At 38.1% G+C, this 285,928-nt stretch overlaps 6 protein-coding genes and 1 pseudogene across 14 annotated transcripts; 2 read left to right on the top strand and 5 right to left on the bottom strand.

The window, feature by feature from the left end:
• Window positions 1-52,549: 52,549 nt before the first annotated feature.
• LOC306844567 (glutamine synthetase-like) lies at window positions 52,550-56,641 on the bottom strand. 2 transcript variants are annotated; one of them, XR_013781925.1, is made up of 8 exons: window positions 56,488-56,641; window positions 55,743-55,926; window positions 55,468-55,629; window positions 54,995-55,141; window positions 54,785-54,912; window positions 54,410-54,609; window positions 53,022-54,311; window positions 52,551-52,875 (listed from the first exon to the last, which is right to left on the bottom strand). XR_013781925.1 is itself a non-coding variant. In XM_079376795.1 (7 exons), the coding sequence occupies exons 2-7, from the start codon at window positions 55,906-55,908 to the stop codon at window positions 53,996-53,998; spliced, it is 1,119 nt and encodes a 372-aa protein (XP_079232921.1). In that variant the 5' UTR covers window positions 55,909-55,926; window positions 56,488-56,641; the 3' UTR covers window positions 52,550-53,995. The 2 variants fall into 2 exon arrangements, 1 of the variants encoding a protein (XP_079232921.1); XM_079376795.1 differs by having other exon boundaries at window positions 52,550-54,311.
• Window positions 56,642-66,951: 10,310 nt separating this feature from the next.
• Window positions 66,952-83,804, bottom strand: LOC306844915 (bMERB domain-containing protein 1-like; the record flags this gene model as incomplete). Its single annotated transcript, XM_079377355.1, has 6 exons — window positions 66,952-67,070; window positions 69,704-69,765; window positions 70,578-70,692; window positions 72,771-72,844; window positions 78,166-78,286; window positions 83,726-83,804. The coding sequence occupies 6 exons, from the start codon at window positions 83,802-83,804 to the stop codon at window positions 66,952-66,954; spliced, it is 570 nt and encodes a 189-aa protein (XP_079233481.1).
• Window positions 83,805-84,137: 333 nt separating this feature from the next.
• On the bottom strand, window positions 84,138-101,067 carry LOC306844914 (phosphoinositide 3-kinase regulatory subunit 6-like). Of its 2 annotated transcripts, XM_079377354.1 has the most exons (21): window positions 100,939-101,067; window positions 99,711-99,791; window positions 99,501-99,605; window positions 98,805-98,894; window positions 98,418-98,509; window positions 97,963-98,031; window positions 97,290-97,422; window positions 97,089-97,158; window positions 95,939-96,122; window positions 94,967-95,111; window positions 94,649-94,735; window positions 93,405-93,864; window positions 91,442-91,541; window positions 91,172-91,294; window positions 89,893-90,000; window positions 89,458-89,560; window positions 89,289-89,356; window positions 88,988-89,078; window positions 88,824-88,876; window positions 88,364-88,470; window positions 84,138-85,392 (listed from the first exon to the last, which is right to left on the bottom strand). In XM_079377354.1, exons 3-21 carry the CDS (start codon window positions 99,547-99,549, stop codon window positions 85,224-85,226), a joined length of 2,301 nt encoding a protein of 766 aa, XP_079233480.1. In that variant the 5' UTR covers window positions 99,550-99,605; window positions 99,711-99,791; window positions 100,939-101,067; the 3' UTR covers window positions 84,138-85,223. The 2 variants fall into 2 exon arrangements, with proteins under 2 accessions (XP_079233480.1, XP_079233479.1); XM_079377353.1 differs by lacking the exon at window positions 99,711-99,791.
• Window positions 101,068-113,697: 12,630 nt separating this feature from the next.
• Window positions 113,698-138,347, bottom strand: LOC306844451 (phosphoinositide 3-kinase regulatory subunit 5-like). Of its 2 annotated transcripts, none has more exons than XM_079376591.1 (18): window positions 138,112-138,347; window positions 131,294-131,404; window positions 129,878-129,978; window positions 129,518-129,586; window positions 128,652-128,790; window positions 128,236-128,305; window positions 126,709-126,883; window positions 126,098-126,266; window positions 124,894-124,962; window positions 123,827-124,686; window positions 119,799-119,924; window positions 119,383-119,514; window positions 118,866-118,959; window positions 118,228-118,304; window positions 118,038-118,131; window positions 117,675-117,757; window positions 116,331-116,446; window positions 113,698-115,289 (listed from the first exon to the last, which is right to left on the bottom strand). In XM_079376591.1, the coding sequence occupies exons 2-18, from the start codon at window positions 131,391-131,393 to the stop codon at window positions 115,142-115,144; spliced, it is 2,622 nt and encodes an 873-aa protein (XP_079232717.1). In that variant the 5' UTR covers window positions 131,394-131,404; window positions 138,112-138,347; the 3' UTR covers window positions 113,698-115,141. The 2 variants fall into 2 exon arrangements, with proteins under 2 accessions (XP_079232717.1, XP_079232716.1); XM_079376590.1 differs by lacking the exon at window positions 138,112-138,347 and adding an exon at window positions 132,761-132,780.
• A 4,290-nt stretch (window positions 138,348-142,637) lies between these two features.
• Window positions 142,638-208,955, top strand: LOC306845307 (netrin-1-like). The gene is made up of 6 exons (XM_079378003.1): window positions 142,638-144,224; window positions 184,544-184,732; window positions 193,000-193,149; window positions 194,909-194,962; window positions 201,847-201,921; window positions 206,158-208,955. The coding sequence occupies exons 1-6, from the start codon at window positions 143,207-143,209 to the stop codon at window positions 206,484-206,486; spliced, it is 1,815 nt and encodes a 604-aa protein (XP_079234129.1). The 5' UTR covers window positions 142,638-143,206; the 3' UTR covers window positions 206,487-208,955.
• On the bottom strand, window positions 155,049-273,665 carry LOC306845308 (syntaxin-8-like). Of its 5 annotated transcripts, XR_013781980.1 has the most exons (10): window positions 273,528-273,656; window positions 273,056-273,155; window positions 272,859-272,953; window positions 271,797-271,907; window positions 266,519-266,646; window positions 265,987-266,079; window positions 216,252-216,353; window positions 209,652-209,789; window positions 208,046-208,114; window positions 207,050-207,965 (listed from the first exon to the last, which is right to left on the bottom strand). XR_013781980.1 is itself a non-coding variant. In XM_079378006.1 (9 exons), exons 1-8 carry the CDS (start codon window positions 273,542-273,544, stop codon window positions 213,762-213,764), a joined length of 696 nt encoding a protein of 231 aa, XP_079234132.1. In that variant the 5' UTR covers window positions 273,545-273,665; the 3' UTR covers window positions 208,846-209,789; window positions 213,753-213,761. The 5 variants fall into 5 exon arrangements, 3 of the variants coding, with proteins under 3 accessions (XP_079234131.1, XP_079234132.1, XP_079234130.1); XR_013781979.1 differs by lacking the exons at window positions 207,050-207,965; window positions 208,046-208,114 and adding an exon at window positions 155,049-155,712; XM_079378006.1 differs by lacking the exons at window positions 207,050-207,965; window positions 208,046-208,114 and adding an exon at window positions 213,753-213,811 and having other exon boundaries at window positions 208,846-209,789; window positions 273,528-273,665.
• A 1,935-nt stretch (window positions 273,666-275,600) lies between these two features.
• Window positions 275,601-284,308, top strand: LOC306844792 (cilia- and flagella-associated protein 52-like; annotated as a pseudogene). Its single transcript has 18 exons — window positions 275,601-276,579; window positions 276,692-276,844; window positions 277,310-277,373; window positions 277,474-277,569; window positions 277,681-277,859; window positions 278,112-278,154; window positions 278,302-278,438; window positions 278,624-278,715; window positions 278,867-278,994; window positions 279,140-279,256; window positions 279,871-279,917; window positions 280,044-280,187; window positions 280,317-280,466; window positions 280,876-281,015; window positions 281,878-282,014; window positions 282,224-282,326; window positions 283,663-283,774; window positions 284,124-284,308. The product of its transcript is annotated as a cilia- and flagella-associated protein 52-like (transcript).
• Window positions 284,309-285,928: the final 1,620 nt, after the last annotated feature.

The following is a 285,928-nucleotide window of genomic DNA, read 5'->3' as shown; positions in this document are numbered from 1 at the left end:
GCACATGGGATATTTCCTGGGGAGCACTGCATAAACATGCTGATGCAATTACAACCTACCAGAATTATGATCACCCATTATATTTGCTGTATTATTTGTTTTTGTAGGCTGTTGCAAAATTATGATGCAATCATTCCACTTATTAATCGTATTTTTACAGCCTATATTTTAAAAGTAAATGAGCCATCTCATACAGCCTATATACTGTATCTCTAATAGCAGTTTCTATGTTTGTTGTTCACAGACCAATTTTCACTGCAACAATATTTTAACCACATTTTCTCAGTTTAAATGGTTGTTGTTTTTATCTGACCGAGGAGATGTCAATGTTCTGCATTCTTGAGTTAATTTAATTAGCATGTAAATATTTCTACTAATTCACTTATTGAGTGAAATAATTAAGAACAGGAATAACCTGCTCATGTCAGACATAACTGACAACCTGATACCCATCCAGCAGGAATATAGATAAAAAAAATAAGTGTCAGAGGAAATATGAGAGGAAGACAACATACTGTAGTTCGGCTAGTACAAGACAGCTGTTAGGTTAAATCTACCCCTCAGTGTAAATGCTGATGGCAGGGTGTCCTGACATTGAGGCCTACTCTCTACAAAAAACAAGACTTGGTTATGGTGGCAAATCTATGCCATTAATAAGCGAGTGCACCACTAATGGTGCGTTCACACCAGACGCGACTGAAGCGTTATGCGCGCGTGATTTACATGTCTTCTGCCTCTGCTCGCTACATCGTAATGATGTCACTACTAAAGCAAATTCCTGATTGGTTAACGCGGTGCGAATATCCGCCAAAGTTCAGACTTTTCGATTCGCGCGAATCACGCGTTACGCGCGTCAAACGTTCAATTCGCGCCGCAGGATGTCTATTCGCGTCTTTGTATAACATGTAAATCACTCGCGCTTAACGCTTCAAGGTGCGAACAGTAAATCACTTCTGACAGTGCATTCACACCGGAAGCGACTTGCACGAATATATCGCGCTATTCGCACGTAGTTGGACGCGTGAACATTTGGGGTTTACTCGCTTCATTTGCACGTGAAATTCACTGCACAACAGATGCGAATTCGCGTCATGGGCGGGGCTTCTGCCAGGCGCACAGGTATGATTGCCACAGAGAGCATATGTATAGAATTTGGCAAATTCAAAAAAAAAAAAATCAGCCCTTTATGTGCTATGGAAACACTGGACGTGTGTATTTCAGCCGAGAATGTAGTTGTTTAAAACTGAAATCTGCGGTTTATTTATAAAAACAACGCCTATTTGAAAATGTGCTTCGCCGATTTCGGAGCCGTGAGCTCCAGGCGATCACCGGGCGCTCGTGTTCATGTATCCCGAAGAGAGGAGCATAACCTCGGCTAGTCCTTCTGACATTTGCCGCTGGCCCTGATGTCTCTGTAGTGGATAAACATAAGATATAATTTGTTTTGGGTAAATCTAACAGGTAATCTTTGGTCTATGCGGTACAGCTCTGGGTATCCACATACAGCGTCGATGATTTTGTCCTCTATTGTTGTTTTGATTTCTGCCTCCTCTCGTAATCACGTCACTACTAGAGCAAGCTCCTGATTGGTTAACGCAGCGTGAATATCCGCCAAAGTTCAGATTTTTCAACTCGCGCGATCCGCGCGTCAAACGCTCAATTCGCGCCGCCTCATTGGCCGCAGGATGTCTATTTGCGTCTTTGCATTGACTTAACATGTAAATCACTCGCGCTTAATGCTTCATTCGCGTCTGGTGTTAACGCACCATGAGAGAGGAAAACGTGGGAAGTTCGGATAATTTTATCGACTCGGACCTTTGAGTCTCGTTCAGCAAAATGAACGAATCTTTTTTCGAGTCATTTCGTTCATTTTAGCAAATTATAATTCGAATGTTACGTGTAACTTTCCAAACACATCTACTACTTATGCAAACGTTTATCACACTACAAACAATACAAAACTATAATGCTATAAGAAACAGAAAATATTAATTCATTGTTTTATTATTTTTTTTTATTAAAGCTCAAAAATTATGAATATAAAGCAGAATAATACAACCATCAACATAAAAATGATAACAATAATATTAATTCATTGTTTACCTGGGTCTTTAGTCTATGATTTGCGCACCACCTCTTATCTGACAAGTCTTCAGGTTTGAGTCTTTCGTTCATCACGTGACAGCCCCATACACTTAACCAATGCAGCCTGAGAAAGAGAATTGATTAGTTCATCTCTCGAGTCTCGGGTTTGAGTCGTTCGTTCTTTTGTCACGTGACCTCTTGCCGGATCAGTATAGGCTACTATAAAGTAAAACTGTATTTTTTGTATGTTGGATCATATTTAAGAATTATCATAAAATTATCAAAATATGTGTAATAAGCATTTTCCTAGAAATAAAAAATGGTCTGTTCATTTCTGTCACTATGTTTTTGTTACTGTTTCTTGAGTATCTGTGTTATTTTATAAATAAATAAAAGCCTGTTATAAATAAAATATTGATTGACTTGTCCTTTGACTGTCAAACACTAGGATTAGGCTATATAATAAAAAAATATCCAAGCCTAAAATTACAAAGCACTTATAGTTTGTTCATTTTTGCTCCAATTTTGACTTTAGCTGGTATAATTGTTTTTCCTAGGGAAACTTGACATATTGGTCTAATATTTGTATAAGAAGATTGGTCAAAAAGGACACAATGACATAAAGTGAAAGCAAATAAAATTTAGAATTTGAATGATTAATGTTAGTTAAAAATATTAAGGTTATGATAATGTCAGCTTCAATGGTTGTAACCCAAACTGACATACAACTGGAGAGTTAGAGTGATTTACTTAGAAATATAGTCTGCTTGGGTCACACAAAGTTCAGCTGAAGGACAACTGTCACTCAAGACTGTCACCAAGGGAACAGTGACCATTCCACACCAATCCCCTTTTGTTTTGCACTAGGTGAGGGGCAGAGAAGAGCCTCAGACAGATGTTAACATCTCAGGAGAATAAGCACTAGAAAAAGGAGTGATGTTTGGACTCATTTTGTGGCAACTTCAGCCACTGAAGCAAAATGCAACATATGCAAAAAACGTTTTTCAACTAAAGGAGGAAGCACTTCTAATTTGAGGAGGCACCTTAAATCCTCACATCCTACTGTGCTGTTAGCACAAGTTAGAACAGAGACTGAAGATGATAACCCTGCAGCAGCTGGAGCTGTTTCTATCACCAGCACTTCTTCAGCTAGACCTTCGACGGCTTTGGCTGGCACGCTGACCACATCTACCACATCCAGTACACCAGCAGCATATATATATATATATATATATACACATATACAGTGGGTACGGAAAGTATTCAGACCCCCTTAAATTTTTCACTCTTTGTTATATTGCACCCATTTGCTAAAATCATTTAAGTTCATTTTTTTCCTCATTAATGTACACACAGCACCCCATATTGACAGAAAAACACAGAATTGTTGACATTTTTGCAGATTTATTAAAAAAGAAAAACTGAAATATCACATGGTCCTAAGTATTCAGACCCTTTGCTCAGTATTTAGTAGAAGCACCCTTTTGATCTAATACAGCCATGAGTCTTTTTGGGAAAGTTGCAACATGTTTTTTCACTCCTGGATTTGGGGATCCTCTGCCATTCCTCCTTGCAGATCCTCTCCAGTTCTGTCAGGTTGGATGGTACGCTTTGGTGGACAGCCATTTTTAGGTCTCTCCAGAGATGCTCAATTGGGTTTAAGTCAGGGCTCTGGCTGGGCCATTCAAGAACCGTCACAGAGTTGTTGTGAAGCCACTCCTTCGTTATTTTAGCTGTGTGCTTAGGGTCATTGTCTTGTTGGAAGGTAAACCTTCGGCCCAGTCTGAGGTCCTGAGCACTCTGGAGAAGGTTATCCCTGGATATCCCTGTACTTGGCCGCATTAATCTTTCCCTCGATTGCAACCAGTTGTCCTGTCCCTGCAGCTGAAAAACACCCCCACAGCATGATGCTGCCACCACCATGCTTCACTGTTGGGACTTTATTGGACAGGTGATGAGCAGTGCCTGGTTTTCTCTACACATACCGCTTAGAATTAAGGCCAAAAAGTTCTATCTTGGTCTCATCAGACCAGAGAATCTTCAGGTGTTTTTTAGCAAACTGCATGCGAGCTTTCATGTGTCTTGCACTGAGGAGAGGCTTCCGTCTGGCCACTCTGCCATAAAGCCCCGACTGGTGGAGGGCTGCAGTGATGGTTGACTTTCTCCCATCTCCCGACTGCATCTCTGGAGCTTAGCCACAGTGATCTTTGGGTTCTTCTTTACCTCTCTCACCAAGGCTCTTCTCCCCCAATAGCTCAGTTTGGCCGGACGGCCAGCTCTAGGAAGGGTTCTGGTCGTCCCTAACGTCTTCCATTTAAGGATAATAATAATAATTATAATTTGTTTTTATTTGTCACATACACAATTATACAGAGTATAACCAGCAGTGAAATGTGTGCTCTGCATTTAACCCATCCAAGTGTACACTCAGTAGTGAACATACACCCGGAGCAGTGGGCAGCCAACGCTGCGGCGCCCGGGGAGCAGTTGGGGGTTCGGTGCCTTGCTCAAGGGTCTCACCTCAGTCGTGGTATTGAGGGTGGAGAGAGTGTTGGTTATTCACTCCCCCCACCTACAATCCCTGCCGGACCTGAGACTCGAACCCACAACCTTCGGGTTACAAGTCAAACTCTCTATCCATTAGGCCACGACTGCCCCCGGGATTATGGAGGCCACTGTGCTCTTAGGAACCTTAAGTGCAGCAGAATTTTTTTTGTAACCTTGGCCAGATCTGTGCCTTGCCACAATTCTGTCTCTGAGCTCTTCAGGCAGTTCCTTTGACCTCATGATTCTCATTTGCTCTGACATGCACTGTGAGCTGTAAGGTCTTATATAGACAGGTGTGTAGCTTTCCTAATCAAGTTCAGTCAGTATAATCAAACACAGCTGGACTCAAATGAAGGTGTAGAACCATCTCAAGGATGATCCGAAGAAATGGACAGCACCTGAGTTAAATATACACTCACCTAAAGGATTATTAGGAACACCTGTTCAATTTCTCATTAATGCAATTATCTAATCAACCAATCACATGGCAGTTGCTTCAATGCATTTAGGGGTGTGGTCCTGGTCAAGACAATCTCCTGAACTCCAAACTGAATGTCAGAATGGGAAAGAAAGGCGATTTAAGCAATTTTGAGCGTGGCATGGTTGTTGGTGCCAGACGGGCCGGTCTGAGTATTTCACAATCTGCTCAGTTACTGGGATTTTCACGCACAACCATTTCTAGGGTTTACAAAGAATGGTGTGAAAAGGGAAAAATATCCAGTATGCGAAAGTCCTGTGGGCGAAAATGCCTTGTTGATGCTAGAGGTCAGAGGAGAATGGGCCGACTGATTCAAGCTGATAGAAGAGCAACTTTGACTGAAATAACCACTCGTTACAACCGAGGTATGCAGCAAAGCATTTGTGAAGCCACAACACGCACAACCTTGAGGCGGATGGGCTACAACAGCAGAAGACCCCACCGGGTACCACTCATCTCCACTAGAAATAGGAAAAAGAGGCTACAATTTGCACGAGCTCACCAAAATTGGACGGTTGAAGATTGGAAAAATGTTGCCTGGTCTGATGAGTCTCGATTTCTGTTGAGACATTCAGATGGTAGAGTCAGAATTTGGCGTAAACAGAATGAGAACACGGATCCATCATGCCTTGTTACCACTGTGCAGGCTGGTGGTGGTGGTGTAATGGTGTGGGGGATGTTTTCTTGGCACACTTTAGGCCCCTTAGTGCCAATTGGGCATCGTTTAAATGCCACGGCCTACCTGAGCATTGTTTCTGACCATGTCCATCCCTTTATGACCACCATGTACCCATCCTCTGATTGCTACTTCCAGCAGGATAATGCACCATGTCACAAAGCTCGAATCATTTCAAATTGGTTTCTTGAACATGACAATGAGTTCACTGTACTAAAATGGCCCCCACAGTCACCAGATCTCAACCCAATAGAGCATCTTTGGGATGTGGTGGAACGGGAGCTTCGTGCCCTCCCTGGATGTGCATCCCACAAATCTCCATCAACTGCAAGATGCTATCCTATCAATATGGGTCAACATTTCTAAAGAATGCTTTCAGCACCTTGTTGAATCAATGCCACGTATTAAGGCAGTTCTGAAGGCGAAAGGGGGTCAAACACAGTATTAGTATGGTGTTCCTAGTAATCCTTTAGGTGAGTGTATAAGTGTCACAGCAAAGGGTCTGAATACTTAGGACCATGTGATATTTCAGTTTTACTTTTTTAATAAATCTGCAAAAATGTCAACAATTCTGTGTTTTTCTGTCAATATGGGGTGCTGTGTGTACATTGAGGAAAAAAAATTAACTTAAATGATTTTAGCAAATGGCTGCAATATAACAAAGAGTGAAACATTTAAGGGGGTCTGAATACTTTCCGTACCCACTGTATATATATATATTTTTTTTTTTTTTTCATTTATTTTTTTTTTAAATTGTTTAAATTCATTCGGGATTAGTTATTCTCTTAGCTAGAAAGCTTTTTTGGCACAAAAGTGTTATTATTTTAAAGCTTATTTTATTTATTATAAAAAAAGCCTAGCTTGTTGTGCAGTATTTTGTTTTAGTTTTTTAAAGCTCTGTGGCTTTAGTATATTTTAATTTTCTTGTATGTTTTTATTTAAATATTTTAAATTCATTTTGGAATAGTTATCCTCTTTGCTATAGATTTTTCTGGCACAAAAATAAACAATAAAAAAACAATTCAGGAGTGTGTACAGAGTGTTAATGTCTAAAGTGTCATATGTTACAAAAGTATAGTAAGTAACACTATAGTCCAGTCTAAAGGGTTAACTCAAAAGACATAAATACAACAAGGTATTGTATTTTAAGAAGATTAGACTCCATAAAAATAAAGCATAACCAACTCCTTATTATCTTTATTATTGTGTTATGGAAAAGAACCATGTGACAGAAATTAAAAGCAATAATTTGAGACTAGAAAAGCATCACATAACTCTAAGAGTAAATAATAATAATAATAATAATGACTATGCACCCGTTTGTAAGGAAGGTTGTAAATTAACTAATTTCTCTGTCCAAAACTGTCACGTCACGTGACAAAAGAACGAAAGACTCAAACCGAAGACTCAGGTGGCGAACTAATCAATTCTCTTTCCGGCTCAGGCTGCATTGGTTAAGTGTATGGGGCTGTCACGTGATGAACGAAAGACTCAAACCCGAATACTCGGGAGGTGAACTAATTCCAGTACAGGACCCATAGAATGTTGTGCAATGCGCATGCGCGACTGAGTCCCCGAGACGACTCGTTCTTCCCGAGTCACATTAAAGATTCGTTAAAAATGAACGAATCGTTCAAGAACGACCCATCACTAGAGCTCACGAGCTCATTTTAAACCTTCGCGCGCGCTTGACACGTCCTCTGCACGCAATACAAGCCCTCACACGCGCATGATCATCTTCTCTCACCTGCTCGCGCGAATTTTATTTTTGTCAGTCGTGGGGCGGGGCTTGCTGGTTTAATTGTTACCTCAAATGTCATTGGTTAGTCCCCTTTTCCGGAAGTCAGTATTGGACGCCTGCTATAAGATGATTCATAATTCACTTGACTTGACACATGGCTACATCACTGGACCAGATACATGTGAGTTATCATTTAATTTGCTTGTTTTATTTATTGTTGTCTTTATTTAATGTAATTTAATGCATTGATCATAGAGTAGATCTTTCTAGATACTTCATTAACAGGAACTCTTCTGATTAGTCTTGTGATGATAAGAGATAGACATTTGAACCCTTTTTACAGACTGTAATGATGCACACAGACACCCACCCACCCACATACACATACATAGCTAAAGGAATGACAGCAAAGTTTTCTTTAATATTTAATCTTGTAAATAGATACAACATCGTAATATATGAAGGTTTGTTTAGTTCCTATAAAATACAGGTTTCACCATGTTTCCAATTGATTTACAGTGTTACTAGTCATCTGCTATCAAGATCAGTCCATTCACTATGATGTATATGAAAATTGATTCCTGTTTATTGAAAATAAGTTTTTAACACATACAGTTCCAATGTATTTACTTTTTTGTTGCATTATTCTTTTTTCCGTTGTATTTGCAGGTCGTGTACTTGAATGCAGCAAATAACAACCAGGCCTTGACATCATACCAATTCTTCTCAGAAGCAATCCAGAAATTCGGCACACTGTCAGGGCAAGTACTGTAAAAGAAAAACATTAGGATTTTTTTTAGGGAAATTTATAGCTTTTTTTTTTCTTCTTTAAATCAGGGTCAAGGGAGACCAAGGACTGGAGGATGTACAGATTGCCAGGTTCACGTTTTCTTCAGGAGGCACTGACCAACATAGTTTCATATCCTGGATAGTGAGTGACCTGGAGGAAAAATCGGAAATTCTCCAGTTATTGTTAAAAAAAACAAGCTAAACAGACTTCATAGCTAGCATTAGTGAAGCAGCAGGGGAATCTTTCTGCCACCACCTAAGCTCTGCCCACAGAAAAACGTCACTATGGCTGCATCCAAAACCGCCTATTTCTCTACTATATAGTAACCTCAGTATACCTAAATGAGCAGACGAGAAGTTCCCGGATGTCCTACTGCTTCTGCCCAGATTCTTGAGTGTTCATGCGATGGATACTTTTCAATTCCAGGAGGCCACAGGAGATCAATACGCCATCATCGAACGTGATGGAGAACAGCGACAAGACTGTTTATAAATGTGAGTATTATCTATCAAAAACACAATTACATGTGTTAAAATCGCATTTGTTGAGTTACTGTAGTAAACATGTTCATTTGCTTAAGGTGTAAAGGTGCCCCTGCTAAAAACAAAAACAATAGAAGCCCAATAGAAACCATCACATAAATTCCAATGGTTTCCACTAAAATACCATTCTAAATCTTTCCAGTACGATTTAACATCCCACCAATAGAATCCATCACATACCAGTAGACACCATTATAGCTTCCATTGAAACCAAAACAATTCCCATTATAGCGATTAAATCCATTATATTTTCTATTGTGTTTTGGGCAGGGATCTATTGTTTGTTTCAGCAGGGGCTAGACAGTAACGTTACAGTATATTTATGATTTTGCTGTAAAAACACGTTTTATTATGGAGCCTATAGCGAACAGCGAAGCTCCAGTAAACACACGCACGTCTCCAAAGTGCATTTACATAAACCATACATCTTAAAGAAGATTACTAATATTTATTTAATATGAGAGAGGAAAATGTTCTAAAAGAATTACAGATGAGCACATCACAACATGAACAGACATCTGAGTGAGTGATATATCATGTGTGTTATGTAGAATTCACTGTTGTCAGCACTGCTTTAGATGAATGTAAGTAACAATTCTACATGGAGTAACTAAATATAAGTCATCTATTTCAGTATTATTGTGGATAAATTGAGTATCGTGTTGGATAAAAAGCGAGTTAACACAGGAGAAACTACCTCAACATGTAAATAAACGTAGTATTGAGCAGATAAATCCCAGAGGTGACTGAATCTTGTCTGGATGTTGCAGGGACAGATGAGACGCGTGTTTATCCAGTGAAGAGTGACTGATGAAGGAATGCTGCCATCAAAGGCTCTCAGTGAGTAAGTTGTAGTTTATTTTAATTATTGTAATTTCAAACAGAGCTATTACAGCAGTTCTCTGATTCTTGATTTCTGTGCATTTGATGCAGAGCTTTTGTGGTGGAGCATGTGACATTTGTGGAAAATAAAAAATAAAATTTTTAAACAAATATAATAAAGAATAAACTAAGAAACTAGAAAATCAGTTTGTTACTTCTAATACAGAAATCAAATGACACCGTGCTGTTAAAATGGCTGCTTTTGTTTTGTGTTTGTGCATCTTTGCAGGAGCTGAAATGTCTGCAGACTGGTGTGAGCAGTGAGAAAGGAGAAATCCTGCCATCCTGGAAATGATCCAGTGCCATGGATGAGATGCTCCATCACTCCACCTGCCCTTACTGCCTCATCTGGACCAGATGTTGCTGAGGTCTCTTCTTGTCCTGCTGGTTTCCATTCATACAACATCAGTCAATTAAACCCGAGTTTCAGAAGCTTCAAAAGCATCATCAAATAAGGTCATGAATCATGAAACCAGCAGGACAAACTTGACCAAAATCACCTTTTGTGTTGCTGAAGGACACACTGATGGTGACGACTGCAGAGATTGAACCAGCAACCAGTTCACTACACCACAGAAGTAATGAAGCTACAGTATATCAAAAATTAGCATGTAATTATAAACATGTGAAATAAAATTTGGCAAGAATTGGAATGCTGATAACATGAAATGTAAAATGTTTTACTCTGTATAAATGTTTTACAGGTAGTTGTTCTCATGGAGAGCAGGCACACAGATGTTTAGAGCAGACACAGCGGCAGACAGATTTTCCCACACGTGTTCTCCTGCTCTTGTTCAAGATTGTGTGGCATGGGGAGCCTCATCCTCTCTGTGCACTCTGGCAATGATAGCCTTGATGCCCCTTTCTCATCCATGATCAGATTCAGTCTGACTGCAGCAGTGAGGGACGTGATGGACAGCAGAGACAGGTGAAGGTGTCAGCTGCATCATCAGAATAAAGCTGCAGAACTGGCACAGCTGTAGGGCAGAGATTGCAGTATTTGGGTTCACCATCTGTAAATACATGATTGTCAGAACAATGTGCTTGAATAAATCTTTGTTTCATGTGTCCTTGACTTGTATTTATTTATTGTCATGATTACTTTTATTCATTTGCTCATTTATTTGTTTCCTGTTGTTGTCAGTAAATAAAATATAATTGTTTCATTAACATGCATTAATTCATTACTTGACTGAAAATTGAGATGTATTCACCTTGGCTGAATTTGTCTAGTATATAGCTATGCATAGCTATGGCATATGACAAAACAAAATACATTTTGCTAAAAAAATAAAATTAATTATTGGTCAGCATTTTATCTTTATTATTGTTCATAGATTTTGGTGTGGACTAGCAATGCATTCTGAGGTAAACTTAATTTCTAAGTAGTAATACTTACATTTTTCGAGTGTAAAATCAACAGTCTTCTCCAAAGATGAGATCTTCAAGCAGCTGATCAGCGTCTCCTTTGTGCAGATATTGCAAACATGGAGGAAAACTACTAGGTAGGGTTGTGGGTTTATTGATGCTATGAGGTGCTTGTGCACCTGTTGCTATTATTTTCTTTTTAGTATTATCATTGCAGAACTTATTACATACAAGCTCTGGGAAAAATGGTAGTATTTTTAACAATGAACAATCATAATGTCAATAAAACAAAACAACTATAATGGGTTTGCGTACTGATATAAGTATGAAATTATATACACAGGAAAAAAAGAATAAAAATCTGAATAATAAAATTTACATAATCATAATGCATTAAAAATTGCATTTGTTGTTTTTATTTATACTGTAAACCCCAGGGATTAAACGAGAGACATTCAACAACAAAAAAAGGAAAACAAAGGAGATTTAAGACAGTTTTGCGTGTGGATGAACAATTTTGCACATACAGTTAAAAGATTAATAACATATTCAAGAGAAACGATTTTGGTTTTTCGTAAAAAAACAAAAACAAATTAATTATTAAACTAGGTTTTATCGAGTTAAAATTATATATATATATATGCATGCTAATAGTGGCCAGACAGCAACCTTAGCTCCTAAGATTGACACAAAACCTTTTCAAATGCACTTGTTGCACACATATGTCATCGTGTTAATATTAATACTTGAACTACTTGCTTACTTGCCTTTTCAGCAGCCCATTAAAAGCACCAGAAGCTCCAACAACAGCTGCAGTTTGTTGTCGCCCATGCTGAGCTGAGCGCATACGGTTGAGATAGTTGTTATCAATTATAGAGCCAGGCCTACCAAAAACATTCAGATTTTCCAGAAAATGAACAATTAGTGTAAGAGTGATTTCAGCTAAATGCATTTAACCCACCAAGCCACTTTAAAATGTCATTGTACTTTAAATAGAAAAAATGGCAACATGCCAATCTTGCACATTCCCATTACATACATTATATAAGACAACATGAACTAGTTTTATATTTATAATCAAAAGTTCCCAAGTGTTTCTGATTAGTATGTACACACGCACACACATATTTACACTGATAATGTAACAACATTAAAACCACCTGGCTAATATTGTGTCGATCCCCCTTGTGCTGCCAAAACAGCTCTGATGAACTGAGGCATGTACTCCACAAGACCTCTAAACCTAAATCTGGTATCTGGCACCAAGACATTAACAGCATGTCCTGCAAGTTGTTTGGTGGAGACTCCATGGATTGGATTAGTTGTTCAAGCACAAGATGCTCAATTTGATTGAGATCTGAGGAATTTGGAGGATGCAGGATATTCCTCAAACCATTTCAGCAATTTTTGCCATGTGTCAAGATGAAGATCATAAAAAACGGCTTTAATTTGTAATGTCCAGTGGCGCAGATGGTAAAGCTCATACTTTTCGACGCGATCGACTTGGGTCCAAATCCGCCTTTTGCCGAACTTTTTTTTTCTCCCTTTTCAAATATCGTATCACATCGTAAAAGCATTTATTGTCAATAAAAATGTAAGAAATAACCAAAAAGTTGAAAATAAAGTATCGGGTAGGGTTAGGGTAGGTGTTGGGAGGGCTTATTGTATCAATAAGATGGCATCCATTTAATAATTTGAATTAAAATTATTAAAAATGTACACTCAATACGTTATTATTGCATACTTGTTTATAATGTAATACAATACTGAAGTGTAGATAACTGCCACTATTTTGCAACAAGTAATATAAATAGCAGATAACAAATATAATATATAGATATTTGCACTTAGTGTAAATAACATATCGCTAAAAATACTGCTATTTCCACTTGGTGTAAATCCATTACTATTTGAAAATTAGTACAATTTCAACTGAGGGGGGCCTTTGATCAGTCCGTGCGTCATAATCCGTCCCTGGTGTAAGGGCCACTCCGCGAAAGGGTGTGCATTATTTTCCTAATAATTCAACGGCCCGTCGTCAATTATTCCTTACATGTTTACATGCATGAGTTTTATGTAAGGGATAATGTACAGGCAGCCGGTAGTTATCGCGAAATAAGCCCCGACAGTGTGATCAGGACCCGACGCGAAGCGGAGGGTCTTGTATCACACTGAAGGGGCTTATTTCGCGATAACTACAGGCTGCCTGTACATTATCCCGCTTATTACACGGCTAATTGCCACATAAGGAAAAAAAAACTGGACATGAATATAAATTTGAAACATTTTATTGGCATATTTGTTTTAAATTAACATTTTTATCCTTCCGCGAAACGATATAGTACCACGTGAGGCCATTGCACACTGAGTCCGAATTTTTCGTCCGAAATTTTCGCACGTTGAAAAATAAATACGACCTCACGTTTTGTCAATCACGTTTGCACACTGCCTCCGAAATTTTCGTCCGTCAAAAAAAAAATTCGGATCGGGTTCGATTTTTTGCGTTATTCGCATCCGTATAAAGCATTTTGAGATGCTTTGAGAAGGTGTTTTGACAATTCAGAGCCACCGTACAAGCGAAAGCCAAAATCCAAAATAGTGTCAGACAAATTAATACACTTCGTCTTGCAGCACAGCGCACTTTATGACAAACAAATTGCGGAATACAGAATATAAAGAACTGCTGTAGCCTATTTTTTATGTCTGGCGCGCACCTTTCCGATGCCGCAGTTCGGTGTCTGTGTGTGTGTGTGTCCATACCTCAGACAGTCTCTGGGTGCTTCTCAATATCCCTCCTCGCTTCCTCACTCCTCCGTCCTCCATCCTAACCGATCGAGCTTAGCCATCTTGAAGGACATCTCAATTCTCTAATTGCACCGTGAGGAGGCGAGGAACGAGGAGTGAGGAGCCTTCCAAAGGAGCTATGAGCGAGGATACACAGGTGTATCCTATGCGGAAGTCTTTTTCATCGAAAAACCTGACGCACGTGTAAATTCTCCTCCCCCTTCTCATCTGTTGTAGTCATTTTTAATTTATATTTTACCTTTGCAATTTAAATAAACCATACATGTCATATATTTCAACAGGGCATCTTGCTTTATTAATGTTTATTTTGAAAGTCTTAAAAAACAAACTTTAACAACATAAGGGCAGATCCATTTTGCGCAGCTGATGACGCTCTAAAGTGATGCTAAAGGGAGCGAGGATATATCATTTCACTTGATTCAATTCCTCCATCCTCGCGTCTTTTATGTGCATCCTTCCCTCGTATCCTGAAGGGGTGGAGCTAAGATGCGAGGAAAGGACGCAAGGAAAGGAAACGAGGATGCACAAATAAGAATTGAGAAGCACCCTTTGTTCAGGATAAATTGGTTCACAGAAATTGGTGGTCTTTTTATTATGTGGATTCAGTATCGCTAGCAAAGTATCAAACTGAGGCATTGACATCCTGAAATAAACTTTGAATCTCTCGGGATAATCCCGCAGCTCTTTGATAAGGAGGTGGAACCTTCCTCTCTGCGCAATCTAAGGATTGAATGGACCCAATATTTCCTTTTTCTTTTTTTAAAAAGAGAGAGGACAACAAAATCATCCTCACTACTTAAAGACATTTTGTATAGTTTTGCGATTTTTTTCGCAACGGATTAATTAAAACGCATCGGACTCAGTGTGCAAGGTCTCTGTGCGTGACGAATTTTTAAGATTGCGAATGCAAAAAAACGCATGCGAAAATTTCGGACTCAGTGTGCAGAGACCTTAACATTCTGTTTGTCACAAGATGGCGCCAAACGGTAATCTTTGTTGGCGCGGAGGGATTTTAAACATACAAGTAGTACCGGCTATGCGTTATTACTTTGGAGCGGTTATTATTTGAAAAGAACGAACCTGCAAATGTCTCAACTGACCAATCAGAATCAAGCATTCCAGAGAGCCGTGTAATAAGTTCTTATATTCATTGCGTAAGCAATGTACTTTTCTGAACAACAGTACATGTGCGCGACCACAAAATAATGTGCTATTAATTTTATAAACTGTGCATAGCAACGGTGTTTCATTCCTTGAATGAATACATTTTTGAATGAATGGAGTGAGCCAGTGATTCAACGGCCCATTCAGATGGACACTTGTTTAGTTTCTTATTGAATCAGCTGTTATGAACTAATTGTTTGATTTGAACGATTCAATAAATCATGTATTAAAACCATAGACTATAAAAAAAAAAATGGACGTAGTGTCCGTGACGTCACTCGTAGGTTTCTGAAGAGCGTTTTTGAAGCCTAAAGTGGGCGGAGCCGACCGCCGCCATCTTGGCAACGCGTCACCGCGCGTCACTCCCGGATGATCCAAAATGGGCAATGAGGCGGGACGTGGGCGGAACTGAGGTGCCTGGTTGCTGAAACCACGCCCGCCTACCTCTTCGACGTATTGGCGGTTGATTTTTTTTTTAAACTTTTCCAGAGCTTTCCAGCTTACTCAAGGTAAATTAACCTGAAACTACACAACAAAACTTCAAATAACTGAGGTAACGTGACGGCTAACAGACAGCAGATAGAGACAGTAACGTCAATCAACCTGTCACTCAAGTGGCCACGCCCTTAATTATGCAGAAGTTTAAGGCTTAATATAATTTAAATGGATGAGTTATAAAAAAATTCACCCCCCTCACAGTTGTCACGAAGGGCAAAATTACCTATATAGACCAAAATAAATTTTTGTACCAGGCTGTAAACATGTTTTTTTTCTACTGTAAAGTTGGGCATTTTAACATGGAGAGTCAATGTGATTGACTCCCTTTTGGAGCCAGCCTCCAGCGGCTAGTCGATGAATTGCAGATTTAATCACTTCCGTGTTGGTTTCACTAGAGGGAGCGGGAGGTTGCCGCTTGATTAAAACTCACATCTTGTGTGAAGCTGCGGGCTCTTTGATCGCCCCCTGGTGGCTGGCTGCAGTACAGGTCATAAACCCCGTCCTCTCCATGTAAACGAATGGGACTTGAGTCATAACAAAAAAATTAATTACACTTCCAATATAACTTTCCGAAAGATGATTTTGGTCATTTAAGGTACTTGTTATCACGCTGATATATGTTCAATTGTTCGTTTTTGTGATAAGTTTGATTTTTAGCTAGTAATTTGATGCTTTAAAAACGGGGCGTGTCGTTATGATTGACAGCTGTGATTGACAGCTTCTCTGAGCGGACTGTCGGAGCTTGGAGAGGAGATTGAAGATATAGCCAACTAATAATTTTCGATTTCTGTGTTATTTCACACCGACAAAATGGGTTGTTCAGCAGTAAACTGTATGATGCTAACTTTTTTTATTTTTTTATTAACCAAGTAATTAACCACCGGGCAGGGACACCGGCAAGGGATAGAAGTATTGCTTTTTATTTTAGTTTTTTTATTTATATGTTTAATATTGAAATGTTGTTATATGAATGTGTCAATTTTATTTAATTTCTTTATTTTCTTAAATATGTGGGTATATAGTATTTATAGAGTTGTAACTTTTAGTTTTAGTTACTTTTTCTTATTTTAAGTCGCTTTGGACAAAAGCGTCTGCTAAATGACAAAATTAAAGTAAGTAAAGTAAAGTAATCAGAATCAGAATCAGAATCAGAAAGAGCTTTATTGCCAAGTGTGTTTGCACACACAAGGAATTTGTCTTGGTGTTATAAGCTTCCAGTACAGAAAGTACAAACATAGTGCAGACAACATATAATTAAGGTGATAAAGAACACTAATGAAGAGAAAGAAACTAAGTAGCCTGAATTAACTAAAGATCATTGATTTTGCTGTCCCATACATTGTGGTACACTACTTGTTCATTTGAAATAATTTCTACTACTGCGCAGACTCGGGCTGTATTCGAAATCGCCCCCTATACCCTCAAATAGTGCACCATTTAAGGGGACGGCCATTTTAAGTGGTGTTTCCAAACCATAGTGGATGTTCTCGAGTGCACTCATTCAATCCCACAATGCACCGCAAAACGAGTGTACAACCGATGTACACTCAACCGCTAGAGATGACCCAGAATGCACTGAGAGTCGCGCGCCGAATGAATTCCCGCGTCTCTCCAGAAGATGGCGCCCGCAGCTGAATCCATTCATTGATTTTAGAAGCGCTCGTCCACGGCGTAATACAGGTAATACAACACAGGTACAAAATTAGTTGTAAATGGACTATTAGGGTTTATACATAATTTCTGTGACAGAGTTCAAGATAAATCCTTCAATCTTACTATTGGAGCTGCCCGTATCAAATGATTATTAAACAGCAAGCAAACTATGCAAAAGCGGCAGTCCTTCCGGTGCACTTAGTGTCCGAATTCACTCACTCGTTTTCATTCACTCCTTCAAGTGAGCTGTATGAGTGGACTAATGTAGGGAATAGTGCATGAGGGTATAGGGGGCGATTTCGGATGTAGCCTCGGGCTCCAAACAAATCTCTTTTTTATTTTAAAAACACAGAGTTGTCCAAACAAATCTCTGCTGCGCAGACTCGGGCTCCAAATGACGTCATTTACGCAAGATGGCAGCGGCCATACTGAGATGATTTTTTTTTTTTTTTTTTAATGCAAATCAAAAAACATTACAATATGCGAAATTTAACAAGGGGGATACGTACAATATCACATGTAGAAATAAGGGCAACATAAATCAGCATGGAATATCATCATAAGAACTACAAAAAATAAAAAAATAATAATAAAAATAATAATTACATATATCTTACAACGGATTCAAGAATGTTAAATGTTTTAGAAGCTTTGGAATTCAAAGGTTTGGACACATTCTTAAAAGAAGTAAAAAGAGCTTTTACATCAGAAGAAAACATTCTAAAATTAGGTTTACATTGAGTAGTTCTGGCTTTATGAATGTGAAATTTACCCAGAAGACAAAGCAATAATATAGTATGTTCAAGATTGGAGTTTTTACAGTGAAAATCTGACAGGAAGATGATAGCTTCTGTAATTGCGATTGTTTTGTTACAACAGAGAGAAATTAACACAGTAACTTCTGACCAAAAAGATTTAGAGAATGGGCAATGACAAAACAGATTTAGAATAGATTCTTCATCAGTATTACAAAATGAACACAATGAAGCTATAGTCTCAAAAAACCTATTTAAGAATAAATTACAAGGGCAGTATCTGTGAACAATTTTAAAATGGAGTTCTTTAATTTTACTTGGAATAAAAAAAATCTATGAGGAGAGGTCCATAAATTATTTAATTCAGAGTAATAACAGATCCTCCATTTAGACTGTGCTTTAGAGGGGCATCCTGGAGTTGAAGATAGGACATTTCTGATAAAGACGTTATTGCATTTTTTATCTAATACATAAACTCCATTAAATGCAAGTGTTGGAAAATGGTTGTTTACACAGCCATAACATAAATGTGCTTTAAACAAAGTTTTTAAACTGACAGGGATACTTTTAATCACTTTATTATAATCTCTTAGTGAGATTGTTGCACCTTTTAAAGACACAAAATCAGGAAAAGAAAGAAGGTCTCCCTGAGCATTAAATAAATCAGAAACAAAAAAAATATTTCGATTCACCCATTCAATGAAAAAAAGTGATTTGTTACCAGACAATACATTTTCATTGTTCCAAATAATACATGAGTGCGGGTAGAAATTATGTTTAAAGGCAATCTTCCAGGATTCTAGGGCTTGTTTATGAAAATTTGAGAGTTTCATACTGAGATGTATTCGCTTCACTTTTGTATAATGGAAGGAAGCGGAGACGCGTCGTCCATCTTTTTTTTACAGTCTATGATTAAAACAAGGACTTGCTGCCACCTTCTGGCGGTTTTATTATCATTATTATTTATCCATGACAGGCCTAAACCAGCCAAGGTGTCAGCACAAAAACACATTCAGTAAAATATAGTTTAATTATCAATATTGACCAAAATTCCTCAATTTCAGGCCCCAAGGAAAAAAAGCTTAGTTCATTTAATATAAGGCTAATGTTTCATTAAATAAAATCCTTTTTTTTTTTTTTTTTTTAATTATACCAATTCCGTAATCATTATGTATTAATAGCTACAGGACCCCCCAACCTATATATATATATATATATATATATATATATATATATATATATATATATATATATATATATATATATATATATATATACAGGTGCTGGTCATAAAATTAGAATATCATGAAAAAGTTGATTTATTTTAGTAATACCATTCAAAAAGTGAAACTTGTATATTGGATTAATTCATTACACACAGACTGATATATTTCAAATGTGTATTTCCTTTAATTTTGACGATTATAACTGACAACTAATGAAAGTCCCAAATTCAGTATCTCAGAAAATTAGAATATTGTGAAAATGTTCAATATTGAAGACACCTGGTGCCACACTCTAATCAGCTAATTAACTCAAAACACCTGCAAAAGCCTTTAAATGGTCTCTCAGTTTAGTTCTGTAGGCTACACAATCATGGGGAAGACTGCTGACTTGACAGTTGTCCAAAAGACGACCATTGACACCTTGCACAAGGAGGGCAAGACACAAAAGGTCATTGCTAAAGAGGCTGGCTGTTCACAGAGCTCTGTGTCCAAGCACATTAATAGAGAGGCGAAGGGAAGGACAAGATGTGGTAGAAAAAAGTGTACAAGCAATAGGGATAACCGCACCCTGGAGAGGATTGTGAAAAAAAAAAAACATTCAAAAATGTGGGGGAGATTCACAAAGAGTGGACTGCAGCTGGAGTCAGTGCTTCAAGAACCACCACGCACAGACGTATGCAAGACACGGGTTTCAGCTGTCGCATTCCTTGTGTCAAGCCACTCTTGAACAAGAGACAGCGTCAGAAGCGTCTTGACTGGACTGCTGCTGAGTGGTCCAAAGTTATGTTCTCTGATGAAAGTAAATTTTGCATTTCCTTTGGAAATCAAGGTCCCAGAGTCTGGAGGAAGAGAAGGAGAGGCACATAATCCACGTTGCTTGAGGTCCAGTGTAAAGTTTCCACAGTCATTGATGGTTTGGGGTGCCATGTCATCTGCTGGTGTTGGTCCATTGTGTTTTCTGAGGTCCAAGGTCAACGCAGCCGTCTACCAGGAAGTTTTAGAGCACTTCATGCTTCCTGCTGCTGACCAACTTTATGGAGATGCAGATTTCATTTTCCAACAGGACTTGGCACCTGCACACACTGCCAAAGCTACCAGTACCTGGTTTAAGGACCATGGTATCCCTGTTCTTGATTGGCCAGCAAACTCGCCTGACCTTAACCCCATAGACAACCTATGGGGTATTGTGAAGAGGAAGATGCAATACGCCAGACCCAACAATTCAGAAGAGCTGAAGGCCACTATCAGAGCAACATGGGCTCTCATAACACCTGAGCAGTGCCACAGACTGATCGACTCCATGCCACGCCGCATTGCTGCAGTAATCCAGGCCAAAGGAGCCCCAACTAAATATTGAGTGCTGTACATGCTCATACTTGTCATGTTCATACTTTTCAGTTGGCCAACATTTCTAAAAATCTTTTTTTTGCATTCGTCTTAATTGATATTCTAATTTTCTGAGATACTGAATTTGTGACTTTCATTAGTTGTCAGTTATAATCGTCAAAATTAAAGGAAATAAACATTTGAAATATATCAGTCTGTGTGTAATGAATGAATCTAATATATAAGTTTCACTTTTTGAATGGTATTACTGAAATAAATCAACTTTTTCATGATATTCAAATTTTATGACCAGCACCTGTATATTATGTGTGTGTGTGTAGATAGATAGATAGATAGATAGATAGTCAAAAAATATGATCATTATAAGTTGTGCATATATTTGTTATTTTTGCAGCATTACTGCTGTATTTGTTTTTGCATTTTCCGATAACTTTTATTTTTCAAATAAGCATTCTTTAGAATTACATTTTTAGGTCAAGTTTGTTTGTTTTTGACGGTCATCATAAATATTCTGGTCCTGAGGAGGAGGCCCTGTTCCATATAAAGAGGACATTCTGTTCTGTTTCCACACACTCCAGTCCTGGCTTTTGTTCACATTCAAACCCAATGGAGTAAACAACCTGTTATGTCACATGTATCCAGCAGAGGTCGCTATTATCTTATTTATAAAACAGTATGTTTACCAGTTTCATTTGAGTACTGGAAGAAAACATGCAAAAACAAGAAAACAAAGATTTTTTTTATTCCTTTAACATAAAATGTATGTTACAAAATTTTAATATGTAAAATGTATGATTTATGTATGATAGCGACATCCTTGAAGCTTTATTCAAAGTGGTAAAACTGCGGTGTTACATCTGACCTTGTGTTAGATATTCAAGTTCCAAGTTTATTTGTATAGCGCTTTTTACGATACAAATCGTTGCAAAGCAGCTCTATATATATATTATATATATATATATATATATATATATATATATATATATATATATATATTTATATATTGCAGAACCTTAATATATTTAATTGATGGCAAAATTTGGTAATTCTGTATGTTGTCTGAGCGTTGGCATCCTCTGAGGTCCTCTGAGGGGTTGGCATCATCTTTTCTCAGGAGTTCGGTCATCTCAGATCATTTAAGGGTTGGATCCAGACTGAAGCTTCTGTAATTCCTAGTTCCTAGCAGAAACAGAGAAACAAATAGAGACATACAGTTGGGCAAAAAAGTATTTAGTCAGCCACCAATTGTGCAAGTTCTCCCACTTAAAAAGATGAGAGCGGCCTGTAATTTTCATCATAGGTACACTTCAACTATGAGAGACAGAATGGGGGGGAAAGAATCCAGGAAATCACATTGTAGGATTTTTAAATAATTTATTTGCAAATTATGGTGGAAAATAAGTATTTGGTCAATAACAAAAGTTCATCTCAATACTTTGTTATATACCCCTTGTTGGCAATGACAGAGGTCAAACGTTTTCTGGAAGTCTTCACAAGGTTTTCTCACACTGTTGCTGGTATTTTGGCCCATTCCTCCATGCAGATCTCCTCTAGAGCAGTGATGTTTTGGGGCTGTCGTTGGGCAACACAGACTTTCAACTACCTCCAAAGATTTTCTATGGGGTTGAGATCTGGAGACTGACTAGGCCACTCCAGGACCTTGAAATGCTTCTTACGAAGCCACTCCTTCGTTGCCCGGGCGGTGTGTTTGGGATCATTGTCATGCTGAAAGACCCAGCCACGTTTCATCTTCAATGCCCTTGCTGATGGAAGGAGGTTTTCACTCAAAATCTCACGATACATGGCCCTATTCATTCTTTCCTTTACACTGATCAGTCGTCCTGGTCCCTTTGCAGAAAAACAGCCCCAAAGCATGATGTTTCCACCCCCATGCTTCACAGTAGGTATGGTGTTCTTTGGATGCAACTCGGCATTCTTTCTCCTCCAAACACGACGAGTTGAGTTTTTACCAAAAAAGTTCTATTTTGGTTTCATCTGACCATATGACATTCTCCCAATCCTCTTCTGGATCATCCAAATGCTCTCTAGCAAACTTCAGACGGGCCCGGACATGTACTGGCTTAAGCAGGGGGACACTGCAGGATTTGAGTCCCTGGCGCTGTAGTGTGTTACTGATGGTAGCCTTTGTTACTTTGGTCCCAGCTCTCTGCAGGTCATTCACTAGGTCCCCCCGTGTGGTTCTGTGATTTTTGCTCACCGTTCTTGTGATAATTGTGACCCCACGGGGTGAGATCTTGCGTGGAGCCCCAGATCGAGGAAGATTATCAGTGGTCTTGTATGTCTTCTATTTTCTAATAATTGCTCCCACAGTTGATTTCTTCACACCAAGCTGCTTGCCTATTGCAGATTCAGTCTTCCCAGCCTGGTGCAGGTCTACAATTTTGTTTCTGGTGTCCTTCGACAGCTCTTTGGTTTTGGCCAAAGTGGAGTTTGGAGTGTGACTGTTTGAGGTTGTGGACAGGTGTCTTTTATACTGATAACGAGTTCAAACAGGTGCCATTAATACAGGTAACGAGCTAAAGAATTGATCAGAATACATTTGATCAGATATAACTGCAGTACAAGATTATAAAATGCATTATGTGAATGCTTGGCTAAAGAGATGTGTCTTTAATCTAGATTTAAACAGAGTGTGTCTGAACCCCGAACGTTATCAGGAAGGCTATTCTACCTCCTTTAGTGGACTTTGCTATCCTAGGTACTACCAAAAGTCCAGAGTTTTGCGACCTTAGGGAGCGGGTTGGATTGTAGCGTGGTAGAAGACAAGTTAGGTACGCAGGAACTAAACCATTTAGGGCCTTATAGGCAAGTAATAATATTTTGTAAATGATACGGAACTGAATAGGTAGCCAGTGCAGAGACTGTAAAATTGGGGTAATATGATCATATTTTCTTGACCTGGTAAGAATGCTAGCCGCTGCATTTTGGACTATCTGTAGCTTGTTTATTGAAGATGCAGGACAACCACCTAGCAGTGCATTACAATAGTCCAGTCTAGAGGTCACGAATGCATGAACTAGCTTTTCTAGTGTTCTATGTTTCGAAGCTTGGCAATGTTTCTAAGATGGAAGAATGCTGTTTTTGTAACATGAGAAATATGATTTTCAAAGGACACGTTGCTACACCCAGATTTTTTTACTTTAGAGGACATAACAGTACTCTGACATAACATAATCTGTCTAGTTGTAAATTGTAATCCAAGAGATTCTGTGTAATGTTTTTTGGTCCAATAAGTAATATATCTGTCTTACCTGAATTTAATAGGAGGAAATTATTGGTCATCCAATCTTTTACATTTTTTACACAATCTATTATCTTAGATAGTTTAGAAGTTTCATCTGGTCTTGTTGAGATATATAGTTGAGTATCATCAGCATAACAGTGAAAACTAATCCCGTATTTTCTAATAATATTACCAAGGGGCAACATGTATATTGAAAATAGCAGAGGACCTAGGACAGATCCTTGTGGTACTCCATACTTTACTGGTGATAATTGAGATGACTCTCCATTTAAATTAACAAAGTGGTAGCGATCGGACAGGTAGGATCTAAACCATCTTAAAGCCTGCCCTTGAATACCACTATAGTTTTGTAATCGATCTATGAGTATGTCATGGTCTATAGTGTCGAACGCAGCACTAAGATCAAGTAATACTAGCAATGAGATGCAGCCTTGGTCTGAAGCAAGTAGTAAGTCATTTGTAATTTTAACTAATGCAGTTTCTGTGCTATGGTGAGGCCTGAAACCTGACTGAAATTCTTCAAAGAGATAATGTTTTTGCAAGAAGGAGCACAATTGAGCCGACACAACTTTTTCTAAAATTTTAGACATAATTGAAGATTTGAAATGGGTCTGTAATTTGCCAGTTCATTAGAATCTAGTTGTGGTTTCTTAATAAGAGGCTTAATAACCGCCAGCTTGAATGGTTTTGGGACGTGACCTAAAGATAACGATGAGTTTTCTGCAACAGGTAACAACTCTTTCAGTAGTTTAGTGGGTACAGGATCTAATAAACACGTTGTTGGTTTAGATGCACTGATAAGTTTATTTAGCTCTTCCTGTCCTATAGTTGTAAAGCACTGCAGTTTTTCTTTGGGTGCGATGAATGAAGCTGAAATACTAGACGCAGTAGAATCTACATTTGATATTGTATTTCTGATGTTATCTATTTTATCAGTAAAGAAATTCATAAAGTCATTACTATTAAACTGTGAGGGAATATTTAGATCGGGTGGTGTCTGTTTATTTGTTAATCTAGCCACTGTGCTAAATAAGAACCTTGGATTGTTTTGGTTATTATCTATGAGTTTGCGGATATGCTCTACCCTGGCAGCTTTTAGAGCCTGTCTATAGCTGGATCTACTGTTTTTCCACGCAATTCTAAAAACTTCCAAGTTAGTTTTTCTCCATTTGCGCTCCAGATTACGAGTTTCTTTCTTGAGAGAATGGGTATAACTGTTGTACCATGGCGCAGTACATTTTTCTCTAATCTTTTTCAATTTGAGGGGGCAACAGCTTCTAATGTATTAGAGAAGATAGTGCCCATGTTGCTAGTCATTTCATCTAGTTCATGTGTATTTATGGGTACACAGAGCAGTTGAGATAAATCAGGCAGGTTATTTGTGAATCTGTCTTTGGTGGCTGGAACAATAGTTCTGCCCGGACGATAACGCGGAGCCATATAACTAATATCAGTAATACGCAGCATGCACGATACAAAGAAATGATCAGTAACATCATCGCTTTGAGGTACGATATCTATATTGGTAAGATCAATTCCATGCGATATAATTAAATCTAGCGTATGATTAAAATGATGAGTGAGCCCGGTGACGTTTTGCTCCAAAAGACTCCAAAAGAGTTTATTAGGTCAGTAAACGCAAGTCCTAATGCATCATTTGTATTATCAACGTGAATGTTAAAATCTCCGACAATTAGCACTTTATCAACATTAACTAATAGATCTGAGAGGAAATCTGCAAATTCTTTTAGGAAATCTGTATATGGCCCTGGCGGTCTATACACAGTAGCCAGAGCAAGAGATAGGAGAGATTTCTTTTGCATATCTGACAGTGTAACATTAAGCAGAAGTATTTTGAATGAGTTAAACCTCCTGTATCCTGTTTTCTGAGTAACATTGAGAATATAAGGGGAAGTCGTGGCCTAATGGTTAGAGAGTCGGACTGATAATCCAAAGGTTGCGAGTTCGAGTCTCGGGCCGGCAGGGATTGTAGGTGGGGGGAGTGAATGTCCAGCACCCTCTCGACCCTCAATACCACGACTGAGGTGCCCTTGAGCAAGGCACGGAGCCCCCAACTGCTCCCCGGGTGCCGCAGCATAAATGGCTGCCCACTGCTCCGGGTGTGTGTGTGTGTGTGTGCTTTGGGATGGGTTAAATGCAGAGCATGAATTAGCATGAAGTATGGGTCACCGTACTTGGCTGTATGTCACTTCACTTCATATCACTATATATTGTTGCAACACCGCCGCCCGACCAGTCTGACGGAGCTCATGTTTATAACAGTAGCTTGGTGGAGTAGACTCATTTAGACCAAAATATTCATTTGGTTTAAGCCAGGTTTCAGTCAGGCAGAGTACAGAATACACAATTATTATCTGTGATAATTTAATTTACAATAACTGCTTTGGGTGCAAGTGATCTAATATTTAGGAGCCCAAGCTTTAAAAATGGGTTTTGTTCATTTATTTTGCGTTTTTCTGCTTTAATCACGATCAGATTTTTTCTAGATCCTGCATTGTTTATATTTTGACCTCGCTATTCAGGGAACGGACACAGTCTGTATAGATTGGACAACGCAAGTACTTCTATCTTTTAAATGGGTAGAACAAAAGTCATCATAGCAGTTATTTGAGAGTTGGCTTCCTAGTCAGATATAGCCGTTTACACTATTATTAGCTAAAACAAAAAACAACCGTTAACAGAATTAAGTTTAGTTTTGCTCCCAACCAGTGATATAATTTATGGTGGAAATTAACAGGATAGTTCACTCCAAAGGGAAAATCTTGTCATTGTTTAGTCACCCTTATATTCTTCCAAACCGTCTTCATTCATTTATAGAAAGGAAGTCAATGGAATCCAAAGCTATTTAAAACCCAAAGTTTATAAATTCCTTCAAAAAGCCATGCAGTTTTAAAATGACATAAGGGTGACATTTTGAGATAACTAGCTATCCCTGCTTAGTCTTTTTTTATTTTATTTTTTTAAAAGTTTTCATTAGGCTACTTGACCACTTAGCCAGCAAGAGCCTGTTGCTTTACTAGCTAGCATCTGTCTTTGTAACAAGCTTCACCAGATACAAAAAGGAAAAGATTACACACTGATTGAACATTAGTTTTTGCTGCTTTATGCTTGGTCCTCTCAGCTGCCAGTGCTTTCTTACGTTTGGTATATATTTTGTAATTTATGTTTTATTTATGGTTGATTCTTCAGTTAGGGAACCTACAGTCACCTACGAATATGAAATCAAATTACATTAAGCCAGAGTATACTCTACAAAAGTGACATTGTATATGGAGATGAAACTTGAACCTACTGTATCTGAAGTCAGATCTTAAGCAAAATCAGGACTTGTGCAAAAACGGTTCTGTTCCTTACCTGATGATACTTGTGTTCTAGGAATTGGCAGCCATTTCCTGGATTTAATATTAAGCAGAGGCCTGTTTTATGATTACATATCTGACAAGTCTTGATATGTAGTCGTGAAAAGACAGAGGTTACTTGAGGGATTTATTGATGCCAAAACTATATAGTGTAATATGCCAGCCATGCAGAGACTGTGTGCAGAAATGATGAGTGATGGATGGATGGATGGATGGATGGATGGATGGATAGACAGACAAAAAGTATGAGCATCATGTGCGTATATTTTTTTTTTTATGTGGTTATATATAGCAAACTTTTTGCAAATGGTAGCACTATGAAAACATTACTCCGTTTGTTTGAAAATAAAAAATACAAAATTTGTTGTCAGAGGGGTACTAATATGTGCAATATGTACTTTAAAGGTACTAATATGCACCCTTTAGGGTAAATAATATTAAAAGGTAGAGCTTTTGAAAGGGTACTGCCCCAAAGACAGATTTTGTAAAAAAAAATTCTGAGAGTGTGACAAATAACAATTTGGTTTAACCAATGGTGTGAGTTTGAGTTGGACCTTTCTGGGTGCAAAGGCAGACATGGGAAGACTTCTGAAAACAGTCATTGTTAATGTAGTACGATTTGGTGTAGCTAGTGCAGCATAAATTGCAAATTTCACCTTTAAAATTTTGACACAAAAATGCTTGCTTAAATACATGTGCACAAACACACTTTATTTTGCCACTCTTATTTTGCAATATCAGCAGGAGAACAATAAAGTTGTGCTGAGAGAGGACAGTATGCTCTATAAATATGAGGCACGGGACAGAAATGATTCAAGATTCAATGTTAGCACATTGATTTATGTTGGAAAAGGCTTAACTCACACTTACTTCCTTTCAATGAAAGCAAAAGAAGTTTCTCGGTCAGGAGACACATAGTGTCCTTTCTCCGTTTAGGACACTTAATTAAATGCATATGCTTGGTGAAACCACTGTAATTCATTAACTACAGAAGACTCGTGTTGCACTCCATCTTTTTTAACTCTCTCAGGTACAATATGAAGACATTCTCCCATTGAGGACTGCAAAAAGCATCCCCATTTTTAAAGCGTGACTAAGTACATACAGGTTTTAAAAGCCTTCAGCAAGTTATATTAAAATTAAATGGAATGAAACTCTAGTAAATGTCTGACGTCAGATCAGTTCCAGATTTTATCTGGGTTATACTTATCTCATGCAAGATGGTTGCATAATCCAAGGTTTTAATTTGTAGAACAGCAATGTTTTCAATGGAAGCCAAGGTTAAAGAAGATACTTTTGTGCTAAAAGATGTGTGCATAGTTTTTTGAATGTGTGCTTAGTGTATTTTAAATCTTCAAAGTATGTATATTCTTATGGTATGTATATTTTTATATTTTATAACCTGTAGATTCAGATAATGTAACATTAATGAAAAAAGGCCATAAGTGTACATGACATGTTTTTAGCATATTTAAATAAAATTGCACTTTGAAATGTCAAATTAAAAGTTTAAAATTGAATTAAAGTACATTTTAAATTATATTTCATTATTTTTTTCCCGATTTGTTGTCTAACAAATGAAAGCACATGTAAAGTAATTGATTATAATTATAACTTTGGTGTTATTCAAAAGGTAATAATTTAACTTACAAATGTATAATTACAAATATTTCAATACATGATATACAATTTTTAATCAAAAATACATTAAAGTGTATTTGTAACAGACGTGCTGTCTTTTAATGATACAATCACACAAGAAACAGAAGGAATCCAGGAGCATGCGTAGCACAACACGTCGACACAACTACAAATAATAGCAGACAGGGAACTGAGGTACAGACAGGGCTTATAAACACAGGGACTAATGGGAAAATTAATGACACAACAGGTGGGAACAATGAACTTATCAAGACACAGGCAAAACTAGGTCACAACAGAAACTCAAAACACAGAGACATGTGACAGATCGTCCCCTCCCAGTAAGGCACGTCCTTGCGCCATAAAACAGTCCAGAGGGGCGAGGGGCAGGCAATGGGAAAGGGCATATTTCATTGGGCCAGGGTGGAGTAGGTGGAGGGAGGAGCCTGGTAGGGAACCCGAGGCCAGCCAGGATAGCGACCCACAGTGGAATCAACGGCAGGAGGAGCCATGATGAAGATGGGGCCAACGACACCACAGGGCTGACTGACGGAGTCCGAGCCGATGGAAGAGGAGCCCAGGATGGAGACAAAGACCTGCAGAGCCCGGATGACAGCGAGGATCCAGAGGGCCAAGGCAGAGCTGGCGGCTCTGGCGACCGAGGCAGAGACGGGGCTCCAGAAGACCACGGCGGATCCGGAGCAACTGAGGATGGGGGCCGAGCCGGAGGGAAGGAGGAGCCTGACAGAGCCAGAGGGACGGAGTGACGAGGTGGGCCACGGTGGAGATGAGGGCGCTAGGAGCCAAGTCGGAGCTGATGGATCGAAGGACTGATGTTGAGTCCAGGCAAAGTCCCTTTCAAGTCTGTTCACATGGCCGCCATATTTGCAACGCCTCTGGACAGCTCAAACAAGACCAAGTACTATCTAAATGAATGGGGGAATCCTGAAATCTGAAAAACTGCTTGTTGAACTCACGATTAAATTACATATTTCAAATCAGCAACAAAATCTGAAATTAACTGCCCCATGAATGTTGTTTCTTATGCTCAAATAGCGTTTTTTTCAGGCTAGACCAGCATTGGCTGCTCTAGCCTCCAGTTTCTATGGGAACCGCAGCGTCCAACGGTCGCTGAAGTGACGCATTGACTTTACCAATCAACGATTGGCTCTTTCATTTAGAAGGCAGGACTATCCCGCCATATTGCATGTTGCAGGTTCTCCCATTCATAATACAGGAGTGAACCATATTTGTATTTCTATAGTCTTTGGTCCAGGACTCGGAGACTGGAGGCGGAGATGGGATCCTCATGCCAAGACGGAGCTGGAGACTGGAAGTCCCGATGCGAATCAGAGTTCCCAAATGGCGCTGGCTGAGGGTGAGCCGAGGGACTGACAGGCACCAGTGGAGATAGGGCTGAGGAACTGGCTGGTTTTAAGAGAGGAGGCGGGAGAGTGAGGCTAGGTGGGAGCTTAGGAGTCACAGGAAGCTTAGGAGACGCAGGAGAGCTGGACGGATACGACACGATAAACTTTATTTGTCCCCGAAAGGAAATTTGTCTCGGGCAAAGTGCTACAATGTTGTTCTAGACAATAATACATACAATAATAAACCAAACATTAAATAAGACAATTAAGTGCAAACATTAAAATACAACAATGTGCAATATAAATACAAAAACACAGTAAAGTGCTAAAGTGCTATAGGTGCGTTGTTCTTGTTAGAAGTCAACACTTTTATCGAGGCAGGAACAAATGATAGCTTCAGTCTATTAGTTTTACACATAGGCATTTCTCAGTCTCTTTCCTGATGGCAGCGGCTGGTATTCACTAAAAAGAGGGTGATTGGGATCAGTGCTAATACTTATTGCCCTTCTCATCATGCTTGTTCATATAAAGTCTGTATAGTCTCATATTGTTTTAATCCAATGATTTTCATGGCTGTTTTGTAGATATGAGTCAATTTGTTTTTCAGTTGAACAGACAAATTTCCAAACCAGACTGTGATTCCATAGCGAATGAGACTTTCAAGCGTGGCTCGGTAAAAAACAAGCAAGATATTGCTACCCACCCCATACAGTCTCAGCCTTCTTAAAATATAGAGTCTCTGTAATCGTGTACACAGACTATCAATGTGTGTCTTCCAGCAAAGAGCACTATCCATATAAAACCCAAGGTATCTGTAAGATGTCACTTGCTCTATCATTGTGTCTTTAATGATCACAGGCTTATGTTCAGATACACTTCTTGGGTCAAGGACCATTTCCTGTGTCTTTTTAACATTTAAAACAAGACAGTTCTTGTCACACCGCTGAATGAAAATGTCTATTTCCCTGTGGTAAGATGTTAACTCCATGTCTTTATGTAAGAGACGTAGAATGACAGTGTCATCAGCATATTTCATGATATAATTATTATTATATGTGCTCCTGCAATCATTTGTATACAAAGAAAGAAGTACAGGCGATGAAACACAACCTTGTGGCACTCCTGTATTATTATATCTGACCTCAGAAAGTGTCCCATTGACCCTGACCTGCTGAGTTCTATTACTTAAAAAAGAATGAAACCATTTAATTAAGAGTACCAACACCCATGCTGTGCAACTTGTAAAATGTATCTGCACTGTATTAAATGTAGAACTAAAATCAACAAATAAAATACGAGCATAGGCTTTAGTACTCTCAAGATGCTTAGACACAAGGTGAACAATGCTAAGAGCAGCATCCTCCGTACCCCTATTCTGCTTATAGGCAAACTGACAGGTGTCTAGTAATGGCTGTACTTCTTTTTCCAGCAATGAAAATAGAAATTTCTGAAAACACTTCATGACATGTGAAGTCAGAGCCACAGGACGAAAATCATTATTTTCTCTAGCACCAGGTTTTTTAGGCATTGTTGTTATGTAGGACTTTTTCCACAGAGCTGGCACAGTGTGGGTATCAAGAGATCGCTGAAATAGGGGGCACCATGCTATAGCAAATTCTTCAGCACAGTTTTTTAACAAAAAAGCTGGTAACCCATCTGACCCAGTAGCCTTGTTGGTGTGCAAGCACCTGAAAAGGTGCTGCACATCACGTGGGTCTACTTCCACCCAAGGAATTTCTTTGGTATCAGACAATGATTGCAGTATAGTATGACATTCCTCTAAATCATTTTGTGCCTCAAATCTCAAATAAAAATCATTTAGCTCATTTGCTCTTTGTAGATTATCCACTGTTGTAGTATGTTTCTTAACAGAGTTCATGTTGGTAACCAATTTCATTGTTTCCCAAAGTTTTCTTGTGTTAGAAGTATTAAAACTGTGTTCCATAGTTTGCCTGTGCTGTTCCTTTGCTTTTTTCAAATAATATTTTAATTCCTTCTGTGCTGCTAATAGTCCTACCTTATCCCTATTCCTAAATGCCATCTTTTTATTTATGCACTTTTTCATGTCTTTTGTAATATGGGGCTTGTTGTTAGGATAAATAACAACATCAACAATTTTTTTCCTATCACATTATCTACACAGAAGTTAATATAATCACTTATTGTGTCAGTGGCATCATCAAGCTCTAACTGATGAAATATGGACCAATCTGTGCACAAAAAACAGCCCTTAAGTGTTTCCATAGAATCCTCTGTCCATACATTAACCATTTTGTGCTCTGGTTTACATGTCTTAAAAATGGACTTATAAGAAGGAATCAGATGTACTACATTATGATCCGAGTTGGACAGAGGGGGCTTTGACTTAGCTGCATATGCATTTTTGACATTGCCATAACATTTATCCAAAGTTTTTGTTTTCCTGGTGTCACAGCGTATATTGCTCGAAGCCCGCTAACACGGTTTCTAACTTGCAATGATTAAAATCGCCCAAAAAGAAAATAGGGTCTCCAGGTGAGCGCTGAAGCTGCTCATGTGCACACTCAGCGAAGCACGCTGCAGCTGCAGTTGGAATACATTGCACATATAATGATACAGCCGAACTCTCTCTGTAAATAATGAGGCCTGAGTGACACACAGAGCAGTTCAATATGAGGGGTGCATACGTTGTCTCTTACTGTATATTGTTTGCACCATCTGTTACATATGTACATACAAACTCCTCCTCCGCTCTTCTTACCCGAATCACTGGAGCGATCTGCGCGCACTAACATGTATCCATCAAGTTCGAGTAACAAATCCGGAATTCCCTCGTGAAGCCAGCTTTCTGTAAGCACCATAAGATTAGACTCCCGATATTCAAAGCAGGTCTTTGTAATGGCAAGGAGTTCATCCATCTTGGGCGCCAGCGACCTCACGTTGCTCAGGATCACTGAAGGCAGCGGTGGTTTACTAGCTCGCCGGCGGAGATGCTCCCGAACGCCTCCCCGTCTCCCTCGCTTACGCCGCAGCCGGGTCCCGGTGTGTGGCACACGTATAGCAGCTGGCAGATGATCCGGTGCTGCACAATGATGATATTTGAGAGACAGCAATGCACTCCTGGAATATAGCAGTCTTTGATTTTGTTCCCGTTGTAGGCCTAACGTTAAGTCCAATGCAAAACATGGAATAAACGTTTCCCCGATGATCAAAACCAAAAGCAGGAGAAGTAGGCACGAAGCCATTGTTCAAATCTCCAAACACAGTCTGCCGACAAACCGCAGGTTCGTGTTAGTCGCAAACACCTTACAACGCACTTAGCCGTGTTAACTTTACAGTCCGAACTCCAAATTTTATACTTAAAAACAAAAAACATGCTTAAACAAACAACAGTAGCACAAGCCCGTGTCGCTGCTAGCCAGCTAATTTGGCTTCATGGTACAGGCCCCTAACGCAGGAGTAAAACAAGAAAGTCCTTTAATAAATCAAAAGGCATGAGCATCCAGGAGATAAACATCAAAACAACATCCATAGCAGAACTGAGGATCTAGGGCAAAATACAGAGCTTAAATAATAGGAGAGGGTAGAAATTAGTGAAACAGAAATTAGTGTGGAACTAATTCATCAAAAACCATGGAAACAAACAAGGCAGCTCAAACGGAGCGGTGTATATGAGAGGGTTAGTGTATTCCGTCAGCTCCATGTCAGGTCAGATGAGTCTGACGTGTTCAGAGCTGGGAAACAGCTAGATAAATCCAAGAGATAGTGGGGATCACACATCTTAACTCAGCTAGATGGGTCAAACTTTCCAAGCTGAGCAGTATCAGGATATATCCTTATTATTTCTAAATGAATTAAATTAATTTTTATCACTGAATCAATAATTGACTAGCAATAATGATTTTCTTTTTGATTTCTTAGTAAATAGTCCTTTGGCAGCTGTGATATTTGATTACTGGATTACATGGCCCAGTTTTTTCCCCCTCCAAGATTATTGGATCACTCACACTCACTGATAGGACTGTGTTCAAGAAGACTAGTCATTAATTGAGAACATATTCACCATTGGAATTTTCCACAGAATGGGCATTTGGCATTTACCTCAAATATCCTCAGCACTTTATGGTATAATTCAACTAAAAATTTTAATCCTTTCACCATTTACTCAGCCTCATGTCATTCCATGACTTTACATTCCATTCTTCTGTGAAAAACAAAATATTATTTTGATTTGGTTTTGGTTACAGCTGACTTATATGAAAATAAAATGTTCCACAGAAGAAAGAATGTTATACAGGTTTGGAACAACATGAGGGTTTATTTTTTGTCATTTTTGGTTGTATGTTCACACCACCTCAATGTAAATCATTATGGGGCCAATATGGATTGTATTGTACTGTAAGAGTCAATATTCATTCTTAATACCTGTTGAACAGGTTTAAGTCCATAGCTCTTAATCTCCGAAACGGTTTGACGTCAGATGTCGCTCCATGTCTATATAGGTGTTTCATGTATTCCATTTGTTCCATTTGAGTAATAAATTAAATTCTTAAGTTGAGTTGCGTATGCATTCCAGAAGAAAGACAAAGCAAACAGAAGGTTTAAGAGCTTTGAGTTGAACCTGGCTTATCGTAACGTGGTAATGAAGAAAATTACTGCTTTACTTGCACCTCTGCCCTAACTGTTATGTTAAAGTAAGAAAGTGTTAAAACATGCAAAACTGAAGATTGACATTTGATGAGTAATCATTTTAAAGACAAACTAGAAATGTATCATTATGCCACACTATGCTATATAATAGGCTTTTCTTTCATTATTTTGAAAGTACAGGGTACTGGTACTACAAGTGCACATTCAGTACAATTTTACCTGTTATCCGTTTTCATGAACTCCTGTAGGGTCAAAACCTGCTTGAGTTGCTTTTTTATATTGTGTGTCTGAATAAATGGGTGTGAAGAATCATTACATAACCAGGATCAGAGCACATAATAAGATTTATGTGGCAGAAATAAAAACAAAGCATTTTTTACAATATACACTGAATGTATAATCCATGCTCAAAATGACGTCACAGGAGGGCATGAGTGGGGTGTGCCCTGAAGCTATGAGGTTACAACACACAAAGACTGTGGCTTTCGAGCAGAGGCGGTGTGCAGGCTCAAAAGTCTGCGGTCTCCTGATGGAATGCGTGATATGAGGCCACGTTTTGATTGGTCTCTCGCTACATGGGGAAAAAATCTGTACATTTTATTGTAAGGTGTTGTGTTGTTGAATTGTTCTTTGTCTTTCAAAGAGTTTCACTGACTTGTCTTTGAGTAAACAAAAAGTAAAACCTGTCATGTTGTAACGCGTCTGTGGTTGTGGATGAAGGCGCAAGACGAAAGAGTAAACAAAAATAAATCTTTAATGAAATAGCTTCAACACACGTGGACACTTAGTTAACTTAAGATCAGACAAACACAAAGGCAAAACTGAGGACTTATGAAGGGGCTGGAACAAACGAGGAAACAAGGTAATTGAATCAAACACAGGTGAAGACGATAATTAATTAACATAACTAGGTCAGAAACTAAAACAGGAAGAACCAAATAAGGACAAAAAGGAAACTAAACAAACAGTTCTGTTACAGATATCGCCCCCCTCCCGGAAGGTGCGTCCCGCACCGTAACAGTAACATCGGGGAGGGGGGGCGGGCGTCCTGGAGGCTGGAGCAGAACCAGGCTAGGATAGTGAAGCCTCCAGGACGGATCAGGAGCCTTTGGAGACCATGTCAGGACTGGAAATTCGGGAGGCCATGGCGGAACTGGAGACTTGGGAATCCATGGTGGATCCGGAGCCTTAGGAGGCCATGGCAGGACTGGAGATTCGGGAGACCATGGCGGATCTGGGGCCTTGGAAGGCCATGATGGGTCTGGGTCCTCGGGAGACCATGGCGGATCTGGATCCTCGGGCGGCCATGGCGGATCTGGGTCCTCGGACGACCATGGTGGATCAGGGTCCTCGGGCGACCATGGCGGATCTGGATCCTCGGGCGGCCTTGGCGGGTCGGGGTCCTCGGGCGGCCTTGGCGGGTCGGGGTCCTCGGGCGGCCTTGGCGGGTCGGGGTCCTCGGACGACCATGGCGGATCAGGGTCCTCGGGCGACCATGGAGGATCTGGATCCTCGGGTGGCCTTGGCGGATCGGGGTCCTCGGGCGGCCTTGGCGGATCGGGGTCCTCGGGCGGCCTTGGCGGATCGGGATCCTCGGACGGCCATGGTGGATCGGGGTCCTCGGGAGGCCATGATGGATCTGGGTCCTTTGTGGCCTTGGCCTTTGGCCTGGCCACACAAACTGCGGCTATATGGCCCCCCCCCAAAATTTCTTTGGGAAAGTTCCCCTCTGGGGCCCACCTTGGAGGAGAGGGTTCTTGCGGGCGCTCTGGCGGAGCGGACTCTTGGGGGCGCTCTGGAGGAGCGGACTCTTGGGGGCGCTCTGGAGGAGCGGACTCTTGGGGGCGCTCTGGAGGAGCGGGCACTTGGGGGCGCTCTGGAGGAGCGGGCACTTGGGGGCGCTCTGGAGGAGCGGGCACTTGGGGGCGCTCTGGAGGAGCGGGCACTTGGGGGCGCTCTGGAGGAGCGGGCACTTGGGGGCGCTCTGGAGGAGCGGACTCTTGGGGGCGCTCTGGAGGAGCGGGCGCTTGGGGGCGCTCTGGAGGAGCGGGCGCTTGGGGGCGCTCTGGAGGAGCGGACTCTTGGGGGGGCTCTGGAGGAGCGGACTCTTGGGGGCGCTCTGGAGGAGCGGACTCTTGGGGGCGCTCTGGAGGAGCGGACTCTTGGGGGCGCTCTGGAGGAGCGGGCACTTGAGGGCGCTCTGGAGGCGCGGAGCTGGACGGAACCAGCGGAGACGAAGGAGAGCTGGACGGGACCAGCGTAGATGCAGGAGGGCGCTCTTGCAGCGCAGACACTTGAGGGCGCTCTTGCAGCGCGGACACTTGAGGGCGCACGGGAGGCGCGAAGCTGGATAGAACCAGCGGAGGCGAAGGAGGGCTGGATGGGACCAGCGGAGACACAGGAGGGCGCTCTTGCAGCGCAGACATTTGAGGGCGCTCTTGCAGCGCGGACACTTGAGGGTGCACGGGAGGCACGAAGCTGGATAGTACCAGCGGAGACGAAGGAGAGCTGGACGGGACCAGCGGAGATGCAGGAGGGCGCTCTTGCAGCGCGGACACTTGAGGGCGCACGGGAGGCGCGAAGCTGGATAGAACCAGCGGAGACGAAGGAGGGCTGGATGGGACCAGCGGAGACGCAGGAGGGTGCTCTGGCAGCACGGACACTTGGGGGCGCTCTTGCAGCGCGGATATTAGAGGGCGCACGGGAGGTGCGGGGCTGGACGGGACCAGCGGGAAATCAGGTGGGCTGGACGGGACCAGCGGGAAATCAGGTGGGCTGGACGGGACCATCATCGCCGTAAACGGCGCAACGTTCGTCGCCTGTTGCGGCGGTTTCCACATCGCCGCGGGCGGAACATTCTTCGCCGTGGATAAGGCTCCGGCTCGGGGTCGGAGACTCTCCAGACACCGGATGATGGCTTCTCTCCAAGTGAGGTCGGAGGTGTCTGGGAGCTCTCGCTGCTGGTGGAGCGTGAGCCCGAGCCGGAGCAGCATCTTGAGGGTTCCGTCTTCCAGAGTGCTGGCGAGGGCGAGAGGCGCAAACGCCAACATAAAGCTCACTGGGTCCCGGTTGGCGTAAGCCAAATCAAAAAAAATCGCGCCGGTTCGCCCATCTTCGGTTGCGGTCTGATCTTCTGTAACGCGTCTGTGGTTGTGGATGAAGGCGCAAGACGAAAGAGTAAACAAAAATAAATCTTTAATGAAATAGCTTCAACACACGTGGACACTTAGTTAACTTAAGATCAGACAAACACAAATGCAAAACTGAGGACTTATAAAGGGGCTGGAACAAACGAGGAAACAAGGTAATTGAATCAAACACAGGTGAAGACGATAATTAATTAACATAACTAGGTCAGAAACTAAAACAGGAAGAACCAAATAAGGACAAAAAGGAAACTAAACAAACAGTTCTGTTATACATGTGCAAATATTTGAACTAATCATAATGCTGTGTTCCTGTTTCCTGTTTCATTTTGTTATCATTTTATCAGATTCAAATTATTTTGCTTAAACTAATAATCATAAAACCATTAGAAGATTTATTGGAATTCTATATAAGGAAAATTAAATTTTGCTTGCTAAAGTTGACTGTCTGATTGTACATTAATTCATATGGTATAATTTCTTAATCATATCTAAGAGCATTTAAGGTGAGACAGAGGGCGTTTCTTTACCAGGAACCTCAGTGCCTTTGGAGTAATCACCTCACTTTTGTTGCTTTGTCCAGTAAACTGTATTATGAGTCATGACGATTATCAAAATCATATGGTGATTATCAAACTCTTCTTTAAACATTAGGATATATGCTTTTATGTTACAAGATTGGCATGTGGTATGAAATATTTGCTTGCTTACACCATGGAAAATCAGAAGAAACTTTTATTGCTTAAGGGCTGCTCTTTTTTATAGCTCGAGAGACTCGATGGAGCTCTCAGTTATGTGTCATTTCAATATCAGAGATGTTTCTCAGTGAGTATATTATTTTGAATGGTAACACTTGGTTTGACGTGCACAGCTCAACTGTTTGTTTGTGTGACGTCAGACTGAATGGTTTCACTACAAGGATATGCAGGCACACCTGTTACACAGCTTAACTATATTTGAGGTGTCACATTGTCTTGTTATCTGAAGAGAGAGAGAGAGTGTGCAAAACAGCCTGAGATAGATTTTAGGTCATTCTTGTCTGTTCGAAGCTTTCTATTCATCAAAGCATCCTAAAAGTGTTTTACTTTTTCCACAAATGCATTAAGCAGCACAACTGTTTTCAACATTGATAATAGTACAAAATGTTTCTTGATCACCAAATCAGTACAGAATGATTTAGTAGTATGATTTCTGAAGGATCGTGTGACTGGATAGTAAATCCACATTTTAAAGTATATTAAATATGTAATAATAAATCACACCATTACTGTTTTACTTGATGAAATACATGCAGCCTAGGTGAGGATAAAAAACTTATTTCAAAACAGTAGTGTTGTTATGGGTGCCCCAATATTTACCACAAGCTTTATGTTTCTCTAAAGATATATGCTTGTTTTATATAGATTTATTACAATGTTTATTTGAGTCAAACTGTATACTCAATTGTAGATGTGTTTTAAGACCAATTGTTTTCGAGCTGTGTTTTTTATGAGTTCTCAATAGCTGAATAACATTCCCTTCACCTGAGAATTCATTACGTTTATCACTGAGTTCCAGCATGAAGGTCATTGTGTGACCAGTTTAACAGATGTTGATGTGTTTAGTACTGCTTGTCCTTTTGTACTCTGGGAGTATTAGGTTCCTCCGGTCAGTGTGTAACAGACACGCTGCTTTTACATCATACTGGAGATCAATTGTTTATGTACAGTGAAATTAAAGAGGTGTGAAAAAACAGATACCTTTTCTAAGGGAAACACGTGATTGGAAATTGTGTTGTGAGCCAAGTAATATATAACCCCGGCATTACTATATCTGGAACACAGCAGTGACCTCTTGTCCCTATGGCTGCAAACCAGTCTAATGAAACGAAGCAGCTTTATTTTTAGTTTCTTACTGGCCCAAATGCTAATGGATACGAGAGATTGTTTCACTGAGAATGGCACTGTAAAAGGTTAGTTTGTTGTGATCATGTTCTGCATCCAGTTGGGCTTGAGCAAACATGTCAGACATGTGTCTGAGTGTTTGCATTACATACAGGTTTCTTAAGATTTTCGTACTGGTGAACTTGGCTAAAGGTAATGCTTGCCTTCCCAAGGTCTTTCATTAACAAACAAGCAGTCTTCAGTCTGAGTGGATATGAGTGAGCACAAAGATGCATTTGTCTCTTGGATAGCTCTTTAGCTGGCTTCGGTGCCAATGAGAGAAACAATGACCCTTCCTGCCTGTCTGGATAGCATCAGTTCAACAAGAAAACAGAAGATCACCTGTCTTAGTCTCAACATGTTTGTCTCTGGCCCATTTACAATAAATTCTTGCATATTTCATTGGGAACTAGTTTCCATGTTAATGCTAGACTTTTTGCTCCATTCTGGTCTTTTATATGCACGCAAATGGAAGGAGAGCTCAAAGGAACTATATTTCAATGCATAGCAGTTTTATGAAAATATTTTTATTTAATTGCACATTAAATAAAAAATAAGTGAATTCAAAATAATAAAATATAATATCTACACTCCTCTACTGGTCAAACATCTTTATAGGCCTATATGAAGTTTTTATATTTTATCATTTATTAAAAACAGCAGCTCTGTGAGTGTAGTTTATTCAGCCTTAACTACATAGGGTTTCACATTTTTTGTACCCAGATCCCCAGATTTTCAACCACTGGACTGGAGACCAGCAGACTTCATAATGGGCCTGTTGGTGACATTTAGGCTTCAATTAACCAGCAATAACAGTTTTATCAAACGGTATATCAATATGCAGTATGTAAACAGGAGTAAATTAAACACTGTTACCTTTTAAAAAGTCTAGTGGTGTAACAAATAAAAAAATAAAAAAAACAGTGGGGAGAGGCTGAGAGAACTGCCGTCTCCAAGTCCCAGGGCTGGTACACAAGAAAGCTCAGCAACACCAGTTTAAGCAAATTAACAGAGGTATTTTATTTAACAGAATGTGGAAAATCCTTAAAAGGCTTCAGGAGGGGAAAAGGCCAAAACAATAAACAAAAGATCCCTCTGACTAGGGTTTTAAGAAATAACTTGCCTATCAAAAGAAAAAGAAAATACAGAGATACTTCCCTGACTTCCTTTCTAACTCAAACACAGGAGAAAAAAGGTAACTTCTAAAATAAATGGCATCCACCTCCCTACAAAAATGTTCCACTTAAGCAATTACAAAAGAAAAAGCTGAAACACTCTGCTACTCTCAACAACTTTACCTTAACACTACAGATAAAGCACTCAACATACAGGTAAAGCACTCAACAAACACTTAGGTATGCAAGAGTTAAACAACAGATTAAGTCACAACACTGGGACTGGACGACAGTAGCTGTAAGGACGGAACACCTCAGCCTCGCTCTCTGGACTGCAGCTCTGCAGGTTCCTTTATACTCCAGCTAACGAGCTCAAAACAGGAGTCAGGTGGCACTCATTAGCCTGTCAAGCAGAGAGAGCAGGAGGAGTAAGAGAGACACACAGACGGTTTCTCAATATGCGTACTTGTCTGTACTTGTGTTCTTGTGGACTTGTGAAACGTCATCAGTCGCTGCCCAAGTACTGTTCCAATTCAAAGTTCACATCTAGCCAAGTCCAGTTCAAATCCCCGGATGTGTTCTTGATCCGTCCCTTTTACCGAGGATGCATCGAGAGGTGACTTGTGCGGACTTGATACGGGCCATAACCCAGAATTCAGTCCGTCCTCGAAAGTTCGTTCTTCTGAGTCGAACTTGGCAAGTCCAAACTCGAAAGGATGGAAGTCCAGACTCTGCGAACTTGGTATTGAGAAACAGTTCCAGTCTACACACACACACACACAGGAAACACAACTGTTAAATCATACAAAACCGAATAACATATGTCCCTAAGGACGTAACACTACTTAAAATTAATGCGACTTCTTCAGCAATTTAAAAAGAAAATCCCGCTTCACTTCACATTGTCCAATGAAATTTGAGCTTGTTTAAGATCCACACTATCTATAGTAATACATTGGCAACAATGTCTCAGACTGACAGTATAAAAATAAACAGGCATTTTCTGAATTTTGAGCCATTCGTTACAGTTTTGTAGACATTGTCCTAATAATTATAATTCAAATGTATTTTGTATTATCGACCACAATATTATTGTTGATACTTGTTGAGAGAGGGGCATTTTGGTTAATTTTGGAAAAAGGGCTAGGGCTTGAGCATCCAAAGTACCCCCTTCTGCATGTGACTTTGCATAGCTATCACAGACTTGAGAACCTGACAGTTTTTTTGTCTGCTGCATTGGAGCTCATTGAGTTCAAGAGGTTCTCTGTGTTCTGTGATCTCTATTGTTTGTCTACTCAGTTTTCTGCAGAGGCTTCTATAGAGCCTTTGTACATGTGTAACACTCACTTATTCAAGGTTCTCTGGAAACTTCTGTGGTCAGAAATATTGCTTGTGTCCATCTGTTTTTAATTCACACGCACTTTGCACTTTTTGCACGATGCAATTTATAAAATAAAAAAATATATGTTTTTGTAGACTTTTTCAGTCTTGAGTGGATTAGTGTGCGGTTAGCCACCCTCCTGTCTATTTTCAGAAAAATGGATAAAATGGAAAAAGGGAAGCAAGTCTCAAAATAGCAAGGAGGTATTCACATTATATCACATTTTTCAGCATGCAGTGATTTGTTTGTCGGCACGAGGCTGCATGCCAGGTACCACTGTGCTGATATTGAAAACATCCATACAATTTCAATTATGCATCAGGTCTGTTAACAAGATGTCAGAGATTTTTACTTGTTTTTCTTTGACAAATTCAAATTCTCTTGCAAAATTGTCTGGCATCAAGTCTTAATGTCTTACTAAGCCTCCTTAACAAAAGGGAAAGTAATTTTGAATTGGATTGATCTGGGTTAAACTTATTTTAAGGTGTCCTTGTTACAGTGTAATTATACATTTAATACATTGAGTAATGTTAATTAACTACTGTACTTACTATATGGTTAGGTTTAGGATTAGGGTTTAGCTAAGGTTATTTGCATGTAATTATGCATAATTAATTGTTATTATAATAGTAACATGTAACGTGTAACAAGGACATCTTAAAATAAAGCGTTACCGTGATCTGCAAAATGTTGAAATGTGGTCTCACACCAAGATCTGTGAAGAATGTGACATGAATTACCATTTATTAAATTGCTTTATTCTTTTATTTCAGCATCTTTACACATTTGGGTAAGCAGGAGATGGCGGCAGACACTGAGCCCTGCACACATATTAAACCTATATGCCGCCCCAAAAAAAAATCTTGGGGAGGTTCCCCTCTAGGAGCAATTCTGGTGGAGCGAGCTCTTGGGGGCGCTCTGGAAGCGCGGACTCTTGGGGGTGCTCTGGAGGTGCTGAGCTGGACAGACCCAGCGGAGACGTAGGAGACGAAGGAGGGCTGGACAGGACCAGCGGAGGTGTAGGAGATGAAGGAGGGCTGGACAGGACCAGCGGAGGCGTAAGAGACGAAGGAGGCCTGGACGGGACCAGCGGAGGCGTAGGAGACGAAGGAGGCCTGGACGGGACCAGCGGAGACATAGGAGACGAAGGAGGGTTGGACAGGACCAGCGGAGACAAAGGAGGCCTGGACGGGACCAGCGGAGACATAGGAGACGAAGGAGGGTTGGACAGGACCAGCGGAGACGAAGGAGGGCTGGACGGGACCAGCGGAGACGAAGGAGAGCTGGACAGGACCAGCGGATTCATAGGAGGGTTAATGCGAGGAGCAGGCACTGGAGGGCAATGGCGAGGAGCAGGCACTGGAGGGCACTTGCTGGCCGACTTGGGGAACTCAGGAGACGAAGGGCTGGGCGGGACCAGCAGAGGCGAAGGAGACAGAGAAAGGCTGGGCGGAACCAGCGGTGGTGAGGGAGACTCTGGGGCTAGAGTGGGCGCAGCAAACTCCAGTGGCAGTGCCATGTCCAGGAGCGCAGGACCAAGCGTCGGTAGGCTTGCCATTCTCTCTATAGGCGGGCTTGCCATACTTTCTGCCGGAGGGCCTGCCAAACTCTCTGCAGACGGGCTTGTGTTGGCCACCAGCAGCAGTCTTGCGTTGGCTGCGGATGGCGGCGGGCTTTTGGCAGGCTTCGCCGCAGATGGCGGGCTGGAGCGAGCTGTGGTCGGCGGGTTGGTTCTGGATCGGGGCAGGACACTCTGCAGACACCCGAGGATCCCCTCCCTTCAGCTGAGTCCATGGACTCCAGGGAGGTTCATGGGGCGATGGTAATTAGCCCCGATCCAGAACAAGGAGTTCAGCGTGGCATCGTCTAGCCCCTTCCATACAGCGAGTCCGCTGAACTCCCTCGCATACTCAGTCAGCGGCAGATCTCGGCGGGCCAGGGCAGTGAGGCGATCTGCAAACTCCATATACTGTATCGGTCTTGGTTTCTGTAACGGTAATAAGCGCACGACCAAGGAGTAGACGAAAAGGAGACTTTAATAAACATCAACGCACTATAGCCATTATAAACATTAAACCAAGACAAAGACTAAGGGAGAACTGAGGACTTATAAAGGGACTGGAACAAAGAAACAAACGAGAAGATTAATACAAAACAGGTGAATGGAATAAATGATGATTAACTAAAGACAGGAACTGACCAAATAAGGACAAACAGGAACTAAACGGACATAAACACGTGACAAATATGAGCTTCTGCCAATTAAAATGTGCCAAGCCAGTGCTTTGTCATAGGGTTACACAAGTGCAGCCAAGATTTTCTCCCTTTGGGCTGAGTGAGCAAGGGGTGGTGTTTGTGAAGAACACTTTGTTCAGAGTTTATGCTATTTGACACCAACGTGGAGACGATTTTAAATACAGGAAACAAGTAGATTGGATGTTGGGACTCCTCTGTGGGAAAACAGGTGACACTTCCCACTCCCCATGTTTACAACCTCTATAATTCACCCCAAATGAAAATTCTGTCATTATTGACTAAACCTTATGTTGTTGTTTTTGATTAAATATAATATTGACATATATAATTTTATCATCTATTTTCTAAATGCACCTTGACCTTAACACCTTAGATGGTGTTATTTTTCTTTTCTTTTGATAATCCGTTCCACTTGAAGGCATTCCAAAATACAGAGGACAAGTCACCTTTATTTATATAACAATACAGATTGTGTCAAAGCACTTAACAGTATCAAATTGGAGGACAGAGTGTCAGTAATGTATAATAATAAGATTAAACACTCAATTTTCAGTTAAAGGTATTTCATTATTGAATTCAGAGATGTCATTGTCTAGCTCAGTTTATTTAAATAGTATCTATGAAATCAAATTGACGATAATCACTAGAAATGAAGTGTCCCCAACTGAGCAAGCCAGAGGCGACAGTGGCAAGCAACCAAAACTCCCTCTGTGACAGAATGGAGAAAAAAACCTTGGGAGAAACCAGGCTCAGTTGGGGGGCCAGTTCTCCTCGGGCCAGGATATTATTGTTTATTTATTGTTTAATTATTGATTTAATTAAAATTTTAAATGTATTATATTTCTATTTTTCGATTTCATATATTTCAGATACTGTATATTTTATATACAGTATCTGATGCGATACTGTAGCTGACGGCTGCATGCTTACAATTTTATCTCTGATAGTATCGATCTCGGAAGTAAAGTAATTCATAAAATCATTACTGCTGTGCTCTTGGGAAATGCCAACACCTGTTGATGCTTTATTTTTCATTAATTTAGTGACTGTATTGAATAAATACCGAGGGTTATGTTTGTTTTCTTCTAGAAGAGACTAAAAGTAATCATATCTAACAGTTTTTAATGCTTTTCTGTAGGATAGGGTACTTTCCCGCCAAGCTATATGAAATACCTCTAGTTTTGTTTTCCTCCAGCTGCACTCCATTTTCCGGGCTGCTCTCTTTAGGGTGCGAGTGTGCTCATTATACCACGGAGTCAGACTGTTTTCTTTGATCTTCCTTAAGCGTAAATGAGCAACTGTATCTAAAGTGCTAGAAAAGTTTTTCTGTGCTGTTAGATATGTTGAGGAATTGAGATAAATCAGGAAGATTACTTACAAAGCAATCTTTTGTTATAGAAGTGCTGGTTCTACCATACTTGTAACAAGGAGTAGAATTTACATTTTTAGCTATATTTACACAAGACTAGATAATGATCTGAGATATCATCGCTTTGCTGCAGAATTTCAACACCACTAACATCAACACCAGCAAGTACTAAGCTGTATGTAATGCCAAGATTATGTCAAGATCTACACATTGTGTTATGTTGTGTTTGGGCTTGTTAGAATCAAGAACACCTGGTCTAAATAAATTTATGTGATCTACTACTAGTGGTTTACTAATGTTTGGTGAAGCTATAAATTTAAAACTTGGCTCTAAATCTGCATGTGTAGCTGTTTACCCTGTATTGGCATTATTTTGGTCTCTACCTCAAACAGTTGTATTCTGCAAGTTGGGGGTTAAGACCTTTTAAGACAAATTTTAATTTTCAATTTAGGCATATATTTTTGTTTCATATATTTTTGACATTTCTCATTCAGCCAAACACCAATAATGCTGTTTTTAGCTGTTGAAACTTGCATCCCTATTATCTCAAGTATTGTAAAATGATATGAAGTTCCCAACGCAGGTTCAGTCATCCAGTCCTGTCAATTGTCCCTACAACTGTTCCTCCGTTCCAGCGACAATTCTTCCAGCATCCCTCCACCACCCCTTTTCCTCCACTAATTCCTCTCTTTTTCCTCCATACTGTACAATCATAGGGGGTTCTTACTCAGAGGTCGAGCTGAGCCTCGGGTTTGAGCCTCCTTCGTAGACAGCAAGCTAAGTTCCTTTAACATTGTCTGGCTGGCCTGAATGGGCAGACGAACTCGTGAAGTACTTTATTTTGAGAGTAGGCACTAAAGTTCACACTATTTCACCAATGTCCACTTGCCTAAAAATATATGACCTTGCTACTGGTGTGAACTACTGAAATCCCTTTTAATACAAGAGCCACACAATAGAAAACTGTGCTATTTTGATGCAAATTCCATGTCAGTGGCGCTTCCTTGATCACACATGGCCTTTTTATTGGGCCTTGACCTCTAATGTCAGCAGTTTCTTTGTTCTCATGTAGCAAGATGGAATGCTGGAGACTCTCATGAAGAGTTCAAAGTACAATGGCTGAACACCAAAATGTTTACCTAAATTCACCATGGATTCACAGCAGATATTGTAATCATCACCTTTTATCGAATGATCTGACTGCATACAACTTAAAACTCATTGATAAGATACAGTGTTTTTTTTAAATCTTTTTAAGGACCAAGCTTTACTACATTTCACTTTCATTAAACATTCTCATTTCACTCAGCTGTATCTTCCTGGTGTCTCTCCCAGACGGTCTGATAGGCCGTCTGGAAGCAATACAGCTGTAAAAACAATGCATCACCCTGTTGAACCAACAAACACTGTTGCACATAACTGCATTTTATGCAAAATCATGCTTTCTGTGCTTTCTTCTTCAACAGATCACCCTTTCACAGTATACCATAACACATAACATGCATTTTCCATACCACTGTTCGACCGCCATGGCCCTGTCATGTGACAAGAGACTCTTTTCTTCAAAATGCATGCTGATAAATGGTGCACAGCTGCAGTGGACTGACGTTACAAGGCCTGAAGGACATTTTGTCCTGTTTTATTCTCACAACAAACTGCTTTTTCAGCTGCGATCAGCCATGTCCTTGGCATCATATCAGCATTTTTACCCAAACAAACACTGGTGAGGATACCAAAAGGTCAGACAACATGTATTATTTTAATATTGTTTGTTATAAATTGTTTTAGCCTTCATTAGATCCTCTTCACGTGCAATAAGTAGACATTTAGTCATTTCACGGACATCCGTTGTGCTGTGTGCTTTTGACGTGGCATCTGACTAGGCTAACAGGTCTCAACAGGTTAAGCATGGTGATTCATTTGTCTGTACAAGGACATTCTTAGGACCCAATACAAATAACGTTACCTGCATTTTAGGTGACCTGTAGACTGGTAATGGACTCTGCTTTTGTATAACCAGTTTGTACTATATGATAGGCAGCTTTCTGTGATTTCTGAATAATTCCTTTGCTAATTTTTATTTAGACGGTACAATGAAGCAGATAACCAGATCTTTGTTAGCAAGGGAATGTATGTTTTAACAGGGGTTCTATGTTCTAACCCGGATTTGTTACATAACTACCAATGCCCCACCCCCATCCTCCACCTTAGCTGCACAAAACACACATTGTCTTTGCTCTATGGCTGCCATGGCAACTGAGCACACGTTTTGCGTTTTAACCACCTCAAATCACAAACTCTTACTTTATGTATTATTATTTCCACAGTTTTACTACTTTCATGATGTTTACCATCTCTTGAAAGTCCAGTTCCAGCCCTGTCCTGTGAGAATTGGCTGCTTTTTGTGTTTGTGTGTGCTCAAGTAAATGGCATTCGTGGTTGAAGGGTGAAGGGTGTAATTGTATTTCCGCCACATGGCTCTCACTGATGCTGCATGTGATTTGCACATGAAGCCAATCAACCATGCCCTGTCACTGTCTCTTTTGTGTGTGTTTATGTATGCACACGAGAGGGGATGTGGAAAAGGGAACACAATATTTAATTACCCTTACACATCAACTCACAACCACCAACTTCCTATTAGAGATATCACACTAAGGCTCAGAGGATGCAATGATCTTTCAAATCCTGCAGGGTAGAGGATGAATTCAAATGGGTCAGTATTTCTGTTGCTGACTGAGATCAGAATTCTAATAAGCCCAATCAGTGCTGAAATTCATTCAGAGCATGAAACACACTGAACACTGATTGGTGAGATTGTTCTGATCTAGGCTTGAGGCCCATGTTTGTTCTGCTGCTCTTGCTGAACTGAGTCACATTTCTAGGGGCATTATATAATATCAACATAAGACCAATACAGTACAGTCAATTCGAGCCTGCTGCAGTTACAAATAAGTATTATAGAACAGAGACTGACTATACTTTATTGTCAATGAATTATAGCTTTATAACAAAACTGAAACAGTAAATCAATTATAAAGGGTAAAATGATACATAAAACTGATCAAATACTTTTAATAAACTGTACAAAATTACCACATTTTTAACACGACAACTTGCCCCAGCTAGAATGTCCCAATTTGCCCTGACCTGACATGAAACACACTTTTGTCCTGAAAAAATAAGGTCATCACTGAATTGAGAAATACTGAAATTTCAAAATTGCTTGCCAACAGCAATAACCGTTGTAAAAGTGGTTAATGACTTAATGGTTGATGACAAGTGATAACTTGCTGAATGATAGTAGGATCATTTATTTGGAAGGCAGGACTTCCTTGAACTGTCGTCGTTATTTTGGGCACTCCAATTTCTCCCATTCCACTCCCACTATCCCATCCCATATCCCCATATACTGTATATACACTCACCAGCAACATTATTAGGTAGGTACACCTGTTTGTTAACACAAATATCTAATCTGACAATCATGTGGCAGCAACTCAATGCATTTAAATGTAGACATCGTCAAGATGATCTGCTGAAGTTCAAAACGAGCATCAGAATGGGAAAGATAAGTTATTTAAGTGACTTTGAGGGTGGCACGGTTGTTGGTGCCAGATGGGTTGGTCTGAGTATTTCAAAAACTGCCGATCTTCTTGGATTTTCACACACAATCTCTAATGTTTCGAGAGAATGGTCCAAAAAAGAGAAATATCCAGTAAGTGGCAGTTCTGTGTGTGAAAATACCAGAGGTATTTGGCCACATGGAAGCTGGCCACATGGAAGCTGAACTGATAGAAAGGTAACAGTAACTCAAATAACCACTCATTACAACTGAGGTATGTAGAAGAGCATCTATAAATGCACAGCACTTCAAGCAGATGGAGTACAGCAGCAAAAGACCACACCAGGTGTCAATCTTTTTTTTTGTTTTTTGAGAGGACAGTGTAGAGATGACAGGAACGTACTGGGTGGAGAGAAGGGAGAGGGATCAGCAAAGGACCTCAAGGCGGGAATCAAACTCAGGTTGCTGTGAGCACAGTATGTCGACGCACTAACCATGAGGCTATCGGCGCCGACACCGGGTGCCAATCTTGTCAGCAATTTCTGCTGTGACATTCAGATGGTAGGGTCTCAATTTGGGTAACAATTTATTTCGATAGTCCACTTTAGACATTTAACTAACAGTAAGTAACTTTGCAACTACATGTCAACTAGCAGTCATTAGAGTATTAGTAGACTGTCTGCTTAATAACATCTAATACTTTATTTTGACGAGTCCACAAAATACAAAATATTGACTATGAGAAACTTTGCAAGCGTCAACTTATTCTACTAACCCTAAACCTACCCTACTGAGAGTTAGTAGACATGTAGTTGCAAATTAATGAGAATTAGTTGACATGTCATGACATTCTATCAGATAGATGTCTATTACGACCAAATATTGTCCTATCCTAACAAACCATACATCAATGGAAAACTTATTTATTCGGCTTTCAGATGATGTATAAATCCCAATTTTAAAAAAAATCATGTTCCATGAAGATATTTTGTAAATTTTCTATCGTAAATATATCAAAACTTAATTTTTGATTAAACTATTTGAAAATCTGGTATATGAGGGTGCAAAAAAATCTAAATACTGAGAAAATCGCCTCTAAAGTTGTCCAAATGAAGTTCTTGGCAATGCATTTTATTAATCAAAAATTAAGTTTTGATATATTTATGGTAGAAAATTTACTAAATATCTTCATGGACATGGATCTTTACTTAATATCCTAATGATTTTTGGCATAAAATAAAAAAATGATCATTTTGACTAATGTCAAATTTTAACTATTTAAAATAGTTAATTTTGATAATTGTGACTATTGTTGTCTATTGCTACAAATATACCCGTGGTAGTTATGACTGGTTTTGTGGTGCAGGGTGACAAATAACATGACATGAAAAAAAGGATCTATCCTGCTTTGTATCAACAGTTCAGGCTGGTAATGGTGCCGTAGTGGTGTGGGGAATATTTTCTTGGCACACTTGGGCCGCTTAGTACTAACATAGTCTTGTAGCAGTATAAAAGCCTTCTTATAAAGCTCAAATCATCTCAAACTGGTTCCCTGAACATGACAATGAGTTCACTATACTCCAATGACCTTCACGGTCAACAGATCTAATAGAGCACCTTTGGGATATGGTGGAATGGAAGATTCACATAATAGATGCACTGCAAAGGCACGATGCTGTCATGACAATATGTACCAAAATCTGTGAGCATCTTGTTGAATCTATGCCACAGAGAATTAAGGCAGTTCTGGAGGCAAAAGCGACTAGCAAAGGCACTAGCAAGGTGTACCTAATAAAGTGTAGTAGTAAATAAAGTTTTGAGCAAAATATGCAGCTGATGGTCAGTAAATTGGTTTTGAGAGGTCTGTGGCATCTGTCAATGTTTTTTGAAAATAAAATTGCACCATTAGAGTTGTGCAAGTATAATTCAAAGCAAAATAAATGTATATATTTATATGCGTATCATGTTCCATTTTTATTTTAAAGTTCTGAAAATTCAATTCCTTATTCATTTTTCATGTGGCTGTAGTAGTTTTCATTGGTTTACTTTGTGAATTGTGTTGAAACATTGTCTTCCCAGAATGTTGCCATGTTTGTGCGAAATAACTTTATTTGGTTAGAACTTGAGTGGTGTGCAGCTGTGTACATTCACAATTGTGGCCCTTTTCATTGGAACACTTGGTTTGGGTCATTAATCACCTTCTTCCATTTTGTTTGTTTAATCAACTCACTTTGTCTAGAGCCAGAGTATTTCTGCTTTATCTACCAAATTATAGTCATCTCAGTATAACTACAACATGTCCTCACATGGTGAAGGTTAGGGAGTGCACACCTGTTATTTAACACTTCACATAGCTACTGTACAGTAAATACAGACAACAAAAAACAGTAGATAATTTCCATAACAAACCATATGCTTTTCATGCTTTCAGCTTTACATCACTGTTTTAAACCAGTAATTTCGAGGAATTAGGTTAAAGGTATTAAAACATACAGGTACATAAAAACATCTGACTTCCCTTAATATTTCCCAACAGCGTAAATCTCCTTATGTTCTGAGAAGTGTTGACACTGTTCAGCAGAAAGACACCAGAATAAAATAAGGATTTCTTTAACCCTATAAATGTCTTTCTGGATATCAAAACAGTCTCAACAGGGTTCACAAAAAAGAAAATCTTCACTGAACACTTATTTATAATGTAAAAAGGTTAATTTTAAGTAGAGTAATCCAAAATGGTGTTTCAGCACAAACATATTTATTGACAGTTGTTTGTCAGTCCAATCCAGTTTTTGTCAATTCTGGCTCCATTTAGCCCTCTCTTTAAACCCCCAAAAACTTTAATTAATCTCATGTTAATCTTGAGTAACTATAGTATTGCATCCTTCATATCTCCAAAGAAGTATCTCCCGATGTCAGTGGGTTTTTGGTTAAATGTCTGAAATAAAAAACTATTTTTATAAACATTTTTTGTTTTATTCCACAACATAAAATACATGAAATAATGCATTTTATAAAAAAAAAAAAAAAGCTTTCAGTTGTCTTGGAAAAAGGCAGTTGCTAATCAGAATACAGAGATTGCCAAACAGGTGAAGTGATCTGCTCAGTAGTCTGCTTTTAGCCTCATTCTTAGAATTGTGTTACTATATAGACTGAAAGAATTGTCAGAAGATAATGGCTTTTTTTGTTGTCGTTTTGGTTTCTCCCAGTATCACAGACTAATTATACCTACACCTGTCATTCATTTAATACCTTACACACTCTGCCTGTGTCCCAATGTGCATACTATCCATCCTAAATTCTATGTGATAGTAGTTTTCTATACTATTTAGGGCAGATAGTATGCACACTGGGACACAGGATCTGAGGAAAGCATCGAAATACCAAAATGCATCAGTGTGCAGTGTTTTGGGCATTTTTAATGTGTCTACGGAGATGGCCATAATGTGAATAAAAGCTTATTAACTGTTTTGGACCATAGGAGTTAACTTAGATTCCTTTATTTTTTGTAAGAGTTATCAGAAGCTTGAGGTTAAATTCATGCAACTGTCATTTGGTCTACACCTACATTTTTATCTCTGGTGATTGTATTTAGGCTTCAGAAAGTACTCAAGTTTCACACGGAGAGCAAAACTTTTAAAAATTGCTTATATAGCTTATTTTCCGCAAGAATCCAAAAACCAATATAAAAATCCTATTATAAATTTTCTTGAGGTAAGCAGGGTGATGCAAACTTCCAGACTGACCTACAAAAACCATCAGTTCAGCACTCTATTGGCTAACTGGTCCAGAAGGACTGGGGCAGGGGGTGAAAAAAGAAAAAAAAAAAAAACACTAAGAAACAACATTTTAGTAAAAGTTTTAATGAAAGAGACAAGTGTTTTTTTTTTTTTTTTAACCATGGTGCTGCAAATATAAGATGCACAACCCTGTGAACAGTCAGAGCCATATCAATATAAACAAAGCATTTTGGTCCCTGTGAGAAACAGTACCATAATTTATAACCTGGTGAATAAAATTCTAAAACGGACTACAAAGCATTAAAAGTATCTACAGTTGGTTTATAAAAACCATGTTAAGTTTGATAGCACAAATCAGAGTTTGACACATAACAGCCTTAAAGGCCAAGTAGTATTAATCTTAGGTGCAAAGATCTGTCTTAATGAAATGTAGGATTTCTGCCAGAATCTGGTATCATTACATTCACAAACTTGATTCAAAAAGATGCTGGCAGTGAGAAAGCTAAAACTGTAGCATAAACTGACCCAATGTGCGTTTCTACAACCAACAAACAGGGAAGTGATCCATTAAGTGTCATCCCACATTTCAGACAGACTAATGAACTCAAAATATAAGGCATCAGTAAGATATTTCATTACTAAAAATGAAATTTCAGTCCAATATTTCACTTGTATTTCACTGGCTCTTCGCCTTCTTCATTGAGAAGACATGTTCGTACAACAGCTTCAGTGACTGCGTACGGATCGCAGTTGGCTGAGGGACGACGGTCTTCAAAGTAGCCCTTCATTTCCTGGCCCACAGATCGTGGGATTCGGATGCTAGCACCACGGTTAGCCACTCCAGCAGAGAACTCGTTGATGTTGGAGGTCTCGTGATGGCCAGTCAGTCGTCTGGCATTGTCCAACCCTCCTTTAGGATCATAGGCACGAATATGGTACTGGTGCCTCTTGGCCAGCCTCTCAATCGACTCCTCAATGAATCTAAAATGAAAATCAATTTGATTAGCATAACCAATGACCATTTCATGTCACTGCTATAGTGTGGGGACAAGACTCTAGGCTTCCGTTTACACGCTTACTTCAAACCCCCTTCCTCACGCATCTCCTTCGTGCTGAAGTTGGTGTGGCAGCCAGCTCCATTCCAGTTCCCTGGAATGGGCTTGGGGTCGAAAGAGGCCACAATGCCAAAGTCCTCACAAACCCTATGCAGGAGGAAGCGGGCAATCCATAAATGGTCTCCCATCTCAATGCCCTCACAAGGGCCAACTTGGAATTCCCACTGTAGAACAAGACAACTTCAGCAATTAGTTTTGAAAGTGGATTACACTATAATTGTACCCTAGAGTGTGTGTAATATATATATATATATATATATATACACAGACACACAAGTTAAACACACAGAAACAATTGAAAAACTAATTTCCTAAAAGTTCCCAATCGGAAGACTATACCTGTGCAGGCATGACTTCAGCATTGGTGCCACAGATTTTTACTCCAGCATACAGACAGGCTCTATAATGGGCTTCTACAACATCTCGTCCATAGGCCTTATCAGCTCCCACACCACAGTAGTATGGACCTAATCAAAGAAATCCTATTCATTTCCTTAAACTGAAGTTTTTCAGCCATTTAAAAACCTTGTATCCATAGGTGAAATCTACCTTGAGGTCCAGGGAAGCCATTGGAGGGCCAACCAAATGGATGACCATCTGTGCCGAGAAGAGTGTACTCTTGTTCCATTCCAAACCAAGGATGCTGGTTCTGCACCATATCCATGACCTTGTTACACATCTGACGAAGGTTGGTTTCTGAAGGAGAAACACAAGCATTAATGCAACATTCAATATGTAAATCATATTGCAACAGAAATTTTTGCCAACTGCACTGAGATTTAATAGAGAATTGCAAAGATGAGGTGGTTGTTCGATACACTGTAGCTTTTCAATATATTTGATTATGTGTAAGTTGATTGTTTGTACCGTGTTGTGAATTGTATTGTGTAATGGCCATGTCATGGAGTCCAAGATGAATTTCCCAGAAATGGGAAAATGAAGTATACTCCACTCCATTCAATGTGATATCACCTGGTATAATAATCATCTGGTATCAATTATGGTATTTTACATGTACACACCTGCAGGTTTGCGGTTGTATTTGAGGACTTCACACAGAACCAGTTTGTTGGGGTCCTTCCTAAAGGGGTCTCTGAACATGGATTGTGGGATCAAGTACATGTCACTGTTGGACCCCTCAGACTGATAGGTGCTAGAGCCATCAAAGTTCCATTCAGGAAGATCTACAGAGAGCAAAAAAAAAAAAAAAAAAAAAAAAAAACACCCCTCACTCTTTCTGCAATTAACTGTTATTTAAAAAGAGAGACAGATATGAAAACTTGAACACAGGAACTACCTTCAATGGTCTTAGGTTCTGAATCTAGAGTCCTAGTCTTGCATCTCAATCCCTCTCCGGTTCCATCAATCCAAATGTACATAGCTTGAACCTTGTCTCCCTGAGGGAGGTCCATGTACTGCGGTTTCACAGCTTTGCTCAGCTTGCAACTGGCTGAAGTGGCCATGGTGGTGCTATATCAAACCTAACAGAAGACATCGTTGTAAATACACATCTCATAACGTTCAAAATAATAAAAATGTGTATATTATAGATCAAGGAAACCCCCTATTATCAGAAACAACGTGGCTGGTAGAGCCGCTCGGGTCCATTGAGCAACAACTCAGACAATGGGACTATCAAGAGCGAGCGTCTCATTAACGTACTTGTGTTGAAATGGTCATCGAAATTCAACGAAATCAAAGTCATTACCACTGACCACACAACGAAACGTTCAGAAGGAACTAATTAAACCGTAATGTATGCACTATTCACCTAGGCCATTTAAATGCTAGGCATAATACAGCATACTGATGCAACATTTCGCGTCGATGGCATCAAAAGTGACACACACAGCCGTTAAGGATAATACAAAATTAAATAGTAGAGTCCTCCATTTTAACTTAATAAATATGAAATTACTCATTTAAACCCTTGAATTAAAATTAAAACAAGCCGCTATTAAAAACATCGTTTAATCATGGCATGCACTGACAAGCATAACAAACGCAGATGTTTTGATTAATCATGAAGATACATAACTTACCTATCAACGAATAGAAATAATCACTATAGGAGTGCCAGTACTTCCAAAGGGTTTTAGAAAATAATCCTGCCTGTTCGTCTCTCATCGTTTTAACAAACAGTTTCTGCTCTGGCCGGACTTTTAAAGAGGGGTTCAGATGCTTCCGCTCCTGATTGGATGGAGTAAAACGTGATTTGAGCGTGGCGTCACGTTGAAGGAGCTATTCATTGGACAGCGTGGAAAACAGGCACGCGTTTCTAAGTCTTTGTTAGGGGAAAACAGACTTTGTTAGACAAAGAACGTCTGTTGATGCAAATCATTTACACCATCTTTTAATAATTAGTTGAACATATACGTGCGTGTACTGACCAAGGCACAGTTTCATTACAGTTACTGCCAGAAATTTTAAGGAAAACAGGCAAAACAAGCACTGGTCCATCACGCCCCCTGGTGGTTGTGTGGAAACTCAAAGTTTTGTATGAGAAATTTCTGTCTTCAGATCGACAAGAATGAATGAATAATAAGCAAATTAAGTTTCACACATTTAAAACTAAATTTTGAGATTATGATAGCAATTAATTATTAATACTATTTTATTACTGCAATAATAATAATTATTATTATTAAATTACACAAATTTTAAATTTTGAAATACATTTTTATCATTATTTTAAATAATACTGGCTCAACAAAGTCTTGTCTGTGAAAATCACTTCGAAGTGGTAATAATCCCCTCTTGCGTCTGGATGCAACTGGACAAAGAGAGTATCATATTCACATTTAATTATATCGTGTGAATGATTTGAAACTTTAGTGTTGTTTTCTGTTTGTTATTGAGGAATGAATGCAGTTATTGGTTACTGATATGCTGTTTTTGATTAGATGTATAAGGATTCCTTAGCTTTCATTGGTTCTTATGCTTTATTGTTTTGTTAAATTTTCTAGTAACCTAAATTTATTTGGGGCTATAGGATCTTCAAATTAAGAGAAGAATTAGTTAAAGGGGAAATAACCCTGGACCCACCTCCTACATGCAGTTAATTTATGCTACATGTCCAGAATACTGTATCTGCAGTTCTCCCAGCAATTTGAGTAAACTTGTCAGATCTTTTAGCTCAATTATTTAAAGGTGCCCACATTTTTGTTCATTAAAAAGTTTTACATAAATATTAAAATATGTTTAACATCATGTAGGCTATGTTTACATGAGATGAAGGATACAATGCTGTAAGCCTATTAAAAAACTGCATTATCAAATTGCTTACACTGTTGGATTAGAACAAAACTTGAAATGACTTGTTGCATATGTCTTCTTTTATGCTGTTTTGTGCTTAATCATTATCTTTTCAAAATGTGATGAATTTTGCAATATTGACAGTTATTAAACCGAAATTAACTCGAGTTGAGTAACAATATTGTCTTCTGCAGAGCTGCTTATAGCTAAACGAATGAACACATTTAAACTGAACTGAACTGAACTAAATGGACTTTAAAGCAGACTTTAGATTTGTCTCATATTTGATGACATTTGCATCATTGTTATGCCCTGTGGCTCAAAAGGGATGCAACAAAAACAGAGACACACAAGAAAGCCAAAATAGATTTATTAACAATATCAAACTACAACAAAAAGAAGAACAGTGTAGAATGTAGCAGTCTGGAATCAGTAATGTAAAGTGAAATGCATGCATGCAGGTGTAATGTAGTGTAGCAATGTTGGATGTACAAAATAAACAAACTTAAAGGAAAACCTACAGAAATCTAGTCCACTGTGCAGCTCATCCATCTTGCTTCTTTTAAAAGGCTCAAAAGGAAGTCAACAACAGGTGTCCTCAGAGAACAATCACTTTGGAGGGCAGAGCCTCGGCCGGAGGAAAACCCCACATATGTCACAATCATTGATTCTATTACTTTCATCTTTATTTGGCTACTTTGAAGCTATTTTGAAACAATCTGTATTGCATTAAATTATTACACACTATTATAACTGTTACTTGCCAATTTTCTGTTTTTAAGTTAAATGTGACCCTGGACCACAAAACTCAGTCATGAGTAGCACAAGTATATTTGTAGAAATAGCCAACAATAAATACATTGTATGGGTCAAAATTATCGATTTTTCTTTTATGTCAAAAATCATTAGGATATTAAGTAAAGTTTCATGAAGATATTTTGTATCATGTATTTTCCTATAACCGTAAATATATCTAAACTTAATTTTTGATTAGTAATATGCATTGCTAAGAACTTAATTTGGACAACTTTAAAGGCGTTTTTCTCAATATTTAGATTTTTTTTGCACCCTCAGATTCCAGATTTCATATAGCCTAGTTGTATCTGGGCCAAATATTGGCCTATCTTAACAAACCATACATCAATGGAAAACTTTTTTAATCAGCTTTTAGGTGTATGAATCTCAATAAAAAAAAATGAAAAAAGAGACTGGTTATGATTGAAAATTATGACTGGTTTTGTGGTCCAGGGTCACATATAGCCTCTACTGTAAGTAATTTACAAAAGAGTCAGAAATAGCTGCAGCTGCTGTTTAGCCACTATCCAGCATCAAACTGACTAACAATAATAATAATACTAACTAATGAATTAGTTCTAATACTATATAATTAACAGTAAATCATTCATTTATTAAATAGGCCTATAAAAAAAATAGAGATGGAGTGATCAATTTGTGTTGTGATTAACAGGACTACATGAACCAAAACTCAAACAACTGAGAGTTATGTCCACAAGGTGTCGCTCTATGCTTTGTTTATTTCATGCGTTCGAGACTAACACCTGAGATTCAACATTTACGGTGAAGTCTGCAAACACATGCACTCACACAGTGAAAGACATTGAACTATTTGTTCTAGAAATATTTCGATTGTTGTTTATCAGAGAGCTACAGAGAACGCCGTTTTTATTCAACTAAAGAGTTTAACTAATTTAAGCACTGCGTCGAGTGACTTAATGAATTCAGAATATCATAATAAACACATTTACAAGACTCTCTCCCTGCGCGCGCGCGCTCTCTCATTCACATGCACGTGGAGTCTAAGCCGCTGTCCAGTGACGTAGAGCTGGATGACTCACTGCCCATCAGAAAAAATGCGACATCGTCTCCTCTGACCCGATGCTCTAACCTTCAGTCACACCAAACCCTCAAACATATCTCATCATGCCATTTCTAACAGGACTCTTGTGTAAATACCCAAACAAGCGGTGTGTAATGTGAATTTTAACACGGGCTTTCATAGTCAGAAAGACCAGACAGTTGTTTCAAAACCTAATAAGCTTTGCTATAGACAACCTTTTAGATTTAACAGCCTTCTAAAGATGTCGAAAAAGCCACAGTTTGGAATACAGCAGGGAGTGAATCACAGAATGGCATTACCCTGTCACCCAGGCAGAAGTGTGAGGAATATGTTTCCTTAATTAATGCACAGAGACTAATGAGCCAGGAGGATAGAGCCCAGTAGACTGATTCTGCTCTGTGAGATAATTACTCAGTTGGGCTTGAATATGAATATGAATATTGCTGTGGTTACACAGAGCCGTCAATGCAGTGCGGTTGCACTTACTGTAAACTAAAGCATTCAAGTGCAGTTAACCACAGCCTCAGTGTCATGGTAACAATCACAAAAAATTAAAGGTGTTAGACATGATGCAAGGGCTGGGAGTTGTGGCAGTCTGTCGTTTGCTTTTCGAGGGCCAGGATGGCCACTGGCAGTCATCTTCAGTTGAACATGGTTCATAATTGTGTCTAGCTATACAAATATGTATCTGGCAGCTTTTGAATAAGCTCACAGTGCTGCGTGACTTGTAACATCAATTTCCTGAACTGGTTTTAAACGCTAATGTTAATAAGTAATGTTCTCACACCCTTCAATTTCCTGTGATCAGTGAAACCTGTGTGTGAGTCATCATCAGACTCTGCAATGCACCACAGTAACCTATAGTGAGGGAGGGTGGAGACTGGCAGAAGCTTCCCATGAGAGCTTTGAGTCAAAAACAGACACAAACTAAGATCAGACATAGAACCAGATGGTGTTGACTGAATACTGGGCATTTTTAGTGTGTTTTTGTTTGTTTTCTTGTTTGTTTTGCTGATGCACACAATACACACTGGATGAGTAGACTCTCATGGCAATGAAATTGCCCAGAGCAGGTTGGAAGCTTGACCTCAAATTAAAGAGGAGTTTATCTCACTCTCTTCTAGCTCTTTGTACATGATAACACTATTGGGAAATCAGATCATCACTGCAATACTGTTATACATTTGTTTTACTGTTATACATGATGACGGAGAAAGAAAGTGGCAGTATGACGAGGAATGAGGTACTATTTTTTCATCAAGGGACTCTCTAAGTTACAAATAAACAAAGTAGTAAAATATCTAAACAATGCTCAAACAAGTTCCATTTATGTGATTATCAAAATTGAAAAGGTATTCAGACTAAGTTTTAGAGAAAAATATATCTTGTTTTGTTGAAAAATATCCTATGTTAAATATTAAAATAATATATATTTTATATTCCTATTTTAGGCATAAATGTAGAGAGGTTTCTGATTTAAAAAAAAGAAAAATCTCAATATTCGGTGTAAACATCTCCGAGAACCTGACTTGGACTACACACATCCAATCACAGGTTAAGAAAGCCAGGCCATCTGCGACAGCTGAGGAAATTCAGGGTCTCACCAGCAATCCTGAAAACTTTCTATTCAGGGACCATAGAAAGTGTATTGACTTGCGGTATGTAACAGTGTGGTATGGAAACAGCTCCAAACATGATTGTAAAGCTCTACAGAGAGTTGTGCGCTTAGCTGAGCGCATCTCAGGGTCTGCTCTCCCCTCTCTGCAGGACATCTACCTCAAACGCTGCAAAAGTAGAGCTGTCAAAATCATCAAGGACTCTAATCACCGTGGTAACCGTCTATTCACTTTGCTACCATCTGGTAAGCGCTTCCGTAGCCTGATGGCAAAAACTGAGAGACTTAAGAGGAGCTTCTTCCCCCAGGCCATCAGGCTCCTAAACTCTAACTCGGTGTCATAACATCTCATAGTAAACATCAGTATATCAATAAGTTATTCATCATTTTTTCTACCTCGTATTGCTGCTATGTAAATACCCTGTACAACTTTTTTGCACATTCCTTCTTATATTACTATTTAAGTCAACAACATAATGACCTGCACATTTATATTTATATTTTTTATCTTTTATTTAATTTGATTATTTTTTATTATTTTTTCTACTTTTCTTTTTCTTAATATTTATGTACATTCGGTGTTTTGTATTCTGTATAATTGCACTGTCCTTGGAGCGGACCTGACCTACATTTCACTGCTGGTTATACTCTGTATAATTGTGTATGTGACGAATGAAAATCTTGAATCTTGAATATTCTCATAAGACAAGTCTTAGTTTTGCATCTCTGCTTCAAAATGTTGCTTCTGAAGCAAATATATCTTTTGTTAACATTTAACATATGATATTTTTCTAGAAAGCAAGACATTATTTATTTATTATAGTGCAATACTTTATGTGGATGAATAGAAGAATGAAAATAAAATAAGTTAAGCAATTACAATACATTGCACGTGTTAAATATGACATCGACATTGAAAATGGAATGTGAATAAATAGACTACCGTGGCAACCTTCTTGTTGCATTGACAAAACAACTGTATGTCTCAGACCCAGGTCTTCTGTATTCTAGTACAGTATTACATATGCATATGTATATGCATATATATTTTGCGTAATCAGGATAGCATTTGCATGCCATTCTGGTATACAAAATGTGAGGAAGATAAGCAATGAGATGGATTAGTGTCTGACATCACCCTGAATCTAAATGAATGGATTATCACACTGGCCCTGTGCACTTGGACTCCTCATTCCTCATTGGCAAGCAGCACCCTAAAAAAATACAAAATACATTGGAAGGATTCATTTATTTGCAGCATAAATTGTTATTATCTTTATCATGGTGATTCTAAGGTTTGTTTTAGCCCTGAGTACAGGAGCCTGAGATATGGTACTTTGTTGAAATGCTCAGAACAAATCTCTGAACAGCTGAAGTTTAATAGAAACTCTTTTATTTAAACATATTCATAGATATTTTACAGATTAGCCACTGTCCTACTGCACTAAGGAAATCTGGTCCAGGTGGGTTTGTATAGGTCTGTGAACAGAATATCAAGCGATTTAAAATGAGATTTCACAAACAGCATAAGGGAATAAGACTGACGGACGTGCTGGGGTCATTAATTAGGGAGACAGACACTCTTGGGTTATTAGCATGCATATTTCATGGAATAGAGGGACTGCATTTATTGGAATGTAGCTTGTCCTGTGCAAAGATCAGAAATAAACGTGTGCCATTCTAAAACAAGAGATGGAGCCATCTAGTAAACTATACGCACATCATTTTCAGTGTGCAAAGCATAATTTGTCATCAACATGTTGTTCTCTATTCATAATTAAAATTAAATATTATAATCAATGTGTGATCTAAGAAGACAATCAAAGTAGACAGTTTAGAGATTGATGATTTGAAATAATCTTTATTTTACAGAAATACATTACAGAGAGTATATGCTTTTTAGCTTAGAACAATGATTTGCATGTAATTGTTTTTCCTCAAGCAGCTGATAGTAATATTAGCATAAATTATTTTGTGGTAAAAAAATATAATACTGACAAAAGAGCTTAAAAACAAACAAACAAAAAAAACATAAAAAAACAGTACCATGGCAGCTTAATTTTTTATATATTCATTCAATATCATTCAAAAGTTTGGGGTCAATAAGATTTTTTTGATGTTTTTGAAAGTCTATTATGCTCACCAAGGCTACATGAATGTTTATCAGCCATTACTCCGGTCTTTATTGTCACATGATCCTTAAAGGGACAGTTCACCCAAAAATGAAAATGTGCATGCGTCGTGATACTCTCTAAAATGGCGCTAAGGTGACAAGGAGGAGTGAATTAAGGAGTTGAATTAAGTTTTTTATTTGAGTTTTTTGCACACAAAAACTATTCTCATAGCTTCATAAAATTATGGTTGAACCACTGATGCCACATGGACTGTTTTATCAATGTTCTTAGTACCTTTCTGGACATTGAATGTGGTAGGACCCTTGCTGTCTATGCAGGGTCAGAAAGCTCTCGGATTTCATCAGAAATTTCTTAATTTGTGTTCCGAAGAAGAACGAAGGTCTTACGGGTTTGGAATGACATGAGGGTGAGTAATTAATTACATAATTTTAATTTTTAAATGAGCTATCCCTTTAAGAAATCTTTTTTTTTTATCCTACTGACCCCAAACGTTTGAATGGTAGCGTAATATGTAAGTATAAAATATGTTTAAATGAATACATACATATACATACAGACATAAAGGTCCATATATATCATCAACAGCATAAAGAAATTACAAGTCAAATGTATCTGGTTTTAAAATTAAAGTTAAAATTGAAACCCTGGAAATCCTAAGACTAACTGTGCTACTATAATTCAGTGACAGTGTATTAATGCCATCGGCTTATTCATCATTTATCATTAATGCATCAACTTATTTTGTGATTTAGCAAATCACATAAATACTGTATCATTATAAATAACCAATCATGTTGGTAGATGTCATGTCAATAGACTGTATAAAGACACCTGAGACAATATAGTAGCTTCTACAGACAACTAAATAGCTACACAAGTTTGCTCCACCAGTTTCGTTGAAAGTAATTTGACAGTGTAGTATAGCAAGACACATAACCCAGTGCCGAAAATAACTCTTAAACCTGGACTACATCAATGTCTAACCAAAGAAAAAGCAAAAGAGAGATGAGAGCAATATGAAAGAACTCATCAGAGTGTAACCTGACTGTTTTATCCCTTCATAAAGGAGAAAACCTCAGGGGAAACGCTTTCTCTAATTGTAGCTGCAGTGTTCTATAGTATTTCACGTCATACCCAGCTTTTATGTTTTACATCTAGTCAGCAGCTACTAAAGGAAGCAGATGTTTTCCAGATGACATTAAAAGGAAAATCCATTTGGGTTACAGCTGCATTGGAAATGGTTATCTGTTGTTTATGGAACAACTGAAATGACAACCAGTGTTGTTATTGTTAACTAAAACGATAATACAAATATTATAAATCTGAAATAAATAAAAAAATAAATTTTAGATGAAAAACTTAATCTAAATGAAAATTAAAAGTGTTGCCATGGCAGCTAAAAAAATAAAAACTAAAACTGAATAAAGAAATTTATTTTAAAAACTGACAAATGGCAGAACAAAACAAACTATGGAAAGTATAAAAATAAAATATGAATAAAAACTATAATAGTAGAAATAACCTTTAAATGATACTAAAACACTAATGACAAAACACACTAGATTTTTTTAGGTTCAGGTGATAGGTTTCCCCCCTTATCAGCTTGATTTTGGGTGCAATTTTGTCTAAAGACTTTACATACAAAGGGAAAACAATTCAATATATAATAATGCCCCAATGGCACATTTGATCATATTCATATGTAAACTAAAAAGTACAAGATACAAGCAAATGGAAATTTTTCAAGTTCAGCACAAAATCAGCTCATTTCATGTTTGGGAAATATACCCTTAAGATTAATGAGCAGATGTGAGCAGTCCACTCAGAGGAGACAGACTGCAGTCAGGTGATTAACGTATGAGTGACAAGAACGACCTTTAACTAGCGATAAATACTCATTAAGTCTAGAGTCAACAGGAGTTTCTACTCACAGTGCTTACAGCTGAGAGCCGTGGGCCGCAGCAGTCTAACATACTAATTAAAAGGCTCCTTACCACAATGCCTTATGATGCTTAATACCGTAATTAATCCTGCAACATAAAATGAATAAACTGATAAGCATAATTACATTCAGGGTCAAAGCTGATTAGTTGAATTATTGATCAATTTTAGTAGAGTCCTGCACTTATCTAAACAAAATCCAAAATGTTTAGTATTATTCATAGATTCACCTAGCCATAATGGCATTTTGATCTTTTCCATTATCATCTACAAATACACTCTATAAATGTGTGAATTGACTCCTGATGTTTTTAGCTACTAAAACGCCACAAAAAGTGACTAAAGATGAATTGTCTAATGCACTGGTTGCTATGGAGCCTTGTCTCCACAGAGAAGAGCCCTTGACATTGTTGAAAGCACTTCACTAGAGAACATAAACAACATGCTTTGGCACTGTGAGACATGCTGGACTTCAAGCTGTGGAAAGGACAGGCTCCTGGTGTGTGGCTCTATTAGATGACGTTCACCCGAATGAAATGTTCTTCATTTAATTCATTTTTTTCATGCAAGCGCCTGTGCTCCCGTGAATATATTTGCTGAGAAAACTGTTATATTGTCAATTATGGAAATTGTTGTAACACAATAAAAGAACTAAATTAGCTTAATTGTTCAACCAGTGGCGCAAACGTCTCATTAGCCACTGTACATGGACTAAGACCAACCCAGGCTCATTGGAAAATGCACTGCAGTTTCCAGCAGAAATATAAAGCAGTAAAGAAGTGAAACAGAAACCTTTTATTTATTACCTTTTTTCACCTGGTACAGCACTGCATTTGCAATGTGGAGCACTCGGGTACAAGTCCTGTGAAACACAATCACAATAAATGATTTCGAAGACTTATAGAAGCAAGCTAAAATGGCATTGTTTCTTCACTGTTTTGATCTCATGTTTGCTTTTTGTTAACACTATTGGAATAGGGTAGGGTTTAGTGTAGGTGAAACGTTATTTTTCACATTTTAATGCCACTCACTGACATTTAATTTCCAAACTGCCACCATACGTATTAAAACCAGCATAATAAAACTTTGCCAGATTCACGTTCATCTGTTTTGGATAATACGGAATGTCCAGTTAGCGCCACTCACTGGAACATTTGACTTTCAATGTGTTCTGAAACAATGCAAGAAGCAACATAATGTTATTTCGCATAAATATTGCCACAGGCACATATTTCCAATGAGCCTGATTTGGCTAAGAAACAGCAGTCTAAATGGAACCTCTACTAAAACTTGAGCATTTATGGATAATGAAGTCACAGGTACTGCAGTGCTGTAACAATGTCTCATGAGGGAAAAGATAAGGGTAGAGAATGACAGCAAACCAGCTAAGCTGCTGACAGCAGGACCCTTGAGAGTGTACAAAATGTTCTCTGTAATACAATGAAACAGGATTTTTCAAAGAAAAAATTAGAGTTAGGTAGAAAGCGAGCAAATGGGTGTGGAAAAATAAGGAAAAAAATAATAAGAGTGACACATAAACTGCTATTCCTTAACAGACAACTTCATAGCTTTGTCTTTCAGAAACCTCTAGTGTTGGTTCACATCATATTCTTTAAGTCTCCTGGTGTCATTAAAAGGCCATCCTTATCCAAGGCTCCAGAATTGCATTGTGTTCCTGCTGCCACTGCCAAAAGTGTGTCTTTTACATTATAGAGCAGGTGAATCCACAGCACTCTTTCAGCAAAGTGAGGCCTGTCTTGGTTACAAAGGGAGTAGAGTTCTGCTGGGCTCTGGGCGGCCTTCTCCCGCTGCGAGCAACACCTACACAGAAGTGTTTCATAGACAAAGAGTTGTTTTATACACAAAGATGTAATGACTTGCAGTAAACCATTTTAACTTAACAAGGTAACAAAAACATTTTCTCACCATAGATCTATCTAATACTTAGAAACATTCTCTATTAGTTTAAGCAGGTTTTAAAAATGTAATATTTTATATATATATTAGTGCTCTCAAAAGTCGCATCCAAAATAAAAGTTTTTGTTTACATAATAAAAATGTGTGTACTGTGTATATTTATTATGTATTTATAAATACACACACATGTATGTATATATTTATATATGTATGTATATATGATGTTTAGTTTATCAGTTTTATGAACTGTCCTATCAGGTACCCTTTCTTTGACGAGATTGCTTTAAAATACATTTTTCGTTTTGGACTCAATTAATCTGTGAAGTCATGGTTTCCTGGAGGAGAGTTTAATTTATTTTTGACAGACTTTATGGACTATGCCTTGATTCTAAGTGGCTCTGCATTCAATATGGGTGTTGTGGAGGAGGAACACAGCACTCCTGCAGTTTCTGCCCTTCCAGAGCTTGATTCCTTTATGACTACCACTTCAGAGCCTCTTCATAAAATGGCCACCAGCCCAGAGACTTTTTACAAAATGTCTGCCTTTCCAGAATCCCGTCACATCACGGCTGATCATCCAAAGTCTCGTTACGTCACTGCTGATCTTCCTGAGTCAAGTCAAGTCAAGACTGATCTTCCTAAGTCAAGTCACAGCTGATCTTTCTGAGTCAAGTCAGGCCACAGCTGATCTTCCAGAGTCTCGTCACATCTCCGCTGATCTTCCAGAGTCTCGTCACATCACAGCTGATTGTCCAGAGGCTCATCAGGTTACAGCTGATCGTCCAGAGTCTTGTCACTTCCTGTCTGTTACACTCAGATCTTTGAGGTCAGTTCTTCAGTATCCCAGACTGGCATCCAGTGTGGAGGATCCACCGCTGGTTTCATCAGTCGCAGCTGGTATCCCCAAATCCATTCACTCTAGCCCTCCTGCTCCTGAACTGATTCCCCTGTCTGTAGCACTTCCCATAATGGGGATAACTTTATGGAGTGTTTTGGCTGCATACACCACCACAGAAACTCCCGAGGCGGCGGCGTCCACTATGATGTCTCCAGAGGTGGCAGCTGATGCTGCTGAACCTCCCGAGGTAGTGGTGCTCGCTGCTGTGTCCCCAGAGATGATGGCGCCTGCTGCAGTTTCTCCAGAGGTGGCCGCGTATGCTGCAGAACCTCCAGAGGCTGCAGCACCACGGTGGCACCCAGCAATGCACTTTTACCCTGTCATGTCACGGTTGAAAAGAGCATTACTGAACTCAGTATCTACCCTGTCAAGGAGAATGCTGATGAATTCTCCCTGTTTCCTGATGCTTCTGTCACGACCGCAAGCGCTGTCTCTGAACTCTCTGTGTTTGTTGAAACTCTTGATGCTACTGCTGTACTCCAGTAACTGCTAAGGAGGCCATCAATGTACTTTTAATACTATCTGTCGCGGCCAGGGAGACTATTGATGAACAATCTGTGCCTTCTACCTCGGTCTTTATAAGTACACTGTCTGTTTCCTATGTTTCAGTTCCTCTGAGGTCTCAGTCTCAGTCCTGCTTTTCTCATCCATCTGCTCCACCGTGGTGGTTTCTGCCTTGCTCTGGTGGCCCTCTACTCCGTCTACTTTGCTGTGGTGGTCTTCTGCTCTGCCATGTTGGTCTTCTGCTCCACTATGGGGATGTTCTGCTCCATTTGCTCCACCGTGGGGGTCTTCTTCCCTGCTCTGGTGGTATTCTGCTCCGTCTTCTGTGCCGTGGTGGTCGTTTTCCTTGCTCTGGTGGTCTACTGCTGTGTCTGCTCCTATGTGGATGTCTTCTGCTCCATCTGCTCCACCGTGGTGGTCTTCTGCTCTGCCGTGGGGATCTTCTGCTCATCTGCTCCACCGTGGTGGTCTTTTTCCCTGCTCTGGTGGTATTCTGCTCCATCATGATGGTCTGCTCCTCAGAATATTTATTGTAAAAATGTTTTTTTGTAATTGCACCCTGTACATATCTAAATAGGGTTAGGGTTAGTGTTATGGCTGGAATATACTACATGACTTTTAAAATCTATAGCTGAAAACTGGACATATCATACACTAAACACAAGAAATGTGCCTTGTTGATAGAAGATGCATGACAAATGAAAACAATATGTGTTCTCAAAATATCAAACATGTTTGATTTACCCTGACTGGAGAGAATCTGAGTCTGAAGCTAAAAAATATGAGATTGTAACCATCATACACTATGCAATTTTCTATGAAATCTGTCAACTCAAATCTGCAGACTAGCTCTAAATTTTGGCAACTAGTGTCAGCTTGTCCAGATTGTAAATTGGGGCAAAGTTCTGAGCAAAAATCATAGACTGTATTACAGTACAGCCTTTAGAGTTAGTTAGGGTTGTGTGAGGGCCTAAACCATTTGAAACATAGCCAGTGACTAATGTTTACAAAATATCCCACCTTATTTGCATTTAATTAACCTTATATGTAATAAAGAAGTTTCATATTTCAACTGCATGACCAATAAAATTATAAAGATTACTTTTGTTCTACCAACCATAAAAGAATGACTTACTCTTGGTTTTCGGAAGTTTGGACTTAAGGAATTCAGCCATCTCTTTGTCCTCCTCCCGTTCCCTGTACAGCAGAAGTAACTATGGTGATTATGAGGCAATGCATTATGGGAGGACTGACTGTATAATTTGCTATTTATGCATGGCCTTCATGTCCTTCAGTTAGCTCAAGGTTTTTGTGTTATTGCTGGGAAATGTATTCTGAAAATATAATTTGCGTTCATGTATCATGCATTTCTCTTTCTTTATTTGTTTGTGGTATTCTGCTGGCTTTACAAAAGACTTCTGCTCAGTGGAAGTGAATGGTTTGCATCATGTCACATGACTTCCATTCCAGCCTTTGAGAACTGGCTGGAAATGGACCTACACTGTGATGTGCACCACATGTTTAACACCAGCTGGACTAAAAATACATCCAGTTTTTCCTCAGCTGATAATTATTAACGTGGAGCTCCAATATAATAATTATTCCTTTGCACTGATTATACAAGTGCGCTAAAACTGAAAGAGTTTTTGGGGTTAAATGCATTTACATTATGTTAATATAATTACATTGTTATACATAAGGCAAAACATCAACAAATAAAGACTGGATTCAAAGTCTAGGTTCAATCGCAAAATTGTGCAGATACCACAAGCATTGAGCAGACTTTTCCTGAATTCAATTCCTGAAATTGCTGAGGCAGAATGTGGCAGCATGGCTTTATTACAAATAAAATCCTATCACTTCTGTACTTTGAGGTTGAGTAATGTGTTTTCCTCAGGCCTTAGAATTCTGCCTGCCCCAGAATTGAGCTCAGTCAGAGATTTAATAAAGGGTGCAAATGAATAGTGCGTCAGCCTCCTTAATTTCTCAGCATGCTAATATCGGCTTACCTGAGACGCTCAAACTCCACGTCATCTACTAAGAAGTCTCTGGCCTCCACTAATTTATGAATCTGTTTCAGAAGCTCTTCCTCCTTCTGTTTGTCTTCGTTAGACTTGTCATTATCTAAAAATGGATTTTTATATTTTACCAAACAACAGGTTTCATTGTCATGCTTACTAAGACTAGGCCACTTCTTATACGCTAACAGAAAAACACAAGTGTTTATCAAAATAATTTCTGCAAAGCAAGGTTGGACTTACAGTTTTTCTCGATTGCTAAAACACTATAACCAGGCTTTTGAACTAAAATTTCAAAACCATAACGCCATTTTTCAAAAAGCACACCCATTTTGCTGAACTATAAACACTATTCTCTGCTTTGACCCATGAGTCAGATTTGGTGAACTGTTACTGCAAAACTCTACACACAAATCCCTACATTTCTCAGTGCTTACACCATGTGGTCATTTAGAAAGCACTAGCATTCAATATTGTTCACTCAAGTCTGCACAGTTTGAGCTCAATTAGCACACAATTAACCAAGTGGAAACACTATAGGAGTCAAAATTTATCACACATCAATCTGAATCTTCGATGGACAGATAAAAGGCCCAAAGCCGTTTTATTAATTTTTTCCAGTGGCTTTGGTGCATTTCTTGAAACAGAAATGAAATTCTCAAAACTACTTGTTCAACCTCCACATCATCTAGTCACTTGTGCACACCATAAAATGTTTCTCATTCTTTTGAACAAGTTGGGATTGCTTTGGTACATTCAAGCAACTGATTATGTACATTTCTCAGTGGTTTCCTACATTATCAGTTGCTATTGTCATGTTGTTCAAAATGTATAGTTCCCTGTGCTATAGACTTACCCCTCAAAACCTCAAGTCATTAGTTCATTGTATAAATCATTACGGTAAATGCAAAATGGTTGATCTAGTTATCATAAACTGCCAAGCATATTTTCTACATATTTCTATTAGACTTTTACTGTAATAAATTTGGCATGAATTGTTCAAGTGAATCTTGACTTTCACTAATGAAGAGAATATAGATCAACCAATGACAAACCAGTTCTCTGAAATAGCTCAAAGGTACATCTCATGAACCTTCAATTGGAAAGCACATACAGAAGGGAACAACACAAGACTTAGAAATTCTGATATGGACTTTCTCATTTTTATTTTCGCCTTTGTGCACACATTTCTTTTTCTATTCTATTCACAATGACGTTGTAATGTTTTTTTTTTGGTCAGACCACTAGTAAAAGTGTAATTGTGAATCATATCCAATCTTTTTTAATCAATATCCCACATATAGTAATGTGTACATTTGTACTTTTGAAAGTATATATGATATACATAAGAAGTGCAGCCTTCTGGATTTCAGTACAGTAACTGTCATCCAAACTGTTGCCATAGTTTACATCAGGTAATACTAACAGAGTGCACTGTTATATTGACAACATGACTAAGCATTTTGCCTATCTTGTTTGTGAACAATGACACAAGGACATCAGGCATGCGAGATGATTATACCCCCGCTGCCAGGCCAGGGCCAGTATAGCCTGTGATGTTGAAGAGGTTATTTGGCCTGTCCCAGACCAAAGACGGGATACTGGGGCAGAATAATTATTTTTGTTGTTTGCTTTATTGTACTGTACTCTACAGTGCATTAAATTGAAGAATAAAACATTTGGGGAGTACCACAAGCAACACTTATTACCGGTTTTTGTAGTATTGTTTTGAATTTATCTCATCAGTGTGTAAAGCTGTGTTGTAGTGTGTGTGTTTTTGACTGTTTGTGTGTCAAAGTTTGGTTTTTCAGCAAGATAGAGTTGTTTTGAGTGGAGAGCTTCATTTTGACCTGAATATAGGAAGTTTGGGGAATTGAGTTAGAAGTTATGGATTCGTGTTTACTGTTTTGAGAATACGAGGCATAGTTTCAAGAAATGTGTTTAAGCAATCGAGAAAAACTGTAATATACTGACTTTATTAGTAGTGCATGTTGTGCTACTTTTAAAAGAGAATTTTAAAAAATTATAAAAGCAATTGAATAATCTCAATTTTTTTATCAGTAACCTCAGTAAAGGTACAGTAGAAGAAACTTTAACAACTATACTGTAAAAAACATTAAGAGCTAAAACAGTATTTCTTGAATTTTTACTGTTATTCATTCCAGAGGCTTTCCCAGATCTCACCTGGGATAGACAAAAGCTTTTGAAGCTCTTTCTTCAGTCTTGTAATTTCTTTACATAACTGGATATCATCCATCCTGCAAAACAAAAGGACAGGCAAATATGATAACACCACACTGTTCTAAAGCATGCAGAAGCATTTACAGTCTTCACTGCAAAAATTCTGCTTCATGAGCAACATTACTGAACCAACTAAAATATGTTACACCAACAAAACTAAATGTATGTATAGGATCAGATAAAAACAGCTTTTTTTAAATAATGGTTGCAGGGTCACATGTTTTACAGTGTTGAGCATGTAAAAAGCTTCACAGTGTTTACTTTGCAATATTCAGATTGGGATAGCAGCTAAAATTAGCTGAATACAACACTCTGAACACTGTATACTGTCTAATTCATTTAATATTGATTAAAACAGTAAGCTTTATCCTACTATAAACATCTCAAACAGTCATTTCCTACACTGTTGTCACATGACCTCATGGTGTTGAAAATAAAATGTAATGAAAGCATCCAGTTTACATTTTGGCTTCAAATTCTGTGCGACAGCATTGCATCTTGGGATGCAGTATTCCATGTTGTAAGCTCTGTTGTTTACTTTTCATTTTGGCAGTTGCAGTAGGTCACCCATGCATACAGAAAATTTGCGTATTATGCAGTTTTCCTACTATATACTGCAGTGGCAATGAGTGTCTGAACATTGCCCATGCATCCTGATCTTATTAGTATTCGTAGGTATTTGTTTGTAGTTTACACATACATTTTTGAGTCCCTAACTCCACTCTAAATTTAACCACTTATCATCAATACAAAATCAGATCTAGTCATGTCAGCTAAATGTATTTAATAATGACAAGTGTTTTAGTTTCAATATAGATAAGTGTTGAACATCTGGATAGCTGCTACACAGTGACAATTTGGATGCAAATAGATATTTTTATATGGCAATTAAATTTAATGTAAGCAAAAATTTTAAATTTTTTAATGTTTAAATTATGATATATATGTCTAAATGCAATCAAAGATGCTGTCAATATGTTTGCTCTGTATTTAATGTTTCAGTGTGTATGCAAACAAAACCAAATGATAATGTACTCATGTACCAACCTTTCTAATGATATCATTGGTTATTAGATTAAATTATTTGAACCACTTAAATTATGATATTCAAAGAATTACACATGGCAGGTTTTTAACTCACAGTTTCCGAAATAAAGATACAAAAGCTGTCACTGGGGCGGTACCCTTTCAAAAGGTACATGTTTGTACCTAAAGAGTCCATTTTGGTACCTTAAAGGAACATATTAGTACTTAAAGTGTACATATTAGAACCTCATAGGTACAAAAGTGTATCTTTTGAAAAGGTGCCACCCCAGTGACAGCATTTGTACCTTTATTTCTGAGAGGGCACTGTTGCAAATGAGTGCAAATGTTACCTTACATCAATTTAGTTTTAGTGGTATAAATTCATATTTTTGACTTTAATAAAACCAGTTAATTAAGATGTTACTATTTTTGCATGCCAATTGTGTCAAATAGCAGTATTTAGAGTGCATTCAGTCCCTGAATTGTGAACCAAATACGCAGTTTAATGATGAAGCTGCACCATTGGATTTCTCTCTGTATCTTTCCGGTTCAGTTGAGACAGACTGTGGAGGCTGAGCACCAATCAAACACTTGGGAAGAAATGCCCCACTGATTTTGTGATAGGCAAAGCTCTTCCCCAAACGATTGTGAGGGGAAACCAATATCCATGCATTAGACACTTTGGCAGCATCAAAAGCAAAGCATTAACATCTTAATGAGGGGCAGCTGGCTGATTGTAGCTCTTGGTAATGGGAACAGGAAGGACAGATGACTGCAGATGTGATGGTCATGAGAAGGATCTCAGATCAACTTTATGAACCGCTCAAGGCTTGAGGGTTTGGCTGTTGACTGTCAATTATAATTGACAAAACTGGTTATTACATTCATATATAGTGTGTTTATCTGGAATGTGAAAATGAAATGAAAGAAAACACTTCTGTTAATCTAAAAACATTAAGGACGTGGATACACTTTGAACTCGTTTTGAAGTGTTTGACATGTACAGAACCAAACCAAAACATAAATATTAATATGTAAGGGATAATTTACAGTCAGCAGGTTATTATTGCTGAATAAACCCAGAAAGGGTGATTAGGACCCACCTATTGGATTGCTTTTTGCAAGTTTTAATAATTGTTCAAATTCTATACAAATAGGGAAGTCCACAGCTGTAATGATAATGAGTGATATTGTTGGAATTACAGTCAGGTCCATAAATATTGGGACATCGACACAGTTCTAACATTTTTGGCTCTATACACCACCACAATGGATTTCAAATGAAACGAACAAGATGTGCTTTAACTGCAGACTATCAGCTTTAATTTGAGGGTATTTACATCCAAATCAACTGTTTGGAATATTCTTAAAAAGAAGGAACGCACCGGTGAGCTCAGCAACACCAAAAGACCACGGAAAACAACTGTGGTGGATGACCGAAGAATTCTTTCTCTGGTGAAGAAAACACCCTTCACAACAGTTGGCCAGATCAAGAACGCTCTCCAGGAGGTAGGTGTATGTGTGTCAAAGTCAACAATCAAGAGAAGACTTCACCAGAGTGAATACAGAGGGTTCACCACAAGATGTAAACCATTGGTGAGCCTCAAAAACAGGAAGGCCAGATTAGAGTTTGCCAAACGACATCTAAAAAAGTCTTCACAGTTCTGGAACAACATCCTATGGACAGATGAGACCAAGATCAACTTGTACCAGAGTGATGGGAAGAGAAGAGTATGGAGAAGGAAAGGAACTGCTCATGATCCTAAGCATACCACCTCATCAGTGAAGCATGGTGGTGGTAGTGTCATGGCGTGGGAATGTATGGCTGCCAGTGGAACTGGTTCTCTTGTATTTATTGATGATGTGACTGCTGACAAAAGCAGCAGGATGAATTCTGAAGTGTTTTGGGCAATATTATCTGCTCATATTCAGCCAAATGCTTCAGAACTCACTGGACGGCGCTTCACAGTGCAGATGGACAATGACCCAAAGCATACTGCAAAAGCAACCAAAGAGTTTTTGAAGGGAAAGAAGTGGACTGTTATGCAATGGCCAAGTCAATCACCTGACCTGAATCCGATTGAGCATGCATTTCACTTGCTGAAGACAAAACTGAAGGGAAAATGCCCCAAGAACAAGCAGGAACTGAAGATGGTTGCAGTAGAGGCCTGGCAGAGCATCACCAGGGATGAAACCCAGCGTCTGGTGATGTCTATGCGTTCCAGACTTCAGGCTGTAATTGACTGCAAAGGATTTGCAACCAAGTATTAAAAAGTGAAAGTTTGATTTATGATTATTATTCTGTCCCATTACTTTTGGTCCCTTAACAAGTGGGAGGCACATATGCAAACTGTTGTAATTCCTACACCGTTCACCTGATTTGGATGTAAATACCCTCAAATTAAAGCTGACAGTCTGCAGTTAAAGCACATCTTGTTCGTTTCATTTGAAATCCATTGTGGTGGTGTATAGAGCCAAAAATGTTAGAATTGTGTAGATGTCCCAATATTTATGGACCTGACTGTACTTTCCGAACGATGATGAATGATAAAAAAACATTGATAGCCAGAATTCTCCAAAGAACTCGAGTTAAGCCCGAGACACTCTGCACAATTTTAGCAATCCTATAAGATCACTGCAGATCACACTGTGCGACATGGATCTAATAAACTTGGGTACGACATGCAGACTGTTCGATGATAACATTGACTCATAGGCTACTACACACGTTACTATAGAAGAGTAAAACATCATCAGCATGCGCTAGTGGTCAACAAAAAGAGCACTGACTTTAGCAGTTTTAGTTTGTATGTGTGCTGAAAAAAAGAGGAAGCTGCGAAAGAGGAATGGATAAGAGCTTGAGGTAGCAGTTTTATGTTTTAGAGCCATGTCGCGTTGATTTCATGATGCATTTTTATTGGCTGGTTTGTAAACGTGGGTAGTAGCAGCAAACATGCTGAATTTATGACACTCTCAAAAAATATAACAGGCTATCTTTGGTGGCAAGATCATGACAACGGCAGTCTTTTAACTTCTCTCACTGTATCCATAGGAACTACGAGGAATTAGGATCTACGATTACAGAAATCACCACGATTGTTTCCCGATGCCAATCTTTCATCTGGGACAGACGAAAATAGTGCAGTGTGTCTCGGGCTTCAGACAACATAAATGCACATAGTCATTGTACTCGGTGTGAACAAGTCTTAAAGGTGCTGTATGTCATTTTTTGACTGTACTCATATAAAAATACCATAATATGCTAATTTCATATACTTGTTTCTCCAAAAAAAACAATGCTACAGATAATTATTCTACTTTGAAATGGGCGTTCTGTGTCTGAATGTCTCTTTTTGTTTTGGTCTGTGATTCCAGCCACTACCAATTTACCAATATTATTTTGACACACCGGGTTGCCAGTTGATAGAAAACACAGCGTTGTAGCCATAGAAACCAGTAAACAAACTGGGTCAGAGACTGCAGATTCTCCCCAACCTAAAAAGCCTCGGCATCCATCTAAAAATTTCTGTGACCAGAAGCATATTAAAACGCGGACAAATCAACTCATTAACAGTGTTAGGCTTGTCACCTTCCATTGTCAATTGTGCTCTTTCCTTTTGCTTGTCATCAATCAGGCAACCCTCATGAGCATCGAGTCTGAGGAGGAGGGGGCGAGGAAAACAACTCTCTTCAAGATTTGGAATTTGGACTGCTGTGCAGTTGTCAACATTACATTCTGCCTCTGTGGTCATTATTCAAAAATATTTGACCACAGAATGCTGAAACCTGCCCCTTGTATTTGTGCACGTTCTGTGTTCGTGAATCAGTCTGAATGAATGATATAATGCTCTTAATGGGAAGACTAATTTAAAAACAATACTTAAAATGGCATAAAACATGATCTGTGGGTTTTAGTGAGTAATTAGCTTGGTGAAATTTAAAGTAAATCTTCATGTCTGTGACCAATATTTAACAAGCTTTGATGACTGTTGATCTGAAAAATTCAAAATGAGCTAAGTTAACTATTAAAAAGAATAGCTGAACATAATTTCACAAATAAAATATATTGTTTAAATTGTTACTGCCTTGAGTTGTTATTTTGGAATAAATGTAAAATGCTTAAAAACACTAACTTGATGAGATTCATACTTTTTCTTTTTCTGATAGTGTAAGTAATGATTATTTAACCAAGAAAATGTAACTGGGACATATATTGATTTTTTTTTTTTTTTAAATCAGCACATTTCAGAACACCACCATACACGACTGGTATATATCATAAATATTTACATGTAAAAATCAGTTTACTTACATGTATCTTAGCTCAGACTCCCTCCTGATCAAAATGTCTCTGATCTGTTCAATCTTATAGAGTTCCCCCTCTATGTCCCCCACTGTGATAGTAGAGTCTGCCATTGAGACCACATCTGCCTCTGAAAACACAGAAAACAAGAAGATCTGGACTGAAGCCACACTGATCAAGACCACAAAGTGCTGAATACAGCTCAGATTGCCTTCTATACAAAATATCAAATTTAATGCAACGTCTTCTCTCTCAAGATTAGCAGTGCTTGTGGAGGATTTCTGAAAAGTGAGGTACATTTCAAGATGCACCAGTCTGTTGAAATCAATTCACCATCATTACACCTCCTTCCTGTAGCAAATTTAAAAATAGCTAAACAACCACAGAGCCTCTTTACATATCACGATTAAAGGAAGCGTAAACTAAACCTCTATAATTCCTTCAGGTCTATCGTTACTACCTTCTTCCTATTCTTCTTCCTATTCTCTATCGTGACTTCATCCGTATTCCTCCAGTACCAATAAATCAAAGCTTTAGCAGCAGCAGAAAATTGCAGCATGTCCAGGTTACCCGCCTCGGCTGTCAGACAACAAATTATTACTTGCAAGGGTTTAGGAGGCCTAGCATAACTCTTTCCCTGATCCTACAATTGGTTATGTCACTGCTGATATCTCCAGTGGCATTGTGCCCTGTCTCTTTCTCATGAGTGGCATGGTAACCGTTATGCTAGGCTGAGGCTAATATGTTCTGTCAGCTTTACTCAGCTGAGTGGTCACTCAGCTCATGAGATGGGAAAAGACAATATTTAGAAAAAAGATTTCATTCGAATAAACCCTTTTGTTTTTTCAAACAATATAATGTGTCTTCATTTGTTATTTAATAACAAACCACTGTATTGACTAATTAATCAACCAATATTCGGCCAGTTGGAGATTTTTTTCTCTGTTCCAGCAGTTTTTTTTGCATTTGATATGAAATACTTTGGGAAGTTGAATAATCCTGTGCTGTGACATGCCATATGTATTCTAAAATTTTATCATCTTGCATAAAATGTATATACTTTTAAAAATTCAATTGTCACACCATTTAACAATTTTAAATAAAAATTGGTGACCAGCACCTAAAATACATACTTTCCTTTATACTTTCATATATTTACCTACATTTAAAACTAATATTGATCTTAATTAAATAAGTGTTTATTGACAACGGGAATTACATACGTGGCCATCAGCAGGAATATATATATATATATATATATATATATATATATATATATATATTGTTCAGTGCTATTTTAGTTTTTTTTATATACTATTTTAGTTTTTTTTTTTTATTTAATTAGCTTTTATTATATATATATTAAGTAATTTTGTAATGGTCCTTTGTGATTTTTTTGTTGTTTTATATATCTATTTAACTTTTAAATGTATTTTTATTTCATTTAACAATAACAACAGGGTGTTTGACCCCTATTTTTCCTATTGTAGCAGGAAAGTTGAATCTAAATTCTTATTCTGTAGACTTTTTTAAACAGATTAATAAGACTTTTTGGGATTCGGGAATAGACAGAAATGAATTTTATGAATTTGACCTTTTCCCCTTTCTTATTTGGCTCACAAGCCTCTTTGTATCCAAAACATCAAAGAAAATCCTTCAAATGTGCTCGACTGAGTAAGAAAGCAGTAGAATTAATGCGGTACAGTAAAGTGCATATAAGAACTCAAGAAGTGCTGCAAAAGGAATTTCTTGGTTCCCTTTCGAGGGAACTTCGAACTGCGCCCTCTAGGGGTCGCTATGGGGGAACACCTTGACGTGACTGGTGTCTTGAAGCATATACCGTATCTAATCACGACAATAACACTGGCCGGCGACAGCCTATGACGTTACTTCCTGTGCGGCCACAGTATAAAGGGGCGCCGGGAAAATACGTCATTAACTTCTTCGTCTTCACTGACCGTTTTTTTTTGTTAGCAGAAGCTAAGCACGACTAGGAGTGCATGTTCTCTTGCACGGAGGCTTTGTTCTGATACCCGCAGTTTCACACGGCTCGCGGGTCGTGTGTGTGTGGTGAAGAGCAAGCGCGTTCAGCTCTCGAGGGAGTTGAATGCGCTGGTGTGCTAATCATGACATTTCGTGGGACTACTGAGAAAAAGGGATGGTGAGTGCTTCACCTTTTACCCAAATTGTAATACCCGTGTCTGCATGAGTGCATTCGCCTCTAGCTGGAATAGCGACGCATTCGCGGCGGCGGCTCCGTTCTCGCTTGATTCATAGGTAATCTAGCGCGTGGGCGAAGCATGTTTAGCTCCAGTGGGAGCTGAATACATGCTGCGCGAAGCAAGTGCAGTCAGAATTATCTGCCCATTGCCCACGATTCGCGGTTCATGGGCAGAACAGGGAAAGGACCTGACGGGAAATCTTCCCTATCAGTAACTTCCCTATCAGTATGGAATTATGATGTGGGTATCTGTCTGCAGTTATTAGACAGATGATTTATAACATGTTCTAACCACATTATACTGCACTCCGGGAGCCCGCTCGATCCTGTGGTATGATCTCACCTGTCAGTACTTGATCCAGCCTGAATGATGGCCTACATCTTCAGCCTCATGCTTGCTGGATCATGCAGCCAAGTCGCTAGGCTTCTGTGGTAGCCTCCTTGGCCTTCAGGTCCCAGTATAGCGCTGCAACCCAGGACTTGGGGGTCCTCCATTCAGGATTTCAGATTATTGCTTCGTAAAGTGCTCCCTGAGCTCCTGGCTGGGTGTTTGCTTCGAGAAGCTGCCCCAACCAGGATGCGCTACTCGTGTCTCGCATCGAGAGGCTTCCTGATATTTGAGTCACACTGTCCTTACAGTCGAACCAGTGATTCGCCCCTCCGTGGAGTGGGCTTGAGTACACTGCTTTCCCGGAGGTACGAGTGAGAGGTGTTTCGGCGGAAACCCTTCCTGAGTGCTTTTAGCTCTGAGGAGCGATAGCTCTTCAGACATGTATAGAATTTATGGCACTGCCTTCTGGTCGAGCTAGGGTGTGCTCCCCTCATTGCGAGAGCTAGCCATGCACCTCCTGTCTCGTTAGGACTGCCTCAGCCCGAGTTACCCTGTTGGTCAGGCCTGGCAATGCTCTCCTCACCTAGAGGTTACTTTTGAGCTTGCCACTCCCGGTCGAGGGTCTAAGGACTCCTCTCACTGGGTCCTGTTCCCCCTGGAGCTCCGTTGAGCAGCAACTTCAGGTTGTTAGGCTCCTCTCTGCCTCCCTGTCAGGTTGCTGTCTTTGGTGGTTGAGCTCAGCAGTGCTCCCCTCACCCTAGAGGGTCACCTATGAGCACGCCGCTCCCAAAACTGAGTGTCTCCTATTTTGAGAGTTAGGCCTCTGCTCTCTAGAGCTCCGGTTAGCAGTCATGCCAGGTTGTTGGGCCACCTTGTGCCTCCTTGGTAGAGTGTTTTTTTGGTTGAATTAGCATTGCTCCCCTCACTATAGAGGGTCACCTATGAGCATGCCGCTCCCTTCTGAGCATCTGAGTTCCCTCTCATGCTGAGAGTTAAGTTCTCCGCTCTCCAGAGCTCTGCCTTGGTAGAACTAGCATTGCTCTCCTTACTATAGAGGGTCACCTATGAGCATGCTGCTCCCTCACGAGCTCTCCTTGTTGGTCGAGCTGGCATTGCTCCCCTTAACTTAGAGGGTCACCTATGAGCATGCCGCTCCCTTCTGAGCGTCTGAATTCCCTCTCATGCTGAGAGTTAAGTTCTCCGCTCTCCAGAGCTCTGCCTTGGTAGAGCTAGCATTGCTCCCCTCACTATAGAGGGTCACCTATGAGCATGCTGCTCCCTCCAGAGCATTTGAAAAGACGGTGTTTACAAATCCATGTTATGGTAAGTGCGCACGCTAGTCTCTGTGCACTTTCTGAAAGCCACGTTGTGGTAAGATCGCACACCAAGTGTTTTGCGGTCTTTCTAGAATCCTGTACGGTATGGGTTATGCGCTGTGGCTTCGTACCCATTCTTTGAGTCGGTCAGGCCCAGTTTCACCTTGGGCCCCACTCTACCTATGTATCCCCAGTGATACTACTTGAACAGGGTGTTGCTACCAAGGATCTGTTGAGACAGTTCCTTCAGCGAGCTCTTGCAGAGCAAGCAGTAGCCCCTGGATGACAGGCCAAGATTTAGTTACTATCCTAAGCGCTTGGTCATATCCCCTTAAAGGAATCTCTTCTTCTGATTCCAAGCCTTTGAGCTCTACCCTGGGTCCAGGAGGCCCGGCCCCTAACAGGTAAGTTCTGGGGTATGCAGCTCAGGCCTTTGGCCGAAGGGGATAATGTCACTGACAGCCGTCCTACCGTCCCAGGGGCAACTCCCTTAGCCAGGTAGAGTTGGTACTTAGTGCTTGGCTTTTGTGCTTGGCTTGCACTCCCCTCAGTATGGTGGCGTGGGTATTCTGTTCCCCATAGCGACCCCTAGAGGACGCAGTTCGCAGTTCCCTCGAAAGGAAGCATCTCAGGTTACGTATGTAACCTTGGTTCCCTGAGAGTAGGGAACGAGACACTGCGTTCTCTAGGTTCGGTGCCATGCTTCGGGCGCAAGCTTCAGACGAAGAAGTGAATGACGTATTTTCCCGGCGCCCCTTTATACTGTGGCCGCACAGGAAATAACGTCATAGGCTGTCGCCGGCCAATGTTATTGTTGTGATTAGATATATGCTTCAAGACACCGGTCACGCCAAGGCGTTCCCCCATAGCGACCCCTAGAGGATGCAGTGTCTCGTTTTTAAATAAAATGTGTGGTGTGTCTCTCAAGGACTTCCAGGAATGTCTTTTTAATTCCTTTTCACCATAAATTGCATGGAAACTCATAATTCTTATTCCAAAAACCCTAAATTTGACAGTGATTTACCGTAAAATGACATAAAATACAGTACAATTTTTCAACATGTGGTAACGGTTAACACATTGACAGGTTTTTATAGAAGGGTTGGTTTTAGTCTTTTTCTGTAAAAAATATTATTATTATTAATTACAGTTGCTTTATTTTTAATTATACAGTTGATGATAAAGCCCTGGAATTGATTTGAATGGACTACATTTGATTTACCCTAATGATCACCATAAGTTTATTTAGCAAAACTTTATTAGTAAGGTTCAGTAACCAAGCTTCTGAAAGCAGCAGAAGGTGCTGTGCAGCGAGAGCAGAGGGGTGCACGCATTTTAGCAAATGTAATAAAGCCAGTATGACACTATAAACTCAACAAGAGCTCTGGAAAATGCATGTTCTTCTATCCTGAATCTCCTTTCCATTTCAAAGTCACACACAGCATGCAGTCTACACAAAATACATCTCCATATAGAGCATTTTAAGTTATTAATGGCTAAATTATGAGACTCAGCTGTTTTCAGATCTCAGCATAACACTTTTCAACCTGAACTCATTCTTTCCAACAGTAGAAGTTACACCTGTGGCATTCAATCTGCACAAACCCCAATGGAGAAGAGAATGCAAGTGTGTGATAGTCTACTATACCTTTCACCAATACGTTTTGACAGGTTTTGATACAGAGACAGGTGTAGGGATACCTGTTTGGTCCACATCTGTTTTCCATTTCGTGCATTCCAGGGATCCATACTGACAGGATGCTCTGCGCTTTTCATCCATCACACTCCACTGAAGCCTAATGTTATACGAATATCCTGACTTAGTTGAGAAAGGCAAAGCAAGAGAGCTCGCTAAAAGAATGCAGCGGATCCAGCGGTTCTCGTTGCTGATGAAAATAGCGTCGGCTGTGGATACCTAGACATCATCACGCAGCGGCAGCAGTTACACTGCTATTCCTGATTCCTTGGCGACATCTTGTGGTCATCAAAAACAACGACAACAACATTCAATAATAACCTTCAAGTCTATTTCCTAATGCTCTTCTTCTTCTTCATTTTTTCTTTTAAGTTGTACACATCGTAAGCGTGTTAATACATCTGGACCCAAGTTTTTGCAATAATTTGAAAATGCTACATTTATTTAGCATATGTATTTACAAAATCACAATATATACAAAACCACAGGTAAATCAACAATTGTGCAAAATTGGCATAAATTAATGCCATAAATCTAAAAGAAATAGAACTGAGTTAGGTTGGCTAATCATATTATTGTGATTATATGTTTGTTCTTTAAAATATATGCTTGGGAATAGCTGGAAGCCTGGCATTATTGGTATCAGATCAGAACTGCTGGAAAAGAACCCCAAAATATAATTCAGAATGTACAGAGATTGAGGTGAGGAAGATTAAAATACTGGCACCACTAATTATTGTGTTAAAGAATGACTTTGACTCTTGACCAGCTTAATGCACAACACAGCCTTTCAAAGCTTGAACCTTTTGTGTAGCAATAGTGCTGTTCTCCACATATCAATCACATATACAGTAATTCAAATACATATCCTTTATGTTTTTTAATTTTAAACATGTTTTTGATGCTATAAAACCTTCTCATAGAAGGTACTAAATTTGTAAACGTATAGTGGGATAAAAATAAAAGCATAAAACAATGAATGTATCAAAGAAGTGCAAATCATTACGGTAATGTCAGTTTCTCTGAAACACTTGATCATATGGCATACATTTTATGATATACAGACATACACTGCACCTGAATTATACTGTAATAAACAGCTACTCTGTTTTTCAGGTGGAAAATCCAGATGAAAGACTGGCAGCGTGTAGAGGATTCTCTTCTTCACATGCACTTAATGTGTTCATATTAAGGAACAGGTTAATTGTTAAAGCAGAAAACAAGTTCAAGTAAATTCTATGTCTTTGAGAAACTCAATATCATGACTGCATTAGTGTTAGTGAGTTACATGTGTTACACATTAAAATACTTCCTGGACCGATCAACTTGTGATTCACAGATAAAAGTATATATTGAAGTAAAACCTGCTTGGTGAAGTGTCTTAAGCTGATCATTTGATCACATGGTGACACTACTGCACAGTGCTTTGTTTAAAACACAATACACATGCTGCAAGAATACAGAACTGGCCTTTATGTTGACAGTAAGCCGATCCTTGTTCGTTTAGTCGATTATTCCAGCAAATGTGTTAATGGGCAGAGTCAATCCTTTGCTCATGTATCTGCTCATGTATTTGCTCAGTCCAGCATCACTGTCGCCTTCTGACATGAACTTCGACTTCAATGATTTTTGAACGTAATATCCAGGGTCTTGACACGGAGCAACCTCAATGCTGTGTTAGAAAATATAGTACAATGCAAAGAAATCAATAATTTCATCTCATCTGTATTCCTCTAAGACCAGAAGGTGGCATTTTTTATTCTAATTCTATCTATATCTAATCTATTCTGTCTTAATTATTCTTTAAATCAAGTCAATCTAATTTTTTAAGAATACACTACTGTTCGAAAGTTTGGGGTCAGTGAGAGTTTTTTTATTTATACGTAATACTTTTATTTTGCAAAGATGCATTAAATTAATCCACAGAGACAGTCTTTTTTTTTTTGCTGTTTTAAAAAATACTATTACAAATAATCGTTACGGGAAGCAGACTCACACAAGGGATTAATATATTCACAGCAGCATTTATTGAACAACAGAGCAAGGAATGACTGCTGAGGCTGAGTCTAAAGTTCAAGGGACTGATTATAGTGGAGATGAGAACGTGAGAGAATGTCATTGCCTTGCCAGGAACTCATGGAAGCAGGGAGAAGTACACACCTCACTGGATGACTTGGGATCCTGGCTGGCGACTTGGGATCGAGACTGACGCAGGAGATAGGAGGACAAGACGCCGGAAAGGACACAGGAGGTAGGTAAACAAACAGGTAAGTAGCAGGTAAGTCGCTGGGATAATTTAAGGAGCCCACTTTGTTGAAATGAAACATAAGCATAAGCCAAACGAGATCGGATGCTGGAGTGCTGTGAGGTGTGTGACTTTGTAGTGGATGGTGATGAGGATCCAATGACATGCAGGTGTATACAATCAATGATTAGGTGAAACCAGGTGAGGACATGCGTTGTGATTGGAGAGGGAGAAGGACAGACAGACTTGTAACATTACCTCCCCCTCCCGTAATAGTAACACCGGGGAGGGGGGGTGTGCGCCCTGGAGGCTAGTGTTGGGCAGGGACTCTGGGGAAGCCTCCAGGGTGGGTCTGGGGACTCCAGCAGCCATGGTGGGACAGGAGACTCGGGAAGCCATAGCGGGACTGAAGACTCAGGAAGCCATGGTGGATCCGGGGACTCGGGAGGCCATGGTGGATCAGGGAGCTCTGTGGCCTTGGCCCTTGCCACACAGGCTGTGACTATATGGTTATACTACAAGTTCCCCTCTGGGAGCCATTGAGGAGGAGCGGGCTCTGTGGGGTGCTCTGGAGGAGCAGGCGCTCGGGCAGCGTGGTGCTGGACGGGACCTGCGGAGACGTAGGAGACGCAGGAGGGCTGGACGGGACCAGCGGAGTCGCAGGAGGGCTGGACAGGACCAGCGGAGACAAAGGAGGTCTGGGCGGAACCAGCGGCGGCGCAGGAGGGCTGGACAGGACCAGCGGAGACGAAGGAGGGTTGGATGGGACTAGTAGATTCATAGGAGGGTACTCGCGAGGAGCAGGCACTGGAGGGCACTCGTGAGGAGCAGGCTCTGGGAAGAGGACAGGAGCCGAGAATTCAGGGGGTATCGCCAAATCCAGGAGCTCCAGGGCAAGAACCGACAGGCTTGTAAGTGCTGCGAACGGTGGCTCTGATACACTCGCAAACGGCGGGCTAAGCTTCCGCGTGGACGACGGCGCCATAGACTTCGCCACAGATGGTCGAGACATTGACTTCGCCATGGGCAGCGGTTGAGCTGAGTGAGGAGGTTTAGAATTACTCACGGAAGGTGGAGGGCTAGAATGAGGCGGGCTGGAGTGAGCAGCGGCTGATGGGCTGGAATCTGGAGTTGGTGTGTCCTACATTTCGCCTACTTGAAACGATGATCCTGCAATCCATAAGGCGAAATTTAGGTACTGAGCCAAAGACCAGCTGGGGTCTCCATGTGGCATAACCATTTGGATCTCTTCTTCCAGTCCAACTCTAAAACCCTCCATTAATGTGAGATCACCACAGAGGGCTTGGTAACTGTAGTAAGAAATTCCTCCACACTCCTGTCCTTCTGAAACATAAATAATGTATATCCTCCAGAAAAATTGTCTTCCTCCCTGGGACACATGTTTATGGAGGCTAACTCCAACCTCATCTTCGGTAATGGTCCGAACTTCTGTTACGGGAAGCAGACTCACACAAGGGATGAATATATTCACAGAAGCATTTATTGAACAACAGAGCAAGGAATGACTGGTGAGGATGAGTCTAAAGTTCAGGGGACTGATTATAGTGGAGATGAGAACGTGAGAGAATGTCATTGCCTTGCCAGGAACTCGTGGAAGCAGGGAGAAGCACACACCTCACTGGATGACTTGGGATCCAGGCTGGCGATCGCTGGAGGAGACTGACGCAGGAGATAGGAGGACATGACGCCGGAGAGGACACAGGAGGTAGGTAAACAAACAGGTAAGTAGCAGGTAAGTCGCTGGGATAATTTAAGGAGCCCACTTCGTTGAAATGAAACATAAGCATAAGCCAAACGAGATCGGACGCTGGAGTGCTGTGAGGTGTGTGACTTTGTAGTGGATGGTGATGAGGATCCAATGATGTGCAGGTGTGTACAATCAATGATTAGGTGAAACCAGGTGAGGGTGTGCGTTGTGATTGGAGAGGGAGAAGGACAGACAGACTCGTAACAATAATATGCTGTACTTTTGAAATGTGTCACATGTGTAATAAAAACTGTTACTTGAGCACCAAATCAACATATTTTAATGATTTATGAAGGAACATGTCACATTGAAGATTGGAGTAATAGCTGCTGACAATTTGGCTTTGCCATCACAGAAATAAATAAAATTTTGACCGGTAAATATAGTAAAAAAAATTTTAAAAAAATTTGTTATTTAAAATAGTAATAATATTTTAAAATACTACCGTTTTCATTGTATTTTTAACAAATAAATGCAGCCTTGGTATAGGAGACTTAACAGAGAGACTAAGATACTTACTGCATAAGAGACTTTTTTTCCCAAATAACCTCACACTTTTGAATGGTAGTGTAGGTAATGGACCTCTTAATTAAAATGATAACATGAGCAGGAAAAGCACTGATTTCTCACCTCTCAACGTTCATAAATGTCCTTCGAAAATCTTTGTCCAAACGTACTGTGAAAGTTGATTTGTCTGGAGTCTTCAATTTAAAATTGCATGTTCTGATCTTTGTCTCCTAAAAAAAAGAAACAAATCACAGCATAAATATCTGAACTTAATCAGATATAAGTGGCATTTACTTCTCATGACAGCCATGTTTATACGCTTCACAGTTACAGTCCAACAACATAAAACTAGAGAGTTAAAAAAAAAATCATACAAACATAGATTATTTCTATCTATCTATCTATCTATCTATCTATCTATCTATCTATCTATCTATCTATCTATCTATCTATCTATACAGACAGATACTTATATATATATATATATATATATATATATATACTGTTTCCAAAAGAGAAAAAAAAAAGAAAGAAAAGCATGTAGTTTTCTTGGTTTGAACAGTTTTGGCTTAGCCAGTCCTACCGGGATACTCTGTGGCTTTACGTCATTGAAAATGACTGTGAGACAGTTGAGATCTACAAATTGGGAAGAAAAATAGTCATTTAAAATTGTTCAGGTTGAAGTTAATGTTTATCTAAATTGATTAACAAAAACAATAGCTTTTCAGTCAAATCATGTAACTTTACCTTCAGTTTTGTTTTGTGGTATTGCTGAAATCTGGACGCCTGTGGTTCTGAGTGAGAACCCTCTCTCAACCTCCCTGTTGCTTAGCGACACCTGAAAGGAATGTGAAGGGCCATATGAGGTCAACTAAGATTTGCCTGTCACTTAATTTTTAATTCTAAAAAAAGTCCTGAATGTGTCTTTGTGACTTAAGAACGTCACTGACTGGAAAACCGACCAATCAGCAACACCAGTCATATTGTATGTGACTAGGTACATGAAAAATACTCTGATGACAACAAAGACAGCACAAGTGATACTCACTGTTAAGTAGCTAAACGAGATCAGTGCCCCACACAGCTCGGCAGGCATCTTCCTCTGTTTAACAGTGTCTATGGAAAGAATGTTGGCTGTCAATACTGGATGAATGAACCGCTGGCCTAAATTTGGGGTGGCAATGACTGTACTTATCCCAAATTTGGTTATTGAATACCTTTATGTGCAGCTTGGGCCTTTCTAAACTCTGGAAAATCCACTTCCAGGTCTGTGACAAAAACTTCTTCCACGGGTTCATAGGACTTGCTGGAAAAGTAAATCTGCAAAAATAGAATACAAAAACAAGAAAGGTATGTTATATATCAGAAAGTGTTCTGTAGATCATTCAACAGCTTAAATAAGGACCTAAACAGCTTGACCTTCTGAGCTTGAACTGTGGCTCAGTACTTCTCTTCTTTTTAAACTGTTTTTACATCCTTTATGCTTGTTTTGTACATAACATATTTGCTACAAACTTCAGAGTAAATAAAAAAAAAACATGTTTCTTCTACATGTAAACTTACTTGGTGACCAAATTACACCTGAAACTCATGCCATCATAGCTGAAAAAAAAGAACTGCGTAAAACAGTACAAAAGGGCATTCATTCTCACCTTAATGTAGTAAATGTTGAAGTACACCGGCTGCTGTCCCATACGCACATAATATGAGATGACATCAGCTAAGAAAAGGTCAGATTCTTGTGGTTTGCTAGTGCTGGACTGGAAGATTAAAAATAAAACAAAGTAAAACCATTTGCATTTTAAGTTAATTATAATTTAAAGTTATACTGACATCATTCATTGGGAATTGAATGTGCACTTATAGTGTACTTATGTATTTTAAAAATAAAAAAACTGTACTTGCGGATAAAATATACTAAAGAAATAAAAGGCCACTTAGTTATACTTAAATTATATTTTCTAGCGATTATCGTCAATTTGATTTCACAGATACTATTTAAACTAAACTGAGCTAGACAACGACATCTCTGAATTCAACAATGAAATGCCTTTAAATGAAAATTGAGTGTTTAATCTTATTATTATAAATTACTGACACTCTATCCTCCAGTTTGATACTGTTAAGTGCTTTGACACAATCTGTATTGTTAAAAGCGCTATATAAATAAAGGTGACTTGACTTGACTTAAAGAGAATACACCTTTGTGACTTTCATAACACACTTAAGTACAATTTTACAAAGTGCACTGTTATAAAGTCAAACCATTCATCATTATAAATGTGTAATTACAAATTTAAGTACATGGCGTAAAAGTTTAAATAGAAATTACATTAAAATATATATATATATATATATATATATATATATATAAATATATATATATACACAATAGAAGTAATTATGGACAAAGATGTACTTAAATCCTATTTAAGTGGGTCAAAAAAGCATGCTAAATTTCAGCATTTAATATAAACTAGAATTTATAACTAAACTAATTAATATAACTATAATTTATAACCATAACATTTTCATTTCTTTTCGAGTATTTTTTTCCTGTAATGTGTACTCAAGTATTTTAAGTATGCTTATCTGCAGATATGTCATGAGCATGGTAATGTAAATATATTTGGGATTTACTCTGGCATCTATTCACAAACTTCTTAATATATAAATCAATAAACAGCCTAGCAAATTTGGAAAAAATGAATGTGTAAGCCAAATTGGCAAGAGGAACATGTTTTTCACAATGAACAGTTGCTAGCTTTGCATTTATACAAGGAAATGCTCGGAAAAAAAAAAACTGAAAAAGAAACTTTCAAACTTCCTCATTCCACACTGACTGACTTAATCTGCTAAAATACATGTATGCTCATATTTCTTACCCAAGTATGGCAAATATGCTAAATATCTACCCATCTTTTGACATACCGTTCTTGCAAGATCAGGAATCATCTGGCCAAGACTACAGACATTGCAGTCGTACCACAGATCCACCATTCCAAGATAAGAGCCCAGAGCACAGATGTTATTGCTTGTAGAGGGCACATTCTCCTAAAACAGATATTCTGTAAGATCATGCTAGTTCTGCTAAAATGGAAGACACTTTTTTTAATGAAAGTAATACAGTGCACAATGCACTGTATTCATCTCAGAACATTTTCTGAAGTTTTCACTTAAAGGGAAGGAAAGGGTATTTACCTTCACAGGAGAGGCTGTAGACGACTGGCGAGTAACAGGGATGTAGTACATCTGTAGGTTGACTTTCATAGTAAGAAACCGTCTCCTGGCTTCCCGTTTCCTATGAAGCAAAGCCAAAATGTTGCTGTAGAAACTTAAAGAATAAATCATAACAGAACCCTGAACACAAAGTTGTGAAAGCATTTAGGGATCTGATGGTCTTAGAACAAGGGAACATACAGAAATCTTAATTACAGATAAATAAGAGGTTTCTTCAATAAACAGACAAAAACTGAAGTGATCAATTTGAAGGGTCTGTACAGTATGTTTACTCTAGCAACACAATAAGCCAAGTTATTTATAATCAACAGTTCACTTGAATGTTGTCACTGTTTTAAGCCTTTTTCAGGAATATTAACTCGTCCCCTTCACTGTAAAAAAAAATCGGTAAAATTTACGGTAAAAAACTGGCAGCTGTGGTTGCCAGAATTCTACCATAAAAAAATATGGTAACAACATTTTAGGTTTTACAGTTTTAACTCAAATTTACAGTTAAATACCGTAATTTCATTAACTGATATAATGTTAATATACCAACCTATTAAGGTACTGAAATCTGTTTTGTACCTTTGAAATACACTGATTTTTAATTAATAACATATATAGAAGGTGCACAGTGTCATTCACACAAGCACTAAACACCATCATGGTGAGACTCATTAAACTGAAATATGCAATAAACATTAATTTAACAACATTAGATGTAACATACAACCCTAATAAACATAACTGATAAGAAAAAAACTAAGAATAAACAGTTATTTCAAAGAAAAACATCAAATTCAAACAAAATTTGAAATGCAACACAGGGAATTCTGGGAACATCAGTTTACGGTTTTTACCTGTAAATTTTACAGGAACTTACCGTTAACCATTTAACAGGTTGTTACTGTAGTATTTTCACAGTATTTTACTGTTAAAATCACGGTCATATTTACAGTGTTCAAGTCAAGTAATTCCAAAAATGTCAGAAACAACTGTCCAAACAACTGTATAAGATTATGATGAACAAGCCTCATTAAAAGGATGAAATTACTGAAGAGAGAAACATTATTAAAGGGTTAGTTCACCCAAAAATTTAAATTAGCCCATGATTTACTCACCCTCAAGGTATCCATGGTGTATATGACTTTCTTCTTTCAGACGACAGATTCTTTCATACGAGAGATAGCGCAAGCTAGAGAAAATGTTTTATAGCATTTTAATTTTCTTTAAAAAAACGCATCGATTCGCTACAGAAGGCCTTTATTCACCCCTAGAGTCATGTGAGGCACTTTTTATTATGGATGGATGCACTTTATTGGACTTCTTTTGGACTGTTGAACGAAAACACCCACCCACTACCATTATAAAGCTTGAAAGAGTCTTTTTTTTTTAAATATAACTCCGATTGGATTACTCTGAAAGAAGAAAATCATATACACCTTGAGGGTGAGTAAATCATGGGCTAATTTTCATTTTTGGGTGAACTAACCCTTTAAGTAGTTTAGTGAAATCTTTTGTCCAATAAGCATCACTCTTATTGATATAAAAAATAATTTGGTATAACCAACAAAATCATGTGGTGCAGAAAACATTTAAAAAAGCATAAAACAAGAAAAATATATGAAAAGGACCACTTCAGACCCCCATGATTATGTGTCAAATTCAACAAGTCACTTAAAATATCAGATATTTTACATGATTGTGATAAGGCTAGGTTAGTTCATGTTAAAAAATGTCATAAGATGCAACTCCCGAAAATGTAATGACATTTCTGAATTAATTTACAATACTGGTAATATACTTTTTAAAAATAATGTATTGTAAAAATATATTATTATGTTATTACTTTTTACTTGATAGTTATATCACATCATTAACACTCTAATTTCTCTTTGATTGAAACAATATCAAATATCACAGATGACATAATGTCTCATACCTTAACCAGTAGTATGCTCTGGCTAGCCTTCCCACTGCCCTATCATCTCCCATCACCACTATTTTAGCAGTGTAGTCCCGTTCTTCCTTGGGCAAGGTGGTACTACTATTTCCTGCTCTCCTCTGCAGTGTGCCACTACTGCCAGCGGTGCCCGTCTCCTCCAGTGCGTCTTGCATCAGAGCCATGCTGTCGCTGACAGACGGCTTCACCTTTATTCCTCCACGCCGTGACAGTCGCCCACTGGTAATTTCAGGCTTTAAGGTTCTTCCTCCAGGAAATTCCATGTCAGATGCCTCAGTTCCCTGCATGTCACGCTCTATACCACTGTCCGTAGACATGACAGAGTACCGTGGCATGTCTGAGTTGAGGTCTATGGGTAAGTCAGACATATAGAAGTCCTCAGAACTCATCAGGCTTTCACTGAGTGATCCGGAACGGATGAATTTGGCCAGTTCTCTCCCTGTGGGCAGACAGTATGAAAAGAAATGTATTTTAGTGAATAGCCTCAACTCTCTTGGGTTTAGATGAGTTCATGTATGCTAAGATCTATTTCTATATGATCTAACACAAAAAAAAAAGCTTTTTTTTTTTTGCTGTACTCTAATGTCTTATTTCTAACTTTAATAAAAGTACTTATGCTTCCTGAAAAAATATATACAAATATTTTACTGTTAATCTCACTGGTATCTCCTTTAGAGTATCAGATCTCAACAATGTCACAAATTATGCTCAGATTCACCAAGATACCAAAGTCTGCAGTCATTTAATCAATCCATTCAATGCAATCAATCAATCAATCAATCTTTGTCAAAGGCTATTAACACTAACACACACACTAACAAAAGAAAGCAAATCAGTAGCTGGGACAAAGGCATGGAGGGTTAAGGACACTCTCTAAGTTCGAATCCACTTTTTTCCAAATCCAAACTTATTCCTACCACAAATTAGCTTGTTTAATTGTCCTATGAGGACACCTTTACTGATCTGCAGGTTAGGGGTAGGTATAGGCATAGGGATAAGTAAGGTCCCAACAAGGAAGCATTCATTTATGATTTTAATCATTATGCAATGAATATGTTATTACTGCATAGTTTTACTACAATACACTGAGGTGCAAACAGTATCTGGAACTTTTCGTAAATAGCAACTAATTTTAATTATTACTTATTAATTATAATTATCTTGCAACAGTATTAGTACAATTAGCCTCAGCCAACACATTTTAGTAAATTAATCCCTCTTACAGAGCTCCTCCTCCTCCCACCACTGATGGAAACTCATCTCCGGATTGGGAAGCGGAACATCGCAAAGGGAGCCGCTGGACAATAGACCTGAAACCCAAAACCGTCACAATGACACCACAAACAAATCCTGCTTCCTGATCCGGCTACACAAGTTGGATATCAAAAAAGGAGGAAAAAATAAAAAATATTATTAGAGGAAAAGTTATTTTGGTACAGATGGAGTTGGTCAAGAGTGTTTGTTTGTGTTTGTGAAAGAGTGTAGATAAGAATATAGAAACAGTGCAGAATAGAAAAGAATAGAATAGTTTTATAGTGTACCTTTCTTGGTGTCATGGAGGATCTGTTTATATAACTCTTGTAGTTTCTGTCTAGTCTGACCCCGATCACCTCGGTTACTGTCTGTGCTCTGGTTTACTGTTGCAAGCACTTCATTAAAGTACGACTCCACATCCTGGTCCATATCCTGACATATGCACAGACAGATAATCAGACACACTAACACTTACACAGAAAGCCACACAGCATGAAATCACACATGCAGATGCACACACAAACATACAGCCATAATTCAGACAGACACACATGGGATGTCCTGTGGATGTCCTGTCCTGTTGCTTTGAGTTTTCTGAAAATAAACTGCAGACAGCTAATGTGTGGACAGAGACAGAGAGATGCTGACCTGCAATAAATGCTCACCCTTTGTCTCCATCATTGTATAGTTTCACAACTAAAATGATAGAGTACTTAGACTGTTATACACAGGTTAAATGTAGGTACAGCCTATTTCCCTTTCATTTAGAATAATAATAATAATAATGCTTTCTCTTCACATAAACATAAAAGCAGAGGAACAGTTTTGACTAGGTAAGAGCAAAATGGCATGTTGCACTGTGTCCCTGGAATTTATTTCTGATTCACAGCTGGCTGCTGTGACAAAATGTAGCATCTCAATATTTGCACTCTTGACCCATACTCATACAGAAGCCTGTGATAAATGATGCTGCCTTTATTAATACAATTAATTGATTTAAAAAAATGTTACTGATCCCAAACTACTTAAATTGCACCTAGCTTATATTACATTGTTTGTTTTACCAGATATGTTCAACAAACAATGAAAAAAGTGCAGAAAAGTTCTCGTATGATTTATGCAGCATCATAATGTTTTAACTCTGTATGCATTACTTTTATACTTAGATATTCATTAGTCAGTTTCAGTGTCTAAGATTTGCTAGTGAACTTCTTGGCTATGCTAGTCCACAACTAGCTTTTCTAGACAACATCACTGACCTGCAAAGCATCATTGAGAGAGGGGCCGTGACAATCCTCTCCCAGTGCCGCCTGAAGACTGTGCTGCACTACACAGCGCATTAAGCTCAACGGGTTCCGGAGCATTCCTTGAGTCTCAATGTCAGCCTTCATAACAGTGCTGAGAGACTCGGAAAATACAGCAGGATCCGCAAACACAAACACCCTGAACATGGCACAGAACACAGCCGTCAAAAACTCACAAACACAGTTATTCACAGAGAGAGAAAGAAATATATATCTGATTCACTTCTAACTGGGCTGACATGAGGTTTATTTGATAAAGCTTCCTGCTGACTTCAGCAGCCGCATCAACCTCAACCTCATGTAAACTGGAAGCAATTTATTACCAATTCAAAACATTCAACAATATGATAACAGGCTTTGAAATATTTGGATGCACAACATATTAAAACTGTTGACTTCACAAATAATTACTATGCCGGATTTCCCCATCTGTGGTGTTGCATTAGAAAAAAGGCACACCTAGACCAACTAAACAAATAATTTGTTTTTGTTTTTTTCTCATTCTCATTTTCCATTCTAGTCTTAACTATGATTATAGCTTTAGATAATTAAAAACCCTCATTCTAAAGTGTTCCAAAGCTGAAAAATCTGGTATTACAGGTTTCAACAATTAGTAAGCACAGAAACTCCACTCAAAGATCTACTGTCAAATGCAAAAGTAATATAAACAGCACTTTAAAAAGAAAGATTAGGTCCCTGATTGCTCCAAAAAGACAAATGGCACTTGACTTTTTCTATAAATAACTGTTCACATACAGTAGATGTCCTAGTAGAGTAATCTTTTTTTAATAATTATTAAAAAAATTGCTCTAGCAATCTGTAACTCACATGAAACAACAACAACAACAATCTAATCAATTCTAATGAATCAAGTCTTGCTCTATGTTTTTCTCCCACTGGAGATACAGTTTCACAATCTGCTTTATGCCGACTTTATTGTATAGATTGTTTCTAATAAACTTATATTGCTAAACAGTGTATGTGCTATATTTGCCACTTATTTTTTATATAAAGATTTAAAAAACATTAAAAAAAATTTAAATATGACTTTACTACTTTGTTCGATACGTTTTGAGATCACATTGACACGGACACATTGACTCACCTCTCCTGCTGAGGATAGTGTTCAGTTTTCAGATTTTGTTCTGCAATTATCATTTTCTGATACAAGCGGCCTATGAGCAAAGAAAAATACACATTAGACTCACATGGATCATGTTTTCTTAACTTTAATGACTAGAGGCCAAAAGAAAAACTAAGATCAGGAGAGATGCTTATCATATTTTATTTGAGGAAAGTAACAAACCTGGAGCAAGTCTTTCTGCTTTTATTTGCCCAGCATAACTAAGGCCCACAGTGCAGTATGGCTGAGGCAGAGTCAACAACCTCTTGCAGAAGTCATAAACTCTTTTATAGAGGTCATCAGGTATGTATACTGTCTGCAAAGAAACACACGGATGTCATACCGGACGTTGGTGGCTTCTACAGTTTTTGTTTAGCATACAAGGGGACCTGGGTTCAAATTTAAATGATATTCTGATAAGAATGGATAGTGATAACAAAATTTTCATTTTAAAACAAATGTTTTTCAGAGGGTGCAAATTGACTGAACTGAGCGACATTTTTCTGGAAATGACACCTCTGTGTGTAAGTGAACAATCTCTCAGACTCCCCTCCAAGGCATCTTTAACCAGGTAAATGAGCCAATGTCTAAAACAGTGCTTTTCATCAGGTTGGTCTGTTCTGATGTTTGCTAAATATGTTATATAAATTCAAATTAAAATAAAAATCATAATATATTAACACATTTCAATGTTTGAATTCAAATAAATTTTGTGCAATAAACAATGTTGGTGCTGTCTTTAATCCCTATTTGATGAAATATCTGGATCCTGATTCAAAACCAGCTGAGAATCACTAGTCTAAAAGTAAAATTAAGGTCAGTTAAAAGCTATAAGAGTAGCCTTCCTTTCTCTTACCTGCATAACAGCATATATGAGTGTATTAAGTAGAGGAATGAGATGTTTCTTGCAGTTAGTTCTTTCAGCCTGTATATGAAAAGGACAATTATGTTTACTATCTATCCATCCAATCATTCACTAATTCATAGAAATCATTCTAAAACTCATTCACAGCCCACAGCTGTTCTTTGTGAAATTATGTGTTAATTAACTGTTATTAGTAGTTAATTATCCTATAATTGTTAACTATTATTATAATAAATGAACTCTTTATAGCGACAGTTGCAACAGATAATCATTTCAAGCTTCTCTGGTAAGACCTTCAAATAACGTTGTCATAATAAAAACTAAATATAGTAATGGCATTTAGGTCATACTAACTGAACATGCTTGAACTATTTTGTCAGCTACTAAAATGGGAATTGTAATGCTATATTTCAACAAGCATTATGCCACAGAAACTGGTGACTCACTCTTTCTAGTTCCTTGATGGCCACTCTCACCAAAGCCAGACTTCTGAGAGAACTGTCCTGCACTTTCTTATGTAAAGTCCATCTCAGCATCCCTGCAGAATGAACAAAAACTAACAGCTCTTATATACACCAAACTAGAATATGTATGCAACAAATTTTGTGCATTGATACTGCCACCCCAGTTGTTGCATTATACTGATGCTTACAGAGTAGTGTGAGTTTTTGGCATGGCCTTTATAAACAACATGAACAGATGACACTAATGATTAGATCGCAGATTGTGGTTCTTAAAGAAAGCATGTCTTTTTCTTTGCATAGCTTGTATGGCAATCAACTGCATCTAGGTTTGTTATTTTTTTGGGTGTAATTTTTAAGTGTGAGTCATACCTTTGCTGACAGCTGGTTGCTCTATGTCCGTTTCTCTCATAATGGTTAGCAGGCTACGGTAGATTTCAGATTCAATGGCAGCATATTCAGCTTTTTAAAGAGAAGCCAATAACATAGCATTTGAATGCTGATATAAATCAATTTATATATGTATATAAGATACTCTACCGTTCAAAAGTTTGGGGTCAGTTGGGGTCAAAGTTCATTCAATACTGTTTTTAACTGTTATAATGTCACTGAAGACTGTAGTAATGGCTACTGAAAATTCAGCTTTGCCACACTGTCAAAAAAAAAAAAAAAGTTGAGCCAACTTAAAATTTTAAGGCAGCCAGCTTCAGCAAAAATAAGTTGAGAGAACTCAAAAATCTGCTGAAGCTGGTTGCCTTAAAATTTTAAGTTGGCTCAACTTTTTTTTTTTTTTTTTACAGTGCATCACTGGAATAAATTACATTTTAAAATTTGATTAAATATAATCATTAAATATAATACAGTTATTTTAAATTGTAATAATATTTCAAGATATTATTGTTTTATATCCTTGAGACTTCTTTCAAAAACTTAAAAATTGTCCCCAAATTTTAAATGGTACTGTACATTTTAAGGTATCAAATGGATAATCAAATATTCAAATAATGATTTGTCACCTTTTGCTATTTATAATTTACCTAAAGTTTCTCCAAAAGGTGTAACACTTACCAGCCGAATCCCCAACATTAATACTGCAAGAATTTCTCCAGGATGCCATGCTGTGGCTTGGTCTTTACATAATGAGGTAAACGGAAAAAATCACCACTGTGACTGCTGAAACAAAGACAAAAAATATTCAGAAAATTACTAAAAAATATTAAAAGAGAAAATAAACAAATTACATTTACAATTAACTAAATTCTGGTATCATTTACTCACTCTCATGTTATTCCATTTCTTTCTTCTGCAGAACACCAAAGAACATAATTTGTGGAACATCTGGGTCCAAACAACATTGGACTGCATTGAATGAGAAAAAAAGAAAAGAAAAGTAAAATAATAATAAAAAAATAATAATTTTGTGCTCCACAGAAGAAAGAAATGCATCCAGGATTAGAATGACACGATCATGAGTAAATGTTTTGCTGAACTATCCATTTAATGTGCTGATCACATTAATCTGACTCATACTTCTATTTTCCACTTCATGATGCTGAAATTTAATCTTACTTAAATTGCATATTTGTGAGCTTATAAAACACAGTAGATAATATCAAGTTGTTTTGGACATGATTATATGCAACAGTAAACTGTTTACAGTAATTGATAACTAAGGTTGTTTTCCAAAAATCAAACACACTCGCACATGACCATGGCTAAAAGCACAAATGACCATGGCTAAAAGCACATGACCATGGCACACAAGAAAATGTCCCCTTCGTTTCACCCTCTCAGACACGGTTTATAACTGACCAGCAACACAATGCAACTAACTGCTCCGTTGCTAAGACACTTTTAAGTCACAAGAGAATCTAGAAACTAGAAAGAGGAAAGGGAAAAGGAGAGAAAAAAAACAATACTATGATAAAAAGCCAGAACGAGTGCAAAAAAGCATGTAAACCAAATAAATGAAATGATGTTTTATTAACAAGGTTCGGGAGGAGCGCGTCAGATACTTAGCCTAATTAACACAGGAGGTTCCCACTCCAGTTAATCAATGTCCGGCTATAAATACAGCTGACATACCACCTCTGTTCACTCGACGGATAATCAGCATCCCTCCTCCACCCCTTCTCCACTCAAAGAAGGTATCACTAGAGTTCTCACCACACTATGGGGGGGGGGGGGGGGGGGTACTCTGGGTTCGGGCCATTCCTGAGCCCGGAGCCCTTCCCCAGGACAGCACGCCAACTACGCATTACTATACACGCCAAATACGCATTACCTTACTCGTGCTAAATATATGTAAGTGTGAACTCGTGAAACTAAACAAGAGGCCCTTTTTAGTGACCGACACAGCTCATAATTATGCAACTTTCCGACAGCTTGGTTTCTCAGTGCTAAGAAGCACATTTCACAGGTTACCTCCAGTAAGCAGCAACTGTCCGTTAGTGTAATAAAATAAAATGTTGAAGTCTACTGAAGAAAAAGAAGTCTATTGCCTTACCTTTCGTCCTTGTGAGACTATCAGTGGACTACATCATATGCCACATGTAAAAAAACTTGTGCTGGCCAAACAGTCAGAGTGAGAGCTGCACACTGTGTAACACTTCCTCTAACTGCAGCGGCTGTCACTGAGGACAACTGCAACTCTGACTCAAAGCTGAGTGAATGTGAGGGAGGGACGAGAGAGAGAGAGAGAGAGAGAGAGAGAGAGTCTGACAGAGGCAATGGCATAGGAAAGTTTAGAAGAAGGATCAGGGGAGAAAGAGTGGTTGAATGTGTGAACGAAGTGTGCAGAGTGGGTGTGTGGACACTGAAGAGAAAGTCCTTTGAATATGTTTGTTTAATTTAGCATTCTAATTACAACCAACACCCTGATTCAGATTTTGGACAAGTTCAGTATGAGCGTTCATAGCCAAACAATGTGACGCATACTCATGTGCGGTTTGCATAAGCCTAGTGCTTCCGAACGGCAAAACTAGCACGCAAAGATTAAGCCCCTGATCCTGCACAAAAAGGCATTGAACAAGTGAAGAGAAACAGGGTCAAGAGCGCTGTATCAGCACAGAAAGCAGCTTGCTGAACCACAGGCTTCCTGTCGCTCACTTGGCCCTTACTCTCAGAGAGACAGTAGATGACAGGACCTGACACATATCCTGTCCCCATAAATGTGGGGGTGGACCACACACACGGCTGAGATATATTTAGTTTCAGTCAAGAGAAAAAAAAGTTATGCTTAGAAACTTTTACTTTCTCACTTTGTGTTCAGTCTTTACTTCTACTTAGAGATAATGTCTCTACATATGTAGCCTAATACAGAAAGGTGTGAAAATTATTAAGAAGATGAATGACAGAAGTGTCCATTATAAGAAAAAGGAGGGGAAATGCCCATTTAAAAATCTAGTTAAAACAGGGGGCAAGTTTATAGAAATGTATTTTTTGTACTTCATATGGTTTTGAATAACTTTACTGTTTGCATTTAATGACTAAATGTCATGCGTTGTAACATCAAGTAAAATTAATGACTCTATGAATGTATGTGTACATATTTTAATCATTATTTTCATAAAGTTTTACAATATTACATTTTTATGCATCTTTCTGCACCACAGATATTCAAATATTAATAAAAAGAAAAGTTTTTCTGTTCAAACATTTTATAAGGAATATTTAATAATGAACATCATATATGTTGATATACTTAAAGGGAAAATTTAATTAAATTTTAGATTTTTATATTATGTTTCTTGAGGTTAGTTTATGTTTTTTGCACCAATAAAAGTTCAATACTTGTAAAAATGATCATTTTGATCAGAAAAACATCTAGGTTTGACAGTCTCAACATCTTTATCTAACAGCAGTATTGGTCTTGTGGTTGATAGACAGACATGCAAGGTTGCCAGGTCCCTGAAAAATTTCCAGCCCAAAGCTGACTCAAAACCCACCCAAAAGGGATGAAAACCAGCCCAATTTTCCTTCATCCAATCGCAGCTGCGGGATTCCCATAAGGGCCCTAAATAAACATTTCAATTTTGATTATTTTATGTTTTAAATCTTAATTAGATGATTTTAGCTAGACATGTTTACATGTAGGGAGAATATTTAATTATTTAATCTGTATTTTATTCCCTTTACTTACATTTTACCTTTTGGTACGTCATCCAAAAATGAAAATTCTGTCATAATTTACCCACTCTGATGCTGTTCTGTATGAGTTTCTTTCTTCTGCTGAACACAAAAGATATTCTGAAGAATATGTACCACACAGTTGCTGGTCCCCACTGTTTGGTTACCTATTCAAAATATCTTCTTTTCATGTTCAACAAAAGAAAGAAACTAATATAGGTTTGGAACAACTTGAGGGTGAGTAAATGATGACAGAATTTTAATTTTTGGGGAGTACTATTCCTTTAATTCTTCTTTTACTCTGTCTTTGATTTTCAGCACAGTATGATAAATTGTTTAAAATGTAATATAATATACATCACATTGTTACAATGTGATATGGTGACATGGCCATCCATAAAAGCAGCTTTACAGATAATCATGTCAAATCTTAATAGGATATGGCCAACCTTTATGCCTTTTAGTATTATTTGGCAGGTTCGAGATTTAGCAGATTAAAATGCATTTGCCTTAACGCCCCCTTCAATTATTTTAACACTGTAGACTGTAAACATCTTCATACAATAAATGAAAAACTGGCATGTTCTGGTCTCAGTCAAGACCAGTGTACATACTATTGTTTTGTCTGTGATTAATCTACGATGCCAAACTCAATTATTCTGCTTTAAATTTCTCTATGTGGGCGAAACTTACGTACCTTAGGTTGTAAAAGTGACAACAAATGTGTCCCTCATACTATTTCACCTTCACTCGATTGTTCAGCCGTCCTTAGGTTGCCAGGTATTCATTAACTAATTGGTAACAGCAGGTATTTTCATTTTACTACAGCTACAGATACATTGGCGGTCGCAGTACATAATTAGCCCCCCAAAAAAATGCAACCAGCGGCTCTGTAATGTTTCCCACGGCTGCATTTTCAAAATAGTACATCTGTGCTGAAAAACCCTGGCAACATGTTCAAACACTTTTTCAGGACACACCTCTTTACATAAAACCTTAAAGGGATAGTTCACCCAAAAATGAAAATTCTGGCATTAATAACGCACCCTCATGTCGTTTCAAACCTGTAAGACCTATGTTCACCTTCGGAACACAAATTAAGATATTTTTATAAAATCCCAGAGCTTTCTGCCCCTGCATGGACAGCAACGCAACTGACACGTTCAAGGCCCAGAAAGGTATTAAGCACATCGTTACAATAGTCCATGTGACATCAGTGGTTCAACCACAATATTATGAAGCTACAAGAATAGTTTTTGTGCTATAGAAATGAAGCCCGCCGCACCCCGGACTTTATTCAACAGTTTCTTCTCTGCCATATCAGTATGAACAACTGAACAAACAACTCCGTGTACAGACACAATTAAGATAAACTGAAAATATGGGAGGAAACAGGGATTTTGTGTGCATGTATGCAATGTTAGTGAGGTGGAGGGAGAATGGACGGCAGGCTTATGCAAGATCACTGTCCTTCTTTGCAACTGTTCGTGTGTGTGTGTGTGTGTGTGCAGTACTTGTCTATATTATGGCACACTCAGTCAAGCTTCAGTGCTGCAGACTTTTCAGAATCTCTGGGGATGAAAACTCACAGAACTCCTCATAAGATCAGCCCTGCATTGCCTATAGCACTCACCTTTAAAAGCTAGCAGACATACTGTATGCAGTCAGTTCTTTTAAAGGGTTCATCTGGACTAGACACACCGAGTTCTAAGTACTGTAACAGGAACAACAGCCACTTCCTCTGCGTGCTATTTTTAGTTGCTGTACCCAGCTGTGTAAATCCTATAGATTAAGCTGTGTAATGTTAAGTAAAGTAAAATACATGAATAGCATTTGTTGTGTTTTATAATAGTGTCTATTATTTTAAAGACAAATACTTGTGACAGGACTAAAGTAGCTAAATAATCATATGATGATAATTTTGTCAGTGGCAAGTAAACAGCTAGAACTTGTGATGAACTTGAACACCAACAGATGAACCTGTGGTGCATGAGTTTGAACTTCCTCTGAGATACATTTTAACTAATTGTACTGCCTCTGATAACTGATGCAGCTAGTGGAGTCTAGTCTGATACCAATAGTGAAATGCTACTATTTAACAGTTTTCTAATTTAATACAATTATTTTATACTGTCAGCAAGACAGTTTGACCAAAAGGTTGGACTGAGAGTTGAACATATCAGGACATTTTACTATCTGTCCCTCTTTAATGACAGAAATGCTTGATTTGACATGAACTCCACGTTTGTGCAAAACCTGATGATCATGTTACTCGTCATGATTTGACAGTGTTCCAAAGATCAACTTGTGTGTTTCAACGAAAACAAGGAAATCTGATATTATTTTTGTACAAAGGAATCCACATGATTAACATCATAAATTTGGTTATTTTTGGTGACCTAAAAACGGTGGAGTATGTTTTACATTTTTAAACTTTCAGTTCATTTCCAAGTTTAAAATATATCTTTAATTGCAGAATTCAAATGTAATCTTAGACTGTTGCCCTTTTAAGACCCTTTACATAAAAGTGAAGCCTATGATATAAATGGCCAAAATATAATTTACATTTAAGTTAAATTCTAGATGGCAGACATATATGTAGAACATTTCATAATTAATTAACATGACTGTAAAGTTAAAGACCTGGATGTACTTAAAAATAAAAAATAAACAGTGGGAAAGAAAACAGGCACTTCCGATTGTGCATCTCCAGACTTCTCACAAAACAGGATATCTCTCTGAAACACACCTTCAGATGGGAAGACAGCCTGCACAGCTGTGGAAATCCCCACACTAGGACAGTGGCAGTGGCCTCCCCAGTACACACTTCACTCTCACCAAGAGAAAGAACCCTTCTGATTTGCACACACCATACTGGACAATTATCTTTCTGTCAGAACAGCAAGAATTGGGCCTTGGTTTCATTGCTAGCAAGATATTTGGAAACAGAACTGAGGAAAACCTTTTGCAACTCCTCACATAATGTATGTATAATAAACTATAATTACCAAAACACACAGGAAGTTCAAACAAAAATGAAAATTCAGCCAGCATTTACTCATCTTCATGTCATTGCAAACCTGTAGGACTTTATTTATTCTGTGAACACACAAGATGATATTTTTACAAATGCATCTGTCCCCTTTTGCATGGTGTGCAATGCCATTTAGACGGTTACCTTCTACAAGGTTTAGGTTTAGGTTCATTAAATAATATCAGATACAACATTTGGTTTTAATAACACAAGTAATTTAGAAATTTACATTAACTAAGACTAATACATACTTTAGAAGTATTTTCATTGTTCATGCTAACAAATGTTAACAATTAATGTAAAGTTTTTTTTCCAATTTTTGGGTGAACCTTTAAGTGTAACCTAAACAAGACAAATAAACAAAGCTATATATTATGTTGAAATAAACTGCCCCCCAGAAAGTTGTTTTACAGTTATAGAGTAATTACTCAGATATCCTGTATTCACTGCTAGACAATATAAGGAAGCGGTGGACAGTGATCAGTGCCTGCCGCTAACATCAGCGGTCAGGTATACCTCTCCGGACTTGGGAAATGTGTTTGTGTAGGGGGAGGGAGGTCTACCTTAAATGATCTTGGCCAAATGCAATGGAGCCAAAGGCAGATTTATGCACTGGCAGGAACATTTAGTAAACCTGCCAAAAGACCAGGCAAGTCTGCAGAAGGAAGTGTGAAGTGGGTCAGTCACTCAATATTAAAGTCATCTATTGTCTCAGATCATATAGAGTACTCAGTGACATGAACGCTGCTGTTATGAAATGACCGTGGCAAACAAAACCAACAAGATTTTGAGATTATTTGTTTGACAGTATACCAAATAATAATTGTATTCCTGTTTGGTAAGAATGTTTATCAGCTTCACTGTTAATACCTCTCATAAAACTTCATTCATCTTGGGAATGCATTTGAAAATATTTCTATTATTCTATCTTCATTTTTGTTCCAATTGACAGGCCAAACAACCAAAACCTTCGTGTATCAGTAAATTACAAGAAGACATTGTAAAATAGCATAAAATTAGCTTGCTTTTTGTGCTTCACGTTAGCATATTCAGTGTAATCTATTTATGAGCATTTACTCATGTCTACATATAAATAAAAGCCTAAATTAAGTCTGGTTATCATGTGTCTCTTCAAAAGACTTGGATTGTCAGTTAATTTGGATGACTTTTATGATGTATTTTTATCATTTTTGATGGAGAGAATATTACAAATATATTGGAAATTCAAAATATTTACTTACCCTCACATTGTTTCAAAACAAAAACAGTAACAGTTATTGGTATGCAGTTATGCATACAGGGTATGCACAATAATCTGCATGTCAACACATAATCAAGCATTAATAAGTACCAGTCTATATACCAAGATATTCCATGATGTATCTGGTTTAACAAAGACTCTGTAATGAAACAAACTCTAATTTTACATAGTGAAATTACACCTACAAGAAGTTGGCCTCTCAATAGCAAAAAGATGCCTTTGGGAAGACTGAAACTCCAAAACTTTGGCACAGACATACCTGACCGGGAAGTAAACCACAGGCAGCTGAAGCATGAAGCATTGTAGGCCTATAAATCCACTCACAAAATCAAATTGTTGCTTTCAGTCTTTCTCCTTTCATTCTCTGCTACCAGTATCCTAAATTGTAGATGCATCAACAAGCATCAAAACTGTAGGATTATTATACTTCACATCAAGGTAATAAACCAGGGCTTATGGCAAAAGCAACTGAGTGTCACAGAAGTAAGACTCGGACAGAGAGTTGTACTGAGAACGGGTTTATTTGACAGATAATGGCAGAATGGAAGATGCAGGTAAGTGATGAGGTAAGGAGTTCAGGAGGGATGGTGACTTGATATATCTTTTTCCAAATAGGAGACACGGAGCTGGCGTAGCGGCACACCTCACCAATCTTGGGAATGTGGACGAGACTCGGGAACTGGACAGCTAGACCTTCTGTCCACGTTGGTACTTGGGAGCTTCGGAACATCGAAGGTCGGCTGTCATTCTGCGCCTATGCACTGCCCACTGCAGGTGGTGGTGAGCAGCGTCCCAGACTCTCTCGGAACCAGTAATCCACTGAAGGAACATCCGACGGTTCCCCGGACCAGGGGAACATGGAACGGAGTCAAACCCGTGGCAGGTTGGCGAAGGGAATTTCGGGCTGAGTTTGCAGGAAAAGGCGGCACATGGATGGAGCTTAGGTGGTGTCCCCTGCTGCTGAGAGAGGATGGCACCAACTCCTGAGGTGGATGCGTCAACTTCCCCGCTGCTTCGACTTGCATTTCTCTGCCTTGAGGAACAGGTGGAAATCTCTCAGGCGGGACAGGACCTCCGCAATGTGGCGGCGATGTTCGCCCATGCTCCGGGAGTAGATGAGAATATCATCAATGTAGACAAATACAAACTTGTGGAGAAACTCCCGGAGCACCTCATGCATAAAGTCTTGGAATACGGAGGGGGCGTTGACAAGACCATAGGGCATGACCAAGTACTCGTAGTGGCCAGTAGGGGTCACGAAAGCCGTTTTCCACTCGTCCCCCTCACGTATTCTGATGAGGTTGTAGGCGCTGCGGAGGTCCAGCTCGGAGAATACGGTGGCTCCGCGAAGATGTTCGAGCGCTGCTGGGACGAGAGGAAGGAGATAGCGGAACTTAAACGTTATGTTGTTTAGGGCTCGGTAATCTATGCAAGGTCGTAATCCACCATCCATCTTGGCCACGAAGAAGCTTGAAGCAGCAGGGGATGTGGAGGGGCGAATGTAACCTTGCTTGAGTGCCTCCTCTATGTACTCCATGGTCTTCTGCTCGGGAATGGAGAGTGGGTAAATCTTCCCACGGGGCACTGACTCACCCAGAATGAGGTCTATGGCACAGTCCCATGGCCGATGGGGAGGCAACTGGGAGGTTTTCTGGGGGCAGAAAACGTCGCTGAAGTGAGAGTAAGAGGCTGGGATTTCAATGGAGCGTTTCTCAAGGGGACTTTCTATGGAGGTGGTGTTCACCTCGATCTTCTTGACAGGGACAGACTTGGGTCGAGGAGCATTGGGGAAACAGCCTGGGAAACAGTGGTTACCCCACTTCAGGACCTCGCTAGTGTGCCAAGCGATGTTGGGCTGATGTTTCACCAACCAGGGCCTTCTCAGTATGATATCCGCAGTTGAACCCTCCAGAACCAGAAGGTGGATGTCCTCTTCATGCAGCGAACCCACTTTTAGGCGAACAGGACCCGCACTGCGGTTGACACATTTGTTGTACTGAGAAGGGGTTTATTTGACAGATAATGGCAGAATGGAAGATGCAGGTAAGTGATGAGGTAAGGAGACTTCAGAGTTCAGGAGGGATGGTGACTTGATATATCTTTTTCCAAATATGAGACACAGAGCTGGAGTAGCGGCACACCTCAGCAATCTTGGGAATGTGGACGAGACTCGGGAACTGGACAGACTTGGAACAACTGGAAGACACACTTGGGAAGGAACACAACAGGTAAGTAATCAAGATGGTAAGTATCAAGCACAGATGCTGCCCAGAAATGCCCAATTTCACCGTAGTAAAGGTATAATCCGAATGTGATCCGTCGTTGACATTCCTGGGTTGGCAACCGAGTACTGTCGAACTGCATGGGTTCGCTGACTGGTTCTGGAGGGTATTGGTTAAGTGGGTAGCGGAGGAGTGAGTTGCACACAGGGTTTAAAGCTTGTTCTTCAAGACAAGATTTCATATGTGAGGCGCATCGGATGGAAAGCTGGATCAGGCTCTCGAGTCCACAAACGTCATCATAGGCGACCAAATGCAGCCGAAGTTTGGGTTCCAACCCCTGAAGATAGGCTGTTAATAAAGATTGTTCATTCCATCCGCTGGCAGCTGCTAGGGTGCGAAACTGGAGAGCATAATAATTAATAGACAGAGAGCCTTGACGTAAATGATACAGCTTTTCACTTACGGAGGTATCATAGGCGGGCCGGCCAAATACTTCCCGAAAGTGGCTAACAAAATCGGCGAATGATTGTGTGGCTGGACCCCCCTGGGTCCAGAAGGTTTTTGCCCACTGCAAGGCTTTTCCCTTGAGGAGTGAAATGAGGAAAGCTATCTTAGAAATCTCTGTAGCATCGGCTGCATCTCAATGGCTAGAGAACATTGTAATAAGAATCCGTTGCACTCCTCCGCCACGCCGGAGAAGGGCGCTGGTTTGGCCATGGGACTGGAGATTACCGTGGTAGAAGAACTGGTGGAACTGTTGACGGAAGTGACCGGAGGTGCTGGTGGAGGAGTCGGTGTGAGAGCCCGCCAAAGAGCATCGACGAGCTCTTGAAGTGGATCCGGGGTGCTCATAATCTGTCAGTGCGGTGTTGGTCCGGTCTTCTGTTACAGAAGTAGGACTCGGACAGAGAGTTGTACTGAGAAGGGGTTTATTTGACAGATAATGGCAGAATGGAAGATGCAGGTAAGTGATGAGGTAAGGAGACTTCAGAGTTCAGGAGGGATGGTGACTTGATATATCTTTTTCCAAATAGGAGACACAGAGCTGGAGTAGCGGCACACCTCAGCAATCTTGGGAATGTGGACGAGACTCGGGAACTGGACAGACTTGGAACAACTGGAAGACACACTTGGGAAGGAACACAACAGGTAAGTAATCAAGATGGTAAGTATCAAGCACAGATGTGTGATAGCTGTAGTAGTCCTCTTCGTCGGAACGAGACCGGACACTGGAGTGTTGTGAGATGTGCGTATATGAGGAGTGCTGGATGATTGCCATGATGATGTGCAGGTGCAGATGATTAGAATTCAGGTGACGGCGTGCGCTGTGATTGACTGGTGATTGAGCCTGGCCGGACTGTGACACTGAGAGATATTTAAAACAGTGAATAATTATTTAGTTTCTTATATTATGTAACATTATGTATATGATATCCTCCTTACATCCTGCTTTTGCAATCAGAACAAGCACCAAATCATTCACTAATGTCTTCCACACCACTAATACAAGCCCGGAAACACTGGCTCAAAACATGGGAGGAGACTATTAACTTGGACCTTATTTTAGCATCAGTGTTATTGTTCTTATTTGACCACACAGAGAAAAAAAAACTACACGTAAATATTGTTTCTTCCTGAGAAGGGGCATGTTTTGAGCAGGAATGAGACCACTGAGTAACTTCCTGCAAGAAAATTAGTCTAGGTTCCCCATTCCATCAGAGTCCATTCAAATACATTTATGAAAGCGCCTTCCTCCTGTACATCAACACAAAAACACACCTTTTTTTAACAGACAAAAAATTAATGAATTGAAACCCTGACAACCGTTTTTATGGTGCATTTTAAGGATGATGACTGAAGCTCTGAAATCTTATTCACATTATGGAAAAAAACAAAAAAACATTGGTTCTAGCAACTGAACATGTTTTTCCACAACATTTTTTTCACTGATAATCTTTATCTGTATTTACATATGAAGGATAAAAATAAAACAAGCTTGTTTTTATGGAGTTTTAATTATATCTGTTTCCTTATATGCTGACACAATGACAGAAGAATACCTACTTGGACAAGAAGACTTGAAAGTCCAACTATTCACATCTTCTTTCTCATACAGACCATATGACATAGATGTAGATTTGAACGCATTTGAATGTTCCAAACAACATTTCAGAAGCTGTTTGACACAAACTGCCACAATCATAGTTGTAAAAACCTGGCATCTGTGGTAGGGGGTTCTCAAATTAATATTTTTAAGAGCTTTAATTAACATTCTTTGTTTATTTACCATATGCAGAATCATGTTCCTGTGTCCACTGTGCACAATATCATCAAGAGGTTTACAGCCCATGGCACTGTAGCTAACCTCCCTGGACGTGGAAGGAAGAGCAAAATTTATGAAAAATTACAACAAAGGATTGTTCGAATAGTGGATAAAGAACCCCGATTAACTTACAAACAAATTTAAGCTGATCTGCAGACACAGGGTACAACAGTGTCAGCTCACACTATCCGTCACCATCTGAATGAAAAGGAAGAACCAGGAGGACACCACTGCTGACACAAAGGCATAAAAAAGCAAGACTGGAGTTTGCCAAAACTTATGTGACAAAACCACAATCCATCTAGGATAACGCACTGTGGACAGATGAGACAAAAGTAGAGCTTTTTGGTAAAGGACATCATGGCACTGTTTACAGAAACAGAAATGAGGTCCTCAAAGAAAAGAACACAGTCCTTACAGTCAAACATGGTGGAGGTTCAAAGATGTTTTGGGGTTGCTTTGCCGCTTCTAGCACTGGATGCCTTGACTATGCGAATGGTATCATGAAATCTGATGATTATCAAAGAATTTTGGGGTGCAACGTAGTGGCCAGTGTCAGAAAGCTGCGTCTCCACCAGAAGTCATGGGTCTTCCAGCAGTACAATGACCTGAAACACAGAAATGCACTCAGAAATGGTTACAAACAAAGCGCTGTTGAGTTCTGAAATGGCCAGCAATGAGTCTAGATCTGAATCCCATAGAACACCTGTGGAGAGATCTCAAAACAGCAGTTGGGAGAAGGCATCCTTCAAATCTGATGACCTGGAGCAAAACCAAAATTCTAGTAGAGAGGTGTACGAAACTCATTCATGGTTACAGGAAGCCATTGATTTTAGTTATTTTTTTCCAAAGGGGGTGCTACCAAATATTAAGTTAAGGGTGCCAATAATTTGTCCAGTGCATTTTTTGGGTCCGGTGTGGAATTGTATCAGATTTGACTTTTCTTCTCTGTTTTTTATTTTTTTGTGTGTGTTGGTCCAATGCAAAAAAATAAAATAAACATGTGAGTACCAAAACATTTGCAAATGCAACAATTTTCTGAGAGAAGGGTTACATTTTCTGATAGAATTGCAAGGGTGCCGATATTTTTGGCCATGACTGTAGATATTCATACATGTGAATAAGTATGGTTGCAGGTGCACAGTGAATGTACAGACCATGTGTCATAGATATATGTAGATAATGCATTTGAAAGTTCCAAACAACATTTCAGAAGCTGTTTGATACAAACTGCCACAATCATAGTTGTAAAAACCCAATATCTGTGGTAGGGGGTTCTCAAATCAATATTTTAACTTTAATTAACATTCTGTTTATTTACAATTGGCAGAATTATCTAACATTAATACAAATCTAAATCCTGTGAAAATCAGCTACTGTTGCAGATACACATATTCATTCATGTGAATAAGTATGGTTGCAGGTGCAGAGTGACCTTTTTGACCTTTTTAGTATGGAGGATGGCAGCTCAAAGAGATATCTATGTATACTGTATATATATATATATATATCAAAGGTCTATGCAGCTGAAGTTCAACTTAGCGTTTCCTGTAAAGAGCTTTCACATGATGAAAGGATGTAACGCATGGGCAGCCATTATAAAAATGAATGAATAACTGTCAAGACAACTCATTACTTTTACCATTAACCGTACAGACTCTGAGCAGTAAATGGTGTTTTTTCTCCTGAATGATCCAGCGTTTTGAAAGAAATGGTTGAATGGATTATTCAATGACTCATGATTCATAAAGTCAATCACTTGCTGTCACTTTTAAGGTAATGAGAACTGAGGGGATAATGCGTTTAATCTAATTCTAATTCTATTACAAATCGTTTCAGAATCATCCTATTTCTATCTCTTATTGACCAAAGGGAATATTTATCCTAGAAGAACTTGATCATAACTGACGTAATCCGATTTTAGGTGCTCCTAACACATTTAAGCTTTTCCTCAATGGATGTTTTTTAATAGGCACAGTCATCGTGACATTTTTATGATGTTAACAGTTCATAAATACCCTCAGCAAAACTGGCCTTCTCAAGGAACTTTGTTTTAGCAGACAGAGTTTTCATTGTTTAGTTATTAACCTGACATTTGATCACGAGAATGCCTTTACAGTCTGTAGGACTATAGTTTCCATTGTAGTGGAAAACCAAAAGCAAGCATTTCAAGTCTATGTAATATGTAATGACAGTCTCATTAAAAACCACCTCCATAAAAGTTGTTAAAAATGTTGGTAACTAGGGCATTCTGATGACACAAGCCAAAAATATAATTGTTAGTCCACATACACACTGACTTGTGAGTAGTAATTTAATTTAAAAAGTGGCTTTATTTTGTACATTTTTGACATATTACAGTGTTCAAATATAAAGCCAGTGAATGCACTTTATGAATACAGTCGGAAACATGGAAAGTACCGCTTTAGTTCTCTTGGATGCCAGGATGACAAAATAAAAAATAAATTTTGCATAACAGTGAACAGTCCAGTTCAGTAGCACTGGTCATTAGTCTGTACCCACAACACTCTGTCCGACATAGTCACAACAAAATGAAATATAGTATTATTGCAAATAGAATTAATTTACAAAGTTTAATAAACACAGACAGAAATTTAAAAACGGTCTGCCCTGAGAGAGAGTAAAATCCCTCAATTTGCTCAATTTTCTTTTTTTTTTAAATAAAAACATACATATGTACATTGTACTCTACTCTGTAATTTTTCTAACATATACAATTTAAGTGTTTCAAAAACAATCAGAGAGAAAATAATTTTGACAGTTATTCTGATCATTTAGAACCGATGGAGAACAGATATACACATTTTAGAAAAAGAAAATTCAGTTTGTTTCACTTACAAACTGTGCCACTGACTGAAGCGTTTGGGTTTGCCAGTGATGTAGGTGTTTATCCACCACTGTTCAGCCTCAAAAGATAAACTCAACAAATGGTTTATAAGGACCTCTGCTGGCAAACCCACCAAACTACAATAAGAGGTATTCAAAGCAAACAGGTTTCAGATAGATCACAACACAGCAAAAATAATCCTGCAGAGAAGATATATAAACATGCAAAAATAATCACGGAACATTTGATTTTTAAGGACTAAAATCTGAGGCACCACTGCCTAAATTCTCTGACCAGACAGAAATGAGTTTAAATAAACAATTAAAAATGAAAGACTGTAAAGGAATATAGATATATTTCCTGAGAATGTTGATTATAGCTACATAAAATAACTATGTCATATATACAAACATATAATTACAGTGTCCACAGTGCTTATTTAAATGGTGGTTAATATGTGCATTAACAAGAGTATTCATCCACGCTGGTTTTGTAAGAATCAGGACAGGCCCAGTTCCAAATCAATCCAGTGATAACATCCTCTTCAAAGTACCAAACCTTCATTACAGAGGACTCAGGTTTTGTTTCATAACCTGATTCAGATGTTAGTCATAAGTCCATAAAATTTGTCTCAGCTTGTCCACTGAAATATATTCAGTAGGATGTACCTCAGGCTAAACAACCAGTTATCCTCATCTCAGAAATATGAAGCGAACAACCCTCGCTGTACATACACATGATGCTCACAAATGTAATAAAAGAGCACTTTTGCCTGAAAGTGTAGCATTTTTGAGAGTCGATATGCAGAGTTGTAGTTTAAAAGTGGAAGAGGAAAACTACGTAGATGCACGTCTATTAGGCTGGAGTCTAAGAGTCAAGCCTAGTCTCTGGGTTCAAGGCTGAGGTCCACTGAAAGTGGCAACAGGCAGACAAAGCAGAGAACAGAAGGTTGGCTGCAGAGGCTGCGTTTGAGATGAGAACACCCTTCTTTTCATCCAGTCAGTCGAACTATCCGATTTATAACAAACGGATACCTCACATCTGCAAAGAGAGAAAAAAAAAAGTTTTGGGTTGTTCATGTCACTGTATAAATGTATATGCACCTAATAGTAATGCACCTAATAGTAATGCACTGAAAAACTTTGTTGGCGGTTGTTGGCAGCAAAACTATTTATATAACTAATATTTTTAATGTCTCTATGACAACTCTATGACAGAATGGACCATTTTTTCTTTGTGACAAACAGCAGTGGTCACAGTCACTTTCAGTCTCGATTCAATTTCACAGTAAAACATGACATTTGATGGCTTTGTTCCTCTTTTTTGTTTTGCTGGATTAATGCAAGGAGTATTCCACATGTTAAAACACAAAATTAAGGATAAAACACTTCTCTGAAGTAACGTCTGCATTTAATTAAAAATACAGTAAAAACAGTAACAATGTGAAATATAAAAATATAAAATAACTTTACCATTTAATATATTTTTTAAAATGTAAACGAAAATGGCAAAGCTGAATGTTCAGCAGCCTTCAGTGTCAATGACCTTCAGAAAGCATTCTAATATGGTGATTTGATGCTCAATGAATATTTCTTATCAAAGTTGAAAACAGTTGAGCTGCTTAATTATTTTTGTGGAAACAGCGATAAACTTTTCCAGCACTTTTGAAGTTCAAATGAAACAGCATTTTGTTTGAAGATTTGTTTTATAATCGTGTGTTTTACAATGTTTTATCTGTCCCTTTTGATCAATTTAATGCATTCTCGCTTAATACATATGCTACAGATATGAAAATGAATCAAATTAATATAATGAATAATTAATTAATTTATACTGCATAGCAGTGGTGAACGTTAAAGTACACAAACTCATTGACATATTACTCAATAGAAGTTCTCATTTTAAATTTTACTTGAGTAAAAGTACTTGATTATAATTTTGCAATTTCATATGTTCTTGCGGCTCATCTGGTAGAGCATGGTCTGACTTGTCAGTCTACCACTGCTGTGCAGAAAATAGATATACTGCATATCCTTTTCAGCCAAACATCAGCATAAAAAAGCCAACAAAAACAAACTGTACCTGGCCACACTCTGTAAAATTTTCTTCTCATCTTGGTCCAGACAAACTGCAAAGGTGGTGTTGCAAGTTCCACTAACCTGAACCTTATCCACCTTTACCTGTGTGGTGGTCAGTTGCTGTAACACAAATGACGGTTTTATAAGAAATTTCATCTGAATAAAAAAAATAAGATACTGCAACTTGAATTACCCCAAAAAAAAACTGTGACCCTGGACCACAAAACCAGTCATAAGTGTCAATTTTCCAAAATTGAGATTTATACAACAACTGAAAGCTGAATAAATAAGCTTTCCATTGTATGTATGGTTTGTTAGGATTGGACAATATTTGGCCGAGATACTACTATTTGAAAATCTGGAATCTGAGGGTGCAAAAAAATCTAAATACTGAGAAAATTGCCTTTAAAGTTGCCCAAATTAAGTTCTTAGCAATGCATATTACTAAACAAAAATTCAGTTTTAATATATTTATGGTAGGAAATTTTCAAAAATATCTTCATAGAACATGATCTTTACTTAACATCCTAATGCACTGATCTCAAACTCAATTCCTGGAGGGCCACAGCTCTGCAGAGTTTAGCTCTAATCCTAATCAAACACACCTGATCCAGCTAATCAAGGTCTTAAGGATTATTAGAAACTTCCAAGCAGGTGTGATTTGGAGCAGGTTGGAAGCTAAACTGTGCAGAGCTGTGGCCCTCCAGGAATTGAGTTTGAGACCAATGTCATAATGATTTTTGGCATACAAGAAAAATCGATAATTTTGACCCATACAATGTATTTTTGGCTATTGCTACAAATATACCCCAGCGACTTAAAACTGGTTTTGTGGTCCAGGTTCACATATTCGTAAACATTTGAGCTTAATTATGCAATTATATTAACATTGTTAATGTATTTTAAATAGGTCTTGCACTAGGACATATACATATTTCCATATGATATTCATGATTTTCACTATTCTTCATTCATTTCAAACATTTGTTCAACAAATTTGTAACCAACTTTATATTTTCTTTTCAAATGACAACAAAACAAGATGAAGTACAGTCAGTGTGTGGTATAACTGAACCAAAGAGTAACCACTGACACTGTAAAAATGAAAGTACTACAGACACCAAAAAACACCAAGGTGTAAAAACATTAGACATCTCGTGCAAACTGGTACAGAAACGGGTAAATAAAAACCAAAATGTTTGCTCTTGGTAAAAAATGTTGTTGTTTGCCGACTGCTACACATTGCTGCAGAAACCACATGAGAGTATCTGTAGGTGTTTGCACTAAGTTAGTTTCGGGGCTGTTTAAACCACATCTCAGTTTTCTCCCATACTTCCTTCCTGCTCACCTGATTGTAGCCTTTCTTTGATTTAGAGTTTTGTCTCTTCAGCACTTCTGTCATTGTCAAATGAAGACACTCCATTTTAGAATCTAAAGAAAAAGAAGAGATTATAATATTTTGTTAATATCCCTTTGATCATTTTAGGCCTACACATTAAAATGGCATGTTTGTGTTGAGAAGGTAGTTATTGAGGCTGTGCAAATATGTTTATGGTATTAAGCCCGTTAGACCAATGTTGAGCATGTTGATTGTAATTTCAATGCCATTTTGTTATTTATTTTTATGCAATTTATTACATTCAAATGTGAACAACTGGTAGCCTTAATCAACATTAGTTCTATCTATAATGAGACAACAGTTATTTTCTACCTAGTTCCTCAAGATTCTTGCAGGCTTTTAGCAAGTTTATAGAGGTGCAGGACTTCTCTGCCCTTGTCTTCTGACTCCTGCCACTGATACGTATCTGTATATAAAAGACAAAAAAAGAGAAGGAGCAAATGAGAATTGCATGCTTGCACCATTGAAAACTTCATCCAAACACTGGAATAGTTCATCTTACTCGATTGTAAGTAACGTCAAGTGATAAAGGAACAGCCTCACGGTCTCCATCAATGCCAAATCTCTTACTTGCAGCACCTGAAATATAAGAACAGATTTGAATTTTTTTTTAGAAAAGAAGTGAGTCACCTTAACTACTGCAAAACACAATACAGAACAGGATCTGAAATGTTCCTTCTGTTCCTTCTTCATTTAAAAAAAAGATTTATAAACATTTTTGTTAGTCTGAATTTAAAGCTACTTCTGTTCATCCAAAATAACTTCCGAGAAGTGAAAACCTTCTAGTACCAAAAAAAAAAAATCAGTTAACTCTGCAAACAACAGAAAGCTGCACAAGGATAACGTGAAGAGAAATACACACACACACTAAAGGCTCTTTCGCATGACTTATTTCATAACTTATGTCAGCAATTCAATTATTACAGTGCTTTGTCATGTGCCGCTTTGATCTCCATAAAAACACTGCAGACAGCATCATGGAAGGGTGATTTTTCAGGGTTTACAGAGAAATGGGACATGTACAAAGTGAACAGTTAAAAATGTACATAACATTAAAAAGTAAAATGATCCTGATGATTGTTTTTTTTTTTTTTTTCACAAAAGAACTGATCCGATATGCTGGTGTTTGTTCACACTCACCCATGGCCTTGATGGCTCTTGTACCAGCTGTGTGTCCGAGCTCCAGAGAGTGAACAAACACTTCAGTCCGTCTCTCTCCTCCAGCTAGAGTCAACTACAGCCAAGAGAAAGGTTTAAACTTTTGTGAAACCACTGGATTACGTCATGGCAGTATAAGAAGCAAGACAAGTTACAAAACAGTGCAGAAAAGATGAATGAATTACTAGAGTGTCATTAGGTAACATCAAGCAACCTCTAAAAATGTATGTAGATTTCATAGAGCGCTAAAATAACTTACACTATTATATTTGTAGGAATTCAGCTCATCTTAAACAATTTTTGCAGTTAAACTATCAAATTTGAATAAAAGCACACAGAATCCATAGCACATTGAAGAAAGGTACCCTGCATATTGCCTGGCATGCTGTAAGACATAATAGATTCATAACTTCAAAGTCTATGTAACTTCTAAGGTACAGTTTTAAAGTCTATTACCGAAACTGCTACAAATTGAGGAAATGTCATGTTTTTTATTCACCTCTGCTTGATAGAGCTGAATGAGGACAGGGCGGGCGGCATGACGGCAGTAATAGAGCACCAGGTCAGCAAATATCGGTAAATGCTCCTCACCAGCACCCTCAGACAAGTCTGATTCAATCTTGGATATTTGCTGTTATGGAAAGAACATTTGGTGTGAATATATTTCTCATCAATAATTTGATAAGGACATTTTTTTTCTGGCCATGGTGATAATCAAAACAATTCAAAACACTTTCACACACTCAAGTTCCTCATATGAGTGGTTTTATGGGATGTGGTTATTTTGTGTGCGTGCATGCAGTGTCAAAAGCATGCCATATAACAAAAGATTTACTGTTGTTCTTACTGATTATTTAGATATGCATGCACTCTCTGTTCATGTGAATGAATCTGTGTTGGATGTGAAAGAATCACCTGGCACACCACATTAACGGGAAGCTCCAGCAGGCTCAGAGTGTTACGCTCATACCAGGGATCCAGCATTCCCAGAAGATTGGCTATATCATTAGTGCTGTCCTCTGTCCCATTCATACTGAGATCCTGTTGACACATTAATACCAATGTTTCTGTATCAAAATCTTACATGAGAATGTATGGACTAACAATCTTTGACAACAATATCTGTGCTTTGACTTCAAAGTGTGTGCAAGTAATGCAGGACTTTTATTATTATTTGTTTATTTGGGACCTTAAGTTAGCTCAGACCAGGAGTTTGTTTGGTCTAGTTGTTTCCCAGCCTAGTAAAGCTAGTATTTAGCTTATGACCAGCTGTGAAAAAATGCCCAAAACCCTACTAAAACTACAAAAATAGACCAATCTATCTAGCATATCCAGACAGGATACAGAGATTAGCCATCAGAGATGTGGTTTTGGGAGTGGTAACCACATTTAAATGTGGGAGAGAATTGTGATTTTAAGTGTGTACGGGATACAGGAACCGCATGTGAAACTGTAATGATTGACGTAGTGATAACTACAGAAATGGTTTGCGGCTACAAGCAAGTAACATGAATTGCATCGGAAGCAGTTTGTTGTTAGCTACTTTTGACCAAAATTAATATTAGAGAATTTAGTACTCGCATTAAATAAAAGGCTTGTGTGGAGAAAGACACACAACTAAATTTAAAGGGGTCATATGATGCGATTTCGAGTTTTCCTTTGTCTTTAGACTGTTACAAGCTGTTTGTGCGTATATAAGAGGTGTCAAGTTGCAAAGACTAAAGTCTCAAACCTAAAGATATATTCTTTATAAAAGTTAAGATTGTCCATGCCTTCCTAAAACGCCTCATTTAAACACACCCCCGCAAATCTACGTCACTGTGTTGGATGATTTGCATAACACCGGCCAAAAGTTTAAGCAAAGAAGGTGTAACTTTTATTCTCACTGTAGTATTGTTGCCACCACTGCCATGTCGTGGAGACGCCGTGTTTCCAAATATGGTAAGGGGCGTAACATTTCCTTCACATGTTTGAGATATTCGGCCAATCACAACACACTGGAAAGCTGGCCAATCAGAGCACACCTCGCTTTTCAAAATGATGAGCTTTGTAAAAACTGACATGTTTCAGAAAGGCGGGGCAGAGAGGAGCAACAATAGTGTACGGTATGTGGATGTGTTTTTTTTTTACCTTAAACCACAAACACATTGCATTACACCAAATACACAAAATAATGTTATTTTTAGCATAGTCATATGATCCCTTTAAGAAGGAGTCAAGACACATTCTCCTCTCCCTGTGAACTGCTTGGAGAATAGGAACACGCATCTCTGATGCATTAAAAAAATAGTTGTTCAGTCCAGTTTGGTACAAACTTTTCACATTTAAACCATTTTCAGTTGTCACTATGTCATTTTTCGCAAATGAATTTGGTTGTTGCTGTCATTTCAGTACAATTGTACAGAATGGGAATTTAGAGAAGTGGAGCTTTAGCTGTGGTGGGTAAGCAACCTGTTTGTACAAATGATTTAGATTTTAGTAGATTTTAGTGATTCAGTCCTAAAACTCAGATTTGAAGAATAAATGATGAAAAAAACTTAAAGCCCAAAGTATACTCAGGTTTTGATGTGAAAACTAAGCATATGTGTACAGCTGAAGGCATAATCTAAGTATACCCCATTTTCGAGCGCAAACACAGGTAGGCAACACATGCGTGCTAGAAAGTGTCATCTTTGTCCAAAGTCTGTCCTATTTCTCTGCAAGTTATGAATGAGAAAAATGTCTTTGTACTCTTTTAAACTAGAGTTGTGGATATTGCTTAAATGTGGGGTATGTATTTTTTCAAAAACGCTTTAGAAAACCGAGTCAGGCCGAGTACCAAGACAAACTTGTAGCCAATCAGCAGTAAGGGCCATGTCTACTCATGATGCAGAGGAGAGAGCACTCTCAGTGCACATGACGGACATTAGCCGAGCGACGACAGAAGGATAGAGATGGCGGATAAAAAACAAAAGAGGAAAACATCTGCGGAACAAAAGAAGGCTTGTCTACATCGGACACAACAGTTGTCATGTGGTACCGCAACAGCTAAAATCTGTCTACACTGAATGCGACAAAGCGACCGTTGAAAATCATTTTAAATGTGTGTCAATACATCATAAATAGAACGCGGCAGCAATTTACTGTCGGGGATTTGTAGTTTCTCATCCAATGCAGACAGTATCACTGATTATAATGAGTTCTATAGTATTTTGTCACGCCACGCTGCTCACGTCCGGTGCAGACACGGTGTTACGATAAGGCAAGAAGTAGGATCCGTGTAAATATTGGATCAGCTTTCCAGCGCTGGAGAGAAATCAAGGCCTGTAATCGGATGCCAAGGTTGCTTTGTTTCTTCTCAATAGGTGAGTAAACATTGGTTTTGCTTTGTTTCACAGAACTAATCGTTGCCTGGGTTGCATACGTATGTGTGGGGCGGAACTATCAAAATAGGGGCGAGACCCTTTTGGGGTACGGGCGTGTTTGTTTTGGTGATTTGAAATATCAACATTGGCTACCAGACATCACTTTCCCCACCTTTAACCCCTTCACACAATTTACACATTTATTGGTGTTGCCACCTTGTGGACCATCTACTCCAGTGCTTCTCAAAGTCCGGACTCCGGTCCGGATCCGGAGCCGGAGGGAATTCAATCCGGACCCGCTTCTATTTCATATTTCAAGAACACTAATTATATTTCCTACTTTGATAAACGCACGTTAAACTTGTAAATCATTTGTTTATTTATTCTTATTTTTTTATGTCTTTTTGGAGAAGGTCCGAAATTGCAGGCGAGATATTGAAACTTTTCCTTCATGACATTTGTCGTCATCATGACATCCAGTGAGCGTATGACGTTTGACGTAATCGGGCGACATTTCACCGCTAATATTTTTATTTTTTTGTTTTGTTTTGCTATCACTTATATTATGGCAATTTGTCTTATAGCAGTGCCCAGTGTATACATTTATTTGTGGCGGCTTGTCACAATATCAAAACTGACCGCTACAAATAGATTTTCCAAAAGGCTTATACTTCGTTGAATAAAATGTTGAGCGGGTGTTTTTATATGAATGTATCTTTTAAAAGAACCGTCCGTTTTCTTCAGAAAAGCTTTGATGTCAATTTTCATTTGGTCTTTCCTGTAATGGCTGATAAAGTAGCGCTTATTTGATTACAGTCGTTACCGGGGAAACAGCTATATATCACGCTCCAACAGCGCCTCCTGCTGGCAGAGAATCAACTTGCATTTGCTAGTCTGCGGGAAACACTGGTGTCTGTCAGCAAACATAAACAAAAAAGCATGCTTCAGAACTGTTTTGAGAAGGTGCTTAAGTTTTGAGCCATGTATTATTACTATGAATTAGGCTACTAATACTATTACTATCTTGTGCCCTGCAATAACCATTTACGCAAACTCTCTTTTGATATAAAGGGAAAAAAAGAGAAAATCGGCCCAAAAAAATCAGCATCATATATCGGCCATAGGCTGCCCTGATTTCTAAATATCGGCATTGGCCAGAGAAAAAACATTATAGGTCGACTTCTACTGCTGACACTTAAATTAATTGTTTTGCCACTTTTACACTTGTTATTAAAGTATTTTGAATGCAAAGGGAACCTTTTTTTTTTTTTTAATTAGTGTTTATTTGTTATATGTTATGTATGTTTATTAAAAACACGTTTTGTAATAACCAATTGTTCCGGACCTTTGACACTGATGAAAATTCAGATTTGGACCTTTGAATGTAGACTTTGAGAACCCCTGATCTACTCAATGCAAAAAAATAATAAAAAATTAAATGGCCAAGCTGAGTGTACAGATTATGTGCAGTTAGAAAAATTAAGCTATGCGTGTATTTTGCTGGTGACGACATGCCGTCACACGCACTATACACATACCTTTAGCATACACTCAAAAACTGAAGTATACTTTAGGCTCAAGGGACGTGATTTCACTCACAGTGCTAGAGACGACTGGTTTCAGTGGACTCACTGACAGCTGCAGAGAAGAACCAGAGTTCCTCATGGAGAAGTTGGCTGGAGTTGTATCCCTCCTCACAGGCACAAAGAAAAACTTCATCCTGAAAGCTTTGGTCAGGTGTGGACAGTCTCTTTCTCTTTTTCTCAGGCTGCCATAAGCACGGGCGAGTCTCCCTGCCACATGATCTGCCCCGAACACCACTACTCTGAGCACTGTGGCCCCTGATGGCCCTTCCACATCATCGGTACTCAAAATGGGTCTTCTCCTATAGCAAACATATTGAAGCTGTGAGAGGGGGGGAGCTGGGAACCCTAACTCAGAACTCCGCAGTTGCACTTGCTGTGGCAGAGAATTGGATCTCTTAGAACGGACAGCTATCACTAATTCTTTAGCCTCAGGGCTGCCCAGGCTTTTTGCTCGACACAGAGAGTTGCTGCGAGGTTTGAAGAGTCGTGAGAGGCGCTTGGAAAGTCGTGCGCCGGTTTTGGACTTGGGCACAGACGCTGTGCTCAGACAGTCCTCTTCTGCGTCTTCACAGAAGTCACTGTCAGTGCCTGAAGCCTGAGATGAGGATGAGAGTGTGGAGAGGGGAGAGTATTCGGAGGAAGCGACTGACAGAGTGGAGAACATGGAGTCTTTGGAGGCCGTGGAAAGGGAGGAGACTGTAGAGAAGGTTGAGGCCCTATAGTCAGTGCAACCGTTTGATACAAAACCTTCCTCCAAGTCCTCATATTCATCATCTTCTACATCCACATTGTCAACATCATCCTCCTCCATGCCCTCAGATGTTTGAGATAAGGTAAATTCAGACTCCATGTCTAGAAGGTCGTTTAGAACATCTAGCAAAAAACAAGACGGAAAATCATGACTCAGATGGTTATTATTAGCTGGGGTATTAACTTTCAACTCATGAAACCCCCTAATGACATTTTAAACTAAATCAAAGTGACTGGAAATCAATCTTCGAATGTTTATAATTCCAAAACAGCCAAACAAATAAGCCCATGGCAGAAAAAAATGGGACTGGCTTGGATTCAGTGTCCTACCAAAATTATCCTTGTCCCAATGGAAGGTGTAGCACTTGGCTGCTGGAAGGCTGAGCGCCTGAAGAACCCCTAGTGACACAAACACAACAAAGTCTTTCTCATTAATCACTAGCCCACTCCAAACCCAACACACCACTGTTTCCCCAAGCGGAAAAATCGTGCCATCAGCTTTATTGCTTCATGTTGGCCATCCATCTTGGTTAAGTTTCTAGAAGTTGGTGCCAGGTAATATGTACTACTGCTGCCCAGACAAATAGTGTAGTATGTCACCAAGCAACAACCATGAAACCCTATAAGATGTAGACCACCAATTCAGATGGCCAAAAGTATGTGGACACCCAAATATTTCATAGTCACTGTCTTCAATAGGGAGTTTGCTGCTATAACAGCTTTCGTTCTTCTGGGAAACGTGGTTTGGGGGATTTGATCCCATTCAAGAAACAGAATATAAGTGAGGTCAGGTGACGGGTGATAGAGCCTGGTTTATACCTGAGGTTTCAATTCATCTCACAGGTGGTCAATGGACTTGGGTATTGTGCAGGCCAGGCAAGATCTTCCCCATCAGACTTGGTAAATTGTTTCAATATGGACCTTGCTTTGTGAACAGGCCCTATTCTACTAAAATGTTTGTTTAAATTTTGGCTGAATAAGTCACATGCTTTAAATAATAATTGTCCACATACTTCAGCCATATAGTCTATAGTACTGCACATTCCATGTGCCTATGTAGTAATGTATTTTTTCATATTATTGATTGCTTTTGAACAGTAATTGATGGAAAAGTAGTAATTAATTTTACTATAAGAATGACATTGATTGACAATAACATTAATAACGCAGTTTAGAACAGTGGATCACAACCTTTTTGTCTCCAAGATGCCCTGTTGGTCCAAGACAACATTTGAAGGCCCTATCTAATCTGATATGTAACTCTGATACTCCAGTTGTAACAAAAATAAAGTCAAAAATATAATGTCAGTTTAATCTTGTACAGCCATTTTTTAAGCATTTGATTTGGATAATTGGAGCCACAAGGAAGTTTGCTAATGCTCTTTAGAAAGTGAAATGGAATTTTTAAAAAATAAAAAAAATTCATAATACTATTGTTTTGTTTTTTTAATTAGTATTAAGCTTGACAAAAGTCTGGTAACAATTTTTCGGGTTTGTGAGGTGGGCTATAAGAAAAAAAAAAATGAGACTATACCATCTGAAGTCTTGCCGTTGGAGGCTGGTATGGCAAGTTTTTCTCGCAGCGCCTCCAGACCACCCCTCACATGTTCTCGAGCTTTAGCTATATCCGTCATGACTGCTGCAGACTCTAGAAGGTCACTCACTGAGGACAGGATCTGTGCCAACTCGTCATCACTCAGGCACTAAAAAGGAATCAACTTAAGTCATGTACGGTAACCTTTTAGGTTGTTGCAAGTCACTCAGAGTCTGAATTCAATGAAGGCTTAGCTGTGTTTCAAATGAAGTTACCCTTGATTTTAACTTCCAAGTAATCTCACAAAATAATACATTTTACCATTTGCAAGCAAAACCATTATAACAAGCTCTACCGCTTCATTACACCCACTCAAACCATCTATTTCTTTCCCATTAGCCATCCACCAACCCACATATGAGTTATTTTGGTCACACATTTAGTTATCATCAACTACCCCAATCAGATCACACGCTTCCTGACACCCACAAAATGATATGCCCACACATATTCAGTCACAGTCTGACGCATGTACACTCTGCAACAACTTAAGTTGGAGCACATTATAACAGGAAACATTATCATATGTGCCATGGAACAGTGTGGTGTACCTGTAGGGCACCGCTGATGGTCTGTAGTGGGTATTTAGTTCCAAGCACTGCCTGGTAGCTGTGTTTAATGAGCGTAATGCTACTCTCTCTCTGTGAGACCTCTGCTCCACTGAGCTGCTCTGCCACAGACAGGAACTCAGCAGGCACCTCAGCCGGGTTCATCAACAACACCGTACTGCAACAGAGAAAACATCAGAAAATGTCACTGTAGTGTAGCAGAAACAGATTAAACACATTGATTTTGTCCACAGAAGAAGTTTGTATTTGTTATTTTCTAGTATATTTGATTTATTCAATATATTCAATATTATGGGGCAGATATTTATCAAAGAAAGATTGTAGGGAGGGTTGTGCTCAACTGAAATGGCCAGCCATGATAAAAAAAAAAATAGTACTGTGGTAATACCATGGTATTATTTACACCAGGGTTGTCAAACTCCAGTCCTGTAGGGCCAGTGTCATGCAGACTTTAGTACCATCTGTTATGCGCAAGTAAATCTGAACCCATTAATTAGCTTGTTTGGACGTGTTTCGGCTGAGATTGGACCTCCAAGACTGGAGTTGAAGATCTCTGATTTACACTACCATTTAATAAAATGATCACCAAAAAGACCGTAAAAATGGTAATGTTGTGAGATATTATTAGAATTTAAAATGACCATTTTATATTTTAATATATGTGACCCTGGACCACAAAACCAGTCATAAGTTGCACGGGTATATTTGCAGGAATAGCCAAAAGTACATTTTATGGGTCAAAACTATTATTATGCCAAACAAAAGTCATTAGGATATTAAGTAGAGATCATGTTCCATGAAGATATTTAGTAAATTTCCTACCATAAATATATCAAAACTTAATTTTTGATTAGTAATATGCATTGCCAAGAACTTCATTTGGACAAATTTAAAGGCGATTTTCTCAATATTCAGATTTTTTTTTTGCACCCTCAGATTCCAGATTTTCAAATACTTGTATCTCAGCCAAATATTATCCTATCCTACCAAACCATATATCAATGGAAAGCTTATTTCAGATGATGTATAAATCTCAATTTCAAAAAATTGACCCGTATGACTGGTTTTGTGGTCCAGGGTCACATATCTTAAAATATATTATTAAATATATTTATAATTATATTATTACAATTTTATTCCTGTGATGGCAAAGCCGAATTAAGAATTACTCCAGTTTTCAGCTTTACACGGTTCTTCAGAAATCATTCTATTATTGGTGCTCAAGAAACATTTATTATTATTTCTTGTTAATTTTCATTTTAATTAATTTTGACCTATTGGGTAAAATTAACAAAAAAACACTTTAATTAAACACTGGGCTAAATATTGTATTATTATTATTATTATTATTGTCATACAAAGTTTCACATAGATAAGTAATCTTATAAGGCAAATTCTGAATATCCAAGAACTGACACAGGAAGCGAGAGGTGAAGACTGCAACCACAAAGGGCTGAGCAATAACTGACAGAACAGGATTTCCTCCTGCTTCTGTGGAAACACACTCACATGATCTTAGAACGCTGACTGGAGGTGGCAAGGCCTTGTTCCTCTCTCACCAGCCTGTGGTACGAAATCCCTGATACAAGCACATGCACACAAGAACATTATTTCATCAGATTTCAACATTATGTAACAAAACACAATCTTAGTGTATGCACTGACATTAGAGTGTAAGTTAAGTAATCTTTAAGGTACTACTAGTGCTCTTAAAACTGATAAACAAGTGTAGCACTTATTTTGAAAAACAGCTGCAAAGCTTCTTGAAACCACTGAGAAATAGTATGTCACTGCACTTTTCTCTTTAACACTATGAATTAGTGGATTGGGAATAAGGTTAACAAACAGGTCTTTAATAAGGTGTTAAATTGCATGATGGTGATTGATAAAAGTTGATCATGTGTTTATTGATGTGAATGCGCTACCTGGAGCTCTATGCTCTTGATGCAAAGTGGAGAGCAGGTTATGACACACACTACAGTAGGGTTCAGGCCATGCTAGGAAGCCATGAAACACTTCACAAGCTTCTGTCAGAATCTCTCCATCAGATGGACAAAGAGGCATCTACAAAGAGAAAACAGACATATATGCAATTTATTTAACATCAGCTTAGGTGAATGAGATAAGGCTAAAACTGAGAGGCTTAAAGCAATTTGTATGGGGTCAAAAAGTCTACTAGTAACTTAATACTAAATTACGCTTTACAAATTTAAATATCTAAAAATGTACATGAACTTCTGAATTCCATAATATATAATTACTGCAAAACAAAAAAAGTGTAAATATTTCTTCTTCATATTATGTAAGGTTTCTTTGTTTTACATTTTTCAAAACCCTAAAACGTTGTTTATTTCCACGCTTCAATAAATAACAAAAATTAAGATGAAAACTTCACACGTTTAAATGTCACAATTTAATTTTAATCAGATATTATATAAGTTTATATAGAAGCAGTGAAATGAATGAAATATTGAACCAAATTACTTAAGGTTTTAATAAGGCTCAGGAACTCCCATTCTTTCAACAAAGCTTTTTCTTTCATTATAATATCAGGATAGTTGTATCACCATTATATTTTTGCCAGAAATAGAAAAAGCAAAAATGAAAACATTTATAAAAGCATATAATAAAACATTTTGTATTTAATCCACTGTATGTATGAATGGCTTTTTATACATTTTTGAATCAATTATTAGATGGAGACAAAAAATGAGTTGTTGTGTCACTGACTGATATTTGCCTGCATTATTTGTGTGAATTAACACTGAGCAGCATTTAATGACCTACATACCTGCAGGAGTGTGGACTCAAACATGAGAGCCAAGGGGGCCACAAGCTCATAATGACACTCCTGCTGAACCTAAAACAGCAGAGAATATACAGAATATATCACCTACAGACAAACTTACAGTGTGTATATGATCACATAAAATAAATTAAAATAAGTTTTTGCTGAATTTAATTTAATTATGAACAACACCAATATCTTAGCACAGATTAGATGCACTTATCTGTCATAGCCTGAGAGCCCACAAGGGGGCATAGTGAGCTCAACAGAGGATATTGATCAGAAACGTGACTGAAAGTATCACTTCTACTCTGCGGGTGTAGTATTCTGTTTAGATAGGGGTGCGTCTATATGCATACTTACCTCTCTGGCTTTTCTGAGAATTTGCTGCAGTAGAATGAGAAAATTTTCTGGGTCCCTCTTAACCAGCTCTTCTAGACTCCAGCGGTTCATACACCAGCCAGCTGCACAAACATGCATAAATATACACGCATGAAAACCCTAACTGCGAAACTGGGGCAAATGTGTGTGTTTTACACCTCAAATGAACATGATATCTAGTAAACAAGTCCCTCACGGTATGCATGAAACCACTTGCACAACCAGAATAACACCAAACGAGTCAAGTACACATAAAGGGCAGGAATTAATCTGAATACACACACATCAGCCAGGATAAGGCTGGTTAATTACACGATAGTCTGAGTGTTACCCTAAAATCCCTGCTGTGTAGATGTCAAAGGGTTCACTGCTCCAAACTGTACTGTGCAGTTTTGGTTAGAATTCTGAGAAAGAACATTCTGTGGTGTACAATTTGAGAGCAGCAGCGTTAACAGTCAGAGAACTGTGTGTAACTTCAAATGACAAATTTAGAATGATACTGAACTGGATATTTAAAGAAACTTCAGCTTTCCTACTAAAGATCTGCTGTAGTCAATAACCGCTTTACTCGAAGGACATCTTGACTTCCTGCCCAAATGAATGTGTCAAATAATACATTTCCTTTAGAACACTTTCTGAAAACAACATCTCTCTGAATCTATCAACAGTGTCACACTCTGTACACAAACGACATTATGGTGTTTATCTGCGTGTGATCTTTTGTTTGTCAGTTCCCTGGTTCTTAAAAACAACCAAAGCAAATATACAACTAATACAGATTCTATTTAGGACCTTTCGATAATAGAGAAGTGAAAAATAAGGTCTAATTCAACTTTACCAATATGATAGTGTATCAAAGCTAAGTATCGTGTTGTCTTTGAGCAAATTAAACTCTGAAACTGCTTTTATACTGAAAAAAGTAGTATTTCGCTGTGTTCACACAATTAAATGTTACAAACAAATGTGGGTGGGCTGATGTAGACATGCCCAATCAGCTGGCATTTAGACAGAGATATATGAGCCCATGACAAATTTATGGTATCACATTCACAATAAACAAAGGGAACTTTAAAATACCTAGTTTAAATCACACCAAATGTGTGTGTATGTACTGTATTAATGTTGGACTCATACAGTTTTGAAAAACTTTCAAGAAAAGTTTCATTTTGACTCTAAATGTTTTAACCATCAAGTAAAATCACCAAAAAGGTCCATTTATATGATATTTTAAGAGACTTTGACCTTGCAACACAGTCATGAGGGTCTGCAGGGATCCTCTTTCTAATAATAATTCCTGTTTTGTGTTATTTCTGTTATTATTATTTTAGTTCTAGGAAAAACACACACATACAAATTGTATAAAACAGAAGTAAAAAATTGACTGTGGGGTGGCCTTACCACTCCAGGATTGTGACAGGCATTCTGATGGCCGGAGTCCATCCAGGCATCTCTCCAGACCGTGCTGGATCCGGTCCTCAGTGCACGAAGTGTGCTGCATCTTGACTGCAACTGTAAAACAAAATAAGAACTAGTCATATATAAAGGAAGCTGTAAATCTCTACCTGTTTTTAAAATTGTGAAAAAAGTTTGCAATACACACAGCCTCCATCTGTTCTGTAAATATGATGCTAAAAAAAGTATTTCATAAGATGGCAGAGCACGCTTATATTTAAATAGGAGAATTCCAATCATATCAGTCAAGAAAAATGTGATACATTATTATGCAAGGTTTCGCTCAGCTTTTAAGCAGTTGGTGTAACCTGAATGAATTCAGCATGTGTCAATAAAATTCCGGATAATGTTATCTACATAGACAAACACACGCTAGTCTCCCTTCAGGGAAGTAAACATACAGCATCCTTTGCATGTCCGTAAATGACATTGAGGTTTAGGAAAATGTTCTACCTGGTGTCAGAGTATTTCAAGAGAACTCTCTGGTTTAGGGATTATTAAGGGGATGCCACAGCTGCCAACTGTTTGTTTTTCTTTCTGATAACTTTTAAAGTTCCTGACATTCATGCCTACTGTTAGAAGAATGGCACCTGCCATCTAGCAATAAACAACAAGTAGGCTATGTAGTCGGGGAACAGACAACCAGGAATAATAAGCAATGCTGAATGATAAAGGAACAAACCTCATAGATACGCACACAGTATCTAATATAGCACCTTCATGAGAAATAGCCCTTAATAAGAAGAGTGAAGTCATTACATTAAAACAAGGCAAAACTAGAGAATTCCTCTTCCAGCAGACTAATTTCCCTAAATGGAAAAAAAAAAAAAAAAACGCATTTGGTGGCATTTTTCTCCCAGTGAGTCACTGACCAATTTGAAATGCGCAATAACTTGACTAGTTCAGCTAAATGTTTAACGTTTGGCTGACAGGAGCCATTTTTAAAGTGCAGCTGTGAACAGCTAGATAGAGCCGTTAAAAATATGAAGCCACTTTTAGGAGCCGTTCACACAAAACGCATTTTTGCTTTTCCATTGTTTAAAAATATCTGACACTGGCATCTTTTTTGGTCTTTCCATTACCCTGCCTCTCCCGTTTTAACGCAAAAAATAAAAAATAAAAAAAAGCCATATAGGCTAATGCAGTTTGTGTTTTTCTTCAAATTAAGGTCTTTAGGTCATTATATCAGTAAATCAACCTGAATGCAATGTAAGTGTGTCTAATATTAGGCTGCGATTTAGTGAAAACTTCCCCAATGTCAAAACAAAAATCCCCAAAACTATGAAGCAAGTATTAAGAGAGTCATTAAATCCAAAACTCAAACCCTCAATATTATAGATGATACACTAAAGTAAAACTTTTTGCTTCACTTAGCTTCTTGTACACACTTCAACGCATACAACTCTCACTCACCAAACATCAGGCTGCGTTCAGACGCTGAGCGCGCGGCCTATTGAGCGTCATGCGTCATAAAGCGGATTTGCATAAACAGAGAAGTGCATCACATAGTTGGGCTGCTTGTGAAACAAACTATTTACTGGGGAATTTATAGGTCCAAGTACATTTCATTATGAAGCAAATAACGAAAACGAGACTGTTTCAGATAAATCGTTATGATATAGGCTACGCGTTTGATTTATTTGACGGTTAGAAACTGGTAGAAATTATGTTTTGATGATTTGAATAAAGCGTTTCTATAAATGAAGCTATAATAATAATATACTATAATAATTTCAATGTAAGGTTTAATAACTCCATATGCACCTTGTGATACAACTTCTGATAATCAGATATATTTTCAGATCATGACATATAGGCTATATCTTACATTTCTTCAATTAAAAAAAGAAAAGAAAAAAAAAGCAGAACAGTGCTTATAATAGATTAAGCTGATTTCCTCTGATGTCAGGGGCTTTTTCTGATCTAATAAATCAGACAGGATGTTCTTGTTAGTTTTGTCCACCTATAGCTCCTAAATTCAATCATTATGCAACACCAATATTATTTATCATTATTATTATTATTTGGTTTTTTAATTTCACTGTGGTCACAAAGGGGAATTTGCTGATGTTAACTCAAGAAAAATCATGAGTATATACAAAACCCACATGTTGGTCTGTCAGTCATTAAACAAATTAAACTTGAGAAAATTTAAACTGCCAAGTACAAATAAAACCTAAAGCAGTTATAATAAATGCCTCACTCTGGTTTAGAGTAAGACTGTTAATGCTGGTCATTTTTTTTTCCCAATCACAACAATAGGCCTGCAAGCAAGGTAGTGGGAAGAGCCTGATATTAGCCTTAATGGCCTTATGGAGCTCTATTGTAGCCTTGCCAGGTTGCCTGGAAGGAACTAATTCATCACTGAACTTATGATTGCTATTTCCATTATAAAGGCGAACAAAAGCTGGTTTATATCACAAAATTGGCACAACATTGTTTCCATTTGACTGTTATTTCATTGACTACGCTAATTTCATAGAAAGTGGCACCAGGTGACAACAGGTACCAGGTGCAAATGTCGATTTTTTTCTAGATTAATTGTTCTAAATCCTTTACATTTGTACACAGTGACCCACAGTGATGGTCATGTACAGTCTGACAGTAATTTAATTCCTCTAATTTATTTCTAATTTCGAAGTTAAACTGTGTAACAACTCTACTGAAATTCAGCCAAAAACAAACAAACAAAAAAACCCATATATATATATATATATATATATATAAATCTAGTCACACATTTGCATGTGTTTTTACTCGGCCTTGACTTAAACTCCACTGAAATGTAATCAACACAAAACTAGAACATGTTTATGGTTTGAGAAGGCGGGATTGCATTTTTGACTCACAGAACTTTAAGCCTCTTATTAAAAAAAACATGACTTCAACATAATTGTTTTTTAGACGTGGTTTTCGATCTTTTTGCCTCAAAGACTCCAATTTTCACAATATTCCAGACTATATAAGATATTGTTATTTCTGCTGTATTTATGACAAAGCTGCTTATTTTCAAACTGTAGATTTCAATTTACATCTTGATTTGATCTGTTTTAAACATTTTAATATATAATTTTATTATTTTACTATATTAATAATGTCATCATTATTTAAGCATTTTAGTCATTCTGCGGCCCCTGGGAAAATCTGCTTAGGTCCCCTGGTTAAAAACCAGTGTTCAACATCAGTGGTCTGATTAGTGGCATAATATTGGATTAAACTGCCGCAAACAAAGTGACCAGCAGCCATCAGTCAGTCAGTCAGATGCCTGCAGCCTTTTGTTAGTTTTGCAACCTCTGAAAATGTGGAAGTGACCTTGTTGACACGTAAAAGGATGTGTTCACATCCTCTTATGCGAGAGGATGATTTCATCTGGGCAACACAAACACAATCCCAACAAACTTCCTATGTGAAGCAAAGATGCATTTGAGGTGCACAGACTGTGAACAAAATCAGTGAAACACAACCAGGGCCTTTGCAGTACATTATCCTGAGTCAGCAATGCTGCATTCAAAATCTGGATCACATTTTTTACTCTAAAAATAAATAATAGCATTACTTTAGTGAACAAAACAATTTCATGTACAGTATACAAGTTCAGACAGATGAAACAGGGACTGTACAAACACTGGACACTAATTTCCATATCTAAGATATCTACCTCAGCTATAAAATCTAACAGCATGCCTGATAAGATGCTCCCTTCATCTCAGTTGATTCACGTTCCCACTGTGACCCAACATGAAGGTTCATCTCAGCTCCTTCTCCTGATCATATTTCCAACAGCCCTGTACAGGAAGGTTGCTCCCGAACTTTGCCGAGGAAACAGGTGTTGCTCCATTGTTGTGGTGCGATCGGCCGCTATGATAGACTCCCACACCATGAGGGGGTCGACGCTCATTGTGTGGAGTCTCTGATTGATGGGGACCAATATCCCCCATGCGCCTTCTCCTGTGAGCCCTGAGTCTTCTCATCCACTTCCCTCCCTCCCATAACAATACGGCCAAACTCCCCCTGCCGTGATCGTTTTAGGAAATAACAGTAGTCGCACAATGGTGACAACATTCAACGGTAAGTGCTTCCTTTTTATATGTTGCCGCCGACACAGTGGCCCAGTTAAGCAGCTACAGTAGGATGCAGGGGATCTATCACAGAGCAATATTTACCAGAACCAGGATGCTGATTTTCTCCTGTCTAGGCGGAAATGAGGAACTCTATTCTTTCCTTTTAGCCTCTATTGGTACCTGTGGGAACTTTACACTCACCTCAGTTTCAGCTAATGTTGTGTAAAACCGAACTGAAGTGTAGTGTGTTATATAAAACAAGGAAACAAGCAAATCTGTTAAGCATGCATGCATAGAAAATCATGCATGAAAAGGAATTAAGGACTTTGAATGACTTGTTTATTAGTGGTCTAAATCTGAAACATAAAAATAAAATGTTAAAAAATAAAAACTATTCTATATATAGAATATATTGTTTAGTTTTTGCGATTGATTTTGAAGATTGATTTCACTTTTACTCTGAACAGCCATTTATTCCAGTGGCTGTTCTGTTTATTAAGTGAAAGTATGGACATCCCCATATTGTGTAATTTACAAGTGTCCATGTAAAGATGTAATACTGTATATATTTTGCATGTCCGTTTTCAGTTCTGAATCCAGTCTGTTTTAACAGAATTTGTGTTCTGAGTTCATTTCATCATGAATAACTGATATGATGCTGCCAAAAGCATGTCAAGCATTTGTTTCTAAACTATATTTAGCATATAAATAAGTGTGTCATTGGAATCTAAATATGTAGAATAAATAAACCACATTCTATTTTTGGAAAGGAATACATTTTGTGCATGCCAGGTGTGATGAGCTCACATGTAAAAACATTGGGGAATCTGAATTTGATAGAAAAGATATGAACCCTGCTGTCATACAAACAGGAAGAGGTTTAACACAAAACAACTTTAGTGTGTTTTCCATGTGAGACACAACCAACGCCTATGTCTGATTACAAAGGAGCCACTTTCACTTCAAATTATGACTCAAACTTAACGTATTCTGAACTTAGAGGAGCTGGCTGACAAAAACATGTATTATGACAGCCATTTAAACTAGCACAAGTGTCATTTAAGAGTTATATGTATATAGTCGTTGTGCCTGAATATGACTTTTGGGAATCTAATACATTGAAATACATTATTATAACTTTCCTACAGTCTAAGCACAAATATATTTTGTCCAGTGAGATTGTATGGGCTGACCACAGTATTTAAAAGCAATGATACACACACTGATGACCGTCACCACTGAAACTTTCATCCAGTTTCATTTCCAGTCTCTATAGTTGCGTAATCTTCCAGCAGATTCGACTGAAATCCAAACTTAGCCAATGATCTGTTATTAAGTGTCACAAGCAATAACAACTTAAAGTTGCATCAGTTGTGTGGTGTTGCTTGGTTACTTGCTTATTGATTGATTGATTTTGTACTGCATTGTATTATACTGAGATATTTACAAGTATGAAAAATCTATTTATCTTTCTGCTAAAATGAATCAATCCGACCATCTCATGGTTTTAACTGAACAGTAACATAATTTTATATTCCTCTCTCTTAAGTTGCTGATAGACAAGCGCATGAATGCCAAAAATGTTAAGCTTCCTTATGTATGTATTATTAGAGTTTCTGTTAGATGCTATTTGTGCATGAAAAGGAGAAGTATCTCAGGACTTTAAAGCTGTTCTGTCACACTTGCTGCTGTTAACTATACACTGAAGGTTACCTATTGTATGCTATGGTGGAAATGAAAACAAATATATAATTTGAATATTATAGACAGTATTAAAAAGAAAACTAATTTGCAAGTAAAATGTAAAATGTATCTGCAAATATCTGCACTTAGAGGCTTATACTCCATCCTTACTTAGAAATATGTGTCCACTGCATCAAATATTATGAATTCGCAGTGCATTAGCCTCTAACTGGATTCAAAGCATGTGACTCTGCATAGAACAGCATCAGCTGTATTTGTGGGATTGACTGTATTTTGTAACCAAGCACTTAGAATCTGCAGACTCGATAATGTTTATTTGTATATATACATATGTATTAAGAAACATCATTTCTGTCCTGCTATATTAGCACCCATTCATTATCTGAACGATTCTTCTGTGAGAACTAGAGCGCCTGCTATAAGTCTGTTGCTTGAATGCAATAAGATCTCCCACTGTTTTTACATCTGACCATTCGCCACAGAGGAAGCCTGCGTGAATGTCTTGCAGTCATCTTTTAAAAGACTGCACTAGCACAGTCTAAGTTTCATTCCAGTTTACTGTCTAAAATTCTAAATCGTTTAAGTAATAGAACCATGTATAATAGCAGAACAAAACACCAATGCTGTCACATAACTGAGCATATTACATGATTGCATTATTGTACTGCATACTGGTAGATAAATATCATTCAAGAGATTACTGATTCAGAACAGCTGTCGTGCATGCCTCACTGCACAAAATCAGTGAATAGTAGTCTCCTCCTGACATTCTCAACTACGAACATCACCTGTTGTAAAACTCCATTTAAAAGGTCATGGAGCATTGGGAGTCTTCACGTGTACATATTTGACCTGGAGGACGCTAAAAGTTTCTGATTCTGGCTAAAGCTATTTCACCTGCACATCATGTCCACTGACTTGGCCTTGTAATTCTGAGTTTTATTACTTTCCTAGGCTATGAGCTCAGATTAAAATGATCATGAGATAGGCAACACTTACCTGGAGTTCTTATCCTCTTCCCATGATTTCTTTGCCTTTTATCAATGTGTAGGCTGAGATGGAACCGATGTCCTTGCAGTGTAATCCAGCGTTTAAAATGAAAAGAGGTGGAAATGTAACCACATCCTTCAGCATCAGGTTATATCAGCCTACATAGGCACTGAACAACGGCAGCAACAACAGGAGCAGTTATATCAGCACGCCTTCTGTGCTTTAGTGCAACTAAACAGGAACTCAGAGAGAGAAGGTGCAGAAGAACTTAAAAGAGGAAGACATGGGCTACATGTGTTCATGAGTGGGAGGAGGTTTGACTTACACACGCAGGCTTTGTTCTTTGACTGACGTCTTAGTTGTATTAATGCCATGGATGGCAAACTGAATGGCAAGCTGTTCTTAGAAATAACAGCTTTTTGACATTTACTGAACAATAATGTTGAAATATTTCAAATGTTCACAAACATAAGAGTACCAGCATTCCATAATCAAAATCAAAATATTTTATATAGTTTTTAACTTTTTAAAGTTGAAAAAAGTTAACTAAGGTCCTTGTTAGGTAACTTACACACCATTTATTGTGTTATATTTATTGTGTTATATATATTCAGGTAGCCTATAAATGGCATGCTGTGTTTTTATCAGACTTCTCTCTAGTCTAACTGCAGACTCGGTAGAGCCCTGCATTTCGGCCCGGGCACGACGGGCCCCGACTTTTTTACGCCTCTAGGGCCGGGCTTCGGGACAATTTTCACGTCGTAGTTCAGACGCGGGCCGGGCCTCGGGGCTGTTTTGGGTTTCTCCTTATTTTTATATTGTAGACATCTATCGATTAGTGATGAAAAAAATTGCCGCGCTGGTGGAAACAACACCAGACCGTGCCGCGACTGAGAGCAGCTCGATGGTGTTTAGTGTCCCGCAGCAGCAGAGAGTGCAAGTGACTTCAGCACAGCTGAATAGTTCAATAGGCTAACGCTTGCTGCAAAACCCCAGCAAACATAACCATGAATGTGTCCGCGTGAAATAGTAAGGAGATATTTGAATTATTTACTAATAAAATTATGTTTTCTGAGTCTGTGTCACAATTAAGGATGAAGTTGCTGATCCTGACTCGCCGTCTCCTCATTAGACGCGCCTTTAGAGAAATGCATCTTTATTGATTATGATTAAGATTATAATAGAGTTTTTGTTTTCAATTTTTTTTTATTTCGTTAAGTGATAATTTAAAGCTTTCTATAGATATATTTATCATGTCTGTGAGGCATGTATTCGCTCAGCTTCGTTTCATTTTTGTGAAGCGCTCCTGTTCAAGACGGCAGAAAGAGCATCATGTTTGTTTTCTTTGTTTTATAAATGAACTACCTTTTGTTGGTATTGTGAGTGCACACAAATACAAGTAGACCCTTTACAGATCCGAATGATGTATTACTCTTACCTTTATCAAAATAAATAAATAAATGACAGCATATGCTATTTTAATTTGTTTCCACTGAAAAAAGTGTTTGCGCTGGTGCCTCCATGTCCTGCAGAGGGCGCTTTAGCTTCCACTCTCCGCACAAACTTAGATATAGGCTAGCGCACATTATTATTATAACACAGGTTTAACGTTTAAACATTGTTATATACTTTAGTATATCTATAGATTTTATTTTAGGCAAGTCGTGATGATATGAGAAGGCTAAATTGATCAAACATAGGCTATGATCAGCTCATGCAGCTGGCCGCTTGGTCGTTACTTTAAAAAAAACAAAAAGTCTATTTAACGAACAAAAATGCTCCAAACGTTCTTCTAAAACTTAATAAAAAACGAAACGAAATATAATAATTTTGCCATTACACACAAAACTGAACTATTTTAATAGCCGAAACAGTAGTAGACTGTTTTAGGAGAAGGGGGAAAAACAGACTGGCTCGGGTCGACTCGGGCCGGTAATTCTGATAAGCTGTCGGACGTGGGCCGGGCTAGGGCCTAAATTTGAGGCCCGTGCAGGGCTCTAAGACTCCGCCATACTCAGCATAAGATCAACTCTTAACTTCCCCAGAGGTCAAAATTTGCATTTTGTTCCATAAGAGTGTCTTTCTGTCAGTGTCACTCTCTGTCTCTTCCTTTCTCAAAACTCACACATATTAGTCAGCTTAATTGTAAAATAGCCTTCACAATGAGTGGAACTCACCGAATGGTTTGTGACTGCTCTAAAGAAGGAACTTATTCGCTAACGCTTCCAGTCAAACGAATCAGGACAGCACAGGGCAGGAAGCTTACAGTATGTGATGGTAAATCCACAATAGCAAAAAAATATGACAGGTGTTTTAGCTAATAGGCGATATGCTTTGGGTGAGCTTGGTTTAGTGGAAATGAAATACTGCCATCTAGTGGCTCAACCGCGTTGCAGAACAACAAACGAACCGACATCACAAGTAAAAGGTGTTTAGGTTTCAATAGATGAGTATGAATAATATTAAACAACGAGGGTAACATGTTAAAACTTACCGGTAAACTACCAAAACCAGTAACACGAATTGCCTTTTGAGCTTGAACTTCCTCAAATGGAAGCCACAAATATGTAGGCCTATGTATATATTTGATATTCAGGTAGACTAACTAAATGGCATGCTGTGTTTTTATCAGACTTCTCTCTAGTCTAACTGCAGACACGGTAGAGCCCTGCATTTCGGGACACTTCTAATGCTTCAAATATGAATATACATATTTATATGCCTATGTATCCTACATAAAATCTACCCTAATACAAGCACGTTAGTCCGCCGTTGGATAAATTAAATAAATAAATAAATGAAACTTTTAATTTTAGGAGCCTTTCAAGGCACTCAAGGACACCGTAAGTTATATGTAGGGCTATAAATAAAAACAAAACAATGAAATATAAAACAATCCAAAATACCGTACAGAGTTATACAAAACACAAGCAAATCAAATGAATCAATCAAATAGCCTTAAAGAAAATAGGCTAAATAATCTCTTTGAAAATAGAGCCTATTGGTTTAATTTACATGCATTTACGAAACCTTGCTTTTATTTGCATTCGCATGGATAATCTAATTTTCAGACTTCAGCTGAAACGCATTCTGACACCCATGCTATTTGCGCATGCGTCTTTCATCACCTTGTTCAGTTAGGCCACTCTCGTGTAAATTCAGGCGATACTGTAGGCCCAAGTCGCTAATGTAGATAATCAGTGAATTTGAATGGCCGTTTGATTCATTATTTTATCATTTGTTGGGCCTAGAGCTGAACATTGTTATTCCTGAAACGTTTGGAGGCCTAGTTGGAGCATGGGAAAACGCTTTATTAGCCTATTTAAAAAAAAAAAAAAAAAAAACTCTTTATCCTCACTCAGGGTGAAAATTACAGGATGTGGATCGGAGGAGTCTAACTCATTAAAGAGTAAACTGCATAGTCTACTTAGCAGTTCTATTTCAAAGGCACGTTTCAACAACTGTTTCAATGGCAATATAGCTAATCCACCACTCTACAATTTTGTCAGAGCATGAGTTATCTGGCGCCAAAAGTATTGTTCTTTTTTTTAGGTTACTCGTTTTTTAGGACCGTTCGTGCGCTTTCCACTGAACACCTAACCATTAATGAATATATCAGATAGGCTGCATAGAGAAATATTATCGTTATTATTGTCATTGCTTTCTTTTTGTATAACAATGTATTATAGCTTTGCATATCTTTTGCGAAATTCGTTTTATTTGTAAATATATACATATATAGGCTATAACTTTTATATTTATAGGCCTATATAATGATTTAAACAATGGACATAGGTACATGTTATAAATATAAAAATACATGATCTGTAAAACCAGTGCTGTTTGTTAATTGTGGGAACTAACAATAGGCCTACTTTACTGAGCAACAATTTAAGACAAAATTGAACCCAGAAGTTGGCTAAATATATAATGTTTATTTATATTCATAAATACAGTCGGCCTAAATATGCAAAAGACTTTTCATGCAAAATACAATTAATTTAGCTGTTATGGCTAACCGAAAGTTATATGGTTTGTTGTCGCTGGTTGCCTTTAATAATGGGAGGCTTATTAAATTGGTTACTAAAGAACTGGTAACTTATTCATAACAATAGCATGTTAATTAAACACATAACCAAACTAAAGAATATCATTAACTTTGGATGCTATATTATAATGAGGAACCAACCGAAAACCTTTGATATGGCAAAAATAAACCCATTAATAAAAAAAAGTTAATTTTCCAGAACACAATGAACAAATAGTAAAATTATAAATTCACATTTTGTGCACGTCTTTTTGAAATCAGCATTATTATTGTTGTTGTACTCGACTTATATTGTTGCTGTAAAAAAAAACATATTTTAAAATCTCTACCCTTTATTTTATTTTACGCGACAATTAAAGAGCGAAGGTACTGAATAGGCCTATGTTTTACAAATTTTCAAATTGCGCTTCTATTACATTCTGTTCAATTCACGTCTGCTGGTTTTATTGATAATCTACCAGTGGATGTCGTTGTTCTCTCGAGTGTCACTGCTGGAGATGAATAAACTCAAAGCCCGGCGTACAGACGCGTCCGGCTCTTTCTCCATAGAGCAGATACAGAGAGAGTGAGCGAGAGGGAGAGAGAGAGAGAGAGAGAGAGTGTCTCCTATCTCACTAGAGCTCAAACTAACGGGATCTTCTTATATCCTCAGCGCAGAGATCCAAGAACCAGACAAGTGAAAGCGCGTGTCCAATACTAACGGAAAAAGAAAGCCAGCACGAACTGAGATTGTTTTGTGACTTTTCTGAACTGTTTGACGGAGGTACAGTGATCTGTGTGGAGATTTCTCCAATTGCGATTTTCTTTAATTGCGAGAGCGTAAATATTGCCGGATCTCCCGTAGAGGTTTGGATGCAGGAGTTTGCCCATATGCTGGAGTCAGATTTAGATTCGCATTAGTTTGTTATTTGGCACCGGTTTGATCGCGGTGTCATATCGGCTGTGGATTGATCACGCTCAGACTGTCAACTGATTTTCCATCTGCAAACAGTGAAAGCATCTTCTCATTTGGACACGGCTGTGTTTCAGCACAGGCGAGACTGAGGAAAGCGCGTGATGATGTTGAGGGTCTCTGATGCTTTGGTCACTTTGGTGACTCTCTACTGTGTGGTCAAAGGGACTGTCGGCGGATACGGCATGAGCATGTTCGCCGCTCAGACCTCCCCACCGGATCCGTGCTACGACGAGAACGGTCACCCCAGAAGATGCATCCCGGATTTCGTCAACGCGGCGTTCGGGAAGGAAGTGCGCGCGTCCAGCACCTGTGGCAAAACGCCGAGTCGATACTGTGTGGTGACTGAGAAAGGGGATGAAAGGCACAGAAACTGCCAGACGTGCGACGCGTCGGACCCAAAGAAATATCACCCACCTGCTTACCTAACCGACCTGAACAACCCTCACAATCTCACCTGCTGGCAGTCGGAAAATTACATCCAATATCCTCAAAACGTGACTTTAACATTGTCCCTGGGCAAGAAATTTGAGGTGACTTACGTGAGTTTGCAGTTCTGCTCACCGCGACCAGAGTCCATGGCTATCTTTAAATCGATGGACTACGGAAAGTCCTGGGTGCCTTTCCAGTACTACTCGACCCAGTGTAGAAAGATGTTCAACAAGCCCAGCAAAGCCACGATCACTAAGCAAAACGAGCAAGAGGCCATCTGCACAGATTCTCACACCGACATGCACCCTCTCTCCGGCGGGTTGATCGCGTTCAGCACCCTGGACGGGCGACCCTCCGCGCACGACTTTGACAATTCACCCGTACTTCAGGACTGGGTGACCGCCACTGACATTAAGGTGACTTTCAGCCGACTGCACACTTTCGGAGACGAAAATGAGGATGACTCGGAGCTGGCCAGAGATTCCTATTTTTACGCCGTGTCAGACCTGCAGGTCGGAGGCAGATGTAAGTGTAATGGACACGCGTCACGGTGCGTCAAAGACCGGGATGAAAACCTGGTGTGCGAGTGCAAGCACAATACAGCCGGACCAGAGTGTGACAGATGCAAACCTTTTCACTATGACCGACCCTGGCAGCGCGCAACCGCCAGAGAAGCCAACGAATGTGTCGGTAGGTCCATCTTTATATTTCTGCATCATTTTTGGAAAGCGCGTAGCCTAGGGGGAGAACACATCACCAAAGACATATCATTGATCTTTCGTCGCACGTACAATTTGTTTGAGATGAGTTAGAAACCAGCCATGACTGCCAAGTAAAAAGTGCGGGTGTTTTCTTTTTAAATGCAAGCGTTTCGCATCTAGTGAGAAGAACTTTCAAGACCATTACAGTACAACCATACAAGTGACAGATTTATGGAAAATTCACTAGGCTAAATGATTTGGAGGAAAAAAAAAAAAAAAAACTTGAAATAGTGGTTTGGAGGTAAGTTAAACATAGAATTTAGTACGATTTATAGCTAGCTATAGGCTATGCAACAGCCGATTTTTACAAATCGCGGTATCGAGTTTGAATAAATGTCTTAGGAACATAATTAATGAATACAGCTTCACTTTAAGGTCTATTTTGCAAACGATTTTATGCATTATTAAATAAAAGTTTACGTCAAAAATTAAAAAAATAATAGGCTATGGAAGTTTAAGAAACCTAGGCTCGGCTTACATATTTACTGTAGCCTGCGTTTCATTTGAACAAAATGCGCTAGAATATAGGCTATTTGAAAAAAAAATTGAAATAATTTGTCCAATACAGCTTGTTAAGATGCGTGTTAATGTTTATTTTATAACCAGTGCCGCACACCTATATTTCTTTACTGTTTAAATAGTACACACACACACACACACACACAAAACTCATTCAGAGTGATTATTATTAGTTTTGGGGCAAAACATTAGTATATATTCGGCATTATCAAGTATAATGAAACAAAAGAAAAACAAATCCGAGAAAAGTGAACAGGTGTCTTTAGAGACTGAAGGGACAAAGACAAACGACATATTTTGTCGTCTAAAGAGCAATTTGATAAAAGTCTGCCAACTAGCCGCCTCGTGTTTTGGCCCGTGCACTCAATTTTATCACTGTCATTAAAATAAAATTTCAGACATATTAATTGCTTTCTTTTTTTATTATTATTAGTACTTTTCTTTATTACGTATACATTCTCTATTTATTCACGTTATATTACAAACAAAATACAAATAAAAACTAAAATGATCGAATTAATTTATATCAGACAGTGCTGGTAAGACTGCCAAGTATTTATTTACATGTTATTATCGTTGTTATTATTATAATTATTTATAACATCATTTGTAAAATTAGTAATAATACAAATACAATTTGCATACACAGATATTTGAAATACACAGTATCACTACATGACAAGCTTAGCTGGAGGAACATGGATTTTTATTCTATTGCTTATGCCTAAAGTAAAGAGATAAAACCGCTTAATTTAATGGACAAGGGACCTAATTCATAAATTAAATTAACTGTCATTATTTGCACTGAATTGTCTGGCTGCTCTTAAGATAGCCCAAACCAAGCTGAAGCACTCTTATAGCAGACTGTTTATCAGCAGTCAGATAGATAAGATAAATATCTGGGTTATGAAAAGTGCCTATGGGTGCAACTGATGGATATAATTCCTGTTCATTAAAACATTCCTTAAAATAAAATAACATTATCACTGACAATGCCCTTTGTGTATTTCTGTGATTTCACTTACACTGAATTAAATAGAATATCTGTAAGAATAAAAAGCATGTAGCCTACCTCTGTGGGTGAAACTGTCTGCATCCTAAAACGTGCTAAAGAATTATGATATTTTAACATGCTATGCATCTGTTTATTGAGTCAGTTCAGTTCAATAGCAGAATGACGGTGCACTGTCATTTGGACATGCAAATAATGTCTGGCTGTGAATAAACAAGTCTGAATCATAACTATAATGAAAAGAGCCTGATAGTCATCATCTGTCATCAATCACACATTTTGTAGCTAATTTTGCACCTGCCCACTTAGTTTTCAATGCCTGTTTTGACTCATCTTAGAAAAGAAGAGCTTGTTCTTTTTCTCCTCTCTCTGACTAAGCCCAACATGTACCTGTTTGCTGGAAATGTAAACAAACCAGACGCCACTGTCGCACAGCAGAAATAAATTGCTCCCCTGAATCCTTGACACTTTATTTTTACCGGGGCCTGCAAGTGTGAGTCTTGCGTGGGGCACAAAAGATCGTCACTCACAGCATCCATCTTGCTGTCAGCGAGCCAATGCTTTTGCCGAACATTCCTCGGCTGTGTTTTTCCTGAGTGCAGTACCATCAGATCCAGTGCCGAAATGAAAAGAAAGAGCAAGAGAATGAAAAGAAGTGAAGAAGTGAAAAAAGAGGAGTGAAGGGGTGGGCAGCATTAAAGCAAACAAAGCTTAAACAGGAGTAGAAAGAGCCGTGTGACACCTCTGAGCCAGGGCAGAACCCAAGGGGAAACCGTTGTGTGTGTGTGTGTGAGGGCCAAATGCAATCAAACCCCTATAGAAACACTATGGCAACCTCTCATTCATAACCTAAACTTACATATGGAAATGTATGATGTAAATGATCTGACAGAGGGTTTGGTCCTCTTTCAGCAGTAATGTATGTAGGAGAAACATTCCAGCATGCTGGGGAGTATTTCAGTGCAATTGTCTTTGTTGGTCCTTATATGTATTCATGTACTAGACCAAATTCTTACTGAAAGGAAATTTCACCAAAGCGCTTGAATTGAACCGGAATAATGTGCAGTGAATTTCACTTACTAAATATGATAAGAATACATATAGAAGAGATGGATTTGAAACAGAGAAAATAAGGGAGGTTTTATAGTGAGTGAAACAGTGTTGAGAGAGAGATTTAATAGATAGCGATCAATAAGCGGGACTGCAAAGAAACCTAGGTTTCACTTGAACTGCACTTAACTGATTGGATCCTTGAGTGGAAAAGGACCCCTATAAACCCCTGAGTGCCCTGTTAATGTGGCCTTACGATATTGATCAGCTTATGCCATTGAGAGGCATAATTCTTTAATGCATTAAGCCACAGTCTGACGCCTATCGAGAATACAAAGTGATGAGAGGAAGGCCATCCTAATGAAATGGGAATGTCACTCCGTACTTGGGGGAAAAAAAACATTTAAATCATTACATTACTTACTTAAAATCCTTTTAAACTGAAGTCACAATTATTTGTAGCGCTTTATACAATACAGATTGTTTCAGAGCAACTTCACAGTAATAAACAGGAAAAGAACTGTGTTAATGTTGTAAATATTGTTCATCAGTTATGAAACATCTTCAATTTCAGCTGTTAAAGCATAAAAGACACTAGCGTCATTATCAGCTCAAGTTAGTTCGGTGTTAAATCAGTTCAGTTCATAATAGTGTCAATGTTTATCAATTTAAAAAATCAATTCGCCTCTACAGAAGTAAATTGTGTCTTTTGCTCAGTCAGTTCAGTCTTGATCCAATTCAGTTCAGTAACAGTGTTTATATTTTCTTCTGCATGCACTTTAAAAATGTAATTTCCACTGGACTGATACAACAGTTTTTCGTTTTAAAATGTCATTAGTCACAACAGAAATCATATCTGTTTTTTCAAAATTTAGATTAACAGACCTGAAAAAAGCAACTGCAGCTTGGCTTGTCCAGCATATATACACTTTAATTGGACTACAATTTGTCTTTCCAATGTACACCTGGTGTGAAAAACAGACAGCGTGTATTTAGTCCTTCAATTATGCTATTACACACTGTGTTATTTATGCATGTATAGTGTGTATCTCAGATATGCAATACACCTGCTGTAGCTTGATTATAACTGTAAATGTAAATGTATTTATAAAAGAGGATTTACTTAAAAGCTTTGCTGGTGCAGACAAGATGAGGCAGTAAAATGTGAACGTTTTAGTAAAGAGAAGGAAATATTTAAGAGCAATGTAATCTGGATGACAGAAGGATGTGTTGAATCTCAGACTGTGGTTTTAGATGAATCCGGGATGTTTCTCTGTCCTCTATTGTTGGAAGTAAAACAAATCGCTGTCAGAATCCAAATCGCTTCTCTTGTATTTCCCGCATGCACTTGTTTCTCTGTCACAAAGTTATGTTTAACTCCCTAACATCCCTACCACTTACCAAACCACAATATGACTCTGCCAGTTTGAACATATTGTCTCACATAGTTACTGCATGATCTCCTTGAACATTAAATGCACACTTGGAAGTGTTTTAGAGCTCTCTTGGGCCTGAATCTGAAATTCTTGCCTAGCAGTGCAGGTCAATATTCTGAAGACATGAATTAAGTGACCCCCTGGGCTAATGTCCCAGGACACGTTACTCACGTTTTAGAAGAAAATTAAGTACTGCTCGTTTGCTCTTCTCAGATGTAAATGAATAGTTCATTCAAAACCTGAAATTCTGCCATCATTTACTTACCCTCATGTTGTTTCTAACTATGATTTTCCTTTTTTCTGCAGAACAAAAAAGAAGATATTTGAAGAATGTTTCAGTTGTTTTTGCCCATACGATAAAAGTCAGTGGAGTTTCAAGGTTTAAAACGGTCATAAAGATAATGTAAGAGTAAACCATGCTCCAGTGGTTTAATACGATCAATTTCTATGCTGAACAGACTGAAACTTAAAGGGTTAGTTCACCTAAAAGGGAAAGTTCTGAAACTTTGACACTTTATAAAGTCAACGTAAAACATTCATATGCTTTGAGTGGTTTAATCCAAGTCTTCTGAAGACACATGATTGCTTTATATAATGAACAGATTTAACTGAACTTATATTCACATACTGATCATCGCATATATATAGAACACTTTAAATATGGTAAAAGGAAGCCTAATCTTGTGTTTTGAAAATGAACGAATTACGCATTTAGAATGACATGAGGGAGAGTAAATGACAGGATTTTTTATCCATTTAAGTAGTGAGCCATTCTCAAATCAAATCAAATAATTAATCAACTCATGTTTACTCATACCATCATATCATGCTCATATAAATATGGCAACACATCAGATACGTCAAACCTCATCGGTGCTTGTGTCATGACGTTAAGTCAGGTGACAGAGAAGAACACATTGCCATTTGATTTGGGCGCTGACGTGGATTAAACCACTGGAGCTGTATGCTGCTTGAAGGTGTGCACCCCATTGACTTTCATTGTATGGACCAAAACAGCTGAAAATGTCTTCAAATATCTTTTTTTCTTCTTCTTCTTCTTCTTCACGTTTGTGTTTTGCAGAGAAAATCACACCGCTTACATACAATTTGTTTGTCAGATTTCGTAGATAATCAGCCATCAGTAATCTCAGTGTTTGTCTTTGCCAGTAACAGTAAAATTCACTAGTTAATGTTTTAGCTGCCACGTGGCTTTTATAAATCAACATCTCTAATCTTCAAAGCTGCCGATGGATCAAATAGTTCCACCTATCAAGCAAAAGAGGGTGAGATGTGAGATGAGAAACCTGACGGAGCTTTTGCACTTTGCTCGGCTACCTCACTATTTTACCTCACTGCTGTTCAAAGGGGATGAATTACCATCGTAGACGTGCAGCGGTTCATCCAGTGACCGCATTTCCCAGAACGCTTATCAGTGTTTACTGGTGTTCATCATGTTTTGTAAACCACAGGCGAACAAGACCTTCTCATATGCATGTGATTCTCGTAAAGGAATTTTCAAAAGTGTCTTCATCATCATCCGCAGATGCATCAAATAAATCCAGCAAACACCTAGCAGTTCTGAACCACCTGTTTGTGATTGTACAACATGAATGTTTCCACTTGCAAGCTCATTAGCTCTTTCATGTTACTCCATACCGGTTGGCAGCTTTTTTGGACTTTTTTGACAGGAAGGGTGATCAAAAACAATGGTTTTGAGAGTTTGGACTCAGACTGTGATGCACAAGCCCAGCCTCTTCAGGAGAACCAGAGATATAAGAGTGCATTGAGCTGGCTGTTGTAAACCTGTGGGGCAGGCTGTGTGTTTTTGAGAAGGCCCAGACCTCCTGGCGAGATCAGTGCTGGCGGAAAGCCCATGCTGGGGCTATGCTGCAGGGGGGTGAGTATATTTCCAGAGGAGGGCCTGGGTCTAGAGCCGAATACTCTATAGCAAACTCAACCTGATGCCTGCCAGGTTGCAACGCACTAGGCCCAAACCAGCCATCTGCATCTCGTTTAACTAGACGCCACCACACACACACAGGCTTGGAAACATGAGCGTTAGCACACATATTGCGCTCACACAGGATGGTATGTGTAAGAGTATGATAATGCTGCTTTGAATTCAAAGGAATCGTTTAGCATGTCTATCCATCGGGATACTCATAATCGATGGAGCGATACTGTGCCCAGTTTGTGAGAGAATACTATTAAAAATATCTGACGTCATTTTTTATGATTCCATTTTTAAATTGCTCGTAATTGTCAAGATTTGAAAGAACCGAACACCAACGCTGATTGTAAATAGGAGTCAAAACAATTTATTCCTCAGTCTGACATTGTTTAACGTTGTCCAAAGTTCTGTCTTCCCATCTTACCACATGTGGTCGGACGCTTGAGCATTGTTTTGAAATACAATGATGTGCTTGTTATGCAAGGACACATTGACAGCTTCAGGCCAATGTATGTAAAGTGCATATTGACAGGATAGAAATATTTCAGGCAGAACGATGGCACATGAACAGAGAATATCAAGCCATGCTCCTTTCAAGAGCTGAATCCTGCTGGGACTGGCATTTAAAGCATTTATTTCATGACTCAATTCCAACTATGAGGAGCTATATGCCTGATGTGTTATTGCTCCTATTGTTGTTATTTTATGAAGCAGTTGATTGTTTAATTATGAACACGTGATAATACTCACAGACTGTGTATAAAATCATCTAATGAGCAGTGAACCGACACACTGAAGAAGGCTTTCCTCTAAAACATCTGTATTTTTTATATATATTCTGCTAGTAGGAACTGAATAAACATCTAAAAAGGACATTAAAGTGAGAAGATCTGAGGGGAAATGCACATTATTGTGATCATAAAATGAAATCTGATGAGTAAAATCTCTGCTTAGAAAAAAAAAAAGAATATCATCGCAAGATTTGGAATGCTTCGATTTGGTTGATTATATGCAATAAATGTAGTGATGTGTTCAGCCATGCAGCATTTTCCCATTTGAAAATAATCTCAGATTGGTAATGTCTGAGACTTGCTGGATGTGAAAGTATTTTTCACATAATATTATTTTTGTTGAATAACCTTATGTGGAATCTGTGATAGAATGAATAATCAAAGAATGTTTTTGGAGGGATAGCATGGAGACAGTTGGGATGGTTTGGATTTCTGGGTTACAAAGATGTGAAATTATACATAAGCCTTGCGGTTTGCAGGAAAAGTCAGTTATGACTTAAAATTGATGCCCAAATATGTCAGTATTTTTTTGGAGTATAAAATCAAGGTCATTCCGATATTCAGAGTCATGCAAAAGAACCAAACAACTGCAACAACAACTTTTTCTTTAGTTTTTTGTGTGTGTAACAATATCGGCACTGCTTCATCCCACAAGGGACTGAAAAGGGACAACATTTTCAAAAAAAAAAAAGTTACCACTGCACAGGACACTCTCATATACAAGGCAAAACAGCATGGTTAAGACTTTATATTGGCCATCTCAGTGGACTTTCTCAGCTTCCCTTAGGCAAAACATTCATTTTTGAGGCTTTTGGTTGATATTACTGGTCTGATACATAATGGAACACAGATTCCCTTTACAACCCCAAGAAAAGAAAACCTTGAGCTTGTTTCTGAAGGAGAATTTGAAAGTTTCAAGATGGAGACGTGTTCTTTTGAGCAGTTAGGTGGAAGCTGGGTTGCTTCTGCTCCAAACTGCTTCTCCTACACACTCTACAACTTATCATGACTTATTATGACTACATTTGAAAATTTCAGGCAGGTTCATGTTATCACTTCACAGATTCAAAGCTGTTTCTTAGGAACATGGGGAATGTCATCCCTCATTGTCTGCATTGTTAGTGTGATACAGAAATAAAGCAGTCTCCCCATCACTGACGGGAACCAGCTGAGGATAAATTGGCTGACGTTCACAACACAAACTTTGTGTCTCCTGCCTAGAAGTCTGATTCACACACAGAGTAAATAATACTAACTCAGATTTGAGATGTGTTTAATAATAAAAAAGGAGAATATACCCACATAAGCATCAAACATGTGGGAACAGATGTGCTAACCACCAGGTTATGCCCTGACATAACCACTTTTTATAGTATTCATTCAATAGCATAATTGCAACCATTGCATGCTTTTGTCTTAGGTGTGTCTTATTCATTTCTAGCTGTTCCTTGGCTGTGAATTTTAGTGCTATAAGGATAGCTCTCTCATATACCATGCAATTGTGTAATTTTATTGGCTGTTGCTGCATGAGCCTTGAGTGGAAGACACAGTTGACTTCACTCTTGATGGCACTGACACCTCTCTTAAATTACAGCGCTGCAGTGCTGTTCAGACTCACCCTTGTTGATACCTGTTTCCTCAGTCAGCGCCAGCCAGCGTTGTTTATAGTAGGCACAGAAGAGGATTGTCTGCTCGCCTATTGATGTCTGGCCCTCGAGGCGAAGAAACAGCTAAATGAATTAATTGAGCCTTTTATTCTATAGTGAAAGCTTGTGTCAGGCTCTCTCAGCTGTGGTTTGGCAAATCAGGAATAAATGAGGGGTGTTATGAAGATTCAGTGAGACAGATGATTGTGAGCAATTGAGCAATTTTTCTTTTTGGCACAAAGTACCAGTGAGATTTACTTTTTACAGATGGAGACTTAAAATTTATAGTTCGATCGTTATTGTGAATTATTTTCTTACAAGTTTACTGGCAGTTGTTTTGAAAGAGGTTCTATTTTATGTAGCTATTTAGGTTATACTAGGTCATTTACAGTGTATTTCATATGTACTTCACACTCTGTCACACTGAAGAACAAAACCAATGACAGTTCATAACAGGTAACATGCACACAAAAGAAAGAGAGTTTCTCAGCTCTATCATCACAGCCTGCCAGAATAAACATCAGCCGGATATTTTCCATTTAGTCTGCCAGGAGAATGTACTGCTGAGATTACAGTCAGTGATGAGACAGCTGAATAGAGTCAGGGTGAAGAGCTCATGACAAACATCTGTACCTATATGTCTAAAACCAAATTCTTGTGGTCCTGAAAAGAGTATGTGCTTTAGTGAAGAAGCCCTGTTCATCTTCTCATGTTCTGCTTGAGGTCTGAGAAACCACTAAGGACATTTTAATAATCTGAAAATATACACTATACCATTCAAAACTTTGGCCTCTGTAAGATTTTTTAAAACAGTCTATTATTTGACCAAAACACAGTAAAGTAATAAAATATATTGTGAAATATTAAAATGACTTTTTAAAAAAAAGAAAGAAAAATGACTGTTTCCTATTTAAAATAAAATGTATTCCTGTGAAGGCAAAGCGAAATTTTCAGCAGCCATTACTACAGACTTCCTGTCACATGATTATTCTTTAATGATTTGGTGCTCAAGTAGCATTTATGTATTTATTTATTTATGAAAAAAAGCAGTTGTGCAGCATCATTTTTTTGTTTAAAATATGATGTTTTTACTGTCACGATTGATCAATTCATGTGTTGTTTTTTTTTTTTTATAAAAGTATTCATTTCTTTCCAAAATTAAATAAAAATAAAATAATTGATTTAATTGTATTTTTCTATAATGTGTTTTTGTTTAGGTCAAATTGCTCAATGAACTTTATTAAAATGATTACTAGTCAGATTTCTTAAAAGTCAGTACTTTCATTGTGACAAAAAAGGAGAAAAAAGAGGGGAAAGGCTGCAAAAATACCAGTTTACTGGGTTTTAATTACATCAACTTAAGAATTTAAGAATAAGAATTTGATGAGAAAATAAGATTATTTTGGTATCTACTACAAGTAAATTTTTATTGTCCTTTTTTTTAAACACAAGCAATTGCATAGATAACAGTGTCTGGAAGATATTCCCTGCTCTCTCCTTATGAGGTGAAACACAGGTCTGCTGCCGCCCTAGATTCATGGCCTTCGTTCTGGCGGCTGTTTTGAAGCCAGTTAAAGTGTCAGTACACTGTTAACACAGATCATAAACAAAGCTGTAAACAGTGCAGAAACGCTGACACATTCCATGTGCACTGCTCGGCGCGACCGTTCCTCTCCACATCTATTCTCCTCAATGACTTAAACTCTGTTGCCTGGGTATAGGTTCAGAATTGATGACCTCAGCTTAGGGTGGTTCCTGTGTGGAGGGCAAGTGTTTGGGCTGGATTCTCAGCCAAGCCAAACATACAGTGAAGAAAAAAAAGGAAATGAGCTGAGAAAGATTGTTCAAATGTGGGACAGCTCATAAAGTAAAAAAAAAAATGTCTACGCTGGTGAAATGCAACAATGACACAATTTCACCTCGTTTTGTTAAGATGTGTGCATATATATGAAGTTTATTCACGAAAAAAGAACAAAAAACGGATAATAAAATTTTCAAAAATCATGTTTTTATGTATGTTATCATGTTTTATTGTGTTAGTTAGCTGTATTTTTAGTTATTTTTTAACCTAATCAAAATAAGTTATCTGTTTTTAAAAATGAACTCTTCATATATGTATATATATATATATATATATATGCATATGTGTGTGCACACAGAAAAATCAAGGTACAGGAATGTATCTAAAAAGGTATAAATGCTTTGACGGTACAGCAATGTACCTCAGAACGTTGGTACATTTTTGTACCTTCTTGTTTGTACCTCTAAAAGAACATTTATGCACCCCTAGTGATAGAAATGTACCTTTGTGTCCTGGTATGGTTTAAAATTGCATCCTGATATTTTTTACTTAATTTGATTTGTTTTATTTCATTCCACTCCGTTTGAATTAAGGTAACAAATCTAACTATGTCTTAACTACTATATAGCTACTTAAATGGTTTGAGGAAACTGATTGCCTTCAATGGTTTAAGTTAATCAAACTCAAAGCAATAACGTTACATAAGACTAAGCAAAAACACTGGTACAAAGAAATCATGACAAAACATGTTTTGAAGCATAAAACAAAATCAGTGGGCTGTTTAGTCAAAAATATTACATTTAAGCTATCTTATCAAACTTTTCACCAAACAAGTAAAGACCGCACAAAGGGAATGTTTAAAATACATTTGAGTGTTAAATACAATTAATAATAATAATAATAATAAAAAACAACTGCTAAATAATCTGAAACACAGTGGATCATTTTTATGCAAAAAAAAGAAGTTTTCCATACGATTAACAGCACATTCTATACAAACTTTAAGAGGTTTGTATACTATGTATAATACTTGTATTATAAGGGAATACATTAGTGCAAAAAACAGCACCTGTAAACTGACCCAAGACTTTGCAGACATCATCTTCAGATGCAACCAAAACATCCAATGGGTTTAAAGACAATGTTCCCTCATCCTCCTTAACAGCAAAGATGGTGACAGCCGCCTCCAGCACCTGATCAGGCTCCCTTTTCTAAATGCAGTAAAAACAAATGGTTAGTGTATGTCACCAAATATCATCATATTTAAACAAAGTGGACATCTTATTTAAATTTTCATGAATGACAAAAAAGTGTGAAGGATAAGAGAAGTGTTTATTCAAAGGTATGTGCCAATTTAAAAGGCTTAATATGAAATAGATGTATGTATTTAGTATCACTTAGTTATGAAAGGTAAATATATTACAGTTTAGTTAGGCTATTTAATTAGTTATAGAAGATATAAAGCATAATAACCTAAAGCCCTATATTACAAACGTGACTTCTCAAAAAAAAAAAAAAAAAACAATATTAGCAATCATGTAATGCATATCTGAAATCCCAGCTAAATTTATAATGGAACTTATAGATCATGCTGACCAAGAATTAGATGGAAATTTACCAGTAGCCTTTTTTATTCAATAAATGCACACTCTTAAATTATGATTTTGTGATCTGTGATTTGCTGCATAATTTGCCTGTACCTCAAGCTTGTTAAAAGTACAGATATGTACGCTTTTCTGTCAGAACTGATTTTGTACCTTTAAATTAAAACAAAGGTCCACAGCTGTCACCTTAAGGATCATATTCTGTACCTTACAGGGTACTTTCATGGCAAATGTACCTTTAGGTACAGAAACAATACCCCTATTTTTCTCTCTCTGGTGTGTGTGTGTGTGTGTGTGTGTGTGTATTAAGTTTGAGGTCTCAAAATCCTGAAGTCTTCAAAGTTTATTATTAGGTAAAAATAATAATAGTTCTTTTGAAAATTGGACAAAATTAAACGTGAAATAAAATGTAATGTACTGTTTTTTCTTGGGGGATGTATGACAAATGTTAAGTTCAACTTTTGTGTATAATTTTGCTCCACCAATGAAAATAGTTCCAAAAGCAGTCTGGAATGCTGCAAACTCAGACAACAGATAGTGGAATTTCCAGTAGTAAATAAATACCAGTTCTTTCTGAACTTAGCATGTCCAATCAAATTAGAAAATAAAATGATTAGGTTTCTTTTTCGCTTGTCCTGTCTCACCTGCATGCAAACTATTCATGTCTGGTAGCATTTCTAGCGAATAAAGGAGCAACACAGGGCTGGCAGTATACAGCATGCCTGCAGACTGAAAAACAGATCTGCGTCACTCTCGCTCCTTGTTTCTGTGGTACCACCTGAGGTGCGACCCTTGGCACTTAAGTCTTGATGGGTCCGGTAGGTCTGTCGACAGGACCACCAGCGGTGAGCATGAGCGCATCGTCCCCGAGGCAACAGTTCCCGCAGCAAACGGCTCCCTGTGATTAATGACTGTATGAAATTACGTGTGTTTAGCCATACACTTTGTCCCAGACCTCCTAGCCGGACCCCCTCGCACACCCCAGCAGAGCTTCTGCCCTACCTCAGAGGAAAGTTATGAAGTACGCTCTAAAGGATGTAGTAGTGTAAATATACTACAGGATTTAAGGTGAGCACTAACTAATGACAGGTTTTATAAGGTGCTCTGGCAAATATTGAGAGACTGGAAGATGTTGGGACTAGGCGCAGGAGAGACTGGAAGATTTTGGGACTAGGCAAGTTTGATAAATGAGATACCTCTATTTGCTAATATCGAAGTAAGGAGCCAAAAGCCTGCTGACCCTCTTTTGAGAGACGATGAGTCTTGGTTTGAGGTAAACCGATCTCTTCTCGCCTCATTTGAAGCAAATTTGTCTTTATTTACCCAAACTGTGGTACTTGAACATGACCATGTTTTGATTTGTAACTGTTCGTGGTTTGGAACTGCAGAGGCTTGTTCAAGATTCAACTGTACACAGAGCCATTGCTTAAGGCTATTGACTTAGATTAATACTCGACACTGTGAATGTATGTACTGGCATCAGAATGATAAAACAAGGCTGATAGGTTAGTTTAGATAAGATTTAAGAAAATCCTAGCAAACTGAAAGAATCTGGTGCTTTGGACAAAGCCTTAGAGTATTCAGTTCATTAATACACAAAATACCAATCCAGGCTTATTGGGAAAACGCACCTGAGGCCACGTTTCTGCAAAATTATGATATTATTACACAGCTTTTTGCATGTTTCATTACACAAAGTGAAATGTCCAGTGAGTGTCACTAAAAGCATGTTCACTTGTCTCAAAAATAAATGAAGGTGAATCTGGCAACATTATATTCCGTAGGTTGTTGTTTCAAGGCAGTTCATAAATGAAATGCTGCTATTTGGTTGAAAATAATGTACAACATACACTAAACCCTACAATAAACCTATTTAATAGTTTTAATAAAGGCATATGTGAGATAAAATGCATTTGATTTTATCTTGCTTCTACAAGTCTTTTAGCTCTTTTATTGTGACTCATATTTAGCTGGACTCATACTAGATCCACACATGCAGTGTTGAGCAAGTTAACTCAGAAAATGCATGGAGCTGGTTATGTAATGCAAATGTTAAAATGTATAAGTTTACAAATTATGATCTATGGTAAAAGCATTCTGAGGTCAAAATAGAGTACTGGATAATTATAATAATTATACATTAATAAATAACCTGCCTTTGTAATTATAATTTATGTTTACTGGCACTAGTGGTTATTTTATCAGGAAACTGCAAAATGTACAATTAAATTATACAATATACAAAGCAATTAAATGTTTAGGTATTCAATAAGTTTGAACAGTGTCACTAATTAATTTGGGAATGTTAATGAGTACAGTTTAATAAATAATAACTAGACTGCCAGATAAAAAAAATAAAAGACAGAAACTGCACCAGGTCATCTGAATTAACCAGACTTGACCCCACTTAATCCAGGATTCCCAAAGTCTGTGAAAAAAGGCCAAGTTGTGGTCAGAAAGTGCATCTGCCCCCTGACCTCGCTGAATACCAGGCTGTGAGAAAGTAGTAGGGGAAATCCAGGGATGTGGTAATGAGTTTGCCATGTACAGTATGTGCACAAACATGGTGGTCCTGGTGTGTTGCGTATATGGATCTGGAGCTTCGCTATTAAAGATGTGAATGATCCTAGAAGAGGATATTTTCCTGGAAAAATTCTATATTAGCTAAATGCTAAATTAAGCACATAGACTCGACCTATACTCAAAATAATGTGCAAAACTCCAAAAAAATTGCATTAAACAGTAAGATAGAATGCAATTAAAGCAAATGCTCAAGTTCACTCATCATACATTAAACTGTCCATGTTAATATGCAGTTGGAAAGATCCTCTAAGAAAGTAAATGCAGGTATGGTAAATGCAGGTACTGTTTCCTGTCTCTTTAACCAGAGATTAATTTTCATAATCAATAATAGATTCGTTTTTTAAGCACATTTACTTAAATGAATTTATTGTTCTATTCTATTAAACTTTAATTCCAGAAAAAGGGGTTCATGCCCCATAGAGTGTATTATTGTAATTGGAAGTTTTTAAATATTTCTAATTATATTTTGAATAACACTAAAACATCCATTCAGATATTCCGTTCGGCTTGCTCTGTATATTATGCTTTATTTTATTAATTTAGTCAGCCATCTGTATATTGATTGATGCACATTTTGTCAAGGATTGTAAACAGTTATTTTGACTCCTTGCTCCAAAAATGTGTGCTTGACAAATTGCAACTGGCTGTTATCTCATACGCCTCAAAATGACTTTGCACTGATAAAAATACATTTTCTGTTATAGTGGATATAAATAAGCTGTGTATAATGAAAATATGGCTAAATTCTGACTCATATGAAAGTATTTTGGTGCCTGCATTTATTTAATTTTTTTTTTTAATACAAAACAGTTATTATTATGTGATTTTTACCTTATAATTTAAGCTTCAGTTCCAAAGTAATTTCCCTAACATATACAACATAATATTTGAAGGAATGAAGAAATGTGAGGAGGATTCTGACGTGGGGGTGATAACCTCATTTTTGCTCAAGCAAGACCACTTAGGTATATTATTGTTCTTTATTAAAATGTGGAAAAGCAAACAAACCAAAACCAGTATTTTTTTGCTGATAAGGAAATTGAGGTTTAACTCACAAGCTGTTTGTGTTATGACATGATACTCCAAGGTGCTATTTCTGGCTCAAAATGAAATTGTGAAGAGGCCATTCTCTACTGCTGATTATTGTTTTTTTTTAAGACCACCATGTACTACTTGTGGTAAAAAATAGGGCAGTGGTTAGACAAGGCCAGAGTAGTCATGCTTTTTCAGTCAGACTATGAGGCTCCTTTTTTGCCCTGGCATAGGCAGCTGACAATCACAGCAGATATCTCTGGGCACTCTGTTTAGTTCATCTTAGGATGTGTTGGTGTTTCTTTTCCAGATCTTTTCACTGAAGCTCCATATGTTATGCTGTCCAGTGGACAGGGCTCTGGCTTTGGATAAAAGGCATGTATTGGATGATCAATCCGATGACCCTCTTTATTTATTTCCTCCTGTGTGTTAGGGCTGGAGGGAGTCCAGCAGCATGAGAGAGTGTCTTAACTGTAAGATCAGCGAGACTGCTTCAAACATTCCTCCAAATTTTTATAAGCTAGTTTGATATGTGTAACGGTACGGTTACAACACTCCAATATGAAATGTTATTTTTAATCTCTTTAGATGGGATGTGGACATCTAAGATGCTTAATGTTTTGTTTGTTTAGTAAGTTAAAAATGCAAATTGTAGTGGTAAATCCAAGGTGAGACCAATACATGAAGAAGTATTTCAGGCTTAATATCAAAATGTTGACTTGTTCCTTGTCTTCTTCTTCAAAAATCTGGTTCAAAGTGAGGCACTTACAATGGATGTGAACGGGGCCTATGCATAAATGCTTTTGAAAATTGCTAACTATCCTAAGTTATATCCAAATACTTTACAACTTTGTTGTAAATTCGACAACATAATCCCGAAATCGCTAAAATCACTCACTCTTTAAGTGTGAACAACTTTACAGCTTAAATATGTTTAAGCTTTTTTACTTTTATTCTATCACTTTTATTATTGTTTTAGTTTTTATTATTGTTTTAACTAAAACTAAAACCATTCAGTGTTTTTTTTTTTATGAAATAAAGCTGTAAAAAGTATAAATATTAGATGGAGAAATATAGCCTTGGGAACTACCTGAAATGAAATAAGTTCCAGTTGAAGTACTACAATTTCTAAAACTGAAATAAAAATAAAGCCAAAATGTCAAATAAAATGCAGCAAGTAACAAAATGACCAAAACTTACATTACAATTGAAATGAAAACTGAAAATATAAAAATCAAAGAATATATATAAAATACATGCAATATAATAAATACTATAATTTTACATAACCAAAACTAAAATAAGACTATTGTATTACCATTGTAATACTATAACACTGATGTATTTTTCCTCTTTAAAGAGAACAAAGGACAAGTGGACCATGTTCATAATGTAAACATGGTATGTTAAATCAAATGAACTAAATAAAAACAGCAGCTCTTTAGGAAATGACCTCTACAGTAGCTGGTGGTCCCTTTTCCTTGTGGTCAAGATCAGTAGAGATGTTTACTGGCTGGGGCACAGCTGCATTTTGAGGGTGTGATAAGGATCCCTACGCCTGATGCTTTTCACAGCTCCCTGGCCCTGCAGCGTTACCTTCTCCCTGATCTCCCTTTCCCCACACTCCTCCCACGGCCTCACGGTAACCGTTTATTTATCTGAGAAAGTGAGCTGTTTCCACAGGATAGCCCTGGCTGAGATACAGTATCTGGTTTCCATAGTGATGGGTGGGAAATGGAGAGATTGCAGAACCTCAAAAACAAACAGAGTGAGGACAAAAAAGAAGAGCAGAGTTAGATGAAGGAGAATGGTAACAGCAGCCGAGTTTGCAGTTTTTTATGAGCCTAGTGTAGACAGTTGGTCGGAAATTGCACCTCAACTGTGTTTTTCTTGGTTACTTTAACACACATATAGATATATCACTCTTATGAACTTTTATTACGACTATAGAGATTATTATTATTCTAGTGCAACATCCCTAAACACTGTGTAATTCCAACTCTTAGGCTACATCTGTTCTGTTCATTGGACTGGATTACTTGACATCTTTTGTGGTTGTTTCTCTTTTATACAAGTTTTAGTATGAAATACAGTGTTCAGACTCATAAGAGCAATAAATTTAAACTTGAGGTATCCCTTTCTGTTTGATGAGACAATTGCTTTGACCTAATGTGCGTTTTTTCACATTTGATATAAGGAAGGTGCAATTTTGTACCCAATTAAAATATATGAACTTTCAATGTAATATCAAATAACACATTACAGTAAAATTATAATACCCGTGCTTATGTAATTCAACATTCCATGACAAAAGATTATTAAAACATAATGATTTCAAATTTTACTTTAAGAAAAGTTGTACTTTTAAGTTAACATCATTATAAAGCACACTTTGAAAATTGTACTTATGTTTGTGTATATAGTCATGAAAGTGTACTCTTAAGTATACTTAAGTGCATGCATAAGTGGAAGTTTTAATATTTAATGTGTGTTAATGTTAAATATATGATATTTACCTGATGAACTACATTGAAGCGAAACACAGGCAAAAGCTCTAATATAAATCAACCTCTATAAAATAAGATTTTCCTTAAAACATTATGTGTAGCATTAACTGTGCACATCACAAATTGTGTGGTATATCTAAAGTGACGTTATCTCATCTCTCTCTTGCTTATCTACAGCACAGGGGACTTACAGAGCTTACCTACAGAGATAGCAGAGCTTACCTTTGACCTTACTTGTGCCTGAACTAATGAAATAATCGATGTAGGAAACCCAGTCAAGAAAATGAAATTGTTTATGTTTTTTTAACTTTTTTTATGAAGCAAGTCGACAAATTCTGTGTTCCTGAATACCATCACGATGGCTTTCATTTTAGGTAACTCACATTGCTTAAGGCTACCTTTTTTCCCAGTGGTGTCTGCTCAGGAGACATTAAAATCTCATTAAGACTTGTGGTGCAGTAATTATCATTTAATGACAGTTATAGTGTCACCGCCTGCACCTTCTGCCGTTATCAGCGAGAGGCCTCAGCATTATCCAATCCTTTGCCAGACAATAAAACCTGCACCTGCCTCTGCAACTCACAGTTTGGTTTTGCTAATGGCTCTCAGCAGGTGGATATCTGGACAGAATGTGTCTTGTGTTTCTAAGTTTGACAACAGGTGGAAAGTTTTTTTCTCCCCTCTCTGCTGCTTATAAGTTATTATAAGTGTTTCAAGGTAACAGAGCAAGTGGTTTTCCTCCATATATACTGGAATGCCAGTTGGAACTGGGACAGTATAATGGGCATTTTATTGCGGTAATTATGGTTATGGAACCTGTACAGTAACAATAACTAAATTCAATCATTGTCTGAAGTCATTTAAGTGGAACAAACCAGCTGATGAAATATGTTTAAATTTCTGACTTTGGTGATTGTTATTGTTGGATAAACTAATTTCCCCTGAAAGAAAGTAATTACGATCACTGTGGCATTTGCCAGGCTCCCAATTTTCCCTTTTTAACCAGAGTTAAATACACTTGGAAACTTTAGATAATGATGTTTAATTGTGGTATGTCTTTGTGCTGTGGCACAGATAAGGGTTAAAGGAGGTTACGGGGCACATTGTTTATCATTTACTGAAAATTACCATAGATTACCATAAATTACCCTTGTTAGACTTAGAAAATATGTGATAAAGTTGATTTAATAGCTTTGTGATTTGATTTGACCATCTGTCTTGTGAAAGATCTCTTGGGGCAACGTGTGGCCGGTGGCCACAGAGGTGCTTTCTTCACACGCAATTAGCCACTCTGAAGGCTCATGCTGAGCGCCTGATGACTTTAACATGGTGAGAAACGCTGATTACACCACAATGAGCTTTTCAAGAAAGCCGAAAAAGAAAGTGATTCTGGAGTCTTAGGGAGAGAATGGCGTCATCCAAAAAAATGGCGGAGGAGTGAGGACAACGGTTAGAAAAAGAACAATAAACATGTCATAGCAGGATGAATCGGCAACCTGGGCTTTAGATTTACAGTTTTAGGGGCTTCCTGTCTGCTCCCCGCTCACACTGGGACAGACGGTGTGCGGAACATGTGGCAGGGAGGAGAAAAAAACACAGCTCGCTGTTGATGAAGTTTTGGACAGGCGCCCATTCGAGGCTTTAGTAGCACGTCTGAGAACAATGGAAATGGATGGAAGACAAGTTAGTCTTGTTATATTTGTATTCTGGCTGTGATATGTTTCTACCGTCCTGGGCAATGCACCGAGACCTCGGCGGGAGCGTATATGTGTGGTCTATGTGTTCATTTATCAACTTTAGATGGAAATTTTACCTTAAAGGGGTCATCAGATGCCCATTTTCCACAAGTTGATATGATTCTTTAGGGTCTTAATGAAAAGTCTATAACATACTTTGGTTAAAATTTCTCAATGGTAGTGTAAAAAACACCCTTTTTACCCTGTCAAAATCAGCTCTGTTTTGAGCAAGCTGTTTTTTAGTCCATGTTGCTTTAAAATGCTAATGAGCTCTGCTGACCCCGCCCCTCTACTCTGTGGGGTGATGAGCAGACTGTAAATTTCAGCCACAAAACCGGCTAACTAGCACATTATTAGGAAAGGCGATTTGCAAAGATTCATAAAAAACCCTTATGGTAAACAGGTATATCGAGGGCAAGACAGATGAGTACTCAAGTAAACGGGCGTGGTCTTCGATCAGCGAACAATATCCAGTGGGCTTCGGGAAAACAGAGTCCAAATGGAAGGCAAAGGGTTAATCCAAAGTACAAGACAGAAGATCAGGAACCAGACAACAAGGCAATACGAAAAGACTAGACGTAAACTAAAATAAGAAACGGAAACTAGGAATGGCTCCGTAAAGCAGCTAACACTTGGAGAGTGATAAACGCAGAACAATACAGGAGACTGAAAACAAACATGTGATGCATTTCACGGACGAGAATCCATAAAACACATTATTAGACTATTTTCCAAGGCTGCATGATATATTAAACCCATTTAAAAATTATAATTAAGCATAACTGTGAATTCACAAATGCTACAATTTAATTAAATAATTATATGCGATGCAGTTCACACAGTATATGCTCTTTAATTATTTCCACGCGTGTAGGTTAAGATCGTGCGTCACACAGCGGCTCCGTTCACAGTAGCTCCACAGAAACTGTTATCATTTACATGTGTGGAGCGTCACAAACTCCATCTCTGCATGTTCTTGTGAGTTTGGGTTTATTATAACGTTCATCAGGGAACGCAACACGCACAATTTCATCAGATTTGTAAGGTAAATCATTTATAAATCCACACAAACACAAGAGAATACATCGCAATTTCAAAATAAAAGCTCAAACCCTCACTCTGAGTTACACGTTTTGATGTCCACATATTCATTTAAATACAGTGGCTAGCATTTCTGTCCAAAAGAAATTGCCAAATATTAAAGATTAAGTGGACATATGAATTAAATAGTGTTTGGTCAATATTAATCAGGGATTAGATCGCGCAGTAATGTGTAAAAACAATCATCAGGCCGTCGGCGCCCCTGCAGGCCTTTGTTGTTATGCGTAATCTACATTATTTCTATTTTTTATAATATATTATGTATTTTAACAGTTTTGTTCAATAAAACCATACGATTACTTGCTTTTGATACTTTATTTGAACTAATTATTATTGCCTCATTACTATTATATATGTATTTTAAGTAATTTTAAAGGCTATTGTTCACTTACATCTATTTTTATTACCACAAAAAATAATAATAATCCAGTAAAATCCAGGTGGATGGTGGAGCAGAGGCGGAACATGGGGAGGGACGGAGGGCCAGGTCCACGTGGAAGTTGGAAGACTGGGGGCTGAAGCAGAGCAGGACACCCAGGCAGAACCGGCGAAGCAGACGAAGCAGGGGCCCACCCATAGCTGAGCAGACGGAGCAGAGAACCAAGGCGGAGCAGGGAACCAGAGCGGAGCCGACGGAGCAGGAAACCAGGGCGCAACCGCAGCCCACCAGGGCAGAGCAGACAGTACAGGAGCCCACCAGGGAGGAGCAGACGAAGCAGGGGCCCACCAGGGCGGAGCAGACGGAGCACACCAGAGTGGAGCATACGGAATCAGAGCCCACCAGAGCGGAGCAGACAGAGCAGAGAACCAAGGCGGAGCAGGGAACCAGAGCGGAGCCGACGGAGCAGAAAACCAGTGTGGAACCGGAGCCCACCAGAGCGGAGCAGAAGGTACAGGAGCCCACCAGGGCGGAGTAGACGGTACAGGAGCCCACCAGGACCATGCAGGAGCCCACCAGGGAGGAGTAGACGAAGCAGGGGCCCACCAGAGCGGAGCAGACGGAGCAGGAGCCCACCAGGGAGGAGCAGACGAAGCAGGGGCCCACCAGGGAGGAGCAGACAGAGCCCACCAGAGTGGAGCATACGGAATCAGAGCCCACCAGAGTGGAGCAGACAGAGCAGAGAACCAAGGCAGAGCAGGAAACCAGGGAGCGGAACCAGAGCCCACCAGAGCGGAGCAGAAGGTACAGGAGCCCACCAGGGCTGAGTAGACGGTACAGGAGCCCACCAGGATGGAGCAGACGGAGCAGGAGCCCACCAGGGAGGATTAGACGAAGCAGGAGCCCACCAGGGCGGCGCAGAAGACCACCACGGCAGAGCAGAAGACCACCAGAGCCAGACAGCCGACCACCACAACGGGGCAGAAGACCTCCACGGCGGAGCAGGAGCCCACCAGGGTGGAGCAGACAGAGCAGTAGCCCACCAGTGCGGAGCAGGCGAAACTGGAGACCATGGCAGGAAATGGGACCTAGGGAACACTGAGACACACAAGACATACAGAGCATTAAGGGCCAAGGCAGGGAACACAAAAAGTTCATCAGAAGTTTCTCTGTTGACATCTGAACGGGCAGACAGATCAGTGACTGAAGTTAGACAGACAGAAAGTTCATAATTAAATGCATTGGTTGGAATAGGATTGGCAGATAGTTCACAATCAAGGGCATTGACAAAGGCTGTAGTAGACAGTTCATTATTAGTTGTCTTAACTGAAGCTGGACTGGTAGACATTTCAGTGACGGAATCTGGACAGACAGACAATTCATACTCAGATTTGATTGCAAAATTTAAACCAACAGACAGTTCGCAATTGGATGCATTGATTGACACTGGATTGGCAGACCATTCAGTGTTTGAAGCTGGATAGAAAGAAGGTTCAACATTAAACTTACTGACTGAATCTAGACAGACAGACAATTCATACTCAGATTTGATTGCAAAATTTAAACCAACAGACAGTTCACAATTGGATGCATTGACTGACACTGGATTGGCAGACTGTTCAGTGTTTGAAGCTGGATAGAAAGAAGGTTCAACATTAAACTTACTGACTGAAACTGGACTGACACAAGGTTCAAAATCCGTGTTGTTAACTGAAACCAGATAGGTAGACAGTTCATAATCAGATTCATTGGCAGAAATGGGACAGACAGATAGTTCAGAAGTCAACTCATTGACTGACACAGGATGAATAGGCTGTTCATTAGTGACCTCCTTGGCAATGACAGGGTTAATAGAGCATACAGAAAGTTAATTTAAGGCTTCCATGGACATGACAGGCAGGGATGGGAGTTCCAGGACAGCCCTTGTAACCACAACAGAACAGTCAGGAAGTTCACAGACAGCATCCATAGCCATGACAGGACTGGACGAGGATTCATATACGACCTCCATAGCCATGACAGGACAGGACGAGGATTCATAGACGGCCTCCATAGCCGTGACAGGATAGTACGAGGATTCTCAGATGGCCTCCATAGCCATGACAGGACAAGGCGAGGATTCGCAGACGGCCTCCATAGCCATGACAGGACAAGATGAGGATTCGCAGATGGCCTTCTTGGCCATGACAGGACAGGACAAGGATTGATAGGTGGATACCACTGACACCTCTGGAGGTTCTGCAGCAGTTGCCGCCACCTCTGAAGGTTCTACAGTGGTAAACTCCGGACACAGGGAGAGTTCAGTAACAGTCTACCACCATAGAAGGAGCTAAAGCGAGCACCGCCGCTTCAGGAGGTTCTACAGAATGTGCCACCAACTCTGAAGAAGCTGCAGCGAGTGCCATCGCTTCGTAGAGCAAAGCAGCGAGTGACACTACCTCAAGAGGTTCTGCAGCATCAGCCGCCACCTCTTGAGACATCACAGTGGACGTCGCCATCTCGGGCCGTTCTGTGGTGGTGTACTCAGCCCAAACGCAACACAAAGCAATCCCCATCATGGGAAGCGCTTCGGACAGGGGAATTAGTGCAGGAACAGGAGGGTTAAAGTGAGCTGGTTTGGGGATACCAGCTGCAAGTGCAGACACCAGTGGTGCATCCCTCACACTGGATACCAGACAAGGATACTGAAGTACTGACCTTGGATATCTGGGTGTGGCAGACAGAACGTGACAAGACTCTGGCTGATCAGCTGTGACGTGAAGAGACTCTGGATGGTCAGCGGAGATGTGAAGAGACTCTGGAAGATCAGCGGGGACGTGAAGAGACTCTGGAAGGTCAGCGGAGACGTGAAGAGACTCTGGAAGATCCGCTGAGACGTGATGAGACTCTGGATGGTCAGCGGTGACGTGAAGAGATTCTGGATGGTCAGCGGTGACGTGAAAAGACTCTGGAAGTTCAGTGGAGACGTGAAGAGACTCTGGAAAGTCAGCGGAGACGTGACTCGCCTCGTGACGATCATCCGAGAAATTACTTGACTCGTGAAGATCAACTGTGACTGGACTTGACTCGTGAAGATTAGCTGTGACTTAACTTAACTCGTGATGATCAACTGTGACTTGGCTGGACTCACTATGATCAATTGTAATTTGACCTGATTCATGAAGATCAACTGTGACTTGACTGAACTCATGATGATCAACTGTGACTTGGTTGGACTAACTTGGTTGGACTAAAACTCTGGCAGATCATATGAGACATACACAGGCTCTGATGCAGCAGCTACGATGTTAATGGGTTCTGTGGCAGCAGCAATGACATGACAGGGTGTTGTTGTGGCCGCCATTTTGCGAACAGCTCCGCTGTCGCTGCCATTTTGTGAACATGCTCTAACGCAGCTGCTATCTCGGTCATAGATGCAGTGTCACGTTCTTCCTCCGCAACACCCACAGTAAACAAAGAGCCAACAGTCAACAAAGCATAATCCATGAACTGAGCGAGTGATGAGCGTGGACCTTCGCGTCTAAATTCAGACTGTAAAGGCTTATTTAACCCATCGCCGAAAATCTCAATCAAAATAATGTCCGGTAAATCTGAATAGTTGGTGATGGCTAAAAACTCTCTAATATGGTTCTCCAGTGATTGTGGGCCTTGTTTAAGGGCAAAAATATTCTTGTTGTGTCCATCCCTGACAAATGTCCGTTTGAAAAGCTGCTGGATCCTTGTGTGGTCGAGTATTCTGTAACGGGGCAAATGAGATATGAGGCGTGCGGATTCATTTGCAAGCTTTTATTAATACAAAAACAGGGCATTTAGGCATCGGGGATCGGCGCTGTAATGGGGCAAACAAGACATGAAGCGTGCGGATCCATGTGCAAGCTTTTATTAATAGACATGATCAAAAACACAGGCAGGGTCGAATAAATGGTAAACAGGTATATCGAGGGCAAGACAGATGAGTACTCAAGTAAACAGGCGTGGTATTCGATCAGCGAACAATATCCAGTGGGCTTGGGGAAAACGGAGTCCAAATGGAAGGCAAAGGGTTAATCCAAAGTACAAGACAGAAGATCAGGAACCAGACAACAAGGCAACACGAAAACACTAGACTTAAACTAAAATAAGAAACGGAAACTAGGAATGGCTCCGTAAAGCAGCTAACACTTGGAGAGTGATAAACGCAGAACCATACAGGAGACTGAACACAAAAACAAACATGGAAAGGCTTGGTAAGTAGCTAACACTAGGAGAGTGCTAAACACTAGACAATACTCGGCAACTAGATCAGGATCTGAGTGTGTTTTATGTAGTGTGTGTAATAGCTCTTAGGTGAGTGTGTAATTAGTGACAGCTGTGGGATCAGTGCATTCAGCTGTGTTTGTGCAATCAGTGCAATGGATGATGGGAAATGCAGTCCAGTGTGGTGTGTGGTGTGAGTCAATATGATGAAGCGACATCTTGTGGCAGTCAGACGGAAGGTCATGGACCAGATTCGTGACAGGCGCATTCCCTTCAAAAACGAAAGTACCGTTAATCCTCTGCGTCTTCAGCAGCTCAGATGTCGGGAGTAAATGAAGACTGCTATATTCATTATTACATCCAATAAACAAACACCTCAATCGCTTAATCAGAGACATTCTTGTCTTCCCCTGCACCAGAGTCGACACAATGACGGACAGCTCACAGCTCACTCAGGGCAGGTCTAAGGTAAGACGGTCTTGTCAATCAACTCGTGGGAGCGGTCTGTGCAGAACTACATCATTCTGATAGGAATCTCAGAACAGCCTGATTTGAGAAAGGGGATTTTAAAATAGGGATTTAAAAAAAAACACTGGGTGGATTTTTATCATTATAGGATGGGTGTGGACACACACTTCCAACACACATTTATGTTCAAACAACTTGTAAAGTGAATTTTGCATCCGATGACCCCTTTAAGGTGGAGGCAGGAACATATAAATCAAATATTTCCCAATTAACACTGACGAATGAATGATTCAGAAGCATGTTTCGAAAAAACCGAGAGGCAAAAAATGTTTTTATACATGTGGCTCCACTACAGTGCAGAGTTTACATACCAATATTTGTATATTGCCTCTCGGTTTGGGGTAATATCTCCCATGAGACTCCTACTAATTAGCAGCCTGTTAAAACACTCACACAGGTCAATGCACTGAGAGAGCTGAGCCTTGAAAAAAGTTTGAAGTGCTCCCCCTCTCACTGGCTGATGGACACCGGGGTCATTTCCAGGCAATCTGTTCCGATCGGCCAACAGACTTCCCATGGTCTTTCCAGCCTCTCATACCCTTCCTCTCCCCTGTTCCACTGCAGTCCCTGCTTGCCCAACTGAAGTCATTTTCATGCTCTATAAAGTTTATTGAAAAATCCGCTGCAGTGGAGTTGTGTTCCAATAAAACAGCATGAACGCTTGTTAATGTTGAGCGAGGATGGTAAATCGGAGAGGTGACATGCGCTAATGACATCTGCTCCAGAAGGTCTGGTCACCCTGAGACTTTCCCACCACATTGGTGTGAATGAACTCTGAGAATGTATGTGCGTGGGGGGTAAATGAAAAAGAGGGGCTTAGAGTCCTCACACCTGATGTGACGGCCACATTGTTATTGCTAATGAAGCTAATGGAGGGAGAAAAGGTCAGATAGTAAATCACACGAAAAGCTAATCGCATAGAATAGAGACAAAGGTGATATTCCCAGCCTGTCTGTGCCCATTTTATTTATTATATTTTGTTATTTGCTTTATATAGACTAACATTTTTTTTACCTGATATTAATAATTGTTAAAGAATTACATTATAATAATCATATGTGCTCAAAGTATTATCAATGAAAATCATCACTTTTGACTCTAAACACATTCATATGTGCCGTAATGATTCCTCAAACCTCAACTATTAAAAAGTGCCAATTCCAAATGTGGTATCCCAGAAGCCATTTCCCAAAAGCCATTTACAGAAAACACCAGAGATATTTGAGTTTTAGGGAACTAGCGCTGCTATGCAAATACCACAGCAGGTGGTAAACTGGATGTAGACTGTGGAGTCGAGTTGCTGCCCAAGACAACAGTCAACTTCTCATAGATGGGCTTTCATTCCTTGGGCGTCATCTGTCCTACAAACTTTGCGAATCATCCTTAAATCCGGAGGGTGTGGAAACATAACCGATCCGATTCCTCCTCCATAGACTTTGGGTTGAGTCACCAGTGTTTCTAGGGATGTACTTTCCTTTCTGTAGTGTAAGAGGCTCTGTCTCAAAGTGCTTCTATGGCAAAACAGTTAGGAAAAAAGGAAGTTGGTTTTGAGTGTGGATAAAGCTTATATTATATGTCAGTAACGCTGTTTCCACCCAAGCCGCGAATCTACTTCATTTGAAAAAAATTTTAATATCAGAAAAACAGTTTGTGAATAAAGTAACCCTTCTATTCCAGGTGTCCAAGAGAACAAAATCGCCATTTCCCGAAAAAAAAGAAGGTAATTGTAGCCACTGTACATTAAGGTTTAGAGCACAGACAAAACACTCAATTGGCGGCAGATGTCAGAATGATTTATTCTTTAGGTCACATGATTTAAGTCACAATTTTTTTTCCAACATCCCAAAAAGTTTTCATAAAATGGATGGAAACACATTTAAACCTGTGATTTGACAAAGTATTAATTAAGGAACTGTGACAGCAATACAATATGACTCAGGAGGGCTTTTCTTGGCCCGAGGGGAAGAATTAACACTGTAATTTTCAAACATGGTTATTTTCCCATAAAACTGCCACACCAACAACTCTGCAACATTATCAATGACTTCACTGACTAATTTGACAAGATAATGTCTTCATAAAGAGTTCCCCTTTTTTCCTTCTCTGAGTGCCAAGAGCGCTATGTACGGTTAATGCTGTGGCTCAGATTTCCAACATTCCAAACGAATGTGATATCTGTGACAAGGAGTTGAGCAATCACTTAGTTTCACAGAACTAAGCCCAAAAAGACACTGAGTTTTAACGCTAGGTGCCTTTTGACACCATTCCATTTTGGCTCAAAGTGTTTGCAGGTTCTCTGTTGGCAGGTTTTACTCAGTGGCCTATGGTACCATTAAGGTTACACAAGACCCTTTTCAGAAAGGAGGATAAATATATTATTGTTGTTGGCAATATAACAGGACTGCTGCTAAGTTGATTTTGTTTAATGCCTCAGATCTTGTGGTGACTGGCCTTTAGTCTTGTTGCTCATGATCGTAGCTCAAGAAGATTTTTACGATGTTTAAAGCAGTGAACCAAGACAGACCAGGTAATAAAGTAAATTTCCTTTTAACATCTGCCTTGGACAATGGAAACGTGTTCAGTGTCACACTTCATTCATTAGCATCTAAACTATCTAATGGAATACATAGCAATTATTTCCATCATTTGTAATCTGCTTCTATGGCAAAGAATGGTCCAGCATAACAGGTAACTACATTTGGCACATAGATCTAGAGGGGCGTCCCAGGAAAGAGCTCGTTGCCAGATGTGGAGTACATGTGCAGTGAAATGGCAGTATTGTGGTATATAAACTCTGCGTTCTCTGCTGTCGTAGCCTGAAAGCTGGATCTTTTTTCATCTTTGTGTGTCTGGCTTTGCGCAGTCTGGGGAATCTACATAAATCCCAGAAGGCTTTCACCGAGCTGGGATGAATAGAGGTGGCCGCTTTAGTCTGCTTCTGTATAATTCTTACAACGCGAATCACACAAAACAGACATCCTCGTAAGTTCATTCAAGGCAAAGAAACAAACTGAAATATCCTCTCGTGTTTATCTCTTTTGTTTATGTCTTGCTCATCTCTTTTTTCCCCCTTTTCTGTCCTCGCAGAATCTTTATCTCTCTGTTATTGTGTCTGTCTTTCGCCTCCGTTAGCAAGGAAATAGATGCACTCTACTTTTTGACACACCATTTATTCCTGCATCACAGCATGCAGTTGGTGTATCACTTCTGATCCAAGTGGTGCAGCACTATTTGGAACAGCTGATCACCACTAACGAGGGGGCAAGCTGGTCATTAAATGGTTGCTAATGCTGGAAAGTGGAGGTCTTTGTTGTGGTTATAAAACCCTTAGGAACCTCTTGACCTGAAACCCTTATTAGTTTCCAAGCATTCAGAGCCATCTTTCTTATCACACTGGCCCCACTTAACGTCTTCATAGCAAAAGAACAGACAGAAAGAGAGAAAGAGTGAGATAAAGATAGAGGGAACATTATACAGAAAGAACAAAGAGCCTCTGACACTTACATTATAGCAGTAACAGAAAAAAGGGTTCAACTGTACTACACATATTAGATCAGCAGATAATTGAATTACTACCAAGTAAACTGCCAACCTCATCATAAGATTATTTTAAACTGGATGAGATAATACTAATTTCAGAAGGAAGCCGTGTCTCGACTGCCACCCTTGAAATTCTTATTTAAGTCTAAACCTTGGCATGAATGTTCCATGAAAAGCTCCAAAATACATGCCAAAACTAACACGAGAGAAGGAGGTGTCTCTGTATTGCTGTGATTGGCTATAATTAATAGGCCTTTGTCTGCATATCATATTCACAACTGAGCTGTAAATCAGCATGAATGGGTCACACTGCTGGAAATAGAAAGATACATTTGCAAAGTAAATAATTCACCCACTCAAACATGACCACTGCTGCTCATTTATGAATTGAAATGAACTTGAAATTACCTGAATTTGTGTTTTAAAAGTGTACCACATGCCTGCAACCATAAACTGTAAAAAGTGTCAAGCTGCAATTGTGACATTAAGGAAATATTTCTACCATATCCTATCTGTAAATTTAATTTTGTTGGTATAATTATCACATTTTTAGAATAATTTTTTTTTTCAGTATAATTACACCTGCTGTGTTTTATTAATCTAAAATAATAAGCAAACAGTAAGCTAGTGGAAAAATAAAGCAATATAAATTATGATGCAAAAATTACACTACCTATTTTTGGATAAATCTAAGATAAAATGAAAAATTATTTTGCATAAAATTTAAAAACAAAACCTAGAAGGCCTTATTTTAGCTCGCCTTATCTTTTTGGTGGTTGGATGATTTTGATCTGATATGTTAAGCCAGTGGCTGGAAGTGTATTAAAGCATATGTTTTTGTATGCACTGTGCTTTGAAAGAGGGAGCCCCGCCAAACCCTCCAAAATTCGCATATTCTTAAATTCATTGCCAAAACCGAGCATGTTTTATTACTAACCAACAGCAGTCATGCGCAGCAGTGCTCCTGGGCTCCCATGTGGATGAATTTATAATTATAAAGAACCGGAGGTACACAAGTCATAATCCGAGCGTTCTTCAGCCAGTGATGAATAATGCAACGGAAATCATCCCAGGAGTTGGACTGAAATTGAAATGTTATGTCATGCGGTTGTCAATAAAAATGCACACATTTGCAGCATATTCATTTAAAGGTCAGTGCGTTACTGATCTGGGAGTTGATAAACATGTAGGCCCAACCCAATTAGAGCCATAATTTAACAAGCAGAATACAGATAAATATGTGACTGTGGGCCACAAAACCAGTCAATAGGGTCAATCATCCAAAAGCTGAATAAATAAAATTGTATGGTTTGTTAGGACAGGACAATATTTGGCCGAGATACTACTATTCAACCAGATCTCATGAAAGTGTGTATAAATAGTACGCCAAATAAAAATGTAAACTTGTGGTATTGATACGCAAAAAAAAGGACTTTGGCGAGTATATGCTACGCGATGGGTTGGATTAGGGTTGTGGGGTAGATGCGTATAATATGTACGCGAAAACTGCATATCACACCAAACAACTTTCGTATTATATGCATGCGAAAACTGCGTATTATATGCACGCCAAACACGTTTGTATCGTATATACGCCAAAGTCCATTTTTGGGTATCAATACCACAAGTTTCACTTTTATTTGGCGCACTAATTATACGCATTTTCATGAGACTGGGCACTACTATTTGAAATGGATGGAATTGTAAGGTGCTAAAAAAATCTAACCAACAGCATATATTACTAAAATTAAGTTTTGATATATTTACAGTAGGAAATTTACAAAATATCTTTATGGAACATGATCTTTATTTAATATCCTAATTATTTTTGCCATTAAAGAAAAATCGATAATTTTGACCCATATAATGTATTGTGGGCTATTTTATGCCTGTGCTACTTATGACTAGTTTTGTGGTCCAGGGTCACATATGTTTTTGGACATATTTTGATTTGTTTGTGTCTAAATACACAGGCCATATCTGCTTCATGAAATCGAATTCCTTAAAATCCATTAATTTACTGTAACACCACAGTCCACAATTATTATTATTAATGTTTGTTTGTAGCTTTACATCACCAAGAGCAAACAGAAAAATAGTAATCGTAACATTATGACTACCTATTTTTGCTGTGTCTGTTTTAATGCAATAAGAACGAGTGGGGAAAAAAGGAAGGGCATTCTTGCAAAGCGAAGACAGGTTGTCATGTGTGTTTGGGTGTGTGTGTATGTGAGAGTTTTGGTCTTGTGGAGTGATTCTCTGTTTGACAGCACTCACATTTGTCTTGAATTAGGACTCAAAGGGCTTGAGTCAGATCCGTTTGACTCCGGGGTTCACATACAGGTGGAAACAAAAGCTTGAGCGCTCTTCAGCTCTCTCAGCATGCTGGGTGGAGAAGAGAGGCACTACATGAAATGTGCATCCTGTTAAAAGTATACCGTTGACGTGTGGGACGTGATCCCCCCTGCTGTTATTCTCCAGTGTGTCCACACCAGTTCGTCTGATCAAAGACTCAGATGGTAATATGTTCTTTTCCTGGCTGCCTCAACTCCTCTAATCTTTTATTTGTTTATTTCATGCCAAGGTGATAGTTTGGAAATCTAACACTCGTTCACTCCAGGATTGGAGAAGAGGAGAGGTGGTACCTCACTCTCTAAACATGTGATTTGTAGGTTTTCACTTTTTCAGGACTCATTAAAAGCATTCCAGATTTGAGTCATGATTTGGCTAATAGCTGTTTATATTTTTAAGAGCTATTTTTAATGTTTACATTTTGCTTCACAAAGGTGCAGACAGCTGTCTACCTAAAGAATAAATAATCTCAGACAGGTATGTTTCTTGTTGACAAAATGACAGTGTGAGTGACAAAATGTCAGGGTCTTGGGAAAAATCCAGTTTTGCTTTTAATTCACCTTGATATGTTTTAAAAGTCTGCATATTTTACACGTCAACTGTTGTGTAATATGATTTCATAATTTTACATTATACTTTATAACACAATATTTCTGCCTATATGCGAGCCTGGAGCACAAACCCAGTCATAAGTAGCATGGTATATTTGTAGCAGTAGCCAAAAATACATTGTATGGCTCAAAATTATTGATTTGTTTATGCCAAAAATCTTTAGATATTAAGTAATGAGTAATTAAGTAAAGTTATTTCGTAAATTTCCTACCATAAATATATCAAAACTTAATTTTTGATTAGTAATAAGCATCGCTAAGGACTTTGCACAGCTTTAAAGGCGATTTTCTCAATATTTAGATTTTTTTGCACCCTCGGATTCTAGATTTTCAAATAGTTGTATCTTGGACAAATATTGTCCTATCAAACCGTACATCAATCGAAAGCTTATTTATTCAGCTTTCAGATGATTTTGAAAAATTGACCCTTATGACTGGTTTTCTGGTCCAGGGTCACATATAATTTAAGTTAGATTAGATAAATCAAATAATTAATTTTCTGTGTATATATTTGAAGCACATTGGAGTGGCGTTTTATGTGTGAGATTTTCTCCATACATTGTTCTACTGTACGTTTCCTACAGCGGTTATATGAGAGCACCGTCTGCATTAACAGATAAGAAGAGCTCCAACAGCCGCGCTAACTGAAACAAACAGCAGGGGTTGTGTGCAGTTACAGTCTGAGCCATGAACTCTGGAAGATTAAGAATGAAAATTTGAGAGAAGATTCCATATGAGCACAGACTGTACAGTGTATCTGTGTTTGTTGTGTTCCTTAATAATATTGGAAAAATGTTTTACATTCAATCTGCTATTATTAGCCTGTGAATGTGAAACTTTAATTGTTTTGCGAAAAACAGCAATTATAAAAGAGTATTCCAGAGAGTGTGAATCAGATAATCGGCTTCGGTGTGGTCTTTGCATTTTCAATACGAGAGCAGCAAATGAAACTGATACAAACAAAGCACATAAGCATCACCAAGCAATATGACAAAAACACATTAATATGGCAGTCAGCCAGAGAGCCACAAAAGACAGAACTACAAATACAAATACATATAATTATGCAACTTAATTGATCCATGTGCTGTCTTTAATAGTATACGTTTATAGCAATGTTAAAAGCAATAGTCTTTTCAGTTTAGGGATACAATTAGAAACAATCATTTTACAAAGTCAGCAGAAGTCAATGAGGCATTTTTTTTAAATCTGTGCAACTATGGATAAAGTGACTGCTAAAAGTTACATGTACACTAAGGAATAGTTCACCCAAAAATGAAAGTTCTGTCATCATTTGCTCACCCTCATGTTGTTCCAAACCAGTGTGACTTTCTATATTCCATGAAACATAAAATGAGAAATAGTAATGGCACTTAAAAGAGTGCCATTACTATTTCTCATTTTGTGTTTCATGGAATATAGAAATGCGATTTAAATTTAAGCTTCAAAAAGGACACAAAAGCATCATAAAGGAATCATAAAAGTATCAGTCTTTGTATAACAACTATATTCCAAGTCTTTCAAAATCATATGATAGTTTGGGGTAATAAACTATAAAGGACAGGACTGATATCAAGATTTTCAGTGAAGAACGACTTACATTTTAGCCTGATTCTCATGCCAAACTATTATGCTATCATGCCAAAACCGTATAATTCATTGTAATGGCATGGAAAGGACCAATCACTAGATTCTTCAAAATGTTTACTTGTTTGTTTCACTTTCAGAAAGTGAAATAAAGACAGGTTTGGAACAATATCAGAGTGACTAAATAGTAACAGATACAAAAAAAAGGTTTGACTGACACTGTCAGGAGAAAGATATCCCATATGCCATGAATTTATTTATTCTCTGAGTCCAAATCACTGAATATCTTTGGCTGACCACAGAACCACAATGCAAATGTTCAACGTTGTCTCAGTGATGAAGAAAATGCATATGTTCCTTGGGGAAACTTTTTTGCCAGTATTGATTTAAAGCCCTGAGAAAAAGCCTTGAACTGATGCAACATCCGAAAAAAGGCATCTGCAGGCACACACATGCACTCTTACATTCCACTTACACGCACGCACGCACACACACACACACTTCATGTTATACAAGCACCCAAGCACACTCCCCATGCTTAACTTTGCTGAAAGGCGACCAAACCAAAACAAGGCTGATGTGGTGATATCTAATATTTTCTCATTAAGTCTTACTGGGCTCAGGGGCTAATCGCATTACATAAAAGGGCACACAAAGATTAAAACTAAACTAGGCATGGATGGTTCCTCTTCCATGTTTATTTAAAAGGCCAGTAAGGCTTGTAGCCCTCGGCATAACTTCTTCTCTGAAGGGCCGGTGTTAGGTGTTGGTATTGAGTCTGGAGGCACCGACCCCAGTACAGGAAAGATCTCACGCCCTGGAGTTCATGACATATGACTGGTGATTTCTGACACTGAAGGTCAGGACTCACACCTGAGATGGTGTTGAAGCAGACAGATATTACATGCCTGAGATGTTTGTCTGCTAAAGGATGTATGAGCTGTGAGTGGATTCTTTAGCTCTAAGTCACGGAATGCGGGTTGGTTTTTACCCCCATGTGATTTAGTGCACCACCATTTTGGTAATGCTTCACCAAGCGTGTTGTTTCATTCACAAAAAAAGTGTACAATAGTGCAATCACCTCCAATTCTAATGGCTTCGCTCTTTTTCTCTCTTTTTTTAAGTTTGCTTAGATTTCCATCAGTTTTTACAATAAATGTATTACAGTATAAGCTAAAAATCATTGAAATCTGATACATTCTTTTCACCCTTCACTCAAATTGTAGAAACAACAGCTGTAATCTCTGAATTATGTGTATGGGGTGACGTCTTTTTATCTTCACTCTGTCTGACAGGCTCGATGAAAAAGGGCCAATAGTGTTGAGTGCTGGACTGATATCCCTGATAACTGAGGAGAATTACCAATGGCCTCTAGTCTGACAATGTTCATACAGCACACATTTACAAAGAGTGTAAGAGAACTAGCATTAATCTCCTCACTTATTGGCAGTGTTGGGAAGGTTATACAGGTACAAGTTATCATATTTAAAATGTTATACGTAATGTAACTTTTCAGTTACTTTATTAAAGTAATGTAACTGATTACATTTGATTACTTTTCAAAATTTCTAAAGTTTTCAACTGTTAATCATTTTGAAACATTTAAAGCAGGCAGGGTTAACCTTATAGTCGTACTCAACAATGATTACTGTCAGACATTCAAAATCCTTCATCACTTGTATTAAGATTATAATAATTTAATTTAAAGCACAGTCACCACAAAATGACTTTAGCACTTTAGCACCTCTTTTTACTTTGAGATCATTCTGAGGTTAGATACAGATTTAAAATCATAACAAGAAACAGCTATGATACTGGTTTTGAAATCAGATATTTGCATAGCTAGAAAACACTGGCATCTAACAATGCCTTGGAAAAAAACAGTTATTCTTAAAAATAAATAAAGCATATACATAACCCTAAATAGTAAATAAAACAGTTATCGAATAAGCATGTGTCCTATTCTGTGTCCTAAACTCCTGAAACATTTATGTCTCATATTTTAGAGCAGTCAATGCAATTTATGAAAGAAGTCAATTAAATCTGCGCGTGCATGTGAGTAGCAGGAGTAATACAATATATAGACTACTGCTCAAAAGTTTTATATCGGTAAGATTTTTTAATGTTTTTAAAAGAAGTCTCTTCTGTCTCTTATAAGTTTCCCTAAAAAGGGGAAAAAGGTGCTAACAAATAACAAGCACAACAAAATCAAGATTCTAACACTCTCCTCTAAGAACATTCTTAACGCAGAAAAAAACAATTAGCTGCGCTCGAAAGCTATCATCTTACACTCTTTCCTCACGGCTGTACGTGTTGATCAGCCTCTCAGTGAGCTGAGCTGAACTAAAAAGGGGACGGAGACAAAACGCATCTGGTTTGGCTTTCTCCTCAACCCAGCCAATCAGCAGAGTCATCTCACCCCTTTATCTCTGCCTGGAGTTTATCGGCTAAGTGGATGTGTAGCTACAAGTGTGAATAGCTCGTTTTGTCGGCTTCACTGATGAGGGATTTCAGCCGCATTCACCAGCCTGGTTGGACGACTAAGTAATCTTTCACTCTGTTAGGACAGATGCTGTAACATTCTGTGGTTAGGAAGTACCACCATACGGATGAGCTTTTCCTCCCACTTCCAAAAGCTTCTGTAATCTTGTTCCGTCACATAAGGCAACATTTAAATTATGATCATGCTTTTAAGGCAGATGACATGATGAGATTAGTGAGTCTGAAAGCACTTCAAAGATACAGGCAAGCATGCAGGCCGAACAAGGTGTGAGAGTGGGGGTCAAAGGGCAAAATGAGCAGATCTCAAGCTGTAGAAGTGAAACAAAATGCGTCTGACAGTGAGTTGGTTGTGGGGGGACGACATAATGTACAGCAGCTTTGTGTTTGCTCCCATTGAGAGGCAACCACCTTGAATCCTGCACGCCTGTAAAAAAGCAGGTGCGAGGAGGCCGCATGCTTTGTGTGTGTTCATACAGACAGGGTCATATCACAACAATCACAATTTCAATCATGAGGAAACCAGATGAGGTACTGAAACAGCTTTTCCCAGCTGCCCTATGTGTGTTGAGGTTGTTTTTGCATGACTGAGGGCAAAAGGAAGCAGTGTGAGCCAAATATTACTACCAATAGCACATGTTGACAGTGCAATTTCCTTTCAGTGGAGCTATTTCAGGTGCATAGTGATGCCACAACAGTTATGCTCATGAGAAAAAAAAAGTATATGTATGTGTGTGTATATATATATATATATATATATATATATATATATGTGTGTGTGTGTGTGTGTGTGTGTGTGTATAGACAGTCTAAAACTAATTAACTCTAAATCAGTTAATGATAAATTAAATCAAATCTCGCTTAATTTAATCTTTTAGTAGGATGCATTGATTGTAACAACTGCAACAAATTACAATAAGACAGCGCATGCTGCTCAATCCATATAAAACATCACTTCTTTTACCACAGATTGTTTTAAATCATGTTATGAAGAAAGAAAGAATACAGCTGAAAGGTTTTTGGGTGATGTCATTGTAATACCAGATTTTTCTCATTACTTTGGTAAAACATACTGTTGTGATTAGTTTTCTCAGTTTTATGTCTGTCCAATAGCAATATAAGGAATTTTTGTGCCTTGAAAAAGTAATAAAATGTGGTACTTTTTTTTTTTTTTTTTTAATTTTCAGAGAAAACAACTTGGATTTTCTGTTTATCAATAAGTTCAGCAAGTCTGTAGAAATTTAAAGAGGCCGGGGGCTGCATAGTGGATTGCATTTGCCTTGTTAGCAAAAGTGAATAATCCATAGCTAGAGGGTAGGAAGGATCAGTTTCCACTGGGATCCAAAAAAGCAGGCGGAATTAATACCAACAGTATGCCTGTTTGAAAGCAAACAAGCCGTGCATGGAGTAAGTTTGAAGAGGAGACACTTCTAGGACAGGCCAAATTATCATTCTTTATGTCCTGCAGGCATCTCGAAAAACCTATTCCAAGTTTTAATTTTTTTGGCAGCAAGTGGAAAATCTGTGGAGATGAGCCAAGAGTATTTTGGAAGATACTAAATGGAGTTTTACCAAAAAAAAATGTAAGTCACTCTTTACCAACTAGATGGAATTGTACACAGGTGAGTAACACAAACAGACTAAGTGTCAAAATAAGAATCAAAATCTCTGATTGTTCCTTGAAATCAGAAGGTACAAAATTTGTAGAAAGGATTATACGGCCCTGCATGGCAAAAAAACAAATTAATACCCAAACATTATTTACATTTTCACTGTTTTCTGAAAAAATGAAATCATTAGATTAATTGTAATTATTTTATTTCTGTTAACAACTCAAATTAAATATTGAATATATAGAAATATTGAAATATTTTCTGTGTATGCGTTGGAACAATACTTGCATTTTATTTGACATTACGTGAACCTGCAGTGTACTTTCACAAGAAGATGCTGAGTAATACATGTAAGTACATGGACTTAATATGGGTTAAGGATTGGTTTATGGTGCTATAAATACAAAGCAAATATTTTTCTGATCATATTTTAATAATTAAAATGTTGCCTTTAGTATCTAATTATTTACAATTATTTGCAAACAACATGTCTTTATATTTTCACTTTTTTAATACTGAATAAATGGGTCGCAAGGGGTTCATCGTATTTGGGGGTCCTTGGCATTAAGAAGTTTTAGACTATTTTCATAAAAACAAAGCTTGAAAAATGATAAGCTATTAAATCAGTCAAAAAAAAAACTAAAGCCATAGTTTTAGTTCCAGTCTTGGAGAAGTTACTGTATTTGCTTTTGCAAGTTGTTATGCCCTCTCATCAAAATGCTTATTTTGTCTTAAAGTCTCCTAGCATCAGACCAAATAAACACTCTGTTGAAGTTGCTCAGAGAATGTGCATCAGCTATGCCTTGCCAGCAGTTGTCTGTGCTTGAACAGCCCAAAGCATTTTGGTAAGAGGTTTGGGATTTATTGTTGAATAATACATGAGGAGGAGCCACACCAATGTCTCACCCAGGCTTAATGAAAGAGAACATGTCTGCACACAAATCAGTCATGAATAAACATCAGACAGTAATTAAACATGGTGGCAGCAACTTTATTCATTAGTAAACAAGCAAGAGCACAGCTTCCTGTGCATGGTGGGGATTGGTAATGAAATGGTAATTGGAGGCCTTGTCTGATATTGCTTGGCATCATTGGGAAAGAGCACGCCTGGTCAGAGAAAAAGCTCAGAAGCTGACCTCATTATCAGAAGTTAATTCCCTGAAACTTAATTTGCTGCAGTTGGTAAAGACATAGCTGTCAAACTGAGGCCTGTATCTCTACTGCATAATGATTAGAAAACTTCTCCTTATTCTTGATTTAGACTGTCTAATGACTTTCACAAGATAAGATGTACTTTAATGGTGTGATTAAATACAGGCAGTGATGTGGAGCGCCTACAGGTGGTACTCATGAACATTACAGAAATGTTTGTGTAATTTACTTTTTCCAAGTTTAATATAACTTTTGTCTAAATCTCTAGTAAATAGCTCACTCAGAAAATAATGGTAATCTGAAAATGTGCATGTGGTGTGGTAAAATGAGTTCATCTAATATTATTTATTTTAAGTGAAACGTGTTATTTGTCATTTGCTGAGGTAACGCTGACTAAATGAAATATTTGACTAATTTCAAAGATAATATTTTTTTGTGTTTGAATATTCGAAATACATTACCATTCAAAAGCTTGGGTCAGTATTTATTTTTTATTTTTTTTGAAAGAAATTAATACTTTTGTTCAGCAAGGATGCATTAAATTGATCAAAAGTTTTAAGATTTAAAATAGCTGTTTTATAATATATTAAAATAAAAAACAGCTATTTTAAATTTTAAAATTAGCTCACAATATTAGTTGTACTGTATTTTTGCACAAATAAATGCAGCCTTAATGAGTATAAGACTTTAAAAAACATTGTGAAAAGCGTAAACTCTTTGAAATGCATTGTTATCCTTTCTAAATATTATATTGGGTTGTTTTGCCCTTTCATACTGATGATGGTTTCAACACCATATATTTTTTTTAAATCATGTAGCATTATGCCTTTGTTGCTCACAGTCCTTAAATTTGCACTCAAGCCAAACAGTTGGAATTTGGATATTCTGATTTAATTGTACTTGGCTTGAAATGTTTGAGAACCTCTGTGACAGAGGATATGCTGTTTAACCGAATGCGTCTTCTTTGTTTCCTTTTCCGCAGCATGCAACTGTAACCTCCATGCGAGGCGCTGTCGTTTCAACATGGAGCTTTACAAACTCTCCGGGAGGAAAAGCGGAGGAGTCTGCCTGAACTGCCGCCACAATACCGCGGGTCGCCACTGCCACTACTGCAAGGAGGGCTACTACAGAGACATGTCTAAGCCCATCTCTCACAGAAAGGCCTGCAAAGGTATGAAGGGTACTGAATGAAACACCATGGGTGAAAAGAATGTCTAGGTTTGGTCTTAAGGGCCCAAAGTCTGCAACTTATCACTTGACGCTTCCTTAGGAAAGCAGAAAAGTGATTAGCTGGCTGTTTTCTACACAGAAATTCACAGTACCACAAAGGATCCAATTAGATGATCCGGCGACTATTCTTAATGTGTTACCCCTCAAATGAAGGAGCCAGCAGCTCCAAAGAAAGAATTCTCACATTCCTGTGCTCCTCAACCCCCATGAGTCTCTGTCAGCATGCAGCCCAGGGACAGGGATGTGGGTGGGGGAGGGGCGGAGGAGGAAGGTTACATCTTTCTGACATAGAGTTATTGGGATTAATTTGGGGGATGGTTTGACAGGACAAGCCAAACAAACAGAGCAGAGGTGTCAACTGATCCTTGTTACAGATGAGTGAGAGGAATTGAGGTTAGGGGGAGGACGGACAGGAAGGGAAGATACGCAGGAGGGAATAAGCCAGCAGCTTTCCACAGGTGTGCATCTGGCTGGCTAGCTGACAGCACGCTTACCTGGGAGCTGTCCAGAAGAAAAGAGAGAAAAAAGGACAAGCTATTCTCACCTAACTTTGCCATGGGGCAAGATGCTTTGTGCAAACAAGCCCCCCGTCACACCTTAGCATCTCCTCATAACAAGGTCCATTCTGCTGCTGTCCGTGACGGCTTAGGATCATTTACTTCTAGCTTTAGCGCTGGGTAAAATATTAGGTCTGTGCTGAAAGTTAAAGGCTCTGTTTTCACAAACAGATAAATAGGTAAATAAATAAAAGCATCCATCAATCTGACAATGAAGACGGTGGGGAATGTTTTTGCGTCATGTGAGAATGTTATACTTGAAGGCTGAACAGAAGGTGTTTGTTTTCCCGCAATACCATCTGCATGCATGAGTCCTCATTTACAACATCCACACAACAAAGCAATTAACCCTGCTGTTATATAGAGGCAGCTTAGGTTGTAAAGAACTTTGATTTATATTTAGCTTTAAACTTACATTTTTATGGTGCATTTAATTTTAGATTTACATTTTTAAAATAAAATTGTAGACATTTTTGGCATGGCATTTAATTATTATTTTTTTTTAAACGTGATATTTATCAGTTTATATGGCATAATTTTAGTTTTAAAGTTTGTAAATGTAACCAATTGAACTGTTTTTGTGGTGTATTTTAAATATAAGTATAAACTATTTTAAATAAAATAACACCTTCAAATTTTTAGATGAAAACTGATTGATTTAGGCATACAGTTTTCAACTGATTTAGGCACGTAGTTTTCATGCAAATTCAAACATCTTTAATTATATAAAAGTGAATGTGTGTTGTTTTTTCAGTTCTCGGACTACAGATCACATTCCACCTGATGAATAAGAAAAAGATTAATGAGCATATAATAATATTCTCTGCATGGAAGGGCATTACAAAAATGCATAACCTAACCAACATATCCATTCTACCATACTCCAGACTGACATTTACCCCTCTCTGGGCTCTCGTTTGATTCTCCTGTCGACTTGGAATGCAAACAGACATTCATCATCCGACTGTGTGTTCCGCTAACCCCCATGCTATGTGTCTTATTGAGGGAAGAGAACTTCGTTTTGTTTTCACTTCCTTTCTCCTGTGAACAAGACTTGATTCTTTCAGCATCCCATTACTCTCATTGGTGAGGTTTGCTCTGTTGGGATATGCTGGCTGGTCAAATGATACATTTAACTGTAGAATTTTGTGCATACTTCTGTAATACAGTGTGCAAAAGGAAAAAGATGAGTCTGAAAAGGCTGAAGGTCATCTGTGAGCTTGAATATGTTGTTTTAAAGTGACAGAAAGTCTATCACAGATTCACAGGATGGGATTCAGTCAAGCTGGCATTAGATCACTCTTCAGTTGAATTGTTTTCTGCTATCGCAAGGCTTCCATAATTAAAATCAAGGGTGAATAATCCTGCAGGTCTCTGACCCTGGGTCTCTTTTCTAAAGTTTTATTAAAATGATCTGCTTTGCTTGGAAAGTTAATGAACTCTTTTGTTTCCCTGAGATTTGAGACCGAGGCCATGGAGGATTTCCCAGGCACTTGGAATTAGGGTCAACAAACCAAATGGAATTCACTAATGGTTCAAGGAAAACTTTAAAAAAGAATAACAGACTAAAAATAGCCATAATACCCTTTAGATTGTTACAGAATTAGTAATAAACTTTTCAAAATATTCATGTACTACTATGAAAGATGCATTAGTGGAGGAAATAATGTGGGAAAATCAATTCTGGATTCAAAATGCATCATTGTGATCCACAGCATTGAGAACTTTTTCTAATGTACACTCTTAAAATAAAGGTGCTTCAAAAGGTTCTTCACAGCGATGCCATAGAAGAACCATTTTTGGTTCCACAAAGGTTCTTTAAAGAACCATCTCTTTCTTACCGTTTTATAATCTGAAGAACCTTCTTTCAACACAAAGAACGTTTTGTGAAACAGAAAGGTTCTTCAGATGTTAACGGTTCTTTATGGAACCATTTAGACAAAAAGGTTCTTCGATGGCATCGTGAAGCACCTTTATTTTTAAGAGTGTATATACATCGCTGTAAGGAAGATTTGCTGCAATTGTACCAAGCTTTTTGATTTCATTGAAAATTCCCAGTGCTGAATGTTTGTCATCTGTTTGCATGCTTTTGTCTGTCTCTATACATTTCTCATTGCTTTCATTCTTTCGCAACAATCATCCACATTTGTTCTGTTTTTGGTCAAGTTCAACTGCCTCATCAGACTTTTGTTATTTTATGCTTGGAACATTTATCAGCACTGCTAGCATCATCACAATAGGCACAAGCTCAATAACTTTTTCAGTATTTTATTGTTTTACTTGCTTGGATATGGGTTCGCTCCGGTTCTCCTACATTACACACTCTTGAGGTTTAAACACAGAAAAAACACTGGCACTTTTCAAATGAGAGGGAGATCTCCTGTTAATCTCAGCTGACTACCTCGAATCGAATGTTGCTTCATTTTTAAATAGTTCTGAAAACACATTTCATCATGATTTACAAAATCTGTAACTTAAACAAGACATTTTGTTCGATTTAATCCTGAAATTTGCCAGAGTTAGAGCCCCTAATGTAATTACAATCAAACACTGTCCAAGTTATACAGCTGTATTAGGTTACATCAAAACAGATGTACAAAAAAGGATTTGTGGTAATTACAGAAAGGTGACAAATGATATGAAGCATGATATTTCATTCCTGCCAAAGAAAACATTTTCACAAACTAAATATGCAATGTATTGCAAGTTAATGAAAATGGGTGCAAGTGTGTTGTAATATAAAGCACCTAACTCCCCTCATGCTCATTAATTTAATGTGTTCACCACATACTTTGTCTTTCTTTTGACAAGTCCTCACACTCTTAATCAGAGCAATGAAATAGTGGCAACGATATACTATAAAAATTTACTCCAGGAAAAACAATTACAGTGTTTTCTGTTCTTGAACAGAGCTTCAAATCTGAGGGTTCCTGCTTCTTGTGTAATATATGTGTATCTTGTTGAACGGAAAGTTCACCCTAAAATTTTCTTATCGTTTACTCACCCTCATGTCATTCTAAACCTGTATGACTTCATTTCTTATGTGGAACAGAAATGAAGATATGTTTAAGAATGTTGGCAACCAAACTGTAGCTATTTCTTCTTAATATTCCCCCAAATAGCGTCCCTTCAAGTGTAGCCTTTTATCATGATAACATTGTAACAGTCACATTGTGTGTTTTATACCCAACAAATGACTGGTAGAACCACACAAGGTGAACTAAACTAAATAAAAAGTCCAACATCAAATTCATATATCAAAAAACATTTGTTCCATTGGGCAACAGGAACCTTTAAAATTCATAAAGAATGATGCAAAGAGTCTTCCGCAGTCTGTATTAGGTTAGAGCTTCTAATGAAACTTCAGCCATTTGATTTGTGGCTTTTCCCTTCATAAACCACACTGAAAACACACAAAGTGAAGGCAGCTTTGCTTTGCAAGGTGCATCTTGTTCCTCTCTTTGAGTTGTTTGCCCCATAAGTTTAATTTATTCTGCTTAGGAAACATTTGCTTCATCATTTCTCCTGCCCACTGGAGTGAGTGACTCCTCTGAAGATTTGATTTGTTAAATGAGCCACACTCAGATCATATAAGTGTGTGGTGCTCTGCAAACTGTCAGCCACACCGGACTGTTGTCACCCCATTGGGTGGGATGTTAATAGTTCAGACATTTTTGGTTAGCTTGGAATCTTGGTTCAATATTATATGGAATGTTTCAGTTTATATGAATTGCTAGAACCAGCAAGCTAAAGAGAATGACATCAGCCTCTGATGGGATCCCAGGCAGCAAAACTTTAGCCAGTCAATCTAATTGTGCCTTCAATGTGTGGTTGCCATGGGTTTATATACAAATAGACAAAATAAAAGGCTCATTTTCTCCCCATCCTCATTAGGGTTCTGGGAAAAGCTAAGAAAGTTAGCACTGAGTATGCTAGTTGAGATGCTAGTATTTGTGGTCACACTATTACGCCTTCCATTTGAACATGTGTCTTGTATTGTCACAACAGTACTATTATTAACCACAAATAACCTCTTCTGTTGGGGATTTGAAAATATTATTTTACATTACCTCACTTTTCTCATTAGATTTCCAAAAAAACTACTTCTTTTGTGGCTGGCTTCAATTAGATGAGAATGTAGCGCATAAAAATGACAACTTGGCAAAACGTTTGTTGACAAAAAGCAGTTGTGGTGCTTGGAGTCACTTTCATAATTTCATTAAATGATTATGCTAGTGCTCGCTATTGCGAAAAAAAAAAAAAGATTATTTATCCCAAAACACCCTAACATGAATTTAAGCAAAAACACTCACAAGATATCAGAAAAATACTCAGTGGTTCGTAGAATGTAGTTGCTCTCATATTCTCTCCCCTTTATTGGCTTCAGACATTTTTGTGGGCCAGGACAGAAATTAAGCACTACAATACCGAGCCTGGGCTGAGCTGGCCGTCCTCCAAGAACACACAAATTACCCCACCGACTCTCAACATGATGTTTTTAATGGAGGAGAGGAGCTCAGACTTCAAACAGCAGCTTTATGGTAAACTATTGGCAGGGATCTAAACTTCTCACATTGTGCAATCTGCTCTAGTAAAGCTGCCGCGTGCAGATCTCTTTCAACTGGATTAAATGCTCTCACCAAGCACTCAATTTTTGGCCTTTACTCTTTAGTTTTTTTTCTATAAACGTACATGTATATAATGCTCCGAAAGTGCTTCAAAAATGAAAAAAAAACAAACAAAAAAAAACACCATGAAAGTCCATGTGATTCACATGTCTAATTTTTTGAAAATGTGGAAATGGAGTGACTTTTGTTTTCCACAGAGTTTGGAAATTTTGGAATGGCATGAGGATGTGTAAATAATGCCAGAAATGTCATTTTTGTTTCCTTAAAGTTTATCTGTGAAATAAGAAGAAAAAAAAAAACCTTCAGGCTTGTATATCAATAATCTCTCAGCTTAGTACTTCTGGAGTAGGGACATGGCAGTGTTGAGAGTGAGTGGACGAAGAGAGGAAACAGTAGATCCATATCTACTCCAGGAATCTGGTGTAGTACCACCACTTCACTGCTAAGTGGACAACCACTTAAACACTCCACTCCAGACACTCTAGACAGGTTCCTATCAGACAGCAGAAGCTGAAATGTTTGAGAGACATACACCTGCACTCCAATGTGTTTTGCATTGTTCTTCTGGTTGGCTCAGTGATGATTTGGACAGTTGTTGGGCAGATGCCGTTTTCCTCTAGAAAATCCTTCTCTTTAAATTTCCATTGTAGTCATTGTACTACAACCATTTTTTATGAAATAATAAGGCTTAAGTGTAATACATGTTTTATGGTAATCACTATTATTCCAAAAAGCTAGATTAAACCTAAGGTGCTTTTGCACCGCGTAGTTATAGGAACTAGCCAGCATGGTGGTTCCTAGAGAACCAGTTTCTCTCTCGAGCCATTTTCCTGATTGCATTCGCACTGGCAGAGAAAACTCTGAAGCGGCCGACAGCGATGTGTTCAATTTACAAATGTCAACAACCGGTGAATGGAGAACGCCATGATCGGAGTTGTTTTTGTTGTGTGTCAAGGGTTTTGTGATAACAGAGATGGAATGTAAACGCACAATTTACGCGATTGAAAGAGCATGAAAATCTGACTAAATCTCATATGACAACTTGCAGTGTTATTATCGAGGCTGAGAAAAGAACAAAACACTGCAGACAACAGGTATCACTGTGATGTAAATATTTTTACACGGCTTTTTAAAAATGCTGGATAGCCGTACACGTACGACACTGGTAGTTCCTATAGAACTGTTTTAAACCCTACTCTGAAGTAGGAGCTAATTTACAGTTGTTCCCCCAAATGGAGTTCCTAGAATTAAATGGGTTCCTAGTTCCTGCGGTGTGAACACAGCAAATAGTTCTACTTCCGCCAATAATTCTAGAAACAATTCTAGAAACTATGAAAAGGCTCTTCCGGTGCGAAAGCCACTCTAGAATATTACTTGAGAACTGCTGAAACAGGATCAATGAGTCATGAGTATTAATGTCCCTCAATTAATGATCCAGTCACAACGGCTCATATATATATATATATATATATATATTGCTGCAGAAACCTCAGCAGTTCAGACTCTGGATCATCCATTTCCACAAAGACAGAAAACCATTTCTGAAAATGACCTGCACCACATTTAAGGGTGTGAAGCTGTTTCATTTATTAGGAATTAGTCAGCGGAGCTGTTTATTGAATCTTTAGGGTGGTTTACTGTACATTTGTGATGAGAGATGAAGTGTGGCAATTTTCTACCTAATGACAACTCCAAAGACAAGACATAAACTTGGCTTTGATGACAAGAGAGTGACAAGTGACAAGAGACAGACATGCAGGGAGTGGCTGCCTCTCTGCGCCGTTCCAACCTTGAGACTGGAACTTCACTTCACTGCTCTTAGCATAGGCTTAAAAGTAATACAGTTTAAGCACAACTCTCTCTGCTTCATTACTCATACAAATGTATGAGCCAATTTACTCATTTAATGTGTTAAACATTTGACAGCATACCACTTCTACAGTACCGGTGGGGGAAATATTAAGTAAATGGAATTGCACTCTTTGCGAAATAACTTTTAATGTAACCACCCATGGTGGGAATGTAAGAAAACGGACTTGAAAGGAGTTTTGACACAAAGGCAATACAATCAGTTCACAAGCTTTAAGAAGTGGAGAGAGACGCTGAGCCATATGTTAGAGAAAGACCTCCCAAGAGGAAGGAAATGTGACAGACATTATTGGCACAAGCACAATGTTCTGATGAAAAAACTAAGCACATGTTATGGAAACATATTTTCAGGAAATATGTTTATTATAAGATATTTTTTCCAATTTTAATATTGTTATAGAGTGATTTCAAAACGTGTTAAGACATCTTAAAAATGTATAAAAGGTTTTGCATTGTATAAAAAGTGGCATTGTAAAGGAATCCTTTCATGCAACATATTTCACAAGAAAGAGTATTGCTGATTGTTGTAAAAAAAAAAATATTGTGACAGTTTTTTATTGGAAAAAATTAGCAGACAATGACTAGTCAATGCGACACCTGTGTGAACATATAAATATATAAAATATAGAAATGTCTCAAATGTGAAGCAAATTCTGTGGGGGGCGTTGGCATCATTCTAGCATCATTTGATTGCAGATATTAGGTTTGATTTTTTTTTTTATCACAATGACATTTTAAGGGTGGCTCGAGTATCCAAAAATGGCCAGATACATTTACAGGCCAGATACAACTGTTTAGAGAGGCTATTCCTTGAAGTGCCCTGCTTTAAGTTCAATGCATACTGAGAAAAAAGACATTCTCAAGCCCCTCCCTATGTAAAACCATTGACTATCATACCCAAGTTTTGTGTTGAATTTGTATGTGTGTGCATGCTCTTGTCACAAGACTCTTTAGAGACTGGTCACCACTTTCACAAAACACACAGTATGTTTTTCAACTGCTTTACCAATCTTCACCCTCTTATTTCCCCAGACTTGGGCCCTTAAAGCTACTTTTATTGTTTATCTGTGCTTTTTGTATGTATGTATGTACTGTTTGTATGTGCGTTTCCCCACACGTGTGTTCTTTTATCTCTTTTCTTCTGTTCCTCACAGCCTGTGATTGCCATCCTGTGGGGGCCGCGGGCAAAACCTGTAACCAAACCACAGGCCAATGCCCCTGTAAAGACGGTGTGACGGGTATCACATGCAACCGTTGTGCTAAAGGCTACCAGCAGAGCCGATCTCCCATTGCCCCCTGCATAAGTATGTGGATCACTCAATGTCAAGAGCTCTCTTTTTTTTTTTTACCACTTCAATCCCCAACGAGCCATAACGCACTTACAAATGTTTTTGTCCATGGAATGCAATTGAAATATTGAGCTGAATCTCTTCATGCAAATCTGAATTTATGAACAGCAACGGTGGAAGGAACCATGTCTTGTTAAAGTCATTCCACAGGATTATCACCTGCCATTCTTTACTTCATAGACCAAATCAGTAAAATAATGACATTTTAAGATTTTTAAAATAGTTTTTAAAGTATCTTCACTGCATGATACTGAATTAAGCAAACTTATTAACCATCACTGGTGTTTGCATTTCAAATCAAACTGTTTAATTGGTGCTTTTGCCGATAAAACAATGCTTGGATACCAAACAAAGCATTTAGAGGGGGGAAAAAAGAATAGCTCTGGAGAAATTTCTGGCAGGGAGTTTAATGGAATAAATTCAACCTATAACTTTTTGGAATCTTATATCTTTGATTTTCCTGGGAAAATCACAAGCACTGATGTGTGAAACTTGGAAAGGTGCACACTCCGGTAATTGAACTGAAAATATTTAGTTTCTCTCATAATTGTGAAATAATCAGTTTTTATTTTAATAGCCCATATAAATTTAAGCAGTATCAAAATCCGTGCCAAGCTCAGTTTAACATGAGGAAGTCTTGGCTACAAATACTACTATATACTCTTATTCTGAAGACCATAAATCAGTAGGGTTCAAATATTTATAACAGGCTTGTGCTGTAATTTAATCTGGCATTAAACTCATTCCCATGTTCAGCAAGCGGAGCCCAAGATGTGTAGTGCTGATATTGGAAGAAAGACCACCACAGAATATGTGTATCATTGTACAGCGCACATCTTTCCAAAACGCCAACAGCAAAATTGACTTTCCTTGGTAGTTCTTTATTGAACTACACTTTAAACCACTCAATATGGTATGTGTGCTTTTGTCCAAAGCCTTATTGATTAAGCCTTGTTTACTAGCCAAAGCACCATAAAAGCAACAAAAACATATTTTGTCTCTGTGCCATTTCTTAGGGTCACAGTTCAACAAGAGCATAAAACAGTTTTGCACCCCACCAGATGATGAAGATCGTTCATGATTTTTTTTTTTTTTTTTTAAATCAGAAGACTTGATTCTTTCTTCCTTCAAATGGCTCTTTTTTGCATGCTTGTGCACCAGCTCCACAGAACACATGAGCACTCTTTTATCAACTTCTTCATATTTCTCTTAGTATGATTGAGCTGTTGCAGTCCTCTTCTTGTTTTGTCCTCATGGCAGTAACTGCCTTTTCTTGTATATTTATGTTCCAGTATGGCAAAATAATTTTTTTTTTTTTTTTAATTCAACCACTTTGTTGCAAAGGTCTTTCGTCACGCATGGCTTTACTGAGTGCAAACTTCCCTCCATTCATGAAAAGGCCATGGAAGAAAGGATGAAAGAATCAAGTCTTGGACTTTCATAACAGCAAAAGCCGTTGAGCAAATTCTATGCCCTTCTGTGAACCAATGTTTTGTAAACCACTCTGCGAATGGATTTATAATGTTAAACCAGTATCATCAGAGTTTAAATGGTTCAAATAAAATAAAAAAATAGGAATTGTCTTTTGAATCTAATATTTATTTTTATATCAATCTTAATTGTTTAGTTATAATTTGATTATATCAGAATTATATTATATCATTTTTCTCATGCTTACTTTATTTTGCTAACTGTGCTCTCTTTTTTGGAACAGAAATTCCCATTGCTCCACCAACCACCACTGCAAGCAGCACAGAGGGACCTTCAGGTTAGTTATGCTGACTGATCTTAGCCTCATATGAGAAGAATATTAAGTTAGAATAAATCTGGTGTCATGGGAGATCTTATACGGGACTGCTCACTATTCAAAAATGCTAGTGGATTCACACTTGTTTTGCTTTGTAAAGGTTCCTTTCGAATCACGTCTGGATAGGCCACTTGTAGATGTCCGAGGACTGAGAACTTGGGCCCAGTTTTATTAACAACTTGCGCCAGCGCAAACTGTCTTTTGGCGTTAAAATATCACTGTCAGGTTTACCAAAGACGCGCCAAGAACGAATTAGCACTGAAAAGGCGTGGACACAGTTATTTTTGCGCCTGACCTTATTGAATATGCATTTGTAATAGCATATTTCCCTTTCAGACGCAAAATTTATAGGAGTAGTATTCAAATGAATCACGCAACAAGATTTACTAATGTTTGTGCTCGTCACATTACTGGTATTTGCACCATTATTTAACGCCACAAAAAAGCATGTCTTAAACTATTTTGTGCTTGAAATGGCTAGGAGGCGGCACCGCAGAGAACAGAGAGCATGTGGTAGAGGATTTTTTCCACAGGTATTAATTTATTTGTAATGCCAGAACACATTATTCAAACATATAGTTTGCCAAGCCATGTTATTTTTAATTTGCTTCAGGAAATAAAATATGACTTCAAACCCTCAACTAGGAGTCATGTAATACCAGCTCTATCAAAACTTCTTGCAAGCCTTCATTTTTTGGCCTACGGTTCTTTTCAATGCACTGTGGCTTCTTTATTTGCGACTACGCTAATTTGTGCTGCATTTGGTATATTGTGTTGGTCGATATGTAAATTAGATGATGCATCTGTGTTCTTTAATTTGCGCATTGTTAGTAAATCACCCGCAGAAATTTCCACGCCCATCAGAGCGATTTTGGAATTTCGCTCTCGCGCTAATTTGCCCTGTTTAGTAAAAATGGCCCATTGTTCACTGCATTGTGAAAACTGACTTTCTTTAATGGACTATCAATGATTTGAGATAGAGGGTGTTATGACCCATGCAAAATAAATAAATAGGCAAAGCAGAGGTTAACCCATTTATCACAATTTGTTGTTGTGGTGGTTTTGAGGCCTTTTTTTAAATTGATGTCAAGGTTTTCTTCATTTTTGTGTGTAAAGTGGGATTTGATTCATCCTAACCCATTTTGAAGAGGAACTGAAATTTTTAGGGCAATCTATTTTTACAGTTACATCCCTTGACGTGTTCGTTCTGGCCGCAGATGTTTATAAATACGTCTAAAAGTAAGCAGAACGTCAGACTTAACTTCCATGCCTGCCAAATGATTTCATTCAGCGTCAGACAGTAAAACACTGTCTGCAAATATACAAACGCTTCCCTAAAATTTCTTGCAATTACAGACTAAGTGTCTCCTGATCAGATGTTTAATTTCTCAAGTTTTCGTCCCTGAGCCATCAGCTTGTCTCTTTTTTCCCCAACATAGTATTTTCAACATAGAGAGTGAACATGCTTTAGTTTGCCCGTATGGAAAGTTTTTGAAGAAGAAATATTCGTCATTCTCACGGACAGAGGAATTCTAGCGTGCAAAAAATCTTTGCAGCTGTTGGTTGATCATCGCAGACCTCTAATGCTTTACTGACAGATAAGATTGACAGCAGAGCTGCTGGTATTCTCTCTCTCGTGGACCTTATTTCATTCTTCTCTGGGATATTTTCTCTGCCCCCACATTTTTCTTCTACCGTCTTTTATTCTCTCTACATTTCTTCCTCCTTTGTCCTAAAATACCGACTCACTCTTCTCTAGCCCATCTGAAACCAATTCTGTGTTTCATGACTGGTAGTATGGCTCTTGCCAAATGTCAGAACTGCATTGTGAAAACTGACTTTCTTTAATGGACTATCAATGATTGGAGATAGAGGGTGTTATGACCCATGCAAAATAAACAAATAGGCAAAGTGGAGGGAAAAGGTTAACCCATTTACCACAATGTGTTTCCATTTGTCATGGCCTGACCCTAAAGCATATGGCAGCACATGTGTAAAACTAAACGTGCATTGTGCTTGTCTTAGTATTTTTGTAGAAAAGAAAAAGCTAAAGCAGTACTGAACAAATTCCACATTCCAAAAAAAAAAAAAAAAAAACTCTCTATACTGTATAATTTGTATATATTTTATATTAATATGATTTGTTTTGTATTTATTTCTAAGACTGATAACAATGCAGATATTAAGATTATTTTAATTACTAAAATGCAAGATAGCTGCATTATGCCCGTCTTATTGTTTTGCACATAAGAAAGTGCTGAACAATAAAAAAAAGAACTCTATAATTTATTTATATGTAATATTAATATAAAAATAATTATTTATTCATTTTTATTATTTATGTATATATTTATTTATTAGTTTTTTTCAGCACCATTTGTCACATTTTAGACAATGCAGCTATTATGTTTTTTTTTTTTACATTGAAATTAATTTCAGATTTTCAGTTCAAATAAAGGCACAATTATAAAAGCTTATTATTAATTATTAAAATGTATGAAATATGCCCTTTCCAACCATTTAATGGAATACGTTTGCCCAGTTATATTTCAAAATCAACATTTAAAAAAAATTAATTTATTAGCAAAAATGGCGTGACCTTTAATCCAGTCACTGGGTGCACCACTGATTTTGAGCCCTTAAAATGCTCGACCCATCTGGTTTTGAGAGCAACCCTTCATGGAAAGTGAAGCATTCCAAATCAAGCTGATGGAGAGGTGGAGCACAGGACAGACATATCAAAATGGACGCTCCAGACCACCCACACATCCTGCTATGGGACCGCATACATTATACCTTTACTCCAGGCCCAAAGCTCACCTCAGGATAGCGCAATACGGCAGAAAAATATGACCTCATCCAATAGATGATTGCAAACAGATGTTCTTATCAGGGCACCTCCACCCTTCTCTGTAGCAGTTGCCCACGCAGAGAAAGACTGCGATTGAGAGAGAACCTGTACGTTCTTGTACAGAAGGGTGGGGCAGGCAGCTGTGTAGCAGGTGTCTATGAGAATGAAATAGGGGAACGGCAGGAGGACAGAGGAAAATCGAGGTGAGAGGAGAAGAAGGATATTAATATGTCTTCAGCACTGCCACATGGAGGGGAGGAATGCATTGCGAATACCTCCGATTGCTCGGCTCAGACAAAACACATATTGTGTGGCGAGGTCATGCATGGTGTGAGTCACCACTCCCAAGACCCCTGCATAATCCCTCAGACACACACTCATCTATGACTGACAGAGATGTCTCTACAAACCTGCATTAGGAGATCGGCGCCTGTTGTTTTTACAGTCATTACTTGCATGGATTTGTAGATGCTCAATTGTAAATAATGGTAATATTTTATATAACCATTTAAAAAAATATTTCAGTATTTACTCACCCTCATATTGTTTCAAGTGCATATGATTATCTAGCAACACTTTTGTCTATTGACCAATGCTCACATATTAACTAGTTGCTTATTAGCATGCACTAACAGACTGGCTGGCTGATATTCTATATCCCTAATCCTACCCAATACCTAAACTTAACAACTATACCTTACTGACTATTAATAAGCAGCAAATTAGGAGTTTATTGAGGCAAAGGTAGTAGTTAATGGTTTGTTAATAGTACGAATTGGACCTTAAAATAAAGTGAGAACGATTATGTTTCTTCTTTGGGGGAAAAAAAAGGTTTGAAGAATATCCTGGCTGCTCTTTTCCATATAATGAAAGTGATTGGGAACTGGAACCATCAAACCCCAAAATGACGTCTTTAATTTCCATCTGTTCCTCATGCAAAACTATTGCTTAACTTGAGAAAACATGGAATATAAAGTAATATGGACCACTTTTATAATACTTTCATAGCACTTTTTTGTCATTTTGTAGCTTGAGAGCTCCAGTTCCTATTTTGTTTCATTAAGTGGAACTGAGTGGACAGGATATTCTTCTGAAATTTACTTTTTTTGTATTCCACAGAACTATATAAGAATAATTTTTAAAAATATGCTAAATTTTTTTCAAGCACATCAGTCACCCTTTAACATGGGTTTGTACCTTATCTACCCCTGAATATATAGTTCCTTAAAGTCTAACTATGAGACAGTAGGTTTACCCAATGTGATCACAAACAGCCCCTGACCATGCCTTTTTCTGACAGAAAAGAAGTCATATAATGACACAGGGGTGAGTAAATAATGACAGAATTTTCATTTTTGGGTGAACTATCCCTTTAACACTTTTACCCTTGTAAGACCAAATGGTCCCATAGAATTCAACGAGGCTTCTTGTGATTATAAAAGGAACGAACAAAAAAGGGGCGTGAGAGATAGAGGGAGGGAAAGTGAGAATTAGAGAGAGGCAGAAAGAGTGAATAGTGTTGAATTAGTGTCTCATCATGAATGCTAAGCTCTCATCTAATTTAAAGCTGGCCTCTCCTCTCTCCCATTTCGAGTGTTGGAGATGGTCCCCACACATCTCTGGGCTTCATTTACAGTAATGAAGTTGATTTCTACCCATTCTCTCCCCGTTAGAGCGATGCTACTGTGACCAAAACAAACTCTGAATCAAAACTGCACGCGCTGTCTGGTCTGTTTCTTTAAACCACTGTCGGAGTTCGGGAGACAGCTATTTTTCTCCCGAAGTCCTGAATGGATTGAAAGAACGACAGCAAACGAGAAGGATATTTTGAGAGGTTGAGAGGGAAGGAGGAAAAAAAGCAGTTCCCTTTGGAATAGACCCAGCTTGCCTATTGAGTCCCTGCCCCAGTGGGAGCTTGGGGCTCTGGCTATAATCTAATTACATGCTTTATTTGCAGCAATTTGTTTCTCAATCAGTCTCATTCCGAACAGAGAAAGCCTTCCCCCTGTGCGCTCATTTCACACCTCATTGTTACAGTTCCCAGATCTGCGATGTGCTCATGAATAGGATTGTCGGTTCCATCGGAGGTCCGACTGGAAACAGACCTCAGGTCAGCTTTAGGCTCTTTTTACTTACAACGGAGTACAGTGTCTGGCCGTCTTCAAGCGCTAAAAGACCCAGCAGGTTAGACTGTCAGTGTTAGATGTCAAGGCTTTTCAGAAGTGCTGAGTGACGCTGAATAGCACAAAAGTTATTCTCCTCCGAATCTCCAGACCAACAACTTCCCTCGACATCTAGTGACGGAGAGAATTCGTCCACAAATGTTTCCCCACAGGGGTCCCCACAGTCAGCGTGTAACTGGTGCCCTCCACTCATTCTTCAGTGTCAAACAAGCCTCACATTCAAACTTACACGCAGCTTTCTTTTTACTCACTGGCACCGCTAACAGCGCCACTAGATTTGGTGCCAAAATCTCTCGAAAACAGCTTTCGCTCGAAAAGACGGCAGGAAAAACATCCATTAAGGTGACACCGGCCTCTGTGGGAGCATCATGACGGGGCGGCGAGCTAACCCTACTTCCCCTAACTCAAGAGGGGGTACAATGAGTACATTTGTCCTTGCTGCGGGGGATGAGATGTTTAAATGGGAATCTCAGGGTGCTCATCACCTCCTTAAAGGAGAGCTAATGAGAAATGATGGCTTTCAAAGGGAAGTATCGTGATTGCATTAAACAGGGTTATAGGAAAACAAAGCAGTTGCTCTACAGTCTTCATTTAAATGGAAATGAAGCTGCCACACTATGGACTCTCAATTTCATTTCGGTTACAGTTTCTCTGCCATTTCCAATCTACAGTGTGCACGCTTTGACTTGCCCAACCCCACCTCAGAGTCCCTCGCGTAACCACTTCGGCGCGACTACTTTCACGGGCATTTTTTTCTGATTCCTTGGTTCCCCGGGCAACCTTATTCACACAGAGAGAATAGCGAGTCCAAAAGAAAGTAAAAGGCAGGAATGGAGCGAGGGTCGGCCAAAACAATGAAGTTTGTTCATATGCAGGCGAGCTGAAAGGTTTTTCTCTCCCCCTCCTCCATCTTCTCATTCCATCCATCCACTAAAAGAAGGCCATGACAATGTGTGGGGCGTAAGGGGAACGGCAAGAGAAATATTCTCCATTTAAACATCTGCATGCTCCAAAGAGGTGTTTTTTTAATGAATTAATCATGTCTGTGTCGTCGTACAGCAACTGAGGCGCAACTCACTTTCGGTTTAGTTATTTATCTGGACATGCTAAAAAAAAAAAGTACCGCAATCTGAAACGAAACTCTTGACCGAAACGACACGTTTCTTCTTTATTTTTACAACACGCTTTTTAAATACTTTATGCGCTGCTAATTTCCCCCCTGACCTCCCTTTGTGCTCGGACAACCCTTGCTCCCCCTTCACCGCCACCTCCCTGAGTGCCGAACCAATAAATGCCAAAGGTTGAAATGGTCTTCAGGGGTTGCGATGGGGGAGGGCGGCATTAGGACAGACGTACAGGGTGGGTTGACAGGACCGGGAGGGAGTAGTCGTGATTCAAAAAGCCCTAATCAGGCCCATCATGGCACTGACAGTGGAGACAAGGGTGAGAAATTAGCATGGAGCTAAAAAAAAAAAAAAAAAAAAAAAAAATTGCTGGGTGGCACAATACGCTTGGCCTTAGAGGGCTCCCATCAGAGCAGGGGAGGGTCCAGACATCCAGAGAGCAGAACGAGAGGGACCTTTTGTCTCCTGCTTTTCTAAGGAGCAAAAGACACTTCGCTGAATGCCTCACAAGCCCTATTACAGCCTCACAATTAAACTAGGCAGATGGGTGTCACAACAGGCCAGGGCTTTAGGATAGATGTGTAGTTTGCAGAAGTGTCTCTTTTTTTGACAACGTTCCCTCTTTTCCATTCTATAATTGTGTTTTTTTTTTTGCCCTTCCTTTCTTCTTTTAACCTGCAACTTTAGATTGTGAATCCTACTGCAAAGCTTCCAAAGGCAAGGTGAAGATCAATATGAAGAAGTACTGCAAGAAAGATTACGGTGAGTGAGAAAAGTGCACACAACACTGTACCGCACTCCCACATTCACGCAGGTGGCTCAAATCTTTGCCCTCGATAACATCTTTATTCTTCATCTAAAGCTGAATTCCCTCGAGCCCCCTCAGTGTTGGTATATTGTAGTGATGGCTTACTTAGGGCTTTCAAGAAGAAAGTCAAAAGATCAAACAGGAGGAAAGGCCATTAGTGAAGGGTTTACGGGAGGCTGCGTTGACGGACAGCCCAGCAGGTATTTGAGCCCAAAGCGGATCAAGCCATGGCAGTGTGACGGGCAGAAGGGACCGAAGTGCTCACAGATATCCTCATTAAGGGAAGAGCATGTCCCTGTCCTGCATTCCTTGGGGCAGCAGGCCCTCTCTTGTCCATGAAAAGGAGCAGATGTGCAGCCCCTCTCCTACAGAGGTGGGGCCGTTTCATCAGTCATGCGAGACCCCGTGGAACTTAAAGAGCTTAGCAGATTTAATAACAGCCAGAGCATTTTGACAGCTCTTTTGATTTATTTCAGTCAGCATAGGTCATTTATTGATGGTAAATAAAATACATCAAATATAGATTGTAATATTTTTGAACATTAATAAAATGTATACTCCAATACAAAAACATTTTACCATAATCTTTGATATAGTTATTATATGGGTCAATGTCAATTAATAGTGTCCACAATTTTAAAAACCCCACACATTTGACAAGAAACAAAATTTATTATTTGTATTAATGGTGTTTTCAAATGGTTTTAAATTTGTTTAAAATCATTCAAATCATTTTCAAGGTTTAAATGTAATGGCTAAAATCATAAAAAATGTAATTTAACTAATCAAGAAAAAGTATTTTTTAGCAGAAATCTTCCTCACACACTGAATAGATGAGAGTGTACACATTCTTCATATATATTTGTTAATATCAAATATCGTGGATTATTTATTTATAGATATTATGTTTTGGGGAAATTGTACCACATGACACTTTACAAACTGAACTAATCTTGCCTTGTCATTTTAAAAAAAGATTTTTTAAGAGACTTATTGTATTTTTTCCTGTATATTCTGCATGTTGTGTGCACAACATTACTTTGGTTTTTAAGCATTAATATACATCATAGTAGGTTTTTTTCTCCAGAAATTTTACAGAACTTCATTATGATATCAGGAAACTTGTATTACCCTGATGCATTTTACTTTATGCTCCCCAAAATATCAACATTAATATCAATTCAGAAATTAAAACAATGCTCATCATATAAGAAATTTTTATTCTAATCACTGTATGCATGAATAGCATTATTTAATGATTTTTAAAAATAAATTAATAGATCCAGCCAGAAAAAAATGAGCGTTGTCATTGACCCATAAATTTATATATTTATAGTTTGTTTATATATATATATATATATATATATATATATATATATATATATATATATATATATATATATATATATACATAAGGAACTATAGCCTTCACGAAAACTTTTTTTTATAATATATAACTACAGTAAGCATTTATGGGGGATCCCTGCAGTGTAGAGAGGAGGTCTGGCACACACTGGTAGCTGCATCTTATGTGATGAATACTCATGTCATTACCTCCTGTAGACCGGCTTTGCATGTTCTCCTTTCTACACTGCCATTACTCATTTAAGAATTTATCCAGATAATATGGTCCCCCGCTGCATTCAATTTACAGTTGTCCTCAGTTACGGAGAGCCGGCCAGCTCCCTCTTTACAGAAAAGTGAACAATCTAGGATAAACTCCCACATTCTGAGCATTAAACCTAATCCACTTTCCTTCTGCCTTCTCGAGCATCAGGGGGGCTTTATGCTACAGCAGCATGGGGGGAAATGGCTGGAAATGGTATTGAACTTGAAGATGGAGTCATCTAAAAGACTTATAGGGGAATCGGGGCCTTTGTGGCATGATATTTACAGCCTTATGCCTCACTGGCACATTACCCATAAAACACCACAGGAATCCTGACCACAGCTGGGCCTCCACAGACTGTGACATGTTGCAGTCACTAGATAAATGACTTCCACCTTTCCAAATGGTGACACTGACATAAAGTTAAAAGTTTATTCAATTTCATTTGTGATGTTTTTTGGCGAAAAAAAAAAAAAAAAAAAGTTTACAGTACTCACCTTCATGTTGTTCCAATTTTATTTTATTCTTATGTAGAACACAAAAGATGACTTTCTGAAGAATATCTTGACAAGTTAATAAGGCTTAAACTCAAAAATTTCTGAAGTCATATAAATACTTTTATTTGTGAAACTGATCAAAATGACTCTCCAGTAAACTGTTAGCTGTTGTGAATCATTAAGGAAGTGAGCTTGAGAGTCAGAAGAGTGAATTCTTGAACAAATCATTCATTGAAAAGATCTGGCTCCAAAGAATTAGTTCATGAATCGCACATTGCTGCATCTCTCAGGAACAAGCTAAGGAGAGCTAGACTAGATATCAAGTTTTTAGTGAACAGCTTAAATTTCACTTACACAAAGCTATCATACAGCTTCAGAATATTTGGAATATTATTAACAAATCAAATGAACCACTTTAATTCACTGATTTACATTCAATTATATGTAAGAGAACTTCAAAAATTCACCCTCTGTGTTCCACAGAAGAAACAAAATGGCACAGTTTTGAAACAACTTGATGGTGAGAATAATAACAGCATTTCCTTCTTTCTACCCATCAGGGGAAAACAACTTAATATGGGTCCAGTGACGTGCATACTCTAACACTAGCCTTTAAAATGTTGAGTAAAGTATGTAAATAGACAGATACGTAGATCACCAAACATTAGCTTGCATGATACAGTCTCAGTCTTCAGCCAAGCGCAAAGCATTACACAGATTAAATTAAATCTGCCCGTTTTGCTGGTCCTTTTTTTCAAAGTCACCTTACAAAGCACTTGAAGGCTATTAATAATGAAAGGGGAACAGCATGAGTCTACAGGCAGTTTAAGCAGATTTTGAGGATTCACACTTGCAAGGAATCTCAAACTGCGGCGGGGTTTGAGTTACATGCTTTATTTAAAAGCACTTTAAACTGAAGGTTGAGGCAACTAAGACGATACAAACGACTTAATCAGAATTAGAACCAGACTCTGAATCCACGGCTGAACTATCATTTCAATTGTGGCTGTAAATTTAGGCACACGGGAGCAGTGTATTGCAGCATTTCTATGGTGCATGGTGTGTACATTTATTTATTCAGCACAGATTTTAGCATAAAATTTACATGTGCAGAGGCATCCAGAAATCTAAAATCACACACAAAATTGGTAATTTAAAATTTTATTTAAACTGGGAATGAACAAAAAAGAAGAAGAAACAATTTAGCCTTTTAGATCTAGGCCACAAATCAAAACCAAATGTGACCCTGGACCACAAAACCAGCCATAAGGGTCCATTTTTTTAAATTAAGATTTATGCATCATCTGAAAGTTAAATAAATCAGCTTTCCATTGATGTATAGTTTGTTAGGACAATATTTGGCCGAGATACTACTATTTGAATATCTGGAGTCTAATGGGGCAAAAAAAACTAAATATTGAGAAAATCGCCTTTAAAGTTGTCCAAATGAAGTTCTTAGCAAATGCATATTACTAATCAAAAATTAAGTTTTGATATATTTAAGGTAGGAAATTTACAAAATATCTTCATGAAACATGATCTTTACTTAATGTCCTAATGATTTTTGGCATAAAAGAAACATTTTCACCCATTCAATGTATTATTGGCTATTGCTACAAATATACCCGTGCAACTTATGACTGATTTTGTGGTCCAGGGTAACAAATACTAAGAGATTCTGAAATGAATTAGCTTTTTTTCAATCCAACTTTTCACTTAAATTATGCAAATAATAGAATTTGTAATGGAAACAATTGTATTAAATTAGAAATATGCAAAATGGAAACATTTACACTAGTCTTCTGAGACTTTCAGGGCTCATTGTGTACATAAATGAACAAATTTGTATATGTTGTGCAAATAGCCAAATGTCAAGGTTAAACATGTTAAACAAAAAGTACAAAAAATATAATTTCTCAATTAACTTTGTCTAAAGTAGTTTTAAATGTTAACGTTTTTAAAGTTTTAAATATTTTTATTTGAAAAGAACATTGTCGAAACTGCTACAATTTACAATGTTACCCATCAGTATTAATACTGGAAAAATATCTAATTCTGTTTTCTATTTTCTGTTATTCTACCAGCTGTTCAGGTCCACATCCTAAAGGCAGACAAAGCCAGCGAGTGGTGGAAGTTCACCGTCAACATCATCTCTGTCTACAAACAGGGAGAAAGCCGAATTCGTAGGGGGGATCAGTTTTTGTGGGTCAGAGCAAAGGACGTGGCCTGCAAGTGCCCAAAGATCAAGCCCGGCAAAAAGTACCTGCTGCTGGGCAATGATGAGGATTCCCCTGGACAGAGCGGAGTGGTGGCAGACAAGGGCAGTCTGGTCATTCAATGGAGGGACACTTGGGCTCGAAGACTTCGGAAGTTTCAGCAGCGGGAGAAGAAAGGAAAATGCAAGAAAGCATAGTGAGGGGGAAAGGAAAGAGGTGGTTATCAGAAGCTGGACAGAGAAACAACAGACGAGTGGTGGATGAAAACATCATAAGGGAAAGGAAGAGAAGAGAAGAAAAAGAGGGACTAAACATCGCTGCTTTGAATAAAGGCATGAAGAGAATATTAACTTTTTTTTTTTTAAATAGGAACATGTGTGAAGGAGTTCACGATGCAGTTTTCATTTCTTATTTGTTTCCTTCAAGATTTGTTTGCTGTTTGCCAACTTTGCACCTGTGTTCAGCATAAAGAAAGGTATTTTATGTTAAATGGCTTTCAGATCCATTTTGGACGGTTTCAGTCTGGTTGAGAATCAGATTAAGCCATATTTAATATTCTAAAACAACCTGGGGATTGAGGATTGATACTTAAAAAAAAATGTAGAGCAAAAAAATATATAGGAATCGTCTTTCAGCATGCCTCTTCATTACAAAAAAAAACTTCATTAATGAGTTTTGCATTTAAAAATTCATATGCGCTAACTTATGCATAACGGCATCTGAGATGCCAACATTTCAGAGATTTCAAAATTCTGTTTTCGGAAGGATTTTTTTATATGACATTTCAAAATAACTTGCTCTTCTTCAGCCAATTTAAAATATTCTTTTTTCAAGGTCTAAAAAAAGTATTTGAAAAAGTATGACTTTGCAACAACATACATGAAAATCACACAATTGTATGCATATATTTGTGCATATTATTTTTTATAATTATTCATTAAATTTTTGGAATTTTCGTTGAGCGGTTTTTCATTAAATACAGATGCAAACAAAATGAAAAGGACAACACAGAAAAGCTCTTGTACAGTGTAACATGTATATTTCATATAACACTACTAACCTTTGAAGACTGGTGCTGCTGGTTTGTACCCAGACACTACAGACTCTGAAACTGTCCCAGCAAATGCACAACAAACACAAATCGAGGTTTCTGTTCAATGTACATGTTTCTGATTCCCTTTTGATTGTCGGTGGCCCAGAGTTCGCTGATTCAAAGATAAAGAAATCATCTAACAATTGCTGAAAATAAGCTTTGTACATTTTTAAAGTAGTACCCATTCTCTTCAACAGACACAAACATACTACTTTTTTTCTGTTTAAGCAATGTGTTGTGAATCATGCCACAACTTCTTTACAACAAGAAAAACAAATCTGTACACATAAGTGTTGCAAACTGATTTAGGATCTATAAAAATGTAATAGCATGCTTGTACAAATCCTAAAATTATTAGCATGCATTTACAATTATTTTTGAACTTGGAATAAAACCACCATGTATATTTTTGTATAAGACATGATGATTGAGGTTGCTAACTCTAAATACAAACAGCATTTCTTGCTCCATTTGATGCTCTGATTCAATTGTTTATAGTCCAGACATGGATGACGATGTCCTTTTGTTAAAACAGAACGTCAGTGCGACGAGTCCACTGTATAAACAGGCCTTTTCGGAAGTCCTGGAAGTGTTGGTAGAATGGTGTGTATAGTTAGTATTTTTCCTTGTGTGTAAAACAGTATTTAGAAGTGTACGAATTACCTTTAACTAGTATTTAGGTTTGTAAAGCAACGGCATCTCTCCTTAAACATTTCCATGTCCATTTAGCATCTGTGAATGTAGGAATGCATGCACAGTAATGTTTCACTACAATAGAGAATTCTCTTCACTGTGAGAAACGCTGCTCATACACACACACACACACACATTTATTTTGTTACTAATGAGACGGACGTTCTCTAAAGTACAGCTTTTCCACTGATCTTTGAGGGTCATTTAACATTTGCTTGTGTGGTCAGTCCTTCACAGATCATTAAGAAAATAAACTGCAAGAACTGATCATTTCAGCATCAAATACCAAAAAAAAAGTCGGATTTGATGAACGGTTTACGTGTGCAGTAATTATCATCTTTACTCAATGATTATTTCTTGTAAATGTACACGATGTATGACATACCGATATTTATACATATGCTGCATTTACTGGTTACAAACAATAACCGTAACAGCACATGTAAATGTATTTTGTTTGGCACTCAGTATCTTAGTGCACACTCCTTTTATTTTACGTATTCCAATGATGTAAATTTATGTTCAGTTTTGACTTTTCGCAGCAGTGGAAAGATGGCTCCTGTATTTGACATTACCAGCAGACCTTACATACATTGCTTCTTGTTCATATTATGAATTGTAAATTTAGCTGTGGCAAATACAAGACGTCTGCAATATTGTTTTACAGTGCATACTAATATATTATGGTTATTATAAGAAAATATTTAATGACACAAGACTTTGTGGATTTTTTTTTATGTCTTTTTACTATTTTTTTTTTTTTACAGTTTGTGGATGTTTAGATGGTTGTGATTAAACTCCAGAGGAGAAGATAACTACTGAACACCAACCTGGTAGAACTACATTCAGCATTCATTTGGAATAAAATCTCAAAACGTTACTAGTGTGCCTTTTCATTTTTTCCCCCCTCATATAAATTTGGTTTAAAAAAAAAAAAGATTTAAAGATTTTAGGAAATATGACCTAATGTGACAAATGATCAGCACTAACATTTGTGCTAATTAAAAATTTACCAACAAAACAGCTGAGACCAAGCTGACCAACTACATTTATTAGAATTTCTAACCATCACATTTTCAGGCTAAAAACAATTTATGACATTAATGACAAAATCAAGTATTTCATTTTTTACTTACAAAATAGAATCTGAACTGTAAATGCAGTTTAGTGGATAATGAAAGAGAAGTTAAGAGATAATACATTTTAATTATACTGTATATACATATATTTTGTATTGCTTTGTGACTCAGACCTTGTTTACAAGATGGATACGGATCATTTTCTTCAATGCCAAACAAAGAATTTAAATAGGTTTTCCCCCCTTGGAGCATCTCGAGCTCATGGTTATTTTCATAATACTATTCAAAACCTTTCAAAGCTCTTTTCTATTTTTCTTTCCATTCCGAATCCTACTTTGATCATTATCTGAGGAGCTAAGAATTTTAGTTCTTCATAGTGGTCCATTCCTTGGCTTTATGCCAGTCATGGGTTCCATTACTTTCAGAAATGTAAAAGGGGACAGGAGAGGGTTTTATACAGTAGATGTGTGTTTACATAAACAGTATCTCTCGTTCACCTCAAAGACGGGTTTTCTAATAGTCTCCGGAGTCTGTATATGTGCCGTCTTCTCTTCAGGAACGTCCTCTTCATTAAGTCTTCCAAGCAGCCACGACAACGATGGCGATGAGGAGAAGAACAATCACCACCAGCATTCCTGATTGAAAAACACACACAAAACAATTGAATGAATGAACTTCACGCTTTTTGAGTAGAAGATGCCCCAACAGTGAATAGTTGTGTGTGTGCACATTTAAATTCATCTTTAGCCATGCAAAAACACACTGATCTTTAGCACATGTGCATCCCCTACAAGCCACACCGCAGAAACTTCATAAATCTGTTGTTTATATTCTCTGACTATGATCTGTTTCTCAGAGAAACTATAAAGTAATCTACATTTCTGACTTCCTGAAACACTTCAAAAATGCCTAACTATAATTTAAATAGTTTATTCATTTTATTCCATTCATTATTTGCATTTTTCAATGATCACTCATTAAAATAAACACAGTAATGACTCCTAGATGGGGCTCTTAGCCCTGTGTTTAATTCAAACTCAAGATCAACACTAACTGATGCTGAGAATGACAAACAAAATGTGGTGAAACTTTCAGCGATGCATCTGCCTTTCATTAATCCTTCCGATAGTCAATTTTCTCATATACTCCGTGTCACTAAGGTGTCGGAGAGGATGTCTCATCTCCTGTGAGTCACTCACATCAACCAGAACATTCTTACATGTGTTAGAGATCGGCTTTTACAAAGCTGATAGCTCCGACTCTAAAATGAGACACGTTTGAAGTACTGAAATGCCAATAAAACCACAACTATGAACTGTGACTGTGAGCATTACACATTAGCCCACTTAGTTTTGTTTATAAGGTAAGCCTACAGTTATACAGTTAGGCTTGTAACAAAATGCATTTAATGATATATTGAATCTGGGTGTGTTTTATTAGTGCTTTAATAAAATTAAAATAAAATTTGTTAAGAGCTGCCAATTGCTTTTCATTACAATAACACTGATTACAACATCTAATAGCAGGCTATTTAATCTAAGGGTGATTCATTTCATGCAAATCCGATCTCTTGAAATTTGTAAAAACTATTTTTCGCATCAATACTAAAATATTTATCACATCTTAAAATTTTCAAATCCTCAACCAAGTCTATTGGATAACACAATTTAGGTATGTTTCTGAATTAAAATGTTCAAATACTGACTGGTTTGCTAATGTTATCTGATACAGTAGCTACACCTCAGAATGTCATTTAAAAATCTTAAAATTGATTACATTTCTGATCTAGAAATAAAGTTTTTCTAAAATGTTAGGTATGACAGAAATAATACAGACAGCAATTCTGTGTTATTAATCAAACAAAACACAAAAACTGTACATATAAATGCCAAATTGACTCATTGACATATTTTGTTAATAAGAAAAGTCCAAAATGTACCTGATTTTAATATATAACATTTTATAATAATTAACGAATTTAGAATTTGTTATAAAATATTAAATAAAACTGCACCTCTTCTATTCTTAAGTGAATAATGAGACACAATAAAAACACTTACAGCTACTGTAATAAAATGTATCCATTAAACTAGAATGACACAATATATTTTTCACCTTTAAAATCATCCTAGAAAAGTTACTCTCAGGTCACCCATACACATTTTTTCAATACACACATTTTCTGACGATGCTTGTCTCAAGCGTGCCTAACTTCAGTGCTTCCTTTGTTTGTGCAAACTCTCTAACATAGCAGACGCGCCATCATCAGTCGCGTCTTTTCAAAACATGCTCATATCGGCTAATCAGACAGGATTTTTGACACATGGCTGGTACTGTATTTGCAGCCTGATTCAGTACTTTAGTTTACATTTCTCTCATAGTTTGGCTCGGTGGCTGTGTGTTCCCACTGGAGATCACAGCGCCAGCTGGCCTGCACTGAGGCACAGGGCAAAAGGAAGCTGTGCTGAACTAACTTACGCTGGTATCATAAAAAAAAATATGATCTACCAAAGCCTGTGTTAGAAGGGTGTGAGTTAGGAAATAATTTAGACTGTAACAAGGAACAATGTCAGATTTTTAGAGAACAGACCCCTATCCCACTGGACAATTCCACATTTATTTAAAAGAAAACTGGCAAGAGATGTGAAATATCAAACAAAAAAAGGTCTTTCAATCTGAGCTGGTAAACCCGTAGAAAGACATTTTACAAGATGAAGGGAAAAGTTTTACTCTCCAAGTGAACATGTTCTTTTCTGTATTAAATACCAAATGGTGAAATGTCATTCAGATTTAAATCAGCCTAAAGGACGTTTTGTAAAACAAACCATCATTCACACTGTCAGACTTCTACGCTTTAAAGTGAGCTTCACACCCAGGCTTGTCTGTTTGCTCCTCTTTTTCACCTCTGCCAAACTGTCACAGTTCTATAAGTATTCAAATAAGCTCTGTAACCCAATCACGCTGCCCCAATGACAACAATAATATTTGCTAGACAAATAGATTAGTGTGCACAGAGGGCAGAAGACTTGTGTGGCCACCCAGGGGGCAGAACAAAGGACACACATTCTTCCCAATTGTCCTTTATTTATTTAAAATCAAAGCCGAGGGAGAAAGAGAGACCTGTGAGGATCTAAACTTCAACTTGTCATATTCAGGGGCTTGAAGACTCAAAACATAAGCCTCAACTTCAACTGTTTTCTGACCAGATAATTTTCCTCTGCCTGTCAATGTCGTTCCAAATATCCCTTTTTTCATCTTTCCAAAGAGGACAGTTGTAAAGTATTCGGCTGTAGAATGTAAACAAATTAAAAACGAATTACGCGAATGAAATAACATCAGACTTCATACATTACAATATGATGACACATTTGGCTATTATTTTGGCATTTGACTGCTAAAGTCTGACGTAAAGATGAAGTCATATATCTATACACTACCATTCAAATGTTTAGGGTCAGAAAGATTTTTGTCAGTAAAGGCCATTTATAGATTATACACACCAAAAACACATATACACACCAAAACACAGGCAGTTTTAACCAGCTGGATGAATTAAAAACAGAATAGACAATAGATAGAAAATTAGTAGACACTTACAGATACAACAGAACTACTGATATTATATGTAAAATACCCTCTTCTAGAACAAACAACATATAATGTGAACACTCATTTAGTCTGAAAATAAGACAAATACAGGAGAGAGACACTCTAAAAACATGGTGTGCCCACAGGAGAGAATGATCAGACAGCTTTAAAAGTGTTGTGGCATGTTATTTTTCAACATTTTCTTTCCACAAGACAAAGACAAGTGTCAAACAAAGTTGGGCAACGTGAGGAGTGAAGCGAGTCAGAGGACACAAGTTGAAAGAATAGACCAAAAAAAAAAAAGGGAAAAAAAAGTGGGGTACGGACAACAAGGCAGAGAGGAATTTTTCCATTCATCAAGCCCTCCTTCACCCCCCCTTCACTGAATACATGAATATGCTTAGGTGTTAAAAGCAGACGCGGGACGAGAAGACGAGTGGTAGAGAAATAAAGGAGCGAGAAAGAGTATCAATGCAAAACTCTGCAACTCTGGCCTCCAGCTCTGGGATCTGCAAACAAACTTCAGTCTGTAGAGTCCTCTGGACAAACAAATGGAATTATGTGTGACATTAGAGGAGAAGGACCAAGAGCGGCAATGTATTTATTTCCCAGGAAAATTTGAGATGGATCTTTATAAGACAATTAGGAGTGAAGTAGTCAGACTGGCTCTCATAATAGAAAAAAATAACCTTTCACATTCTCATGACCATAATAAAAATTCATTCATTCATGACCAATTTCATATCTACAAAAAGCTAATTTAAAAATAATGTCTTGATATCATTTGAGAAAGAAAATTTCTGGAAATACAAGCTCTACCATCTACCTGTCAACAGCAATGACAAAAAGAAAATTATTATGCCATGTTTGACATTTGTCAAATGTATAACCAGTTGCAGCAAAAAGGTTTGTAGTCAGAGCAAATTTGATGACCGTCTCTCATTCCCCAAAGACACCAGCATTACAGTGTTAGTTCACCCAAAATTGAGCACATGCCGACATTTACTCACCATTATGTTTCAAATCCTTATGGCTGAACAAAACAGGAGATGAAGTATGACTATTTTTTCTGCGAAAGAATGAGATCTTTAGCAGAATGTTTAAGCTGCTCTTTGAATACTATGCAATATATATAGAATTTTGTAAACAGGAGCAGCCAAGATACAGAAAAAAAAATAAGCCTTTGAAGCCATATGATGGCTTTGTGCGAGGAACAGACTAAAATTCTGAAATATTCATAGAATAGTTTATAAATTATATTCATTCATATATGTCAATTCCAGATGCTTCAGGTCTGACAACCCTTGATCGCGGTTCACTTTCACGGCACAGAAAAGAGCAGCTTAGATATTCTGCTGAAATACAAACATGAGGGTGAGTAAATAATCAAAGGATTTTTTTTTTGGGGGGGGGGGGGGGGGGGGGTATTCCTTTAATGAAGAGCTTAATGAAGACAGATATTTTGTGTCTGCTGCTCAAGTATGCAGACATGCTTGAACATTTACCACATGTGAAATGATTTAAGCGGGCCAGGCATGGTTGGCGTGCACAAAACTTGAGAAATCTGAGAGGCAGCAGTCATTGATCACATCACAGAAAATGCAATTAAAGCAATAGTTCACCCATAAATGAAATTCCTGTCATCATTTCCTCAACCCCAATGTCATTCCAAACACACACGCAAGAAAATTTAAACACTGTATCAAAACACTGTTTCAAAGCTTCAAAAAGAAATAAATGCTGTATAATAACTCCTCCTATGTGGAAGACTATATGTCTTATGTTATATATGCCTGTATATTAAGTCTCCTAAAGTCATGTGAAATCTTGAGATCACAGAGTGATTCACACTTGAACAAGTCAACCCTGGGTCATTCAGAACCCAGGGTAAACAGAATCCTGGGTTACTTTATACACTGCTCATAATTTACCCGGAGTTAACAAATAATCTGGAATGCTCATAAGATGATTCCTAAACCCTGTCTTAACGTTCTTATTTGCATATTTGCTGTGCCAGTTTCATTAACGAGACAAATGTGGGACACAACTTGACTGTTTGTACAACACACAGTGTTTCCGTGACTGTCCAAAGCATGTGAATATGAGGCACGTGATTGGGTGTCTGTTGCTAAGCATCTAGCCATAACATTCTAACACTGCTTCGAAATTACACGTGTGAAACGTACCTATACTCGGGGTTAAAAGCGAGGTTTAGAATGATGATAACCCGGAGTTAAGCACAGCGTGAAATGCCCTTCTGAGTAGGGCTGTGGAATATCGAGTTTCTATGATATATCAATAGATTTTTAGAAACAATACAGGATGAGGCAATACAGCTTATATCAATATATAGTTTAATGTTACGAGTGCATCTGAAAACCAAGTGAGCAGAAACAAACGAAGCACAAACAGAGTGCAATAAAACAGGAGTGCACTAATTCTGACTAAAATACATATTTTGCTAAAATATTTGTTACTGAACATTATATGTGCCATATATAGAATTCTAAAAAACTTAATGTAAGTGTATTTTATGATAGCAGTAACTGTAAAGGGAAATTTGTAATGGGGTAACTCAACTCTAGGCTAATAAAGTTACTATTCTTAGATGAGTGAAGGTCTGTTCTTCTTACCACTAACATTGAGTCTGTGCTTTTGTTATTATTTATTTCCATTTTTTATTTATTAATTTTAATTCTGCATTAAAAGGCATTTCATTTGTTTTTTAATAGTTAAGTTTTAATAGAATGTAATGTGATTTGAACCCACTTTTATTTTGCACATACTATAGCCAGTGAGATTACATTCACTATTTTTTCTTTTCATAGCCTTCAGTATGTACATTGTTTGTAGGACTGGCAGGATGTGCTTTTTTTCAAACAGAAAATAATAAAAAAAAAAAAATCTATATTGCCATTCAGCCTAAAAATAGTATGATATGTTTGTATACTTTTTTTTTTTGTTCGTTCATATTGCCCAGCTCCAGAGTGCATGAGATTCATGAGTTTAACCAGTTCACTGAAACGATCTGATTCAGAAGAACAATCTGTTCACATAATGGTGAATAAATGTTGGCAACTTTTACGGTGTTTACTTGTCATTTTGAACCACGACAGCCCCAGTCCTCTTTCATTATCTTGAAGAGTCCTCATGATGTTCTTCAGAAAACTCACCGTCTTGCAGAACTTTCCAGAAATCTGTGTAAATGACCTCTCTAAATGTCTCAGCCTGATCTCACCTTTACTGCCGCTCCAATAACAAACACACAGATCACATGCAGATGGGCCTGTAAGAGCTCACAGCACTGAGACCGACCATAATTTGCAGATCTAACTTTGCCGTTTACAGGCAGTAGACTTAAACCCTTTCAGTTCTGCAGATTGCACTAGAAGCAGAAGGGAGCAGAGAAGGGACAGAAAAAGAGACATGGCTGTAAATCTGAACGATTGACAGCCTTATTGTTACATAAAACCAGGGCTTCAGTGGCTCTACAGATGCAGAAAACTCACCGCAGGAAGCAGACTTGGTGTCCAACAGCTTGACTCTGTGTGTCTCATTTTTGATGCGGCTGTCCGTCTTGTCCACAAGCTGAGCAAGGTCATCAATGATCTCTGAAAGACACAAGATCATTCATAATTACTTCCAAGACTTGCAAATGCAATACAAAAATGAAAAACAGTCTCAGTACATGATCCTAGAGAGAGAAAGAGTGCAGCACGCGACATGTGAAAGTATTCTCCTGCCGTCGTTTTGTGGTGTGTGTGGGGGATTTATTGAGGTCAGAAATGTGTGGTTTGTGTGTGCTGGTAGCTGTGGCTAAACCGCACACCATCTGAGGCCTTATTGACTGTATTAGTATGTCTATGTTTGCTGACATCTGTGCAATTACTACTAAAATATAGCCACAAGTGGCAACAACTTTTGTCCAAGCAGGCTGGACCACAATTGCGAAATTTGAAAGAACAGACCATGTGGATACAATTGTTGTGGATCAAGTTTTTTTTTTCCCATCACAGTTGCACAGATTTAAGGTTTTCTTAAGTTACAGCGCCCCCTAGTTCCATAAAATTGGTGAAATTTGGCATCTTTATAATGTTTAGTTCAAGATAGCATTTACACCACAGAAAATGTAAACCAAATTTTCACTTTTTGATCAAATGCTTGCATCCTTTGTCTATGTGTAACAAGTTTTTACTTTGCGTGGACTCATTTAGTCATAAGCAGTCTCATCAAAAAATAAACTGGCTTGATTCTGTGAAATGGTTTTATAAATCTTTCAACTTTTTTTCATTACCATCTCTAGGTGATACATATAAAACGTCTTAGAAAACAAACAAAGGGGCGAGTTTGGGAAATATACAATCATAAGATCCATATAAATATTTAATTCAGGGCAAGGGTTCAGAGGGGGGAAAAAATTATATTTTAGTCCAAGTGGTATTACGAGTTATTGCAAAAGTGTAAATTTGCTTATTATAATGTCCAAAGGATATATCCTGTATGTATACAGTACACACTGTTCTACTGATTTTGGGGTCTCTGCAATTTATGGTCTCTGACAAACTCTTTTAGAGTAAAAAAATAAACAAAGAGGAAGAAGAAAATCAGTACAAACACAACTGATTCCAGCAGCTTTGGTGCTTGGACCTCTAATTAGTGCTTAAATTAAATCACTAAAATAATCAAACAGACACAGTTTCAGATTTCCTGGAAGAAGTAGGATGTTGTAGGAAAGTTTATAATCACTTTCTGAGAGGAAATGTAACATCTGAAGAGATCTAGATACAGACTCACTCCTTCTGATGAATGTCACAATTCCACACTCAATGGGCTTTTTAGAATTGTATTCAGAAGTAGAAAGAGACAGGAGAGTTTCGGCAATGGGATCAGGACACAATGCATCACAAATATGACATTTAACAAATTAGATCTTTTATTTAAACTAAAACTGGACCTTCGATTTAAAAATACCTGTAATCAAACTGTAAAAATGTACATATAATAAAATGTATAGAATTCACAGTTCACATTATACTGTACCATCACTAGACCTGTGCTACTGTACTTCAATAACTAACCATCTGTATCATGATTTGCAGTGTTTTTCTGTCTGTTTCAAAGTCCTGGAATTAATACACTATAAAATAATTTTTATGAGGTCTGTTTTATCCTATAAAATATAAGAGAGTAGGGACTGAACATCACTGGGAAATGTGCCATTTAGAATTTCCCAGGACAATATGTTGTAGCCATCAGCCTCTGTCACCAAAGCAAACTGCAACTAACTTTATTTCACTGTATTCCTGGAAATTCTCACTCAAGACAAATTTTTATGAATGAAAACTGTAGCCAGATTTTTTATTTATCATCACAGTGTATAAATCCATGAGCACACATATCAGAGGTTATTTTATTCACAATCAATTGAAATTTAGTATCAAAGAAAAACAACATTTTATGTGGTCAAAGAAAGTGTTTTTTTTCTTTTGCTTCGCTCCTCTCTAAATGTATGTGCTTAAGCTATTTTACTGAGAAATAACATTTTATGGACAAATAATCACCTTCATTTTATTTAGTTTTAAAAGCAACATGGAACAAAACTTCACTCGCATGTTCCACATTGCTTATTGAACTTGTTCATACATGCGAGAGGGGCAACGTAAAATAATAATTAAAAAAAATGTGCATGATACAGGGTGCTGAGTTTAGAGCTTTGACTGAGTTTGATGAGAATCCTTTGAGATTTTCCAAACCCATTTTTAAGTGTAAATCTATTATGCGCATTGGTACATTAACTTTGTATCACACACTTGAGAAGACTGCCATCTGAACAGAATCTTCTCATTTTCTTTAAGAAGCTGAAATGAACAGAACGTGAACTGCAAAAATAAATAAATAAATGCAGCATCTGACAAAATTAAAAGATGAAAAGAAAAAAGTTAACTTAAGCACAAAATACCATGGATCATTACAGAGTACCTTCATTACAATATAATGCATGATTAAATAGAAAGTTAATTGGCCGTTTTGCTTTAGTGCAGCTCTAGTTGTGTGGCTTCCCTTCGCCCTGCTCTAAAAACACTGACCTTGCTGAAAGGCTCTTTCCAGAGTAGAAAGAGAGTGAGTGAAAGAAATGAAGCAGAGAGTGAGAAATAAAACTAAAGAATGAATCTGAAAGAAAAGAGAGATTAATGAGAAAATGGTTCAAGACAAAAAGAAAGAGGGAGGAAAAAAAAGGAGAGGGAGTGAACAGGTTGACCTGTATGGACTTTGAGGTAGAGCAGAACACACACTTGAACAGAAACCACGACTGTAAAAACGAGCCGCTTACTGACAGAATTTCAATACCTAGCAGCAGCGAGCTGGATGTAATTCAGTAGAAACGGGAAGTTGTACGTTTTTCTTCTGCTTGCTGCCATCAGCCTGCCAACTCAAATAAGCCTTGCTCCACTGTGCAACAAGCTGTTTTGATGAAGCCTGATGAAGAAGAATCTCCAACACATTTCAGACTCTGATACAGAAGCCAAAACAGCCGTCACTCACAGCATTACTGTTATTGGTGGAAAGATTGCAAGGACCAAAGGTTATATATATCAAACGTGTCGTGTCAGCTGATAGGTACAAAAAGATATAAATCAAGTCCCAAAATGAAGCCAAAAAACACCAATGGAAACACAATACCACTAAGAGCCGCAGATCAAGGCATATTTTGAAATGCATTACAGTCATTTTACCATGGGTGAATGTGCGGTCAAAGCAGACTTTGGTGTTCCATTCATTTCCATTGAAACATATGTGAATAAGGAGGACGGAAACACATATGGCAATCACGCATATGTGTAGAAGTCACATCTTTCTCTGTGTAACAACAATATTTAAGATTGTTTACTCTGACCTGTAGATTTATATAGCAAAAATACGTTCGACTGATAGAGGAGTCCCACAGATTGGCTCCATGTAAAGAATAAGTGAAAGGAGATGATGTGTGTTTAAAATGTATTTTATAATGTATTTTTTATATTATATATTCGAGGCTTTTCCACAAGGATGGGAGAGAACACACTGATGACCGCAGTGGTCTGGCCAGAGGCACGGTTGGATGGAGGTGCAGGTTTCCTGGCTACGATACAGACCAGGAACAGGTTCATGAGTATTAATCTGGCAGCTCTGAAGAGATCTGAACACATTTCTGAAGGATGAAAGCCAGGTTGGCAGCAGAGCTTTGATTACAGTCAAAAATGACAGATGTAGCCAGAGGTCAAAAAGTGAATGTTTTTCACTTTTCTTTTTCAGAATATCACTCTGTTACAAACACATGCTTCAGTTTTATTGAAATAATACTCCAAGTTCAATACAAGTTTTAACTACTAGTATACAGTACAACAAGTAGTTGTACTGTTTCAAAGTAGAAAACAAAAGTAAACAAATGAAAACTGTAGCTAGTGTAACAGACACAGTTGAGCTGATACGTTTACATACCCCCTTGCAGAATATGCAAATAAGCAAAGCATTTAGCATATTCTGCAAGGGGTCTGCAAACTTATGAGCACAACTGTAATGGGAAAAAATTGATTAAAAAGAATAATTTCTAACTTAACAAGGAAATAATGAAATAATTGTAGTTTTGGGGTGAACTATCCCTTTAAAAACATCTTGTGAAAATCTCTCCAACTGTAATGAGAATGTCATACTCCGATGAACTCTCATAAACACAAAGGAGAACTGTGGTTGATGTCAAGATTTTCAGTGAATACTGACATAAATTTAATCTGTTTCTCTGGCTTTTATAGCGCTTTTATGAAATTTTATTTATTGCAAAAAAATAATTGCAAAAAAAGAACATTAAAAACAAGAGTTCAAAATGTCCCTTTTTGTGTTTCACACACACACACACACACAAAAAGTCATATGAGTTTGAAACAACGTGATGGTAAAAAAGGTGAACTGTTTACAGCTTACACTGAACCCATAACATTATTTAAAGGACATTATTTATTTGACTTAGACCGTCAAAGCTGCACGCTCAAGTTGCTCCAGGCCTCAGAAGCAAAGAACTGTGTCACATATGGCTTAACTTGAGGCCGCGCGTGTTGTAGGAGAAAATTAGCGTGTCCAACAGGAGGTCCAGAGACCACAAATGTGGACAAAGCCACTGAAATAATGAAGAGCATCATCTGAAGGGAACATACATCAGATTAATGCAGGAGAAGAAACACAAAGTATTCGAGAGTGTCAAAGAAAAACAGACAGAAACAAGTGCCCCAAACATAAGGTAAGATTTAGCTTCAGACTCACGTAACAATTCAGTAACTCTCTACTGGCAGCAGTGGACTCATGGGAAAACAGGCCTGCCTGCCGGTTCCCCTCACACAAGCTTGCCATTCCAGTGACATAATTCTCAATTTCCGAACTCAGTGTTTGCACAGATATATGACAGCTGCCTTCTCTGGCTTGGGCTGCAACTATCAGCCACATAAAGCGAAGCCTGTTCCAAGCAAGGGCTGTTTATTTAAAATGCTATTATACTGAATAAACCTCTAAACCCACATTGTGGAGCACAGACAATGTGTATCCACACACTCACACAAACTCAAATAGAGTGTGCAAGAAATGTAAATGTGAGTCAATGACAAATAAGAGTGTTTGCATTGAAGAAAAATAATCTAGTTTAAAATACAAGTTCATAAATGTACTTAGCATGTTGCTTTTATAGGGTTTTGAAAAAAATGTCTACTGTTTTCAATGACTCTGCCATGTCTTATAACCATCAAGTAACACTTTTTATTTGACATTTTTTTTATGCTGTGAATACACATCTGAATCATTAACAAAAACATTATATAACGAAATATTCAGTAGTTAGTTCACTTGACAAACTGCCTTTGTCTCCTAAAACAGTACTTACTAAAATATGCTCGTTCATGACTATTAGGCATTCACAAGGGACAGAAGTGTGAAATTTGGCCCACAAACACCAAAACACATTTGAGGATATCCTAATGTCAACATGTCAACACGTGATGCTGTAAAAACGTGAACCCTCTGAGAGGGACACCAATCAGATACAGATGTTCTTGCATATGACATCATGGATGCATTTTCTTTCTCACCATCCCACCATCATCTCAAACACTGGGTCGCCCCACCTCCAGACCCATCAGAGCAAGCGTCTTTCTCCAAACAACCGGTCGTGATTAGCTTTCATTCTCTGCCAGATGCTTTTCACAAGAACAAACCAAAGCAGTTAACAGGTCCATTTCCGTACCTGCTTGTAATGTGGAATGGGACACTTCCGATTCTGGGAATAATAGAGGGGAGTGATTTGCTCTTGGACCTGAGCCACCTTTCCAGGCGCTAACTGCCAATCATTTGAAAAAGTCACTGCAAATCCTTCCGAGAGGCCGTCTGCAAAGGAAGGGTGGATGTTGACAATCCGTGTCCTGTCCTTTCTGCCAGTTCTCTCCCACTCTGTCCGTCTCTCTCAGGTTACAGCAAGCAATTCCAGTGTTCCCGCTCTATTCCCAAACCACAGTCTTCCAGCAGTGACTCACTGGAGAGATTCCTCTGCATTCAAATCTGTTTCCTATAAATTAGTCTCTGTTATCAGAACATGTCTCATGCTATGGGCTGATCTTGTGCCTCGCTTACAAGCAGAAAGTAGTCGAGCCGTTTCCTACAATCATGAGTTTCCTACAAAAAATTCCAAGTTGTGGCTGCTCTCATCATACAGGTGTTTTTTAAACATCACAGGAAGTTGAAGTGCGCTGTGACATTTAATAATTACCAAAAGTATATGTCTGTTACTTGCTCCATAATCAATATACACCAGTATACAAATATGCAGTTCATTTTAAAACAACAAAATGAACTAAAAACATTTTCGGTTTTAGGTAAAATAGTTTTGAGGGGGTGAAATCATTGACTGATACAACGTTTAATTATCGCTTCTGAGATGATACATTTTGTATCTATTTTGTGCAAATAACATGAAAATTCGAGAGGTGGCTCGCTGTCAAATCTCTTTACTATGACCGGTTTAATTTATCACTTGAGAACACAACACTGAATTTTTTTTTTAGTTACCAGCTTCATGAAAAATTTTATATTTGGTTTGTGTGTTCCATTTTGGTGCATCACTAGTAATATGGAACTATAATTGATATTATACTAATATGCACTGTTTGCAGATTGCCAACCAGATTTTTGTATGTTGGAGGCACAAGTAAATGAACAAAGTGTACTCTTTCTCTGTTACACGTTATTTGCATCATCCAGTGGACTTTTTGACAGCTACAGGGCTTTTGTTAAAATTACAAACAGACAGACAGACAATTACAGACAGCTGGATTAACAGAGACTAAGCACAAAATCAAAAGTGCATTATGAATGTTGAAGTTTTTGGCAAAAGGGAATGCCATAGGCCTTTGTTTTCGAGTCATGTAGCAACATTTTCAAAAATCTTTATTAAAAAAGTTTTATTAAAAGCCCATCGTTTTACTTGTGGATTCCCTCTTTAAAGGAATAGATCAGCCAAAAATGAAAAATTTTACTGAAAATGCACATACCCTGAGGCGAAAATATAGCAATACATCAATTGCACACCAATGGATCCTCGACAATGAATGTGTGCTTTTGGAATCACAGTTCAAACAGCTGATACAAGTACCAAAATAATCCACAAGTAATCCACACGACTCAAGTCAATCGATTAATGTCTTGTGAGAAAGCTGTGTCTTTTCAATAAACAAATCCATCTTTAAGACGTGTTTAACTGTAAACCTTTGCTTCTGGCTAAAATAAAAGTCCTCTGTAGAAAGATAAGAGTCCTCCCATTGCTGATCTTCACATTTTGTCTCTCTTGGTGTGTTAAATAAGGAAGACACAAAATGTGCAGAACAGTGGGTCCCCCAAGACTGGAGTTATGAACCACTGCTCCATCCATAACACTGCTTTCTCTAGGGAGTTTTCGCCAAGTTTTTTTGGTGTGTGATGCCGTTCCGGCCGATTCTCCACATCCAATCGGTAGTGGAGCTCATCGACAAGAAAGAAAATGCCGATTGTCTATTCATTTTAGCGAATGAGCACACGAGAATGACAGAGTAGAGAGGGAACGCACAAACACTTGCACACTGCACTTTTTGTTATATTGACTTCCATTCATACGCATGCGAACGCATAAGACCTGAAACAAATTTCAAGCTTGGTGAACCCTGACCTGCGAATTCACATCATGTCAAACCATGCGACCAACAGCAGATCAATACATCACAGCATGACCTCATAGCTGAATTAAAAGAGCTTACATTTAAAAGGTAAGTGGAGTAGATTGTATGTATTTATATTTTAGATGTATTATTATTTGTTGCGTTGAAAAGTTTTAAGACGACGCTGCAGAGCATGACATCATATCATGACCGTTGCCACGTACAAATAAATTTTGCATTCTCAAAGTCTAATGCTGTTTGTTGTGTATATCCACAGTTCTAGCTCTTCTGGTTTCCCTGTTTGAATACTGAATACAGATTACTGCCACCTGCTGGTATGGGAGAGTCATGCTAGCGCAGAGTATACATGCTTGTTGGCCGTCATCTGTAGTTTGTCCGGTGTGTTCTAGTGCAAATTTTTGTGCCACAACACAGGCGATGGGAGAAAACGTATGGCGACGCCACAGTCGGTTTTCCTCAGCGTTAGTTCTTTGTTGTGAGAGGACCACAGGGGGTTGGTTTTTTCACTAGAGGAAGCATTATTATGGATCATGGACTGGTGTTTTTGGCCAGAAGCGACAGTTTTTAAGTTACAATACCTTGAAGAATGATGAATTTGTTCAATTTAAACACTCAGATTTACACTTCACAGGACATTAACTGATAAACTGGAGTCACATTGATTACTTGTGTATTACCGTTTTGTTTTTATCAGGTGTTGGAACTCATTGTGATGACACCCATTCACTGTAGACAATCCACTGATGAGTAGATGAAGTAATGCTAAATTTCTCTAAATTTGCTCCAATGAAGAAACTAACTCATGCATATTTTGGATGGGCTGATGGCCTGAGGGTGAGTAAATTTGAACTTTCAAATCAAATTTAAACTTTTGGGTTTAATATGGAGACTAAATGATAAATATAAAGGGCAACATAAAACCTCAATCTTGCAGTACAGCAGCATTGGATCATGAGTGGCGCTGTGAGCCAGTGTGTTCATATGCAATCTGTGATTCTTTTAGAACCCTTGCTACATGGACTCTCATAAATCTGTGTTAAAAACTTCAATGAATACTTTTGGTGAATGATTTAAAAGATTCAAATCACTCTACTACTGTGAGCAGTACAGCATCTGTCTTGCTCACGTGACTGGGTCACAGGACAACATTTCTAAGGTGCTGGGATCTATCACAGCTCCCTGGGAGAAATTTACCCCTCTCACCCTGTATGCCCCAAAGGAAGTCTGACTGGGCCTGCAGCCATGTGACTCTGCCAGGGAGCCTGTCACGAAAACTATGTCACCCTGAGAAACCCGTTCCCCCCTTTTCCTGCAAAGCTGCTGTTGCCGTAGAAGAGCCCGCTGGGTTGCGTGGCTGTGGGGGCTCATGCGTGTCTGCAGTAAAGAGATCCAGACAACCGTGCTGTCTGCACCAATGTGGAGTATGGAGCAAAAAAATTCAGTTCCTCATCCCAATGGTCACTGAACACTTCATAGCCTCTGAATGAAGACTTGAAGTAATGGAACAAAAAGTATTTAGTTAATAAAAAATTAACTAAAACAATGGAAAACCGTTGTTCAAAATGGCACCGCTGTGTTCGGACGCCGTACAGGCCGTTCCGCTGAGATGTTGCTTTAACTTTCTCTTTTTACACATTTCACATCGGCACTGATCACCTATAACATAGAAACACTTTTGGACATTGGAAACTGCTACACCAACATGTTCCTGGACACTTTAGCCACGAATCCAGCATGGCCTCTGGAGATTCTTCGGAACGCAGAGATGAACAATAACCCCCCGAGGCGAAGGATCAAGAAACACAGCGGGAAACGTGCTGGGATTCGAGATAGACTCAGGAAAAGGGCTCGCAGTCCTCCTCTTCCGAGCATTCTGCTTGCAAATGTCCAATCCTTGGAGAATAAGATGGACGATCTTAGAGCCAGGATTAGTTTCCAACGGGACATTAGGGACTGTAACATCCTTTGTTTGTCAGAAACATGGCTCACGCGCTCGGTCCCGGACACTGCTGTAATGCCAAGTGATAACTTCTTTGTTTTTCGGACGGACAGAACAGCAGAGGCCGGTAAATCCAGGGGTGGAGCAGTATGTTTCATGATTAACCAGAAATGGTGTGACCCCAGGAATATCTCCATTCTGTCGTGTTCCTGCTCGCCTCATCTAGATCATCTCTCCATTATTTGCTGCCCATTTTATCTGCCCCGGGAGTTTTCATCGATCACATTGTTACTGCGGTGTACATTCCACCACAGGCGAACACCGGCTTGGCTTTGTCTAAACTTCACGATGTGCTCAGCAGCTACATTAACAAACATACTGATGCTGCCTTTATCATCGCGGGGGACTTTAACAAAGCCAACCTCAGGGAGGTCATGCCGAACTTTTATCAACATGTATCCTGTCCAACTAGAGGACCGAACACACTGGATCATTGCTACACTCAGTTCAAGAATGCCTACAAAGCCCGCTCACTACCGGCTTTTGGCAAATCGGACCATGCTGCCATTTTCCTCACACCGGAATATAAACAAAGGCTCGTTCAGGATCCTCGGGTGCAGAGAGTAGTGACGCGCTGGTCCTCCCACTCAGAGGCTATGCTGCAGGTGGCTCTTGATGACGTCGACTGGGACATGTTCCGGGTGAGTTCTTCTGACGTCAGCGAGTTCACGGATGTAGCATTAAGCTTTGTAAACATGCTAACTGAGCAAGCTACAGAAACAATAACGATAATGACATTCTCCAATCAGAAACCGTGGGTGGACAGAACAATCCGTGCTGCGGTTAACACACGCACTGCCGCTTACAATGAGGCTCTTCTGACCGGGAATATGAGCGAGTACAAAGCATCGTGCTATGCTCTCCGACGCGCAGTAAGAACCGCCAAACACCGATATAGAGAGAGAATTGAGTCTCATTTCCAGCTCAATGACTCTCGACGGATGTGGCAGGGACTGAGGACCATCTGTGCCTTCGGAAACAAATCCTCCGCAGAGGTGAGAGCAGATACGTTTCTGGCCGACGAGTTAAACACCTTCTATGGCCGCTTCGATTGCAACGGCGGCGGCGCGTCTCTGCCGTCCAGCGCGTCAGGAAGCAGCAGGCAGAGCAGCGATGATCCTGTAATCACCGTGTCAGAGGATGAGGTTTGGAGGGCGCTAAAGAAAGTGAACGTCAGGAAAGCAGCCGGACCTGATGGGATAACCGGCCGTGTTCTGAGGTCCTGCGCCGATCAGCTCGCTGGTTTGTCCACTTCCATCTTTAATGAGTCCCTTGCTACCTCCGTGGTTCCCACCTCATTCAAAAAATCCATCATTATCCCTGTGCCAAAGAACAATAAACCCTCTTGCCTGAATGACTATCGCCCAGTTGCCCTCACATCTATAGTCATGAAGGTTTTTGAGAAACTTGTAAAGAGCCACATTTGCTCCTCCATACCCGATACTTTGGACCCCCTTCAGTTTGCCTATCGCCCAAACAGATCTACGGACGATGCCATCTCTCACGTCCTCCACTCTTCCCTCACACACTTGGACAGCAACAATGGGAATTATGTAAGGCTGCTATTCATTGACTATAGCTCAGCTTTCAATACTATAGTCCCCATCAAGCTGGCTTCTAAACTCACAGACCTCGGCCTAAACTCCTCGCTCTGTGACTGGATTCAAGACTTCCTCACCGGCAGACCTCAAGTGATGAAAGTTGGCATGTTCACCTCAAACTCCATCACCCTGAACGTAGGAACCCCACAGGGCTGTGTCCTGAGTCTCCTGCTCTACACGCATGACTGCGTGTCCTCTCACAGCTCCACATCTATTATCAAATTCGCTGATGATACTGTGGTTCTGGGCCTCATCTCCAACAACGATGAGACCGCATACTTGGACGAGGTAGAGAGACTCACATCATGGTGCCAGGACAACTGTCTCTCTCTGAATGTGAGCAAAACTAAAGAGCTGATCGTGGACTTTAGGAAGAGACAGCAGCAGCCCTACACTCCTCTTATGATCAGTGGGACCCCTGTGGAGAGGGTGAGTAGCTTCAAGTACCTCGGTGTAAACATCTCCGAGAACCTGACTTGGACTACACACATCCAAACACAGGTTAAGAAAGCCAGGCAAAGACTGTACCATCTGCGACAGCTGAGGAAATTCAGGGTCTCACCAGCAATCCTGAAAACTTTCTATTCAGGGACCACAGAAAGTGTATTGACTCAGTGCAACTCAGTGTGGTATGGAAACAGCTCCAATCATGATTGTAAAGCTCTACAGAGAGTTGTGCGCTTAGCTGAGCGCATCTCAGGGTCTGCTCTCCCCTCTCTGCAGGACATCTACCTCAAACGCTGCAAAAATAGAGCTGTCAAAATCATCAAGGACTCTAATCACCCTGGTAACCGTCTATTCACTTTGCTTCCATCTGGTAAGCGCTTCCGTAGCCTGATGGCAAAAACTGAGAGACTTAGGAGGAGCTTCTTCCCCCAGGCCATCAGGCTCCTAAACTCTAACTCTGTGTCATAACATTACTTGACTCCATGTATATATCACCATATCAATAAGCTATTCATAATTTTTCTCTACCTCATATTGCTGCTATTTAAATACCCTGTACAACTTTTTTGCACATTCTTCTTTATTACTATTTAAGTCAACAACATACTGACCTGCACATTTATATTTATATCTATATTTTTTATCTTTTATTTTATTCTTTTATTTTTTCTACTTTTCTTTTTCTTAATATTTGTATTCTATATAATTGCACTGTCCTTGGAGCGGACCTGACCTACATTTCACTGCTGGTTATACTCTGTATAATTGTGTATGTGACGAATAAAATCTTGAACCTTGAAACCCCTTAAGATAACCTGTAGAAAGAAAAGAAAATCACATCCTTAGCACGCAGAATACTACAAGTGGACTGTAATTGCACCTTTCAAAGATTATGTAATTGTGGAATCTGTAATTGTAATCACGATTAGAAATTCAATTAATTGTGCTGCCGTAATAAAAAGATTCAATTTATGCTTTTATTCACAAATAATGTTTGATCAATGCAGATACATTGAGCAAATCAATTAAAAGTAAAAGGAAACTCAAACATGCTTGCTTGACCAATGAGGTTTCTTATTTTGTCATATTAGAATGTTGGATCTAACTAATGAGGTTTGTTCTTGCACATCAATCAAGAGCAGTTGAGTTGTTGTTGACCATTTTTGAGGTGCTCTATTTGTAGATTAAAGACTTGGATTAACACAAAAAAAATGATTATTTTTGGAAATAGGCTCATTTTACAACTCCCCTAGAGTTAAACAATTGAGTTTTACCGTTTTTGAATCCATTCAGCCGATCTCCGGGTCTAGCGTTAGCACTTTTAGCTTAGCATAGATCATTGAATCGGATTAGACATTAGCATTTGGTCATCAAAAATGACTAAAGAGTTTCGATAATTTTCCTATTTAAAGCTTGACTCTTCTGTAGTTACATCGTGTACTAAAACCGATGGAAAATGAAAAGTTGCGATTTTCTAGGCCGATATGGCTAGCAATGATATTACGCAGCACCTGAAAGTAGTTCCCAGCTAGGTAATTAGTTATGATATGGCTGGGGACTACTTTCAGGTGTTGCGTAATATCAGTGCACCTGCTGCACCCATGGTACGGTAGCAAAGTTCCTTGATTATTATGCCGGAATGAGAGTACAGTTCCTAGCCATATCGGCCTAGAAAATCGCAACTTTTCATTTTCCATCAGCCTTAGTACACGATGTAACTACAGAAGAGTCAAGCTTTAAATAAGAAAATTATCGAAACTCTTTGGTCATTTTTGAGCGAGATGCAAATGGTCTAATCCGATTCAATGATCTATGCTAAGCTAAGCTAAAAGTGCTACCGTCAGACCTGGAGAACGGCTGAATGGATTCAAAAACGGTAAAACTCAACTGTTTAACTCTAGGGGAGTTGTAAAATGAGCCTATTTCCTTTAAACAAAACAAAAAAAGTCCTTCAGATGTCTTTTTTTTTTTTTTTTTTTTTTTTTAAATAAAGTGTAGGTTACTCCTGTATATTATGTTTCATAAATGTCAGATGCAAACAATTGCAATGACAGATTTAGTGTATATTAATGTTTTCTGCTGATTTTAATGCACTATATGTAGCAAAAACAGCCTCGTTAATGATTGCTGCTTATACATAATAATATAACTTTGTGTCGATTGGTGTAAAGAAAGCCTAAAAGCTACTCCACTAAAAAGGTGAGTTATCTGTCAACCACCGCGGTGAGAGGATTTGTTGTAGAATGGGCTACTATTCTATAGGGAATATGTTGTGAAAGAAGATTCTAAATACAAGTGTGCTGTACTGTGATGAATGTATGCTTGCATGGATGCGTATTCCTGCATGTGTGTGTTAGTGAAAGAGTCCTTTCCATGGCGCTGTTTCAAGTTCTGCTTGTTTTTCCTTGCTGGTTCAATCACTACTGGGGCAGAGTGTTAATCCTCTGCAACTAACTGGGGTAATTTCTCCTCCTGGGGTGTGACAGTGAGCGTTTGCTGCCACCACAATTCCTCACAACTGTTACCACTTGGCCCTAAAGCAGAACAGAGTTTAGGGGCCTGTCTCTGCCAACAACAACATACAATATTGGCATCTCACTCTTCCCACATGGACCACACTCTCCATTTGATGATATAATGCAGGCAATTACAATATTTACAAGAAATTGTGCTTCATCATGGAATGCCTCACATCCCGTTTCCTCACTGTTTTATCCTTGATGTAAACACTCTCTCAGAGTTAGGATTAGTTGGACTGTACTTTGTGTTGAGTTTACGAGTTTATAAACGGACGCTAAGCCGAAAAAGGCTTGCTGAGTTTCGGCCAGTAAGAAAATACACACTTGGATTTAGCTTGAAGGAACTAAGAAAAGATGTTTGTGTGATTTTGACACAAGCAATGAAATGATAACAAACACATTTAGATCTCCTCTGAAGGGTCATAAAACAATAAAATAAGCTTTATGTCTATGCATGTACAATCTACATGGTCATTTATAACCATAATCCAAAACATCAACATCTAACCTCTTTTTATGTGGGTCAGTGACAAATAAGAGTTTCCAAGACAAAAAAAAGAAGAAAAAAACTACTTTAACATGCATGTGCCAAGCTCCACTTGTATTCATGTTGGTTTAACATGGCTCATGAGGTTTTATAAAATTTTACACCATTGTTAAATTTAAACAACTCTAAAAAATGCCATTTGGTAAACTTGAAGTTAAAAGTAAAAACATTTTCTTTGCACTTTGAATACATACATTAAGAGTGTACACTGTATTCACTTCAGGATATTATTCACCAATAATGAATTAATAAGTCATAAATATCATTATGTTTTTGGGGAGTCACATCAAAATATATTTTACAACCTGAATAAACCTTGAAAGTTCAAACTGAAAGTCAAATTATATGAAATTTTACAAAACTTATTGAACTTGTCACAGTTGTGAGGGCCTTAAGGGTCTTCATGTTGTGATTTTTTTCCCCCCACTGTATGTTTACAGAGGTTAGTTCCACCATGACATACGTTTATATATTTTTTAAATTACTATTTTTTTTAATTGCTGCTGTACCATTTTGTTTTTCTAAGAAATAACAATAAAATATTAGACCAAACTAAATAGGCTTTTATTTTCTTTGTAATTATGCTTTTCCCTCTTTATGGTTCAGAACATGATATATTTTATCTTATGCCCAATTAAAATTTATTCTGATATTTCATCATAGAAGATGTGTATTTAAGTTATGATATGAATGACTTCCATTTTCAATATGTCCAGAGCTTTCAATAAATACAGTATCACATCGTGTGAAATCCCAGATCATTTTAACTTGATTAGAAGACCAGAAAAGGTTCTTCTGGATCAGTTTTATATGCTTTTATTGACATTCTGTTGAATTTTTTTGTATTACTATTTTTTATTGAAACCTTTTTTGTCACTGTGTAGTAAATTACTACACTCAGCCAAGCCTAGTGACAATACAGAAACTCTGACACTGTTGTTCCAAATGCGGTTTACTCTGTGCTGTGGCAGATGGTATTAATAAGTGTCAAGAAGACCATTTTCATACACAATCCAAGTTTTAAAGGATGTGTGAATCACAACAAAAACACTACTCATGAATCCAGCATTCTGTTCAGAGGAGATGAGATGTGTATGTGGGACATGCTGCCTCGAGAGCAGGAATTGAACACAATGAAGCATTCACATTAAAACCGAAACGAAGGTGTTAAAGGAACCTGGATAAGCAGCCTGGGAGATGTCCGCCTTTCAACACTGCATCAACCTGCTGAGGTCTTTTTGATTAAATTTTTGTTAGGGATGCACCGATACTGGTATCGGGTCGATACTGAGCTCATGTACTCGTACTCGTACTCGTTAAAATGCCCCGATACTAAACGCCGATACCACGCATGTGATCAGTGCCATATTCAGACAAAGAAACACCAACAACAGAAAAACAGACAGCAGAATGTAGTTATTAGAGATTAAGGATGTCTAAAAATGTACATGCAATGAATATAATGTTAAACATTCAGTATTAATGCCTGTATAGCTGATGTGAGCAAGCTGATAAGCAAAACACGCTGAGTGGACCCAGCGCGCGGCGGCGCAGATGCGCGAGCTTGTCGAGTGAATATCCCTTTCTCACAGATATCACTGGAAAGTTTGTACTTCGGTCGGAAATGTCAAAAACGAGTAAGTAAAACAATGCACAAGTTACTTAACAGTAGAGAGAGAGATAGAGAGAGCGCGCGCGCACTTTTGTGGTGTGATCTTTACTGATGTTCGCTCAGCACGCATCATTTGAATTAAAACTAAATCGTAAATATATGACAACATATAGGGGCATTCATTCACTTTAAACATCATTTATTTTTAACCTTAAGCATTGAACACGAGTGAAACACAAGTGAAACTATCAGCCTGTGTGAAATGCGCTAGGCTGTTCTGTACTTGTCCCTTTCATCTGCTCCGGTACACATAAGTGCGCGCGCTGTGCGTGTTTTCCTTGCTTCATGCGTGTTTCTGCAATTATATGGCTTTGAAATCTAAATGTTTCAGATGAAAAAAAAAAAAAAAAAAAATTCTATATCTGAAAATGATTGATTTATAACGAGTGGTTCCCTGCATAATTACAGCAAAAAGCGTGGTTACAGCACTGAGCCGCTGCAATGGAGCAGCTCTAATGCTATTTAAGATGATGTACCATAGAGCAAATCAATAAATAAAAAACAGTATTAACAGTGAAAGTAACAAAAAATTGTAAATTACATTTTAATGGGCATAATTAAGTGTGAAAAATAACCGAAGGATATAGTCAAACCAAAAATTATTCAGAGACCAGATATAATTAATTTTTTTTTACTAGTGGGTGCAGGACACTATAGTTAATTTAAGTAACTGAGGATAGCAAAATAAAGTAAACTGTGACAAATTATACCCAAAGATTCTTCATACAGTGGACTACCAGTAAAATTGATACAAAAGTGAGACCAAAAATTATTCAGACCAAGTAATGGAAAAAATGTAAATTCAGGCTTTCATGAACCTGGTTGACAGCATGCCCAGGAGACTACAGGCTGCCATTAAGGCTAAGGGTGGCCGACAAAGTATTGATAGTTGTGTAAATATTGTCATACCAACAGCTGTCTGAATAATTTTGATTGATTGATAGAAAGGTATTATCAAGCTAAATTTGTTCTGACACAGTTTAACTTGGAGTTCTTGTAATATTTTATTAGCATTTTCTAAACTATAGCGAATAAAATGTGAGAAATGTTGAAGGTGTCTGAATAAATTTTGGTTTGACAGTATCTATTTGATAAATGAAGTTAATCAACTAACATTTTACATACTCATTTGTTTTCTTTACCCAATATTTAAAAAATGTAAAAATACAATAAAAATATCGGTATCGGTACTCGGTATCGGCAAGTACCAAAAATTAAAGTATCGGTATCGGGCGAGTACTGGAAAAAGTGGTATCCCTAATTTTTGTGGATTTTCTGTCAGGGGAAAAAATGTCTGTGTGGAAAATATGTGTGACATCAAGAATCTTAAAGCTGGTCAAAGCACTGTTAGGAGATTGATAGAGCCTTTACTCAATGAGCTTGACAAAGAGGTAGTGGTCTTCAGCAGTTATTTGTATGTGTTCATAAATATAGCTGAATACTGACACAATCTCAGACGCGAAAGGAGAAAAGAAAGAGAAAGAGTGAGACAGACATGTGCACAAATTAGTCTCGCCACTGGATGGGGTTCACTTGAGCCCTCTAAATCAGGCAGGTTTGTGCTCTTCACCATTCCACCTGAAGATTCATTGTTATATGGGCACCAGAGCGGACGATGGGCTGGTGATTTAGTGATTATCAAAGGAAGAGCTCTCTTTTAAAGGTGGGACTTCAAAGTCAGATCCCAAATGGAAACCGTGTTGTCGTGTGAAGACAGGGCATTTTAGCTGTCAAATGAGCAGAAAACTGAATAGGTTAGTCTAGATTTACTGAAACAAAGGTCAGACATCTAGGAAACAAATCCATCAGTCAGATTTGAGCAACCAATCAGTGGTCAGCCAAAGAAAAATTGCTGCGTTATGATGGTTGCTGCTAATTGAAGCTCAACAAAATGTTGTAAAATACACAAAGGCATTCCTCAAACGTGCTGAAGTTTGATGTCTGAACTTCAAAAGCATGTGTTCCAGATTTTTGCTCAACCCAAGTGAAGGGAGGTACTGGCAACGCAGTTGGACATGATCAGTATTTTGTGATGCAATAAACCCATGACTCACAAACTCATAAAACATAGGAAGAAAACAATCTCTCTTTCAAAAGTCTCCTTAAAAGTTTCCCGGAAAATGAGAGCGGGATTGCTGAACCCAGAGCTTGAGGTACCAAGGCAGAAAAAGCCAGAGTTTCCTCTACACACAAACACACACATATCATAAGTGGCTCTCATTTGTACCACAGCAGGACGTTGCGGTTGCCAGGTCCAGCTCAAAAGCCTCAACGCCAGGTAACATCGAACAATGAGAGCATAATTAGAATGAGGGTACCAGCTGTGCAAAACAAGAACGTGGATGAATATAAGCACACCATGACAGGATCTGGCAACCAGTGGTGAGTGTTGACATCCACACGGGCTTAATGCAAAACAGGGATCTTATATTTCAACATATTTTCATGACAACTCTAGTGATTCACAGGTTAAATGACTGACATCTCGGTGTACCTCAGTGTTATTTAATGCTTCCCCTGCACCTGCGTTCTAATTGAAACCGATTTATAATAATGACCACAGGATTTTAATTAGCGTGAATGTGAGACCAGGTAAACCACAGTCGAGGGCTAGCTCGCCAACAGAAATGCTGACTTCAAGACGACCAAAAATATAAGCACATATGCGCTTGTATGACTGCATTCAATGTATGTAGCATAATAGCATCAAGCAATTGCACGTGATTTACCACAAAGATGTCTTTCAAGGTACAAACTGTACAATTATTCATTGACATTTAACACGCTTGAGTAATACTGACAAATCAAAGCAGCTTCACTCACAAGCACCAAAATCTGAGGTATTATGCAGTGGTCCACTCTACTGACCACTGGCGGTTGTGTCTTCTTCACACTCTTCACGCTCTCCTTAAACACCGTTCATGCTGTTTGTGGAGTTTACAGAGAACTTATGGGGTCCATAATGTCCAAATTTTCCAAATGCAATGAGTCATGCAAAAAGGCAGATGAATCCGAGCCAAGGGTTTCTTCACTGCACTTGGTTTTCTCATTAGATCTGATGAGAGTTTGCATGGACCCAAACTCAGCTGCAAAGCTTCAAACCAAATGAAAGGACACTTTTAGCTAGGGCTTGGTTGAAAATATTAATTTGTTGATTTAAATCAACTCATTTTGAACCAATATTGATTCTTAAATTCCAAGAACCAAATTCAAATGTGTAACCTGAAACACTGTGGTAAAAACACAAAAGAAAAAAAAATTACAATGTGTTGGCCACTGATATCAGTCTGCATATGTGCATAGAACAGCAATCAAAATAATATTGCAGACATAATATAAAAACACATCCTGTGGGAACTTCTGAGAACTGTCTACTTCAGACAGTTTAAACTCGATTGAAAAATGGATCTGTATGCTATAGTGACAGATTTATGTTCAGTGATAAGGAAGAAAAACCAACACTACATTGACTTATAAAGTTCCTTTCTGATATGTCAATTCAATGGTTTAATAATCTATCACAATTATCTAATGTTGGTAACACTTTAGAATATGCAACACATATTCACTATAAACTATGACTTTTCCCTCAATAAACTCCTAAGTTTCTGCTTATTAATAGATTGTAATAGCTAATTAGTTTAGGTATGGGCTTGAATTAAATATGGTCATGCAGAATAAGGCATTAATATGTGGTTTATAAATACTAATAAACAGCCAATATTCTAGTAATATGCATGCTAATAAGCAACTAGCTAATAGCAAGAATAGGTCCTTAAAATAAAGCGTTACCATAATGTCTTTAAATTATAAGGGCTTTAAATTTGGGCTTTGACTTTTCTCAGTAAATATTGATATATGAACTGTGCTTAATGAGATTTACATTTCATAAATTTTAATCAGTTGAGAGCAGTACTTTCTACAAATATTAATAGATGCTAAATTGCCCAGATGAATGAATAAGAATTGAAAAAATTGAAAGATAAATGTTGATTAAATAGCAGTCTCTACAAACCTACATGTACAGGCCTGTTAAAAAATATATGAGTGTGTTACAGGAGATTTAAAAAGTGTAAGGTAACAAAACGGCACAAAGCTAACAGGGAAAGAAACACAATGCAAAGTTCAAAAGCAACAATGTTAAGCCTTCGTGTGGTTTAGGACACTGATCAAAGGTGGAGATTTTAAATCCAAGGGTCCTCCTTTCTGACTCACGTTCCTGTGTTTCACATGCTAATGACGAAGAGGCTCATTTGTGAAGGTAAAACATGAAGCTTTCTCTCCTGTTATCATTGCCATTGAATCTCATCAGCCTGATCTGTTTACCTTGCTGATTACAGAAACGATGGGCCGATAGATAATACATCAAACAGCTCTCACAGACAAAAGGTCTCCTTTCTGAATCACTTCAAAAGCCGTCCTGTGGAAACCATGCAAGATGTGATCGTGAGCAACTCACGCTCTCTCAAAAGAGGGCTGCGGTTATGAGGGCCCTCTACGGCTGCCCTCGGTGATGACAGTGTCAGGTGGGTTACGGTGTTGCCGTTGGCAAGAGAGGCCGGTTTGAACAGCTGTGCTAACAGAACGCAATGTCAGCCAAAGATGGAGGTACTATAAAAGGAGGATGAAAGACAACATCGGTTCCTTTGTGCTATTCTGAGATCATAAAATGTAAAATCAATTCTTCCACCTATATAATTAGTGAGGTGGGATAGTCCCACAAAGAGCCAATGTAGCATGTTGCAAACTGTCCACAAGCTAGATGCAAGCTACTGTAGAAGATCTGTGGCATGAAAAAGTGACGTTAGCCATGATGTCTGCACCTTGGATTTCATCAAAATTGACTGAGCTTGCATGTAATAAGGTGGAAATATAATAGAGTGGTAGTCATAAACTGTGGTCGGTTTTGGAAAAGAACTAAGGGGAACTAAGCATTGGGACAGGACTGAGTTTGTGCTGCACGTAGCTCATTTCGAGTATCCCTTAATTCAAATCCACCAGTGCGAGCTGCCGAGTTGTTAATTATACTGCTTGGAGACCTTCAGCAGAGATCAAAATACCCATGTTTCACCATTCTCTGCCTTGGTACAACAACAGGCTGTTGACAAATGTTCGATGTTTGTCAAGAGTATAAACAGTGTAATACAAAATACAGTGTAATAAAAACTGTTTGTACACCTCTCATCAGATGCTCTGTGGCAGTAACAAATGAAATCAGCTCATATGCACTCTCAAAACAGTTTGACTTTCCTTTGTGAAGCACAAGGAGAAAATTTGCAGAATGTTCATGATGCTCTTTAACATGCAAAGTAAATGTGGGTGCACACTGTCAAGCTGAAGCTTCATAACATTAAGGTTGAACCACTGATGTCAAATGGAATATTTTAATAATGTCCTTACTACCCTTCTGGGCCTTGAACGTGTCAGTTGTGTTGCTGTCTATATGCAGGGTCAGAAAGCTTTATGAAAGTAATCAATGACAATTTTCATTTTTGGGCGAACTATCCCTTTAAAAATGACAACAAAGCATCATTATACAGGGCTAGCAAAATCGCTAGCCCGACGTCCCGGGGCTATTGTGTTTTCCAGTCAGGCTACCAAAATGTATCACTGCCCTGCCCGACAGGCTACCTTAAATACAGGGCTCCCACGCAGTGTTCCCTCTTAGCTGAGCGCGCTCTTCTTCCACCGCGGACGCGCAGAAGAAATAACGTGCATCGCGCACACAAAAATGAGTTGGGAAGCCATTTGACTAAATGCCGCCAGTAAAAGGGAAAGAATAGCAATGCTCGGGCAAACCGCTATAGAGCTGATGTCACGACCGAGTTAGAGCCGGTGAATTCTTACAGGTTTACAGGTTTCATAGAAAGAGAACGATGTGCACCAAATGAGTCGCTGTAGAAACTGAATACTTCAATGGTTGCTCAACACGAGAGATAACGCAAACGCAATGACATGTGAAATAAAACGTCCTCGTGTATTAAAGAAGAGTGGCTTGATTAAGTGCTGGAAATAGCAGAGGATGGGTAACAAAACTCTGAAACATGTACAGTCACACACAAGAGTACAACTGTACAAACTGTACTTCATAACGATGTTTAGACAGCTATAGAAGAATTCATATGTTCACGTTTTTTTTATATTTAACTTACAGATCTCAGCTTAATTTTTGCTTCAGTTTCTATTCTATTCTATTCTATTCTATTCTATTCTATTCTATTCTATCAGTTTAAATAGTTTGTTTTGATAATACATTATGTTAGGCCTATATTATAAACCTGATAAGCAATTGACCTTGTTTTTGAGTCTTTGACTTTGAGTCTCTTGCTCATCAAGGCTGTATTCATTTCAAAAATACAGAAAAAACAATGATATAGTGAAATATCATTGCAATTTCTAATATTGGTTTCCTATTTTAATACCTATACTTTAAAATAGCATTTATTCCTGTGATCAAAGCTGTATTTTCAGCATCATTACTCCAGTCTTCAGTGTCCCATGATCCTTCAGAAATCATTCTAATATGCTGATTTATTATCAGTGTTGAAACTGTTGTGCTGCTTCATATTTTTTTGGAACCTGTGTTACTTTTTTCTTTGATTCTTTGATAAAAAGTTTAAAAGAACAGCATTTATTAAAAATATAAATATTTTCTAACAATAGAAGTCTTTACTATCAATTTTATCCATTTAACACATCCTTTCTGAATAAAGCGTATTTTACTTTCTTTAAACTTTTTATAAAGCATAAAAAAGTATTTAAATAGTTTATATTGTAACAAAATCTCTATTTTGACTAAACACTATTCTTGTTAACTTTTAATTTTTTTTAAATATCACTGGTCCCAAAAAATACTGTATAATAAAAAAATAAAAAAGCAGTACAACTGTTTCCAACATTGATTAAAATTCAGCATATTAGAATGACTTCTAAAGGATCATGTGACTCTGCTTTGCTTCACAGGAATTAATTAAATTTTAAAGTATATTAAAATAGAAAACATTTATTTTAAATTGCAATAATATTTCACAATATTATTTTGTGAAATAATATTCAGTATTTTTATCAAATCGATACAGTCTTGATGAGCATAAGAAACTTTATTGATCCAAACTTTTGAACTGCAGTGTATTGTACAGTAAAAATGTTTTCTCAGGTAACCTAAACTGTACATCATTTAGTTACATCAAGGCTCAAATCAAATAGAAATACCACATTAAAGCTAAAAGTTACACACTTTTTTTGTGTGCGTGCTGTACAGGTCTGGTATAAAGAATGCTTTTGCTCAGGTGACTGAAATGTCCGCCCAATAGAGAAAAGATTTGCTCAGCAAGAAATTAAATTTGAGGGAGCATTGCTCCCACGGGTCCTTCAATTTCATACAACTAAATTGAAGAGTTTTTAAGGTTTTTAAATACGTTAAATGTTATAAGAAATACTTTTTCTAATTGCCTTAAATAGATTTTTAAGAATTCTGCAGATACCTTGTAAATAGTAAAATAAAAGTCTTTCCTTTATTCGTTGATATTTGTGTATTGAAAATGTTTTTGATTGACATTTATGGTCTTTATTTTATTTGGGCTAGTTAAAGTAATTTTCTGGCTACCAAAATCTGAAGAGTACCCTGTTATAGGATCAAAAAAGTTGTTTATACGACTGATGGGTTACATTCCAAGTACAGGTCTCAGACAGACTGACATGAACTCATTAAGGTTTTAAAATCTTCTCCGCTATAGCTTTTAGATTTTATTTGTGTATATTCAAATACAATATCAGGTTTGACATCAATATTCTTTACAACATTATATGTAATCCCATAGCCTCAAGCAAACAGTCCTGTGAATGTTCACGAGAGTCCAGAGCTCAAGCTTTCTATCACATGATGGCCTACACATGGTAGCAAACTGAGGTTATTGTTCCTTACAACAGAAAGGGAGGACATGTGTGCTGTCCAAACGCCTTCAACAGCAGTTTAACACCAGCAATGGATAATGATACCACCTACTGCACAAGTCCTCGCTCTTTTGAAAACTACAATGGTGTCAGTTCACGCATGATTATGCTACATATATGTCATCATGCGATAGATAGCTTGAGCTCCAGGGGCCGGTTGCACCAGCTAGACGTAAAAAAGCTGGGTGTAAGCCCTACGCTGGGCTTTGCAACGTCCAGCTTTCCGATAAATATTTACACCTGTTGCACCAACTAAAACTACGATCAGGCGCAACTACACTCGGCGTAGACGATGCACGTCCATGCTGACACATTCTCCCGCAGTTATAGATATAGCTGAGACGATGTTCATGCTGCAATGGCTACAACTACTAATATAGAACTGAATTGCTCAAGACATCATAACAAGTGAAGCCACCGCGCCATGATTTCAGTGAGTAAACATTTTCTAGCAAGTCCGCATTTTTATATAGTCTCCCTGCACATTCCCATGACAGATTTCTTCAAACAAACATTAAAAATGAAGGTGGCAGGTTAAGTAAAATATAATGAATGCAATACAATGCTTCTCTCTAGTTATTTTTTTCTAGCTGACTATCAAGGTTATATGTTAAGCAACAAAGCACAAAACTTACAGCGATTATTGGATGGCAGGCACGCTACAGAGCTAATGAATGGAATTAAAGATGTGAAATATTTCCAAGCATACTGTCCTTCCAAGCAAGATGTGGAATGGTAGGCTACATTTCATTTAATAATCCCAGATCATATGTAATATTTTACTGCATAATTACAAGCTGTACATAAATATTTTATTAGTTCAATTACTGTCGACAGAGTGTTATAGTCAACACCGAGCTCCGCGATTTATATCGCTTATCCTGCCCGAAAAGACCATAAACATTACAGTTCACGGCTGCAGAGATAATTAACTAACAGACATCAATCCTAAAAACTAATAACGTCCGAGCAAATCATGAGTTATCATTTTACACCTACCTCTGACTAGGCATAAGATTTAGTGTCAGACGTAGCACTACGCTGAGATGGTGCAACTGGCCCCAGGACTGTTAGCCTGAAGGTATGGATTACGTGTAATAATACAGCAAACAACGTTGTTTCCTGTATAGACTGGTCATTTCGCTTAAAGGGACAGTTCACCCAAAAATGAAAATTCTGTCAGTAATTACTCACCCTCATGTCGTTCCAAACCATAAGACCTTCGTTCACCTTCAGAACACAAATTTAGATATTTTTGATTAAATCCGAGAGCTCTCAGGCAGCAATACAACTGCAATGTTCCCAGGTCCAGAAACATAGCAAGAACATCAGTAAAAGAGTCCATGTGACATCAGGGGTTCAACTGTAATTTTATGAAGCTACAAGAATACTTTTTGTATGCAAAGAAAACAAAAATAATGACTTTATTCAACAATTCTTCTCCTCATCCTCCCGTCTGCAGCGGTGCGGATGCAGGATGACCCAGTTTTTCAAAATGGCACGTTTTCAAATAGCCGTTCAGATTTTTGTATTCACTACGGTGTATAATAAACCACCAAAGAATTAATACATTGTGTATTGTTGAAAAGTACTTATGTTTTAAAAAAATTTAGTTATATTATAAAATACTAACTTGTTATAAGCCATGCAAAGCTTAAAGTAATTCAGTAACAGACAGACAATCATTTTTAATGTAACTTTTTTTAACCTTTAGATAAAATATAAAAACTTTTTATATATATATATATATATATATATATATATATATATATATATATATATATATATATATTTTTTTTTTTTTTTTTTTATATATATTTAATACACCAGGCTTTTTTTGCCCATATGGTGATATTATGAGAACATGGATGGGAAAAAACTGCTCATTTTTATTCAGAAGTCCAAACTAAGCAAAAAAAAATCAACTCCGTTATTATTTATATGACCAAAAACGTAAATTAATGTGATTTTTATAACAGTACCGGGCTCCAGACAAAAAAAATCGAGTAAGGAGCCATTGGCTCCTATAAAAGAAAAACTTAGGCGCCAAATTATTTTTTTAGGTGCCACAGAATAAAAGTGGTTTATTTTATTATTATCATTTTATTTTTCCCCCCTATTTGAACATTTCAATCATTTTGTCATGTGTTTATGTCTTATCTTTTCTAGGCTTTATCAGCATTTTAATCCATCTTGTAGATGATCAGGTCGACCGGGGGACTAAGGTTCACTTAAAGTGTGAATTAAATGTCTTTTACAACTTGAAATATACAGTCACAAAGAATTGTTCGTTACACAGAATCTGTACCAATATCATGGACCATAAGCATCACTTGGCAACTGAGTGCAGTGCATCCTATAAATGTCGTCACGTCTTTCACACATTCAGTCTGTTTTTCTTCATTAGTAAAATGCAATTTTATAGGAGGAGTTGAATCATGTACAACAGAATAAGTAAAAATATTAATATGCAACAGCGCATAAATATAGCAAAACGCTCCTCTTTATAGTTATTTTTCTAGCTGACTGATGAGTTTATGGACACTGAGTGGTTATTCTGAGGTAAATGTATTACAATGCAATGTTTACAAGCTTTATACATTTCCTCAGTTTGAAACACTGAATGAGCTTTTACATAAAACATTTCAGTAAGTTGTACTATACGGCTTTCTTATTGCCTACCTTTTGATCATGTTCATTTCATACTATAGTAGTAAATCGAAATATATAATGGGTTCACTTGCTGCTTTAACTGAGGTGCTAAAGAGATCGCGCCTGAGCATTAAGTGCGATACTCTCCGCTAGCGCGATCCGGACGCATACACGGACCGTGTGGACGCGGGGTACTGGTGTTTATATTACCGAAAGTGTGCACTTGTGGTCCGCATTAAAGAGCACCCAAACCGCATAATTTGAATTTCGTAGCATTTTAAAGCTGATACTTTGTTTATTAAAAAGTAAGACAGCACAAAGCTTTTTGCGATTACTGGATGGCAAGTGCGCTTCAAATAACAGGAAGTCCATGCATTAACAGAACACATGCAGACTAAGATCTCGATAAGAAGAAGCCATATTAGTAATGATTATAAATGAGAATTGTTGACGATATTGCCAGTATCCACAGAGCTGACAGCTTTACCTGTTGAAGTTTGTTCAAGTTGTGCACGAAATAGACACGGCTTTTCTGCACTTGCACTTTGGGGCTGTTTACACCTGGTCACTTCATGCATTTTTTCCTGATCGGATAGATATCTGATCCTGAAAAGACCAGGTGTAAATGCCGTCCGAAACGCATTTGAGACGGATATAAATCCAATCGCTCGAACCACTTCAGGAGGTGGTCTGGGCGAAACCGGACAAGTGTAAATGCATCTGGTTGTTGAAACCACATATGGTAACTTTACTCCTCCCATAATATTAAAATAATAGATGCGTGAGAGCGTTTTATAGGCTATACGGCATGTTATAGTCAGATATGATAGAGCAATGCAACAAGCATCACCGCGGATGAGTAGCGGAGTATTTCTTCAGCAAGCGACGCGCAAACTGAATGAACCTGAAAGTAAGCCGCAGACGCTCAACACACAATCTTCTTCATTAAAAGTAGCGAGACTAGCCTATCTTTCCAGTGCTGATGCCGCGCGCTCTCTTGTTGCGGTCTCTGATATTGAAATTAGCTGATAATTAATAAAATTATCCATTGCTTTCATTGACGTGAACTAACGTTTTAACAAATCATATAGATATCCGATCAGAGAAAATGCATGAAGTGACCAGGTGTAAACAGGCCCTTTCAGGTCTCTCTCACTGCGTTCAGCAGACTGTGTGCGGCAGAGACGAGGACTGTTTGAAACTCTTTTCCAGTAAAACTTTGATGCGCATCGTCTTATGTAAGTTTAATACGTGAACATAACAAAAGATGTGAGCGCAAAACAATCGGGAAAAAAGTCCTTTCATGCAAATTATATATAGTCGCCAGTGGCGACCTCAGCAAAAACTTCACTCGCAAATTAATATTTTTGGTCGCAAATGTGACCATTTTAGTCGCAGTTTGGAGCCCTGCAGTATGCAATTCAGTACACCTAAAATAATTGCAAGATGAACAAATAAATTTTCCTCAAAACACTGTTGCATCATTATTTCATGATTTTTATTACATAATTTTCTAATGATTATCATCATGTTGGAGAGATTTTTTAAAAGTTTTGTTCATGTTGATAATTTAGAGTCCTTAGAAATTCACAGTTTTATAGGGTTAATAGGATAATACTTAATTTTACTTAATAATAATACTTCTTTTAATTTCTTTCAGTGTTTTCTTATTATAAATTACAGAGCTCAAAAAGGGCCAGAAAAGTTATAAAAATGTTAGAACAACGTTGTCTGTGGTGTATTTTCATTGAAAAACACCACAAGAGATGTTGCAAATATTGCCACAAAGCCGCCACAAAATCAGTCATTGTAGGCTGCAAAAATAAAAAAATAAAAAATCTTGTGAAATCCTGGAGGGCCTGATATGACCTCAATATATACACAAGCTTCAGATAATAATTGTGTGTTTTTTGAATCTGAAAGTTACAGCACCCGCTACTTGCATATCAATCAAGAAGAACCATTGGTTGAACTAAAAGTGGTCTTTAGTGGTCTAAAGAAGAGAACCTACATCTGAAAGCTGATAAATAAGCTTTCCATCGTATGTATGGTTTGTTAAGATAGGACAATATTTGGCCAAGATACAACTATTTGAAAATCTGGAATCTGTGGGTGCAAAATAAATCTAAATATTGAGGAAATTGCCTTTAAAGTCCTTAGCATTGCATATTTTTAATCAAAAATTAAGTTGATATATATTTACGGTGGGAGATTTACTAAATATCTTCATGGAACATGATCTTTACTTAATATCCTAATAATTTTTGATTTTGACAATAAAGTACAATTATTGGCTATTGCTACAAATATACCCGTGCGACTTATGACTGGTTTTGTGGTCCAGGTTCTCACATAAATTATTTGAAAATAGCTATTCTATGTTTTTAATTTCTGAACTCATTTTGACATTTTTGTGGGACACAGTGTTTAAAACTTAAACGTTTTTCAAGACCATATACAGTACAACCAATACAAATCCAAATATTACATTTACAGGAACCTGGCATTTTAAACAACTTTTAAAAGTTTGTTCCTTTCTGTTATGTTGGACACTTGTAATTTTCATTAACCCTTGTTCTGTTTCTCTTCCAGAAACTTAAATACTATTTCTGCTCCATCTTGATCTTTACATGGCTAAAGTTATCTGACCCCAAATACAGACCCCAGAGTACCTCATCATTTTTAACAAGAATGGAAGGAAAGCCCTGTTTTGCTTTATCCTGAGGTGCAACATCTCATAAAACCTTTACCAAAAGATTCCCTAGACAGGCTAAGAACTACTATAACAAGAGCCTGAAATCAGTGTGTGTTTAAAGTGTGGATGAACTAAGGATCTTCTAAACCTCCAAGCTTCTTCTGGCTCTGAATGGGAACCACATGCTGCTGCATAGTACGGTTGTTACCTACTCACTCTATGGACTGCCCTGGGGCATAAGTTAACCTTCCCTCTCCTTAGTCCAGCACCACAGATACATATTCCAAACCCATGTGGTTAACAAGTCAGCAATTAGCCCTATACTAACACAGCTCCAATTTGCTCTTGCCTTCACCCACAATGACAAGCATGCCAGATTGGTGTGTGCAGAAAGAAAATATGTTAGGAGGGAATCCTTTCACCCTTAAAAACAGGTAGGGAGGGGGGCTTACAAAGGGAACTGCCAGCTGAAATTGCAGCCTCCTCACCACATGGCAAACTCACTTTCCCCATAATGTGGAGAGAGCTCCAGGGAAATATTACTGCCTGCATGAAGACGTTAAGAGAAGTTTACAGGCAGACCATACACATTCCTGCAGGCTTAGGCAACACTGCTTTAAAAGTAATACCGAAGGTTTGAGAATGTGTGTGTGAAGGAGTGATATTTTTACCCTTTTAAGAGCTCAACCATTAAAAGTCCTGAAAACATGGCAGGTGGGTCAACACATCCCGGGCAAGTGAGAGTTAGCTCCACCATTAAATAATCACCTAAAAGGTTCACTCCAAATTAGATTCCATATATCTCCATATAGACCCCACTGGCTGCAAGGAGTGTAATTACTCCATAGATTCAAGGACAAGTCTGATACTCATCCAATGCTCCACATCTGCACATTCCATTGGGCTTGATTTGTTTTGTACACTAATATTACAAAAAAAGTAGATGAACTCCTTGATCTGCCATTTCTTTCATCTTACATATTTTATTATTTAATGAAATCTCATTAGTTTGCATTTTTCCCTTGCCAAAATCTACAAATGAGTGTAAGCAACAAAACCTGGCAATGCCAGACAATCTGGTTGTCATTGCTTGAGCATCGACTCTCCATCAGAATGGAATCAGTGTGGACATCTGGATACGATCTGAAGTTACGAGGGGGGGACTCCCATAACCTGATAGCATCTAATCCACAGGAAAGGTAAGGCGGTAAGGCAGAAGATTATATTTCTTTACTTTCATTCCCACTATTGAGCTTTTCACACTATTGTTAAACAAGGGCCAACCTAACCATGGGCAAACATAATCCTGGATTGTCTCATTTCATACTGTTCATACATTATCAAGGATTAAGGTGTGGTCACTTTAGTGAAGTTTTGTGGGTCCACTATCCATTGTTAATAGTGAAGCAATGCATGAAGCACAGTTCATATCGAAGTCACTTTCAAACCAAATAGCTTTCTGTTGGTCAACACAATGAATTTGCGTGACCAACATCAACCCGTTGATGTTTCACTCTCACGTGAAATTCTAAATGAGTGGAATCCTACTAAAATGACTTTATTTCACCTACAAAAATTTGGTGTGCAACAGTAAATGTGACCGCACCTTCATGTGTCAGGATAAAACACCGGACATCTGTGTTAATGTTCTTATTGCGTCTTTAAGAGGTCAACATCTTTGACTGGACGAACACAGATCGCAAAATGCACGCAATTCGTTTCAATAACAGCTTGTCCATCTGTAAAAATGTCGACATGCAGCAAAAAACAAATAACAAGTCTCTTCTTTATTCAAGTTTGCACTTGCCATCACTGTTTGACATTTTTAAATTTCGCCACAGATGTTAAAACTAAACATCGCATGTGAACGTACTGTGATCGTACAAAGAACATGAATATTTAATGAGGCAAGAACTGTTTATTTTATGATTAGTTGTCAGTTGCTAAACAAAGTGCTGTAACATTCTCCTAGCACTGAACTTTAGTGTTAGGACTGTTACCAAGTTCATAACCAAAGGTTAAAAGTGATGCTAAACTGGTACAAAAAGGAAGTTTTGCTTAATGCAGAGATGGTAACCCAGGGCTAAAGACACGTGCGAGTATTTGCGGTCAACAAATATGTCCCATTCATATTCATACAACAAACTCTACTTAATTAGTAAAGTTTACCAAGGGCATATTAACTGTCTCTCATTTCAGAGTCACAAAATCAAAAGACAGAGATACATGAGGTAGCAATCTGATCCTGGATCCACATAGGTTGTGGTATTAATCAGTCTTATACAGAAAGATCTGTTTACAGTGGCTGAAACGGAACAAAAAAAGAACACAAGAAAGTATAAAGTTATAAAACTCTTGAAAAACAGCTAAACAACTCCATTACAGCTTCACTTGTAAGAAGAGTGTACATTCTCTTCCAGCTAATGAGACCTTACTGATAGATAACGTGCTTTTTGAATGCTCTGGACTACCATTAAAGTTTCATTACATGGCATCTCAATTTTAATGCGCTAAATTCCTCCGTGTTGTGAAAACACCATGTGCTCAATCTGTCGTCTCCTCCTATACGCTGTAGAAAATTATCCAGTTCTGTGTCTCGCCATCATTCATAACACATGAGCGCACTGACATCAATTCACGTCTGTAAATGCAACTTCCTTCCTTTTCAAAACAAAGACATTTGTTCAGACCCAAAGCGTATTTTTCTCAAAACAAATCTGTCTCGCGTCTTGACATGCAAAAAGTATCTAGAATACTGCAAGAGGTGTAAAACATTCACCGCTCATCTTGGTCACAGAGTTTGCAGAGCTCTAGAGCACTTCTTCCTGTCGTCTGGGAATTCCTGCCACCGATGTTTAATGTGGGGCCATGTAGCTAACGACTGTCACAAGTACACATTCATTCCAGATGTATCATGCCATATCAAAGCCAAGATCCACTAACCGGCACGGCGGCCTGGGCGACGGGAATACCGATTAGATGCTTTATGGCGTCTATAAAAAAACAAAAGAAGAAATCTGAAATCTGAAAACAGCACTCTCAGCCTCTTAAATAGGTCTTTCAGCTTCAACTATGATCTTGTGGCTTCATTTTTGAAGGTAACTGTGAGGGCTTCTCTGCTCAAAGAAAATATTTGCTATGCTCTCTCCATGAAAGTGAGATCAGCTCTCCGTATGCTGTCCAAGTGGAAGGTTTTATGATGGAGGAACACATGCATAATGTGTTGAGTGATAAAGAACGAAGAATTTGTAAAGTTGTGGAAGGATAAGATTCATGTCACTGACTGACCTGGACATGCAGTTTCCCTTCTTACACACCAGCGATCCACTTGAAATAAGTCAGGTTTTTTTTTTATTTTATTTTTTTACTTTTTTTCAAAGACACCCTAATATTTTATGATCTACTGACAAGAGACCCCAAAAAATAAAGGCAGCTATATATATTTTCATGTATAAACCCACATTTTACAGGGTGTGTGAAAAAATACATATAAAACCATGTTGTTTGCAAAATTAAATAATCAGCTAATACTGTTACTATAATAAAGCCAAAGCAAAATATTAAAATATCTCAAAAAATAAACACTGATTTTATATTAGCTGTGTCTTTCATCTGAGCACTGTTTAGATGTATGAACCTGTAGAGAAACATTTTCAAATTAACTCAAATTTATTTGTATAAAGCTTTAACAAGAAATATTAATAGTATTCCAGGGCAATAAATATATATATATATATATATATATATATAGCTGCCTTTATTTTTTGGGGTCTCGTGTCAGGAGATCATAAAAGGGCGTCTTTGAAAAAAAGTTAAAAACCCTGACTTATTTCAAGTGAATCGCTGGTGTGGAAGAAGGGAAACTGCATGCCCAGGTCAGTCAGTGAAGTGAATCTCACCCTTCCACAACTTTACAAATTCTTCGTTCTTTATCACTCAACACATTATGCATGTGTTCCTCCACCATAAAACCTTCCACTTGGACAGCATACGGAGAGCTGATCTCACTCTCATGGACAAAGCATAGCAAATATTTTCTTTGAGCAGAGAAACCCTCACAGTTTTTATGGTGAACTATCCCTCTAAGGCAACTCAGGCAAGAAATCACTCAGGCAAGAAATCAGTGCACCACACAACTGCAAAGTGTACAATACATATGACACGAAAAGTATGACAATTTAATAAGGACAAATATAAATATAAACTCATATGTGGTAAAATAATGTTTTTTAAATTATTTATTTTAAACCATATTTTAGCAACACTTGTACTAAATGAATTGTATTTATTATAGTCACCATGTTGGATTAATTATTCACAGTGCATTATGAAATTGCATCCTCTGTAAAGGATAAGGGTTGGCTCACAACTTGGCCCAAGGAAGGTAGAACAATAAAGGGGTCTTTCACACTGGGCACGTTTGCTGATAGCATTGCTTTGGTTTGACACTCACTTGATTCTTTTGAACCCTGGTGCATCTGCGTTCATCTTATATCATCACAACCGAGCACGCTGCATAATACAAAACAGAATGCAGGTGAATACATTGCAGTTTTTATTATTAATTTGGTGTTATTATGCGCAGCAAAGTGAATGACACTTCCGTTTACTGTTTGTGTGTTGCATGAAGTATGCAAACAGACAGTTGATTGTGAGCCATTCATTTGTTCCTCTGATTGCACTCACTATACGCAATTACACTGCATGCTCGCTTTTGCTCGTATCCAAGGTAAATCATCACCACTGTCATCCCTTACATGTGTTTTGTTGAACTAATGGCATTGTCATTGGCCAAAACACATGCACAGGTTACTTTACTTCCTGATCAAGTGTGCACCTGAGTCCAAGTTGCTTTCATATTCATGGCACAGTTCTGAAATCAGACCACCTCCTTCAGTATAAGGTTTGGGGACCCTGTTTCGAACTAAACTGCCAGTGTGAAAGCCCCATAAATTGGAACTAAAAATTTAGTTGGAACCATTTGGAACAACAAGGGAAAGGCTCACTAGGTTTTGGAACAGAGATAATGTTCTCACACATCATCCCCACTACCATAAACATCCAAAATCTACTAAATGGCAAAAAAACGTATATCAGCCAACATCAAGTTCATCTGCATAAGGAAACGCTTAACAAGTCATGTCAGTGTATGGCTTCACCATATAACCACAACTGGCAGCATACATGAGTCCTGACCCTCAGCATCTCATGAAATTACATGTCTTGCGGGTTGAGAGACATCACCATGACAAACGTTTCCAGATCCATGCTTCCAACCAAAACGACACTGGGTAATCAGCATTGACTATTATAATAAATCTAGAGCTCTATTTCATGTGAATTCAGGTTGCAGCCAGTTTGGGCTCCCAGGATGACGGAGTCTTTCTTATTCAGTCTTTCTCATATCTCTGTCAGGATGACAATATGACAAACCACAACTCATGTTCATTTGAAGTATTTTTAAGATTAGAATTTATATTTAAGATTAGAATTTCCTTGTGGGTCGTTTCTTCCACAAAAACTTCTCTGCTGTATTGTTTCACGTGGGATAGCCACAGAAAAAAAGATCTTGGTGAATGAATCAAACCATGAAGAATAAAAAGAGCTGTGATTGATGATGCTACCTTTACACAAGTCGTCAGATGTCCCAAACGCGCTCTATTCATGGGTCTCTGCTAAGAGGCCTGGCTCAGGCCCCCTAATCTTATTGTAAGTCACTCTGTACAGGCCAAGACTGAGGCCAAGCAGAGGAGTGAGAAAGCAGGGACGAAGAGAGAATGAGATGAGACATGATGGATAGAGGCCTCCCTCAGAGATGCAGATGGAGAAACCTTCCCACTGTCTCGTCTCTGTTTCTTTATCACTCCATTAAGTCAGAATGACAACAGAAGACAACAACGACAACATCTTTCGACTTTTTACAGTTCTTCAGCTTTGAAACTCAAAGTCTGATATGCTGCCCTTTGTGCAGATGTCGGATCTGTCAGAGCTGGAAAAAGCGATATGTCTTTAATAGGAATGTTAAAAAAGGTAGTAAAACATGGAGATGATATGAAGCCTTTAAATATTGAAACAGAAAATAAGGAATTCAACAGCCTGAAATCAATAAAATACAGCTGCAAAATTTAGCAGTTTCTGTGACCAAGTTACAAAGCACAAGACTGGTTAGTTACTGCACCCTGCCTTTATATAAACTTTACAGTCCTTCAAAATCTACTGACAGTATTTGTGCAGTGTAAAAGATATGAGACTACTAAAGGTCTCCTGACGCCAGGAATATAATTTAGGCCATTTCCCACATGTACAAGCATCACAGCTGTGTGAGATGCAGCATCCTTGCTGCAAGGAAACACCCAAAGATATATGGATATCTTCCAATTTTAAAAAATATCAGTCATATTTGTTTGGTTTTAGACTCTCACTGTCAAAAGAAGTGCACTTATACAAGCTGGTTTCCATCTATTTTTCCAACTAAAAAGATTTACTATTTATTATGCAAATAAAAAGAGATTTATGATGATTTTGTTCTATTTTTCTTTCATTGTTGTTTATTTTGTTATTGTGATACGTTTATTTATGGTAAAAAAGGTTTTGAAAATAAAAATGTGACAGTACTCATTAGAAAAATTTATCTTTCTGTTTGGGAAATAGTATCGGTCAGACAGAAGGCTAGATATCACTGCAAAAACACAGTTTCTAAGTTGTTAGTTTGTGCTTTGCTGAATAAAACACAAGAGAATAGAAGTAATTAAATAAATTAAACTATTTTTTTTCTTCCAAGAATATCTATGTATGGATGCATTAGATCAGGGGTGTCAAACTCCCAGAGTTTAGCTCCAACTATAATTAAACGCACCTGATCCAGCTGATCAGGTCCTGGCTTATTTGAAAACGACACGGTGTGTGTGTCGGGGCAGGGTTGGAACAAAACTGTGTAGGGCTGCAGCCCTCCAGGAACTGAGTTTGACACCCCTGCATTAAATTGATCAAAGTGCAGGAAAGGTTTTTATGTAAAATAAATAAATAGTTTGACACTTTCTATTTATCAAATATTCCTGAACAAAAATGCATCACAGTTTCCACAACAATATCAAGCAGCACAACGGTTTTCAACATAAGATATTGATTAAAAGAAATGTTTCTTGAGCACCAAATCAGCATATTAAAATGACTTATAAAGGATCATGTGACACTGAAGTCTGAAGTAATGGCTGCTGAAATAAATATTTGCAGCCTTGGTAAGCTTTTCAAAAAATAACATTTTATAAAAAAAAAAAAAAACAGTGCCAACCCAAAATTTGGAATGGTAGTGTATTCTTAAAAACTCCTCTTTGTGTTTCAAGGAAAAGCCTTAAACGAGTGTGAAATGACATGACATAATGAGTAAACAATGAGAGAATTTTCATTTTTGGATTGAACTATTCCTTTAAAAACAACAGCATGTGCACTTGAGCAAAGCGGTCATTTTCATTTCTTTCCAAATGCTGATTCAATGACAACCATTTCATATTTATATATACAACAATGACATATTAAATAATACAAGGAATGTTCTAGAAATCACTCTTCTCTTGGACCTCCAGCTCAGTTTTTATCTCTATGACTGTTTTATGAATTTTGGCGTTCTCTATATCCGCAGTAGATCTGCCATGCACTGAGCCCGTCTGCTTCCTCTATGGACCTCACCACAGGCCGAGTCAATTTGAGTTTAGATGTGACATATCTATCAGCACAAAGACTGGTCATTACACATGAAGTACACAGGAAAAGCCCTTCATAAACTCAGCTTGTAAATCACATTGCATTTGGTTCCTCAACACAAACAACATGTCACACTCACAGTGGTTCCATCCTGAAGAACTCATCATTTACAGTGGATCACCGCAACATGATGGTTTTGGAGAGTTTTCAAACTTGTCTCAACAGAAGTGCGGTTTCTTTCCTATACAAGCACTGGCAAAATACAGTCCGTTCAGATGTAAAACTGAGATGAGGGTTATTAGCTAAATGAGAAAAAGCCAGTGAGTGTGAGGACCATCTTAGAAATATTTAGCACATGACTGCATTTTTCTTCAGATGGGTTTATTTATAAAATATGAGGAGAGGTTAAGATGAGTAACAAACCAAACAGAAGCGACTAATTCTTCTGAGGGCCTTATAGAAGGACACACTGAGATCCCTACAAGGATTGAATCACCATATTTAGATAATGTTGATTGAACAAGACTAAAAAGGGTGTCGAATATAAGTGAACTTGCCCAGGTTAAAAAAGGCAGAGCAAAATTCCAAGTATGCTCTCCCAAAGACCAATGAATGTTTAAACAGAAAATAACAGAAACTTTAGGCATGCCACTATGACCCTTGTATTGCCAGTAACACAAGGCACCTTGTACTGAACCAGCAAACTTCAACTTCATTTGCCCTCTAAGAAAAAAGTTTCTTTTGCAGTGCACAGTCATCACAAATAACCACACTAATTCACCCGCCAATGACACGCGCTGATGTCATAGTTCCAGGCCAAATATCTGAGAAACATCCACACCAATAAACTCAAACGATGTTGACTTTCAACACAAAAAAGTTACACTCTGTTGATATAGGACTTTTTTGCAATACACAGAGGAATAATTGCTGCCATGTTGTATTTGGAAGCTAAATTGAGTCTGTTTTCTTGGGATTTTGCAGTTAGACAGTATAGTGTAAAACACATATAGAGTTAATTCAATAAAGCATTTTTTTTTTCATGTTAACATAAGGGGTAATTGGCTCATCTGCAAATCAGCAAAGCGGGGTCCAACAATCTAAGACCACTAGTGCAAATGCTTCGGTTTATCATTTTTTCCTCATATATTAAAGATACCATTTCCAAATTTTTTATTTTTTTTTTTATTTTTTTTTTTAAGTATTTAATTTGTCCCTCATTGTGTTAATGACTCAATCTGAGTGAACTCCACAAATATAAGCAAAAGCTGGTGATTCATGTTATGGACTATTGTAATGGTCTCCTCACCGGCCTTCCCAAGAAGACCATTAGACAGCTGCAGCTCATACAAAACGCTGCTGCCAGGATTCTGACTAGAACCCTCAGTCCTTACACACTGGCTTCCAGTTACATTTAGGATCGATTTTAAAGTACTTTTACTCATTTATAAATCACTCAATGGCCTAGGACCTAAATACATTGCAGATATACTCACTGAATATAAACCTAACAGACCACTCAGATCATTAGCATATAGAGTCAGTTAGAAATACCAAGGGTTCACACAAAACAATGGGAGTTCACTTTTATCTATTATGCCGCCCGCAGTTGGAACCAGCTTGCAGAAGAGATCAGATGTGCTAAAAAAATATATATATATAGCCACATTTCAAAACTCATCTGTTTAGCTGTGCATTTACAGAATGAGCAATGTGCTACAAACCGAGTCTGATTGCACTGTATTTTATGTAAAATCATTTTCTATTTTCTCATTTTTTATTATTATTTTAAAAGATTAAACAGAAGGCTAAAGTGAGTGCTGTGAAGGTAAAGAGACCTCTGAGTTCTAATTGTTTGGTTTATGATGGTCAAAGTAAGTAGGGGGTGAAGTAGTGTAATAGTTAGGTATTTGGGAGGGATTTTTCACTTAGTGGGGAAGAGTTTGAACAAAGCTTGAGAATGTTTATCTTTGTGTTAAGAGCACATCACTAACAGTAGGTTTTTAAATTCCTTATTTTTATTGTTGTGATTATTTTTTATTATTATTTTACTTCCTTTTATGTAAAGCACTTTGAATTACCATTGTGTATGAAATGTGCTATACACTCTTAAAAATAAAGGTGCTTCAAAAGGTTCTTCAAGCGATGCCATAGAAGAACCATTTTTGGTTCCACAAAGAACCATTCAGTCAAAGGTTCTGTAAAGAACCATCTCTTCCTTTAAGAGCGTACGAATAAACTTGCCTTGCCTTATCCAGTAAAATGACAATTTTCCAAAAAGGATCTTGCGTGTTTCAATGGAAGCAAGTAAATTGTGGTATTATGCAGTTTTATTCAACAATTTCTTCTCTACCATGTCAGTCTTCGACGCACGTTCAAGAGAGTACAACGATGCATGCGTTTACGTTCCTCTGCTTGCAAATGAGGCGCAAGATGCATTGCTGTTGCGGTCTAAGCAGGGCCAGTAAGCTCTCGGATTTCATCAAAAATATATTAATTTGTGTTCCAAAGACGAACAAAGGTTCTATGGGTTCAGAACGATGAATAAAAACTAAGCATCATTTGCTCACCCTAATGTTGCTCCAAATCTGTAAGACTTCAGAACACAAACTAAATATTTTTAATATAACCTGATTTCTGTCCATCCATTGAATGTCTTGGTAATCAAAGCTTCAATAAGAGGCATTGTGAGTAATCCATGTGACTCCAGTCAGTGGTTTTATCCAAATTTTATAAAGCAATTGAAAACAGTCTGATGTGGAACTGCATGAAGGCGAGTAAATGACAGAATTTTCAAAGTTGGATAAGCTAATCCTTTAAGTGCAATAATACACATTTAAATACATTCACTTTGTCCTTAAAATAGCTCAGTACCAGTCAAATGACCAGGGCACGTAAATTCCCTTTTGGCTTTCCGGCTCTGGTTAAATGCTCAGCACCAGGATATCAGGATGTCTGAAGCGGGCCAGTTTTACCAGTATGTTGACAGTACTCAAAAGTCAGCAGGAAGCTTCAGAGTCATGTTAACTACTGACCACCCTTCACAGCCCTGGCCTTAAAAGGAGATCAGTGCTGCCTCTAACTTCCTACATCAAATGTTTAATCTATTTACAGTAAAACACTGTTACAGATCTAGAGTGTTTTTAGGAGAGAAAAAAAATTCATTCAAAGAAAAAGGAACATGCGAGAAGAAGATTTTTTTCTTGTCCTTTTTTGTAAAAGCAATCCATTTTCTGCTGTCTCTTTTAGGGCATTAAACTATCTGATTACTTTTTACATTGTCGATTATGTCATATAATACAAGACTGTAATGGAGCAGCTAAAAGACGCTGTTGGAACAGTGATGCCTAATTCTGGATATATAGTCATGCTCAGACGATCACACTCAAATAATGCACACCAAAAAACATTATCGTCTTTCTATAGAAAATGGAGCTGTGGGTTTTTATAGGCGCTACCTCATGTAGTTAACAGAGAAACAGTGAATACGTTTCACAAGTCCTGATCGGAGGAAACTGGAGCTTTAACACAAATCAACCCAATGTAATTCAGTTCTCCGATGACCTTGGGTTGTTCCTCTACCGCTAGACAGCACCATTAGTGATGGGCTGACCTTCTGAACTCCTAATGACACCTAATGTCACCTGAGTTGCCTGAGTTGTGGTATCTGAGGTCTTGACTGCAATTTAAGTTTGTGTGTGAGACAGTAATAGCCAAAAGACGTCATTAGTAGCGTAAGAGGCATAAAACCACACATGCAGTGGCTACAGTTCATTTGTCGTTATGCTACTGGTCAACAGCTCAATATTATTATTAAAATGATTAATAACGTTGTTAATATGGTATTTATTCACCATATCTGATGATTTATAAGATTGTCTTTGCTTTCATACAAATTACATATTTCAAAATATTTAATTGCTAATTTTACAGGTTATTCAATGATTTAATGCGTTTTACCATGCATCATTTCTTAAAAGTAGTCAGAAACATATTAGTATTTTCGTTCTCAGCTTGTGGAAGAGCTGCTTGTGATGAGCTTTCATTCATCATGTGATTTTCTCATCACCATTAGTTTTTGGTGGTTATCAGTGTATCACAATGGTTCAAAACAGATATTAGTACTTCAATAGGTTGGTATATTAACATTATAACAGTTAAAGGTAAAAAAGTAAAATCTTTTTTTTCCTCTCAAATAACCTCCAAGCATCCTCTTGCTTGCAGACCCCAGATGCCAGTTTGAAAACCTCTCCTCTAGGTTCAGTTTCAAATTTAGAACTCAAAATCTCACATTTTGCTCCAAAAGTCAAATTACAACATATTTAATTGGGATAATTTTATGATTCATTTTTTAATTATGCTTGTCAGTCAGTCAGGGCAGACTTCACACAGAGTTCAGATAGCGTTCCAGCTGCACTAATTTTTAATTATTGGTCTACATACACATGCGTCTGACAGATGTTTTTGTTTGTTGTGTTCCACACCATGAGCGATTTGGTTTTAAGGCAACCAAGTTTAAAAGTAGTCAAAAAACCAAATCTGAATGACCCCCAAGTTATATTGAGTTAGACCTATTGGGGCAGCTCACAATTGAAACAGATTGGATCAGCCCTGTGTTTTTATGTAGACTATGGAACCACCTGTAGAGCGAAATCGTCTTGAGGAATAAACGTCCTACAGAAGGTTATAAAAATACTAGAAGGGTCATATTGCCCAGGACAACTGTGATGTCTGTTTTTACCAAATGGAAAATGCAAGGCAGAATTCAAACATTACTAAGATCAGGCCATCTACCAGATCAACTAATCAAGGACAGAAGGTCAATTGCCAGAGAAATGATCAGAGGCCCGCTACAACGCTGACAGAACTGCAGAGTTCTTTGGATGAAATGGGGGAAACTATGTAGACATCAACAATTCTTTCAACACTCTCTTCATGAGAATGGCTACAAGAACGCCAATTTTGAAAAAGGCCGACATTACATCACGGCTAAAGTTTGCTAGAAGCCACGTGACGAAACTTTTAAGCCACTCCAAACCTTCTGGAAGAATTTTGTGGTCTGATTAGTCCAGGGTCGAGTCGATTCACCTAAAGCAAAGGAGACTGTTTGGCGCAAACCAAATATGGCCCAAGACCAAGGCATCACCATCTCTTCCATCAAGTACGGTAGTGGCAGCATCATTCTCTTTTCAGCAGGAGCAACTGGAAACCTTGTTGGAACCAAGACCAACATGGATAGAGCCAAATACAGGTAAATACTTGGACAGAAGCTGTTTGAGTCAGTCAGAGATCTGCATTTAGAGTAAAGATTAATTTTCCAGTGCAACAAAAATCAAGTGCGCACAGCTAAATTATAAAGGGACGGCTTGGAAAAAAGAAGTTAGTAGTTCTGGAATGACCCAGTCAGAGGCAAGACTTCAATCCAAACTACGGCATGATCAGGAAAATACATTGTGCAAATGCTAATTTTGAGGCGTTTAAAATTCCAATACATAAAGCTCATAGAATTACTCAAACTTGATGTGTTCTTAAATATAGAACAACCATGAAGCACCCAAGACTCAACCTTTATTGCCCACAAAATAAATTTAGCTAATGCGACTGTGCCTTAGCATTAGCATAGACTCGAGAAGTGGAAAAACAAATAATGCATTAATTGTGCAACAAAAAATTAGTTAATCAAAGAAGTGAATCATAAATATTTTAGAACTTATGAATTTACTGTCACGCAATGGTGAAAAATCATTTTATTGAGTTGTTAGGTTAATAATTTGGATAAAAATTTAAGAAAATGAATGCTTTCTGTAAACACTGCACATGTGCTGTATAAAACCTTTAAGTGCATCAGAAGCACAAACGTTACAGCAGTTTGGAAGGAATCCCTTACGCTGAGTCTTGAGATATAGGACTCTGCTCAAGACCTGTGACAGCTTTTCATGGGGCTGGTTTCCAGAAGAAAGCAGGATTTTAATGCGCACATGGGATATATCGTGGGTTATATCTGCAAGACAATGAAATTCAGGGGAGGTTTGCTGGACTGTAGAGCAGAACAGAACCGTAACACTATCAACTCTCAAAAGTGAGCCTATGAAACAGAGACCATCCAATCTCAATTACTGCTTTAAAAACTCCTGTTCTAGGAAGCAATGCTGTACGCTTGCGCTGTACGCTTTAGAAAAAGAAGGGAGAAAAATCGTGGTCCAATTCAAATAATTTGTTCTCACTCCTATGTTTAGTTGGGGGAGACAAGAAGCAGACTAAATCAATCACACTGAGCCCTGCATAGACTGAGACGGGGCAGAGACAGTGAAAAGCAGCCAAGTGCCTGCGATTCCCAGCATTAGTCTCCACCAGAAGATCACCACAATGATGAACCTGAGATTTGTTTAGGCTATGTAAAACCATATTATATAACTAATCTCTGGACCCCCATACAAAATAGTTCCATTATCTTTTAAGTCAATTTAATTGATCATCTCTATTTAATAAAAGTACCAAATGTAATCTTTGAAACATTTGGAAACATAGTACTCTTTTCAAGAAGCCAGTTGCTGAAGCAGACAGGAAAGAGTAGTGACACTGGAAGCGGTCCATAGTAATTACGCTGCCCCCTGAAAAAGTATTGTGGGTAACCTTCACTGTGCCAACATAAGCAACAGGGGGGAGGTGAACTTGCATCAGGATTTCTTTTTTTAGGCAAGTTTTTACTTGCATAGATGCAGAATTGACTTCAACTGAGATGTTTGTCCATTAGGTTAATGTACATTTCTACACATAAGATTGCAGTCCAGCGGCTTTCATGAATATTTCTGATGTTTCTGATGGCTGCTCTTCCTTTGAAACCCCTAATCGTTCCAGCAACAGGACAACATGTCATGTCGCATATATCAGAGTAAGACCTAACAGGGAATTCACACAGGATGCTCTCACTACAATGCAACTAGGCAGAACGCAAAGTTTAGGAACATTAATTATACAGAAGCTCAATACACTTATCCATACATAAACATGCTGTCCCCCACATTCATTTGATTGGCCAAATGTTCTAAAACAGACAATGATATGCTGTGCTGTTTTACATATTCTATACCATTCAAAAGTTTTGAGTCAGTAGAATTTTTTTTAAGAAATTAATACCTTAATTCATTAAATTTATAAAAGTGACAGCATTACAAAAGACTACTAATTTGAAATAAAGCTGTTCTTTTGAAATTTTTGTTCATCAATTAATAAAGGGATCACAGTTTCCACAAAAATATTAAGCAGCACAACTGTTTTAAAATTTGATAAGTAATGTTTCTTGAACACCAAATCTTGAAAGAATGTTTTTTTTTTTACTTTTAGCTCATTCACATTTGCTGTTGCAGTTGTTATTTTATTTTAAATTTGCTGTTGCAGTTGTGATTAAATTTTATTTAGTTTCCCGTGTTGTCTTCACAAGTTATAGATAACCGGTTATCTCTATTTCAGGGTCCTCAAGGTCACAAGACTTGTATTTGCTTGTCAGTAACACCTGTTGTATTAGTTTCTTCTCAGACAAAGTTAAACCGAAAAGAATGGAGCTTTAACAAAAACAAAAATTACAATTATAACATAAATTCCATTTAATTCTTCAGCTTCAATCCTTCTCTAGCCTTCTGCTGTCTTCTTCACTACCGCTCAAAGGTTTGGGTCAGAAAGATTATTTTTTTAAATAAAATAATACTTTTATTCAGAAGGAATGCATTAAACTGATCAGTAGTGGCATTGAAGACATTGATAATTGATAGAAAAATCTATTTCAAACTAATCTAGTTCTTCTGAACTTTATATTCATCAAAGAATAATATTAAAATGATTTCTGAAGAATCATGTGACACTGAAGACTGGAGTAATGCTCCAGTAACTACTGCTGAAGATTCAGCTTTGCCATCACAGGAATAAATTACATTTTAAAACATATTAAAATAGAAAACAGTTATTTTAAGTTGTAATAATATTTCACAGAATTACAGTTATTGCATTTTAATTAAATATTTACAGCCTTGGCTGTATAAATTGCTGTAAGTCATCTCCAGTGAATTTTTTGTGTTGCTGATAATTTAGAAAAAATTGTATTTCAGCAAAATGATCTTGGTGGATAGAATCTCTCACTTCAAAAATTGATAATTATATATCTCTATCTGTTTTCCCCAGTCTAGCATGTCTCACCAGCTTGGCTAGACAGATTGAAGAACAGTGTGGGAAAAGTTAAAATCAGCTGGAACCTTCAGATGAGGTCACAGACTACTGATCTACCCATGTGACTTTGACATCATCATGCACTATGCAATTCCTCCATGTTCTCACATTCCAACTCAAACAGATTCACCACAATGATGTGATGTCTCTATGCAAAGCACACAGGTCTCATGTTTAGAAACGTACTCTGTTACTATCGTAACCTCGGTTCCCTGAGATATGGAAACGAGTACTGCGTCGTAAGACGCTTGTATGGGAAAAACTTTTTTTTTCCTCTTCAACTGAAGCCTTTTCAATCACGCAGTGCTATAAAAGCGAGCCTATGGCTATGCAGCCCGCCATAGCCCGCCAGAATGGGCGGGGCCTCTGGCTATATAATTGTCCGCTTCGTCGCCGCATCTCACATTTCTTTGAATGAAGCGACTGAGGCGTGCAGCTCATAGCATGGCCAGGAACGCAGTACTCGTTCCCATATCTCAGGAAACCGAGGTTACGATAGTAACAGAGTACGTTCCATTTCGATATTCCACTCGTACTGCGTCGTAAGACGCTTATATGGGAACCAGTCCAATCACGCCACGCTATGATGGGAACGACAAGGCCCTCAGTACGGTTGGTAAGTCCCAAGGTGGAACTGTACGAGGATGTGGGGATAATTCTCCTGGCGCCTCGTAAAAACTGGACCACCGCACTATTCCTGCCCACCGATCTGCCAGCAATAGGGGCATGAAAAGCCGCTATGGTTGCTGCGTAAACTTCGATGGTGGATAAAATGCTGTTGCAGAAACGAAGAACCACTGATACATCGGAGGTAACAGGATCTAAGTCGCGGTCTTGGCACGAAGCCAAGAAATTAGACCATTTCAGACCATAGAGGCGTCTGGTAGACGGGGTCTAGCTTCTGACAGTGTTTAAGACACGCTCCGGGAGGTCAAAAAGCTCCCGTTGAGCGGCCACACATGCAGGGCCCATAACTCGGGCCGTGAATGCCACAGCGTGCCGTTCGCTTGAGAGAGGAGGTCCCGTCTCAAGGGAATGGGCCACGGGACTTCTTCAAGCAGCTGGAGTAACTACCGACACCCACGGCTTGTTCGTCCAGGCTATTAGAAGAAGCCTGTGCTGTTGTTCACTGACTCGTCTGAGTACATGCGGTAGCAGAGGGATTGGAGGGAACGCGTAAAGAGGGAGGCCGGGCCACTCGTGGGCCAGGCATCCGTGCTCTTTGTGAAATAGATTGGGCAATGAATTGTCTTCAGAGGTCTACTCGAGCTCTGCCAGACTTCCCAGACTTTCTGAACCGCGAGCGGGTGGAGCGTCCACTATCCTGAGGAGACGTTGTTCCTTGACAACCTGTCTGCTCCTTGGTTAATTTTGCTCGGCACATGCGTCACACCTTCAGCAAACGCAGATTGGTCTGAGCCCATACAAGAAGGTCTTTTGCCAGCGTGCAGAGGTGCTTCGAGACGAGGCCGCCCTGGTGATATACATATGACACCACGGATCTGCTGTCTGAGCGTATTAGCATGTGGTGTCCCCTTATGTCCGGCAGGAAGAACTGACAGGCACAGCACACTGCCAGCATCTCTAGGCAGTTGATGTGCAGACCTGATTCCTCTTCGGACCAAAGGCCGAAGGTTGGTTTGCCCTCACACAGTGTTCCCAAACCATTGTTGGAAGCATCTGTCGCGACAACCTTCCTTCTGTGCGCCGTGTCTAAAATCACACCCTGCTCCAGCCAGAGGGGGTCTTTCCAATGGGTCAGGGCTGATACACAGGTCATCTGCACTGAGTCGATAGCTGTCCCCAGGGGCATAACTCGTCGGCTGGGTGACAGTATGCTCTTGGCAAAGTTGACCCTGAGCCCCAAGCAATCTATGTGGCTGAGGAGGAGGGTTTCGTGCGATGTTGAAACTGCCTCTGACTGGGCCAGTCGTCGAGGTAGTTGAGGATGCGAATTCCCATCTGTCACAGAGGAACGTTCTCTAACCTGCCGATCCATAGGAGGTCGGGGTTCGGGAGAGGCCGGCGTTGGCTTGGCAGGCTGCTGAGTCGGCGCAGACTTGGGGCGACTAGAAGCAGCAGAAGAACTGGAGCGTTTCGGGAGGAAGTGTCGCATCGCTTGAGACGACTTCTGAACCTCCGTAAACCGCTCTGCAAAAGCCCTCCACAGCTGGCCCGAACAGGCTGTTCGATGAGAGCGGAGCGTCGAGGAAGGGAATTTTATCCACCGCTTTCATCTCCGTCAAAGGTGGCGTTCCAACTACCAGGCTGGACATTGTCTGCCTGATGGCCTGGGTGGTGGCTTTGATGGCACGCAGGGCCAGGTCCCTGAGTGAAGCTGCATCGAGACCAGCTTCCTCTCTGGCAAGCATCTTGGCCTGGAAGACCTGGAGCACAGCCATAAAGTGCAGTGCCGAAGCCGCTTATCCAGCCGCAGCAGTATGCAAGTCCAGCGAGTGCAGACATGGCTCTGCACGGCTTGGACAAATGGTTCACTCTCACCTTCCATCCGATGCGCTGCCACGGACTCATCCAGAGGGGGCAGGTGCTCATATCCCTTTTCTTCAGCACAGTCAATGGATGTGAGGGCGGAGGAAGCAGAAGGTCAGATGTGAGACGAGTAGGGGGCGTGCCACGATTTAGTGAACTCGTCATGGACTTCGGGAAAGAAGGGGGACGAGCGTTGGCGGGGGGCTTGCTTGCGCCCCGGGAGAAACCACTCATCCAGCCTGTTGCGAGATGGCTCCTCAGGCGGAGACCACTCGAGCCCGAGCTCACTGACAGCCTTTGTCATCACACGGACGAGCTCCTCTTCCATTATGGGTCTGACACTGTGTGAAGAGGATGGCGGCAAGAGGGCGGGGTCAGTCACCGAGCCTGATAACTCCTCCACGTCTGAAGCCGCCAGAGAAAGGCTGTCCAACTCGTCGTCGCTCCCACCGAACGAGATCATGTCGCTCGCAGCCGCAGAGGGACGCTGATCAGGTTGAATGAAGAAGACCGGCGAATCCTCTCTCTGTGGTGACGGTGTGAGCTCGTTCGTCTCTGGCCACTCGAATCCTCTACCCCGCTGTTTCTTCCTTGCAGGTCCCTGGGAGGAAGAGGACGGGAGGGCGCGAGGGGCAGAGTCACGTTCTGAAAAGAAAGCTATCAGTGAGCGCAGAGAGGTGAGACTGAAACTCTCGCAATGAGAGCAGTCAGCCACGCTGAGCGCAGCGTCACACTCACAGACTCACACTCAGCGCGACTCATCAGCATGCAGGGGAGTCCTGCACGTCTTACAATAACGGCGTGGCACTTGCAACAACGCTGTGCTATAATTTGGTCTTTTTGTGAGGCTCTTTTAGATCGTCGCCGGATGGCGGCAGGGGATAGACCGGGAACTGCAAGCTGAGCACTGCAAGAGGTCCAATCCGGCTGCTGAGGCGTTTCAACAGCGAATCTCGGCTTCAGCGAAGAGTCAGCGAGGAAGAATCTTCATCGCTGAAGAGAAGAAATCTGAGATGCATCGGCGAAGCGGGCGATTATATAGCCAGAGGCCCCTCCCATTCTGGCAGGCTATGGCGGGCTGCACAGCCATAGGCTCGCTCAGCGCCGCCGCCGAGCCATTGGTTCGATTTTATAGCACTGCACGAACCAATGGACTTGCAGTTTCACTGCGTGGTTGAAAAGGCTTCAGTTGAAGAGGAAAAAAAGAGTTTTTCCCATACAAGCGTCTTACAACGCAGTACGAGTGGAATATCGAAAGGGAAATATGTTTAACACATTGCAGCAAGGAGGAGTTAAAAACATGATGACCAGGTGACAGCGGGTTTCCAAGTAGCCTGTTCCAAATTTTCCACTTTAACCCCAGCCTCAGCTCATTTTAGAGCCAATGACATCATAGGTAGTGTAGCGAGAGAGCGGTGTGACAAAGTAAAACCAAGCTGACCGCAAATTAGACATTATTCACAGAAAACATCTGAATGTTCAGCCAGAGCTGTCACATACAGGCTACTGCGCTTTTTTCTTACCGCTCTGTTCTTCTAGCTCATTGCCGATCTCCTGACCCATCTGTTTTTGTCTACTTATGACTGCAGCCAGAGCATCCAGGCCAGCATCCTGAGCTAGAGGAGAAAGACACATGAGAATAGAGACAAATTTAGACAGAACTGTACAAAAGAAAGACAAAAAGACACATATTTATCCAAAAATTATGGTTTCATTTTATGTTCCTTTGGTTAACATCATGTAAATCATCAGGTGTTGAAGGACAAAAGTACATAAATTCCATCTAAATGAGCCTCATAGAGAGAGAGAAAACCATTAGCAGTAGGGTGTTGGCATCTGTGACATTTAAATGACATAAAGTGTGATTTAATGTCATTTTTGACAGAGGCAGCTGCTACGGTGAGCCACAAGGTACTTTAGCAGTAACCTTGAAGCTAAAAGTATAACTTGGGTAGACAAAACGGCTCCTGCTTTTTCTCAAAACTCCTACCAGTTGCTATGAAACAATGTCAAATACCACATCAGTTATAAGACTTGCACTCATCTGCAATATACCTTCGATAATCTGCTGCTGTTGGTGTTTGATTTCTCCAAAGCCGAGTCCTCTGGTCTCCTCAGACTCATTAACCAGCCACGGGTTCATGGCAGGCCCCGAACCATTTCCACCTGTCATCAGACTTGACCTGGAGATAGTGATTGGCACAAAAATACATATCGTATCATGTCAGTATATTACACAGACTCTTCTAAACTCTCCTAAATAAATGTATGAGAAAAGTATCATATTCTGTACTTAACTTTTATGAGACTATGCACCACATTCCCATGATTCACTAACAAAGGTTGTTATGGGAAAAAAAGTATATATAAAACTATGGTCTTATAGCCTTTGGTTATACGTATAAGTGCTAAATACACATTTCCTTTCAAAAATTTGGGGTTAGTAATGTTTTTGAAAGAAGTCTCTTATGAACACAAGCTGCATTTATTTGATCAAAAATACAGTAACTGCATCATTGTGAAATTTAATTGCAATTTAAAAAATAATTATTTCTATTTTAAAATACTTTATACACAAAATGGAATTTATTCCCGAATCCTGTAAAAGCAAAGCTGAACACTCAACTGCCATTACTTCAGGCTTCAGTGTTAAATGATCCTTCAGAACTGCATAAGAAACTACTTATTAAGCAGCACAAATATTTTCAAATTTTATAATATTTTTGTGGAAACCTTGATAAATTTTTTCAGGATTCTTTGATGGATCAGAAAGTCCAAAAGAGCAGCATTTATTTGAAATCTTCCAATGTAAATCGATCTGTATTTTCCCTTCTGATCAATTTATTACATCTTTGCCAAATAAAAGTATTATTTAAATCTCACTGAAATTTTTCTGAATCTAGGAAGCCTAACACATTCCTAAATGATTTCACCTGGAATTAGCCTACTACATTGTTTTTGTTTATTAAATTAAGATTACATCTGATAGCTTCAACAAAAGCATAGACCACAGATTAATAATATTGGAGCTCACGGTAGGTCTATCTTGAAAGGCTTACACAGAATCTGAACATATAATTTTTTAAGAATTTTTTTTTTTACAGAAACCAAGTGCACTGCTTTTTTGCAGAAGAAGTCAAATCACTGTAACCCACAGCCTCTTTTAGCTTATTGTTTTAATAAAACACAAAAACATATGTACATGCTTTTATGAATTCAGCAGTCATCGCTGTAATACACAAAGTCAACTTTCTCATTACATACACACACAGTAACTAGATTACATACACAGTGCAATATTATAGCTATTCCACATACACTGTCAATCAACGTGCTACGTGCACACATCAAATGGACACACATCATCTACTTTACAAATGTAAATAAACTTCGAAGCATGTCCGTGAGTTGTTCAAGAGCCACAGGCTCTTTTACCAAACTCACATCTGTAGCACTCATGTGCCTTCAGAATAAATAACCTTTCTATTTTTTACTTCTAAAATAGCAAACAACATCCCCTACTTTGGACCTTGTAAGATCAGAGAACCTCTGTTTATTTGTTCATATGGGTTCCACTTTGTTGGGCCCGGAGAGTAAGTTTTCATGCCCTGCGTTACAAGGACACAAAGCATATGAACCGCCTCTAGCTTTTATACAAGCTTTCAAAAGTACCAATACCCGTAAAAACTAATCCATTTATGGTGCTGATTACAAAACAATTTGTTTTGTTTTTTCAATTTCATGTCTGGATGGTACAACTGTCTTGATATCATAGTGAAAAAAAGCTTCATTACAAGAATTAAATTCTTAAAAATCAATCATATTAAGTAGTTTGGGATAATATTTTGGTATTTAAAGGCACCTAACTAATTAGCTGAAAAATAACAATTTGAGAAATTCCAAGCCATGTGGTGCAACAATATGAAGAAAAAAAAGATAAAATATGAAATTGAGGACTCATTTTTAACTTTTATTTTTTTAAATAACACAAACAGGTTAGTTAAGGTTGTTAATTGCCATATGATGCAAGATATTTATTCATTAATAATCAATAATATTTGTATAAAACAAATATATACTTGTATACTTATAGCTTATAAATATAGCTTAATAATGGCTGATGAAGATGTGTAAACCTAAATGTATGTTTTTTTGTTGTTGTTGTGGAGTAAATAAATCGAAACTTCTGAAAATACCATATGAATCCAACATGCATACAAAGAGTCCATTGCTAATAACTTGGCACATGCGTTTTAAACTAGATTCTCTGAAGAGATTTTTCCTTTATCGTGGACTCATGTATATGTCATTGACCCATATCAAGGATTTATAACCATTTTTATACTGAGGATTTTTTTTTAATGTTTCCTTTGAGGTTTTCAGTTCATGCAGGTTAAGGTGAAACTGCCTGTCAAAAAAAGATATTTGAGTAAAACTCAAATGACTTCCTCTCACTATAAGCGCCAGTTTCTGACAATGACCCTTCTCTTCCACTTAGTTCAGCTTCAGCGGAGCTTCATTTGGGTTCAGAGAGGTCGCTAACCTCTGAAGAGTCTTCAGCTGGATCTGTTCCTCTCATTCTCATCCTTCCTCACATGCTCGGTGAGCTAGACCTCTTTCTTCTCAATCTCTCCATTCCTCCAGCTTTCTGATCTACAAAAGTACCAAGGCAGCCACACAGTGCCTTTGAATCGTTGTCTCTATCCAAGTCCAAGCTGATATTAATTCTCTGGCCAGCGAGACAAGTGGTCAGCGGCGGATCCTAATCTTTCTGACATGTTTGGCAACTCGTAGCTTGCGTCAGCCTCTCTCCACTTCCTCCGCTCCATCTCAGCGGCGTGAGGATTAACGCTTATCCAATTAACCTCCCGCAGAGCCCGCAGACTTAATCAGACGAGGCATCACACTGGAGCGAGACCTGGAGACAGACCTCGTCTCTTAGAGGCCCTATTTAACTAATTACAACTTTGTGCATTACGATCAAATATAAAAGAGAGGAAACGGGTGGAGGAGGGTAGGGGGACTCTGGTCGGGAACTCTGAACCTTCAAATGAGCAGCATGTCATTTTGTGCTTGATTAGAGGTTAATCTTCCACAAAGGTATTGTTTCACGAATGCCATAAGCCTGGTCTTAGCCCTATGGAAAAAAGTGAAATGCTATTTCAGCTTATTGAAGCAAAGCTAACACCCCCACTGGCAGACAAAGACCACACAATGAGATGAATCCAGGCCCTAAAAATCCTGCCAGGCTAACACCCACATAAAAAATTCTTTAGTATTTAAAAAAACTTGATCAAATGACTGTAATTTATTAGCGCTCTTTAGCTAAATGTGTGCACAGCGTAACAGTGCGACGTGAAGGGGACCAATAAAGATAAAAGTTCAGCCCTCCCAAGTTAAGGAATTAGAGGATTAAGTCCACAAAGATGGCTAGAAAAAAAGGGATCAGGCCTATAAATGATTTCTCAAAGTCTCCTAATTTTATTAATTAAAGATAGCAACTAAATTCCTCATCTCAGCCTTTACCACCTACTGACTCAAAAAGGCCCAATCTATCAAACCTTAAAAGAAGCCGCCTCTGTATTCGCCTGTGTCAGTGTTATTTTAGTATAGCAATATTATTTTGAAATTTTATTTTTTATCAATTTTAGTTCAAAGGGATATTTCATCCATTTAATTTATTTATTGACGTTTTAGTTGAAGTTTACAATAACAACAGAAACTATGGAGATGGAGCAAAAAATTATTTTTATATTAGCAGGTTGTTTTGCCTTCCTATCCTAGTACGTATAACCTGGATCGAGAAGGTCAAATCAGAATAATGACCATCTCATTTCTCTAAGGAAGTTCGGCTCCTGAGCTGTCGTTTCGATTGAGAGTCAGAAGTGCACAGGAGATTGGCGGTGACACATTAAGTCTCTGATTGGTGTATTTTGGAGAGAGGATGTGAGCGCAGTGGAGAGTAGGAAAGTGTAAACAGTCTGGATGGTGGAAGTTCAACACTCAGCTCTGATCAGCAGAGCAGTAAAGCTGAACTGGAGCCCTCAGAGAGTGTGCACAGACTTCCGTTTGAGCACAGGTCGCACCATTTCTGGCGTAAAGTTCCTCAACACTGGGAAACTACTGCAGGGCCAAGAAGGAAACATGGCAAGCAAAGGCCTCTATGGTCTGGTACACTAACTAGGGCACAGAGTTCATGATTTCTCTACTGTTGTTCTGCATAACCATCAAATTAAGGTGAATATCAAACTATGCAGCTTCAATAAGGATGGCCCGCAAAACCGGGGCCAGAGTGAGAGAGTTTTGAGCCAGCTGACTGAGTCATTTGGAACAGTCACTTCCTCATTCAGGCCACTGCTGTGTTGACACTGAAAATGCTACATTCATCGATCTTGTACAGCCATTATACCTTGCAATCATAAACATTTGGTTTTGTATTCTACATCATTTTTGCAAAACCTGCTGATTTGTCACCAAAATATTTTTACTTTAGGAAATTAATACCTTTTTTTAGGAAGGATGCATTAAATTGTTTAAAAGTGAGAGTAAAATACTGTTTTCAACATTGATAATAATTAAAAATGAGTCCTAAAGGATCATGGAGCACTGAAGACTACTGGAAATTCAGCTTTGCCATCAGAGGAATACTTAAAATATAATAACACAGTTATTCTAAACTGCAATAGTACACAAAACAGTTTTTACTGTATTTGTATCCAATAAATAAAGCCAAGCTGTGCGTAAGAGACTTTCAAAAACAACAACAAAGCATCATATCAATCCTAACATTTGAAATGGTCATTTACAAACCAATTATTATTGTTTTTCATTATAGTGTATTTTCTGTATAGATGAAAAGACAAAGGAAGCAAGCTTAACATTTAAAGAAAAATCTAAATATTTCTGGCAAAAATTGAAAATTATTCTGTGTGGTAAAAACATCAACAGGGCAAAATCGGAAAAATACTGTTCACTAGCCTTAAATAAAGAAATATATAAATGCATAAATAAATAAACAAATATAAGTAAGTAAATATTGTTAAACCATGATATGATAAATGACTTAAAAGAATAAACTTTTTCCACTTCTAAGCAATGACTGATATTTCCAAAAGGTTAATGCTAATAATGTTGATATCATGGCAATAAATAATCAATACATCGAATGATATTATACAAAATAGCTGAAAATTAAATGAACACAGTACATAATAAAATATGTACTGTTTTTGTGTTGCATTTTTTTTTTTTTTTTAATGTTGCAAACAATGTATAATGAACCCTGTGGTATATTTTATGGTCAAAATTTTCAATGGGCTCAGAATGGATGTACCTTGATGGCTCAGCTTCTGAGATGTCTCCTTTAAAAGAGGCGTTCAGTCTCGCTTCTCTGGTAGCGAGGTCATCAACAAGGTTCTGTCTTCTGTCTGCTTCAGCTTGCATTCTAACATTACTCATTAAGGCTTTGAAATGACACATTTATGATTGCATAATTAAAACTAAACTAAAGCATCATAAACATCTGTGACTTATGAACACAACAGTAATATTTTCACTTTTATTTATTACAGTTGTTTAGGGCCAGTACTTCAATACTAAAACACCACTACTTCAGACCATACAGTTATCGGTTTGTTATTATACACTGCCCCCTACAGGTGCTCATAAGAAATCACACTTTCTTTTCTTCTTTTTAAAGGAAGTTCATAGTAATATTAAGATTCTATGTTTGTTTAATCACCCTAATATCATTTAAACCTGTATGCTAAAAGGTGTTTTGTTAAAAATGAAAGGAAAATTTGGCAGTTTCTGCCAGTTCTGCCATCACAATGAGCTCCTAAAACAACAACAAAAATATTCATAACCTTTTTGTCCGAATCATAATGCCAGTGAGCTGAACTTAAGAGACAGTCTAATTCATGAACCATATTAACTGTTCATTGAAATAATTGTCTCAAACTTCTTGGGTTACTAGCTCATTGGAGAGTAGGATAATCAGCAAATAATAAATTAAGCTTGGTCGGTTACTCTATTAAATGACTTCATAACACTTATTTCATGATTAGAATGAAATGATTTTATAGTATTATTATTATTATTATTATTACATTTTCTAGAGGTTGAAACACTAAAAAAATGTCTAAAAAGTGTGACGTCTAATTTTGTGTCCCACAATAAATTAAATAAATAAATAACAGCATGTATGTTTAAAACTATTTTTGGATGAACTACAATTTAGACAATCTCCAGCCTCAAAAATGTAAGACATTAATTCAAGTATAATGTCAAATATACCACACACTTCCTCCGGATCTCTCAAAATCTTTGGACCCCACTCTCAGCTTTTGAGAATCAAAAATGTAGTATTAAGTTCTTTTTTTTCTGGAAAGGATACATACGCCGTTGAGCAGAAGCACGACTCAATGTCTCCCTGAGCTGTGCTATATTCTGTTTGAGCTTCTGTAATGATGCTCTCAGGGTCATGTTGAGCTACAAGTACAGACGAAGACAACAGTGATATAACAGCATAAAGATCACAGACACCTATGGCTTAACTTTATTGTACAAACAATAATAAAACCCTGTCTTTACCTTGGCTGGATTTCCTCCAGTCCTCTGCTGTCTGTTTCTTTCATGGATGTTTTCTGCAATTTCTTGAGCCAGGCGGCAAGCTGCATCATAATTCTGCAACCTAACCAATGAAAAACAAAACAAAAATGTCAGTTTGGAAAAAAAATGTTTTACATCTGCCACCGCTTCCACCAATTTTTAAGTAATTTAAATCACAAGATTGGCATCAACAAAATCACGTGACAGACCTCAGCAAACCGGCCTGGCAACATTTATATAAGCTGTTCGCCGAGCAAAAACATACATATGTACACAAACACAGAATCATTTATTACAGTACAGGGTGTGACGAGCAATAAAGAAATTAATACAGAGATAAATTCAGCCTGAAGTGATCTGGCTGCATACAGATCCACTGAACTAAAGGCAAACCCTACGATACAGAACTGTAGACCGCGCATGTTTATAAACGATAAGAATTTCAAATCCATACCACAAATCCTGTGACATATTGCGGCACTTTCGTTTCAGGTATAAAAAGCGTTTCTGTAGAAAATCAGAGCAGAATCACCAGCGACATAAACTGCGCTGTGCTACTTCCTGTTTGGCCATGACGTCAGACGGTGGCCTCACTCAGACATAATACTGAGGGACTAAATTAAAAAATCTCACGTAGCTAGCCTACACTCAAATATGCACTGTGATAATAGGCATAATAGACAGTGGGGCAACTTTCATGAAAGCATGCTGTATATTAATATATAATTATCGGGTTAGATTTTTATACACTGCCGCTCAAAAAAAAAGTTTGGGATCAGGAAGATGTTTTATGTTTTTAAGGGAGTCTCTTCTGCTCATCAAGGCTGTATTTATTCGATCAAAAATACAGAAAAAAATGCAATATTGTGAAATCTTATTGTAATTTCTAATATTGCGTTCCTATTTTAATATACTTTAAAATAGAATTTATTTCTGTGACGCAGCGCTGAATTTTCAGCGTCATTACTCCAGTCTTCAGTGTCACATGATCCTTCAGAAATCATTCTATATGCTGATATATTATGAGTGGTGAAACTGTTGTGCAGCTTCATATTGTTTTTTGGAACATGTGATACTTTTTTCTTTAATTCTTTGATGAATACAAAGTTAAAAAGAGCAGCATTTGTAAAAAAAAAAAAAAAAAAAAAATCTAACAATATGAGTCTTTACTTTGACTTTGTATTCGTTTAACACATCCCTCCTGAATAAAAGTATTAATTAATTTATTTTTTTTAAAAAGGAAGGAAATATTTCAGCATATTAGAATAATTTCTGAAGGATCATGTGACACTGAAGAGTAATGATGCTGAAAATTAAACGCTGTGCCACAGAAATAAATTCAGTTTTAAAGTCTATTAAAATAGAAAACTCAGCTCATCTATTCCCTCTCCTTTTCTCTCACAGTGTTTCACAGATATAGTTCACTGTTGCTCACAAACAACCTTTAAAAAATATATATTTTTTTTGGTCTTACCACCATCAAAGACACTTATTCACCAAAATAAGTGTGTCAACCATGCCCACCTGTTTCACTTCCAGCCCCTTCGATGAGCAAAACAGAACTGACTTTTGGAATTTCCTGGAAAAGCAGGCATTAAAATGTGTCTGGTATAAACATTCTGTGACACTTCAAGAAGACAGAATTTCTCTGTTTCTAACCACAGAGGAAATTACATAAAACTAATTTATAACAGCTTTGAGAACTGTCAGATTCTGTCAGTTTGTTTTTGTGCACAGTAGTACTACAGCGTCATGGACAGGTCACGTGACAGTCACATCATCTGAACAAAACCCAGGTGTCTCGGGGCATCACAAAGAGAGCAGCAAACCTACTGTGAACTTAACTTTGAAAGTGTCTTTAATGTGAGCGGTTGGGACCATGCTGCAGGTTACTTCAAATATCGCATGCGCCCATTTTGGCTCTACAAATGTGAATGTCCGGAATGTGGAGGATGACAATAGTATGCAGACCGGACAAACTGTGGCAGACTCCGTTCCCGATCTCTTTACAGCTCTGAGGAGACAAAACACTCAACAGGAGAGACTGACAAGGACAGAAGCCACATAAGACCTCGTTCAAGATCATTCTATGTTTGTGACACTCATGATGCAGGAACGAGTCATCTTAACAGATGCTATCCTATCAGACCAAGAGCAATTTTTTTTGGTGTGAAGAACATCTTAATAATGTAAGGAACCTTTTTTTTTTGCTATAAAGAACCTGCAATGCAATGGAAAGTTTCTTCATGGAACCACAGATGCCAATAAAGAACCTTTATTTTTAAGAGTGTAGCTAAGGAATCCTGTATAGTGTCAGGTGGCAAGATCAGACAAGAAAAAAAGACAAGATGACAAAAAAAAAATTGGCTTGACAAATTATTTTTTTACAAATTTATTAATAATTTGAGGTTAAACTTTCTTTATGGTTGGGAACATAAGTTATAATATTATTGTCATTCAAGTCAAGCTGCGGTTTTTGAGCAATTCAATGTTTTAACAGGAAATAAAGGAAGTTTAAAGAGTACCCATGATGACCATTTCGGAGGTGGATAGCTGGGACATAAGCTCTTCTTCTGGGATGAAATACGGTCAGTATGTAGACTGGGACTCAGAAGCGGCCATCCATTATCGGAAGATCCTCTTTAAGTGATCATTATTCTCTCAAAGCAATGGGCTGTACAGGATTCTGGTCCATGCCTCATACTCTCAGAGCCAAGGCTTACAGCACATCATCCACAGCATCGAGAGCACATCCACCACTGCTGATGTGAACACTTACCGTGGCTTAGTTAGGAAGCTCTTTTGGCAAATGCAAACAAGCACACACCCTTTCCCAAAGTTTATGGAGGATGGGGAAATTCCCAGAAACTGCTTAAATAAAACAGAATGAATTCAGTGAAAAAAAATTTCATTTGTATAAACCACCATTTTCCTGATGGCCCTATTCTGTCCGCTCTGGAGTCTCTTGTCTTGCACTTCAGTGAAGATGAAGCCCAGTGTTTCCACAGTATTTGTTCTCTGGTGTCCTACACAGACCCTAAAAAGCGTTACATTGACCGGACTTTCCTCACTTCACGTGCCTCATGCATGGCCTTTGGTGACCATGCCAGTAAATACTGCAGGGGAATCCGGAAGCTAATAGCCAGCTCTCACCAGAACCTGTTTGAGTTCTACTCTGACTGGATCATGTGGATCTTCGCCGATCTGCCTTTCACATACGCTATAAGAGTGCTGGATGTCTATCTAATGGAGGGCTACAAAGTTGTATACCGTGTAGCTCTTGCTCTACTCAGCTTTTACAAGGTCTCTGTGTCTTCATGGGTGGCCCACGTCGATGACTTCAGACAGGACATGAAGAGTTTTGTGCAGAATGTGGAACGGCACAGTACTATTGACACTCTGCTTCAGAGGGCTTTTAGTATACAGCTGCCGACACGCAAAGAACTGACTTATCTCTTCAATGCCAGCAAGGATGCACTAATACATAAGGACATCCACAATAAGAGGTGAGGGGTTTGTGAAGTTGTTTTTTGTGTTCTCTGCCATTCCCATTATATTTAAACTGTATTTTTGACATTGACAATAGAACTGCAATAAATATCTCTTTTTTCCCCTAAGCTCATACCAAGCCATGGATTTCCAGGCCTTTAGCTCCTCTGTAGTGACTGAAACAGAGATGAGGGTGGTCTGGGCCTGGATTCCAGAGCGATTTGCTCTGTTCAGTCCTGTGCAGCTATTCAGTACAGATATTCATGGCAGAAGTCTCTCCTCGTAAGTTATTATGATTCACAGGGACACTTACATGAATTATACTATCAATATACAGTAAATAATTAGAAAATATGATTTGTTTATGATTGATATTTTTGGTTAAATGGTTAAAATATATTTAAACATATATATAAATAATAGTAATGATCCTTAAATATTTTTTCAGCAGCCATTACTCTAGTCAGTGATCTTCAGAAATCATTCTAATATGCTGATTTGATGCACAGTTGAAAACAGTTGTGCTGTAAATAAAATTATGGCGGAAACCATGATACTTTTTCAGGATTCTTTGGTAACTATAAAGTTGAAAATAACAGTATTTATTTTGAAGTAGTTTATGGTAACAATTTAAAATTCTTTACTGTAAATTTTGACATGCATCCTGGTTGAATAAAAGTATAAATTTTTTTTTTTTTTTTTTTTTTTTAAGTATAAATTTAAAAAAATAAATGCATTTCCTGCTAGGTTTTATTCCAAAGTTGAGGGACATGATCCAACTGTTTTACTCTTGAAAACTGAAGACGAGGAGGTATGTACGCATTTTTAAAAAAAAAATCTTACAGAAAATACATAAATACTTTATTTTGTTAAATTTTGATTTGCTTTTGCTTGGCCTCATGGTAACACAGATTTGTGGGGCTTTCTTGTCTTCTGATTGGGCTCAGATGAATTTTGATGAAAAGGGATTTAAGTTCTTTGGCACAGGAGAGTGTTTTGTTTTCACTGTAAGTCTACATTTACCATCTGATTCAACTGATTTATTGTGCTTTAAACTACATGTAGCATTGTATACACAAGAATATGATTTTAATGAGTTAATAAAATCAACTTTTCAGCTACGACCAGGAATGGAACGGTACCAGCGTACAGTGCTGCAGATCTCTGGGATGTCTGACAAATGTGATTCCTCTCATCAGAAACAAACTCTCTCCACTAGCTCTCTGCTAAGCACTCATGTAGACAGACCCACGGGAGCCTCTCAGAACCAAAGATATGAGTCTGCGTATGTGGCAGCGTAACAGCACACTGTATTTCTGGGCTTCACTGTATTATTGGAATAACTAAAGTTTGTAAAGACTTTTGAATAGAAGTTGTATAGTATTAAATTTATTGAATATTAATCAACAACATTAAAAACTAAATCATTGTAAATAAAAGAGAGCTTTACATCAGATAGATGCAAAGGAAATTAAATACGGCTGTGGTAAATACTGAGGTTTATTGCACAAACTGGTTACAAAGGCAATTCAGGTAAGTTTGTATTTAGTTTGAGGACAGCATCTGGACAGGTCATTTTCATGGGCTTTAAGGTGAGCTGGTGCAATAAAAGAGGAAAAACGCTATTTTCACATGGCTTAATAATATCACAGATATGCTTTATTGTACTGCTATATAGTGCTCCCTTAATACTCCGTTCTATAGCTTTCTTGAAATGAGATGGCCATTTCTCACTGCAGGCTGATATTATTATCTGGGACTATGAGAAGAAGGAGATGTATGCCCGCCTTGTGCTTCATAAAGCTAGGGTTGAAGATCTCAGTTTCTCCCCAAATGACAAGTATCTGGTATCGTTGAGTGGACAGGATGATAGCAGGTAAAATATTACTGCAGTGATCTTGAATGAATATTTCCCATATTTTGATGTTTCTTTGCTCTAGTCTCTTAGCGTTGTTTAATTAAACAATATCTACTGAATATATATATTACCTTATTACTTATATTACAGTTTAATCTAACTGTACAAATGATTCTCTTAGCATGTATACTTGATGGTTTTAGTATTGTAGTGTGGAACATCGAGAGTAAGGAGGCTATATGTGGCAGTCCTGCTTCAGCACAGAGTGCTGGTCACTGCCTCACCATCGAGTATGATTCACACTTAATCTCACATTAAATAAAAAAATATAAGGTTTATATTTGTATGTATATATATAAATATAAGGTTTATATATATACATACTACAAATAGATGTAGTATCTTTAAAATAAAGTGCTTATCACTTTCTGCAAATGTTAATTTAGTATGTTTTCATGGTGTTTTTTTTAGTGGAACTGTATGGCCTGTATGGGAGCTTGATTTGCCCAAAAGAAAGATCCGGCCCACAGAATGCCAGACTGGACAGCTCAAAAGAATTGTCAAATGCCTAGAGGTGAGTAAGAATCACTGATACTGCCGGTTCTGGTTCTTTAATTTTTTTACCTGCTCATACCTTAGATGGATTTCAGAGGTTTTTTTATGTCTAAAACTGCTATATACTGTAGAACATAAACGTAAGTGTTTTCCCTGCCTTGCAGATCTCAAACGATGATAATTATTTCTACTGTGGAACTACTAGTGGGGGTATTCTGAAAGTGAACCTGAAGACAAGGTTGCTCAACAGCTGTGGTGCTGTTAAACAAAAATTCAGCAAGGTGAGTCTCCGACTATGATTTATCACAGTGAGCAGCTAAGAATTTATTTTCTTGACGTTGCATTTAGGCCATATATGTAATTTACATTATATTTGAGAAAATGCACTGGTTGTCATGGTTCTGTCGTGTCTGTCATGTGTTCCCGCCTCATGTTTCCTTATTTGGTTTGTTTTCTGTCCTTGTTTCATGTGATTATTAGTTCATTCTGTTCAGGTGTGTTTGTCTCATTAGCGCGTGTATTTAAGTTCCTGCTTGTTGAGTTTCGTGTTGTCTGGTCTACTCGTTACTCCCCGGTGTTCCTGTCTGTGTCTTGCCCTGCCTTGATGTCATAAGTAAAGACATATTTGAGTTTACATCCTCGTCTGCGTGTTCCTGTGTCCTCCCTCGTGTGTGCACTGTGACACTGGTGCACGTAAAAGGATTTAAAAATTATGCACAGAAAATGAATCATTTCTCTTTGCCTCATTTATGTTTCATACAATTTAGCTCTTATTTATTGCACTACACCATCCAAAGAACAGGATTTAACAGAGACGGTCTGAACAAAACTTTTCAACAGACCTTTTGTGTAAAATGTCATTTCACATCTCAAGTGCTTTTTCTTGTTGTTGCAGGATGGGATGTTGTCTTTGTGCTCAGGAGGGAATTTCAAAACCATTAAGTATGTAACAACTCTTGTTTCCTCTTCTTTCTTTTGCTCTTTGTTTTCCTCCTTTGTTATTTATTCTTTCTTTCTTCCTTCATCCCATTCAACCACTAATTATGGTTAACTGATCATTTGTAACAGGAGAGTTCAGTTGGAGGGAGGGGTGACATCAGTGACCCTGCTTGGAGATGGGCAGCAGTTCTACGTCGGGACAGAAGCTGCACATATCTACAGTTTAGGCTACATTGACTTCAAACCAGCTGTAAAGGACGTGGCCTTTCCATTGTGAGTGATATACTCCCCTCTGCCACTTGAGGGAGCAATAAGCTTTGTATTGAATCCCTAAGAAAAAAAGGCTTGACCCTCCATATATTTGTGCAAATCCTCTTCCTTCAACTCTTTTACTCTCAACAGTGGGACGTCAGAGCTGTTTGCCACCTGTTCATAGAAAGATATACGAGTGTGGTATACTGAGTCCTCCAAGGAGCTTCTGCGTACCATGGTGCCTGAAATAACATGCAACGCTCTGGGCTTTTTGCAGGATGGCAGGAGCAATCTTCAGTGGTCAGTCTCATACAGGATGATCTATTGATCTGTGAAATATTACAAACTGTAAAATGTGAAGTTTATGAAATGGTTTGAGGAACAATTTAATAATAACTTAACTTTTTTATTATTTTATAATATATATAATATGTAAAATGTGTATATATATATTTATTATTATTATTATTATTATTATTACAAAAATAATTGTATAAAATGAAAGACTATTTTAATATTTATTTATCTATTTAATAGACATAGACACAAAACTGTATCTACTTCACCGGGTGAATTCAGTAATTAATTATTCAAAGTAAAAAAATAATAATAATTATGCAGCAGCGTGTTAATTGATAAACTTGTTTATCATATTTGGAATTCAATACAAATCTATTGCAGCTTACTTTAATTGATCACTTTTTTCCAGCTTGGAATGATGGGAAGATTCGTGTGTTCACCCAAGAGAGTGGGAAGCTGATAATTCATAATGCCCACAGTATGGGAGTGACTGCTATAGCAGCGACCAATGACTGCAAGAGGATTGTCAGTGGAGGGGGAGAAGGACAGGTACAGCACATCAGATACACATCAAAAACTCACTTATGAGAGCTGTGCTCCTGTTTTAGAATAAACACTGTACATTACTGTACATGATCCCACCTTCCAAATACATAATCGTAAATATATGGCTATGTTAAATTTATTTTTAATTTTTTTTTTTGAGGAAAAAGCATACATAGTGATACAAAAAACTAGCACAACTACATTAATGTTCAAAAGTTTGTGGTCAGTAAGTTTTGTTTTCTTCAGTTTTTTAGAAATACGTTTTAAGTAATACTTTTATTGAGCCAGGATGCATTAAATCGACAAAAAGTGACAGTAAAGATATTTATAATGTTACAAAAGCCTTCAATTTCAAATAAATATTGTTCTATTTATCAAAAATTCTAAAAAAAAAAAAAAAAAAACTTTTCCACAAAAATATAAAGCAGAACAACTGTTTTCTGCATTGGTAATAATAAGAAATGTTTCAACATATTAGAATGATTTCTGAAGGATAAAGTGACACTGAATACTGGAGCAATGGAAAATTCTGCTTTTCTGTCACAGAGATAAATTAAATTTTAAAATATATTAAAATTATATGAAAAAATAATAGAAAATTGTTATTTTAAATGGTTATAATATGTCACAGTATTAGTTTTTTTCTGTATTTTGATTAAATAAATGCAGCTTAAGTGAACATAAAATACTTCTTTTAAAAACATTTAAAAAGTCTTTCTGACTTTTGGACAGTTTAGCTTTCATTATAACCATATTAGTCCACAGAATGGCACAGTTGACCAGTCAGAATCAAATTATACAGAGCCATGTAAAAAGCAGAGATGGTTTGGTTTTTTGCAGAATAAATGTATTCTTTGGCTGGGAGATACTCCAGGACTCATATCGTCTCATCGAGACCATGAAGGAGCACAAAGCCACGGTTAACTGCATTAAGATCAAGAGTAACGACAAGGAGTGTGTGACAGCCAGCTCTGATGGAGCCTGCATCATCTGGGACCTGGTGTTAGTTTGAAGAGCATCAAATACTAGACATTTAATGTAGACCTACTGAGGGAAAGGTCTTGCCCTTAAGTTATTCCTCTGCGCACAAGCCTTTTGAAAAGTTAAATCAACCACCTTTTCATGAACCAAGCATTCAGAGTGCAGATTTTCAATCTGTTTGATGCAACCTTAAACCAAATCTGTCTGTGTTCTTCTTGTTTCCCATCCAGGAGGTTTGTGAGGAATCAAATGGTCTTGTCCAACACCCTGTTCAGTGTTGTATATTACCACCCTGAGGAATTCCAGATCATCACCACTGGCACTGACAGAAAGGTACGCGACTTTGTCTGATCTAGACCATTGTACTGGCATGTGTTTGAAAGAAATGTGGCCAGGAAGAGAGAGTGACAGATAGGTGAGAGAGCAGACATAAATAAAAAACAGAGATAGATACTGTATGCATAACAACAAGCTGACAGAAAGCTCTCCCAGTCTCCTGTGGATGTAGTAGGATCCGCTCATTCTACTCTGTGCCAAATAGTCCATCTGCTAGTCTTAGGGCACAGCATCAGTGTCCATTTAAAGACCGCAGTTAATTAGCATACTGTGTATGAAACGTACAGTACGTCCATCACACAGAAATATAAGAAAGAATGATACCCTTAGTGCTTTAGAAACATTCATATTTTAAAATGAGTAAAGATTTTACAGCATGGTGTTGTTCTGTTTTATTTTAAGACCTTATATTTTTGGAAAGTAGTACAATTTCTGGTCAACAATGGTATTAAAGGAAAGTGTAACATTTTGATTGAAGATTTGCTGAAGTTGGACAAAGAACAAAAGTGTTTGGTTTAAATTTACCATCTAATAGCAGTAATTAATAATACTCCAGACTGTAGCCAAACAAACACAAATGAGAGTCCATTGTTGTCCAGGAAAAGCAGCCAAATCCAGCACAGTAGGTACAGTACTTGAAAGGACACAATGCTGGGGTCATGCCGGATACCCAGTGCTGGTGCAAAGCCTGCTGGGACAGAGCCATCTCAATGAGGCGTACCAGACCTGCTCTGTCTGCAGTTCCAACAGTGCTCATATCTTTTAAAACTTGATAGAATATCATAAATCATCATTCTTTTTTTCTCTTATTTTTTATTTCAGCACAGCATCATAAGTATGAGGTTTGATACATTCTGACAGTATACTTTAATGAATGAGATCTCAATAATTTCTTTTTTAAGTGAATAATCCAGTTGTCAAAAAACATCTGTTACTGCTGAAATGCAATCAGTGGCCTACAGAAATTAAATTTATGTAATATCTCTTGTATTGTGTTCAGTTGCAAAAGCCCAAGACAAAGAACAACTGAAGGCATAGAGCCATTTCTTTTTTCTCATGTTGCACTATAACAAATTACATCTTGATATTTCTGTTGCAATCACATTAGCTCTTTGATGCAATGATCTGAGTGCATGCTGAGAAATTACATTGTCTTTATCTGTTTTTCCATTATTTTAATTGTTGCTGTCTTACTCTTCACCTCTATCAGATTGGCCATACATCTTTTTTTATTGAATGTTTAGTTTTCATTCGTTCATTCATTCATTAACTGTTAAAACTGAGATCTAGACCAGAATAGGACATTTGAAATGCAATCTTTACCGTTGAACAGATCGGCTACTGGGAGGTGTATGATGGTTCTGCAATCAGAGAACTCGAGGGCTCCTTGTCTGGAGCTATAAATGGCATGCACATTTCTGAGGATGGAAAATATTTTGTGACTGGTAGGTACCTTCAGTATCTTTTCACATACAGAATTATTTCACTTGTGAGAGAGTCATTCTTCTGTCATATGACAGATGTAACAATAACAACAGGTGGCACAATAAACAATATAAACAGAAGTATTTATAACGGTGCCGAAAAGCATAATTCGCAAAACAGTTGGATAAATGTCTGCACACCAGGTCTAAATAAACACTTGCAGAATTCAAACTGATCCCAGCAGTTATTTTTAAATGAGTTTCACAGTTTGAGTTGATGAGGTGCTGATCTAACATTTCTGTTTTTAGTGTATGTTCATGCCGCTTTCTGCAATTCTAATGCTAAACATCAAATATCTCTCTCTTTCAGGTGGAGATGACAAATTACTGAAGCTCTGGTACTATTCTGATGGTGAAGTGACCCATGTTGGAGTCGGGCACAGTGGAAGCATCACAAATGTGAGGATCTGTCCCAACAGCAAATGCATTGTCAGCACCAGTGCTGATGGAGCTATCCTAAGGTGGAGATACCCACAAACACTAAACGATGAATAAGAATATCTAATGCACTTCAGATATGATAGTAGTTCAGATATACGCTTACATTGCATTGCATTCCTTCTTCTTGCAAATAATTGTATTGCAAATTAGGTTATGAATTCTTGCAAGATATAAAGGTACCATTAAACAGTCCAAATCCAGTCATTTCATTGAAATAAAGCAGCCTAGAGCCCTAGTTTCTGAGGACTTTTTGTGAACTGCACTGTCAGCTAATATATCACCTGAGAATCTCCAGAGAGCTGGTGGGGGAGGTTTGAAAAAGTACAACACGGCGTGAACCCAGCATCTGGATGTGCCTGTCCCAAATTTCCTCTCACCTCCAAGGAACAGTCAATGAATATCTTAACCCCTAACAGTAAGGATATTCGGCCACATACATTTAAAAAAAAAAAGTGGTTGCTGCGCTTATTTTATTTGGTATGGCCTACACCACAGGTGACATAGATCTGATGACCTTGTTGTTGCTAATATAAAGACATAAAATAACAAAGACAGTATAGGCTATCCAATCAAAATTCAGCTCAGTAGTCATATAAACTGTATCTATCTGTCTTGAAGGTAAGGTGAGTGATAAAAAAACAGATACCTATCAGAGGATAAACCTGCACAGGGTGTCTGATCAAACAAGAAACATAGAGGAGAGTGTAAATAAATAAATAAATGTTGATATTATACAGGTTAAATGAAATCTGTAAATTTTTGTGCTGAGTTTACTCTTTATTCTTTATCTGGTCTCATTCTTCATTGTTAAATGGGTGGGTCTACAGTTATGAAAATACATGATTCTAGACATGAATATGAATCATGGACAAACTTTTGAAAGGAAGCACACAAGGAAACAGTATGGGTCTCTTAATGCTTTGCAAAAAGACCATAACTGTGGCATAATTGTTTATGAACCTCAGAATATTTATCATAATCTATGCTTACATTAACCCTGCAAGGCCCTGCATTATCCACAACAACAATGAAAGGCCCCATGTCTTTTCCAGTTGTTGTGATTTACAAGAAAATAAACAAACAAATAACTACTACTACTATTTTACTCACAATTTCTACCAGATAAAATATTTTAGAGCTTGGCATAACTAGAAAACTGTTTACTTTTAGAATTAAGAAATTCATTAATTTGCACTTAATTTTTAATACACTTTTCAAGGTCTAGAAATCACATTTTTAAAATTAGGCTTTTTCAAGACAGTGGGAAGAAAAAAGTTGCTAAAAATCTTGATTTTTAATTGTTTTGGCTTAATTTAATGCTGGCATGTTTAAATCATTTCAAGTTCTTCAGACCGCATAAGGGGCACCGAAACTCCCCTTTTATGTTTAATAAATAAATGAAAAAAATTATCCACAGAATATTTAACATCATCTACATTTACACACACGTTAAATAAATATTCTGATAGCCTGAAGTTAATCATAACCTGATTTTAAAATATTCAGGTTTAGATCGAGTCTGATAGACTGATTTGTTTGAGTGACAGGAACTATTGCAATTTATCACACTCCTGTGTGTTAATTGTGAAGGTCGTGAATGAGAATTATTAAGCTAATTTAAATAATGTCCATACTGCAGCATAATCGTTTGAAAGAGCGAGTTTATTCATGTGG

Source organism: Barbus barbus (assembly GCF_936440315.1).
Source record: "Barbus barbus genome assembly, chromosome: 25".
NCBI classification, from domain to species: Eukaryota; Metazoa; Chordata; class Actinopteri; order Cypriniformes; family Cyprinidae; genus Barbus; species Barbus barbus.
The sequence above is the reverse complement of the archived record's forward strand: the minus strand, read 5'-3'. Positions and strand labels throughout refer to the sequence as shown.

Coding starts and splice junctions, on each gene's coding strand:
- LOC306845308 (XM_079378004.1), bottom strand. Junction 272,954..273,055: donor CTGGAGGAAATCCAGCCAAG/GTAAAGACAGGG, acceptor CTGTACTTGTAG/CTCAACATGACCCTGAGAGC. Junction 266,080..266,518: donor ACAGCAGCAGATTATCGAAG/GTATATTGCAGA, acceptor TTTCTCCTCTAG/CTCAGGATGCTGGCCTGGAT.
- LOC306844914 (XM_079377354.1), bottom strand. CDS start 99,549: ATGGCATCCTGGAGAAATTCTTGCAGTATTAATGTTGGGGATTCGGCT. Junction 91,295..91,441: donor CTACAGCCTCTCCTGTGAAG/GTAAATACCCTT, acceptor TATCTGTTTTAG/GAGAATGTGCCCTCTACAAG. Junction 90,001..91,171: donor TTCCTGATCTTGCAAGAACG/GTATGTCAAAAG, acceptor TTAATCTTCCAG/TCCAGCACTAGCAAACCACA.
- LOC306844567 (XM_079376795.1), bottom strand. CDS start 55,908: ATGGCCACTTCAGCCAGTTGCAAGCTGAGCAAAGCTGTGAAACCGCAG. Junction 55,142..55,467: donor ATACAACCGCAAACCTGCAG/GTGTGTACATGT, acceptor TTTCTCCTTCAG/AAACCAACCTTCGTCAGATG. Junction 54,913..54,994: donor TGGCTTCCCTGGACCTCAAG/GTAGATTTCACC, acceptor TTCTTTGATTAG/GTCCATACTACTGTGGTGTG.
- LOC306844451 (XM_079376590.1), bottom strand. Junction 118,305..118,865: donor AAGAGCCATCAAGGCCATGG/GTGAGTGTGAAC, acceptor CTTATATTTCAG/GTGCTGCAAGTAAGAGATTT. Junction 116,447..117,674: donor CAAAGAAAGGCTACAATCAG/GTGAGCAGGAAG, acceptor TTTGTGTTACAG/CAACTGACCACCACACAGGT.
- LOC306845307 (XM_079378003.1), top strand. CDS start 143,207: ATGATGTTGAGGGTCTCTGATGCTTTGGTCACTTTGGTGACTCTCTAC. Junction 193,150..194,908: donor TCCCATTGCCCCCTGCATAA/GTATGTGGATCA, acceptor TTTTTGGAACAG/AAATTCCCATTGCTCCACCA. Junction 201,922..206,157: donor GTACTGCAAGAAAGATTACG/GTGAGTGAGAAA, acceptor TTATTCTACCAG/CTGTTCAGGTCCACATCCTA.